General features: G+C 42.0%; 4 protein-coding genes across 12 annotated transcripts; 2 read left to right on the plus strand and 2 right to left on the minus strand.

The window, feature by feature from the left end:
* Window positions 1–4589: 4589 nt before the first annotated feature.
* LOC110514591 (histone deacetylase 9-B-like) lies at window positions 4590–127220 on the plus strand. 7 transcript variants are annotated; one of them, XM_036937123.1, is made up of 12 exons: window positions 4590–4737; window positions 5735–5943; window positions 87604–87839; window positions 91133–91301; window positions 99536–99668; window positions 104068–104189; window positions 114143–114274; window positions 115274–115389; window positions 117361–117486; window positions 119281–119467; window positions 119783–120000; window positions 125989–127220. In XM_036937123.1, exons 3-12 carry the CDS (start codon window positions 87669–87671, stop codon window positions 126364–126366), a joined length of 1752 nt encoding a protein of 583 aa, XP_036793018.1. In that variant the 5' UTR covers window positions 4590–4737; window positions 5735–5943; window positions 87604–87668; the 3' UTR covers window positions 126367–127220. The 7 variants fall into 7 exon arrangements, with proteins under 7 accessions (XP_036793018.1, XP_036793007.1, XP_036793005.1 ...); XM_036937114.1 differs by lacking the exons at window positions 4590–4737; window positions 5735–5943 and adding exons at window positions 66916–67056; window positions 67275–67366; XM_036937116.1 differs by lacking the exons at window positions 4590–4737; window positions 5735–5943 and adding exons at window positions 66917–67056; window positions 67279–67366.
* LOC118944039 lies at window positions 35393–62221 on the plus strand. The gene is made up of 3 exons (XM_036961564.1): window positions 35393–35463; window positions 59956–61423; window positions 61543–62221. Exons 1-3 carry the CDS (start codon window positions 35393–35395, stop codon window positions 61588–61590), a joined length of 1587 nt encoding a protein of 528 aa, XP_036817459.1. The 3' UTR covers window positions 61591–62221.
* A 66054-nt stretch (window positions 127221–193274) lies between the features above and the next one.
* On the minus strand, window positions 193275–194966 carry LOC100136714 (Dermo-1). Of its 3 annotated transcripts, none has more exons than XM_021586325.2 (2): window positions 194196–194966; window positions 193275–193860 (listed from the first exon to the last, which is right to left on the minus strand). In XM_021586325.2, the coding sequence occupies exon 1, from the start codon at window positions 194727–194729 to the stop codon at window positions 194226–194228; it is 504 nt and encodes a 167-aa protein (XP_021442000.1). In that variant the 5' UTR covers window positions 194730–194966; the 3' UTR covers window positions 193275–193860; window positions 194196–194225. The 3 variants fall into 3 exon arrangements, with proteins under 3 accessions (XP_021442000.1, XP_021441992.1, NP_001118149.1); XM_021586317.2 differs by having other exon boundaries at window positions 194319–194757; NM_001124677.1 differs by lacking the exon at window positions 193275–193860 and having other exon boundaries at window positions 194226–194717.
* A 28811-nt stretch (window positions 194967–223777) lies between these two features.
* LOC118937639 (transmembrane protein 196-like) lies at window positions 223778–228810 on the minus strand. The gene is made up of 4 exons (XM_036937149.1): window positions 228236–228810; window positions 228097–228153; window positions 225097–225351; window positions 223778–224511 (listed from the first exon to the last, which is right to left on the minus strand). The coding sequence occupies exons 1-4, from the start codon at window positions 228395–228397 to the stop codon at window positions 224425–224427; spliced, it is 561 nt and encodes a 186-aa protein (XP_036793044.1). The 5' UTR covers window positions 228398–228810; the 3' UTR covers window positions 223778–224424.
* Window positions 228811–264078: the final 35268 nt, after the last annotated feature.

Raw genomic sequence — 264078 nt, forward strand, 5'->3', positions numbered from 1 at the left:
GAATGGGCTACCTCAGAGAATCATAAATATGTAGGGGTATCCCTAGTGCAGAATGGGCTACCTCAGAGTATCATAAATATGTAGGGGTATCCCTAGTGCAGAATGGGCGACAGCAGAGAATCATAAATATGTAGGGGTATCCCTAGTGCAGAATGGGCTACCTCAGAGTATCATAAATATGTAGGGGTATCCCTAGTGCAGAATGGGCTACAGTAGAGTATCATAAATATGTAGAGGTATCCCTAGTGCAGAATGGGCTACAGTAGAGAATCATAAATATGTAGGGGTATCCCTAGTACAGAATGGGCTACCTCAGAGAATCATAAATATGTAGGGGTATCCCTAGTGCAGAATGGGCTACAGTAGAGAATCATAAATATGTAGGGGTATCCCTAGTATAGAATGGGCTACAGCAGAGAATCATAAATATGTAGAGGTATCCCTAGTGCAGAATGGGCTACAGTAGAGAATCATAAATATGTAGGGGTATCCCTAGTACAGAATGGGCTACCTCAGAGAATCATAAATATGTAGGGGTATCCCTAGTGCAGAATGGGCTACAGTAGAGTATCATAAATATGTAGGGGTATCCCTAGTGCAGAATGGGCTACAGCAGAGAATCATAAATATGTAGGGGTATCCCTAGTGCAGAATGGGCTACAGTAGAGGATCATAAATATGTAGGGGTATCCCTAGTACAGAATGGGCTACAGTAGAGGATCATAAATATGTAGGGGTATCCCTAGTACAGAATGGGCTACAGTAGAGAATCATAAATATGTAGGGGTATCCCTAGTGCAGAATGGGCTACAGTAGAGTATCATAAATATGTAGGGGTATCCCTAGTGCAGAATGGGCTACAGTAGAGTATCATAAATATGTAGGGGTATCCCTAGTGCAGAATGGGCTACAGCAGAGAATCATAAATATGTAGGGGTATCCCTAGCAGAGAATCATAAATATGTTACTAGTGCAGCTTAGGCTTAGCTGGTGGTGATAGATTATTGGTTGGTAGATAGCCACAACTGTTGGAAGTGGTACAGACGTGCTATAAGACAGTTGTTGGACCTCCATGCAACTTCAGACGTAGGCAGCAGGGGAAGCTGTTTCCTAGAAGGTGAAGAGTGAACACCAGTGTTTTATCTGCTCCTTCCTGCTGCACCCAGCTGCAGCTAGACAGACAGCAACACTGTTTATTTGTTCAAGTGCTTCTCTGTGTAACCCTTCCTTCCTCACATAACGATATAAATGATATAGGTTGCATATTTTTGTGGTCAAAATTAGGCAAACAGTATTACTGAAATATTCAGGTACACTTTAGGTACACTCCCATGACGATTCTGACAAATACCTCAACACATTGGTTGTGTACCAAATGACACCCCTATTCCATACAAAGTGCACTACTTTTGACCAGAGCTCTATGGGGAAAAGGGTGCCATGTAGGAGACAGGCAGTATTACTGAAATCCTCAGGTAAGTTTTTGTCCTGACACTCCCATGACAATTGATTCTGACAAATACCTCACATACTTTACACTACAGCCATAAATCATATAAATCCTCCGTAAATCAGAGTTCATCCCTCATCGTGGCTCCCCTCCTCTAACAGGGGAGCAACCTGGTCTCAGAGTACTTCGTATTATTCTGTACGTAAATCTGAGACACTTCATTTAGTATGCTATACAAAAGGATGGTGGTTGGATGGGCTTTTAACGCGAATGTCTAGCAACCGAAAGGCTGCAAGTTCAAATCTCATCGCAGACAACTTTAGCATTTTACCTAAGTAGCAACCTTTCAACTACTTCCTACGTTTGAGCTACTTTGCAACTACTTATCACGTTAAATTTCCACCCAACCACCCTCCTTCCGTTTTTTTGTCTTAAGTAACCATCTGTCTTATGTAACCATACTAAACATAACATATCATACTAAATGGAGTGTTTTTTTTAATATATTTTTTATTTCACCTTTATTTAACCAGGTAGGCTAGTTGAGAACAAGTTCTCATTTACAATTACAACCTGGACAAGATAAAGCAAGGCAGTGTGACACAAACAACAACACAGAGTTACACATGGAATAAACAAGCGTACAGTCAATAATAACACAATAGAAAAAAATAAAGTCTATATGCAATGTGTGCAAATGGCGTGAGGAGGTTAGGCAATAAATAGGCCATAGAACAGCAAAGTAATTACAATTTAGCAAATTAACACTGGAGTGATAGATGTGCAGATGATGTGCAAGTAGAAATACTGGTGTGCAAAATTGCAGAAAAGTAAATAAAAACAATATGGGGATGAGGTAGGTAGATTGGATGGGCTATTTACAGATGGGCTATGTGTAGCAGCAGCGATCGGTTAGCTGCTCAGATAGCTGATGTTTAAAGATAGTGAGGGAGATATAAGTCTTCAACTTCAGTGATTTTTGCAATTCGTTCCAGTCATTGGCAGCAGAGAACTGGAACGAAAGGCGACCAAAGGAGGTGTTGGCTTTGGGGATGACCAGTGAGATATACCTGCTGGAGGGCGTGCTACGGGTGGGTGTTGTTATCGTAACCAGTGAGCTGAGATAAGGCGGAGCTTTACCTAGCATAGACTTATAGATGACCTAGAGCCAGTGGGTCTGGCCACGAATATGTAGCGAGGGCCAGTCGACGAGAGGCCACAGGTCGCAGTGGTGGTGGTATATGGGGCTTTGATGACAAAACGGATGGCACTGTGATAGACTGCATCCAGTTTGCTGAGGAGAGTGTTTGGGGCTATTTTGTAAATGACATCGCTGAAGTCAAGGATCGGTAGGATAGTCAGTTTTATGAGGGTATGTTTGGCGGCGTGAGTGAGTGAGTGGCTTTGTTGCGAATTAGGAAGCCGATTCTAGATTTAATTTTGGATTGGAGATGTTTAATATGAGTCTGGAAGGAGAGTTTACAGTCTAGCCAGATACCTAAGCATTTGTAGTTGTCCACACATTGTCAGAACCATCCAGAGTAGTGATGCTAGTCGGGCAGCAGCGAAGGTACGGTGGGATTCGAAATGGCCAGTGATCTGTTTGTTAACTTGGCTTTCGAAGACTTTAGAAAGGCAGGGCAGGATGGATATAGGTCTATAACAATTTGGGTCTAGAGTGTCACCCCCTTTGAAGATGGGGATGACCGCGGAAGCTTTCCAATCTTTAGGGATCTCAGACAATACGAAAGAGATATTGAACAGACTGGTAATAGGGGTTTCAAAACTGGCGGCAGATAGTTTTAGAAAGAGAGGGTCCAGATTGTCTCGCACAGCTGATTTGTTCGGGTCCAGGTTTTGCAGCTCTTTCAGAAGAACTGCTATATGGATTTGGGTGAAGGAGAAGCTGGGGTGGCTTGGGCAAGTAGCTGCGGGGGGGTGTGGAGCTTTTGGCCGAGGTAGGGGTAGCCAGGAGGAAAGCATGGCCAGCCGTAGAAAAATGCTTATTGAAATTCTCGATTATCGTGGATTTATCGGTGGTAACATTGTTACCTAGCCTCAGTGCAGTGGGCAGCTGGGAGGAGGTGCTCTTATTCTCCATGGACTTTACAGTGTCCCAAAACTTTTTGGAGCAACAGGATGCAAACTTCTGTTTGAAAAAAGCTAGCCTTGGATTTTCATACAGAATAATACGAAGTGCTTGTGGAGCACGCTAGCTAACCCTTCCCCTAACCCTTACCTCAAACCTTTTAGCTAACCTTTCCCCTAACCCTAACCATAACATTAACCCTTTAACCTAACTCCTAAACTTAACCCTAACCCCAACCCCAACCGCTAGACTAGCTAATGTTAGCGAGCTCGGTAACGTTAGCCACCTAGCTAGAATTCGTAACATATCATGCATTTACAAATCTATAACACATTGTACATTTTGCAAATTCGTAACATATAATACTAATTGTAATTGGTACCATATCATACGAAATGAGTGATGGACAGCCACAAATGAATTCATACCAAACGTAACATATCATCCTACAGAATAATACGATATGCTCTGAGACCAGGTTGCCACAAGACACCCAGGGGAGAAAGTTCTCTTCAGTGGCCCTGAGGACAACCACCCCCGCCACCCATACACATACACAGACCATAGCTTCCCGCCCACCACAGTGGACCCCAGACACCTCAGACAGCCCAAACCAACAGAACATAAGCAGCCTGCTCTGCAGCATACTAACTGCACTTTCTCACAAAGACAAACTTAAATATAAACCCTATCACTCATTAATACCATTCCTTTGTGACATGCAATCTATTGTAATAGCAGTACAAAGTAAAAACACAATCACAAGGTAGTCTAGTATTATTTAAATGTATGTAGGGTAATCTGTTATCAAGATATTCACTGGCACCTGTAACAAGGCATGATTTTTAAGACTAGTTCTTCTTTATCCAGTGCAATCTTGTAGAGGTTGAAATATAACATCACTTTATATCCACATGTATTTATAAACACCGTTGCTATGTCTACAGTCCCTCAATACCACATAGGCTACAATTTTGATTGTACCGCTCCTGCTCTCTCCTCGTAGTTATTTTTAGCCCATTCGTCATACCGTTTTTAGACACTGAGCATTTCTATTCGCTTCGATTTTAAAACACGGCGCTCGCCTGACCCGAAGCCCTCTATCTGCCTTCGAGCAGGGTACTAAATTCACTTTACCGTTGCCAAATTGATCCAACCGAGTTTCTTCTCAACTCAACGTGGTTTTGTTGTACAGAAGGTAAGATAGATAGTGTCAAATCCTTGCAATGAGATACAATATTGCACCAGGTCGGTACAGTAGCAAACATGATCATGTTTTTAGTAGAGAATCTACTATTTTGAATCGGAATGTATTACTGTTATTTAGCCTATTGCTGTCAACTCTAGCTTGGTCTGAACTTAATTGTATTTTATCACAGTTCAAAAGTGACTTCCATGTTTTCATTCATAGCCCACCTGTATCTTGCCACTTGCTTTTTTATGTAAGAGGCTGTTTATTACATGATACAAAATGTTTTACTTAATAATAACCTAACTGAATTCATATTGCACATACTTCACATTAATCTGCATGAGCATAAACTACCCGATATTGTCCCCCTTATTGCTTTACGCCGGTAGACAGATAAAATGCCATGCGCATTGATTCTGTCTCCAAGCAGTACCACAGCCAGACTATAAATAGACCAATGCCCACATGTATGATCTCACCACCAGACGTGACTGAAGTAACAATGAGTTAGCTGCCTGCAACAGTATCATCTCTGCTATTATCTCCACAGATAGATAGACATGGTGTTAAGCAGCTGACTTAAAAAGTGGTTGTTTAAATGCATTTACATAAGGTTTATATGGCCGGCTATGTCAGTAGAGGCTGCTGAGGGGTGGAATGGCATTAAATCCCTGGAAACTATGTGTTTGATGTATTTGATACCATTCCACTACCATTCTGCTCCAGTCATTACCACAAGCCTTTCCTCCCCAATTAAGGTGCCACCCACCTCATGTGGTGAGTGTGTGTGTGTGTGTACGTGTGTGTATGTGTATATGTGTGTGTGTGTGTACGTGTGTGTGTGTGTGTGTGTGTGTGTGTGTGTGTGTGTGTGTGTGTGTGTGTGTGTGTGTGTGTACGTGTGTGTATGTGTGTGTGTGTGTGTGTGTGTGTGGCTTTACAATACACGCTATCAGTATATTAGTATTATCCCTTATCTAGATTGTTCACCTGTTGGTTACAGGGATGGTCCATTCTCATCAGCATCATAATATCTGTGGATCTCTTGTTCTACAGTCAACTTCTCTAGTCAAACAGCCAAAGAGCAAAGACAGGACAACAGCACAGAAGAAAAAATCAGCACAGTTATAAACCCACCACGGTCATCCTGGCTGATCGCCTACGAGCGTTACGTCTCACAGACAACCATACGACCAACAGATCCAGCTAGTGGTAAGTGACATCCCTCCCTACACTATAAAATGTATCTTAAGATACAAAAACAGGATGTCAACATTGATTCCTTGCAATTTTAAAATATTTTTTCAGATTTGACTCTAAATCCAAGAGTGGACAGCTCAATGAAATATCAATCAGCATTGGCTGTAGGGATGTTGTGATATTGGTGAAAGGGCATATTTGACTGTCTTGTTGACCCCAGTGTTTGAGTTGCCACGTTTCCTATGGTAACTTATTGCAGACATGCTGCTAGATGGCTTTGATTCAATTTTTGAGTAAATTTCAGGTTTTATGAAGCTATTGTATCTGCCAATGTTCTGTCTCGAGGTGTCAGATGTTGACAAAAGCCAACTGTTATTTCGGCGTGGTAATGAGAACACACAGGAAGTGGGGGCTTGCCAGTATTCACTTGACATTTTCAACTGTAACAAGAACAAAATGCTCATGTGTTTTGATACGAAAGCCCTTCTCAGACCACGTGCAAACGACCCTTCAGTCTTTTCTCCACCTCATAATGTTGATGATATTTTTACATCAGACTTTTTCTTGGCAGTGCGAGGGCTCACAGATGTCCACTCTGTGCTGTTCAGATGGCTTGAGGGGGCAGGTACCATCTGAGCTGTGTCATGGATGGACCGAGTCATTTTAACAGCTCCATGCACTTACAGTAGGTTTGACACAGTGCATCCTGATTGGCACCCTTTTCCCTATATAGTGCACTGCATTTGACAGAGCTAATATAATAGGATGCCATTTGGGATGCAGCCTCAGTTTCATGGTACCAAAATGTTGCTTAGATTAAAACATTTTTTGGGATTAAATACAGAGGGACGAAACGCGTTGATTTGACAGGTATTGTTAGTCACTTGTAGATTATGATAATGTACGTCCGTAGAGGTGTGGCCATATTACTAAGCACATTGGCAAGTCAGATCCAATGAGGCACAGCACAGTACGTGCTGCTAGTCAACACACACTGACAACACATTCATGTCTAGTTGGATATTTAACTTGTCGGTCCAATTCTGCGATAACACTGTGAATGCAAAGTGAATGTAATGTAATGTGTTTACTGAGTTTGATGATAATTGTTTATTGTTTTGACACATTGTACACAGGAAAGAATAATGCCTGTGAATGTGTTCATTCAACCAGTTAGAACAGCACTTGTTGAACATGGGCCCTGGTAAAAAAAGTAGTGCACTGTCGAGTGCATAGAGTGCCATTTAGGACGTAGATATTGTTTCAAATGGGACTTGTTACAGTAAAGAGAAGTGTGTATTGCCTTGTAGTTTAGAGGGAATTGAAACTAAAGGCCTGTTGTTGAATGGCTTGGTCATCATAGTTTCTGTTCCACAAACACTCCTTTGATATAGTAGATGTCTCCATAGCAGGTTTGATTTGATGCCTTGTTAAACAGTGTGTCTGGCTGTGTTTTCCCTCACATCTTACTGAAACCTGACCTGTAATGTAGTGAGGGACATGTAAGGGAACTGAAAGAAGAAATGCTGAACATTTTGTTCTTTTTATTATTCTCCTATTGATATGAAATGGCCTTTGGGAGCCCCCTTGTTGGCCTTTTCACCAGACTAATGACAGTTTTAAAGTGATGTGAGAGTGTAGGGTTTGAGAGTACTGAGGTTCACAACAGTGATGTGTCCAAAATGGCACCCTATTCCCCCCAGGGCTCTTGTCAAAAGTAGTTGCACTATATAGGGAATAGGGTGCCATTTGGGATGGAGGAAGAGGAAGTATGTATGATGACGCTGGTCAGAGGAATGATATACAGCACAGTAGTCAACAGTCATGTGCTTTATAACATGACTGTGTGAAAAATAACATTACTAATCGAAAAATGGGAAAATTGGGAGCAAAAAAAACAGATCATATTTTGCTATGTAATTATTGCCCGTATGCGAACCGAAATGAGAAGCTCTGACGTTAGTCATATTTCACACATTGAATTTCACACATTGAAAATGTGTGCCGTCAATTTAACCAGCATTTTCACCAACAGTAATCAGTTTTAACTTGACAAATTGAAATGCATCATAGAATCAGTTTCAACAACATAAAGCAGTTAACCTTATTACTGTAAGTTTCATACGTACAGTAGATATATAGGCAGTAACAATATAAATAATGCAATTTTTGACTAATAGAATGTGTTTATGGTCAATCAATATCCTACTATACATCAGACAGTTACTATACATCAGAGAGTTACTATACATCATACAGTTACTATACATCAGACAGTACAGTTACTATACATCAGACAGTACAGTTACTATACATCAGACAGTTACTATACATCATACAGTTACTATACATCAGACAGTTACTATACATCAGACAGTACAGTTACTATACATCAGACAGTTACTATACATCAGACAGTACAGTTACTATACATCAGACAGTTACTATACATCAGACAGTTACTATACATCAGACAGTACAGTTACTATACATCAGACAGTTACTATACATCAGACAGTACAGTTACTATACATCAGACAGTTACTATACATCAGACAGTTACTATACATCATACAGTTACTATACATCAGACAGTTACTATACATCATACAGTTACTATACATCAGACAGTTACTATACATCAGACAGTTACTATACACCAGACAGTTACTATACATCAGACAGTACAGTTACTATACATCAGACAGTTACTATACATCAGACAGTACAGTTACTATACATCAGACAGTTACTATACATCAGACAGTTACTATACATCATACAGTTACTATACATCAGACAGTACAGTTACTATACATCAGACAGTTACTATACATCAGACAGTTAATATACATCATACAGTTACTATACATCAGACAGTACAGTTACTATACATCAGACAGTACAGTTACTATACATCAGACAGTTACTATACATCAGACAGTTACTATACATCATACAGTTAATATACATCATACAGTTACTATACATCAGACAGTACAGTTACTATACATCAGACAGTTACAATATATTAGACAGTATAGTTACTATACATCAGACAGTTACTATACATCAGACAGTTACAATACATTAGACAGTATAGTTACTATACATCAGACAGTTACTATACATCAGACAGTTACTATACATCAGACAGTTACTATACATCAGACAGTTACTATACACCAGACAGTTACTATTCATCATACAGTTACTATACATCAGACAGTTACTATTCATCATACAGTTACTATACATCATACAGTTACTATTCATCATACAGTTACTATACATCATACAGTTACTATACATCAGGCAGTACAGTTACTATACATCAGACAGTTACTATACATCAGACAGTTACTATACATCAGACAGTTACTATACATCAGACAGTTACTATTCATCATACAGTTACTATACATCATACAGTTACTATACATCAGGCAGTACAGTTACTATACATCAGACAGTTACTATACATCAGACAGTTACTATTCATCATACAGTTACTATACATCATACAGTTACTATACATCAGACAGTACAGTTACTATACATCAGACAGTTACTATACATCACACAGTTACTATACATCATACAGTTACTATACATCATACAGTTACTATACATCAGACAGTACAGTTACTATACATCAGACAGTTACTATACATCATACAGTTAATATACATCAGACAGTTACTATACATCAGACAGTTACTATACATCATACAGTTACTATACATCAGACAGTTACTATACATCAGACAGTTACTATACATCAGACAGTTACTATACATCAGACAGTTACTATACATCAGACAGTTACTATACATCAGACAGTTACTATACATCAGACAGTACAGTTACTATACATCATACAGTTACTATACATCAGACAGTTACTATACATCAGACAGTTACTATACATCAGACAGTACAGTTACTATACATCAGACAGTTACTATACATCATACAGTTACTATACATCAGACAGTACAGTTACTATACATCAGACAGTTACTATACATCATACAGTTACTATATATCATACAGTTACTATACATCAGACAGTTACTATACATCAGACAGTTACTATACATCAGACAGTTACTATACATCAGACAGTTACTATACATCAGACAGTTACTATACATCAGACAGTTACTATACATCATACAGTTACTATACATCAGACAGTTACTATACATCAGACAGTTACTATACATCAGACAGTTACTATACATCAGACAGTTACTATACATCATACAGTTACTATACATCAGACAGTACAGTTACTATACATCATACAGTTACTATACATCAGACAGTACAGTTACTATACATCAGACAGTTACTATACATCATACAGTTACTATACATCAGACAGTTACTATACATCAGACAGTTACTATACATCATACAGTTACTATACATCAGACAGTTACTATACATCAGACAGTTACTATACATAAGACAGTTACTATACATCATACAGTTACTATACATCATACAGTTACTATACATCAGACAGTTACTATACATCATACAGTTACTATACATCAGACAGTACAGTTACTATACATCAGACAGTTACTATACATCAGACAGTACAGTTACTATACATCAGACAGTTACTATACATCATACAGTTACTATACATCAGACAGTTACTATACATCATACAGTTACTATACATCATACAGTTACTATACATCATACAGTTACTATACATCAGACAGTTACTATACATCAGACAGTACAGTTACTATACATCAGACAGTTACTATACATCAGACAGTTACTATACATCAGACAGTTACTATACATCATACAGTTACTATACATCAGACAGTTACTATACATCAGACAGTACAGTTACTATAGTAACTGTCTGATGTATAGTAACTGTACTGTCTGATGTATAGTAACTGTCTGATGTATAGTAACTGTACTGTCTGATGTATAGTAACTGTCTGATGTATAGTAACTGTATGATGTATAGTAACTGTCTGATGTATAGTAACTGTACTGTCTGATGTATAGTAACTGTACTGTCTGATGTATAGTAACTGTATGATGTATAGTAACTCTCTGATGTATAGTAACTGTCTGATGTATAGTAGGATATTGATTGACCATAAACACATTCTATTAGTCAAAAATTGCATTATTTATATTGTTACTGCCTATATAGCCCATCATACAGTTACTATACATCATACAGTTACTATACATCAGACAGTTACTATACATCAGACAGTTACTGTACATCATACAGTTACTATACATCATACAGTTACTATACATCAGACAGTTACTATACATCAGACAGTTACTATACATCAGACAGTTACTATACATCAGACAGTTACTATACATCATAGAGTTACTATACATCAGACAGTTACTATACATCAGACAGTACAGTTACTATACATCAGACAGTTACTATACATCATACAGTTACTATACATCAGACAGTTACTATACATCAGACAGTACAGTTACTATACATCAGACAGTACAGTTACTATACATCAGGCAGTACAGTTACTATACATCAGACAGTTACTATACATCATACAGTTACTATACATCATACAGTTACTATACATCAGACAGTTACTATACATCATACAGTTACTATACATCATACAGTTACTATACATCAGACAGTTACTATACATCAGACAGTACAGTTACTATACATCAGACAGTCACTATACATCAGACAGTTAATATACATCAGACAGTTACTATACATCAGACAGTTACTATACATCAGACAGTTACTATACATCAGACAGTTACTATACATCATACAGTTACTATACATCAGACAGTTACTATACATCAGACAGTTACTATACATCAGACAGTTACTATACATCAGACAGTACAGTTACTATACATCAGACAGTTACTATACATCAGACAGTTGCTATACATCATACAGTTACTATACATCAGACAGTTACTATACATCAGACAGTTACTATACATCAGACAGTTAATATACATCAGACAGTACAGTTACTATACATCAGACAGTTACTATACATCAGACAGTTACTATACATCAGACAGTTAATATACATCAGACAGTACAGTTACTATACATCATACAGTTACTATACATCAGACAGTTGCTATACATCACACAGTTACTATTCATCATAAAGTTATTATACATCAGACAGTACAGTTACTATACATCACACAGTTACTATTCATCATTTTTATTTTATTTATTTTACCTTTATTTAACCAGGTAGGCAAGTTGAGAACAAGTTCTCATTTACAATTGCGACCTGGCCAAGATAAAGCAAAGCAGTTCGACAGATACAACAACACAGAGTTACACATGGAGTAAAACAAACATACAGTCAATAATAAAGTATAAACAAGTCTATATACAATGTGAGCAAATGAGGTGAGAAGGGAGGTAAAGGCAAAAAAAGGCCTTGGTGGCAAGGTAAATACAATATAGCAAGTAAAACACTGGAATGGTAGTTTTGCAATGGAAGAATGTGCAAAGTAGAAATAAAAATAATGGGGTGCAAAGGAGCAAAATAAATAAATAAATTAAATACAGTTGGGAAAGAGGTAGTTGATAGGGCTAAATTATATGTGGGCTATGTACAGGTGCAGTAATCTGTGAGCTGCTCTGACAGTTGGTGCTTAAAGCTAGTGAGGGAGATAAGTGTTTCCAGTTTCAGAGATTTTTGTAGTTCGTTCCAGTCATTGGCAGCAGAGAACTGGAAAGAGAGGCGGCCAAAGAAAGAATTGGTTTTGGGGGTGACTAGAGAGATATACCTGCTGGAGCGTGTGCTACAGGTGGGAGATGCTATGGTGACCAGCGAGCTGAGATAAGGGGGGACTTTACCTAGCAGGGTCTTGTAGATGACATGGAGCCAGTGGGTTTGGCGACGAGTATGAAGCGAGGGCCAGCCAACGAGAGCGTACAGGTCGCAATGGTGGGTAGTGTATGGGGCTTTGGTGACAAAACGGATTGCACTGTGATAGACTGCATCCAGTTTGTTGAGTAGGGTATTGGAGGCTATTTTGTAAATTACATCGCCAAAGTCGAGGATTGGTAGGATGGTCAGTTTTACAAGGGTATGTTTGGCAGCATGAGTGAAGGATGCTTTGTTGCGAAATAGGAAGCCAATTCTAGATTTAACTTTGGATTGGAGATGTTTGATATGGGTCTGGAAGGAGAGTTTGCAGTCTAACCAGACACCTAAGTATTTGTAGTTGTCCACGTATTCTAAGTCAGAGCCGTCCAGAGTAGTGATGTTGGACAGGCGGGTAGGTGCAGGTAGTGATCGGTTGAAGAGCATGCATTTAGTTTTACTTGTATTTAAGAGCAGTTGGAGGCCACGGAAGGAGAGTTGTATGGCATTGAAGCTTGCCTGGAGGGTTGTTAACACAGTGTCCAAAGAAGGGCCGGAAGTATACAGAATGGTGTCGTCTGCGTAGAGGTGGATCAGAGACTCACCAGCAGCAAGAGCGACCTCATTGATGTATACAGAGAAGAGAGTCGGTCCAAGAATTGAACCCTGTGGCACCCCCATAGAGACTGCCAGAGGTCCGGACAACAGACCCTCAGATTTGACACACTGAACTCTATCAGAGAAGTAGTTGGTGAACCAGGCGAGGCAATCATTTGAGAAACCAAGGCTGTTGAGTCTGCCGATGAGGATGTGGTGATTGACAGAGTCGAAAGCCTTGGCCAGATCAATGAATACGGCTGCACAGTAATGTTTCTTATCGATGGCGGTTAAGATATCGTTTAGGACCTTGAGCGTGGCTGAGGTGCACCCATGACCAGCTCTGAAACCAGATTGCATAGCAGAGAAGGTATGGTGAGATTCAAAATGGTCGGTAATCTGTTTGTTGACTTGGCTTTCGAAGACCTTAGAAAGGCATGGTAGGATAGATATAGGTCTATAGCAGTTTGGGTCAAGAGTGTCCCCCCCTTTGAAGAGGGGGATGACCGCAGCTGCTTTCCAATCTTTGGGAATCTCAGACGACACGAAAGAGAGGTTGAACAGGCTAGTAATAGGGGTGGCAACAATTTCGGCAGATAATTTTAGAAAGAAAGGGTCCAGATTGTCTAGCCCGGCTGATTTGTAGGGGTCCAGATTTTGCAGCTCTTTCAGAACATCAGCTGAATGGATTTGGGAGAAGGAGAAATGGGGAAGGCTTGGGCGAGTTGCTGTTGGGGGTGCAGTGCTGTTGACAGGGGTAGGAGTAGCCAGGTGGAAAGCATGGCCAGCAGTAGAAAAATGCTTATTGAAATTTTCAATTATGGTGGATTTATCAGTGGTGACAGTGTTTCCTATCTTCAGTGCAGTGGGCAGCTGGGAGGAGGTGTTCTTATTCTCCATGGACTTTACAGTGTCCCAGAACTTTTTTGAGTTAGTGTTGCAAGAAGCAAATTTCTGCTTGAAAAAGCTAGCCTTGGCTTTTCTAACTGCCTGTGTATAATGGTTTCTAGCTTCCCTGAACAGCTGCATATCACGGGGGCTGTTCGATGCTAATGCAGAACGCCATAGGACGTTTTTGTGTTGATTAAGGGCAGTCAGGTCTGGGGAGAACCAAGGGCTATATCTGTTCCTGGTTCTAAATTTCTTGAATGGGGCATGTTTATTTAAGATGGTTAGGAAGGCATTTTTAAAAAATATCCAGGCATCCTCTACTGACGGGATGAGGTCAATATCCTTCCAGGATACCCCGGCCAGGTCGATTAGAAAGGCCTGCTCGCTGAAGTGTTTCAGGGAGCGTTTTACAGTGATGAGAGGAGGTCGTTTGACCGCTGACCCATTACGGATGCAGGCAATGAGGCAGTGATCGCTGAGATCTTGGTTGAAGACAGCAGAGGTGTATTTAGAGGGGAAGTTGGTTAGGATGATATCTATGAGGGTGCCCGTGTTTAAGGCTTTGGGGAGGTACCTGGTAGGTTCATTGATAATTTGTGTGAGATTGAGGGCATCAAGTTTAGATTGTAGGATGGCTGGGGTGTTAAGCATGTTCCAGTTTAGGTCGCCTAGCAGCACGAGCTCTGAAGATAGATGGGGGGCAATCAGTTCACATATGGTGTCCAGAGCACAGCTGGGGGCAGAGGGTGGTCTATAGCAGGCGGCAACGGTGAGAGACTTGTTTTTAGAAAGGTGGATTTTTAAAAGTAGAAGTTCAAATTGTTTGGGTACAGACCTGGATAGTAGGACAGAACTCTGCAGGCTATCTTTGCAGTAAATTGCAACACCGCCCCCTTTGGCAGTTCTATCTTGTCTGAAAATGTTGTAGTTTGGAATTAAAATGTCTGAATTTTTGGTGGTCTTCCTAAGCCAGGATTCAGACACAGCTAGAACATCCGGGTTGGCAGAGTGTGCTAAAGCAGTGAATAGAACAAACTTAGGGAGGAGGCTTCTAATGTTAACATGCATGAAACCAAGGCTATTACGGTTACAGAAGTCGTCAAAAGAGAGCGCCTGGGGAATAGGAGTGGAGCTAGGCACTGCAGGGCCTGGATTCACCTCTACATCGCCAGAGGAACATAGGAGGAGTAGGATAAGGGTGCGACTAAAAGCAATAAGAATTGGTCGTCTAGAACGTCTGGAACAGAGAGTAAAAGGAGGTTTCTGGGGGCGATAAAATAGCATCAAGGTATAATGTACAGACAAAGGTAAGGTAGGATGTGAATACAGTGGAGGTAAACCTAGGTATTGAGTGATGAAGAGAGAGATATTGTCTCTAGAAACATCATTGAAACCAGGAGATGTCATTGCATGTGTGGGTGGTGGAACTAATAGGTTGGATAAGGTATAGTGAGCAGGACTAGAGGCTCTACAGTGAAATAAGCCAATAAACACTAACCAGAACAGCAATGGACAAGACATATTGACATTAAGGAGAGGCATGCTTAGTCGAGTGATCAAAAGGGTCCAGTGAGTGGAGAGGTTGGTTTAGGGTCACGGCGATTTAGACAGCTAGCCAAGCCAACCGGTAGCAAGCTAGCATAGGATGGAGTCTGTTGTTAGCCACCTCTTGCGTTCGGTCAGTAGATTAGTGGGGTTCCGTGTGGTAGAGGGGATTAATCCAAATCACACAACAACAAAAATAAGAACAATAGATATAGTTATAGAGGCCCGAGAAGAAAACATAATAATTCAAATAAATAAATTGTCCGATTGTCTATTCAGATAGCAGCCGGAAAGACAGCTAACGGTTAGCGGGCCGCAGATGGGCGTTCCGGTAACGTCGCGACAGAGGAGCCAGCCGGATCTCCTTCAGGTAGATAACGTCGGCAGTCCGGTTGTGAAGGCCCGGTGGGGCTCCGCGTAGGCAGTGAAACGGGTCCGGATAGGTGACTGCAGCCCAGGAGTGAATGATGGGACTCAGGCGTGATTGACGGAGCTGGCTAGCACCGGAACAATCGATGTTTGCTCCGGAATCGACGAAAGCCGACTGTCACACGGATAGCAGCTAGCTAGCTGTGAGATCCGGGTATGAATGTCCAGAGAGCAGTTGAAATCCAGGGACATGGAGAGAAAAATTGGTCCGGTATGTTCCGTTCCGAGCCGCGCTGCGCCGTACAAAACTGGCGATAGATTTTCGATAGATTTTCGAACTAAAGGACAGCCGATGACCACAAACCGTGGTTAGCTTCTGATTAGCTTCTGGGCTAGCTCCTGGCTAGCTTCTGGCTAGTTTCTGGCCAGCCTCCTGGAGTTTCTGGCTAGCTTCCTGAAGGATTGCAGATCTGAGGTAAATAATACTTTTTTATAAATATAAATTGGTGAGGCTGGTTGCAGGAGAGTGTTTAGAAGATGAGTTGATGGAAAATAAAAATAAAATGTATGTGAAAAAAGTTGTAAATATATATATATACAGGACACGACAAGACGAGGACAAAAGACGTCTGAACTGCTATGCAATCTTGGAAGATCAAATCATAAATCATAAATCATAAAGTTACTATACATCAGACAGTTACTATACATCATACAGTACAGTTACTATACATCAGACAGTACAGTTACTATACATCAGACAGTTACAATACATCAGACAGTACAGTTACTATACATCAGACAGTTACTATTCATCATACAGTTACTATACATCAGACAGTTACTATACATCAGACAGTTACTATACATCAGACAGTACAGTTACTATACATCAGACAGTACAGTTACTATACATCAGACAGTTACTATACATCAGACAGTTACTATACATCAGACAGTTACTATACATCAGACAGTTACTATACATCAGACAGTACAGTTACTATACATCAGACAGTACAGTTACTATACATCAGACAGTTACTATACATCAGACAGTTACTATACGTCAGACAGTTACTATACATCATACAGTACAGTTACTATACATCAGACAGTACAGTTACTATACATCAGACAGTTACTATACATCAGACAGTTACTATTCATCATACAGTTACTATACATCAGACAGTTACTATACACCAGGCAGTACAGTTACTATACATCAGGCAGTACAGTTACTATACATCAGACAGTTACTATACATTAGACAGTTACTATACATCAGACAGTTACTATACATCAGACAGTTACTATTCATCATACAGTTACTATACATCAGACAGTTACTATACATCAGGCAGTACAGTTACTATACATCAGGCAGTACAGTTACTATACATCAGACAGTTACTATACATCAGACAGTTACTATACATTAGACAGTTACTATACATCAGACAGTTACTATACATCAGACAGTTACTATACATCAGACAGTTACTATACATCAGACAGTTACTATACATCAGACAGTTACTATACATCAGACAGTTACTATACATCAGGCAGTACAGTTACTATACATCAGGCAGTACAGTTACTATACATCATACAGTTACTATACATCAGACAGTTACTATTCATCATACAGTTACTATACATCAGACAGTTACTATACATCAGACAGTTACTATACATCAGACAGTACAGTTACTATACATTAGACAGTTACTATACATCAGACAGTTACTATACATCAGACAGTTACTATACATCAGGCAGTACAGTTACTATACATCAGGCAGTACAGTTACTATACATCATACAGTTACTATACATCAGACAGTTACTATTCATCATACAGTTACTATACATCAGACAGTTACTATACATCAGGCAGTACAGTTACTATACATCAGGCAGTACAGTTACTATACATCAGACAGTTACTATACATCAGACAGTTACTATACATTAGACAGTTACTATACATCAGACAGTTACTATACATTAGACAGTTACTATACATCAGACAGTTACTATACATCATACAGTTACTATACATCAGGCAGTACATATACTATACATCATACAGTACAGTTACTATACATCATACAGTTACTATACATCAGACAGTACAGTTACTATACATCAGACAGTACAGTTACTATATTTCAGACAGTTACTATACATCAGACAGTTAATATACATCAGACAGTTACTATACATCATACAGTTACTATACATCAGACAGTACAGTTACTATACATCAGACAGTACAGTTAATATACATCAGACAGTTACTATACATCAGACAGTTAATATACATCAGACAGTTAATATACATCAGACAGTTACTGTACATCAGACAGTTAATATACATCAGACAGTTACTATACATCATACAGTTACTATACATCAGACAGTACAGTTACTATACATCAGACAGTTACAATACATCAGACAGTTAATATACATCAGACAGTTACAATACATCAGACAGTTACTATACATCAGACAGTTACTATACATCAGACAGTTCAGTTACTATACATCAGACAGTACAGTTACTATACATCAGACAGTTACTATACATCATACAGTTACTATACATCAGACAGTTACTATACATCAGACAGTACAGTTACTATACATCAGACAGTTACTATACATCAGACAGTATAGTTACTATACATCACACAGTTGCTATACATCAGACAGTACAGTTACTATACATCAGACAGTACAGTTACTATACATCAGACAGTTACTATACATCAGACAGTACAGTTACTATACATCAGACAGTTACTATACATCAGAGAGTACAGTTGCTATACATCCCACAGTTACTATACATCAGACAGTACAGTTACTATACATCAGACAGTTACTATACATCAGACAGTATAGTTACTGTACATCAGACAGTTGCTATACATCAGACAGTACAGTTGCTGTACATCAGACAGTACAGTTGCTATATATCAGACAGTTACTATACATCAGACAGTACAGTTGTTGTACATCAGACAGTTACTATACATCAGACAGTACAGTTACTATACATCAGACAGTACAGTTACTATACATCAGAGAGTACAGTTACTGTACATCAGACAGTACAGTTACTGTACATCAGACAGTACAGTTACTATACATCAGACAGTTACTATACATCAGACAGTACAGTTGCTATACATCAGACAGTTACTATACATCAGACAGTACAGTTGCTATACATCAGACAGTTACTATACATCAGACAGTACAGTTGCTATACATCAGACAGTTACTATACATCAGACAGTACAGTTACTATACATCAGACAGTACAGTTGCTATACATCAGACAGTAGAGAGACTATATGTGTACGTTATGCTGTATATTGTAGTACATTGTTGTCATTTGGGAATAGAGAATTCTATAGAGGGCAATTGAAAGGCTTGTAGGCTGTGGTAGTTGTTCTGTTTAATTCCGAGATGAATCCTCAGCATGCCATTAGGTTACCAGGCAACAGTGTGCTCTTCTGTCAAATGCTTCTTGTATTTATTTATTTACCTACTTAGCATTTAGTTATGAGGGCAGGAAGTAAATGGTTTCATGCCTGTCTGGCAATAAACAAGAATATTAGCTATATGCCAACAAATCACTTGATAAACTGTGTCATGCGCTTATGATAAAATATAATGTAGTTTTCCATTCAAGCTATGTACTTTTCACAGTATCTCCTCAGAAATGATTGAGGCTGGCCTCCCGGGTGGCGCAGTGGTTAAGGGCGCTGTACTGCAGCGCCAGCTGTGCCATCAGAGTCCTGGGTACGCGCCCAGGCTCTGTCGTAACCGGCCGCGACTGGGAGGTCCGTGGGGCAACGCACGATTGGCCTAGCGTCGCCCGGGTTAGGGAGGGCTTGGTCAGTAGGGGTGTCCTTGTCTCATCGCGCACCAGCGACTCCTGTGGCGGGCTGGGCGCAGTGTACGCTAGCCAAGGTGGCCAGGTGCACGGTGTTTCCTCCGGCGCATTGGTACGGCTGGCTTCCGGGTTGGATGTGCGCTGTGTTAAAGAAGCAGCGGCTTGGTTGGTTGTGTATCGGAGGACGCATGACTTTCAACCTTTGTCTCTCCCGAGCCCGTACGGGAGTTGTAGCGATGAGACAAGATAGTAGCTACTACAACAATTGGATACTACGAAATTGGGGAGAAAAAGGGGTAAAATTCAAAAAAATAAAAAAAATAAAATAAAAAAAAAATGTAAAAAAGAAATGATTGAGGCTGAAAACGTCTCTCCATAACTTTTCATAAATGCATGTTTTATACAGAACATTTCACCTACTTTGCAGTACAATTTGATACAGGATACAGGACGCGTACTCAGAGCGCTGACTAGTTGGCAAGTATCTTTTTCAATCTCTCCCTGACCCAGTCTGTAATACCTACATGTTTCAAGGAGACCACCATACATAGTCCCTGTACCCAATAGTCCCTGTACCCAAGGTAACCTGTCTAAATGACTATCGCCCCGTAGAAATCACATCTATAGCCATGAAATGCTTTGAAAGGCTGGTCATGGCTCAGATCAACACCCATCCCAGACACCCTGGACCCACTCCAATACTGCCCCAACAGATTCATAGATGACGCAATCCCCCCCCCCCCCCCCCCCCCCACACACACACGGACACTATTTTTCCTACCTAAATGTACATATTACAGATGTAGGATCTTCATTTATTTGATCACCTACTTTACCTGCAAAACAATGTGATACATGATAGTAATAGCTTTCCTATAATGAGTAAGTTATGTATACATTATGGTATATATGCTGTTTATAGGGATTTGGGACTGTTGATATGTAGTGCTGGGCAGGGACAGATTGGGACTGTTGATATGTAGTGCTCGGCAGGGCCAGATTGGGACTGTTGATATGTTGTGCTCGGCAGGGACAGATTGGGACTGTTGATATGTAGTGCTCGGCAGAGCCAGATTGGGACATTTAATGTGTAGTGCTCGGCAGGGCCAGATTGGGACTGTTGATATGTAGTTCTTGGCAGGGCCAGATTGGGACTGTTGATATGTAGTGCTGGGCAGGGCCAGATTGGGACTGTTGATATGTTGTTCTTGGCAGGGACAGATTGGGACTGTTGATATCTAGTGCTGGGCAGGGCCAGATTGGGACTGTTGATATGTAGTGCTGGGCAGGGCCAGATTGGGACTGTTGATATGTTGTGCCCGGCAGGGCCAGATTGGGACTGTTGATATGTAGTGCTGGGCAGGGCCAGATTGGACTGTTGATATGTAGTGCTGGGCAGGGCCAGATTGGGACTGTTGATATGTAGTGCTGGGCAGGGCCAGATTGGGACTGTTAATGTGTAGTGCTGGGCAGGGCCAGATTGGGACTGTTGATATGTAGTGCTGGGCAGGGCCAGATTGGGACTGTTGATATGTAGTGCTGGGCAGGGCCAGATTGGGACTGTTAATGTGTAGTGCTGGGCAGGGCCAGATTGGGACTGTTGATATGTAGTGCTGGGCAGGGCCAGATTGGGACTGTTGATATGTAGTGCTGGGCAGGGCAAGATTGGGACAGTTAATGTGTAGTGCTTGGCAGGGCCAGATTGGGACACTTAATATGTACTGTATTGCCAGATTTGGAAGAAGTGGAGACAGACAGAGGCTCAGAGAAAGGAGGAAGGCTGAGAGGTGAGAGACAGGTTTATAGTGCATGGCCTCAGAGGTTTGGGGTTGCATCTCAAATGGCACCCTGTTCCCTATTTAGTGGACTACTTTTGACCATGGCTGAAATCAGTTCTGGTCAAAAGTAGTGCACTATATCAGGAATAGGGTGCCATTTGGGACGTATCCTCTTGGTCTGTCTATATTTGGCTTTTATGCTCTGATGTGTTCTGATTACATTTTGTCTGTCTGAGGGATGTCAGCATCCCTCCTATCTTGCTACAGTATAATGTTAGCAGGGGATAACAGAGAAATGAACGGCTGTTTTCAGAGCATGAAAAATGCAGCTGGGTCAAGTGGGCGAGGGTCCTGAGTATATTAATCTACTGTATGTGTGTGTGTGCGCAAGTGTGTGTGTTTGTGTATGCATTATGTGTGTGTGTGAGGTTAAACAGAGGCATGTGGTGTGGAGCGCTGGAGTCTATCTCAGTGTGTTGTCATGATAGGAACACCAGAGACGTGTGGTGTGGAGCGCTGGAGTCTATCTCAGTGTGTTATCATGATAGGAACACCAGAGACATGGTGTGGAGCGCTGGAGTCTATCTCAGTGTGTTATCATGATAGGAACACCAGAGACATGGTGTGGAGCGCTGGAGTCTATCTCAGTGTGTTGTCATGATAGGAACACCAGAGACATGGTGTGGAGCGCTGGAGTCTATCTCAGTGTGTTGTCATGATAGGAACACCAGAGATGTGGTGTGGAGCGCTGGAGTCTATCTCAGTGTGTTATCATGATAGGAACACCAGAGACATGGTGTGGAGCGCTGGAGTCTATCTCAGTGTGTTATCATGATAGGAACACCAGAGACGTGGTGTGGAGCGCTGGAGTCTATCTCAGTGTGTTGTCATGATAGGAACACCAGAGATGTGGTGTGGAGCGCTGGAGTCTATCTCAGTGTGTTGTCATGATAGGAACACCAGAGACATGGTGTGGAGAGCTGGAGTCTATCTCAGTGTGTTGTCATGATAGGAACACCAGAGACGTGGTGTGGAGCGCTGGAGTCTATCTCAGTGTGTTGTCATGATAGGAACACCAGAGACGTGGTGTGGAGCGCTGGAGTCTATCTCAGTGTGTTGTCATGATAGGAACACCAGAGACGTGGTGTGGAGCGCTGGAGTCTATCTCAGTGTGTTGTCATGATAGGAACACCAGAGACGTGGTGTGGAGCGCTGGAGTCTATCTCAGTGTGTTGTCATGATAGGAACACCAGAGACATGGTGTGGAGAGCTGGAGTCTATCTCAGTGTGTTGTCATGATAGGAACACCAGAGACATGGTGTGGAGAGCTGGAGTCTATCTCAGTGTGTTGTCATGATAGGAACACCAGAGACGTGGTGTGGAGAGCTGGAGTCTATCTCAGTGTGTTGTCATGATAGGAACACCAGAGACGTGGTGTGGAGCGCTGGAGTCTATCTCAGTGTGTTGTCATGATAGGAACACCAGAGACGTGGTGTGGAGCGCTGGAGTCTATCTCAGTGTGTTGTCATGATAGGAACACCAGAGACATGGTGTGCAGCGCTGGAGTCTATCTCAGTGTGTTGTCATGATAGGAACACCAGACACGTGGTGTGGAGCGCTGGAGTCTATCTCAGTGTGTTGTCATGATAGGAACACCAGACACGTGGTGTGGAGCGCTGGAGTCTATCTCAGTGTGTTGTCATGATAGGAACACCAGAGATGTGGTGTGGAGCGCTGGAGTCTATCTCAGTGTGTTGTCATGATAGGAACACCAGAGACATGGTGTGCAGCGCTGGAGTCTATCTCAGTGTGTTGTCATGATAGGAACACCAGACACGTGGTGTGGAGCGCTGGAGTCTATCTCAGTGTGTTGTCATGATAGGAACACCAGAGACATGGTGTGGAGCGCTGGAGTCTATCTCAGTGTGTTGTCATGATAGGAACACCAGAGACGTGGTGTGGAGCGCTGGAGTCTATCTCAGTGTGTTGTCATGATAGGAACACCAGAGACGTGGTGTGGAGCGCTGGAGTCTATCTCAGTGTGTTGTCATGATAGGAACACCAGAGATGTGGTGTGGAGCGCTGGAGTCTATCTCAGTGTGTTGTCATGATAGGAACACCAGAGACGTGGTGTGGAGAGCTGGAGTCTATCTCAGTGTGTTGTCATGATAGGAACACCAGAGACGTGGTGTGGAGCGCTGGAGTCTATCTCAGTGTGTTGTCATGATAGGAACACCAGAGACATGGTGTGGAGCGCTGGAGTCTATCTCAGTGTGTTGTCATGATAGGAACACCAGACACGTGGTGTGGAGCGCTGGAGTCTATCTCAGTGTGTTGTCATGATAGGAACACCAGAGACATGGTGTGGAGTGCTGGAGTCTATCTCAGTGTGTTGTCATGATAGGAACACCAGAGACATGGTGTGGAGCGCTGGAGTCTATCTCAGTGTGTTTTCATGATAGGAACACCAGAGACGTGGTGTGGAGCGCTGGAGTCTATCTCAGTGTGTTGTCATGATAGGAACACCAGACACGTGGTGTGGAGCGCTGGAGTCTATCTCAGTGTGTTGTCATGATAGGAACACCAGAGACGTGGTGTGGAGCGCTGGAGTCTATCTCAGTGTGTTGTCATGATAGGAACACCAGAGACGTGGTGTGGAGCGCTGGAGTCTATCTCAGTGTGTTGTCATGATAGGAACACCAGAGACATGGTGTGGAGCGCTGGAGTCTATCTCAGTGTGTTGTCATGATAGGAACACCAGAGATGTGGTGTGGAGCGCTGGAGTCTATCTCAGTGTGTTGTCATGATAGGAACACCAGAGATGTGGTGTGGAGCGCTGGAGTCTATCTCAGTGTGTTATCATGATAGGAACACCAGAGACATGGTGTGGAGCGCTGGAGTCTATCTCAGTGTGTTATCATGATAGGAACACCAGAGATGTGGTGTGGAGCGCTGGAGTCTATCTCAGTGTGTTATCATGATAGGAACACCAGAGACATGGTGTGGAGCGCTGGAGTCTATCTCAGTGTGTTATCATGATAGGAACACCAGAGACGTGGTGTGGAGCGCTGGAGTCTATCTCAGTGTGTTGTCATGATAGGAACACCAGAGACATGGTGTGGAGCGCTGGAGTCTATCTCAGTGTGTTGTCATGATAGGAACACCAGAGACGTGGTGTGGAGCGCTGGAGTCTATCTCAGTGTGTTATCATGATAGGAACACCAGAGACGTGGTGTGGAGCGCTGGAGTCTATCTCAGTGTGTTGTCATGATAGGAACACCAGAGACGTGGTGTGGAGCGCTGGAGTCTATCTCAGTGTGTTGTCATGATAGGAACACCAGAGACGTGGTGTGGAGCGCTGGAGTCTATCTCAGTGTGTTGTCATGATAGGAACACCAGAGACGTGGTGTGGAGCGCTGGAGTCTATCTCAGTGTGTTGTCATGATAGGAACACCAGAGACGTGGTGTGGAGCGCTGGAGTCTATCTCAGTGTGTTATCATGATAGGAACACCAGAGACGTGGTGTGGAGCGCTGGAGTCTATCTCAGTGTGTTGTCATGATAGGAACACCAGACACGTGGTGTGGAGCGCTGGAGTCTATCTCAGTGTGTTGTCATGATAGGAACACCAGAGACGTGGTGTGGAGCGCTGGAGTCTATCTCAGTGTGTTGTCATGATAGGAACACCAGAGACATGGTGTGGAGCGCTGGAGTCTATCTCAGTGTGTTGTCATGATAGGAACACCAGACACGTGGTGTGGAGCGCTGGAGTCTATCTCAGTGTGTTGTCATGATAGGAACACCAGAGATGTGGTGTGGAGCGCTGGAGTCTATCTCAGTGTGTTTTCATGATAGGAACACCAGAGACGTGGTGTGGAGAGCTGGAGTCTATCTCAGTGTGTTATCATGATAGGAACACCAGAGACGTGGTGTGGAGCGCTGGAGTCTATCTCAGTGTGTTGTCATGATAGGAACACCAGAGATGTGGTGTGGAGCGCTGGAGTCTATCTCAGTGTGTTTTCATGATAGGAACACCAGAGACGTGGTGTGGAGAGCTGGAGTCTATCTCAGTGTGTTATCATGATAGGAACACCAGAGACGTGGTGTGGAGCGCTGGAGTCTATCTCAGTGTGTTGTCATGATAGGAACACCAGAGACGTGGTGTGGAGAGCTGGAGTCTATCTCAGTGTGTTGTCATGATAGGAACACCAGAGACATGGTGTGGAGCGCTGGAGTCTATCTCAGTGTGTTGTCATGATAGGAACACCAGACACGTGGTGTGGAGCGCTGGAGTCTATCTCAGTGTGTTATCATGATAGGAAAACCAGAGACGTGGTGTGGAGCGCTGGAGTCTATCTCAGTGTGTTATCATGATAGGAACACCAGACACGTGGTGTGGAGCGCTGGAGTCTATCTCAGTGTGTTGTCATGATAGGAACACCAGAGACATGGTGTGGAGCGCTGGAGTCTATCTCAGTGTGTTGTCATGATAGGAACACCAGAGACGTGGTGTGGAGCGCTGGAGTCTATCTCAGTGTGTTGTCATGATAGGAACACCAGAGACGTGGTGTGGAGCGCTGGAGTCTATCTCAGTGTGTTGTCATGATAGGAACACCAGAGACGTGGTGTGGAGAGCTGGAGTCTATCTCAGTGTGTTGTCATGATAGGAACACCAGAGACGTGGTGTGGAGCGCTGGAGTCTATCTCAGTGTGTTGTCATGATAGGAACACCAGAGACATGGTGTGGAGCGCTGGAGTCTATCTCAGTGTGTTGTCATGATAGGAACACCAGAGATGTGGTGTGGAGCGCTGGAGTCTATCTCAGTGTGTTGTCATGATAGGAACACCAGAGACGTGGTGTGGAGCGCTGGAGTCTATCTCAGTGTGTTATCATGATAGGAACACCAGAGACATGGTGTGGAGCGCTGGAGTCTATCTCAGTGTGTTGTCATGATAGGAACACCAGAGACATGGTGTGGAGTGCTGGAGTCTATCTCAGTGTGTTGTCATGATAGGAACACCAGAGATGTGGTGTGGAGCGCTGGAGTCTATCTCAGTGTGTTATCATGATAGGAACACCAGAGATGTGGTGTGGAGCGCTGGAGTCTATCTCAGTGTGTTGTCATGATAGGAACACCAGAGATGTGGTGTGGAGCGCTGGAGTCTATCTCAGTGTGTTGTCATGATAGGAACACCAGAGATGTGGTGTGGAGCGCTGGAGTCTATCTCAGTGTGTTATCATGATAGGAACACCAGAGATGTGGTGTGGAGCGCTGGAGTCTATCTCAGTGTGTTGTCATGATAGGAACACCAGAGACGTGGTGTGGAGCGCTGGAGTCTATCTCAGTGTGTTATCATGATAGGAACACCAGAGACGTGGTGTGGAGCGCTGGAGTCTATCTCAGTGTGTTGTCATGATAGGAACACCAGAGACGTGTGGTGTGGAGCGCTGGAGTCTATCTCAGTGTGTTGTCATGATAGGAACACCAGAGACGTGGTGTGGAGCGCTGGAGTCTATCTCAGTGTGTTGTCATGATAGGAACACCAGAGACATGGTGTGGAGCGCTGGAGTCTATCTCAGTGTGTTGTCATGATAGGAACACCAGAGACATGGTGTGGAGCGCTGGAGTCTATCTCAGTGTGTTGTCATGATAGGAACACCAGAGACGTGGTGTGGAGCGCTGGAGTCTATCTCAGTGTGTTGTCATGATAGGAACACCAGAGACGTGGTGTGGAGCGCTGGAGTCTATCTCAGTGTGTTATCATGATAGGAACACCAGAGACATGGTGTGGAGCGCTGGAGTCTATCTCAGTGTGTTGTCATGATAGGAACACCAGAGACATGGTGTGGAGCGCTGGAGTCTATCTCAGTGTGTTGTCATGATAGGAACACCAGAGACATGGTGTGGAGCGCTGGAGTCTATCTCAGTGTGTTGTCATGATAGGAACACCAGAGACATGGTGTGGAGCGCTGGAGTCTATCTCAGTGTGTTGTCATGATAGGAACACCAGAGACGTGGTGTGGAGCGCTGGAGTCTATCTCAGTGTGTTGTCATGATAGGAACACCAGAGACGTGGTGTGGAGCGCTGGAGTCTATCTCAGTGTGTTATCATGATAGGAACACCAGAGACATGGTGTGGAGCGCTGGAGTCTATCTCAGTGTGTTGTCATGATAGGAACACCAGAGACATGGTGTGGAGCGCTGGAGTCTATCTCAGTGTGTTGTCATGATTGTAACACCAGAGACGTGGTGTGGAGCGCTGGAGTCTATCTCAGTGTGTTGTCATGATAGGAACACCAGAGACGTGTGGTGTGGAGCGCTGGAGTCTATCTCAGTGTGTTGTCATGATAGGAACACCAGAGATGTGGTGTGGAGCGCTGGAGTCTATCTCAGTGTGTTGTCATGATAGGAACACCAGAGATGTGGTGTGGAGCGCTGGAGTCTATCTCAGTGTGTTGTCATGATAGGAACACCAGAGACGTGGTGTGGAGCGCTGGAGTCTATCTCAGTGTGTTATCATGATAGGAACACCAGAGACATGGTGTGGAGCGCTGGAGTCTATCTCAGTGTGTTGTCATGATAGGAACACCAGAGACGTGGTGTGGAGCGCTGGAGTCTATCTCAGTGTGTTGTCATGATAGGAACACCAGAGACATGGTGTGGAGCGCTGGAGTCTATCTCAGTGTGTTGTCATGATAGGAACACCAGAGACGTGGTGTGGAGCGCTGGAGTCTATCTCAGTGTGTTGTCATGATAGGAACACCAGAGACATGGTGTGGAGCGCTGGAGTCTATCTCAGTGTGTTATCATGATAGGAACACCAGAGACATGGTGTGGAGCGCTGGAGTCTATCTCAGTGTGTTGTCATGATAGGAACACCAGAGATGTGGTGTGGAGCGCTGGAGTCTATCTCAGTGTGTTGTCATGATAGGAACACCAGAGACGTGGTGTGGAGCGCTGGAGTCTATCTCAGTGTGTTGTCATGATAGGAACACCAGAGACGTGGTGTGGAGAGCTGGAGTCTATCTCAGTGTGTTATCATGATAGGAACACCAGAGACGTGTGGTGTGGAGCGCTGGAGTCTATCTCAGTGTGTTGTCATGATAGGAACACCAGAGACGTGGTGTGGAGCGCTGGAGTCTATCTCAGTGTGTTGTCATGATAGGAACACCAGAGATGTGGTGTGGAGCGCTGGAGTCTATCTCAGTGTGTTGTCATGATAGGAACACCAGAGACGTGGTGTGGAGAGCTGGAGTCTATCTCAGTGTGTTTTCATGATAGGAACACCAGAGACGTGGTGTGGAGCGCTGGAGTCTATCTCAGTGTGTTATCATGATAGGAACACCAGAGATGTGGTGTGGAGCGCTGGAGTCTATCTCAGTGTGTTGTCATGATAGGAACACCAGAGACGTGGTGTGGAGCGCTGGAGTCTATCTCAGTGTGTTGTCATGATAGGAACACCAGAGACGTGGTGTGGAGCGCTGGAGTCTATCTCAGTGTGTTGTCATGATAGGAACACCAGAGACGTGGTGTGGAGCGCTGGAGTCTATCTCAGTGTGTTGTCATGATAGGAACACCAGAGACGTGGTGTGGAGCGCTGGAGTCTATCTCAGTGTGTTGTCATGATAGGAGCACCAGAGACATGGTGTGGAGCGCTGGAGTCTATCTCAGTGTGTTGTCATGATAGGAACACCAGAGATGTGGTGTGGAGCGCTGGAGTCTATCTCAGTGTGTTGTCATGATAGGAACACCAGAGACGTTGTGGAGCGCTGGAGTCTATCTCAGTGTGTTGTCATGATAGGAACACCAGAGATGTGGTGTGGAGCTTTGGAGTCTATCTCAGTGTGTTGTCATGATAGGAACACCAGAGATGTGGTGTGGAGCGCTGGAGTCTATCTCAGTGTGTTGTCATGATAGGAACACCAGAGACGTGGTGTGGAGCGCTGGAGTCTATCTCAGTGTGTTGTCATGATAGGAACACCAGAGACATGGTGTGGAGCGCTGGAGTCTATCTCAGTGTGTTGTCATGATAGGAACACCAGAGATGTGGTGTGGAGCGCTGGAGTCTATCTCAGTGTGTTGTCATGATAGGAACACCAGAGATGTGGTGTGGAGCGCTGGAGTCTATCTCAGTGTGTTATCATGATAGGAACACCAGAGATGTGGTGTGGAGCGCTGGAGTCTATCTCAGTGTGTTGTCATGATAGGAACACCAGAGATGTGGTGTGGAGCGCTGGAGTCTATCTCAGTGTGTTATCATGATAGGAACACCAGAGACATGGTGTGGAGCGCTGGAGTCTATCTCAGTGTGTTATCATGATAGGAACACCAGAGACATGGTGTGGAGCGCTGGAGTCTATCTCAGTGTGTTATCATGATAGGAACACCAGAGACGTGGTGTGGAGCGCTGGAGTCTATCTCAGTGTGTTGTCATGATAGGAACACCAGAGACATGGTGTGGAGCGCTGGAGTCTATCTCAGTGTGTTATCATGATAGGAACACCAGAGACGTGGTGTGGAGCGCTGGAGTCTATCTCAGTGTGTTGTCATGATAGGAACACCAGAGACGTGGTGTGGAGCGCTGGAGTCTATCTCAGTGTGTTGTCATGATAGGAACACCAGAGACGTGGTGTGGAGCGCTGGAGTCTATCTCAGTGTGTTGTCATGATAGGAACACCAGAGATGTGGTGTGGAGCGCTGGAGTCTATCTCAGTGTGTTGTCATGATAGGAACACCAGAGATGTGGTGTGGAGCGCTGGTCAGGTGATCTAGAGGTTACACTGCTGCTACCTACAGCACATCTACAGTACTGTGTTGGAGTGGATTTGAATACGGCCTTCTAACATAATGTCTCTCTTAACTTCCTGTCCTTTTGTCACTGTCTCTAGACAACAATTCTTATTCGTATTATATATACATATATTATAAATACATTAGCTATATGCCATACATACAGTACATTATCTACGTATATCCCAAATGGCACCCTATTCCCTATATAGTGCACTACTGATGTGGGATGAAACCTTAGAAAACATCTAACTCTGACACTGCGGTTTTGCTAGTGGAGAACATTCTACACAGTACTGTATGTAGGGTAACTCATCCCTCAGTGTTGTTAGTGGAGAACATTCTACACAGTACTGTATGTAGGGTAACTCAACCCTCAGTGTTGTTAGTGGAGAACATTCTACACAGTACTGTATGTAGGGTAACTCATCCCTCAGTTTTGCTAGTGGAGAACATTCTACACAGTACTGTATGTAGGGTAACTCATCCCTCAGTTTTGTTAGTGGAGAACATTCCACACAGTACTGTATGTAGGGTAACTCATCCCTCATTTCCAGTCATGTTCCTCACTCCTCTACTCCAATGTTCCCCACGCAACATCACCTGCAGCTGGAGCCACACTGAGGGAGAGAGGGTCAGAGCAGTCCTTACAGACATACCACGACATTTCTCCTACAACAGCTTCTCTTTTATAAATGAGTGGGCAGTGCTGTACTGTTGTATAGCCTAGTTGGAGGAATGTTGATACTCCCCATTGCACTTACCGGGGGAGTAGCCTTGCGCCACAGAGGGGCTCTCTCAGTCACTCAGACAGGCTGCAGCTGAGAGGTGGGCTGGGGGACTGGGGCTGGGGGACCTGGCTGGCTGGGGTTTTAGCCTGGGTTACATCCCAAATGGCACCCTATTCCCCGGGCCTGGTCATAAGCAGTGTTTTATAAAGAATTGGGTGCCATTTGGGACGCAACCTAAGCCTCCCTCTATTTGTTTCCATTTCCTGTCCCAGTGCATGCTTGGCCATGAATCATTCATGTCTCATCCTGTATGGATGAGAAATGGAATAATTTAAAGAGGCTGTCGCAAGTGTTTATGTTAGATTAATGTGTTTTTTGTATTTTTTTTCCCTGTTCTGTAATATATATATATTTATAAAGGTAAAGGAAGGTATTTTTTGGTTTGTTTAATTTTAAACTACAATTTGACTTCAACTTTATTTGACAAACAATGTCTGCTATGTCACTGTATTTTCATATACTTTCATGTATTCTAATGCTGAAAGGCTTTTTCTAAATAAAATGTCAGTATACATGTGAAATTGTAAAAAAATAGAACAACACACTTTTCAATGACGTGCGCCCCATAAATAGACCGGTGGCCGACCCATAAATAGACCGGTGGCCGACCCATAAATAGACCGGTGGCCGACCCATAAATAGACCGGTGGCCGACCCATAAATAGACCGGTGGCCGACCCATAAATAGACCGGTGGCCGACCCATAAATAGACCGGTGGCCAACCCATGTGGAGCTTGTTGTTTACGTTGCCCAGTCAAAGCAGCAAAGAGGCTCAATGTGTAGCAAGTGTGTAGCAGAGTTCACTAATGCAATGAAACTTGGAATAAAATGACGGAATTAAAAGTTTGTGAAATGAACAGGAGTAGGCTACAACGAGCAATCAACAGGTAGGCTGTTGATTTACCTGAATGGGGTTGTGGTTTATATGAATGGGGTTGTGGTTTATATGAATGGGGTTGTGGTTTATATGAATGGGGTTGTGGTTTATATGAATGGGGTTGTGGTTTATATGAATGGGGTTGTGGTTTACCTGAATGGAGTTGTGGTTTATATGAATGGGGTTGTGGTTTATATGAATGGGGTTGTGGTTTAAATTAATGGGGTTGTGGTTTATATGAATGGGGTTGTGGTTTATATGAATGGGGTTGTGGTTTATATGAATGGGGTTGTGGTTTATATGAATGGAGTTGTGGTTTATCTGAATGGGGTTGTGGTTTATATGAATGGGGTTGTGGTTTATATGAATGGAGTTGTGGTTTATATGAATTGGGTTGTGTTTTATATGAATGGGGTTGTGGTTTATATGAATGGGGTTGTGGTTTACCTGAATGGAGTTGTGGTTTATATGAATGGGGTTGTGGTTTATGTGAATGGAGTTGTGGTTTATATGAATGGAGTTGTGGTTTATATGAATGGGGTTGTGGTTTATATGAATGGGGTTGTGGTTTACCTGAATGGAGTTGTGGTTTATATGAATTGGGTTGTGGTTTATGTGAATGGAGTTGTGGTTTATATGAATGGAGTTGTGGTTTATATGAATGGGGTTGTGGTTTATATGAATGGAGTTGTGTTTTATATGAATGGGGTTGTGGTTTATATGAATGGAGTTGTGGTTTATCTGAATGGGGTTGTGGTTTATATGAATGGAGTTGTGGTTTATATGAATTGGGTTGTGTTTTATATGAATGGGGTTGTGGTTTATATGAATGGGGTTGTGGTTTACCTGAATGGAGTTGTGGTTTATATGAATGGGGTTGTGGTTTATGTGAATGGGGTTGTGGTTTATTTGAATGGGGTTGTGATTTTACTGAATGGGGTTGTGGTTTATCCGAATGGGCGCAGCATGTAGCTTCAATTAGCCTAGCTAGCTATACTGTGTAGCTAGCTTCTCTAGGCTACTCCAGTCAAGACAGGCACTGTTATATGGGATGATAAATAACGTTGTGGCTGCTACAAGTTATTAAGTCTTGGCTGTCGCCGAGTTGCCTTGGCTACAGCGTCTCCCTCTCTCTCCCTCCATCTGCACGCTCCCATCTCACAAACCCCGGCCCCTCCGCAGCTGCAGCAATAGAAAGCAAGCCTCTCTCCCTAGTGCAGCAGTGCTCAGATTTGATGTGTGCATAAATGTGAGAAGTAAGTATATGCGACCAGGTATTGAATGTGCCCAGGAGACAGCCACCTTAGGGCCAGGGCCAGGGCCAGCTCCGTCATGACTCCAATGGTCGGCCAATCCAAGCAGATTATTCATGATGACAATATAAATATGTACAACAACAAAATAACAACTTAAAAGCATTCCCATCTTCAGAGGTGGACTAACACAAAGAAAGGCCTCTGAGAAGTTTCCAACCTCCTCTCTCTCCCGGACTGACAATCATCTTCATTGGCAGCACCTGTGTGCAAATAAAAGCTTGGCTCAGCAGATAGACCATTTTAGTGCTGCCACCTGGGGATGGAGTGTGGAAGTGTATCATGGTAGTGTGTTTGTCTATAACACCAACCTTCCCCCCCCATATCATAACAAGGGCCTGTAGAGATTCAGAAAGCCCTTGCCCAATATCCTCTTCTCCCAGTTAGTCAGAAAGCCCTTGCCCAAGATCCTCTTCTCCCAGTTAGTCAGAAAGCCCTTGCCCAATATCCTCTTCTCCCAGTTAGTCAGCCACTCCCGTCTGTCCTGTAAAAACATGGAGCCCAGGTTGGTGATGACTTGGATCTTCAGAATGATGTGATGCTGTCACTGAGACGTCAACTGATCCTGATGGCAGAAACAGACCCTCAACAGACTTCACAGAGTCACGAGGTGTCACTCCTCCCCATCTCGTCCCATCAGCCACTGGGGTGCCCGTTTTCCCCTGGGCTGCCACGCTCTGTGTCCAAAGGGGCTGTCTTTGTTGTCTTCTTTCATCTGACAGGGGTACCTGCCACCTCGCCTGAAGCAGCCAGACCCCATCCTGTGAGTTATGGGGCCTGTGAGTTATGCCACTCCCCCCACCTGGCGTGAAATGTGCAGAACAAACTGGTGGGGGATTACACAGGGATTGGACACACTGACTCTGACTGGCCCTGGAGATCCAAGGATATAAGAGTCCCCCACAACCCCTCGTAAAGACCCTCTGTCCAGATAGGTGTGAAAGAGGTTACCAGCCCATCTGTTTCCTCAACATGATCTTCCTCCCTTTGAGGTGACAACCTGGGATCATCCTCTGCTTTCTCTCCTTTAACTGGGTGTGTTCCGACGGTCTGATCTTCTCCACCAGGACATTGACTGAATTGACCATTTCCCAGAAGTGGTGGAGAACCCAATGGGGAAGATCCATCGTGTTCACATTAAAGGCAAAGGAAAATGTCAATCAATCATGTATATTGTAGAGAGAGGAGAGAAATGTGTTAAAGGCTTCTGAAGTTATTGGAAAGGAAAGAAGAAAGGTTTTCTATAAACACCAAGAATGTGGTGCATTTCAACATCAGTTAGCATCATCAGCAGGCAGAGCAGAAACACGATAGCATGAAAAGGCTCTTTTGATCTTTAGCGTTTTCCCCTCAGTTTCTGATTTCTCTTTTCTATGTTCAGAATGTTAAAAGGTACACTGGCTTATTCTGACATGCCTTGTTTAGTACAGGGAACAGGGTTGAAATGTTTGATGAAATCTTCTCTTTTTTCATCATGTTGTTCTGTGGCTCAACAGATTTGTCACACGTTGCATGTGTTTTAGGCAGTAGAGGCATAAAACTGAAATATCTCCCATTCAGCTTCATCAGATCCCATAGCTCTGAGACGAATGTAATGGTTTTTGTTGCTCCCAGTCTGTGGATGTTAGGGATATCAGTCTAATGCTTGTTAGTCCCAGTGTTATTACTGGGGCTGGGTTGAAAAGTCAACATGGTTGTTACTGGATCTGAGATGAAAGGAGAGGTCAGCGACGTTGCAGCCGCTCCCAAACACAGCATGGGGTGTGTGTGTGCGTGCATGTGTGTGTGTGTCTGTGCGTGCATGTGTGTCTGGTGTCTGTTTATCTGTGTGTGTGTGTGTGTGTGTATGTGTGCATGTGTGTGTGTTGTCTTTACTGCAGGGTGGGACATTTTTTGCAGGTAAGTAATGCATTCACAGTGTACCTCCAGGGGGCACTGTTGCAGAGGGATTTGGGTTTCTATCCCAGATGGACCCACTGTCCTACCTATCGTTACCCTTATGCACCTTGTACACTAGCAGGCGGTGCCTTCCAATGGAAGGAAAGCGGTGAGAAGCGGAGAGGGCGGGGGATCTTTGTGCGGAGGGTAGGTGGCGTGGGAGGCAGTGAAAAAGTTCAACATTTCCCAACTTCATGCACATCACCAGCGACGACCACTGGGCGATGACCAATCATATTGAGTGGTTCCCATTACCAATTTGATGCTAGGAGACCCAAGGCTGGAGACTTTATTCAGCAAAGATGGCTGACAAAAATACTAGGATGGGAGCAAATATAAGTAATTATAACGTCATAGCATATCATGCAAAAAAAATGTACAATTGAGAGGAATATGTTACTTAATGTAGAGACAAACGATTATGCATTTTTTTTGTCATTAAGTTAATTTATGAAAATCACTATTTAGCAAGCTATCTGACTAGCTAACATTAGCCAGCTAGCTGGCTAGCTCTATGGGTGTTGTGACATGAGTATGAAATTGTAATTCTAGTTGTTTAATGTTTTATCGACTCCTGAAACAACCAGCAAACCAGGCTGTCGTCTTGTGAAACAGTGGATGTAAAGAATATACCTAGCTAAAGCATTTACTGCAAATGTAATGTACAATTGTGTACGCTTGCCTTGCTAATATTTTCCATGCAATGAGGCCAAGGTAACGTAGCTGGCTAACTATTTTCTTGCTTATTGTGCAGTGGAGGATAAAATGACCTGTATGCCTATGGATGTGTAGCTAGCTATGTAGCCGATCTGTGTATCGATCCAAAAACTTTTGGAATACATATTTGTTCAGAACCTAGTGATGCGCCTCAGCTATCAGTGTAGGCCGTCATTGTAAATAAGAATTTGTTCCTAACTAACTTGCCTAGTTAAATAAAGGTTAAATAAATAAAAATAAATACAAAATCATAGCCAGTTGTATCAACTTCAAAACAGTCTTAATGACATTAATGAAGCTTATGGATTGAGTAGAATATAATATAACTTTGTGCCAAGCATGCAAGTTGTATATATATGTAGTTATTACCATGCATGAGATCCCCACATTGTAGCAGTGGTGTAAAGTACTTAAGTAAAAATATTTAAAGTACTAATTGATTTGTTTTTGGGGGGTATCTGTACTTTATTAATTTATATTTTTGCCAAGTTTTACTTTTACTTCACTACACTCCTAAAAAAATAATGTACTTTTACTCAACATTTTCCCTGACACCCAAAAGTACTCGTTACAATTTGACAGGAAAATGGTCCAATTCACACACTTATCAAGAGAACATCCCATGTCATCTCTATTGCTTCTGATCTGGGGGACTCACTAAACACAAGTGTTTTGTTTGTAAATTATGTCTTAGTGTTGAAGTGTGCCCATTTTTTAAAATGGTGCAGTCTGGTTTGATTAATATAAGGAATTTAAAATGGTGCCGTCTGGTTTGATTAATATAGTATATTTAAAACCAAATACTTCTAGACTTTTACTCAAGTTGTATTTTACTGGGTGACTTTCACTTTTACTTTTTCATTTTCTATTAAGGTATCGATACTTTTACTCAAGTATGACAATTGAGTACTTTTTCCACCACTGTATTGTAGCCTGTACATTTAATATATTCACTGATCATATACTCTACCTTGGCAACTAAAGGTGCAGTTCAAGTATTTCATTAATTAATTAACCTTTATTTAACTAGGCAGGTCAGTTAAGAACACATTCTTATTTTCAATGACGGCCTAGGAACAGTGGGTTAACTGCCTTGTTCAGGGGCAGAATGACAGATTTTTACCTTGCCAGCTCGGGGATTCGATCTTGCAACCTTCCGGTTACTAGTCCAACGCCTGTGAGATTATTTTTCAGTCATATCCAATACCAGGAGTATCAAATTTCAGTCTTTGAATGATGCTGTGTCTGCATGTATGTATTACAATTATACACTTCAACAGTGTTTACCACTCCTGGTTCTGGGACATCAATGGTTACATATTGTAACCATATTGACATATAGGCTGATTTGTAATTCATATATACAGAAATAGAATTGATAAAACAGTACACTATACTTCCTATGCATCATGTAAATTCTCTAAAACCGGTTCATCTCAGTATCTAATTTCCTTCATCTGCGTTGATCTGATAAACACAGGATAGGTGTAGTACTTCATCAAATTAGAGACTTAATTTAAACCAGTAGAGAATGTGAAACGCTTTATTGAAAGAAGTTCATTGTCCAAGTGTTATAAATATGTAATACATGCATTATAAATATTATACTTGTAATATTAATTTATAAATACAAGTACAATCTGTACTTCAGTGCACATCTGTTGTGCATTATAAATACAGAGGAAGAAAGAGGAGGTGGGGAGAGAGATGTAAAAGACAGAAAGGGAAAGAGGTAAGAACAGAGGAACAGGGAAGACAGAATATGATTAATGAATCACATTGCTACCCTAATATTCTCTCAGTTCATCACAATTACATAAAAGTGTCTCTAGTGGTGTCTCCAAACCAGCCTATGGCTCCCAGTCGACCTGAATGTGATCTTAAGAGCGGGTGAGGTGGCGATGACAGGACTCGGGGTTGGCATCCTCTCTCACATCATAACATACCTGCAGTCGAGAGACCGATGGAGAGAGAGAGAGAGAGAGAGAGAGCATGTTTAAGTCTTGTGTTTTTTTATTCTAACACTGTCAGTCATCATAATCATCAGGAGGTGAAATGCAAAACTGACTTTGGGGACTACTACATCTCTATCTGTATTTCATTGTAAAGCATCTGTTTAATAATACTTCCTGTTGACCCGACCAAGTGACCTCTCACCTCTGATCATGCTGTGCCCTCTATGTAGCCAGTTCAGAGGATGTAGGGAGATGGGGAAAGAGGGATGAAGTGAAGGAGAGAGACTGTTATTGAGAAAATACGGTAGTTAAAGAGACAGTGTTCAACAGGAATATGTGTGTTTGGCCTCACCTGGAGTCCACACTAAGTGGCTGCAGAGTATTGAATACTGAAAAACATGCACAGACACACTAAGTGGCTGCAGAGTATTGAATACTGAAAAACATGCACAGACACACTAAGTGGCTGCAGAGTATTGAATACTGAAAAACATGCACAGGCACACTAAGTGGCTGCAGAGTATTGAATACTGAAAAACATGCACAGACACACGAGGCCAAACAATACAGTGTAGTTACAGAAATAATGAAGTGTCTTACTATTCTCCATGGTTGGCCCTCTTGCCTATTCTCCATGGTTGGCCCTCTTGCCTATTCTCCATGGTTGGCCCTCTTGCCTATTCTCCATGGTTGGCCCTCTTGCCTATTCTCCATGGTTGGCCCTCTTGCCTATTCTCCATGGTTGGCCCTCTGGCCTATTCTCCATGGTTGGCCCTCTGGCCTATTCTCCATGGTTGGCCCTCTTGCCTATTCTCCATGGTTGGCCCTCTTGCCTATTCTCCATGGTTGGCCCTCTTGCCTATTCTCCATGGTTGGCCCTCTTGCCTATTCTCCATGGTTGGCCCTCTTGCCTATTCTCCATGGTTGGCCCTCTTGCCTATTCTCCATGGTTGGCCCTCTTGCCTATTCTCCATGGTTGGCCCTCTTGCCTATTCTCCATGGTTGGCCCTCTTGCCTATTCTCCATGGTTGGCCCTCTGGCCTATTCTCCATGGTTGGCCCTCTTGCCTATTCTCCATGGTTGGCCCTCTTGCCTATTCTTTGAAGGTGGAAGGAGCCACAGTTATACACCTGAGCTTGCCTACTGCACAACACAATCCATCAATCAGATTGATACACGGCTGTGTAGGTGTGGGTTATAAGGTGTCTAATTGTTTGAATTCTTAAAATAGTCTCTTTTGTTTTTGTACGGACATCACACCCCCTTATCTAAACAGCAGCCTCATCTGAGAAGTAGAAATCAAAGGGAGAGAAACTGGGAAATGAATAACTACAGTTGACATAGCTAAGTAAATTGAAGAATACTCTTATTGCAATGTGAATGGCTCTTAAATGAGCCTTTGGTTGTGCATAGTGTAGTCTATGGTGTTGCCAGGGAACAGCAACCTCGTTTAAGAAGTAGGAGGTACAGATCTCCCGCACATGGATTGCCTCTGCGTTGTTGGACCCCATCTTTGAAACATCCTGCAGAACAGCAGGCTTCTCCTCTGGCACACAGTGGCGACCTGCAGATCCCCTCCTGGTCCTCGTGTCTATCCTCATGAAGTTATGCAGGACACAGGTAGCCTTCACACACCTGAATTCCCCAGGAGGCAGTCCCAGATGGCCCTGGTCACCCAACCTTGCAGTGCCCTACAGCCTACAAGGTAACTGTAGGTAATCATTTTGAAGGAATCTCCAGGTACAAGGTATCTGTAGGAATATGAAAGACAATGTAATTATTAGACTTTTACATCACCAGGTCATTGTGGATTACTAAAGTATAATATCCTTTCTAACAAATCATGATAACATTAGATAGATAGATAGATAGATAGATGCATGTGCACACAGACGTGCATGTGTAGCATGTGACAATAGCAGGATCATATCAAGGATAGCATCACAAATTACATAAATACCACTAGAATATTGATCATGAGTTGATCATTTGAATCACCTGTGCAGTGCTAAGGCAAAAACAAAATGTGCCCCTCTGAGTCCCCAGGACCAGGACTGAAAACCACTGCTCTTCATCTGCAGACAGGCTTCACAGATCTCTGTATCTGAGGACAGAAAACCTCACAAGAAACAGACTTCATTCTAGTCAAATTACACCACACTGAATATTATGTTACTATTATCTCTGTCCTCACTTCTAGGGACAGGAACTACACAAAGTATCTGCCCTATCCAGAATAGCCTACACTCTCACTGACAGTTGGGGCTGCTATCCTTTCACCCTCCTACATGGCGGTTAGCTAGCTACCTACAAATGCATTTGGAGTTGTTTTTTTTATAGTGATAAATACATCAAGATAGCTAGCTAATATGAAGTTAGGTACAAACCTGCTATGCTGAATTCCTGACGCACAATCAAACATGCTGCCATATGCTGCCAGCACGCCCACAAGCAAAGCCACTCTGGACGGCCTAAGCGGCACGCAGCAATTTACAGTGTGCCAGTGTACACGAGCCGTTAGTACTGCTGTCTCAGTTCACTGTACTCTGATCCACCACAAGGGACAAACACACAAAACAATATATTTTAGAATCGGTAGCTAGGTTCCCATCCGATTGGCGACAGATTGTCATGCGAAACTCTAAATAAAGAAAATATGCACATTTTTAAATCAGTGTGTGGTTATGTACTTTTTTCCTTAAATGTTCATGTACCGAATTAAAATCTAAAGTTCAATAGGTTTCCATCACTGTAGCAATATATATCATCGCGTGACTCCAAGTTTACTTCGATATGATGTTTATTATATCCATATTTGTGCATAAAAGCATTGCCACTGCCATTTTCCTCATAATAAATTATACCAACACAATAAGACCCCTCCATGTCGAACGAACAAATGATCTGTCGGCATTCATAAAATTGTAGCGAAACTACCTGTTCCCATCACAGATTTGTTTTTATACACTATTTTATAATGTCTATGGACTTCGCATAAAAGCTGTGGATGGAAACGTGGTTAGTGTAGTGAAACGTTTTGGCTGAAGTCCATCGACAAGCTCCACTGAATTACTCTTCTGACCATAGAAACATGTCAATTCAGCTTGAGAAAGTCTATGCTGTGAGGACAAGGAGACGCTGGTGGTGGGGGTGATTGATGTAGACAGGGGCTGGAGATGAGACTGGGAGACTGGGAGACTAGGAGACTGGGAGACTAGGAGATAGGAGACTGGGAGACTAGGAGACTGGGAGACTGGGAGACTGGGAAACTAGGAGACTAGGAGACTGGGAGACTAGGAGACTGGGAGACTAGGAGACTGGAAGAATAGGAGACTGGGAGACTGGGAGACTGGGAGACTAGGAGACTGGGAGACTAGGAGACTAGGAGACTGGGAGACTGGGAGAGTGGGAGACTAGGAGACTGGGAGACTAGGAGACTGGGAGACTGGGAGACTAGGAGACTGGGAGACTGGGAGACTAGGAGACTGGGAGACTAGAGGACTGGGAGACTAGGAGACTGGGAGAGTGGGAGACTAGGAGACTGGGAGACTAGGAGACTGGGAGACTAGGAGACTGGGAGACTGGGAGACTGGGAGACTAGGATACTGGGAGACTGGGAGACTAGGAGACTGGGAGACTAGGAGACTGGGAGAGTGGGAGACTAGGAGACTGGGAGACTAGGAGACTGGGAGACTAGGAGACTAGGAGACTGGGAGACTAGGAGACTGGGAGACTAGGAGACTGGAAGACTAGGAGACTAGGAGACTGGGAGACGGGGAGACTAGGGACTCATCAGTGGTGGAAGTGAACGTTCTGTAAGAGGTCTGCCATTGCTTTTCTACCAAACAAATGGGATGACCCCTGACCTCTTGCCTCATCACTCTGAAGAGAGGAACACAGGAAGCTGGGAGCTCTAGGTGCAATTTAAATAGAAGGTCAGACGCTCTCTCAGGAGTGATTATTTCATTTTTTGAAAAAAAGTTATCCCAGGCCCAGCAATTTACAAGTAGTTCGTAAATGCCCGTAGCTCAACTAAAACATGTGGGTTGTGTGAATTTGTAAGTATGGTATACTGTATATGATACTGAAATAACATCCCAGACCTCAATAATGTCACCTGTAGCAAGCAAGGCCCTCAATCTTTAGCCTTCCAGGTTTTTACATTTTAATACAGACATGGTTGCATCCCAAATGACACCCTATTCCCTATTTAGTGCACTACTTTAGACCAGAGCCCTAGATAGGGAATAGGGTGTTATTTGGAAATTGGAACACAGAAATGAACTATTTTAACAGTGGTGGCAGTCAAGTCTGTGTGGACTATTCCCTAGCTAATACTGCACTGTTTTAGTTAATAGTCAGAGGAAGAGGTGTTTTTTCAGCAGCATTGTTGTGTCTGAGACCTCTGAGACAACACAGCAGGAGAGGACACACTCACCATGGTCAAGAGAAGAAACGGTGGCGTAGGTGGAAGTCGCTGGGACAATGAGCGACAGCCACCCCTTCCTATAGGCAATCTGATTTCCTGGTCCGTTTTTTCTGTTGACCTTTGAAAGTCTATGAATGGAATCCTTGCTGCTTTAAAGGTCAGTGAGAAAATGTCAAGTCAAGTTAACTACTGTTACTTCCAGGGTATGTACTGTAGACTATCCATCATTAGTTGAGTATATAACAAGTTTAGTCATATTTTTATGTTTTATTTTAATGAATAGAATTGAATAGTATGTATAATATTTAGAATGTTTCAGAATTGAGCAGTTGTTGAACATACTCAGTCTTTATCCCTATTTCGCTTTCTAACTCTATATTATTCCCAATCTGTAATTTAGCGAAATCAAGGACACATTTTGAAATACAGTACTGATGGCTCACTATTTAAAAAGAAGATGAAGAACAAGCTATAAGGATGAAAAATACCAGATTTTTGTCGCAGGTAGCCAGTTGACTAGCGCTAGCTGATGCTACCCAGAAAACATTGTTTATTATTATAAGAGAGCATGATCTGTCAATCTGTAGAAATAGTGGATCAATGTTTTCCTACAGAGATGAACACATAGATCAGTTTGATGATTTCGGAGAGGCGGAGAGGCGGAGAGGTGGAGAGGCTGAGCGGCAGCCTCTGTTTTCAGTGGTCCTTTGTGTTTGGCTGCTGGCTACCACTGCTATATTTAGAAAGCCTAGCAATGCAGCCCGCTGAAAGCACAGCATCAGGGACCTGGCTAAAGATAGAACGCTGACCTGTAGGTCAGGATACAATGCAGCTAGGATGCTTTTAAAATGGGCTTTCACATTTAACACACGAGTAAACACTGAGTGTACAAGACATTAGAAACACCTTCCTAATGTCTTTATTTTTATTTAACCTTTATTTAACCAGGAAATATTGAGTTGCATTTTGCTCTCAGAACAGCCTCAATTCGTCAGGGCATGGACTCCATCTTCGCATGGACTCTGCAAGTTTCCATGTTGACTCCAATGCTTGTGGCAAGTTGTCCTTTGGGTGGTGGTCCATTCTTGATACACAACTGTTGAGCGTGGAAAAACCCAGCAGCTTGCAGTTGTTGACACAAACCAGTGCGCCTGGCATCTACTACCATACCCCGTTCAAAGGCACTTAAATCTTTTGTCTTGCCCATTCACCCTCTGAATGGCACACAATCCATGTGTCAATTGTCTCAAGACTTCCCTTCACTTACACGCATTGAAGTGGATTTAACAATTGACGTCAATAAGGGATCATAGCTTTCACCTGGATTCACCTGGTCAGTCTGTGTCATGGAAAGAGCAGGTGTTCTTAATGTTTTGTACACTCAGTGTAGTCTTTCAAATGTAAGATCAGAATAAGGGGAATAGTCTGTTTTATAGATTGATCATAACTATGTTCTAGTAGCTGCAGCACTCAGGAGAAGGGTACATTACTGTGTTGTTTTGTTGAATATATACAGTAGGTCTATCTATGTACATGTATATATGCATGTATACACACACACACACACACACACACACACACACACATACACACACACACACACACACACACACACACACACACACACACACACACACACACACACACACACACATACACACATACACACACACACACACACACACACACACACACACACACACACTGCACACACACAGTACACACATACACTGCACACACACAGTGCACACACACACACACGCAAACACGCACTCTAAAAAAGTAAATTACACCCAAAAACCCAAACAGTTATTTTACTTCCACAGACGCGTCCTAGACTCCCAGGGGTTCCCTTGCATTATTGCATTATAATTAGCTTCATCGCCAAACATTGTTTTAAATTGAGGAACCAAACATGACTGCCTTTTAAAAGCTTTTTGTGTGCTATTTGATCCAACATGTAAAGTGCCCTCTGTATCACCCAGAAAGTCCAACAGGAAATACCACAGGACGCCAGACAGGCTAACCTAATAAAAGTGAGAGCGCCCAATCATTAGCCAGGGAAACTCACTCCCATAACGCGTCCAGATGTAAGCTAATTGGGTATAGACATCAAATCAACAGTTCTAATGCCTTTGTGCTTTTATGAGGCCCAGCCGCAAAAGTATGCCACAGTCAGAGAAAATTGACTTTCTTTATTTTTTTAAAGTGATTTTATCCTATCTTACCCATACACCTCAGCGGGTAGTCTAGGCTAGGGGGCTTTTCCTGGTTTCTCCATGCCGTGGTGAGTCACCGTCAGAGAGCTGATGTAATGTTGCAGGCTCCCGAGGCTCCCAGTTACACTGGTAATTGGTGTGTGGAGGTAATTTCCCAGCAGGGCTATGTCTCCTCTTAGGGCAGAGGAGGGCCAGCAGGAGGGACGGGGGACTGTTACCTCAGAAAGCCCTGTTACCAGGCACCTCCACCTAGGGATGGTCCCTAGTGGTTTAGGGAGGTTGTCACCTGGTCATATTTACATCCTCTGTGACATCCCAGGGTAGCATGATGAAACTCTGTTAATTCTGTGACATCCCTGGGTAGCATGATGAAACTCTGTTCAAACTGTAACATCCCTGGGCAGCATGATGGAACTCTGTTCACACTGTAACATCACTGGGTAGCATGATGGAACTCTGTTCAAACTGTAACATCCCTGGGTAGCATGATGGAACTCTGTTCAAACTGTAACATCCCTGGGTAGCATGATGGAACTCTGTTCACACTGTAACATCCCTGGGTAGCATGATGGAACTCTGTTCACACTGTAACATACCTGGGTAGAATGATGAAACTCTGTTCACACTGTAACATCCCTGGGTAGCATGATGGAACTCTGTTCACACTGTAACATCCCTGGGTAGCATGATGGAACTCTGTTCACACTGTAACATCCCTGGGTAGCATGATGAAACTCTGTTCAAACTGTAACATCCCTGGGCAGCATGATGGAACTCTGTTCAAACTGTAACATCCGTGGGTAGCATGATGGAACTCTGTTCAAACTGTAACATCCCTGGGTAGCATGATGAAACTATGTTCAAACTGTAACATCCCTGGGTAGCATGATGGAACTCTGTTCACACTGTAACATACCTGGGTAGCATGATGGAACTCTGTTCACACTGTAATATCCCTGGGTAGCATGATGGAACTCTGTTCACACTGTAACATCCCTAGGTAGCATGATAGAACTCTGTTCAAACTGTAACATCCCTGGGTAGCATGATGAAACTCTGTTCAAACTGTAACATCCCTGGGCAGCATGATGGAACTCTGTTCAAACTGTAACATCCCTGGGTAGCATGATGAAACTATGTTCACACTGTAACATCCCTGGGTAGCATGATGGAACTCTGTTCAAACTGTAACATCCCTGGGTAGCATGATGAAACTCTGTTCACACTGTAACATCCCTGGGTAGCATGATGAAACTCTGTTCACACTGTAACATCCCTGGGTAGCATGATGGAACTCTGTTCAAACTGTAACATCCCTGGGTAGCATGATGGAACTCTGTTCACACTGTAACAAAACTGGGTAGCATGATGGAACTCTGTTCACACTGTAACATCCCTGGGTAGCATGATGAAACTCTGTTCACACTGTAACATCCCTGGGTAGCATGATGAAACTCTGTTCACACTGTAACATCCCTGGGTAGCATGATGGAACTCTGTTCAAACTGTAACATCCCTGGGTAGCATGATGGAACTCTGTTCAAACTGTAACATCCGTGGGTAGCATGATGGAACTCTGTTCACACTGTAACATCCCTGGGTAGCATGATGAAACTCTGTTCAAACTGTAACATCCCTGGGTAGCATGATGAAACTCTGTTCACACTGTAACATCCCTGGGTAGCATGATGAAACTCTGTTCAAACTGTAACATCCCTGGGTAGCATGATGAAACTCTGTTCACACTGTAACCTCCCTGGGTAGCATGATGGAACTCTGTTCAAACTGTAACATCCGTGGGTAGCATGATGAAACTCTGTTAATTCTGTAACATCCCTAGGTAGCATGATGGAACTCTGTTCAAACTGTAACATCCCTGGGTAGCATGATGGAACTCTGTTCAAACTGTAACATCCCTGGGTAGCATGATGAAACTCTGTTCACACTGTAACATCCCTGGGTAGCATGATGGAACTCTGTTCACACTGTAACATCCCTGGGTAGCATGATGGAACTCTCTTCACACTGTAACATCCCTGGGTAGCATGATGAAACTCTGTTCACACTGTAACATCACTGGGTAGCATGATGAAACTCTGTTCACACTGTAACATCACTGGGTAGCATGATGAAACTCTGTTCACACTGTAACATCACTGGGTAGCATGATGAAACTCTGTTCACACTGTAACATCCCTGGGTAGCATGATGAAACTCTGTTCACACTGTAACATCCCTGGGTAGCATGATGGAACTCTGTTCAAACTGTAACATCCCTGGGTAGCATGATGAAACTCTGTTCAAACTGTAACATCCCTGGGTAGCATGATGAAACTCTGTTCAAACTGTAACATCCCTGGGTAGCATGATGGAACTCTGTTCAAACTGTAACATCCCTGGGTAGCATGATGGAACTCTGTTCAAACTGTAACATCCCTGGGTAGCATGATGGAACTCTGTTCAAACTGTAACATCCCTGGGTAGCATGATGAAACTCTGTTCAAACTGTAACATCCCTAGGTAGCATGATGAAACTCTGTTCACACTGTAACATCCCTGGGTAGCATGATGAAACTCTGTTCACACTGTAACATCCCTGGGTAGCATGATGAAACTCTGTTCACACTGTAACATCCCTGGGTAGCATGATGAAACTCTGTTCAAACTGTAACATCCCTGGGTAGCATGATGGAACTCTGTTCAAACTGTAACATCCGTGGGTAGCATGATGAAACTCTGTTCAAACTGTAACATCCCTGGGTAGCATGATGGAACTCTGTTCAAACTGTAACATCCCTGGGTAGCATGATGGAACTCTGTTCAAACTGTAACATCCCTGGGTAGCATGATGGAACTCTGTTCACACTGTAACATCACTGGGTAGCATGATGGAACTCTGTTCAAACTGTAACATCCCTGGGTAGCATGATGGAACTCTGTTCAAACTGTAACATCCCTGGGTAGCATGATGGAACTCTGTTCAAACTGTAACATCCCTGGGTAGCATGATGGAACTCTGTTCACACTGTAACATCCCTGGGTAGCATGATGGAACTCTGTTCACACTGTAACATCCCTGGGTAGCATGATGAAACTCTGTTCAAACTGTAACATCCCTGGGTAGCATGATGGAACTCTGTTCAAACTGTAACATCCCTGGGTAGCATGATGGAACTCTGTTCAAACTGTAACATCCCTGGGTAGCATGATGGAACTCTGTTCAAACTGTAACATCCCTGGGTAGCATGATGGAACTCTGTTCACACTGTAACATCCCTGGGTAGCATGATGAAACTCTGTTCAAACTGTAACATCCCTGGGTAGCATGATGAAACTCTGTTCAAACTGTAACATCCCTGGGTAGCATGATGGAACTCTGTTCAAACTGTAACATCCCTGGGTAGCATGATGAAACTCTGTTCAAACTGTAACATCCCAGGGTAACATGATGGAACTCTGTTCACACTGTAACATCACTGGGTAGCATGATGGAACTCTGTTCAAACTGTAACATCCCTGGGTAGCATGATGGAACTCTGTTCACACTGTAACATACCTGGGTAGCATGATGGAACTCTGTTCAAACTGTAACATCCCTGGGTAGCATGATGGAACTCTGTTCACACTGTAACATACCTGGGTAGCATGATGGAACTCTGTTCAAACTGTAACATCTGTGGGTAGCATGATGAAACTATGTTCACACTGTAACATCCCTGGGTAGCATGATGGAACTCTGTTCAAACTGTAACATCCCTGGGTAGCATGATGGAACTCTGTTCAAACTGTAACATCCCTGGGTAGCATGATGGAACTCTGTTCAAACTGTAACATCCCTGGGTAGCATGATGAAACTATGTTCACACTGTAACATCCGTGGGTAGCATGATGAAACTATGTTCAAACTGTAACATCCCTGGGTAGCATGATGAAACTCTGTTCAAACTGTAACATCCCTGGGTAGCATGATGAAACTCTGTTCAAACTGTAACATCCCTGGGTAGCATGATGGAACTCTGTTCACACTGTAACATCCCTGGGTAGCATGATGGAACTCTGTTCAAACTGTAACATCCCTGGGTAGCATGATGAAACTCTGTTCACACTGTAACATCCCTGGGTAGCATGATTAAACTCTGTTCAAACTGTAACATCCCTGGGTAGCATGATGAAACTCTGTTCAAACTGTAACATCCCTGGGTAGCATGATGAAACTCTGTTCAAACTGTAACATCCCTGGGTAGCATGATGGAACTCTGTTCAAACTGTAACATCCCTGGGTAGCATGATGGAACTCTGTTCACACTGTAACATCCCTGGGTAGCATGATGGAACTCTGTTCAAACTGTAACATCCCTGGGTAGCATGATGGAACTCTGTTCACACTGTAACATCCCTGGGTAGCATGATGGAACTCTGTTCAAACTGTAACATCCCTGGGTAGCATGATGAAACTCTGTTCACACTGTAACATCCCTGGGTAGCATGATTAAACTCTGTTCAAACTGTAACATCCCTGGGTAGCATGATGAAACTCTGTTCAAACTGTAACATCCCTGGGTAGCATGATGAAACTCTGTTCAAACTGTAACATCCCTGGGTAGCATGATGGAACTCTGTTCAAACTGTAACATCCCTGGGTAGCATGATGGAACTCTGTTCACACTGTAACATCCCTGGGTAGCATGATGGAACTCTGTTCAAACTGTAACATCCCTGGGTAGCATGATGAAACTCTGTTCAAACTGTAACATCCCTGGGTAGCATGATGAAACTCTGTTCAAACTGTAACATCCCTGGGTAGCATGATGGAACTCTGTTCAAACTGTAACATCCCTGGGTAGCATGATGGAACTCTGTTCAAACTGTAACATCTGTGGGTAGCATGATACAACTATGTTCAAACCGTGGACATAAAGATAAATAGACACACATTCAAATGTAGAAATGCTTAATCAAACTGGTCATGGGAGACACATGTACGCATAACACACGTACAAGTGTGTTACAAGTGTGTTACAAGTAAGCTGATATACCCCCCTCCCTTTGCCTCTAGAACAGCCTGAATTCTTTGTGGCATTAAACATTGCTCAATTGGTATCAAGGGACCTACCGTGTGTCAGACACAACATAAACCGGGATTCGAAACACCAGGAAGGGTTTTTCACTCCTCAATTGTCCAGTGTTGGTGATCAGTGTTGGTGATTCATATTGATCTTGAATCTTGAGATGATGTAACATCGCTGTGAGATACACTCTCTGTCTTACTAATCAATGTGTTTGACATAAGAAAACCTTCTATGTCTGAGATAACAGGACTCTTTGAACTAGAATAGATAAAACAGTTCCTCCTCCCCTGGCTCCTCCTGCCATCCTCCCATGGCTCCTCCTGCCATCCTCCCCTGGCTCCTCCTGCCATCCTCCCATGGCTCCTCCTGCCATCCTCCCCTGGCTCCTCCTGCCATCCTCCCCTGGCTCCTCCTGCCATCCTCCCATGGCTCCTCCTGCCATCCTCCCATGGCTCCTCCTGCCATCCTCCCCTGGCTCCTCCTGCCATCCTCCCATGACTCCTCCTGCCATCCTCCCATGACTCCTCCTGCCATCCTCCCCTGGCTCCTCCTGCCATCCTCCCCTGGCTCCTCCTGCCATCCTCCCATGGCTCCTCCTGCCATCCTCCCATGACTCCTCCTGCCATCCTCCCATGGCTCCTCCTGCCATCCTCCCATGGCTCCTCCTGCCATCCTCCCATGGCTCCTCCTGCCATCCTCCCCTGGCTCCTCCTGCCATCCTCCCCTGGCTCCTCCTGCCATCCTCCCATGGCTCCTCCTGCCATCCTCCCATGGCTCCTCCTGCCATCCTCCCCTGGCTCCTCCTGCCATCCTCCCATGACTCCTCCTGCCATCCTCCCATGACTCCTCCTGCCATCCTCCCATGGCTCCTCCTGCCATCCTCCCATGACTCCTCCTGCCATCCTCCCATGGCTCCTCCTGCCATCCTCCCATGACTCCTCCTGCCATCCTCCCATGGCTCCTCCTGCCATCCTCCCATGACTCCTCCTGCCATCCTCCCATGGCTCCTCCTGCCATCCTCCCCTGGCTCCTCCTGCCATCCTCCCATGGCTCCTCCTGCCATCCTCCCATGACTCCTCCTGCCATCCTCCCATGGCTCCTCCTGCCATCCTCCCCTGGCTCCTCCTGCCATCCTCCCATGACTCCTCCTGCCATCCTCCCATGGCTCCTCCTGCCATCCTCCCCTGGCTCCTCCTGCCATCCTCCCATGGCTCCTCCTGCCATCCTCCCATGACTCCTCCTGCCATCCTCCCATGGCTCCTCCTGCCATCCTCCCCTGGCTCCTCCTGCCATCCTCCCATGGCTCCTCCTGCCATCCTCCCCTGGCTCCTCCTGCCATCCTCCCATGGCTCCTCCTGCCATCCTCCCCTGGCTCCTCCTGCCATCCTCCCATGGCTCCTCCTGCCATCCTCCCCTGGCTCCTCCTGCCATCCTCCCATGTCTCCTCCTGCCATCCTCCCATGTCTCCTCCTGCCATCCTCCCATGGCTCCTCCTGCCATCCTCCCATGTCTCCTCCTGCCATCCTCCCATGTCTCCTCCTGCCATCCTCCCATGTCTCCTCCTGCCATCCTCCCATGGCTCCTCCTGCCATCCTCCCATGACTCCTCCTGCCATCCTCCCATGTCTCCTCCTGCCATCCTCCCATGGCTCCTCCTGCCATCCTCCCATGGCTCCTCCTGCCATCCTCCCCTGGCTCCTCCTGCCATCCTCCCCTGGCTCCTCCTGCCATCCTCCCATGGCTCCTCCTGCCATCCTCCCCTGGCTCCTCCTGCCATCCTCCCATGTCTCCTCCTGCCATCCTCCCATGGCTCCTCCTGCCATCCTCCCATGGCTCCTCCTGCTATCCTCCCATGCATGGATCATCGGTTAAGAACAACACATTTAGAAGTGGGATCATATGAGGGTAGAGGAGACCCCTAGGAGTCCCCTAAGCAAGCTGGTCCTGGGGCTCTGTTCACAAACACAAACAAACCCCACAGAGCCCCAGGACATGGCCACATTTTCTATTGTTTTTTTCTCTCTTTTGTTTATTATCTATTTCACTTGCTTTAGCAATGTAAACATATGTATCCCATGCCAATTAAGGCCTTTGAAATGAATTGAGAAAGAAAGAGAGTTAGAGGGAGTGTGTGAGAGAGAGAGAGAGAGAGAGAGCAGCCATGCTGCATTGATTAAGCCACAGACATCACCATTTGGAGGAGAACAACACAGGACATCACCATTTGGAGGAGAACAACACAGGACATCACCACGTAGAGGGGAACAACACTGGACATCACCATGTAGAACAACACAGGACATCACCATGTAGAGGGAAACAGCACAGTCAATCACCACGTAGAGGGGAACAACACAGGACATCACCACGTAGAGGGGAACAACACAGGACATCACCATGTAGAACAACACAGGACATCACCATGTAGAGGGGAACAACACAGGACATCACCATGTAGAACAACACAGGACATCACCATGTAGAACAACACAGGACATCACCACGTAGAGGGGAACAACACAGGACATCACCATGTAGAACAACACAGGACATCACCACGTAGAGGGGAACAACACAGGACATCACCATGTAGAACAACACAGGACATCACCATGTAGAACAACACAGGACATCACCATGTAGAGGGGAACAACACAGGACATCACCATGTAGAGGGAAACAGCACAGTCAATCACCACGTAGAGGGGAACAACACAGGACATCACCATGTAGAACAACACAGGACATCACCATGTAGAGGGGAACAACACAGGACATCACCATGTAGAACAACACAGGACATCACCATGTAGAGGGGAACAACACAGGACATCACCATGTAGAACAACACAGGACATCACCATGTATGAATGTTTTAGGTGGCAGAAAACCTGTTCTAGCGTGTGTCCTTGTGTGTGTGTGTGTGTGTGTGTGTGTGTGTGTGTGTGTGTGTGCTTGTGTGTTTGTGTGAGTGTGTGTTTGTGTGTTTGTAGTGAGTGTGTGTGTGTGTGTTTGTAATGTGTGTGTAGTGTGTGTGAGTGTGTAGTGTGTGTGTGTGTTTGTAGTGTCCTTTCTCTGTTGACACCCTGATCTCTCTGAGTAGAGCTATAAAGGCCTTTATTGGAAAACACTCTGGGCCACCTCCACACACACACACACACACACACACACACACACACACACAGTGTGGGGAGGGAGGTGACAGAGGCCCAGTCCCCCTACACTAGCACCTAGTCTCTCCAGGAGCAGAGTGGAGTGACTCCCTCTCCAGACGCCGTGCTGACGTTGACAGTTAAATGCTTTAATCGGACTAAATCAGACCACGGGCTCTGGTGACGCAGGAGAGCAAGCTATAACAGGCCACAGGTACTGGTCATGACTCTGTCCAGCCACACAACACCTCATCAGACTCAGGAAGAGGAGAGACGGGTTGAAATACAAAGTATAGGTTAATCCCTGCTCACGGCCTCCAATGAGTTGTCTCTGTTAGCTGCCAATGAAAGCTTGTCTGTGGAGAAAGTGGGGTGATTTTGTTAGATATGACTGATTGATTCGTGCAACGTTCCAAGACATGCATTGTTTATATGCAGTGCAAATATTTAAAATTATTCTGCCGGGGCAGCAGGTAGCCTAGTGGTTAGAACGGTGGACTAGTAACCCACAGGATGTAAGATCAAATCCCTGAGCTGACAAGGTCAAAATCTGTAGTTCTACTCCTGAACAAGGCAGTTAATCCACTGTTCCTAGGCTGTTATTGAAGATAAGAATGTGTTCTTAACTGACTTGCCTAGTTAAATAAAGATCATTCAGGTCAGAGTTGAAAAATGCAATTATTTTTGGAATTGGTCATATTTAGGCAATATTGTAACACAGTATTCCTAGAACTCATTGTGAAATGATAATGGTATCATTATGTGACTAGTCATTCAGGAATTTCCTAGCCTGGTTAACCAGCTTTCTGTGTGTCAGGACTTTCCACCCAGTAGAGTTTTAATTTCTCATAATAGGAATTGCATTGTCATAATCCCAAACCTAATGCCTGGACGCTTGAGACTTCCTCTGTTTAGCCTGACCTCACCTGTGACCTGTGACCTGTGACAGCTCCAGGTCTCTAGGTTTTAGGATCAGAGCTGGTCTGTCACTGTGACAGCTCCAGGTCTCTAGGTTTTAGGATCAGAGCTGGTCTATCACTGTGACAGCTCCAGGTCTCTAGGTTTTAGGATCAGAGCTGGTCTGTCACTGTGACAGCTCCAGGTCTCTAGGTTTTAGGATCAGAGCTGGTCTGTCACTGTGACAGCTCCAGGTCTCTAGGTTTTAGGATCAGAGCTGGTGGGTCACTGTGACAGCTCCAGGTCTCTAGGCTTTAGGATCAGAGCTGGTCTGTCACTGTGACAGCTCCAGGTCTCTAGGTTTTAGGATCAGAGCTGGTCTGTCACTGTGACAGCTCCAGGTCTCTAGGCTTTAGGATCAGAGCTGGTCTGTCACTGTGACAGCTCCAGGTCTCTAGGTTTTAGGATCAGAGCTGGTCTATCACTGTGACAGCTCCAGGTCTCTAGGTTTTAGGATCAGAGCTGGTCTGTCACTGTGACAGCTCCAGGTCTCTAGGTTTTAGGATCAGAGCTGGTCTGTCACTGTGACAGCTCCAGGTCTCTAGGTTTTAGGATCAGAGCTGGTGGGTCACTGTGACAGCTCCAGGTCTCTAGGCTTTAGGATCAGAGCTGGTCTGTCACTGTGACAGCTCCAGGTCTCTAGGTTTTAGGATCAGAGCTGGTCTATCACTGTGACAGCTCCAGGTCTCTAGGTTTTAGGATCAGAGCTGGTGGGTCACTGTGACAGCTCCAGGTCTCTAGGCTTTAGGATCAGAGCTGGTCTGTCACTGTGACAGCTCCAGGTCTCTAGGTTTTAGGATCAGAGCTGGTCTATCACTGTGACAACTCCAGGTCTCTAGGTTTTAGGATCAGAGCTGGTCTGTCACTGTGACAGCTCCAGGTCTCTAGGCTTTAGGATCAGAGCTGGTCTGTCACTGTGACAGCTCCAGGTCTCTAGGTTTTAGGATCAGAGCTGGTCTGTCACTGTGACAGCTCCAGGTCTCTAGGTTTTAGGATCAGAGCTGGTCTGTCACTGTGACAGCTCCAGGTCTCTAGGTTTTAGGATCAGAGCTGGTCTGTCACTGTGACAGCTCCAGGTCTCTAGGTTTTAGGATCAGAGCTGGTCTGTCACTGTGACAGCTCCAGGTCTCTAGGTTTTAGGATCAGAGCTGGTCTGTCACTGTGACAGCTCCAGGTCTCTAGGTTTTAGGATCAGAGCTGGTCTGTCACTGTGACAGCTCCAGGTCTCTAGGTTTTAGGATCAGAGCTGGTCTGTCACTGTGACAGATGGTGCAGTTGTGTTTATTATTATTACATTTTTACGCCACGATGTCCATACACACAATAAAAAATATATTAAAGACAGACAACTTTACTATTTACATTGCAAGACTGACAGATCTTTAATCGCCCACTCCCCTCCCGGCACCACAGCCAAATTCCCCTTTAGAGAGACTACATAGAGATGGATGGATCAGGAGTTTCCTAACTCTAATTGCCCTAATTTACTGGGGATTATGTCGCCTGTGGAGATAAAAACAATCACTAATTGTAGACCATGTTTTCCATGATGTAGGTACTTTAGGTTAGCCAGGCAGATAGATAAATCTTACTAGGATAGATATATTTAAATCTCACTAGAATAGATACAATGATGTACAGTATGCATGGCTCTGCAAACCCGACATTGCAATCACATTGCCTCAATCTAAATCTAACATTTAAATGTAACTCAAGCTTTTAGGTAGCTGATAATTCCCAAGGCTGTCCAAATGCTCATTGCTTTATTAAGAAAAAGAAAAAGAGTGTATTGGCTACAGTATGACGCTGTTTAATATAACAGAAACAAATATGATCATTTAGTTTTATTCCAAAATGACAATGAACATTTTTTTGCCACTTGAGTATAGCCTGTGAGCTGTGCATTCCCTATTCTGTGTTTCCCATGTTGTGTTGTAATAAAAGCATTGAGGGTTTAACTGTTTGGCCAGCTGAAATAACACAGTCCAACTCCTTTCTCTCTTTCTCTCTCTGTCTCTCCTTCTCTCTCTCGCCCTCTCTCTCTCTCCCCTGCCTGTAGAGTCATAAAAGCGCTGAGCAGGACTCTATAAATAGCACTGTGCTGGCTTCACGCCCCTGGCTGGAGGACAGGTCAAATTATGAAGGAAAAGAAGATGACAATTTTAAAGGCATAGCCCCCTAGCTTAGCCAGTAACTCAACCCACTAACTTAGCCTGTAACTCAGCCCGGTAGCTTAGCCAGTAACTCAACCCACTAACTTAGCCTGTAACTCAGCCCGCTAGCTTAGCCAGTATCTCAAACCACTAACTTAGCCTGTAACTCAGCCCGGTAGCTTAGCCAGTAACTCAACCCACTAACTTAGCCTGTAACTCAGCCCGCTAGCTTAGCCAGTAACTCAACACACTAACTTAGCCTGTAACTCAGCCCGCTAGCTTAGCCAGTAACTCAACCCACTAACTTAGCCTGTAACTCAGCCCGGTAGCTTAGCCAGTAACTCAACCCACTAACTTAGCCTGTAACTCAGCCCGCTAGCTTAGCCAGTAACTCAACCCACTAACTTAGCCTGTAACTCAGCCCGCTAACTTAGCCAGTAACTCAGCCCGCTAGCTTAGCCAGTAGCTCAGCCCGCTAACTTAGTCTGTAACTCAGCCCGCTAGCTTAGCCAGTAACTCAACCCGCTAACTTAGCCTGTAACTCAGTCTGCTAGCTTAGCCAGTAACTCAACCCGCTAACTTAGCCTGTAACTCAGCCCGGGAGCTTAGCCAGTAACTCAGCCCGCTAGCTTAGCCAGTAATTTAGCCCGCTAACTTAATCTGTAAATCAACACAGTAACTTAGCCTGTAACTTAGCCCGGTAGCTTAGCCAGTAACTCAGCCCACTAGCTTAGCCAGTAACTCAAGCCTGCTTAGCCAGTATCTCAGGCCCACTTAGCCAGTCAGTGGTCAGAGAGAACACTCGACCTGACGTGTATGTTATGAGTCTAATTATCATGTTATGGGTTCTCTACGGGGCTCTGATGGAATAATACACTGTTCTGTTTTTAGAGCCAGACCAAAGCGATTGCTTCCTTCCCCCTGCCATTCAAACAGATCATGTGGATGTATTATCAAACAATGAACTATTTTGTTCCTCTGTACCAGTGGAGGCTGCTGAGGGGAGGACGGCTCATAATAATGGCTGGAACGGAGCAAATGAAATGGCATCAAACACATGGAAACCATAGAAACGTGAAACATAGAAATGTGTTTGATGTATTTGATACCCTTCCACTCATTCCGATCCAGCCATTACCACAAGCACGTCCTCCCCAATTAAGGTGCCACCCACCTCCTGTGCTCTGTAATGCTATCAATGCACAGCACTCCCTAGTGACCTAGTTCTGATGCAGTAGTTTGTGTTTTTAAAAAACCTGTTGTGTCACATGAAAGACTATGAAAAGGATAGTGTTGTCCTGTGTTTTAGACAAGGACAAACGGAAGCAAAGCTGAAAGCTGTTAAAGTTTTTTTTACAGTCGCTAACAAGCATTTACCTATACTTAAGATACTTTTTCTAAACTCTTAAATACAGCAACACACAATTAGCCAAATAGTTAATGTTCTGCTCAAAACCACATTTTGTTCATTAAATACATTTCAACATACAAAAACACTTTCTCTACATACACTAACTCTATCAAAACACTTTCTCTACATACACTAACTCTATCAAAACACTTTCTCTACATACACTAACTCTATCAAAACACTTTCTCTACATACACTAACTCTATCAAAACACTTTCTCTACATACACTAACTCTATCAAAACACTTTCTCTACATACACTAACTCTATCAAAACACTTTCTCTACCTACACTAACTCTATCAAAACACTTTCTCTACATACACTAACTCTATCAAAACACTTTCTCTACATACACTAACTCTATCAAAACACTTTCTCTACATACACTAACTCTATCAAAACACTTTCTCTACCTACACTAACTCTATCAAAACACTTTCTCTACATACACTAACTCTATCAAAACACTTTCTCTACATACACTAACTCTATCAAAACACTTTCTCTACATACACTAACTCTATCAAAACACTTTCTCTACCTACACTAACTCTATCAAAACACTTTCTCTACCTACACTAACTCTATCAAAACACTTTCTCTACCTACACTAACTCTATCAAAACACTTTCTCTACATACACTAACTCTATCAAAACACTTTCTCTACCTACACTAACTCTATCAAAACACTTTCTCTACATACACTAACTCTATCAAAACACTTTCTCTACATACACTAACTCTATCAAAACACTTTCTCTACCTACACTAACTCTATCAAAACACTTTCTCTACATACACTAACTCTATCAAAACACTTTCTCTACATACACTAACTCTATCAAAACACTTTCTCTACCTACACTAACTCTATCAAAACACTTTCTCTACATACACTAACTCTATCAAAACACTTTCTCTACATACACTAACTCTATCAAAACACGGTAAACCCGACTCAATATCTAATCATTTTGTCAAAACACTAGCACATGTTTTCTATCCAAGAGGAGCATATAGGCAATCTTAGCACAATGACTTTCAAAATACTAACAGTTGATGGCATTACAAAAACTGCATTACTGTTTAGGTTTCGGTTCTACCTGCAGACATTAGACAATATGAAATCCATCGTTTTTTATAATTCACTTTCGAGTGTCGAATGTGTGCAATTTTGGCAACATACTATCTAAAAGTGAATGAGTGATCTTTACTTCATAGAATGTACAGTGGAAACAAATAGGAAGTGCTGCAGTAAAATCGTTATTAGCAACATGAAATTACTGCCAGTGATCAACAAGAAATCCATCATACATGGCCTTTGGTTCAACAACACATCCAACACACATGGCCTTTGGTTCAACAACACATCCAACACACATGGCCTTTGGTTCAACAACACATCCAACACACATGGCCTTTGGTTCAACAACACATCCAACATACATGGCCTTTGGTTCAACAACACATCCAACATACATGGCCTTTGGTTCAACAACACATCCAACATACATGGCCTTTGGTTCAACAACACATCCAACACACATGGCCTTTGGTTCAACAACACATCCAACATACATGGCCTTTGGTTCAACAACACATCCAACATACATGGCCTTTGGTTCAACAACACATCCAACATACATGGCCTTTGGTTCAACAACACATCCAACATACATGGCCTTTGGTTCAACAACATCCAACATACATGGCCTTTGGTTCAACAACATATCCAACATACATGGCCTTTGGTTCAACAACACATCCAACATACATGGCCTTTGGTTCAACAACACATCCAGCATACATGGCCTTTGGTTCAACAACACATCCAACATACATGGCCAATTACAGTAAAAAAATGCACAGAAGGTAAAAACAGTAAGATGCCCCGTTCTGTTCTAATCTATACCATCTTCAGCATTTGGCCACATGTTCTCATTCACATCACATCTTATGTCGTCTCTCGCTATGCACCTTGGATAGAAACGCTTGGCCTGCCTTATCCACCCCTGGCAGTCTTCAGCTGAAATGTCTCTGCATCTTGGATAGAAACGCTTGGCCTGCCTTATCCACCCCTGACAGTCTTCAGCTGAAATGTCTCTGCATCTTGGATAGAAACGCTTGGCCTGCCTTATCCACCCCTGACAGTCTTCAGCTGAAATGTCTCTGCATCTTGGATAGAAACGCTTGGCCTGCCTTATCCACCCCTGACAGTCTTCAGCTGAAATGTCTCTGCATCTTGGATAGAAACGCTTGGCCTGCCTTATCCACCCCTGACAGTCTTCAGCGGAAATGTCTCTGCATCTTGGATAGAAACGCTTGGCCTGCCTTATCCACCCCTGACAGTCTTCAGCTGAAATGTCTCTGCATCTTGGATAGAAACGCTTGGCCTGCCTTATCCACCCCTGACAGTCTTCAGCTGAAATGTCTCTGCATCTTGGATAGAAACGCTTGGCCTGCCTTATCCACCCCTGACAGTCTTCAGCTGAAATGTCTCTGCATCTTGGATAGAAATGCTTGGCCTGCCTTATCCACCCCTGACAGTCTTCAGCTGAAATGTCTCTGCATCTTGGATAGAAACGCTTGGCCTGCCTTATCCACCCCTGACAGTCTTCAGCTGAAATGTCTCTGCATCTTGGATAGAAACGCTTGGCCTGCCTTATCCACCCCTGACAGTCTTCAGCTGAAATGTCTCTGCACCTTGGATAGAAACGCTTGGCCTGCCTTATCCACCCCTGACAGTCTTCAGCTGAAATGTCTCTGCACCTTGGATAGAAACGCTTGGCCTGCCTTATCCACCCCTGACAGTCTTCAGCTGAAATGTCTCTGCACCTTGGATAGAAACGCTTGGCCTGCCTTATCCACCCCTGACAGTCTTCAGCTGAAATGTCTCTGCATCTTGGATAGAAACGCTTGGCCTGCCTTATCCACCCCTGACAGTCTTCAGCTGAAATGTCTCTGCATCTTGGATAGAAATGCTTGGCCTGCCTTATCCACCCCTGACAGTCTTCAGCTGAAATGTCTCTGCATCTTGGATAGAAACGCTTGGCCTGCCTTATCCACCCCTGACAGTCTTCAGCTGAAATGTCTCTGCATCTTGGATAGAAACGCTTGGCCTGCCTTATCCACCCCTGACAGTCTTCAGCTGAAATGTCTCTGCACCTTGGATAGAAACGCTTGGCCTGCCTTATCCACCCCTGACAGTCTTCAGCTGAAATGTCTCTGCATCTTGGATAGAAACGCTTGGCCTGCCTTATCCACCCCTGACAGTCTTCAGCTGAAATGTCTCTGCATCTTGGATAGAAACGCTTGGCCTGCCTTATCCACCCCTGACAGTCTTCAGCTGAAATGTCTCTGCACCTTGGATAGAAACGCTTGGCCTGCCTTATCCACCCCTGACAGTCTTCAGCTGAAATGTCTCTGCATCTTGGATAGAAACGCTTGGCCTGCCTTATCCACCCCTGACAGTCTTCAGCTGAAATGTCTCTGCACCTTGGATAGAAACGCTTGGCCTGCCTTATCCACCCCTGACAGTCTTCAGCTGAAATGTCTCTGCATCTTGGATAGAAACGCTTGGCCTGCCTTATCCACCCCTGACAGTCTTCAGCTGAAATGTCTCTGCAGACGGCATCCATTGCATCCAGAAGGGACATTTGGTCATGTGACCGATGATCATACACTTTCCACCTCCAGGCAGAAAAAAGGTTGGGGAACGGTGAGTGGGGGGGGGGGGGCATTCTTGGATGGTCTTCCAAACCAGTTTGTGATTGCATGTGAATGGTGGAATGCTACATTGTCCCATGCAATCACACATGTCCTCATGTTTCCTCCCAGCTGTTCTCTTTCTGCTTCTGGCACCAGTTGTTGGTGGAGGTCATCTAAAAACAAAAGAAGGTGCTCAGTGTTGCAGGGTCCAATCTGGCATTTCTGCAGGACCAAACCAGCACTCGAGGTTGAAGCACACATTGGGATATTTGCTCCTCTCTGACTCGGCACGTCAACAGTGGCCCTTTTTCCTATGACGTTTCTTACTCGCCGATGTGCTTTTGCCAGGTTAAACCCTGCCTCGTCTACATACATTATTTCCTTATGGGGTCTGATTAGCCTCCACCTCCATGACTCTCTGAAAGAAATCAAACACAGCATGTGTAAATGCTTTTCAGTATGTCCTACTGTATGTACTGTAACCTATGTTTACATGTAGAGTAGCATAGTGTAAAAGTCACTATAGAACTAGACATATTGGATAGACATCATACCTGGACGTATTGGTGCCGGAGTTCCTTGACCCGCTCACTGTTCCTTTCAAAAGTGTGTAAAACTGTTTCATTCCTACTCTGTGTTTGGTCAGAGTCTGAGCAATGGTAGTCAGGCTGATGCTTTCCACATTTTTAAATACCAGGTTGTACCAAAAAAGTGTTAAACAAATTAAAATATATTTTATATTTGAGATTCTTCAAATAGCCACCCTTTGCCTTGATGACAGGGCAAAGTATTGACACGTTTTTTTGAATTGAGAAACAAGCTTAAAGTTTTCTTTACTGACCATAATTTTCACTTGTCTGACCACTTGCATGATGACGAGTTTCTCACACGACTGGCCTATCTGGGTGATGTTTTTTCTCACCTGAATGATCTGAATCTAGGATTGCAGGGACTCCGCAACTATATTCAATGTGTGAGACAAAATTGAGGCTATGATTAAGGAGTTGGAGCTCTTCTCTGTCTGCATTAATAAGGACAACACACAGGTCTTTCCATCATTGTATGATTTTTTGTGTGCAAATGAACTCAAGCTTACAGACAATGTCAAATGTGATATAGCGAAGCACCTGAGTGAGTTGGGTGCACAATTTACACAGGTACTTTCCCGAAACAGATGACACAAACAACTGAATTCGATATACAGTGCCTTGCGAAAGTATTCGGCCCCCTTGAACTTTGCGACCTTTTGCCACATTTCAGGCTTCAAACATAAAGATATAAAACTGTATTTTTTTGGGAAGAATCAACAACAAGTGGGACACAATCATGAAGTTGAACAACATTTATTGGATATTTCAAACTTTTTTAACAAATCAAAAACTGAAAAATGGGGCGTGCAAAATTATTCAGCCCCCTTAAGTTAATACTTTGTAGTGACACCTTTTGCTGCGATTACAGCTGTAAGTCGCTTGGGGTATGTCTCTATCAGTTTTGCACATCGAGAGACTGACATTTTTTCCCATTCCTCATTGCAAAACAGCTCGAGCTCAGTGAGGTTGGATGGAGAGCATTTGTGAACAGCAGTTTTCAGTTCTTTCCACAGATTCTCGATTGGATTCAGGTCTGAACTTTGACTTGGCCATTCTAACACCTGGATATGTTTATTTTTGAACCATTCTATTGTAGATTTTGCTTTATGTTTTGGATCATTGTCTTGTTGGAAGACAAATCTCCATCCCAGTCCCAGTCTCAGGTCTGGCATTCTTCCAGAATGGTCCTGTATTTGGCTCCATCCATCTTCCCATCAATTTTAACCATCTTCCCTGTCCCTGCTGAAGAAAAGCAGGCCCAAACCATGATGCTGCCACCACCATGTTTGACAGTGGGGATGGTGTGTTCAGCTGTGTTGCTTTTACGCCAAACATAACATTTTGCATTGTTGCCAAAAAGTTCAATTTTGGTTTCATCTGACCAGAGCACCTTCTTCCACATGTTTGGTGTGTCTCCCAGGTGGCTTGTGGCAAACTTTAAACGACACTTTTTATGGATATCTTTAAGAAATGGCTTTCTTCTTGCCACTCTTCCATAAAGGCCAGATTTGTGCAATATACAACTGATTGTTGTCCTATGGACAGAGTCTCCCACCTCAGCTGTAGATCTCTGCAGTTCATCCAGAGTGATCATGGGCCTCTTGGCTGCATCTCTGATCAGTCTTCTCCTTGTATGAGCTGAAAGTTTAGAGGGACGGCCAGGTCTTGGTAGATTTGCAGTGGTCTGATACACCTTCCATTTCAATATTATCGCTTGCACAGTGCTCCTTGGGGTGTTTAAAGCTTGGGAAATATTTTTGTATCCAAATCCGGCTTTAAACTTCTTCACAACAGTATCTCGGACCTGCCTGGTGTGTTCCTTGTTCTTCATGATGCTCTCTGCGCTTTTGACGGACCTCTGAGACTATCACAGTGCAGGTGCATTTATACGGAGACTTGATTACACACAGGTGGATTGTATTTATTATCATTAGTCATTTAGGTCAACATTGGATCATTCAGAGATCCTCACTGAAATTCTGGAGAGAGTTTGCTGCACTGAAAGTAAAGGGGCTGAATAATTTTGCACGCCCAATTTTTCAGTTTTTGATTTGTTAAAAAAGTTTGAAATATCCAATAAATGTCGTTCCACTTCATGATTGTGTCCCACTTGTTGTTGATTCTTCCCAAAAAAATACAGTTTTATATCTTTATGTTTGAAGCCTGAAATGTGGCAAAAGGTCGCAAAGTTCAAGGGGGCCGAATACTTTCGCAAGGCACTGTACCTTTCATGCCCTGCCTCCAGTCCACTTACCATATCTGAACAAGAGAGCCTCATTGAAATTGCAACAAGCGGTTCTGTGAAAATGTAATTTAATCAGAAGGGAAAGCCAGATTTCTGGATTGGGCTGCGCTCAGAGTACCCTGCCTTGGCAAATCCTGCTGTTAAGACACTGATGCCCTTTGCAACCACGTACCTATGTGAGAGTGGATTCTCGGCCCTCTCTAGCATGAAAACTAAATACAGGCACAGACTGTGTGTGGAAAATGATTTAAGACTTTGACTCTCTCCAATACAACCCAACATGTTGAGTCATTGCCAATTTTTGATGAACAAATACAGTTTTATATGTAAGATGGTTAAATAAAGAGCAAAATTGTTGATTATTATTATATTATTATTTGTGCCCTGGTCCTATAAGAGCTCTTTGTCACTTCCCACGAGCTTTGTGGGAAGTTGTGACAAAAACTCACACTCATTGTTATGTTTAAGAAATGTACCGTATAAGTGTGGCAGGCTTACAATGATGGCAAAAAAACAGCATTTGAGAGTGCGCTGACCCTGGTGCTAGAGGGGGTATGCAGCTGGAGGTTGAATGTTTGAAGGGGTATGGGACTGTAAACATTTTGGGAACCACTGCCTTAGGGCACGCTTCCTCACATGATTGGCTGGCTCACGGCATGCTTCCTCACATGATTGGCTGGCTCACGGCATGCTTCCTCACATGATTATCTGGCTCACGGCATGCTTCCTCACACGATTGGCTGGCTCACGGCATGCCTCCACACACGATTGGCTGGCTCAGGGCATGCTTCCTCACACGATTGGCTGGCTCACAGCATGCTTCCTCACACGATTGGCTGGCTCAGGGCATGCTTCCTCACACGATTGGCTGGCTCAGGGCATGCTTCCTTACACGATTGGCTGGCTCACGGCATGCCTCCTCACACGATTGGCTGGCTCAGGGCATGCCCCCTCACACGATTGGCTGGCTCGTGGCATGCTTCCTCACACGATTGGCTGGCTCAGGGCATGCTTCCTCAAGAGCAGTACAGATATATGAATATCCAGTATCCAATATACAGAATATGGTGCTCGTTTGTTACTCTCAATGACTAACCAATCATCTTGAGATTGAACTAAAACCAACCTATCAGAAATGGGCTGCTTGAACTAATAACCAACCTATCAGAAATGGGCTGCTTGAACTAATAACCAACCTATCAGATATGGGCTGCTTGAACTAATAACCAACCTATCAGATATGGGCTGCTTGAACTAATAACCAACCTATCAGATATGGGCTGCTTGAACTAATAACCAACCTATCAGAAATGGGCTGCTTGAACTAATAACCAACCTATCAGATATGGGCTGCTTGAACTAATAACCAACCTATCAGATATGGGCTGCTTGAACTAATAACCAACCTATCAGATATGGGCTGCTTGAACTAATAACCAACCTATCAGAAATGGGCTGCTTGAACTAATAACCAACCTATCAGAAATGGGCTGCTTGAACTAATAACCAACCTATCAGAAATGGGCTGCCAATAAGAATAGAAGTTACGTTGTCAAAATACAGAATATCACAGGCACCATAAACTACCATGAAAGAAAAACAACAGTAGCAAGACCTTGTACGGATGAGGAAATATATTTGATTTGGATAGTATGTTTTGGAAAAAGGGATATAAGGATGAATCTTGTACGAGAGAAAGAAATGAAGAATCCCAGTTGAGAGAGGGTAGAGAGAGAGAGAGGGAGAGAGAGATGAGAGAGGGAGAGAGATACATAGAGGGAAAGAGAAAGGAGAGAGAGATAAATAGAGTTGAAATGAGAGAAAGAGTGAGAGAAAAGAGCAAGAGAGAGAGAGAGAGAGGGGGAGAGAGAGGAATCAAGCAGAGTGAGCCTCCATCTGCAGCTTGGCTGGGCTCTGCTCTGGGAGAGAGGGAGGGAGAGAGTCAGTCAGGAGACATGCCTTCTGGCAGGAATCTAGCTGTAGAGCTGTAGAAGAGACAGCTGTGTTTGGTGGAGGTATTTTTAAACGCATCAATGCTGCTCCAATCCCCTCGCCTCGGCCCTCCTATTTATAGCTGGGGCCGGCCATTGTTCTATTTCTGTCACCTGTGGGCCACGCTGTTGTTAATTCACATGCAAATGAAGCTTGCACCCTCTCCGGCTCAAGCATTACTTTCCTGTGAGAGGTTGACGGATAAACAGTGCACGGCTTAGCTCATCTCTGACTAGTACACCCCCCACTGGAAGGTTGAAACACAGGCAGGCTCACTCTCACCGCTCAGACATTACTGAGAGAGGAACAGAGAGGAGAAGACAGACAGACGAGAGAGAGATGAGAGGGAATAAGAGCAGGGTAGTAGCTCGGTGTCACAACAAGAGAAGAGAATCAGACTGCCAGTCATCTTCTAACTCTGTCTGAACAGGGACTTCTTGACTGAAGCTCTGTGTTCTATTGTGCTGTGTAGTCACAGTATAGTGGGGAAAGCCTCACAGAGGGAGTGTGTGGTGTGGTTATTGTATTGCGTTTCAGCACAGCAAGAGAGAGAGAGTTTCCTCAGAGGAAAAGGAGGAGAGCTGTTTCTGTGTCTAGTCTCCGTACGCCGTCGTGGTCGTTCCCCTGAGTGCACTGCTGTGAGAGGGTTGGCTCTTTAGGGACAGGAAGAGCAGGACTTGCGATGCGACCTGAGCGCTGAGTGGAGTATGCTGCAGACGATTTACGAGAGCGAGTCAAATTTCTCCACCACAACAAACAAGCTCGTTGTCCACCAGCGACTCTTGGACCAGCAGAAGATGCACAACGTTAACTCAGGTGACCAGACCCACCATGCTCTCTCTCTGCTCCTAAAGGGATCTTTCTCTTTTTCCTCTGGATTTTTACAGCACTCTTATCCTCTCTCTCTGTTTCTCTTAATCTGGCGGTCTGCCGCTCTCTCTCCTTATTTCCCACTCTCTCTCTCTCTCTTTTTCTCTCACTCCCTACCTCCCTCTCCCTCGGTTTCATTCTCTCAACTCTCCGGTCTCTCCCAGTCAGTCTCTATCTGTCTGCCTCTGTGAAAGGAGGGCTCCAAACTTCTCAGCACAGCAACGCGTTATGATCAGGCACTGCTTTCTGTATCCAGGTATTTACATGTGTAATACTATACTGCATGGTTTTACAGTGTGCAGTGCTTTTGGATGGGCAGTTCCTCCTTGTATTCATTTACTGTCATTGTTTCTCTGTTTGCTTGTGTCTGAAAGGAGTAAAACAAACATGTTTAAAACGGTCTGTATAGTGAGTGTTAGTAAATACACATAGTTTTATCATTGTGTGGATATGGGACTGAATGTTTTGGTGCATATTAATAGCACTGTGCTTTTTACAGTCATTGTCACCACAATGAAATGGCATGAAAACATGGAAGGGATGTTGTGTTTGGATAGGGAGGCTTCCATGTCAGGCTTCACTTTTTGAGGTATAACAGTAGCAGGAAATGCCATGGTAAAAATACAGACAGTACAAGGCAAAGGGAAATGAACATCAAAAGATTATCTCTGCGTCTCTGTGGATGTTTACCAAACACAATGACATTCTATTCCTGACCTGAGAAATTAATCTCAGGGTTCAAACGAATCTGACATCATTCTGAGTAATGTCGGTTTTTCGGTATTCACTCAATGTGAGTCACTCTGCTATTCTCTGCCTTTTGGACTTGTGGTAATTCAGAACATTCACTTGGCTGTTGTCATCTAATGGGACCAGCATTGTATTATGGGAAAGCACACACACTACAGTAAATGTCAGGAGTTTTGGTGGGCAGCATTGTTATGACAATACACAGATTGAGTCATGTACTGCGTATTGTGGGCAGAGTTGTATACAGGAAATGAATATTATGGCTATTGATTTCTCAATAACTTGTGAACATCAGAGATAAACGCTTAAATGATTAATTTCACACATCCTCACATTGATCACCAAGGATACCACATGCTCTGTGAACATGACTCTTATAGTGTGTTTCTGTAAACTCAGTGTATTTCTCCTCATTGTACTGTTGTCTGTTGTAGAACTATATTTAACCACCAGTACAATATATTAACTACAGGACAAACACATATCTACTTCATTAACTACAGAACAAACACATCTCTACTTCATTAACTACAGAACAAACACATATCTACTTCATTAACTACAGTACCAAAACATATCTACATCATTAACTACAGAACAAACACATATCTACTTCATTAACTACAGAACAAACACATATCTACTTCATTAACTACAGAACAAACACATATCTACTTCATTAACTACAGAACAAACACATATCTACTTCATTAACTACAGAACAAACACATCTCTACTTCATTAACTACAGAACAAACACATATCTACTTAATTAACTACAGAACAAACACATCTCTACTAAATTAACTACAGGACAAACACATATCTACTTCATTAACTACAGAACAAACACATATCTACTTCATTAACTACAGTACCAAAACATATCTACTTCATTAACTACAGTACCAAAACATATCTACTTCATTAACTACAGGACAAACACATATCTACTTCATTAACTACAGAACAGCCACGTCTCTACTTCATTAACTACAGAACAAACACATATCTACTTCATTAACTACAGAACAAACACATATCTACTTAATTAACTACAGGACAAACACATATCTACTTCATTAACTACAGAACAAACACATCTCTACTAAATTAACTACAGGACAAACACATATCTACTTCATTAACTACAGGACAAACACATATCTACTTCATTAACTACAGAACAAACACATATCTACTTAATTAACTACAGTACCAACACATCTCTACTTCATTAACTACAGAACAAACACATATCTACTTAATTAACCACAGAACAAACACATCTCTATTTAATTAACTACAGGACAAACACATTTCTACTTCATTAGCCACAGAACTAAAAATCTCTACTTCATTAACTACAGAACTAACACATCTCTACTTAATTAACTACAGGACAAACACATATCTACTTCATTAACTACAGAACAAACACATATCTACTTAATTAACTACAGTACCAACACATCTCTACTTCATTAACTACAGAACAAACACATATCTACTTAATTAACCACAGAACAAACACATCTCTATTTAATTAACTACAGGACAAACACATTTCTACTTCATTAGCCACAGAACTAAAAATCTCTACTTCATTAACTACAGAACTAACACATCTCTACTTAATTAACTACAGGACAAACACATATCTACTTCATTAACTACAGGACAAACACATATCTACTTAATTAACTACAGTACCAACACATCTCTACTTCATTAACTACAGAACAAACACATATCTACTTAATTAACCACAGAACAAACACATCTCTATTTAATTAACTACAGGACAAACACATTTCTACTTCATTAGCCACAGAACTAAAAATCTCTACTTCATTAACTACAGAACTAACACATCTCTACTTAATTAACTACATACTGCATTGTTATTCTATTCTGCTCTGTTCGATTATATTCTATTATAGTATGTCTCTATTCTGTCCTATTTTATTCTGCTCTGTTCTATTATATTCTATCCTATTCTATCCTGCTCTGTTCTATTATGTCTCTTTTCTGTCCTATTCTATTCTGCTCTGTTCTATTCTATTCTGTCCTATTCTATTCGGCTCTGTTCTGCTCTATTCTATTCTGTCCTATTCTGTTCTATTCTATTCTGTCCTATTCTGTTCTATTCTATTCTGTCCTATTCTATTCGGCTCTGTTCTGCTCTATTCTATTCTGTCCTATTCTGTTCAATTCTATTCTGTCCTATTCTGTTCTGCTTTGTTCTATTATGCTCTAATCTGTCCTATTCTATTCTGGTCTGTTTGATTCGTTTGTATTCTGCTCTGTTCTATTATATTATATTGTATTCTGTCCTATTCTATTCTGCTCTGTTCGATTATGTTCTATTCTGTCATATTCTATGATATTCTACTCTGTTCTATTATATTATATTCTGTCCTATTCTGTTCTGTTCTGCTCTGTTCAATTCTGTTGTATTCTATTCTTCTCTGTTCTATTCTGCTCTGTTCTATTCTGCTCTGTTCTATTCTGCTCTGTTCTATTCTGCTCTGTTCTATTCTGCTCTGTTCTATTCTGCTCTGTTCAAGTATGTTGTATTCTATTATTCTCTGTTCTATTCTGCTCTGTTCTATTCTGCTCTGTTCTATTCTGCTCTGTTCTATTCTGCTCTGTTTTATTCTGCTCTGTTCTATTCTGCTCTGTTCTATTCTGCTCTGTTCTATTCTGTTGTTCTTTTCTGGTCTGTTCTATTCTGCTCTGTTCTACTCTGCTCTGTTCTATTCTGCTCTGTTCTATTCTGCTCTGTTTTATTCTATTCTGTATTGTATCCTGTAGACAAGCTGAAAGGTAGTACAGTACATGATCCATGGTAGTCACCAGAACAAGAAGAGCAGAACAAGTGTGAATAAGGCTCTAGCATGACACATTCTATCTCCTCTGCTCTGTCAATAGAACACCAGGTCAATCCCAACGTCCATTGCTGCGTTTCTCTCTCCTTCAAGCCAAGCATTTCAGCTCTTCTTGTTCTTCTTGTTCTTCTTGTTCTTCTGTTCTATTCTGCTCTGTTCTATTCTGCTCTGTTCTATTCTGCTCTGTTCTATTCTGCTCTGTTCTATTCTGCTCTGTTCAAGTATGTTGTATTCTATTATTCTCTGTTCTATTCTGCTCTGTTCTATTCTGCTCTGTTCTATTCTGCTCTGTTCTATTCTGCTCTGTTTTATTCTGCTCTGTTCTATTCTGCTCTGTTCTATTCTGCTCTGTTCTATTCTGTTGTTCTTTTCTGGTCTGTTCTATTCTGCTCTGTTCTACTCTGCTCTGTTCTATTCTGCTCTGTTCTATTCTGCTCTGTTTTATTCTATTCTGTATTGTATCCTGTAGACAAGCTGAAAGGTAGTACAGTACATGATCCATGGTAGTCACCAGAACAAGAAGAGCAGAACAAGTGTGAATAAGGCTCTAGCATGACACATTCTATCTCCTCTGCTCTGTCAATAGAACACCAGGTCAATCCCAACGTCCATTGCTGCGTTTCTCTCTCCTTCAAGCCAAGCATTTCAGCTCTTCTTGTTCTTCTTGTTCTTCTTGTTCTTCTTCTCACAGAACATTATCTGCCAAACAACAAGATATTTTAAGTGCCTGAAATTCAGGCTTCTTGCTTATTCTGTGGGTCAGCTATTCTTAGGTGTGTTATTTTGGGCTTATGGCATTAGCCAGCTAAGATTAGGCGCCTTGCTGTCTTTATCACTCCATCTCAGCAGCCAGCAGCACACCCCTGATATAACAGTGCTTTTGGAAGGAGAGATATACTTTATTTATCATTCATCTATTAAGTGTGTGTGTGTGTGTGTGTGTGTGTGTGTGTGTGTGTGTGTGTGTGTGTGTGTGTGTGCCTGTCTCTTATTCTGGTTTCACTTGTTGACGATTATATTTTCGGTTCTAAAAATAGCCTTGTCACATGCCTTTTATGACGGCTGCATGGGAGGCAGGGAGGCACCACAGTGACTGCTGCACAGCACATAGGTCTGTTCTGTTGGACTAAGACCATGGAGACAGGGTAAACAGTGTAGACAGGGTAAACAGGTTAAACAGGGTAAACAGTGCAGACAGGGTAGACAGGTTAAACAGGGTAGACAGGGTAAACAGGGTAGACAGGGTAAACAGGTTAAACAGGGTAGACAGGGTAAACAGGGTAGACAGGGTAAACAGGGTAGACAGGGTAAACAGGGCAGACAGGGTAGACAGGGTAAACAGGGTAGACAGGGTAAACAGGGTAGACAGGGCAGACAGGGTAAACAGGGTAGACAGGGTAAACAGGGTAGACAGGGCAGACAGGGTAGACAGGGTAAACAGACGTTGTTAGGAATTTGACCTAGTGAAGCTCACGTACAGAAAGATACCCATACATTCATTCCCTGACAGTACACATGTTAAACATAACATCTGAAACCATCTAAAATGGTGTGTTATGAGTGGGTTTATAATCACATTCAGTGGTGATGAAGCTGTCCTTGCCACTATCTGGAGAACCAACATTCATAAAGGTTTCTGTCCACAGAGCTCTTCATGAATTCACACTTCACTTAATAACACTCTCATCTCTCCGGCTTTCATGTTGAAGAAGCTCAATGAATTCAGAGGGAGGAAGACAACATGTCTTTGTGATTTTAATGAGATGAGCCATGTAGCAGTGACATCAACATGTTCTAACGTGACCAAAACAAAGTGCTCAGACACAAAGGCTTTTTGAAAAAGAGAAAATGACTAATTAGTTAACTGAATGTAATGTCAGGAAGTGGGATTGTTGAGAATAATAAAACACACAACAACACTGTGTTTATAATGCGCTCTAATATGACCATGGCCTCTCCTTTGTCTGCTGCTCTCTCTACCGTTATATTCATTTCAATCATCTGCTGCTTAACAAAGACTGTCATTGGTGAAGTAGATTTGTATATTGCATTACAGTTACTCTGTACCCCTTCTGCATTACAAATATGTAACAAGATGTTCCTCTTGAGCTGTTAAACAATAGTTGAACGTTCCAAATATACGGTTTGAAAATGAATAATACCAAGACTACGATAAGCATAGTCTTGGTATCAAGCAATTATTTCTTCACTCTAATAATTTGATGAAATTTAGAGGAACATAATATCAGAGGAGCAGCTGTTGTTGCGTAATTTCTAATACACAACGGCCAATCAGAGTGTCTGTACGACCAATCAGAGTGTCTGTACGGCCTATCAGAGTGTCTGTACGGCCAATCAGAGTGTCTGTACGGCCTATCAGAGTGTCTGTACGGCCTATCAGAGTGTCTGTACGGCCTATCAGAGTGTCTGTACGGCCAATCAGAGTGTCTGTACGGCCTATCAGAGTGTCTGTACGGCCAATCAGAGTGTCTGTACGGCCTATCAGAGTGTCTGTACGGCCTATCAGAGTGTCTATACGGCCTATCAGAGTAATCTATACGGCCTATCAGAGTGTCTATACGGCCTATCAGAGTTATCTATACGGCCTATCAGTGTGTCTGTATGGCCTATCAGAGTTATCTATACGGCCTATCAGAGTTATCTATACGGCCTATCAGAGTGTCTGTACGGCCTATCAGAGTTATCTATACGGCCTATCAGTGTGTCTGTACGGCCTATCAGTGTGTCTGTATGGCCTATCAGAGTTATCTATACGGCCTATCAGAGTTATCTATACGACCTATCAGTGTGTCTGTGCGGCCTATCAGAGTTATCTATACGGCCTATCAGTGTGTCTGTACGGCCTATCAGAGTTATCTATACGGCCTATCAGTGTGTCTGTATGGCCTATCAGAGTTATCTATACGGCCTATCAGAGTTATCTATACGGTCTATCAGAGTGTCTGTACGGCCTATCAGAGTTATCTATACGGCCTATCAGAGTTATCTATACGGCCTATCAGTGTGTCTGTACGGCCTATCAGAGTTATCTATACGGCCTATCAGAGTTATCTATACGGCCTATCAGAGTTATCTATACGGCCTATCAGAGTTATCTATACGGCCTATCAGAGTTATCTATACGGCCTATCAGAGTTATCTATACGGCCTATCAGAGTTATCTATACGGTCTATCAGTGTCTGTACGGCCTATCAGAGTTATCTATACGGCCTATCAGAGTTATCTATACGTCCTATCAGAGTTATCTATACGGCCTATCAGAGTTATCTATACGGCCTATCAGAGTGTCTGTACGGCCTATCAGAGTTATCTATACGGCCTATCAGAGTTATCTATACGGCCTATCAGAGTGTCTGTATGGTGTGAAGCTCTGTTGAGTTGCTCTGAATGTGCTGGGCCCACATCCGTCCGTCGCTGGGCTGATGCTTGGACCTGTACAAGGAAAAAGACAGGCTTCGCATGGCATCCTGGGAAGGTAGTAAAGTGCTATACAAATGTGAAACGTACAGTTCTCTCTCTGTCTGCCACCCTTATGTACATTACCTTGATTGTGTTGCTATGTTACTGTACAGAACAGAACGGTAGTGATTCTGGGAGGTGACAGAGTCCTATAGACTGTATAAAGCAGTGCCCCATGGTTGGACAGTGTACAGAACAGAACGGTAGTGATTTTGGGAGGTGACAGAGTCCTATAGACTGTATAAAGCAGTGCCCCATGGTTGGACAGTGTACAGAACAGAACGGTAGTGATTTTGGGAGGTGACAGAGTCCTATAGACTGTATAAAGCAGTGCCCCATGGTTGGACAGTGTACAGAACAGAACGGTAGTGATTTTGGGAGGTGACAGAGTCCTATAGACTGTATAAAGCAGTGCCCCATGGTTGGACAGTGTACAGAGCAGAACGGTAGTGATTTTGGGAGGTGACAGAGTCCTATAGACTGTATAAAGCAGTGCCCCATGGTTGGACAGTGTACAGAACAGAACAGTAGTGATTCTGGGAGGTGACAGAGTCCTATAGACTGTATAAAGCAGTGCCCCATGGTTGGACAGTGTACAGAACAGAACGGTAGTGATTTTGGGAGGTGACAGAGTCCTATAGACTGTATAAAGCAGTGCCCCATGGTTGGACAGTGTACAGAACAGAACGGTAGTGATTTTGGGAGGTGACAGAGTCCTATAGACTGTATAAAGCAGTGCCCCATGGTTGGACAGTGTACAGAACAGAACGGTAGTGATTTTGGGAGGTGACAGAGTCCTATAGACTGTATAAAGCAGTGCCCCATGGTTGGACAGTGTACAGAACAGAACGGTAGTGATTTTGGGAGGTGACAGAGTCCTATAGACTGTATAAAGCAGTGCCCCATGGTTGGACTGTTTCATTACATTAAAGGACTATTTCTGGATTTTCACCAGTCAGATGAACTTGTGGATATCGTTTTTATTAGTGCAATTGCTAACTAGCATGCTTGCAGATAACCATAGACTTCCAGTCATTATGCTAACGCTAGTTAGCATTGGCTGATGAGACTACCTCTAACTTCCTTCATACTGGACACGGAGACACACCACAGACTTCATCTGACTCTTGGGAAGTAGATAAAGGGCCTCATTGCCAAAATCCCCAAGTATCCCTTTAAGGACATACACATTAAACTCTATGGTGAATGACCAGGGTTTGAGTGGTTCGGTTTGTGGCTCGGCAGCGGCTCGGCAGCGGCTCGGCTCCTTTTGTTAGCGTTAGATGATAGCCTGCAAGCCACAGCTCTGTTTGAGCTGCGAAGACGAGCCTGACCGCCTGGGACTTAAAAATAAAGCTCTGTTTCCTGCTTTAGACGTGCCAGCTGCCCAAAAATAACAAGGCACTTAATGAGAGATCCAGCACCACATAGCAGACCCAAGCATCAGGCTATTCCTGCCCTGAAACATCTTCTGCATCTCCCAGTTTCTATTTATACAAGGCCAGTTAGAAAGAGCTCTGAGAGCTTGGTTGAATGTCACAACGTTTTTGGAAAGCAGGAAAAACTATTGTTTGGGATTGTTGAATTGACTCTATTGCACTGTATTTATAATTAAGTGTCAGTTGTTGTGATCTAAATTTTTGTTTGTTGATGTCTTTTCACATATATTCAGATCATTTTGGATTGTTGGATTGACTCTATTGCACTGTATTTATAATTAAGTGTCAGTTGTTGTGATCTAATTTTTTGTTTGTTGATGTCTTTTCACATATATTCAGATCATTTTGGATTGTTGGATTGTAAGTGTTATATTATTATTATCATTATTGTCTTGTTGTTTGTTGCTGTCTTTTAACGAATGTGCCTGTAAGATCCAAAACAGATGTAGAATCTTATTTGATCGCTCTTTTGTTGCTGAGAATTCTTCTTTGCCACAGGAAATGCAGATGAGCTTCCTAATTTACATAAATTCACTGAAAACCCTCATTATCACACTGTTATATTAAGATTATTGCACTTTTTATAGTCTTCACAGAGATCTATAATATTATTATGGTTTTCACAGAGATCTATAATATTATTATGGTCTATACAGAGATCTATAATATTATTATAGTCTTCACAGAGATCTATAATATTATTATGGTTTTCACAGAGCTCTATAATATTATTATGGTCTATACAGAGATGTATAATATTATTATGGTCTTCACAGAGATCTATAATATTATTATAGTCTTCACAGAGATCTATAATATTATGATGGTTTTCACAGAGCTCTATAATATTATTATGGTTTTCAAAGAGCTCTATAATTTTATTATAGTCTTCACAGAGATCTATAATATTATTATGCTCTATACAGAGCTCTATAATATTATTATGGTTTTCACAGAGCTCTATAATTTTATTATAGTCTTCACAGAGATCTATAATATTATGATGGTCTATACAGAGCTCTATAATATTATTATGGTCTATACAGAGCTCTATAATATTATTATGGTTTTTACAGAGCCTTATAATATTATTATGGTTTTCAAAGAGCTCTATAATTTTATTATAGTCTTCACAGAGATCTATAATATTATTATGGTTTTCACACAGATCTATAATACTATTGTGGCTTTCACAGAGCTCTATAATATTATTTTGGTCTATACAGAGATCTATAATATTATGGTCTATAAAGAGCTCTATAATATTACTATGGACTTCACAGAGCTCTATAATATTATTATGGTCTTCACAGAGATCTATAATAATATTATGGTCTTCACAGAGATCTATAATAATATTATGGTCTATAAAGAGCTCTATAATATTACTATGGACTTCACAGAGCTCTATAATATTATTATGGTCTTCACAGAGATCTATAATAATATTATGGTCTTCACAGAGATCTATAATAATATTATGGTCTTCACAAAGTGTTGCTATGAGTAAACAGTCAAGCAGTCAAGCAGTCAAAGTACCATCAGAAAGATGAATAACCCAATACTTCTTAATTAACCTAGTGGTGATATGTCTACTTAGTGTCATAGTGTCGGCCACAGTCTCATCGCCATTCAGAATGATACATTAAACACTATGGGCCAGTTTCTCGGACACTGATTAATTAAGACAATACTATATATATAAAGGTATGTGGACACCCCTTCAAATTAGTGGATTCGGCTATTTCAGCCACATCCGTTGCTGACAGCACACAGCCATGCACACAGTCATATGATGCCACCTTTCCAACAAGTCAATTCGTCAAATTTATGCCCTGCTAGAGCTGCCCCATTCAACTGTAAGTGCTGTTATTGTGAAGTGGAAACGTCTAGGAGCAACAACGGCTCAGCCACAAAGTGGTAGGCCACACAAGTTCACAGAAAGAGACCTCCGAGTGCTGAAGCGCACAAAAATCGTCTGTCCTCGGTTGCAACACTCACCACCCAGTTCCAAACTGCCTCTCGAAGAAAACGTCAGCATAAGAACTGTTCGTCAGCAGCTTCACTAAATGGGTTTCCATAGCCGAGCAGTGGCACACAAGCCTAAAATCAACATGCACAATGCCAAGTGCTGGCTGGAGTGGTGTAAAGCTCGCCACCATTGGACTCTGGAGCAGTGGAAATGTGTTTTCTGGAGTGATGAATCACGCTTCACCATCTGGCAGTCCGACGGACGAATCTGGGTTTGGCGGATGCCAGGAGAACACTACCTGCCCCAATGCATAGTACCGACTGTAAAGTTTGGAGGAGGAATAATAATGGTCTGATGCTGATATTTCATGGTTTGGGCTTGGCCGCTTAGTTCCAGTGAAGGGAAAACTTTGTGGCAACAGTTTGGGGAAGGCCCTTTCCTGTTCCAGTGTGGGAGAACTTTGTGGCAACAGTTTGGGGAAGGTCCTTTCCTGTTCCAGTGTGGGAGAACTTTGTGGCAACAGTTTGGGGAAGGCCCTTTCCTGTTCCAGTGTGGGAGAACTTTGTGGCAACAGTTTGGGGAAGGTCCTTTCCTGTTCCAGTGTGAGAGAACTTTGTGGCAACAGTTTGGGGAAGGCCCTTTCCTGTTCCAGTGTGGGAGAACTTTGTGGCAACAGTTTGGGGAAGGCCCTTTCCTGTTCCAGTGTGGGAGAACTTTGTGGCAACAGTTTGGGGAAGGCCCTTTCCTGTTCCAGTGTGGGAGAACTTTGTGGCAACAGTTTGGGGAAGGTCCTTTCCTGTTCCAGTGTGGGAGAACTTTGAGGCAACAGTTTAGGGAAGGCCCTTTCCCGTTCCAGTGTGGGAGAACTTTGTGGCAACAGTTTGTGGAAGGTCCTTTCCTGTTCCAGTGTGGGAGAACTTTGTGGCAACAGTTTGGGGAAGGTCCTTTCCTGTTCCAGTGTGGGAGAACTTTACAGGTCTGCACAGAGCCCTGACTTCAGCCACATCCAACACCTTTGGGATGAATTGGAACGTTGACTGTGAGCCAGGCCTAATCGCCCAACATCAGCGCCCGACCTCACTAATGCTCTTGTGGCTCAATGGAAGCAAGTTCCCACAGCAACGTTCCAACATCTAGTAGAAAGCCTTCCCAGAAGAGTGGAGGCTGTTCTAGAAGCAAAGGGGGGGGGGACCATCTCCATATTAATGACCATGATTTTGGAATGAGATGTCTGACGAGCAGGTGTCCACAAACCTTTGGTCATATAGAGTCTGTCACTTTTTTATTGAATGTTTTTATTGAACCTTTATTTAACTCTGTCAGTCAGTTAAGAACAAATTCCTGTTTTACAATAACGGCCTCGGCCAAACCCTCCCCCGACCCGGACGACGCTGGGTCAATTGTGTGCCGCCCTGTGATTCAATGATGAGTCTCCATTAAGCATGCTTTTTAGTCCAAGACGAGGCTTCATCTGTGTCTGGGAAACTGGCCCTGTAGCCTATCCATTGACTGCAAATGATGCAGGACACCACCTATGGTATGTAGCTGTAGGATCTAACATGGGCACTGTCTTCTAGCCTATTGTCATTATTATTATTATTATTAGACAAATAGATGATGGGAAGAGATCCAAGAACACATATCTCACATCACAGACGTCAGAACATGTAACACTCTCACCAGTCCAGACGACTTGTCTCTATTCTCTCTCTCTCTCTGCTGTGTGGTGGGTGAAGCCTGCTAGTGTGAGTCCTCAAGGTAAAAACAGACACGGACTGTGTCCCACATGATACCCTATTCCCTATGGGCTCTGGTCAAAAGTAGTGCACCATATAGGAAATGGGGTGCCAATTGGGAAGCAAACACCTGCCATTGCCATGCCAACATCTCAAATGAAGGCTGTGATCGTCACTCTAACCGCCATGGGGGCTAACGAGAGACAGATCTGTTATAGAAATAAACACGTTGGGGACAGGCGGTCACGGAGCTGTGTGGTGGTAGTGTTGGCCCATGGTGTCAGAGAGGAGGCTAGTGCAGTGGGAGTGCAGCCACTGGTTATGAGTCACCCTATCCCCTGTTGGCAGGGCCCTCGGAGGGGAAGAATTTGGGCATGGGGCAGGGTGCTGCTTGTCTCTCCCTGGTGCTAAAAACAAATTGGACCTGTCATTCATAAATCTCCTTTACCCGCCAGTCCCTGCCGTTGGCGCTTAGTGACACTTCTCCACCAATGAGGAGGCCCCATCACTTCTTTCGCTCAAGGAAAACTGCAGGTGAATTAATATCTAGTAGTAACAGTTTATTGTATCTTCTTCAAAAAGCCAAAGAGGTTGATTCAGTGCTCCTTCAGGGCGTTTAGCTTAAAAACAAAACTCTGTGTTAAATTAAGCAGACAGCCTGACATCCGTGGCAGTCTTTCACACATTGTCTATATTAAGACCCAGGCAGCTCAGAAAATCTGTTATATTTAGCCGTAGTTACTGCTGCTTCCGTGTTCTCCTCCTGGTATTTGCAGTGCATCAACAGCAGATTTCAGTTTCACGTATAACATTTGACATAGTCATTTCTGAATCCTAAACTTAGCCGTAGGCAGCCACCGATATAACCAGATAGACATGGGTCTATTTTAATGTCGGTGTATGATGCTGGTTAATTCAAAACAGACATGATGATAATATCTGGGGAAAAGATCTGCCTTCTTTACTATGGGTTCTGTTTAACAGGGTGCTGTGTCTCTATACAGTCTGCACTTGACCTGAACAACAGATGGCTTATGTTGATAAGAAGTGTAAGGACTAGTTTGAAAAAAATATTTCAACTTATAAACTAGTTTTCCCGCCGTCTTAAAATGTTGCATCTTACAATGTAACTGTACCTTTGGTCATGTTAACTTTCTAAATGGACGTTACTTAAAGTCTGAAGGTGGCTGGGGTCACTTACCTTTCTGGAACAACTACCATTGTTTAAATGGAAGAATCTGCAGTGGAGAGTAAACCTCGCATCCTCATTCCCTATTCCCTATGCACAGTTGAAGTCTGAAGTTTACATCCACATTCGCCAAATACATTTAAACACAGTTTTTCTTAATTCCTGACATTTAATCCTAGTAGAACGTCCCTGTCTTAGGTCAGTTAGGATCACCACTTTATTTTAAGAATGTGAAATATCAGAATAATAGTAGAGAGAATTATTTATTTCAGCTTTTATTTCTTTCATTACATTCCCAGTGGGTCAGAAGTTTACATACACTCAATTAGTATTTGGTAGCATTGCCTTTAAATTGTTTAACTTGGGTCAAACGTTTTGGGTAGCCTTCCACGAGCTTCCCATAATAAGTTGCGTCAATTTTAGCCCATTCCTCCTGACAGAGCTGGTGTAACTGAGTCAGGCCTCCGTGCTCGCACACGCTTTTTCAGTTCTGCCCACAAATTTTCTATGGGATTGAGGTCAGGGCTTTGTGATGGCCACTCCAATACCTTGACTTTGTTGTCCTTAAGTCATTTTGCCACAACTTTGTAAGTATGCTTCGGGTCATCGTCCATTTGGAAGACCCATTTGCGAACAAGCGTTAACTTCCTGACTGATGTCTTGAGATGTTGCTTCAATATATCCACCTAATTTTCCTACGTCATGATGCCATCTATTTTGTGAAGTTCACCTGTCCCTCCTGCAGAAAAGCAACCCCACAACATGATGCTGCCACCCCCGTGCTTCACGGTTGGGATGGTGTTCTTTGGCTTGCAAGTCTCCCCTTTTTTCCTCCAAACATAACGATGGTCATTATGTCCAAACAGTTCTATATTTGTTTCATCAGACCAGAGGACATTTCTCCAAAAAGTACGATCTTTGTCCCCATGTGCAGTTGCAAACCGTAGTCTGAAATTTGTGGAGATGTTGAAAAACGAGTTTTAATGATTCCAACCTAAGTGTATGTAAACTTCCGACTTCAACTGTATTTATAGTGCCCTACTTTTGAACAGGGTCGATATGTCTCTGGTCAAAAGTAGTGCACTAAATAGGAAATAAGGTCAAAGGTGTCCTTTTTCCTCACCTCTTAGAGCTTGGACCCTTACGAAAAAACACACATGAATTTCACTTGTGAACACGTGAAGTGTTCCAAAAACACATGTTGTCATGTGATCACTTGTGATCTTATGTGAAGTTAATGTAATAATGTGAAAACATGTAAAGCAACATGTGATAACCATTTCCTTTCATGTGATAACCATTTCCTTTCATGTGATAACCATTTCCTTTCTGTAAGGGGAGGAGTCACATCGCTGTGTTGTGCTCTATGATTCTGCTGGAACCTCGATAGGTTGGGAGCCACAATGCTGTGCTGATTGATTCTGATTGAGTCACAGAGCTGTGCTGTATGATTCTGATGGAGTCACAGAGCTGTGCTGTATAATTCTGATGGAGTCACAGAGCTGTGCTGTATAATTCTGATGGAGTCACAGAGCTGTGCTGTATAATTCTGATGGAGTCACAGAGCTGTGCTGTATAATTCTGATGGAGTCACAGAGCTGTGCTGTATAATTCTGATGGAGTCACAGAGCTGTGCTGTATAATTCTGATGGAGTCACAGAGCTGTGCTGTATAATTCTGATGGAGTCACAGAGCTGTGCTGTATAATTCTGATGGAGTCACAGAGCTGTGCTGTATAATTCTGACGGAGTCACAGAGCTGTGCTGTATAATTCTGATGGAGTCACAGAGCTGTGCTGTATGATTCTGATGGAGTCACAGAGCTGTGCTGTGTGATTCTGATGAGTCACAGAGCTGTGCTGTATGATTCTGATGGAGTCACAGAGCTGTGCTGTAGGATTCTGATGAGTCACAGAGCTGTGCTGTATGATTCTGATGGAGTCACAGAGCTGTGCTGTATGATTCTGATGGAGTCACAGAGCTGTGCTGTATGATTCTGATGGAGTCACAGAGCTGTGCTGTATGATTCTGATGGAGTCACAGAGCTGTGCTGATTGATTCTGATGAAGTCACAGAGCTGTGCTGTATGATTCTGATGGAGTCACAGAGCTGTGCTGTATGATTCTGATGGAGTCACAGAGCTGTGCTGTATGATTCTGATGGAGTCACAGAGCTGTGCTGTATGATTCTGATGTAGTCACAGAGCTGTGCTGTATGATTCTGATGGAGCCTCAGCTGGATTCTCCAGATCAAAGTGGAGCGTCTTAATACCCGTCACAGTGAGGGTAGGGAATTAAATATTAAATGAATAAGACATCATAGTGCTGGGTTCTCCCTCAGCCAGCCAGCAGGTGTTTCTCTGGCTATATTTAATACCATTAGAGAAGCAGCAGCACCGTACCGCCAGGGTCCTTGCTGTCTGTCTGACTCACTGCAGCCAGCCAGCAGAGAGAAGCAGCAGCACCGTACCACCAGGGTCCTTGCAGTCTGTCTGACTCACTGCAGCCAGCCAGCAGGTGTTGCTCTGGCTATATTTAATACCATTAGAGAAGCAGCAGCGCCGTACCGCCAGGGTCCTTGCTGTCTGTCTGACTCACTGCAGCCAGCCAGCAGGTGTTTCTCTGGCTGTATTTAATACCATTAGAGAAGCAGCAGCACCGTACCGCCAGGGTCCTTGCTGTCTGTCTGACTCACTGCAGCCAGCCAGCAGAGAGAAGCAGCAGCACCGTACCGCCAGGGTCCTTGCTGTCTGTCTGACTCACTGCAGCCAGCCAGCAGGTGTTTCTCTGGCTGTATTTAATACCATTAGAGAAGCAGCAGCACCGTACCGCCAGGGTCCTTGCTGTCTGTCTGACTCACTGCAGCCAGCCAGCAGGTGTTTCTCTGGCTATATTTAATACCATTAGAGAAGCAGCAGCACCGTACCGCCAGGGTCCTTGCTGTCTGTCTGACTCACTGCAGCCAGCCAGCAGAGAGAAGCAGCAGCACCGTACCGCCAGGGTCCTTGCTGTCTGTCTGACTCACTGCCGTACGCAGCCCTTTCATTGGTTCACAGGTTCACCGCTGCGCCTGGAACACCTCCGGTGCTGCTACAAGATAGTATTTTGTCAAGTACTTACCACTAAGATGAATATTCCCTGTCACTAGAGGAAGGCTGTGTGCTACAGGTGCTGGGCTGCTCTTTGACAGGAGTTTCTCTGTTATTTAAAATGAGCTGTTTTTAGAACACAGAGGAGAGAGAGAGAGAAGAGAGAGAGGGAGGGAGGGAGGGAGGGAGGGAGGGAGGGAGGGAGGGAGGGAGGGAGGGAGGGAGGGAGGGAGGGAGGGAGGGAGGGAGGTGAAGTACAGTCTTGGGGGAGTCCCCTTTGCTCTCTTCACTCTCTGAATGTAACAAAGAAATGAGAAAACCCCTAGCATCAAGTAAACAAAACACAAACTGGGAGGATAAGGAAATATGGTGATGGTATCTTTTATTCCATTCATGTAGCCTTTCTCAAGACAAGGTACAGGTTACAATGCAATCATTATTATTGTGTTTGTGGCATGATGTGTGTATGAATTTTTTATTTTTTTCTCCCAATGTATCAACTCTTACATAGCGATAACAGTCTAAATAGGATGATGGTAGTTTACCCCAGTGTCACACAGCAACTGTAGCTAGGATAGGAAGGATGAGACAAGGAGACAACACGCAACAAGACTCGATATCTGTTCTGCAGGAAGGAGGGACATTATTATGACGCCTGCCGCCGCCTGCAAACGTTACCATGGCAGCCAGTTAGGGTGGTAGTGGTGGTGGAAAGGGTGTGGGGTTGTCAGAGCCCAGGATTGCGGCACTTGCTTTAATGTTTCTATTTATAATCATTTATAACGACAGCGCCGCCCGCTGCACCACACAGAGGGGTTGGTTGGTTGGTGTAATGAAAAACTGGTTGCACCGCCACCACCAAGCGGAGGAAAGACAATATGTTTCACATTATCAGTGAACACTATAACAGGGAAGGCATGTTGTTCACGGACAACTGGGCTAAGGGAGACCTTTTCTGGTAGGGCTCAACTCTGACCAACTTGGGTTTGACATTTTATGCGTTTTACATGTGCAGCACGAGTGAGGAACGCTTAGTCTGCGTCCCAAATGGCATCCTATTCCATATATAGTGCACTACTTTTGACCAAAACCCTATATGGGGAATAGGGTGTCATTTGGGATGCAGCCTTTTAGTGGCCACCGATTCCCATAGTGTGAACAGGTACAGTGAACGCTGTCAGGATTCTCACAACAGGTGCTGCCTGAAACACTGCCTGTATTTGTTCTCCTAAATGTGACCCTTGAGAAGATTACGGCAGTGAATGCACCCGATAAATCTCCCCTCAGCCTTTGGCATTTTAAGTAGGTTTGAATATTTTCTTTCAGGCTAAAAATGGAAGAGACATGTATAAGGCCTGTACAGTGTGTACTCTTCTCACAATGTGACTGATGCCATGACAAGAATAGAACTAGAATATTATCTAAGAGTTGGAAAAAAGCTAAACGTAGCAGTGAACAAAATGTCCTGTCACCAGAGAACAGTAGTTACTATCTGGTATTATGAGACATGGGTTGCTTTAAAACAAAAGGCTTGCTGTTCTCCATAACCTCATATGACAGGAGGAGAGATACAGTGACACAGTAACCTGGGTTTAACCATCCTCTCCTCTGGGACAGAGAGATGGACTAGCCTTGTCCTCTATGGTGTAAATGAGAGGAGGAGAGATACAGTGACACAGTAACCTGGGTTTAACCATCCTCTCCTCTGGGGCAGAGAGATGGACTAGCCTTGTCCTCTATGGTGTAAATGAGAGGAGGAGAGATACAGTGACACAGTAACCTGGGTTTAACCATCCTCTCCTCTGGGACAGAGAGATGGACTAGCCTTGTCCGCTATGGTGTAAATGAGAGGAGGAGAGATACAGTGACACAGTAACCTGGGTTTAACCATCCTCTCGTCTGGGGCAGAGAGAAAACATCTTGACAAACCAATTAGGATCTGGCAAATAATACTTGAATCAGTTGTAGAACCCATTGCCCTTTATGGTTGTGAGGTCTGGGGTCCGCTCACCAACCAAGAATTCACAAAATGGGCCAAACACCAAATTGAGACTCTCCATGCAGAATTCTGCAAAAATATATTTTGTGTACAACGTAAAACACCAAATAATGCATGCAGAGCAGAATTAGGCCGATACCCGCTAATTATCAAAATCCTGAAAAGAGCTGTTAAATTCGACAACCACCTTAAAGGAAGCGATTTCCAAACCTCCATAGCAAAGCCATCACCTACAGAGAGATGAACCTGGAGAAGAGTCCCCTAAGAAAGCTGGTCCTGGGGCTCTGTTCACAAACACAAACACACCCCACAGAGCACCAGGACAGCAACACAATCATGAGAAAACTAAGGACCGCAGCACCAGGACAGCAACACAATCAAGAGAAAACAAAAAGATAATTACTGACATATTGGAAAGAATTCACAAAAAAACTGAATAAACTAGAATGCTATTTGGCCCTAAACAGAGAGTACACAGTGGCAGAATACCTGACCACAGTAACTGACCCAAACTTAAGGAAAGCTTTGACTATGTACAGGCTCAGTGAGCATAGCCTTGCTATTGAGAAAGGCCGCCGTAGGCAGACCTGGCTCTCAAGAGAAGACAGGCTATGTGCTCACTGCCCAGAATATGAGGTGGAAACTGAGCTGCACTTCATAACCTAATGCCAAATGTATGACCATATTAGAGACATATTTCCCTCAGATTACACAGATACACAAAGCATTTGAAAACAAACCTAATTTTGATCAACTCCCATATTTATTGGTGAAATAACACAGTGTGCAACCACAGCAGCAAGATTTGTGACCTGCTGCCACAAGAAAAGGGAACCAGTGAAGAACACACACCAATGTAAATTCATCCCATATTTATGTTTATTCATTGTCCCTTTTGTACTTGAACTATTTGCACATAATATGACATTTGTAATGTTTTTATTATTTTGGAACTTTTGGAGTGTAATGTTTACTGTTCATTTTTATTGTTTATTTCATATTTGTTTATTATCTAATTCACTTGCTTCGGCAATGTTAACATATGATTTTCCCATGCCAATAAAGCCCTTAAATTGAATTGAATAGAGTGAGAGAGAGAGAGAGAGAGAGAGAGCGAGAGAGAGAGAGAGAAAGAGAGGCAAACCAAAACATTTTTATTTTTATTTTGTTAATATTTCAAACATTAAATTGTAAACCAGAGATGTGTTCTGGTTGATGATGCAGAGTGGAGGGAGTCAAGAGGGAGCACATCCCCTAAATGGATGCTTTATTTATTTATTTATGGAGCCGTGAACAGACAGGATTTTCATGTAAATACTTGAAATAACTACTGAGACATGTCGTGCCAAGGGTCCATTGAGTCTCTGTGCTGTTGCCCTAAGTGGGCTCCCTGAAGACTTGAAGGCTTTGTGTCAGGAAGTGATCTGCTGTTTGTTTATAGACACTGTAATATAATTGTGGCTTTTCGAGGATGACACGAGAAGAGGAGACGCAGGGAGGAGGAGAGACAGAGGCAGGGAGGAGAGGAGGCAGGGAGGAGGAGAGGAGACGCAGGGAGGAGGAGAGACAGAGGCAGGGAGGAGGAGAGACAGAGGCAGGGAGGAGGAGAGGAGACGCAGGGAGGAGGAGAAACAGAGGCAGGGAGGAGAGGAGGCAGGGGGAAGTTCCTGTCTTTGGTTCCTGTCTCTCTCTCTTTTTTCTTTTGGCTCTGTGCCCATAAGCTGTCTTTCCCTTCGAAAGCTTCTCCTCTTTCCTCTGCTGAAAACACCATGCACTTTGTATTGGGACTCATGTAATGCAAAGTACAGTTTGTTCTCTGCAACAGGACTGTTAAGTAACGCAGAGTGGGAACTCACTAAGACTAATGTAGGCATGTTTATGAATATGAATATAATATAGGAAAAGATTGTGCTCATAGTTCATATTCCCTCCCTCCCTCCCTCTCCCAGTGGACATTAAGCCAGAGGTACTTTTGGATCCCGTGTCTCCATTGGACCTGCGTACAGACCTGAGGATGCTGGGGCCTGGCTCGGACCCGGGAATGTGGGAGCGTCAGTTGCAGCAGGAGCTGCTCCTCATCCAGAAACAGCAGCAGGTCCAGAAACAGCTGCTGATCAGCGAGTTCCAGAAGCAGCATGAGAATCTGACCCGCCAGCACCAGGCCCAGCTCCAGGAGCACCTCAAGGTCAGGACTACAACATCAACTACAGTATACTATAGCAACAGTAGTATAGTATAGCATAGCATAGTACAGTATAGTATAGCATAGTATAGCAACAATAGGATAGCATAGCATAGTTAGCAACAGTAGTATAGTATTGTATAGCAAAGAATAGTATAGTATAGAACCTGACACCAGGCCCAGCTCCATGAGTAAATCAAAGTCAGAATCCCTCACGGTTAAACAGAACAATAGTTTACAAACAGTAGTATAGCATAGTCAGAGTACAGTATAGAAATAGTATAGTATAGCAATAATATAGCCAAATATAGTAATAGTATAGTAATAATAGAGTATAGCATAGTAATAGCAGGATAGTATAGTAATAGTATAGTACTATTATAGTACTAATATAGTATAGTATAGCAATAGTACAGAAATAACATAGGAATCGTATGGCAATAGTATCGTGATAGTATATAAATAGTATAGTAACAGTATATAATTAGTATAGTAATAGTATAGCAATAGCGTAGTAGTATAGTCGTCGTATAGTAATATTAGCATGGTATAGTAATAGTATAGTAATATTAGCATGGTATAGTAATAGTATAGTAATATTAGCATGGTATAGTAATAGTATAGTAATATTAGCATAGTATTGTAATAGTACAGAATTGTATAGTAGCAGTATAGTGATATTAGCATAGTATAGTACTAGAATAGAAATAGTATAGTAATAGTTTAGCAATATTAGCATATCATAGTAATAGTATAGAAATAGAATAGAAGTAGTATCGTATAGTAATATTATAGTAATAGTAATGTATAGTATGGTAGTAGTATACAGCAGTATAGTAATACTATTGCAATAGTGATAGTATGGTGTAGTAATATTGTAATAATAGTAATAGTATAGTATGGTCATAGTATAGTAATAGTAATATTAGCATGGTATAGTATAGAAATGTTATAGTAATAGCAATAATACTGTATAGTATAGTATAGAAATAGTATAGTATAGGGATAATATAGCATTACTATACTATTACAATACGTAATAGTATAGTAATAATATAGCATAGTATAGTAATAGTAGGATAGTATAGTAATGCTATTGTAATAGTACAGTAATAATATAGTATGGCATAGTAATAGTATAGTAATAATACAGCATAGTATAGTAATACTATTGTAATAGTCCAGTAATAATATAGTATGGCATAGTAATAGTATAGACATAGTATAGTAATAGTATGGTAAAAGCATAGTAGTATTATAGTGATGGTATAGCACTGGTATAGTAATATTAGCATAGCATAGCATAGTAATACTATAGTGTGGTAATAGTATACTACAGCACTATAATAGTATAGTAGTAGCATAGTAGCAGTATAGTAATAGTAATATTATAGTATAGGAATATTAGTATGGTAATATTAGCATAGTAATATTATAGTAGTAGCAATAATATAGTATAGTTTAGTAATAGTAGCATAGTATACTATAGTAATAGTATAGTATTGTAATAGTGAATATATAGTAGTTCATAATTTTTGTGTGTGTGGTACGATATCTTTGATGCAAGGTTGCTAGAGCTATGCTAGGAGAAAAACAGTCACAGATACTCACTGGAAACAATGCTTCAAGTGCATTCGGAAAGTTTTCAGACGCCTTCCCCTTTTCCACATTTTCTTACATTACAGCCTTATTCTAAAATGGATTAAATTAATTATCATCAATCTACACACAATACCCCATAATGACAAGGCTAAAACAGGTTAGCTTATTTACATAATTTATTTTTATTTTATTTAACCAGGCAAGTCAGTTAAGAACAAATTCTTATTTTCAATGACGGCCTAATGGGTTAACTGCCTGTTCAGGGGCAGAGCGACAGATTTGTACCTTGTCAGCTCGGGGTTTGAACTTGAACTTCCGGTTACTAGTCCAATGCTCTAACCACTAGGCTACCCTGCCGCCCCATAAGTGTTCAGACCTTCTGCTATGAGACTCGAAATTGAGCTTGGGTGCATCGTGTTTCCATTGATCATCCTTGAGGTGTTTCTACATCTTGATTTGAGTTCACCTGTGGTCATTTCAATTGATTGGACATGATTTGGAAAGGCACACACCTGTATATATAAAGGTCCCACAGTTGACAGTGCACGTCAGAACAAAAACCAAGCCATGGGGTCGAAGGAATTGTCCGTAGAGCTCCGAGACAGGATTGTGTTGAGGCACAGATCTGTAGCAGGATACCAAAAAATGTCTGCAGCATTGAAGGTCCCCAAGAACACAGTGGCCTCCATCATTCTTAAATGGAATTAAATGGAAGAAGTTTGGAACTAGGGCAGGGCGATATGGCCAAAACCTCATATCCCGATATAGGTCGTTTCATATCCCGATAATGATACATATCACGATATAGCACATTTTCTGTAAATTCAATGAATAAATAGTTTATATAAAATGACCACATGTAAATGCCTATTCCTTCTTTTTTGGTCTCATTCGTAGACTCTCTTCATACTGTCTCACAAGATTCTTGCGTAGGTGGTAAAAGAGGTTAGTGGTGTTTGAGCCTGTTGTCAGGACCGGCCTGTTCTACATGACTCCTGCGAAGGTGGTAAAAGAGGTTAGTGGTGTTTGAGCCTGTTGTCAGGACCGTCCTGTAGTATATTTTGCAGAGGACGGTTTTCTGGTCCATGTCAGACTTTTCATACCCAAACCGTCATTATACCCCATTATGGGGTATTGTGTATAGATTGATCAATTTTAGAATAAAGCTGTGACTTCAATATGATCTAGTTATTTTCAGTAAAGGTTTCCCCCTTTTTACCAGGACTACACTACACAGCACCTTCACCACTATAGTTTGTTACTCTATGGCTGGGGTCCATACTGTCTGACTGACTGATTGACTGGATCTCTCTCTCTCTCTCTCTCTCTCTCTCTCTCTCTCTCTCTGTGTATCTCACTCTCTCGCTCTCTCTGTATCTCTGTATCTCCCTCTCTCTCACTCTCTTGCTCTCTCTGTATCTCTGTATCTCTCTCTCTCTCTCTCCCCTCTCTCTGTATCTCCCTCTCTCTCACTCTCTTGCTCTCTCTGTATCTCTGTATCTCTCTCTCTCTCTCCCCCCTCTCTCTGTATCTCACTCTCTCGCTCTCTCTGTATCTCTGTATCTCTGTCTCTCTCTTTCTCTCTCTGTATCTCTGTATCTCTGTCTCTCTCTCTATCTCTGTATCTCTGTCTCTCTCTCTCTTTCTCTCTCCGTATCTCTCTCTCTCTTTCTCTCTCTCTCTCTGTGTGTTAGCTGCAACAGGAGCTGCAGGCCATGAAGCAGCAGCAGGAGCTGGTGGAGAAGGAGAGGAGGCAGCAGCTGCAGCAGCAGCAGAGCCAGCAGGAGAAGGAGCAGGAGAGACATCGCAGGGAGCAGCATGTCCTCTGTCTCAGCCTCAGGGGCAAGGAGCGCACCAGAGAGAGTAAGGGCTCACCACCGAGTCCACTCACCACAGCTAACTCTCTGCCCAATCACTGATAACTAACCTCCTCCCCAACTCAATTGATACTGCATATATAGATAGATAGAGGGCTCGTGAACGAGATTAACCGATAACTAACTGCTAGTTTACCAACCAAAACCTTGGAGGCAGCTAACTCACCGTGTGTCATTGTGGCTCTTTTATCATAATGGTAATGATTGTAACAGTGCAAGGCTGTACACTGAGACGAACAACCAATGGGGAAACAAGAATTCTAATTTCCTGTAGTGACAAGTGATCATTAATGAGACACGAGCCAGGGCTGTAGTGTCTAGTGATGACTAATGAAACACTAGCCAAGGCTGTAGTGACTAATGAAACACTAGCCAAGGCTGTAGTGACTAGTGATGACTGATGAAACACTAGCCAAGGCTGTAGTGACTAGTGATGACTAATGAAACACTAGCCAAGGCTGTAGTGACTAGTGATGACTAATGAAACACTAGCCAAGGCTGTAGTGACTAGTGATGACTAATGAAACACTAGCCAAGGCTGTAGTGACTAGGGATGACTAATGAAACACTAGCCAAGGCTGTAGTGACTAGGGATGACTAATGAAACACTAGCCAAGGCTGTAGTGACTAGTGATGACTAATGAAACACTAGCCAAGGCTGTAGTGACTAGTGATGACTAATGAAACACTAGCCAAGGCTGTAGTGACTAGTGATGACTAATGAAACACTAGCCAAAGCTGTAGTGACTAGTGATGACTAATGAAACACTAGCCAAGGCTGTAGTGACTAGTGATGACTAATAAAACACTAGCCAAGGCTGTAGTGACTAATGAAACACTAACCAAGGCTGTATTGACTAGTGATGACTAATGAAACACTAACCAAGGCTGTAGTGACTAGTGATGACTAATGAAACACTAGCCAAGGCTGTAGTGACTAGTGATGACTAATGAAACACTAGCCAAAGGCTGTAGTGACTAGTGATGACTAGTGAAACACTAGCCAAGGCTGTAGTGACTAATGAAACACTAACCAAGGCTGTAGTGACTAGTGATGACTAATGAAACACTAGCCTAGGCTGTAGTGACTAGTGATGACTAATGAAACACTAGCCAAGGCTGTAGTGACTAATGAAACACTAGCCAAGGATGTAGTGACTAGTGATAACTAATGAAACACTAGCCAAGGCTGTAGTGAGTAGTGATGACTAATGAAATACTAGCCAAGGCTGTAGTGACTAGTGATGACTAATGAAACACTAGCCAAGGCTGTAGTGACTAGTGATGACTAATGAAACACTAGCCAAGGCTGTTGTGACTAGTGATGACTGATGAAACACTAGCCAAGGATGTAGTGACTAGTGATGACTAATGAAACACTAACCAAGGCTGTAGTGACTAGTGATGACTAATGAAACACTAGCCAAGGCTGTAGTGACTAGTGATGACTGATGAAACACTAGCCAAGGCTGTTGTGACTAGTGATGACTAATGAAACACTAGCCAAGGCTGTTGTGACTAGTGATGACTGATGAAACACTAGCCAAGGCTGTAGTGACTAGTGATGACTAATGCAACACTAGCCAAGGCTGTTGTGACTAGTGATGACTAATGAAACACTAGCCAAGGCTGTAGTGACTAGTGATGACTAATGAAACACTAGCCAAGGCTGTAGTGACTAGTGATGACTAATGAAACACTAGCCAAGGCTGTGGTGACTAGTGATGACTAATGAAACACTAGCCAAGGCTGTAGTGACTAGTGATGACTAATGAAACACTAGCCAAGGCTGTCGTGACTAGTGATGACTAATGAAACACTAGCCAAGGCTGTAGTGACTAGTGATGACTAATGAAACACTAGCCAAGGCTGTAGTGACTAGTGATGACTAATGAAACACTAGCCAAGGCTGTAGTGACTAGTGATGACTAATGAAACACTAGCCAAGGCTGTAGTGACTAGTGATGACTAATGAAACACTAGCCAAGGCTGTGGTGACTAGTGATGACTAATGAAACACTAGCCAAGGCTGTAGTGACTAGTGATGACTAATGAAACACTAGCCAAGGCTGTAGTGACTAGTGATGACTAATGAAACACTAGCCAAGGCTGTAGTGACTAGTGATGACTAATGAAACACTAGCCAAGGCTGTAGTGACTAGTGATGACTAATGAAACACTAGCCAAGGCTGTAGTGACTAGTGATGACTAATGAAACACTAGCCAAGGCTGTAGTGACTAGTGATGACTAATGAAACACTAGCCAAGGCTGTAGTGACTAGTGATGACTAATGAAACACTAGCCAAGGCTGTAGTGACTAGTGATGACTAATAAAACACTAGCCAAGGCTGTAGTGACTAATGAAACACTAACCAAGGCTGTATTGACTAGTGATGACTAATGAAACACTAACCAAGGCTGTAGTGACTAGTGATGACTAATGAAACACTAGCCAAGGCTGTAGTGACTAGTGATGACTAATGAAACACTAGCCAAAGGCTGTAGTGACTAGTGATGACTAGTGAAACACTAGCCAAGGCTGTAGTGACTAATGAAACACTAACCAAGGCTGTAGTGACTAGTGATGACTAATGAAACACTAGCCTAGGCTGTAGTGACTAGTGATGACTAATGAAACACTAGCCAAGGCTGTAGTGACTAATGAAACACTAGCCAAGGATGTAGTGACTAGTGATGACTAATGAAACACTAGCCAAGGCTGTAGTGAGTAGTGATGACTAATGAAATACTAGCCAAGGCTGTAGTGACTAGTGATGACTAATGAAACACTAGCCAAGGCTGTAGTGACTAGTGATGACTAATGAAACACTAGCCAAGGCTGTTGTGACTAGTGATGACTGATGAAACACTAGCCAAGGATGTAGTGACTAGTGATGACTAATGAAACACTAACCAAGGCTGTAGTGACTAGTGATGACTAATGAAACACTAGCCAAGGCTGTAGTGACTAGTGATGACTGATGAAACACTAGCCAAGGCTGTTGTGACTAGTGATGACTAATGAAACACTAGCCAAGGCTGTTGTGACTAGTGATGACTGATGAAACACTAGCCAAGGCTGTAGTGACTAGTGATGACTAATGCAACACTAGCCAAGGCTGTTGTGACTAGTGATGACTAATGAAACACTAGCCAAGGCTGTAGTGACTAGTGATGACTAATGAAACACTAGCCAAGGCTGTAGTGACTAGTGATGACTAATGAAACACTAGCCAAGGCTGTTGTGACTAGTGATGACTGATGAAACACTAGCCAAGGATGTAGTGACTAGTGATGACTAATGAAACACTAACCAAGGCTGTAGTGACTAGTGATGACTAATGAAACACTAGCCAAGGCTGTAGTGACTAGTGATGACTGATGAAACACTAGCCAAGGCTGTTGTGACTAGTGATGACTAATGAAACACTAGCCAAGGCTGTTGTGACTAGTGATGACTGATGAAACACTAGCCAAGGCTGTAGTGACTAGTGATGACTAATGCAACACTAGCCAAGGCTGTTGTGACTAGTGATGACTAATGAAACACTAGCCAAGGCTGTAGTGACTAGTGATGACTAATGAAACACTAGCCAAGGCTATAGTGACTAGTGATGACTAATGAAACACTAGCCAAGGCTGTGGTGACTAGTGATGACTAATGAAACACTAGCCAAGGCTGTAGTGACTAGTGATGACTAATGAAACACTAGCCAAGGCTGTCGTGACTAGTGATGACTAATGAAACACTAGCCAAGGCTGTAGTGACTAGTGATGACTAATGAAACACTAGCCAAGGCTGTAGTGACTAGTGATGACTAATGAAACACTAGCCAAGGCTGTAGTGACTAGTGATGACTAATGAAACACTAGCCAAGGCTGTAGTGACTAGTGATGACTAATGAAACACTAGCCAAGGCTGTGGTGACTAGTGATGACTAATGAAACACTAGCCAAGGCTGTAGTGACTAGTGATGACTAATGAAACACTAGCCAAGGCTGTAGTGACTAGTGATGACTAATGAAACACTAGCCAAGGCTGTAGTGACTAGTGATGACTAATGAAACACTAGCCAAGGCTGTAGTGACTAGTGATGACTAATGAAACACTAGCCAAGGCTGTAGTGACTAGTGATGACTAATGAAACACTAGCCAAGGCTGTAGTGACTAGTGATGACTAATGAAACACTAGCCAAGGCTGTAGTGACTAGTGATGACTAATGAAACACTAGCCAAGGCTGTAGTGACTAGTGATGACTAATGAAACACTAGCCAAGGCTGTAGTGACTAGTGATGACTAATAAAACACTAGCCAAGGCTGTAGTGACTAATGAAACACTAACCAAGGCTGTATTGACTAGTGATGACTAATGAAACACTAACCAAGGCTGTAGTGACTAGTGATGACTAATGAAACACTAGCCAAGGCTGTAGTGACTAGTGATGACTAATGAAACACTAGCCAAAGGCTGTAGTGACTAGTGATGACTAGTGAAACACTAGCCAAGGCTGTAGTGACTAATGAAACACTAACCAAGGCTGTAGTGACTAGTGATGACTAATGAAACACTAGCCTAGGCTGTAGTGACTAGTGATGACTAATGAAACACTAGCCAAGGCTGTAGTGACTAATGAAACACTAGCCAAGGATGTAGTGACTAGTGATGACTAATGAAACACTAGCCAAGGCTGTAGTGAGTAGTGATGACTAATGAAATACTAGCCAAGGCTGTAGTGACTAGTGATGACTAATGAAACACTAGCCAAGGCTGTAGTGACTAGTGATGACTAATGAAACACTAGCCAAGGCTGTTGTGACTAGTGATGACTGATGAAACACTAGCCAAGGATGTAGTGACTAGTGATGACTAATGAAACACTAACCAAGGCTGTAGTGACTAGTGATGACTAATGAAACACTAGCCAAGGCTGTAGTGACTAGTGATGACTGATGAAACACTAGCCAAGGCTGTTGTGACTAGTGATGACTAATGAAACACTAGCCAAGGCTGTTGTGACTAGTGATGACTGATGAAACACTAGCCAAGGCTGTAGTGACTAGTGATGACTAATGCAACACTAGCCAAGGCTGTTGTGACTAGTGATGACTAATGAAACACTAGCCAAGGCTGTAGTGACTAGTGATGACTAATGAAACACTAGCCAAGGCTGTAGTGACTAGTGATGACTAATGAAACACTAGCCAAGGCTGTTGTGACTAGTGATGACTGATGAAACACTAGCCAAGGATGTAGTGACTAGTGATGACTAATGAAACACTAACCAAGGCTGTAGTGACTAGTGATGACTAATGAAACACTAGCCAAGGCTGTAGTGACTAGTGATGACTGATGAAACACTAGCCAAGGCTGTTGTGACTAGTGATGACTAATGAAACACTAGCCAAGGCTGTTGTGACTAGTGATGACTGATGAAACACTAGCCAAGGCTGTAGTGACTAGTGATGACTAATGCAACACTAGCCAAGGCTGTTGTGACTAGTGATGACTAATGAAACACTAGCCAAGGCTGTAGTGACTAGTGATGACTAATGAAACACTAGCCAAGGCTATAGTGACTAGTGATGACTAATGAAACACTAGCCAAGGCTGTGGTGACTAGTGATGACTAATGAAACACTAGCCAAGGCTGTAGTGACTAGTGATGACTAATGAAACACTAGCCAAGGCTGTCGTGACTAGTGATGACTAATGAAACACTAGCCAAGGCTGTAGTGACTAGTGATGACTAATGAAACACTAGCCAAGGCTGTAGTGACTAGTGATGACTAATGAAACACTAGCCAAGGCTGTAGTGACTAGTGATGACTAATGAAACACTAGCCAAGGCTGTAGTGACTAGTGATGACTAATGAAACACTAGCCAAGGCTGTGGTGACTAGTGATGACTAATGAAACACTAGCCAAGGCTGTAGTGACTAGTGATGACTAATGAAACACTAGCCAAGGCTGTAGTGACTAGTGATGACTAATGAAACACTAGCCAAGGCTGTAGTGACTAGTGATGACTAATGAAACACTAGCCAAGGCTGTAGTGACTAGTGATGACTAATGAAACACTAGCCAAGGCTGTAGTGACTAGTGATGACTAATGAAACACTAGCCAAGGCTGTAGTGACTAGTGATGACTAATGAAACACTAGCCAAGGCTGTAGTGACTAGTGATGACTAATGAAACACTAGCCAAGGCTGTAGTGACTAGTGATGACTAATAAAACACTAGCCAAGGCTGTAGTGACTAATGAAACACTAACCAAGGCTGTATTGACTAGTGATGACTAATGAAACACTAACCAAGGCTGTAGTGACTAGTGATGACTAATGAAACACTAGCCAAGGCTGTAGTGACTAGTGATGACTAATGAAACACTAGCCAAAGGCTGTAGTGACTAGTGATGACTAGTGAAACACTAGCCAAGGCTGTAGTGACTAATGAAACACTAACCAAGGCTGTAGTGACTAGTGATGACTAATGAAACACTAGCCTAGGCTGTAGTGACTAGTGATGACTAATGAAACACTAGCCAAGGCTGTAGTGACTAATGAAACACTAGCCAAGGATGTAGTGACTAGTGATGACTAATGAAACACTAGCCAAGGCTGTAGTGAGTAGTGATGACTAATGAAATACTAGCCAAGGCTGTAGTGACTAGTGATGACTAATGAAACACTAGCCAAGGCTGTAGTGACTAGTGATGACTAATGAAACACTAGCCAAGGCTGTTGTGACTAGTGATGACTGATGAAACACTAGCCAAGGATGTAGTGACTAGTGATGACTAATGAAACACTAACCAAGGCTGTAGTGACTAGTGATGACTAATGAAACACTAGCCAAGGCTGTAGTGACTAGTGATGACTGATGAAACACTAGCCAAGGCTGTTGTGACTAGTGATGACTAATGAAACACTAGCCAAGGCTGTTGTGACTAGTGATGACTGATGAAACACTAGCCAAGGCTGTAGTGACTAGTGATGACTAATGCAACACTAGCCAAGGCTGTTGTGACTAGTGATGACTAATGAAACACTAGCCAAGGCTGTAGTGACTAGTGATGACTAATGAAACACTAGCCAAGGCTGTAGTGACTAGTGATGACTAATGAAACACTAGCCAAGGCTGTGGTGACTAGTGATGACTAATGAAACACTAGCCAAGGCTGTAGTGACTAGTGATGACTAATGAAACACTAGCCAAGGCTGTCGTGACTAGTGATGACTAATGAAACACTAGCCAAGGCTGTAGTGACTAGTGATGACTAATGAAACACTAGCCAAGGCTGTAGTGACTAGTGATGACTAATGAAACACTAGCCAAGGCTGTAGTGACTAGTGATGACTAATGAAACACTAGCCAAGGCTGTAGTGACTAGTGATGACTAATGAAACACTAGCCAAGGCTGTGGTGACTAGTGATGACTAATGAAACACTAGCCAAGGCTGTAGTGACTAGTGATGACTAATGAAACACTAGCCAAGGCTGTAGTGACTAGTGATGACTAATGAAACACTAGCCAAGGCTGTAGTGACTAGTGATGACTAATGAAACACTAGCCAAGGCTGTAGTGACTAGTGATGACTAATGAAACACTAGCCAAGGCTGTGGCTTGGGCTTTATTGTTGCATGTTCTTCCCCCACTAGAGGGAGATGTTCCTACATTACATGTGGATCCACTCAGAAATATCAATTATATGAGAAATAAAATACATGATATTTGGTGTGCTAGTTATGGATATAGTCAAAAACTATACAATGTGAAATATTTCAGAGCAATACAATGTGTGGATGTGATGAAAACATACTATAGAATAGCTAAACCCAGTCTCTAACATTTCAATGCAACAATATGTGTGGATGTGATGAAATCTACTGTAGGAATACAGTGCTGTATAGATATACCTTTTGGTAAACTGTCTCTGCGTCCCCAATGGCACCCTATACCCTATATAGTGTGCTATTTTTAAAAAAATATTTTTCATTTGACCTAAGTAGTGCACTACAAAGTGAATAGTGTGCCATAGGGGACACAATATCTCTAAGTCTGTACCCCCTGAGCCCCAGGGTGACCCCAATCCCTGTCTCTCTCTGAGTCTGTACCCCCTGAGCCCCAGGGTGACCCCAATCCCGGTCTCTCTCTCTGAGTCTGTACCCCCTGAGCCCCAGGGTGACCCCAATCCCTGTCTCTCTCTGGCTGCTGGTCTCACAGGTGCTGTGGCCAGTAATGAGGTGAAGCAGAAACTCCAAGAGTTTCTGTTGAGTAAATCAAACAAGGACCTGTCTACTGCCGGAGCCACACACATGGTCATCCACCACCCCAAGCTCTGGTACACGTAAGTACACACTGTTGTGATTCTGTCTTGTAACTTCTTCCACTACCCATTGTTGTGATTCTTTCTAGTAACGTCTTCTACTACACACTGTTGTGATTCTGTCTAGTAACTTCTTCCACTACCCACTGTTGTGATTCTGTCTAGTAACTTCTTCTTCTACCCACTGTGATTATGTCTAGTAACTTCTTCCACTACCCACTGTTGTGATTCTGTCTAGTAACTTCTTCCACTACCCACTGTGATTCTGTCTAGTAACTTCTTCCACTACCCACTGTTGTGATTCTGTCTAGTAACGTCTTCTACTACACACTGTTGTGATTCTGTCTAGTAACGTCTTCTACTACCCACTGTTGTGATTCTGTCTAGTAACCTCTTCCACTACACACTGTTGTGATTCTGTCTAGTAACTTCTTCCACTACCCACTGTTGTGATTCTGTCTAGTAACTTCTTCCACTACCCACTGTTGTGATTCTGTCTAGTAACGTCTTCTACTACCCACTGTTGTGATTCAGTCTAGTAACTTCTTCTACTACCCATTGTTGTGATTCTGTCTAGTAACGTCTTCCACTACCCATTGTTGTGATTCTGTCTAGTAACGTCTTCCACTACCCACTGTTGTGATTCTGTCTAGTAACGTCTTCTACTACCCACTGTTGTGATTCTGTCTAGTATCTTCTTCCACTACCCACTGTTGTGATTCTGTCTAGTAACGTCTTCCACTACCCACTGTTGTGATTCTGTCTAGTAACTTCTTCCACTACCCACTGTGATTCTGTCTAGTAACTTCTTCCACTACCCACTGTTGTGATTCTTTCTAGTAACGTCTTCTTCTACCCATTGTTGTGATTCTGTCCAGTAACTTCTTCCACTACCCACTGTTGTGATTCTGTCTAGTAACGTCTTCTACTACACACTGTTGTGATTCTGTCTAGTAACTTCTTCCACTACCCACTGTGATTCTGTCTAGTAACTTCTTCCACTACCCACTGTTGTGATTCTGTCTAGTAACGTCTTCTACTACCCACTGTTGTGATTCTTTCTAGTAACGTCTTCTACTACACACTGTTGTGATTCTGTCTAGTAACTTCTTCCACTACCCACAGTTGTGATTCTGTCTAGTAACGTCTTCTACTACCCACTGTTGTGATTCTTTCTAGTAACGTCTTCTACTACACACTGTTGTGATTCTTTCTAGTAACCTCTTCCACTACACACTGTTGTGATTCTGTCTAGTAACTTCTTCCACTACCCACTGTTGTGATTCTGTCTAGTAACTTCTTCCACTACCCACTGTTGTGATTCTGTCTAGTAACGTCTTCTACTACCCACTGTTGTGATTCAGTCTAGTAACTTCTTCTACTACCCATTGTTGTGATTCTGTCTAGTAACGTCTTCCACTACCCATTGTTGTGATTCTGTCTAGTAACGTCTTCCACTACCCACTGTTGTGATTCTGTCTAGTAACGTCTTCTACTACCCACTGTTGTGATTCTGTCTAGTATCTTCTTCCACTACCCACTGTTGTGATTCTGTCTAGTAACGTCTTCCACTACCCACTGTTGTGATTCTGTCTAGTAACTTCTTCCACTACCCACTGTGATTCTGTCTAGTAACTTCTTCCACTACCCACTGTTGTGATTCTGTCTAGTAACGTCTTCTACTACACACTGTTGTGATTCTGTCTAGTAACGTCTTCCACTACCCACTGTTGTGATTCTGTCTAGTAACGTCTTCTACTACCCACTGTTGTGATTCTGTCTAGTAACGTCTTCTTCTACCCACTGTTGTGATTCTGTCTAGTAACGTCTTCCACTACACACTGTTGTGATTCTGTCTAGTAACTTCTTCCACTACCCACTGTTGTGATTCAGTCTAGTAACTTCTTCCACTACCCACTGTTGTGATTCTGTCTAGTAACTTCTTCCACTACCCACTGTTGTGATTCTGTCTAGTAACGTCTTCTACTACCCACTGTTGTGATTCAGTCTAGTAACTTCTTCCACTACCCACTGTTGTGATTCTGTCTAGTAACGTCTTCTACTACCCACTGTTGTGATTCTGTCTAGTAACGTCTTCTACTACCCACTGTTGTGATTCTGTCTAGTAACTTCTTCCACTACCCACTGTTGTGATTCAGTCTAGTAACGTCTTCTACTACCCACTGTTGTGATTCTGTCTAGTAACTTCTTCCACTACCCACTGTTGTGATTCAGTCTAGTAACTTCTTCTACTACCCACTGTTGTGATTCTGTCTAGTAACTTCTTCCACTACCCACTGTTGTGATTCTGTCTAGTAACTTCTTCCACTACCCATTGTTGTGATTCTGTCTAGTAACTTCTTCCACTACCCATTGTTGTGATTCTGTCTAGTAACTTCTTCCACTACCCACTGTTGTGATTCTGTCTAGTAACGTCTTCTACTACCCACTGTTGTGATTCTTTCTAGTAACGTCTTCTACTACACACTGTTGTGATTCTGTCTAGTAACGTCTTCTACTACACACTGTTGTGATTCTGTCTAGTAACTTCTTCCACTACCCACTGTTGTGATTCTGTCTAGTAACTTCTTCCACTACCCACTGTGATTATGTCTAGTAACGTCTTCCACTACCCACTGTTGTGATTCTGTCTAGTAACTTCTTCTTCTACCCACTGTTGTGATTCTGTCTAGTAACTTCTTCTTCTACCCACTGTTGTGATTCTGTCTAGTAACTTCTTCCACTACCCACTGTTGTGATTCTGTCTAGTAACTTCTTCCACTACCCACTGTTGTGATTCAGTCTAGTAACGTCTTCCACTACCCATTGTTGTGATTCTGTCTAGTAACTTCTTCCACTACCCACTGTTGTGATTCTGTCTAGTAACTTCTTCCACTACACACTGTTGTGATTCTGTCTAGTAACTTCTTCCACTACCCACTGTTGTGATTCTGTCTAGTAACGTCTTCTACTACCCACTGTTGTGATTCTGTCTAGTAACGTCTTCTACTACCCACTGTTGTGATTCTGTCTAGTAACTTCTTCCACTACCCACTGTTGTGATTCAGTCTAGTAACTTCTTCCACTACCCACTGTTGTGATTCTGTCTAGTAACTTCTTCCACTACCCACTGTGATTCTGTCTAGTAACTTCTTCCACTACCCACTGTTGTGATTCTGTCTAGTAACGTCTTCCACTACCCACTGTTGTGATTCTGTCTAGTAACTTCTTCCACTACCCACTGTTGTGATTCTGTCTAGTAACGTCTTCTACTACCCACTGTGATTCTGTCTAGTAACTTCTTCCACTACCCACTGTTGTGATTCTGTCTAGTAACTTCTTCCACTACCCACTGTGATTATGTCTAGTAACTTCTTCTTCTACCCATTGTTGTGATTCTGTCTAGTAACTTCTTCCACTACCCACTGTTGTGATTATGTCTAGTAACTTCTTCCACTACCCACTGTTGTGATTCTGTCTAGTAACGTCTTCTACTACCCACTGTGATTCTGTCTAGTAACTTCTTCCACTACCCATTGTTGTGATTCTGTCTAGTAACGTCTTCCACTACCCACTGTTGTGATTATGTCTAGTAACTTCTTCCACTACCCACTGTTGTGATTCTGTCTAGTAACGTCTTCTACTACCCACTGTGATTCTGTCTAGTAACTTCTTCCACTACCCACTGTTGTGATTCTGTCTAGTAACGTCTTCTACTACCCACTGTTGTGATTCTTTCTAGTAACGTCTTCTACTACCCACTGTGATTCTGTCTAGTAACTTCTTCTTCTACCCATTGTTGTGATTCTGTCTAGTAACTTCTTCCACTACCCATTGTTGTGATTCTGTCTAGTAACGTCTTCTACTACCCACTGTTGTGATTCTTTCTAGTAACTTCTTCCACTACCCACTGTTGTGATTCTGTCTAGTAACTTCTTCTTCTACCCACTGTTGTGATTCTGTCTAGTAACGTCTTCTACTACACACTGTTGTGATTCTGTCTAGTAACGTCTTCTACTACACACTGTTGTGATTCTGTCTAGTAACGTCTTCTACTACCCACTGTTGTGATTCTGTCTAGTAACGTCTTCTACTACACACTGTTGTGATTCTGTCTAGTAACTTCTTCCACTACCCACTGTTGTGATTCTGTCTAGTAACTTCTTCTTCTACCCACTGTTGTGATTCTGTCTAGTAACGTCTTCTACTACCCACTGTTGTGATTCTGTCTAGTAACTTCTTCCACTACTAGAAAAATCTAAAGCAAGCACACCATTTTTCTTCAGGAAAATGAACTTTTCTAGTTACTATTTATCATTCAAAATGATGTATATATATTCATATATATCACTATTTGCACCTGGCAAGAAGAAATAAACCAAGATTTGTGACGTGTTGGCGCTGTGTGTTCTGTGTCCAGGTCCTCCCACCACACGTCTCTGGACCAGAGTTCTTCTCCCCTGGGAGGCATGTCTCCTGTCTGCCATTACACACTCCCCTCCCCTCAGGACGGACAGGACGACTTCCCACTGAGGAAAACAGGTACGGCCACACACACACGCACCCACGCACACACATAATAGTATGAACTGCTTGGCGGTCATAGATGATAATAGTATGAACTGCTTGGCGGTCATAGATGATAATAGCATGAACTGCTTGGCGGTCATAAATGATAACAGCATGAACTGCTTTGGCGGTCATAGGTGATAATAATATGAACTGCTTTGGCGGTCATAGGTGATAACAGCATGAACTGCTTGGCGGTCATAGATGATAATAGTTTGAACTGCTTGGCAGTCATAGATGATAATAGTATGAACTGCTTTGGCGGTCATAGGTGATAACAGCATGAACTGCTTGGCGGTCATAGATGATAATAGTTTGAACTGCTTGGCGGTCATAGATGATAATAGTATGAACTGCTTTGGCGGTCATAGGTGATAATAATATGAACTTTCTGTTCAATAAAGGAAAGGTAAACATTAAAAAAGTTGGGACTGAACTCGTAAACGGCGACCATGTTCGGTACAACCACACGATCACGCACAACAGCATACACTCAACCACACACACCAGCATACACTCAACCACATACACCAGCATACACTCAACCATACACACCAGCATACACTCAACCACACACACCAGCATACACTCAACCACATACACCAGCATACACTCAACCACACACACCAGCATACACTCAACCACACACACCAGCATACACTCAACCACACACACAAGCATACACTCAACTACACACACCAGCATACACTCAACCACACACACCAGCATACACTCAAGCACACACACCAGCATACACTCAACCACACACACCAGCATACACTCAACCACACACACCAGCATACACTCAACCACACACACCAGCATACACTCAACCACACACACCAGCATACACTCAACCACACACACCAGCATACACTCAATCACACACACCAGCATCAATTGACCAAACTCAACCACAATCAAACTATTTCTAACACTTCATTCCAAATGAACTGCAGGACATTCCAAAGTCCTTTATATCCTTCTCTTCTCATGAGTGTTAGCATTAAGATACGTGTGGATACATCCTTCAATAGACATCTTGTCCTCAACCAGTAGTGTGTGTCTGTCTGCAGGGTGGTACAATGACCTTCCATCAATGAGTTATTAATACAATGAATGTGCTGTGACCTCTGTCATCCCAGGGTTACCTCTGTGTATCCACACAGCATTTCCTGACCATACTGATGACCTGCTAATGACACCAGTTAGGCCTATTATGACCTTTGAACCTCCACCCCGCCCCCAAGGCCCCTCTCACCCCTCGTACCCCTTCAGGGGACCCCTTACTCAAATAATGGGGAGGGGTTACGAGGTAAGCCAGAGCAGTAATATCTATCAGAATCCTTCCGTCCTGTTTGACCTCTCCCAACACAGAGCCAGACGTGTGCAACCCCGACAGAACACGAACACACACTGTCGACAATATCATACAAAACCATTGCAATCTTTTTGTTGTTGTATTGTAAGTTGATGATGCTATATATTGTGTCTTATTTTCCTCACAAAGACATAGGCTACAATACTGATCCCTAAGAACAATCTTTGGTTATTTATTGTGTTATTAGCGATAATACACAGACAAAAGGCAAGGCCTCACTGTTAGGGCTTCTCAGTTGAACAGTTAATGGACAACTTAAAGCACCTTTCATTTCTTCAGAGTTATGAGCTCCACTAACTCTTTTGAAAACACACAACTTGTCAGCAAAAGGCAGCTCAGGTTTGTTGGTTTAAAGCTGAGGATCTCTCTAGGGAACACTGTATAAATAAGAATTATACCTCCCTCTTGGTTTCGCTGCGCCACAAGCTAAAACGGTTCATAATTTTGCTGTGAGGTCACGGAAATGACATTACATTCTTTCCCTTTTGTGTCTCGTCAAATTACGACGGTAAACAATAATACCTGTTTAATGACTTTACCGCATGAGCTGGCATATTGTGTATAAACACACTTTAGGGATCAGGCTAGGGGAATTATAGTGTCAGTTTTTATAGTACTTTGTAATATACATTTAAGCTAATTTGTAGTCATTGTGGGGACTTTGTGGTTAAAATAACAATTGGGGAAGCACATGAAAGACAATTGTGTTTATTGTGTCTCTCTTTGAAAAAACAATCCCGCACCAGGAAATACCTCCTCTCTCTCTGTCTGGTAACATACCTGTAAACCTAGGAGGTTAGGAGTGGCCTGCAAGTCCAAATAACCAGTTGCCAAAGTAAAATAATGTGCCTCTACCAAATAAAAGGTTTCCCAGAAATGATTTAGAATTTATCTTGCGAGACAGACAGAGTCTTACCATCAATGCTTTAGCCTATGTTTACCTTTGACGCAAGCTGCAAAGAAACAGCACATTTATTAACACTAACAGAACTCTGCTTGCCTTATTCTTTGCAGGACAACATTCTAATAATCCCTATGATCTTCCTTTTGGATTATCTTGAAATAATCTCTGTTTCTCTGAGTAATTCTTATGCATTGATAAAAGCCCCTTAATAAAAACATTTCCTTTGGATTCTAGAATCTATATGTGGTCATTTTCTGTGCGAGCCCCACCCCCCCATTTCCTGTCCGTCTTCATTAAAGTCCTCTGAGAGATTGGCATGCAAACACACAAAGGTAGTGTTGTTCCTGGACACGTTGTCCGTCATCGATAGCTGACACTCTGACAGGCAGGTGTCACTGCGTTAAGAGGACTGTTGCCGGGCAGAATGAAGTAAGACACCACTGTTTGTTTAAGCAAAAACAGCCTTCTGAAAACAAAGTGGAGAAGACTTTACAGGTCTGGGTTGAGTCGCAAATGGCACCCTATTCCCTATATAGTGTACTACTTTTGACCAGGCCCAAGAGGGTTCTGGTCAAAAGTAGTGCACTATATATGCACTATATAGGGAATAGGGTGCCATTTGGGACACAGTCTGGGGGTTTGACTTCCTGGTTTTATAGCTTGGCTGGCCGTAGGGACTAACACCTTTTTTTTTGGGGGGGGGGGGGGGGGGGGGGGGGGGGGGGGGTTGCAGTTGTTGTGGTGAAACTGTACCATTTTAGCACTTTTATGATTTGCTTTGAAGCTAGCCACTTAGCCAATTCTCCTATGCCATACCTGCCCTGCTGCCTGATGTCTCTGCTGGATAAGTCAAGAGCTACTGTACTGGTTAAATTAACAATAGTAACTTTTTTAGTTCTGTCGTTTTTTTGTTTCTACAGCCACATGCCCTTGAAAGCCACAGAACCTTTGCCTTGGTTTGGACAATTTGAAAAGGATCAAACACGCTTCATTTGACAGGCTATGAAATATGAATTGTTGTTGTTGATGCATTTACATTGCAGTGGGAGATGGGGAGCTCAGGTGCCCTTGTGTTGTTCCATCTACTGATTTACATTGCAGTGGGAGATGGGGAGCCCAGGTGCCCTTGTGTTGTTCCATCTACTGATTTACATTGCAGTGGGAGATGGGGAGCCCAGGTGCCCTTGTGTTGTTCCATCTACTGTACCGCTACTAGTTTGATCCTGAACTTTCAGAAACTGTTTGGTGACTTTACTAGCGTGCAGAAAATATATTTTATTTTAGACAGAAGAAGTGGACTGGCTGCTAGACATGGTGGATGTTTCAGTCTGTAGCTCCCCACTGGTGACAGACATCAGTTCAACGTCTATTCCACGTTGGTTCAACGTAATTTCATTGAATGTTGATTCAGCCAGTGTGTGTCCAGTGGGTCCTCGTCTCTTCTTCACGGTGTTCCATCTACAGACTTATTAAGGCCAGTGTGTGTCCAGTGGGTCCTCGTCTCCTTTTCATGGTGTTCCATCTACAGACTTATTAAGGCCAGTGTGTGTCCAGTGGGTCCTCGTCTCTTCTTCATGGTGTTCCATCTACAGACTTATTAAGGCCAGTGTGTGTCCAGTGGGTCCTCGTCTCTTCTTCATGATGTTCCATCTACAGACTTATTAAGGTGAAGGCTGTTTAAGAACTAAGCCCATAAACATTACAAATGCTTCCTCTCCTCTGGAATCAGTCCATGTTAGGCTTCTCTAATCAGAAAAGGCCTAGCGGATTCATCGTGCTTTGATCACAAGACCGTCCCTTGAATACATCCTTCATCATTCAAAGCTTTTTATTCCACAAAGCAAAACAATTCCACGTGATAAACTTGTTTACTTGGCCGTACATCCTCTTTATGCAATGTCCAAGAATAGACGGGTCTCAGATCATGTGATGCCCCGGGCCGTGGTAAGACCAGCCTGACTTAGAGGAAAGGAGAGGTGCAACACCCTCATCTCCACTCTTGACCCACTTACCAAACGTGTGTAGCAGGTGCAGTGGAAGGAGGGTTTCACATTGCTTTCTGAAACCAGGGGATATTTTAAGGCCTGGATGCCTGGAGGCAAAGTAACCCGCTCCTTGTACCTCCCCATGGTGAGACAATGATCCGTGCTCATTCCAATAGTAATAGAATCGGGTGAAACATTGTACATTTGTCTGGACTGGATGAGTTCATGGAAGGGTTCATGGATTTTGAAGCCGGTGGCTTTTGTTAAGTATCGTAGAATGACTTATGAACAGGGAAAGAATCTGGTCGAGCTGTATAGCTTACACAGCTGAGCCGAGCTGTATAGCTTACCAAGGTGAGCCAGCTGTATATCTGAGCCAGTACAGAACAGTTCAAGTATGTATGAAAAGGGTATAAAAGTAAGGCCTTGTAGCCAACAGCACACAGTGTCCCAGCATATAGTCTTTCTGTAAGGTTCAGTCCCAAATGGCACCCTATTCCCTACATAGTGCACTACGGGCCCTCTGGGCCTGGTCAAAAGCAGTGCACTATATTGGAAATAGAGTGCCATTTGGGACACAGCCTAAGAGTCCCCCTAGCCAGCCACCTGGCCTTGTCTTGGTCCGGCAGCCTAACGGAGAAGGCATCACACTGACAGCAGAGTTAACATTGAGATGTAGTGGAGACAGGCATCACACTGACAGCAGAGTTAACATTGAGATGGAGTGGAGACAGGCAGAGTTAACATTGAGATGTAGTAGAGACAGGCATCACACTGACAGCAGAGTTAACATTGAGACGGAGTGGAGACAGGCATCACACTGACAGTGGAGTTAACATTGAGATGTAGTGGAGACAGGCATCACACTGACAGCAGAGTTAACATTGAGATGGAGTGGAGACAGGCAGAGTTAACATTGAGATGGAGTGGAGACAGGCAGAGTTAACATTGAGATGGAGAGGAGACAGGCATCACACTGACAGCAGAGTTAACATTGAGATGTAGTGGAGATAGGCATCACACTGACAGCAGAGTTAACATTGAGATGGAGAGGAGACAGGCATCACACTAACAGCAGAGTTAACATTGAGATGGAGTGGAGACAGGCATCACACTAACAGCAGAGTTAACATTGAGATGTAGTGGAGACAGGCATCACACTGACAGCAGAGTTAACATTGAGATGGAGTGGAGACAGGCATCACATTAACAGCAGAGTTAACATTGAGATGGAGAGGAGACAGGCATCACACTAACAGCAGAGTTAACATTGAAATGTAGTGGAGACAGGCATCACACATTCAGCCTCCACCAACCTCCAACCCAGGACTTTCTACTGTAATAACCTGGTTGTTGTATGGGCATGTTAAACCCATCGTGGCTCATTCATGCCGCCTGTTTTAGTTGAGTGATGTGTTCTTGGCACTTTGCCAGTTAACCAATGAAGTGGCCCAGGTGTTTGTATCAACGTGAGAGCTGTGTTAGTTAGAGATGTCTGCTGCCAGCTTCTCTTCCTGTTGCGTCGTAGGCAGGTAACGCTACCACTGGTTTTTCCACAGAGACTAATGACATGGGTCCTAAATGGTACCCTTTGCCTTAAAAACAGTAGTGCACTATATAGGGAATAGGGTGCTATTTGGAACACAAACACGGTGACAAAGTCTGTCCGTTTCCCACTTCGCCGCTGTCTGGCGTTCCCGTGGCGACGGAGCGCTTGGTGGCAGCGGACGGAGCAGTGCTAAAAATAGAAAGCAATCAGGGCAGCTGGGCATGAAGAGGATTCATGAAGACTCCCTGCAGCGCTTTCTCTCCCTCTGTCTCGCTCTCTCTCTCGCTCTTTCTCTCTTTCAGTACCCCTCACTCACAGGACGGATGGCTGATAGACAGGGAAAGAGAGGGGCTGGTGCTGCTGTATTTGACAGGACTCTCAAAATAGAAGCATCTGGCCCTGTCAACCCCCCCCCCCCCCCCCCCCCCCCCCCCCCCCCCCCCCCCCCCCCCGCGCTCGTGTTCTCGTCTCCCCTCGTCTCCCTTGTGCAACATCTCGTCGTATGGTCGCATCACAAAAACAACCCTTCTCAATAATTGATCTCAAGGAAAGGATAAATAATTGAAACAACATGGTGTTTAGTTATTGTATAATACTGAGATGGCCGTTTATGTAACTTTGTGCTCCATCCTCCCCCTACAGCACTAGTAGGTTGATCTCTGTGTTGATCTGGATCCTCCTCCTACAGCACTAGTAGGTTGACCTCTGTGTTGACCTGGATCCTCCTCCTACAGCACTAGTAGGTTGACCTCTGTGTTGACCTCTGTGTTGACCTGGATCCTCCTCCTACAGCACTAGTAGGTTGACCTCTGTGTTGATCTGGATCCTCCTCCTACAGCACTAGTAGGTTGACCTCTGTGTTGATCTGGATCCTCCTCCTACAGCACTAGTAGGTTGACCTCTGTGTTGATCTGGATCCTCCTCCTACAGCACTAGTAGGTTGACCTCTGTGTTGACCTGGATCCTCCTCCTACAGCACTAGTAGGTTGACCTCTGTGTTGACCTGGATCCTCCTCCTACAGCACTAGTAGGTTGACCTCTGTGTTGACCTGGATCCTCCTCCTACAGCACTAGTAGGTTGACCTCTGTGTTGATCTGGATCCTCCTCCTATAGCACTAGTAGGTTGACCTCTGTGTTGATCTGGATCCTCCTCCTACAGCACTAGTAGGTTGACCTCTGTGTTGACCTGGATCCTCCTCCTACAGCACTAGTAGGTTGACCTCTGTGTTGATCTGGATCCTCCTAGTACAGCACTAGTAGGTTGACCTCTGTGTTGACCTGGATCCTCCTCCAACAGCACTAGTAGGTTGACCTCTGTGTTGACCTGGATCCTCCTCCTACAGCACTAGTAGGTTGACCTCTGTGTTGATCTGGATGTCAGTAGTGTTAAAGTGTGAGTGGAGGGGATTCCAGGGCTGTAGGGAGAGAGAGAGAGAGGGGGGGGGGGCATAGGGAGACATTATTAGCGCCCATAGGGCTCTGGTCAAAAGTAGTGCACTAAATAGGCAATAGGGTGTCATTTGGGGTGAGTTGAGCTAGGCTGAGCTGGCCTACTGACTGACTCCTCCTCAGGGCTTGACAGGATCATCCTCATCATCACCGCCACGCCTCAAAAACACTCAGACACAACAACAACCTTTCGTTATATCAACACACTTAGTGGCAGTCTGTACTGTGTGATGCTAGATAGATATTTGACTGAAATATTAAAGGTTTTTTCCCAATATATTTCTGTATATACCAATGATGTTGCTTTTGCTGCTGGTGATTCTCTGATCCACCTCTATGCAGACGACACCATTCTGTATACATCTGGCCCTTCAACTGCTCTTAAACACAAGTCAAACTAAATGCATGCTTTTCAACCGTTCGCTGCCCGCACCCTCCCGCCCGACTAGCATCACTACTCTGTACGGTTCTGACTTAGAATATGTGGACAACTACAAATACCTAGGTGTCTGGTTAGACTGTAAACTCTCCTTCCAGACTCACATTAAGAATCTCCAATCCAAAATTAAATCTAGAATCGGCTTCCTATTTTGCAACAAAGCCTCCTTCACTCATGCCGCCAAACATACCCTTGTAAAACTGACTATCCTACCGATCCTTGACTTTGGCGATGTCTTTTCCAAAATAGCCTATGACACTCTACTCAGCAAACTGGATGTAGTCTATCATAGTGCCATCTGTTTTGTCACCAAAGCCCCATATACTACCCACCATTGTGACCTGTATGCTCTCGTTGGATGGCCCTCACTACATATCCGTCGCCAAACCCACTGGCTCCAGGTCATCTATAAGTCTTTGCTAGGTAAAGCCCCTCCTTATCTCAGCTCACTGGTCACCATAGCAACACCCACCCGTAGCATGCGCTCCAGCAGGTATATCTCACTGGTCACCCCCAAAGCCAACACTTCCTTTGGCCGCCTTTCCTTCCAGTTCTCTGCTGCCAATGACTGGAACAAATTGCAAAAATCACTGAAGCTGGAGTCTTATATCTCCCGCTCTAACTTTAAGCATCAGCTGTCAGAGCAGCTTACCAATCACTGTACCTGTACACAGCCAATCTGTAAATAGCACCCCGACTACCTCATCCCCATATTATTACTTACCCTCTTGCTCTTATGCACCCCAGTATCTCTACTTGCACATCATTTGCACATCTATCACTCCAGTATTAATGTTAAATTGTAATTATTTTCGCCTCCAGAGCCTATTTATTGCCTACCTCCCTACTCTTCTACATTTCCAAACACTGTACATACATTTTTCTATTTTTCTTTTCTTTTGTGTTATTGGCTGTATGTTTGTTTATGTGTAACTCTGTGTTGTTGTCTGTTCACACTGCTTTGCTTTATCTTGGCCAGGTTGTAAATGAGAACTTGTTCTCAACTGGCCTACCTGGTTGAATAAAGGTGTTCTCAACTGGCCTACCTGGTTAAATAAAGGTGTTCTCAACTGGCCTACCTGGTTAAATAAAGGTGAAATAAATAAATAGTAGGAGCTGATCATTTGGCTTGGTTCCATGTTATTTGTCCATGTTCCCTACTCCTTGGTATCAGTCCAGTAGTCACTCTCTCAACTTCTCTCTGTCACTACTTGACTTTCTTCATATTCCTGTCAAACAGAGGCTGTCCATTAGGACTTCATCTAAAAGTGGGTCTGGATTCATTTAGCCTGGGACGTGTTTGTCCAGTGACATGTGTGTGTGTGTGTGTGTGTGTTTGTGTGTTTGTGTGTGGGGTGGTATCTCTGGTTTGCATTAGGAATGTGGAGATGGTGTGAGGAACGTATCTGAAACATCTGCCATGCGTTTGTGTTAGTTTAACTGCTGCTACTGTATCAGGCTGTGGTCACCAGGGCAGCAGGTAGCGACCACTTCACTTAGAGAGACCCTGTGTGTTGCTCAACCTAATTTAGACCAGATGAGGTGGAAATGGGCCCAATCTTGACTCATTGCATCTCCTCAAACAGCTCAGAATCTTCTCTCTGAAATGAAATGGTGTCATTTGGTTGAAGAGAAACCACCAGAACTGTGTCTATACTTCTTCTTACAGGTTTAAATGTATTAAAACTTTGACAGGACCACTATTCTGACCTTGCTGAGTTGTTCCTCATTTTTAGAATTGTGTTTAAAGATATGGAGGGTATGTGTCATTCTGTCCTGGTCGGGTCTACAATATATCAAAACCATCTTTGGAATCCTGTCAGGCGTGAGCTACAGTCCCTCCCACTGGTAAACATTTCTTTGAGGGAACTCAAGCTGATTGGTGGCTGGCTGTCTTCTGTTAGTGACAGTGGCCACCAACATCAACCACTACAGGCATATAAATAGATCTAGTACATGGAGTATGAACTATGCTGAACCATAGTCTCTCTCTCCCCCTCCAGCCTTGTCTTACGAAACCACTCTCTCTCACTCTCTCTCTCTCTCTCTCTCTCTCTCTCTCTCTCTCTCTCTCTCTCCCCCCCCCCTCTCTCTCCCTCTCCCCTTCTTTCTCTCCCTCTCTCCCCCTCTCCCTCTCTCTCTCTCTCTCTCTGTCCTCCTCTAGCCTGAGTCTTACTAAACCATCCCCTCTCTCCCTCCTCTCTCTGTCCTCCTCCAGCCTCAGAGCCCAACCTGAAGGTAAAGTCTAGACTGAAGCAGAAGGTAGCAGAGAGGAGGAGTAGTCCACTGCTGAAGAGGAAAGACAGCAACGTCATGACCCCCTACAAGAAGAGGGCCCTAGAAATGATGGGTATGATTGTTGTTGACACATATTGTGTAATGTATAACTCTACAGCCACTAACATTATCTCTGTCCTCTCTATAGCCAATAACATTATCTCTGTCCCCTTCACAACCTCTACAGCCACTAACATTATCTCTGTCCTCTCTATAGCCAATAACATTATATCTGTCCCCTTCACAAACTCTACAGCCACTAATACTATCTCTGTCCTCTCTATAGCCAATAACATTATCTCTGTCCCCTTCACAAACTCTACAGCCACTAATATTATCTCTGTCCTCTCTATAGCCAATAACAATCTATATCTCTGTCCCCTTCACAGACTCTACAGCCACTAATATTATCTCTGTCCTCTCTATAGCCAATAACAGTATCTCTGTCCCCTTCACAAACTCTACAGCCACTAACATTATCTCTGTCCTCTCTATAGCCAATAACAATCTATATCTCTGTCCCCTTCACAAACTCTACAGCCACTAATATTATCTCTGTCCTCTCTATAGCCAATAACAATCTATATCTCTGTCCCCTTCACAAACTCTACAGCCACTAATATGATCTCTGTACTCTTCACAGACGCTACAATCATTAACATTATCTCTGTCCTCTTCACAGACTCTACAGCCACTAACATTATCTCTGTCCCCTTCACAGACTCTACAGCCACTAACATTATCTCTGTCCTTTTCACAGACTCTACAGTCACTAACATTATCTCTGTCCTTTTCACAGACTCTACAGTCACTAACATTATCTCTGTCCTCTTCACAGACTCTATAGCCACTAACATTATCTCTGTCCTCTTCACAGACTCTACAGTCACTAACATTATCTCTGTCCTCTTCACAGACTCTACAGCCACTAACATTATCTCTGTCCTCTTCACAGACTCTACAGCCACTAACATTATCTCTGTCCCCTTCACAGACTCTACAGCCCCTAACATTATCTCTGTCCTTTTCACAGACTCTACAGTCACTAACATTATCTCTGTCCTCTTCACAGACTCTACAGCCACTAACAGTGCCCCAGGCTCAGGACCCAGCTCTCCCATCGGAGCCTCCAGCGCCCTGGGGGCCGAGAACGGGCCCTCCTCTCTCCCCACCACCACAAAAACCGAGGTACGAACCCAGAACATCAATCAATCCATTTTATTTTATAAAGCCCTTTTTACATCAGCAGTTGTCACAAAGTGCTTCACAGTGACCCGGCTTAAACCCCAAGGAGCAACCAAAGCAAAAGCTAAAGAACAGTAGCCAGACCGCTCGTATTTATCCTCTACACACTACGGTGACTTTTAATTGATTCAAGTGGATTCAAGATAAATAATCTGAATCGTGAAAATCTAACTTCTTAAGTCATGTCTCACACGGGGTGTCTGTCTGCCTGCCTGCCTGTGTATGTGTGTGTGTGTGTGTCTGTGTGTGTGTGTGTGTGTGTGCAGCTATGAAAACAGCCAGTTGTCCCTGCCGTCTGTCTCTAAGCGTTCAGTCTGTTACAGTCCAGTAGAAATGACTCCCCACACTGAGGGTAAAGAGACACAGCTCTCCCATAATGTCGACATACGTAATACACACCTGCTTTACTTCTTTCTTTCTACTTACTATTTATTTTACTTTTTCTTCTTATGTCTTATTTTTCATAAAGGGTGAAATGCAAAGCGTTTGCATATCCATGGCATGAACTCTTATGGTGAGGCAATATTGGCAGCAACATTTTTGTTGCAATTCAATCTCTATAAATTCTCAGGGCAGAAAGCATCTTGGATCCCTGTGTGTTTCCCTATGGTTTTGTGGTTAAAAATGCCTCATCCAGTATCTCGATTCACAATTGTCATACCTCTTGATTTTTTCCCTTGCTCAACACGTATCGTGCAAGCTATTTAGCTACTCTACGCTACAATAGAATCCAAATATTCAACAACAACAGAAATATTCCAAAAGCAGTCTAAAAGAATCCAAGCTAAGCGTTCTGTTGGCGTGTCATAGTATATCTGTCACTGAGCTGTCTGACCACAGCCCTGTGAGTTGTTCCCTTCCTTCTGAGGCCTTCCCCAATAGATTCATGACTCAGTAACTAGCCGGGGGCAGGGGCTCTCCTAGGACCCCAGCCTCACAAAACACTGCGTTCTAGCGGGTGGCAGATATGATACATCTCTGAACCATCTTTAACAGAGCAGCTGTGTTTTCTTTAACCAGCGATGTTTACTCTTTCAGGGACCTCAGTGACATTGAGAGGGGAGTAACAGGCCTGCCATTGGGGTGGAGGGGGGTAGGAGGGGGGGAACCGTGGAGCTTAATTGATATCCCAGGCGCTGGTAGCCAAAGACACCCACCCACATGCTAACAACATAAACACACAGGATTGCTATTGTATCAGCCCAAAGCTAAGACTCGTTCTCTCATGAAACGTACTGTGGCGGGACTGTTAGTGGGGGCTAACTGGCGGGGGCTAACCGAAGGCCTCATGCCTGTTGCAAAAGCAAGTCGTGTTTGTGCACCGTTACATTAGGTATCCTTTTTCAGAGGGAACGGGTCCCTGGGGTGGAATACAGGCCGGATATCCCTGTTCAGGTCACTGAATACTAGAGGGGGTTGGAAGGATAAACACGGCCCTTCCAGAACCACATGCTGCTAGGCTGCTCTGCTGGCCCTGCTGGGTACAGGAAGCATGCCCCAGCTACACTGATGTTCTCTGGTAGAGAGAATAGCCTGAGGAGGGTGAGGCCTGGGGCTGGAGGATAGGAAGACCAGGGACGGGGTACAGAGATCTTTTGAAGAGAAGGGTAGATTTCTGGTGGATGGGGGCGGTGATGCTAAACAATACCTGATCATGTTGTCTTCACAATATCCTACAATTTGATGACACACTTTAAAGTGACACTCATTTTGATCATCCGTCAGTAATAGCGCATATCTTTCTGCTATACTGCAGGGAGCCGGAACGTTGTCCGTCTTAGTGCATTAATGTTTATTACAGTGCTCTTGTTGCTCTTTTATATGTTCCATAGTCCGGTTTTCTAAATCTCTCTCTCTCTGTCTATCTCTCTTTCTCTCTCTATCTCTCCCTCCCTCTCTTTCCTGTCATTTCAGCGCTGGCCATCACAGCCTAGGTTATTTCGTCCAGAGGGCTCCATGTCCAACCTTCTGAGCTTATACACGTCTCCCTCCTTACCCAACATCACCCTGGGCCTCTCCGCCACCTCCTCCCAGATCAGCGTGAGTACCACCAGCCACCATGACCTCATCCTGATTAGCCAGTACAACCAGCCACCATGACTCATCCTGGTTAGCCAGTACAACCAGCCACCATGACTCATCCTGGTTAGCCAGTACAACCAGCCACCATGCCCTGATCCTGGCTAGCTAGTACAACCAGCCACCATGACTCATCCTGGTTAGCCAGTACAAACAGCCACCATGCCCTGATCCTGGTTAGCCAGCACAACCAGACACCATGCCCTGATCCTGGCTAGCTAGTACAACCAGCCACCATGACCTCATCCCGGTTAGCAAGTACAACCAGCCACCATGACTCATCCTGGTTAGCCAGTACAACCAGCCACCATGACTCATCCTGGTTAGCCAGTACAACCAGCCACCATGACCTGATCCTGGCTAGCTAGTACAACCAGCCACCATGACCTGATCCTGGCTAGCTAGAACAACCAGCCACCCTTGACCTGATCCTGGCTAGCTAGAACAACCAGCCACCATGACCTGATCCTGGCTAGCTAGTACAACCAGCCACCCTTGACCTGATCCTGGCTAACTAGTACAACCAGCCACCATGACCTGATCCTGGTTAGCTAGTACAACCAGCCACCCTTGAACTGATCCTGGCTAGCTAGAACAACCAGCCACCCTTGACCTGGTCCTGGCTAACTAGTACAACCAGCCACCCTTGAACTGATCCTGGCTAGCTAGAACATCCAGCCACCCTTGACCTGGTCCTGGCTAACTAGTACAACCAGCCACCCTTGACCTGATCCTGGTTAGCTAGTACAACCAGCCACCCTTGACCTGGTCCTGGCTAACTAGTACAACCAGCCACCCTTGACCTGATCCTGGCTAACTAGTACAACCAGCCACCCTTGAACTGATCCTGGCTAGCTAGAACATCCAGCCACCCTTGACCTGGTCCTGGCTAAATAGTACAACCAGCCACCCTTGACCTGATCCTGGTTAGCTAGTACAACCAGCCACCCTTGACCTGATCCTGGTTAGCTAGCTGGCTAGCTTTTACACCTTCTCACAAACACAGGGCATTAGAGAGAGGATTTCTAATTTGTTACGTAGATAGCTATCAACTAGTCTTTAATTTGTAGAACAACATTCTGCTTTTAATTGAACCACTTTTGTAATACATAGCCAGGTGGTTCAAAAACGGTTTTAGCCAACAATAGATTCTTAGATAACAAATTCAGGTTTTCACTGAAAACAAAGGGAAGTGTAGTTTGAGAGATGTTCTCTGCCTTGTCTGGCTGTTGAAAGACTTCAGCATCAGTGGCTGTCAGGATTATACATACGGCAGCAGGGCAACGACCTTTAACCCCAGATTATTTTATTCCACTTAGATGTTAGATGTTGTTAAGAGTCTGTTGTCAGGCCTCCTCTTATCTCTCTCTATATGACCTCATTAATCACAGCTTTTTAAAACGTCCCAGCGGCCCCTTGCCCGGTCAAGTACAGCTAGCTCCAGTCCAGATAAGGGCCAAATGATACATCACTTTTAGCTCCCTGACACATTCCTTACATTGAGACCTGTCTGGTACATCAGCTGGATAGAAAGAGTGTAACCATTTGAAGAGGTGATTGTCAAAAACAAAATTATATCAAGTGTTTCTGGCAAATAATGCAGAGGAAAAACTGACTGCACAAAATGACAACCCTTCTCAGTTTTTTTGGAATGAAAACTTAATAGAATATATAGAAGCACCATTATATTGTGAGAACTTTAGTTCTCAGCTGTATTTCTAAGCTCCTGCTCTGTGTGCCTCTGTGTTCTCTCAGGCTGCCATCGGGCTGAAGGAGAAGACTGGGGAGGTCAGGCATGGTCTACCAGGGCAGCTCCTGGGGCCTGTGCCCATGCCCACGGTGACCTCCATGGAGACCAAGGTGTCCCCCAGCCATCAGGCCCTGCTCCAACACCTCCTTCAGAAGGAGCAGATAAGACGGCAGAAGATCCTCTCCTCCTCTGGTGAGTCCTTATCCTTACACTGAGACAGACTTAAACCGAGATGTAGGGCCCGTTTCCCAGACATTGATTAAGCTTAGTCCTGGACTAAAAAGCATACTCAATGGAAAATCACAGTGGAACTTTTCAGTCCAAGACTACAATCTGACCAGGTTACAGGCAATAGAATTACACCACTTTGAATGGGAGAGATATTGAATTATTAAATATTGCTTATAATTAGTTGAAGAAGTGGTCATGAAGATCATGAATTAAATGAGTTGGAATTAGTGTAGATTTAGAACGTTGAATCTTAGTGCCGCCGTCTTGCCCCTCCAGGTCAAGGCTCCATGCCCACCCACCCCCACTCCCCTCTGGCCATGAAGGACAGGCCCTCCTCCAACAGCAGACCCAAGCTACCCAAGCACCGGCCCCTGAACCGGACCCAGTCAGCCCCTCTGCCCCAGAGCACCCTGGCTCAGCTGGTCATCCAGCAGCAACACCAGCACTTCCTGGAGAAGCAGAAACAATACCAGCAGCAGATCCACATCAATAAGGTAAGAAACAGTACCAGCAGCAGAGTAGGAGTGTGTATCTAGGATCAGGTCCCCCTGTCCATTCATTATGATGTAGAAAACTAAACTGATCCACATCAATAAGGTAAGAAACAGTACCAGCAGCAGAGTAGGAGTGTGTATCTAGGATCAGGTCCCCCTGTCCATCCATTTCCATCCATTCAGATCCACATCAATCAGCTAACTGACCTTTACTGTACTTTTGCTGTACACTAACATCCCCGGAGAGTAACTGGACCCCATATCGCCTGTAAATAATACATGCAACCTATACATTAAAATCACCAAGTGTGTGCCCAGTGGGGATTTTAATTTCAGCAGTTTATACACACAAATTCTGAGGCTATATTTAGTCTTATCAAACTTTCTGTGGTAGCTGCTTTGTGTTTACAGAGCCCTTCCACCCGGCTCAGCCTCCCTGTGCTATTTCTGCTAAGTAAACATGTTGAGCCTGACTTCAAATAGGGGAAGAAATGCTTCCCATAGCACTAATTCTGTTATCATAGCTTAAGGCATCAGTGGCATTCGCATGCAAACCCTGTGAAATTCAATTCAGCCAAATTCAAATGGCCCCAGAATACACGCTTTTGTTCCTCTGTGGCAATATTTGTGTTTCTGTGAGCAGGCTGTGGTGACCGCGCCATCGGCAGAGTGCAATTATTCAGCCACGGGAAGTGAGTGGTTGAGGTGGCGGACATACAGAGACACAGCCAGAGAGACACAGTGAAAGGCAGCATTGTGTTGCTCTCACACTGATCTGTCCCAATGCACAAGCCCTCAAACAGCCATGGGAATCTGAGAGCAACAAGACGCGCAATCTCACTTAAAACTAACAAGGAAGGGCCTCAAAAGTCCCCTAACTACACAGTTTAAGTCTCCCCAGTCAAACTTCCCAATGATGCCATAAGCTGTTTAAAACACTTCCTTAGTTCTGATTCTAGTCCCTCTTAATCAATATACAAAAAAAATAATGCAGTGACTCAAAATAGGTTGTGCTATGCACAAGCATTCCTTGAGCTTGAAGGTGCATTTGATTGACCGGAGGAAGGGGCATTGGATGTTTATCTAAACAAATAACCCTAGCTACCCTATCACCCCTGATGTGAGCACTCAGGTCAATAACAGTAGATACTTTAGACCAAAGCACCTCTCTCACTAAGAGGAGGTTATAAATGTCTACTAATCAGAGATGAGCTCTGTGTTTATTTAGAAGGATCTTAGCCATTGGCCCAATTAATTTACAGCAGTAGCAGTAACAGTAGTAGTAGTAGCAGTAGAGGTAGCAGCAGCAGGGGTAGAAGTAGCAGTAGCAATAGGAGTTGTACTGTAGTAGCAAAGGGTAGCAGTAGCAGTAACAGTAGCTGTAGCAGTAGCAGCAGCAGTTGTAGCGGTAGTGGTAGCGGTAACAGTAGCAGCAGCAATAGTAGCGGTAGTGGTAACAGTAGCAGCAACAATAGTAGCGGTAGTAGTGGTAGCAGTAGCAACAGCAGTAGTAGCATTAGCGGTAGTGGTAACAGTAGCAGTAGTAGCGGTAGTGGTAGCAGTAGCAACAGCAGACCCGTGGCACTCACATCCGTAGCCATGAAGTGCTTTGAAAGGCTGGTAACATCATTATCCCAGAAACCCTAGACCTACCCTAATTTGCATACTGCCCCAAAAGATCCACAGATGATGCAATCTCTATTGCACTTCACACTGCCCTTTCCCACCTGGACAAAAGGAACACCTATGTGAGAATGCTATTCATTGACTCCAGCTCAGCGTTCAACACCATAGTATCCTCAAAGCTCATCACTAAGCTAAGGATCCTGGGACTAAACACCACCCTCTGCAACTGGGTCCTGGACTTCCTGACGGGCCGCCCCCAGGTGGTGAGGGTAGGTAGCAACACATCTGCCACACTGATCCTCAACACTGGAGCTCCCCAGGGGTGCGTGCTCAGTCCCCTGCTGTACTCCCTGTTCACCCACGATTGCATGGCCAGGCACCGAGCACATCCCCATTCTCATCGACGGGGCTGTAGTGGAGCAGGTTGAGAGCTTCAATTTCCTTGGTGTCCACATCAACAACAAACTAGAATGGTCCAAACACACCAAGACAGTCGTAAAGAGGGCACGACAAAGCCTATTCCCCCTCAGGAAACTAAAAAGATTTGGCATTGATCCTGAGATCCTCAAACGGTTCTACAGCTGCAACATCGAGAGTATCCTGACCGGTTGCATCACTGCCTGGTACGGCAATTGCACGGCCTCCGACCGCAAGGCACTTCAGAGGGAAGTGTTTACGGCCCAGGACATTACTGGGGAAAAGCTGCCTGCCATCCAGGACCTCTACACCAGGCGGTGTCAGAGGAAGGCCCTGAAAATTGTCAAAGACCCCAGCCACCCCAGTCATATACTGTTCTCTCTACTACCGCATGGCAAGCGGTACCGGAGTGCCAAGTCTAGGACAAAAAGGCTTCTCAACAGTTTTTACCCACAAGCCATAAGACTCCTGAACAGGTAACCAAATGGTTACCCGGACTATTTGCATTGTGTACCCCCCCAACCCCTCTTTTACGCTGCTGCTACTCTCTGTTTATCTTATATGCATAGTCACTTTAACTATACATTCATGTACATACTACCTCAATTGGCCCAACCAACCAGTGCTCCTGCACATTGGCTAACCGAGCTATCTGCATTGTGACCCACCACCCGCCAACCCCTCTTTTTACGCTACTGCTACTCTCTGTTCATATGCATACTATATGCATAGTCACTTTAACCATACCCACATATACATGCTACCTCAACAAGCCTGACTAACAGGTGTCTGTATATAGCCTTGCTACTCTTATCGTTTTATTTCTTTACTTACCTACACACACACACATAGTTTAAAAAAAAAATACCTCTGCACTATTGGTCAGAGCCTGTAAGTGAGCATTTCACTGTAATGTCTACACCTGTTGTATTCGGCGCACGTGACAAATAAACTTTGATTTGATTTAATTTAGTAGCAGTAGCGTTAGCGGTAGTGGTAACAGTAGTAGTGGTAGTGGTAACAGTAGCAGTAGTAGCGATAGTAGTAGAGGTAGTGGTAAGAGTTTATTTTATTTATTTAACCTTTATTTAACCAGGAAGGGCTCATTGAGAATAAAATCTATTTTTCAAGAGCGCCCTGGCCAAGATAGGCAGCACCAAGTCATTACTGGAACAGTTAGCAGGATAAAGTCCAGCAAACGAAGAGAGTACCCACCACATTTCTGAACAGTTTAAAATAAATCTCAAAGTGCCATGGTAAAGAGTGTCAATTGATCTCAAACATAGTAGTGGTAGTGGCAACAGTGGTAGTGATAGTGGTAACATTAGCAGTAGTAGCGGTAGTGGTAGTTGTAACAGAGGCAGTAGTAGCGGTAGTGGTAGTGGTAGCAGTAGCAAGAGCAGTAGTAGCAGTAGAGGTAGTGGTAGCAGTGGTAGTGGTAACAGTAGTAGCAGTAGCGGTAGTGGTAGCAGTGGTAGTGGTAACAGTAGCAGTAGTAGTGGTAGTGGTAGTGGTAACAGTAGCAGTAGTAGTGGTAACAGTAGCAGTAGTAGCGGTAGTGGTAGTATTGGTAGTGGTAGTGGTAACAGTAGCAGTAGTAGTGGTAGTTGTAGCAGTAGTAGTTGTAGCGATAGTAGTAGAGGTAGTGGTAAGAGTTTATTTTATTTATTTAACCTTTATTTAACCAGGAAGGGCTCATTGAGAATAAAATCTATTTTTCAAGAGCGCCCTGGCCAAGATAGGCAGCACCAAGTCATTACTGGAACAGTTAGCAGGATAAAGTCCAGCAAACGAAGAGAGTACCCACCACATTTCTGAACAGTTTAAAATAAATCTCAAAGTGCCATGGTAAAGAGTGTCAATTGATCTCAAACATAGTAGTGGTAGTGGCAACAGTGGTAGTGATAGTGGTAACATTAGCAGTAGTAGCGGTAGTGGTAGTTGTAACAGAGGCAGTAGTAGCGGTAGTGGTAGTGGTAGCAGTAGCAAGAGCAGTAGTAGCAGTAGAGGTAGTGGTAGCAGTGGTAGTGGTAACAGTAGTAGCAGTAGCGGTAGTGGTAGCAGTGGTAGTGGTAACAGTAGCAGTAGTAGTGGTAGTGGTAGTGGTAACAGTAGCAGTAGTAGTGGTAACAGTAGCAGTAGTAGCGGTAGTGGTAGTATTGGTAGTGGTAGTGGTAACAGTAGCAGTAGTAGTGGTAGTTGTAGCAGTAGTAGTTGTAGTGGTAACAGTAGCAGTAATAGCGGTAGTGGTAGCAGTAGCAGCAGCAGTAGTAGCAGTAGCGTTAGCGGTAGTGGTAACAGTAGCAGTAGTAGCGGTAGTGGTAGCGCTAGTGGTAACAGTAGCAGTAGTAGTGGTAGCAGTAGTAGCAGCAGTAGCGGTAACAGTAGCAGTAGTAGCGGTAGTGGTAGCGGTAGTGGTAACAGTAGCAGTAGTTGTAACAGTAGCAGTAGTAGTGGTAGTGGTAACAGTAGCAACTGCAGTAGTAGCAGTAGCGGTAGTGGTAACAGTAGCAGTAGTAGCATTAGCGGTAGTAGCGGTAGTGGTAACAGTAGCAGTAGTAGCATTAGCGGTAGTGGTAACAGCAGCAGTAGTAGCGGTAGTGGTAACAGTAGCAACAGCAGTAGTAGCAGTAGCGGTAGTGGTAACAGTAGCAGTAGTAGCGGTAGTGGTAACAGTAGCAGTAGTAGTGGTAGTGGTAGTGGTAACAGTAGCAGTAGTAGCGGTAGTGGTAACAGTAGCAGTAGTAGTGGTAGCAGTAGTAGCGGTAATGGTAACAGTAGCAGTAGTAGCATTAGCGGTAGTGGTAACAGCAGCAGTAGTAGCGGTAGTGGTAACAGTAGCAGCAGCAGCAGTAGTAGCAGTATTGGTAGTGGTAGCAGTAGCAACAGCAGTAGTAGCAGAAGCGGTAGCGGTAGTGGTAACAGTAGCAGCAGCAGTAGCAGTAGTGTTAACATTAGTGGTAGTGTTAACAGTAGCAGCAATAGTGTTAGCATTAGCAGTAGTGATAACAGCAGCAGTAGCGTTAGCATTGGCGGTAGTGATAACAGCAGCAGTAGCGTTAGCATTAGCAGTAGTGATAACAGCAGTAATAGCGTTAGCATTAGCGGTAGTGATAACAGCAGCAGTAGCGTTAGCATTAGCAGTAGTGATAACAGCAGCAGTAGCGTTAGCATTAGCAGTAGTGATAACAGCAGCAATAGCGTTAGCATTAGCGGTAGTGATAACAGCAGCAGTAGCGTTAGCATTAGCAGTAGTGATAACAGCAGCAGTAGCGTTAGCATTAGCGGTAGTGGTAACAGCAGCAGCAGCAGCAGTAGTAGCAGTATTGGAACCAGTAGCAGCACCAGTAATGGTAGAAATAACAGTAGCACTATGGCGCAGGATTGTTTTGCAAGGTTGGTATTTTGTAAGGTTTTTACACCAACAATAGGGGCCACTAATCACTAATGGACATTTACAAGAGCTTAGAGAGGATTTTAGAGGGAGGTATAAAAAGCGTTGACTAATACCAAGATAAAGAGGCTAATTCTCTGCTGGAGAGATATTTATACCAGGCCTACGTTCTTACGCCAAAGTGTTTGTGCTATCTTACCAGCTGTCAATGGTTAAGGTGTTTAAGTGATTGCTCCACTTTCTGTTGTCTAACAAATAAAGTTTGACTAGATGTTGAGACATGAAACCCATAGCAGTGCCTCATAGTACTGTCTGGGGCATGCTCTTAAGGAGACAGCACCAGTGACTGCATTCTCTGTGTAGCCTTATTTATGCGGAAATGTAGTGTTAATTTGGATGAATTTGACTTGTGCTGCTTTGCACAGAACACCCTACTCTCTACTGGCTAGGTCAAACTCATAATAAAACGTAAAGATGAATTGTGAAATAATAATGAATCTGTCTGTTGAGCATTATAACTAAATTACCTCTGATGCTGTACCTCTCTGCAGCTGCTGTCCAAGTCCATCGAGCAACTCCGTCAGCCCAGCTCCCTGGTCAACCCACACCTGCAGGAGTCAGAGGAGGAGGAGGAGGACAACACCCGGAGGATGGCGGATGAGAGGATGGACATGCAGGAGGACAGGATGCCCCCTGGTGGCGTGATCCAGAAACACACCCTTCGCTCCAGCAGCAGCAGTGGCAGCAACAGCTCTCTCGGGGAACTGTCCTCCATCGTAGAGGCCCACCACCGCCTGGGGGTCATAAAGGTCAAAGAGGAGCCAATCGACAGCGAGGACGAGTCCCTGTCCAGTCAGAGCCTAGAGGCGGAGCAGAGGGCCTCACTCCACCAGGTCAAAGGTCAGCTGGTGATAAGAGCTATGATCTGAGAGGGGGCAGAAGATGAAGGAGATCACACACTGCGACATTCAGAGACGCATACGTACACACACACACACACACACACACACACACACACACACACACACACACACACACACACACACTGCAGCCAACACACACACACAGAGCCGACTAGGACTCCCCAGGCAGTCCTCTCCCTGCCCTGAGATGTGACGCTGTCTCAGTGAAGTGCAGCCGCACCCCAAACCCCCACCAGACTGACTCTCTGTTTGTGAACTTTGTGAAGTGATCTGTAATGTAAAGTATGTTTCACCGTGCTGTATATAACATGAAGAGAAGATTTACTAGAAGAGTGCTCCTTCTTTTTTTACTTCTAAGGAACTGCTTTGATTGTTTTCAGGTTCTGCTCAATTGACAGAATGTAGTATGTATGTATACAGTAGATTTAGCGTAAGAGAATATTCTAGAAGGGATGGAAAGTTTAACCGTTGTACAATTTATGAATGCCATTTTATGTTCCCATAGTGTAACATTTATGCCATCAATTCACTTCAACTTTGACTTGCTGACTGTTGTTGTTTTATTCAAATGTCATATTCTCCGTCGTTCTCCAAAAAGCTGTGATGTTCTGTGTTCAGTGGTCTCTGAAAATGACATGAAAATAAGGAAGCATGCTCATGTCTGTATGAGAGAGAATGTATTGTTCAACCTTAACACAACACAGCCCACCCTTACGACTGAGTACAGCCAGCCTACACTGGGAATGAGACTGTTTATTGATGTGCAGTACTGCAGAGTGGAGGAGCAAACGCTAAATCAGTGGATGGATGGATGGATGGATGGATGGATGATAGATAGATGATGGATGGATGGAGGGAGGGAGGGAGGGAGGGAGGGAGGGAGGGAGGGAGGGAGGGAGGGAGGGAGGGAGGGAGGGGGAGGGAGGGAGGGAGGGAGGGAGGGAGGGAGGGAGGGAGGGAGGGAGGGAGGGATGATGGATGGATAGATGATGGAGGGATATATGAATGGATGGATGGATAGATAGATAGATGGAGGGAGGGAGGGATGGATGGATGATGAATGGAGGGAGGGATGGATGGATAGATGATGGATGGATGGATGGATGGATGGATGGTGCGTGCAGGCAGTCAGCTCCATCAGACCATAGGACCAGGTCTGCTTCTCAAATGGGCATCCCTTAGGCCTCAGATTAAAAGTTCTGTGCTATATAGGGAATATAGCAAGAACAAAACAACAAAATCATCCTGTGTTGAGATGCCGTGTCATCCTAATCTTCCTCGTTCTCCTCTTCCTCGACCTCCTCTTCCTTCTCTTCCTCCTCCTTCTCCCCTCTGGGTCCAATTCAAAGCTCAGCCAGGTTCCTACCCAACTTTCAGCAGAGGATTCACTAACAGAGAGAATGAGAGAGAAAGAGAGGGAGAGAAAGAACAAGAGAGAAGGAGGGGAGAGAGAGAGAGAGTGAGAGAGAGAGAAATAGAAGAAGAGAAATAGCGAGAGGGAGAGAGAGAGAGAGAAGGAGAGAAAGAGAGAGTGAGAGAGAGAGGGAGAGAAAGAGAGTGAGAGCGAGAGAGGAGAGGGAGAGAGAGAGAGAGAGAGAAAGAAGGAGAGGAGAGGAGAGAGTAGAGGGCGGGCAGGAAATGCCTTCTAGAAGCCAGGAGTCGGAATGATTCATGTGTGCAGGAATGTTAGGGGAGAGGAGGACCCAGGGTTGTAGGAGTCCAAGGGGCCAGGCTTGAGAATTGATTTACTGTCAAGGCGAATTACAAAGCGAGTGGGGATATGGTTAAGGGAGACCCTTTTTTAAAGGGAATCGCTTCCTTCGTACTCCCCAGTGACATGCTTACCTCCACACGCAGGTTTGATGTTACTTCAATAAAATAAAAAACAAGATGGGACCTTTCTCCTTCTCCCCATCCCCCACCCCTGACTCCCTCTTCAAATTGCCCCATGCAACATGTCGACTCTGGTCTTAATGTGGTCAATCAATGTATGTAAAGCTGTAACTTTTTTTTCCTGTTTCGTTTGTCTTGTCAATGTGTAAAATATTACTATGGGGTTCTGTGTTTGGGTTCCTGTGAAAGACATAAACTATGTCTGTCAGTTTGTCTGTCTGCCTGTCTGACTCATACTGTACATTTAGCTCAGCCCATTCTAATGTTTGTAGTGTAAAAATCACTTTCAATCCGAACAATGTCAGTCTTGTTCCCTTGCTTCTTTGATTGGGCTGTAACGGGGCCCCTTCTCTACCCGTGGGGGGTCCCTGGATTCTGTTCATAGCTGTTTGCGTTTGTTCTCTTTTTTTTCTGCCTTGTGCTACAAACCTTTCTTTTATAAAATAAAGTTCATTCCCCTACTGTGCAACTGTCTGGTCTTTGTAGAGGATGTTTCTAACATGTCATACAGCTTGAGTCTATACTTCCAACTTCTCATAGCCTTATTTTGGGACATAGATTTTCATTTTTCACATTCAAGACCCAACACAAGACTGTGTTCATGTTATTGTACATCTCAGATGTCTCCCCCTAAACTAAACCATTAGCCCACTTTCCCACACTCAGTCACATAACCCACTAAACACAGGCCAGCTCCTCATTTCTCTGGGATCTGTGTAACCCTTTAAAGGAGAGCTTAAGGGGCTTTCTAAGCAGCTCTTTGATGAGCAGAGAGGCTCCTAGCTGCAGCATTACAGCAGTTAAGACTAGGTGAGGCTAGGCTAGGAGTGGGTGATAGGTATGACTTAAACTGAGCTTAAGCAATTTCACACCCAGGCTTAGTTCTTTCTTGCACTGGTAAGACTTGATATATTTCACACTACACGCAATAATGACAATAGGAAAGATCACAGCTCAGACCCTTGAGCAGTTTTCTGCAATTTAAGGTAGGCTGTTTGGGATGGTTGTTATTTGTCTCCAGTGACATTTCAGTAGCCAAAGTAACTGCTGCAAATGTAGTAAATATTGGGCAACCATTTCTTCTTCTTTCAGTTTCAGCCTTCTTCACAAAGGTTCACAAAGGTGTAATGTTACCTTATATTAGGAAGTATTCAGAGTCAAATTAAACCTTGATTATTTTTTAAGTTGATGCCATCTGTCTTGGGGCCTCTTGCCCTTGTGGTTTTAAATGAGCTGTTACAAAGGCAGAACAAATAATGGAGTCCCCATCTATCTGCACCAGCCCTCCCCAAGGTGCCCACAGACCCAGTTGTAAAAGCAAACAAGCGTTTTTAAAGGGTGGCCAAGCAGGGGAGGAAGCAAGAAAACATACCTATTTCCTCTCCGCACCGAGTTATAGTGTGTAGGGGGGTCTTCATTAGGAGAGCATAGTGTGTAGGGGGGGTCTTCATAAGGAGAGCATAGTGTGTAGGGGGGGGTCTTCATAAGGAGAGCATAGTGTGCAGGGGGGGTCTTCATAAGGAGAGCATAGTGTGCAGGGGGTCTTCATAAGGAGATCATAGTGTGCAGGGGGGGTCTTCATAAGGAGAGCATAGTGTGCAGGGGGGGTCTTCATAAGGAGAGCATAGTGTGCAGGGGGTCTTCATAAGGAGATCATAGTGTGCAGGGGGGGTCTTCATAAGGAGAGCATAGTGTGCAGGGGGGGGTCTTCATAAGGAGAGCATAGTGGGGCAGGGGGGTCTTCATAAGGAGAGCATAGTGTGCAGGGGGTCTTCATAAGGAGAGCATAGTGTGCAGGGGGGTCTTCATAAGGAGAGCATAGTGTGCTCTAAAGATTGGGATGTTGTGTGTGGGTGCGTGTGTGTGTGTGTGTGTGTGTGTGTGTGTGTGTGTGTGTGTGTGTGTGTGTGTGTGTGTGTGTGTGATAGATGATGATACACTTCCTGTCAATTAATCTCTCCCAAAGCACCTCAAATTCTCAGAATTTGGTCCCTAGTGCTTCCCAAATGGCATTCCTATCCTATATAGTGTACTACTTACTCCAAGGCGTTTTACTATGACTTCAGCAGTCCATGGCCGGTCGAACCAAATCATGGGCCCTGGGAAGGAACATTTTAAAGTCCTGCCTTTTGACATCAGAGATAAAATATTGTAGTTTTCAAACAAATTTTCTGTAATTCTACACATTTTGTCATGAGTAAAGATTTTTGGTTTTTGCAGCTTTAACAATAATATCCTGCATTTTGTTATGGGGCAGAGACAAAATGTTGCAGTTTTAAAGCTTCAATTACATTGCATGTATGTATATATAAAAAAGACGTAGGGAGTGGGAAAATGTAGAATTGGTGGAGTACTGTAGATACCAATATCCCTGTGAGCCTCCCAAGCCCATGCTGCCCAGGGTTAAAACATACATTTTAGATGAATAATGTTACATTGTATTATAATACACACCATATACTTATTCCACTGATCCTTTGGCCAAAATTGGTTTCATCTTTTGTTCTTAGTACTATTCATATAAAAATATATACTGTATGTAAATCAAAATCTATTCATTTGTAATATATTTTGAGATCTAGCTGCAGTACCCCACTTGGAGAAGCCCTGATATAGGGAACAGGGTCCATTTGGGACAGAACTCCTGTCTGTGTTGAGGCCTAAATAATGAGCTGGAGCGTTCCCATGAGGAGTTCCGCCCCCTGGGGCTCCGGCAGCAAGATATGGGACAGAACCTCTGTCTGTGCTGAGGTAGGCCTAAATGATGATCTGGAGGGTTCCCATGAGTAGTCCTGCCTCCTGGGGCTCTGGCAGCAGGACATGGGACATCGCCTGGCTGGAAGCAGAGAAAACCAGGATAGCCTGAGGTCCAGCTGTCAGGAGGAAGTCAGAGTAGTGGACTACAACACTATTGTCAGTCTCTCTGTCTCTCTAGCCCTGTTCATACCTTGTTCTAGCATAAGGCCATAAGGCCACATTTTTAGTCAGGTGTAGACGATTAAAAGACGTATTGGGATCTGATTGTGATCAGATCTTGAAAGTGTAAACGGATAAGATCAGGACAAGATCAGGGCGAAGGACACATGTTAACAGGGCTTCTGTCACTCTCTCTCTCTCTCTGTCCATCTGTCAGTCCGTCCGTCCGTCTTTCTTCTCTTATCAATAAGTTTTAATATTACCTTACTGTAATTTCCTTTCATTTACTCATAGCAAAAGTAAATGTTCTTGCTTATTTTAGGCAAGGTACTAAGAACTGTTTTAGCTAACTGTGTGAAAACATATGTTAAACATTGGCCCCTGTATTAAAACTTTTTGGAACCAAGTTCCTTGGGTCAGTTTGTTAGAAAAGATTATCGAACCGCGGCTGAGACTTCAGTTCATTTGATTAGCTTTGGTTTCATTAAAAGCGGCGTCACTAGAGACGTCATTATAGACCCGAGTTCAATCGCGGCCTGATTCATAACCGGCCTTGATCGGGAGTCCCATAGGGCGGTGCACAATTGGCCCAACATCGTCCGGGTTAGGGAAGGGTTTGCCCAGGGTAGGCCATCATTGTAAGTAAGAATTTGTTCTTAACTGACTTGCCCAGTTAAATAAAGGTTAACTAAAATTAATTCATTCATTTGAAAAATCAACTAGATGAGGCATGATTGCCACACAATCGTACCAGTTCGTATAACTGTCTATGTTTTTACTTGTCATGCTAATGATAGCATAAAGTTGGCTGTTCGGTGAAGACCTTATACCCTGTGTTTCTATTTCCTGACTAAAACCCTGTTTATTATTCTCCGTTGTCTGATCAAACCCTGTGCTATTTGAAAGCCACTTGCACAGCTGAAATGGAAGCAGATGAATAGTACGGCACAGCATTGAAGTTTTCCAGCTTTCTCGTGTGGATGTGAGGGGATTTTTGCGATGTTGGCATCCACTTGGAAGCTATAATACAACGGGCTGTTTTTCTTTCCATTTGCTCGTACCAATGCTGGAGGTGTGGGACACTGACATTACAGCAGAGACACCACTGGCAGCAAAGAAAGTAGACACTGTGTTTGTCTGCTAGCTAGTGTCAAAAAGACCACCTGGAACTTTAAAGAAATAGTGCTCTGGTAGACTGGGGACTGACTGTGGTGGACTCATTTATGTTGGAGGCCTCTGTGTGCCCAGTTCTCCAGGGTTTGGGCTGAGGTTATTTTCACAAGACTGTCAAACCAAATGTACTCGCAGTACCGTCCAATTGTTCAAGTTTGTTCCAAGTTGGCTGAGCCTGATGGTCTGTCTACTGAGCTTTGTTTGGTCCAGTGGGGCTGGTGGGCATGACATCATTGGAGACAAACTGTAATTTAATATATGATGAGATATGTAATATGGGGTGAAGAGAATAAATTAAAAGCTTCTCTATTTTTTAATACCTATTCAAAGTACATTTAGTTATGTTTATGTACTTTGCAACTAATGCGATTTTGGAACATGATTTTCAAATCAAACAAATACATATTTTCAACCCAAATCATTCTGAAAGACCACCATCACCACAAGAAGTAACTACTGGTCTTCCTCTCACATGAACCAGGGGTTTTCTCTTCTGTTTTCTCTTCTCTTCTGTTTTCTCTTCTCTTCTCTTTTCCTTCTCTTCTCTTTTCTCTTCTCTTCTCTTTTCCTTCTCTTCTCTTTTCTCTTCTCTTCTCTTTTCCTTCTCTTCTCTTTTCCTTCTCTTCTCTTTTCCTTCTATTCCTCTTCTCTTATTCTTCACCTTCTCTTCTCTTCTCTTTTCTCTTCTCTTCTCTTTTCTCTTCTCTTCTCTTTTCTCTTCTCTTCCTCTTCTCTTATTCTTCACCTTCTCTTCTCTTCTTCTTCACCTTCTCTTCTTCTTCAACTTCTCTTCTGTTCTATTTTCTTCTTATCTTTTCTTCTTCACCTTCTCTTCTTCTTCAACTTCTCTTCTGTTCTATTTTCTTCTTATCTTTTCTTCTTCACCTTCTCTTCTTCTTCAACTTCTCTTCTGTTCTATTTTCTTCTTATCTTTTCTTCTTCACCTTCTCTTCTTCTTCAACTTCTCTTCTGTTCTATTTTCTTCTTATCTTTTCTTCTTCACCTTCTCTTCTTCTTCAACTTCTCTTCTGTTCTATTTTCTTCTTGTCTCTTCTTCTTCACATTCTCGTCTCTTCCATTTTCTTCTTCTTCCCTTCTCTTCCTTCTTCTTCTCCTTCTCCAGACAGAGATGAAACACCCAAAGCCAGTCAGATAGATGGTGTCCAGGGGTTTATACCTCTGTCTCCTTGAGCGGTGTCATCCATACTGTTATCTTAGCTCCACCAGGATTAATGCTCCTTTTCAAGTTTAATGAGATAAGAGACCTGGGGGAGGCATCCCCCTGCCGTGTTCAAAGACCCTGCAGCCCCACCAGGAACTGCTTTATCTCAGCCCAATGATTGGCCTGGCTGATAGGTGATTCTGAGGAACTGCAGTGGCCCAGAGAAGTGGGATCTGGGGGTGATGGGGTGGGAGTGGGACAGACTGGCAAACTTGGCCTCTTCTCTTAAAAGAAAGAAAGCTCCACCGTTGTGGCTCAGGCATCCCCGAGATGCCTCCTGTTCCCCCTCTCTATTTGATTCCAGCGACAAGGACACTTTTTAAGTGCCTGCCTCCCTCACACCACCGGTGCTCCAGAGCCCATAAAGCAAGTGGGCCCGCTCCCGGAGGCTCAGAGGCTAGTTGGACAGGACGTGTTTGTAAGCGTTGCCTGAATGCACCGCCAGGAGAAACAACACCCCCAGGGCTCGTAAGGCTTGTGAGTTTTTCTTCCAACTCCAAGCCAAGAAGCCATTTCCAGTTCCAGCTCAATTCCTCTAGTCGTTTGTGGCCTGTGTGATCATGAAGCATCGGGACCTACCTCATGGTCTATGTGGCATGCTAAATGATATCTGTTAGGGAAAAAGGCCGTAACTGATAGGGGACAGAGTAAACTAATATACTGCCCTGATTAAATCTCCATCATCAAACTGCATGTCCTTTAATGACTATAGAATTAGCATTGTTTCCATGTTCCAAAAAATTTGTAATATTCTAGAATATCCGTCAGGTCCGGTTTCAGTTCCGCAGTTAGAATTTGACCTTAAACCATTAGAGCATGAAGCACTGATGTCATATATCAAGTCTACTAAGTTGCACACATACAGTACCACTCAAAAGTTTGGACACACCCACTCATTCAAGGATATTTCTTTATTTTTTTACTATTTTCTATATTGGAGAATAATAGTCAAAACATCAAAACTATGAAATAACATATATGGAATCATGTAGTGACCAAAAAAGTGTTAAACAAATTTAAATATACTTTAAATTTGAGATTCTTCAAAGTAGCCACAATTTGCCTTGATGACAGCTTTGCACATTCTCTCAACCAGCTTCATGAGGAAAGCTTTTCCAACAGTCTCGAAGGAGTTCCAACATATGCTGAGCACTTTTCCTTTACTCTGCGGTCCAACTCATCCCAAATCATCTCAATTGGGTTGAGGTCGGGTGATTGTGGAGGCCAGGTCATCTGATGTAGCACTCCATCACTCTCCTTGGTGAAATAGCCCTTACACGGCCTGGAGGTGTGTTTTGGGTCAATGTAGTGTTGAAAAACAAATGATAGTACCACTAAGCGCGAAACAGATGGGATGGCGTATAGCTGAAGAATGCTGTGGTAGCCATGCTGGTTAAGTGTGCCATGAATTCTAAATAAATCACTGATAGTGTCACCAGCAAAGCACCACCTCACCATCACACCTCCTCTTCCATGCTTCCCGGTGGGAACCACACATGCGGAGATCATCCGTTCACCTACTCTGGTGTCCATTAGTAGTGGTTTCTTTGCAGCAATTGACCATGAAGGCCTGATTCACACAGTCTCCTCTGAACAGCTGATGTTGAGATGTGTCTGTTACTTAAACTCTGTGAAGCATTTATTTGTTTTGCAATCTGAGGTGCAGTTAACTCTAATGAACTTATCCTCTGCAGCAGAGGTAATTCTGGGGCTTCATTTCCTGTGGCGGTCCTCATGAGAGCCAGCTAACTCTAATGAACTTATCCTCTGCAGCAGAGGTAATTCTGGGGCTTCATTTCCTGTGGCGGTCCTCATGAGAGCCAGTTAACTCTAATGAACTTATCCTCTGCAGCAGAGGTAACTCTGGGTCTTCCTTTCCTGTGGCAGTCCTCATGAGAGACAGTTAACTCTAATGAACGTATCCTCTGCAGCAGAGGTAACTCTGGGTCTTCCTTTCCTGTGGCGGTCCTCATGAGAGACAGTTAACTCTAATGAACTTATCCTCTGCAGCAGAGGTAGCTCTGGGGCTTCATTTCCTGTGGTGGTCCTCATGAGAGACAGTTAACTCTAATGAACGTATCCTCTGCAGCAAAGGTAATTCTGGGGCTTCATTTCCTGTGGTGGTCCTCATGAGAGTCAGTTAACTCTAATGAACTTATCCTCTGCAGCAGAGGTAGCTCTGGGGCTTCATTTCCTGTGGTGGTCCTCATGAGAGCCAGTTAACTCTAATGAACTTATCCTCTGCAGCAGAGGTAACTCTGGGTCTTCCTTTCCTGTGGCGGTCCTCATGAGAGCCAGTTAACTCTAATGAACTTATCCTCTGCAGCAGAGGTAACTCTGGGTCTTCCTTCCCTGTGGCGGTCCTCATGAGAGACAGTTAACTCTAATGAACTTATCCTCTGCAGCAGAGGTAACTCTGGGGCTTCATTTCCTGTGGAAGTCCTCATGAGAGCCAGTTAACTCTAATGAACTTATCCTCTGCAGCAGAGGTAACTCTGGGTCTTGTTTTCCTGTGGCGGTCCTCATGAGAGTCAGTTAACTCTAATGAACTTATCCTCTGCAGCAGAGGTAACTCTGGGTCTTGTTTTCCTGTGGCGGTCCTCATGAGAGCCAGTTAACTCTAATGAACTTATCCTCTGCAGCAGAGGTAACTCTGGGGCTTCATTTCCTGTGGTGGTCCTCATGAGAGTCAGTTAACTCTAATGAACTTATCCTCTGCAGCAGAGGTAACTCTGGGGCTTCCTTCCCTGTGGCGGTCCTCATGAGAGCCAGTTAACTCTAATGAACTTATCCTCTGCAGCAGAGGTAACTCTGGGGCTTCCTTCCCTGTGGCGGTCCTCATGAGAGACAGTTAACTCTAATGAACTTATCCTCTGCAGCAGAGGTAACTCTGGGGCTTCCTTCCCTGTGGCGGTCCTCATGAGAGACAGTTAACTCTAATGAACTTATCCTCTGCAGCAGAGGTAACTCTGGGTCTTGTTTTCCTGTGGCGGTCCTCATGAGAGACAGTTAACTCTAATGAACTTATCCTCTGCAGCAGAGGTAACTCTGGGTCTTGTTTTCCTGTGGCGGTCCTCATGAGAGACAGTTAACTCTAATGAACTTATCCTCTGCAGCAGAGGTAACTCTGGGTCTTGTTTTCCTGTGGCGGTCCTCATGAGAGACAGTTAACTCTAATGAACTTATCCTCTGCAGCAGAGGTAACTCTGGGTCTTGTTTTCCTGTGGCGGTCCTCATGAGAGACAGTTAACTCTAATGAACTTATCCTCTGCAGCAGAGGTAACTCTGGGTCTTGTTTTCCTGTGGCGTTCCTCATGAGAGACAGTTAACTCTAATGAACTTATCCTCTGCAGCAGAGGTAACTCTGGGTCTTGTTTTCCTGTGGCGGTCCTCATGAGAGACAGTTAACTCTAATGAACTTATCCTCTGCAGCAGAGGTAACTCTGGGTCTTGTTTTCCTGTGGCGGTCCTCATGAGAGACAGTTAACTCTAATGAACTTATCCTCTGCAGCAGAGGTAATTCTGGGGCTTAATTTCCTGTGGCGGTCCTCATGAGAGACAGTTAACTCTAATGAACTTATCCTCTGCAGCAGAGGTAATTCTGGGGCTTCATTTCCTGTGGCGGTCCTCATGAGAGACAGTTAACTCTAATGAACTTATCCTCTGCAGCAGAGGTAATTCTGGGGCTTCATTTCCTGTGGTGGTCCTCATGAGAGACAGTTAACTCTAATGAACTTATCCTCTGCAGCAGAGGTAATTCTGGGGCTTCATTTCCTGTGGCGGTCCTCATGAGAGACAGTTAACTCTAATGAACTTATCCTCTGCAGCAGAGGTAACTCTGGGGCTTCATTTCCTGTGGCGGTCCTCATGAGAGACAGTTAACTCTAATGAACTTATCCTCTGCAGCAGAGGTAACTCTGGGTCTTGTTTTCCTGTGGCGGTCCTCATGAGAGCCAGTTAACTCTAATGAACTTATCCTCTGCAGCAGAGGTAACTCTGGGGCTTCATTTCCTGTGGCGGTCCTCATGAGAGACAGTTAACTCTAATGAACTTATCCTCTGCAGCAGAGGTAATTCTGGGGCTTCATTTCCTGTGGCGGTCCTCATGAGAGCCAGTTAACTCTAATGAACTTATCCTCTGCAGCAGAGGTAACTCTGGGTCTTCATTTCCTGTGGTGGTCCTCATGAGAGCCAGTTAACTCTAATGAACTTATCCTCTGCAGCAGAGGTAACTCTGGGTCTTCATTTCCTGTGGCGGTCCTCATGAGAGCCAGTTCACTCTAATGAACTTATCCTCTGCAGCAGAGGTAACTCTGGGTCTTCATTTCCTGTGGCGGTCCTCATGAGAGCCAGTTTCATCACAAAGTTTGATGTTTTTTGCGACTGCACTTGTTGAAGCTTTCAAAGTTCTTGAAATGTGCCGTATTGACTGACCTTCATGTCTTAAATTAATCATGGACTGTCATTTCTCTTTGCTTATTTGAGCTGTTCTTGACATAATATGGACTTGGTCATTTTTTTACTTATCTATTTTTTACTTAACACTTATTTTCCTTAAACTGCATTGTTGGTTAAGGGCTTTTAAGTAAGCATTTCACCTGTTGTTTTCGGCGCATGTGACAAATAAAGTTACATTTGATTTGATTTGGTATTTTACCAAATGTGGTATTTTACCAAATCAAATCAAATCAAAATGTATTTGTCACATGCGCCGAATACTACAAGTGTAGACTTTACCGCGAAATGCTTACTTACAAGCCCTTAACCAACAGTGCAAGAAAATAGTAAAAAGTAACACAATAAGAATAACAATAACGAGGCTATATACAGGGGGCACCGGTACTGAGTCAGTAATTTGTACATGTAGGTAGGGGGGATGTGACTATGCATAGATAATAAACAGCGAGTAGCAGCAGCGTACAAAAGGGAGGGAGGGTACCGCTTACCATGCGGTAGCATGGCAAGCTTTGTGGGCACTATGGTGTTGAACCCTGAGCTGTAGTCAATGAACAGCATTCTCACATAGGTGTTCCTTTTGTCTAGTGGGTCTAAGGTGTCCGGGAGGATGCTGTTGATGTGAGCCATGACCAGCCTTTCAAAGCACTTCATGGCTACCGACGTGAGTGCCACGGAGTGGTAATAATTTAGGCAGGTTACCTTCACTTCCTTGGGCAGAGGGACTATGGTGGTCTGCTTGAAACATGTAGGGATTACAGACTCGGTCAGGGAGAGGTTGAAAATGTCAGTGAAGACACTTGACAGTTGGCCCGCACATGCTTTGAGTTCACGTCCTGGTAATCCGTCTGGCCCAGCGGATTTGGAATGTTGACCGGTTTAAAAGGTTTTGTTCACATCGGCTACCGAGAGCGTTATCACAGTCATCCAGAACAGCTAGTGATCTCGTGCATGCTTCAGTGTTGCTTGCCTCGAAGTAAGCATAAAAGGCATTCAGCTCATCTGGTAGGCTCGCGTCACTGGGCAGCTTGCGTCTGGGTTTCCCTTTGGAGTCTGTAATACTTTTCAAGCCCTGCCACATCCGACGAGCATCAGAACTGGTGTAGTAGGATTCACTCTTAATCCTGTATTGACGCTTTGCTTGTTAGATGGTTCATCTGAGGGCATAGAAGGATTTCTTATAAGCGTCCGGATTAGTCTCCCGTTCATTGAAAGCGGCAGCTCTAGCCTTTAACTCGATGCAGATGTTGCCTATAATCCATGGCTTCAGGTTGGGATATGTACGTACAGTCACTGTGGGCACGATGTCATCGATGCACTTATTGATGAAGCTGATGACTGAGGTAGTGTACTCCTCAGTGCCATTGGATGAATCCCGGAACATATTACAGTCTGTGCTAGCAAAACAGTCCTGTAGTGTAGCATTCACGTCATCTGACCACTTCCGCATTGAGCGAGTCACTGGTACTTCCTGCTTTAGTTTTTGCTTGTAAGCAGGATTCAGGAGGATAGAATTATGGTCAAATTTGCCAAATGGTGGGCGGGGGAGAGCTTTGTATGGATCTGTAAGGAGTAAAGGTGGTCTAGGATTTTTTTTATCTGGTTGCACATGTGATATGCTGGTAAAATTTGGTTAAACTGATTTAAGTTTGCCTGCATTAAATTCCCTGGCCACTAGGAGCGCCGCTTCTGGGTGAGCATTTTCTTCTTTGCTTATGGCCTTAAAGAGTTGGTTGAGAGCGGTCTTAGTGCCAGCTTCGTTCTGTCGTGGTAAATAGACGGCTATGAATAATATAGATGAGAACTCTCTTGGTAGATAGCGTGGTCTACAGCTTATCATAAGGTACTCTACCTCAGGTGAGCAATACCTTGAGACTTGTTTAATATTAGACATCACGCACCAGCTGTTATTGACAAATAGACACACACCCCCACCCCTCCTCTTACCAGAGGTAGTGTCTCTGTTCTGCCGGTGCGTGGAAAACCCCGCTAGCTCTATATTGTCCGTATCGTCGCTCAGCCACGTCTCGGTGAAACATAAGATGTTCCAGTTTTTAATGTCCCGTTGGTAGGATAATCTTAATCGTAGGTCATCAATTTTATTTTCCAATGATTGCACGTTAGCAAGAAGAATGGACGGCAGTGGGAGTTAACTCGCTTGCCGACAGATTCTCAGAAGGATCTCGATCTGCGGCCCCTTTTCTTACGTCTTTTCTTCATGCAAAAGGTCAGGATCTGGGCCTGTTTCATTGAAAGCAGGATATCCTTCTCGTCGAACTCGTTAAATTAAAAAGTTTCTTCCAGTCCGCGGTGAGTAATCGCTGTTCTGATGTCCAGAAGTTATTTTAGGTCTTAAGAGATGGAAGCAGCGACATTATGTACACAATAAGTTAACAAATAAGTTACACTATACACAAAAAAAACACAAAATAGCACAATTGGTTGGGAGAATGTAAAATGTCAGCCATGTTCTTCGGCACCATCATCTGTATACCACCCTACCTTGTCACAACAAAACTGACTGGGTCAAACACATTAAGAATCAAAGAAATTCCACAAATTAACAAGGCACACCTGTTAATTTAAATGCATTCCAGGTGACCACCTCGTGAAGCTGGTTGAGAGAATGCCAAGAAAGTGCAAAGCTGTCATCAAGGCAAAGGGTGGTTACTTTAAAGAATCTCAAATATAAAATAGATTTAGATTTAGATTTGTTTAACTCTTTTTGCTTACTACATGATTACATATATGTTTTTTTTCATAGTTTTGATGTCTTCACTATTATTTTACAGTAAAAAGAAAGAAAAACCGTGGAATGAGTAGCTGTGTCTAAACTTTTCACTGGTACTATGTATGTATAGCCACTTACACATTGACTTCTCTAAAGAATGCATTTCAGTCTATAGGATACAGTTATTTCCAGATCTTCTAGAGGAGATCTAAGACAGGTTTTGAGTAATGTTATTAAGTGGCTCTGGGGAATTCAGCTCGAGGCACATTTTTCAAGGTTGGGGTGAAGGATTCCCTCATTATCACTATATATTGAGAAAATGAAACAAAGGACCCAGGAGAGGTCCCAAAGGCATCCACCCCGTCCCGCATGGCATGCAGGGGAGTTGACTGTCCTTCATGCTACACACTATATCACTATAGGGCTAATCTCTGGGGTGAACATCTGTATGGTGATACGTAAGGCGCGTGGTTGTGCATGTAGACTAACCTCTAACAGGATCAGTGGGAAATACAGGGCTCCAACGGCCATTAATGTCACTGGCAGCCATGTTTGTTCATCTGTGTAATGTTCAAATTGCATCATCACTCCAATACATTACAGAGGAGGCCCTGTCTTCGGTCCAAAGGGCATCATATTCCCTATTTAGTGCACTGCTCTTGATCAGAGCCCTATTATGGAATAGGGTGTCATTTGGGATGCAGCCCTTGCTTGTGGAGCCATGTCCATAGCTCATGTTGGATTCCACATTATGTGAAGTGTATAAAATATCCATAAAAAGTATGTTCCCACAAGAGGTACTGAAACTTCATATCTTGTATCTTTAGTACGGTGGTGTAAATATTAGACAGACTGTACAGACAGAGTGGGGTTTCCGTCAAGCTACTGGGAATGTCAAACTCTCAAATAAGCAATGCAGCCTGTGCCAAACTGAGTGGTTCTTTGTAGTATGTTTAAAATGTACTACAAACTCTGTGAGGTTTCCTGTTTCCAATTTGAATGACGAGTAGACTTGGAGGACAGCTTTTTCACTTAAATATATATATTTTTTATCTCTGAAATAAAATCTAATTACACCAAATATTTGTTTGAATCTCGTTCTATTTTTCCTTAATATTGTTTACTTTAGCTAAGTAAGAGAGCGGTCACATCAAAACTAGAGCTGTGGAATGTTAGGGTGCTTAACTCAATATCTAATACAAACATCTCGGAGCAAGGCTGTCTGTCCAACACCATTATGAGGGTCATCATCTGTCTCTGAGCGGTATGAGGCTCCTGGCCAAGTCCCTGGGCTAAGTCTGTCCCAAATGGCATCCTATATTCCATATAAAGTGCATTACTTTTGACCAGGACTCCATAAATGTACGCCTTTCATATGCTCGTCTTTACTATGGACTTATCAGTAGTTGGTATTCAGTCTTATGCAGATGCCTTTACTATGGACTTCTCAGTAGTTGGTATTCAGTCTTATGCAGATACCTTTACTATGGACTTCTCAGTAGTTGGTATTCAGTCTTATGCAGATGCCTTTACTATGTCCTTCTCAGTAGTTGGTATTCAGTCTTATGCAGATGTGTAATGGGCTTTGCAGGCGTGGTCCTCTTGCGCGCGCTGAATAAATGTCATTCAACCACTGAAAACCCTCCCACTTGCTGGCCAACAGATTGTATAATGGAGTTTTCATTTAATAGGGTTTTCAGTACATTTAAATAAAGCCATCTCTTTAAATTTGGTGTACCACTTTTACTGCAGGGGGCTAAATCAGGGTCATACCGAGTAGTCAAACAAATCTACCTGGAAACAAAAGTCTACACCTCACACACATGGTTATGGGCTTTAAAAAATGAAGACACCTGTACCATGTCAGATATTGAGTTGAAATGTACTCAATTTTGAGTTTGCATCCCCATATTACACTTTATATACATCACAGAAGACTGAAAATATCAACACCGTTTGACATAGAAACACCGAATTTTCGGGCTGTTTAAAAAAATCAATAATGTTTATTAATTACAAAATGATGAAACGATCCACCCATGAGGCCGTATTTGACTGCAGGAAAAGGGCTATACTTTGAAATTTCTCGACAGGCTCACTAGAATATATGGAGAGAACGTTCCGAATATTAGGATCAATGACAGAAAGCCATGTCAATACATGCATATTTGTCTCGTTTTCAGCATCAATTGGCGGACAAAAAAATACTCTGATCTTGCTTAATATTTAGAGTTAGGAAAGTATTCATGAATAATAATAAAAACAGGGTTGAAGAGCCTTTATGAATATATTGGTGAATAAAAAATACAGTGGTTTGATTCATCTTGAAAGTTGCCATATTCAATTGTTCAATCCATAAAATATTGAATGGTGTGAAAAGTACAGAATAGGGATTTGAAAAATAATCCTATACATCTACCCTAATAATCCTCACTAATCATGGACCTGTGATGAAATGGGTCCAGTGGGAATGAACCGTGCGCCAGGGTCCAGGTTTAAACTGGTGTGTCTGGTCTGTGTCCCATAATGATTGAAATATGCTTGTAATGCGTCAACCTATTATGATCCTTCCACTATTGTTAGCGATCCTGAGGAACCACCACACGAACATGACAGAGGAAAGAAATGTAAACTAATAATGGAATGAAGGAAACTAACACTAAAGTGACAGTTATAAATGTCAGGAAACTAACACTAAAGTGACAGTTATAAATGTAAGGAAACTAACACTAAAGTGACAGTTATAAATGTAAGGAAACCAACACTAAAGTGACAGTTCTAAATGTGAGGAAACTAACACTAAAGTGACAGTTATAAATGTCAGGAAACTAACACTAAAGTGACAGTTATAAATGTAAGGAAACTAACACTAAAGTGACAGTTATAAATGTAAGGAAACTAACACTAAAGTGACAGTTATAAATGTCAGGAAACTAACACTAAAGTGACAGTTATAAATGTAAGGAAACTAACACTAAAGTGACAGTTATAAATGTCAGGAAACTAACACTAAAGTGACAGTTATAAATGTCAGGAAACTAACACTAAAGTGACAGTTATAAATGTCAGGAAACTAACACTAAAGTGACAGTTATAAATGTAAGGAAACTAACACTAAAGTGACAGTTATAAATGTCAGGAAACTAACACTAAAGTGACAGTTCTAAATCAATGTGGGTATACTTGATTGTTGTTACAGATAGTGGTTATTATTTAACACCATACAAATGGTAATAAATACAATAAAAAGTCTGAGGATATAATGAAGACCTTCTAAAAATCACAAATCAAGTCGGTAGGTTTGGCGCTATACTGTCATTTGCGCTTGGCTATAGAAGCCTATAGCTTGGGTCTCCAAATGTTATCCCTGCAAGTTAACAAGGCCAGCATTTCAGAAGCTGCACTGTGGAAAAGGTGATAGATATGTTGCTATGCTTCAGTTAAACCGTTTGCTGCCATATGACTGGTTTCACATTTGTCTCCAGCGATCATAAGGTAAAATAGATCTAAAACAATTGTAATGTATATTTACCACCCCCTTACCCAAACAGCTTACTCATTTACCTCGCTCTTATCAATAGTTCTTATCAATCTGTAAATTACAGTGCATGGAGAATGCTGTTATTTCTATCAGAAAATATCAAGTAGATGAGGTTCACCGTTTCAGGTGGAGGAATTATGAGGGAGTTAAGTCAAGGTCAGAATAGGGCGTATCTGTAGACACACCTCCGCCACACCTTCATTTATTTGATCTCCACCACACACGATTAGCGGTGAATACCACGCTATTCTCATGCTTTAGTTCAAAGTTGTAATACACGTAGAGAGAAAAGTGCTTAAAAGGGTCTGAATTCAGCCCTCCCCATGAGCCCTGGAGCATCCCTGTCCCTAAGAGACATAGAACGGGCAGGTAATTCACCATGAGCCCTGGAGCATCTCTGTCCCTAAGAGACATAGAACGGGCAGGTAATTCACCATGAGCCCTGGAGCATCCCTGTCCCTAAGAGACATGGAACGGGCAGGCAATTCCCCATGAGCCCTGGAGCATCCCTGTCCCTAGGAGACATAGAATGGGCAGGTAATTCACCATGAGCCCTGGAGCATCCCTGTCCCTAAGAGACATATAATGGGCAGGCAATTCACCGTGAGCCCTGGAGCATCCCTGTCCCTAAGAGACATGGAATGGGCAGGCAATTCACCATGAGCTAAGTATCCTTACTCTCCTGCATGTTGTGCATCCATCCTCTGAAAGCAGTGATGATTATGTACTCAACAGTATTTCACATTATTTAGTCTTTAGGAAAGGCCAGAGTATGAGACAAGGCTGAATATCATAGAGCTCATTATAAGAATTAAAGATGTGTTTAATCAAGTTCCCAATATGTGTGTGTTCAGATTATGAGTTCATGTACATATGAGCTGGTGATATCCTGGCAAGGCATTCAATGCACATAGTTCAACTTTGAGTTTGAATTGAGTTATAAATGAATTACTCCCATCGTACAGGTGTTGACTATCATTATTTTCGGAGGTTTAATCAAATATTGAGTCTTGCCAAATGTGAGGCTCAAGCAGAGTACAGCTGCACACAGTATCTGCAGAGAAAATATCTCTCGTCATTATCACCATCATAGTTGCTATTTGGGTCTAGTCCTGTTCAGTGTGAGAACGCAGAAAGAAGCTTTGCAGGAACAGTGGTTTCCTGACAGAACACAGAATCAGAACCTGACTCGCTTCATGAATCCATCCTATCCACAGTCATTAGTCGGAGTCAGGAACAGTGGTCTCCTGACAGAACACAGAATCAGAACCTGACTCGCTTCATGAATCCATCCAATCCACAGTCATTAGTCGGAGTCAGGAACAGTGGTCTCCTGACAGAACACAGAATCAGAACCTGACTCGCTTCATGAATCCATCCAATCCACAGTCATTAGTCGGAGTCAGGAACAGTGGTCTCCTGACAGAACACAGAATCAGAACCTGACTCGCTTCATGAATCCATCCTATCCACAGTCATTAGTCGGAGTCAGGAACAGTGGTCTCCTGACAGAACACAGAATCAGAACCTGACTCGCTTCATGAATCCATCCAATCCACAGTCATTAGTCGGAGTCAGGAACAGTGGTTTCCTGACAGAACACAGAATCAGAACCTGACTCGCTTCATGAATCCATCCAATCCACAGTCATTAGTCGGAGTCAGGAACAGTGGTCTCCTGACAGAACACAGAATCAGAACCTGACTCGCTTCATGAATCCATCCAATCCACAGTCATTAGTCGGAGTCAGGAACAGTGGTCTCCTGACAGAACACAGAATCAGAACCTGACTCGCTTCATGAATCCATCCTATCCACAGTCATTAGTGGGAGTCAGGAACAGTGGTCTCCTGACAGAACACAGAATCAGAACCTGACTCACTTCATGAATCCATCCAATCCACAGTCATTAGTCGGAGTCAGGAACAGTGGTCTCCTGACAGAACACAGAATCAGAACCTGACTCGCTTCATGAATCCATCCAATCCACAGTCATTAGTCGGAGTCAGGAACAGTGGTCTCCTGACAGAACACAGAATCAGAACCTGACTCGCTTCATGAATCCATCCAATCCACAGTCATTAGTCGGAGTCAGGAACAGTGGTCTCCTGACAGAACACAGAATCAGAACCTGACTCGCTTCATGAATCCATCCAATCCACAGTCATTAGTCGGAGTCAGGAACAGTGGTCTCCTGACAGAACACAGAATCAGAACCTGACTCGCTTCATGAATCCATCCAATCCACAGTCATTAGTCGGAGTCAGGAACAGTGGTCTCCTGACAGAACACAGAATCAGAACCTGACTCGCTTCATGAATCCATCCAATCCACAGTCATTAGTCGGAGTCAGAACAGTGGTCTCCTGACAGAACACAGAATCAGAACCTGACTCGCTTCATGAATCCATCCAATCCACAGTCATTAGTCGGAGTCAGGAACAGTGGTCTCCTGACAGAACACAGAATCAGAACCTGACTCGCTTCATGAATCCATCCTATCCACAGTCATTAGTCGGAGTCAGGAACAGTGGTCTCCTGACAGAACACAGAATCAGAACCTGACTCGCTTCATGAATCCATCCAATCCACAGTCATTAGTCGGAGTCAGGAACAGTGGTCTCCGGACAGAACACAGAATCAGAACCTGACTCGCTTCATGAATCCATCCAATCCACAGTCATTAGTCGGAGTCAGGAACAGTGGTCTCCTGACAGAACACAGAATCAGAACCTGACTCGCTTCATGAATCCATCCAATCCACAGTCATTAGTCGGAGTCAGGAACAGTGGTCTCCTGACAGAACACAGAATCAGAACCTGACTCGCTTCATGAATCCATCCACTCCACAGTCATTAGTCGGAGTCAGGAACAGTGGTCTCCTGACAGAACACAGAATCAGAACCTGACTCGCTTCATGAATCCATCCAATCCACAGTCATTAGTCGGAGTCAGGAACAGTGGTCTCCTGACAGAACACAGAATCAGAACCTGACTCGCTTCATGAATCCATCCAATCCACAGTCATTAGTCGGAGTCAGGAACAGTGGTCTCCTGACAGAACACAGAATCAGAACCTGACTCGCTTCATGAATCCATCCACTCCACAGTCATTAGTCGGAGTCAGGAACAGTGGTCTCCTGACAGAACACAGAATCAGAACCTGACTCGCTTCATGAATCCATCCAATCCACAGTCATTAGTCGGAGTCAGGAACAGTGGTCTCCTGACAGAACACAGAATCAGAACCTGACTCGCTTCATGAATCCATCCAATCCACAGTCATTAGTCGGAGTCAGGAACAGTGGTCTCCTGACAGAACACAGAATCAGAACCTGACTCGCTTCATGAATCCATCCAATCCACAGTCATTAGTCGGAGTCAGGAACAGTGGTCTCCTGACAGAACACAGAATCAGAACCTGACTCGCTTCATGAATCCATCCAATCCACAGTCATTAGTCGGAGTCAGGAACAGTGGTTTCCTGACAGAACACAGAATCAGAACCTGACTCGCTTCATGAATCCATCCAATCCACAGTCATTAGTCGGAGTCAGGAACAGTGGTCTCCTGACAGAACACAGAATCAGAACCTGACTCGCTTCATGAATCCATCCAATCCACAGTCATTAGTCGGAGTCAGGAACAGTGGTCTCCTGACAGAACACAGAATCAGAACCTGACTCGCTTCATGAATCCATCCAATCCACAGTCATTAGTCGGAGTCAGGAACAGTGGTCTCCTGACAGAACACAGAATCAGAACCTGACTCGCTTCATGAATCCATCCAATCCACAGTCATTAGTCGGAGTCAGGAACAGTGGTCTCCTGACAGAACACAGAATCAGAACCTGACTCGCTTCATGAATCCATCCAATCCACAGTCATTAGTCGGAGTCAGGAACAGTGGTCTCCTGACAGAACACAGAATCAGAAACTGACTCGCTTCATGAATCCATCCAATCCACAGTCATTAGTCGGAGTCAGGAACAGTGGTCTCCTGACAGAACACAGAATCAGAACCTGACTCGCTTCATGAATCCATCCAATCCACAGTCATTAGTCGGAGTCAGGAACAGTGGTCTCCTGACAGAACACAGAATCAGAACCTGACTCGCTTCATGAATCCATCCAATCCACAGTCATTAGTCGGAGTCAGGAACAGTGGTCTCCTGACAGAACACAGAATCAGAACCTGACTCGCTTCATGAATCCATCCTATCCACAGTCATTAGTCGGAGTCAGGAACAGTGGTCTCCTGACAGAACACAGAATCAGAACCTGACTCGCTTCATGAATCCATCCAATCCACAGTCATTAGTCGGAGTCAGGAACAGTGGTCTCCTGACAGAACACAGAATCAGAACCTGACTCGCTTCATGAATCCATCCAATCCACAGTCATTAGTCGGAGTCAGGAACAGTGGTCTCCTGACAGAACACAGAATCAGAACCTGACTCGCTTCATGAATCCATCCAATCCACAGTCATTAGTCGGAGTCAGGAACAGTGGTCTCCTGACAGAACACAGAATCAGAACCTGACTCGCTTCATGAATCCATCCAATCCACAGTCATTAGTCGGAGTCAGGAACAGTGGTCTCCTGACAGAACACAGAATCAGAACCTGACTCGTTTCATGAATCCATCCAATCCAAAGTCATTAGTCGGAGTCAGGAACAGTGGTCTCCTGACAGAACACAGAATCAGAACCTGACTCGCTTCATGAATCCATCCAATCCACAGTCATTAGTCGGAGTCAGGAACAGTGGTCTCCTGACAGAACACAGAATCAGAACCTGACTCGCTTCATGAATCCATCCAATCCACAGTCATTAGTCGGAGTCAGGAACAGTGGTCTCCTGACAGAACACAGAATCAGAACCTGACTCGCTTCATGAATCCATCCAATCCACAGTCATTAGTCGGAGTCAGGAACAGTGGTCTCCTGACAGAACACAGAATCAGAACCTGACTCGCTTCATGAATCCATCCAATCCACAGTCATTAGTCGGAGTCAGGAGCAGTGATGACAAACATTCTAGAATCAGTTGAAGAGGTTCTGAGGAGGGAGCTCACAGTCTCCTAAACCCGACCCTAGGCAACAGTCTACCTAGGAAGACTATAGGAGCTCCACAGTCTCCTAAACCCGACCCTAGGCAACAGTCTGCCTAGGAAGACTATAGGAGCTGCACAGTCTCCTAAACCCGACCCTAGGCAACAGTCTGCCTAGGAAGACTATAGGAGCTCCAGCATCACTGTTGATCCAAGAGAATCTGTCTGGATCAGTTTGGATCTGGTTAGCCAGCCAAGCAGCAAGTTTATAGGAAATTACGTAAATGAGTAAAAACAGTGTTTCGCCTTCATTTGCTTGTATAACAGGAGCTCCATGACCAAGGGGCTCACACTGTTCCAAGATACCCACGTGGATGTTACTACAGTGGGCATGACTACTACTGGACACAACCCTCACCCTGGTGCCATGGCCCTGCCAGTGTTTCAATCAAGTGTTCTACACTAATGTAAGGATGCATGACTCGCCTGGACTAGAAAGTATGCCCCTCTCGAGCACGACACTACAAGTCTTTTCAGACAGGGCTTTGCTTTTGACGACCCTGGAAATCGCCAGATACAACACAGGAGGTTGGCGGCATCTTAACTGGAGAGGACTGGCTCATGGTAATGGCTGGAGCGGAATCGGTGGAACGGTTCAAATACATTCAACACATGGTTTCCAGGTCTTTGATGCCATTCCATTTGATCCGTTCCAGCCATTACTATGAGCCGTCCTCCCCTCAGAAGTCTCCACTAATATACAAGTATGGGGATTATCTGATTTAAATGCACAAGATGCCACACTGTGCTGCTGCTGCAGTTTTGATGTTCAGCTGGCACTGCCCACCTTATCTGGGCTGGTGGTAATCCTCCATGAACAAGCTTCACATTATGCTGAGAGAAGTGTGGAAGTAACTGCAGAACAGGTGGTCTCTCTCTCTCTCTCTCTCTCTCTCTCTCCGACTATATATATATATATATATATATATATATATATATATATATAGAGAGAGAGAGAGAGAGAGAGAGAGAGAGAGAGAGATAGTACCAGTCAAAAGTTTGGACACACCTACTCATTCAAGGGTTTTTCTTTATTTTACTATTTTCTACATTAACGACAGCTTTGCACACTCTTGACATTATCTCAACCAGCTTCATGAGGTGGTCACCTGGAATGCATTTCAATTAACAGGTGTTCCTTGTTAAAAGTTAATATGTGGAATTGATTTCCTTTTGAATGCATTTGAGCCAATCAGTTGTGTTGTGACAAGGTAGGGGTGGTATACAGAAGATAGCCCTATTTGGTAAAAGTCCATATATACCAAGTCCACATTATGTCAAGAACAGCTCAAATAAGCAAAGATAAATGACAGTCCATCATTACTTTAAGACATGAAGGTCAGTCAATCCAGACAATTTCAAGAACTTTGAAAGTTACTTCAAGTGCAGTCGCAAAAACTATCAAGCTCTATGATGAAACTGACTCTCATGAGGACCGCCACAGGAAAGGAAGACCCAGAGTTACCTCTGCTGCAGAGGATAAGTTCATTAGAGTTAACTGGCTCTGATGAGGACCGCCACAGGAAAGGAAGACCCAGAGTTACCTCTGCTGTAGAGGATAAGTTCATTAGAGTTAACTGGCTCTCATGAGGACCGCCACAGGAAAGGAAGACCCAGAGTTACCTCTGCTGCAGAGGATAAGTTCATTAGAGTTAACTGCACCTCAGAAAATGCAACCCAAATAAATGCTTCACAGAGTTCAACTAACAGACACATCTCAACATCAACTGTTCAGAGGAGACTGCGTGAATCAGGCCTTAATGGTCAAATTGCTGCAAAGAAACCACTACTAAAGGACACCAATAATAAGAAAAGACTTGCTTGGGCCAAGAAACACAAGCAATGGACATTAGACCGGTGGAAATCTGTCCTTTGGTCTGATGAGTTCAAATTTTAGATTTTTGGTTCCAACCGCCGTGTCTTCTTGTGGCTGTCCTCATGAGAGTAAATTTCATCATAGAGCTTGATGGTTTTTGTGACTGCACTTGAAGAAACTTTCAAAGTTCTTGAAATTTTCTGGATTGACTGACCTTCATGTCTTAAGGTATGGAGAGTAGGTGAAAGAATAATCTCCACATATGTGGTTCCCACCGTGAAGCATGGAGGAGGAGGTGTGATGGTGTGGGGGTGCTTTGCTGGTGACACTATCAGTAATTGTTTCAAATTCAAGGGACACTTAATGGCTACCTCAGCATTCTGCAGCAATACACCATCACATCTGGTTTGCGCTTAGTGGGACTATCATTTGTTTTTCAACAGGACAACGACCCAAAACACACCTCCTCCACCTCCATCAGATGACCTGGCTTCCACAATCACCTGCCCTCAACCCAATTAAGACGAGTTGAATCGCAGGGTGAAAGAAAAGCAGCCAAAAAGTGCTCAGCATATGTTTGAAACACTATCATATGTTTGAAACACTATCCTCATGAAGCTGGTTGAGAGAATGCCAAGAGTGTGCAAAGCTGTCATCAAGGCAAAGGGTGGCAACTTTAAAGAATCTCAAATATAAAATATATTTGATTTGTTTAACTTATTTGGTAACTACATGATTCAATATGTGTTATTTAATAGTTTTGATGTCTTCTCTATTATTCTACAATGTAGAAAATATTAAAAATAAAGAAAAACCATTGACTGTATATATATTATTCTCTCTCTCACATTCTCTCTCTCTCTCTCTACTTCTTTGGCCTTCTCTTTCTCAGTTCAATACAATTCAAAGGGCTTCATTGGCATGGGAAACAGATAATAAACTAAACTGAAATAAACAATGTCAAATGAACAGTAAACATTACACTCACACAAGTTCCAAAGGAAGAAAGACATTTCAAATGTCATATTATGGCTATATATATATACAGTGTTGTAACCATGTGCAAATAGTTCAAGTACAAATGGGAAAATAAATAAACATATGGGTCGTTTTTACATTTTCTCTCTGTCTCATTCTCTCTCCTACCCCCAACAATACAAACTCTATTTATGGTCATGAAAATAGTTTCTGAAAACATAATGAACCAGTCTAAGCCTCCACATTCATCCTATGACAAGTTAGTAGTCAGGGAGGAAATTCCCCCAGAACAATGTGCAGCAGTGGCTACCCAGAAAACCAAAATTGTTTCTGTGAAAGTTTCCAGAACATTCATTATGTCGTGGCCAGGTTCATCTTCATTCTTCAGAGGACACATATCTTCTTGTTTTTTTACAGCTTTTCTGCTACATATACATACATTTTACATACACATTTTACATACATTGTACTTTTCTATAAAGCAGTCACATAACAATAATACATTACCCAAACATCAGCTCTTTAATCCCACCCCTCAGCCACTCTCAGCCAATCCCACCTATCACAATAGACCTCAGCTCTTTAATCCCACCCCTCTGCCACTCTCAGCCCATCCCACCTATCACAATAGACCTCAGATCTTTAATCCCACCCCTCTGCCACTCTCAGCCCATCCCTCCTATCACCATAGACCTCAGCTCTTTAATCCCACCCCTCTGCCACTCTCAGCCCATCCCACCTATCACCAATAGACCTCAGCTCTTTAATCCCACCCCTCTGCCACTCTCAGCCCATCCCACCTATCACCATAGACCTCAGCTCTTTAATCCCACCCCTCTGCCACTCTCAGCCCATCCCACCTATCACAATAGACCTCAGATCTTTAATCCCACCCCTCTGCCACTCTCAGCCCATCCCTCCTATCACCATAGACCTCAGCTCTTTAATCCCACCCCTCTGCCACTCTCAGCCCATCCCACCTATCACCAATAGACCTCAGCTCTTTAATCCCACCCCTCTGCCACTCTCAGCCCATCCCACCTATCACCATAGACCTCAGCTCTTTAATCCCACCCCTCTGCCTCTCTCAGCCCATCCCACCTATCACCATAGTCCACCCTCGATTGGTTTCCATATATTTTTTAATTGTTCTGTAATGTTTTAGATACATTTCTAACCTTTCTAATCGTATAGTATCCCCAGATTGTGAGCTAAAGATGAAATCCTTTCATACAAATATATTTATATTAGTGACTGACTATGACTGTTTTTAGAATTGTTCATTGTGTTTTTAGATACTCTTTACATTACCATACATATGGTTTCTGCTGTTCTATTAAAATGGCATGATTCTTGCACCTGTCAAACGCATGATAGTGAAATATACTAACCTATAACATATATAATATGCATCTGTCATAACATCCTTTGAGAGCATTTTTGCAATTTTTCCAATCTGGATATTGAGATTGCACAGACCTGTGGAGCTTGATCAACTCAGAATAGCACACTTTCTTCTCTTACAGTAACGTTACCTGTGTTGAAGAGCACAAGGAGAACACAGATCTCTGACTGTTCTCTCGGATATTATTTAAGTCTGTATATTCCTGTCTGTTAGACAACAGAAGCATCTCCTTTGTAAAGATGGCGTCATCACATCTTTAAAAGACCCTGCTGTCCACAGTTGTTATCATTTATAGAATTGGCTGGAGCAGATGATGCAATTCCTTGGACTGAGGGAAAATCAATAACAGATTGTCTCCAAACCTTTCTCTGGCATCGAGGACTCTGACAAAGGATTGTAACACCTCACTACTGGCTGGGAAATGCAGCAGGAAGAGCTCGTGTTCTGTGTGTTTGGATGAGGGCTAAGCCCTCTTACTGTGCAAGGTATCTTGGATTGGCTTCAGGTGGCACGCTGAGCACAACAGTAAACAATGTTTGCTTCTATTTGGGGTGGAACCCACTGTGAGATGTTGGCTTGGGTTTCACCTGCCGCAGAGTCGCAGACTCTCAACCTAAAGAGTTCTTCAAGTCACAAAGAAATGAACGGCCCTTCATTGTCCATAATATGGGACAGCTGAATGTAAACTCCATACTCTCAACAAATCTCATTTGGATTTATTCTAAGAGGATATGACACCTCTGAGAGTAAACCAGAGCGCTGGCGTTTCCAGGTCTCCTGCACTGCTGCTGTGATATCGTGACTAGTCAGACCTCTCCCTCCATCTTTGTTTGGGTCCCAAATAGCACCATATTCATTATATAGTGCACTCCTTTTGACATATAGTGCAGTCCCTTTGACATATAGTGCAGTCCCTTTGACATATAGTGCAGTCCCTTTGACATATAGTGCAGTCCCTTTGACATATAGTGCAGTCCCTTTGACATATAGTGCAGTCCCTTTGACATATAGTGCAGTCCTTTTGACATATAGTGCAGTCCCTTTGACATATAGTGCAGTCCCTTTGACATATAGTGCACTCCTTTTGACATATAGTGCACTACTTTTGACATATAGTGCACTACTTTTGACATATAGTGCACTACTTTTGACCAGGGCCTATGGGGTAGTGCACCATATACGGAATAGACTGTCAGGTGTCAGTCAGCAACACCCAAGAGCCTCCTGGGGAGAGATGAGAGCTGAAACTCACTGATGCTGGGCTTGGAGCAAGATGAGAGGGTCTGGAGAAGAGGGAGGAGAGGTAAGGTCTGCTTTCCATAAAGTCCTGGCGTCCTATATGAGATAGAACCACTTCACATGCATAAATCGTGTCAGCGAGAGTCAGCGCTTGGGGCATTTTTCAATATAACAACAGGAAAATTCCCAGAAATAAAAAAAATGGTCATATTTGGCAAAGGAGTTGATCTCAAAAGTATGAAAAGTATGAAATCAATCACATTCACCCTAGAATGTCTAAAGGGAAGAAATACAGTGCATCCCGATGTCTTGAAACGTTTCCGTTTCCCTATATAATAAGATCATTGAAAAACAGAAAACCAATACTAGTCAGCGCAAAGTTAAACACCAGTTCAGGCCTGGATATAAAAAATGTCAAAGAATTCCACGTGCTTAGAGGAACTTGTTGGAAGAGGCATCCCTGTTATTTTGGCGCGTTATTGATATTTGGCTCAGTACAGTGGGCCTACTGAGTAAATAGAGGAAAATGTGAGTTGTGATGACTGTCTGTTCCCCCTCCATGTGCTGTCTGTCTGCGATAGCTAGGGCCTAGTTTTTTACCTCTCTCCCCTTGGCCCTGGCCCGCTGCGTGCAGAGAGCTGAGGTCCGTAAGCAGCCCCTTTCTCTCTGACTCTGGCTGGATGTGCCCTAGCCAGCTCCAGCCCATGTGTGTAATGCTGTTTGTAATGAGAAATCTAAACAGGGAACAGCAGTGAGGCATTACAGGAATGTGTTTCCATTGGAGAGAGTCACTCCGTCAGCGCTAGAAAAAGAAAAGAAAGAAGAAGAAGTAGCAGGAGAAGGAAAGAAACGGCTCAGAGTACAGTAAAGGAAGGCAGCTAGCAGAGAGAGAGCGAGAGAGAGAGATGTCCAGAAGGAGTACTCACTGGGCCAAGGCGGAAGACTAATGTTATTGTACATTGGCTGTCACTTTGCCAGCCCTCCCTCACCAATTGGATCCTCACGCCTCCTTACCCCTCTCCCCCCTCTACTCTGCCCCCCTCCCTGGTTCCCCGGGACTCTGTTTGCTCAGGTGGACAGTGACATGGTTTTTAAATGAGCCCAAGTCGTCCTCTCTCACTGTCTCTGTCTCTGTCTCTGTCTATCCGACTCTCTCTCTCTCTCTCTCTCTCCCTCTCTCTCTCTCTCTCTATTCAATTCAATTCAAGGTGCTTTATTGGCATGGGAAACGTGCTAACATTGCCAAAGCAAGTGAGGTAGATAATATACAAAGTGAAATAAACAATAAAACTCAACAGTAAACATTACACATACAGAAGTTTCAAAACAATAAAGACATTACAAATGTCATATTATGTATATATACAGTGTTGTAACAACGAACAAATGGTTAAAGTACACAAGGGTAAAATTAATAAGCATAAATAAGGGTTGTATTTACAATGGTGTTTGTTCTTCACTGGTTGCCCTTTTCTTGTTGCAACAGGTCACAAATCTTGCTGCTGTGATGGCACACTGTGGGATTTCACCCAGTAGATATGGGAGTTGTTCAAAATTGGGTTTGTTTTGGAATTCTTTGTGGATCTGTGTAATCTGAGGGAAATATGTCTCTCTAATATGGTCATACATTGGGCAGGAGGTTAGGAAGTGCAGCTCAGTTTCCACCTCATTTTGTGGGCAGTGTGCACATAGCCTGTCTTCTCTTAAGAGCCATGTCTGCCTACGGCGGCCTTTCTCAATAGCAAGGCTATGCTCACTGACTCTGTACATTGTCAAAGTTTGGGTCAGTCACAGTGGTAAGGTATTCTGCCACTGTGTACTCTCTGTTTAGGGCCAAATAGCATTCTAGTTTGCTCTGTTTTTTTGTTAATTCTTTCCAATGTGTCAAGTAATTATCTTTTTGTTTCCTCGTGATTTGGTTGGGTCTAATTGTGCTCTTGTCTTGGGGCTCTGTGGGGCGTGTTTGTGTTTGTGAGCAGAGCCCCAGGACCAGATTGCTTAGGGGACTCTTCTCCAGGTTCATCTCTCTGTAGGTGATGGCTTTGTTATGGAAGGTTTGGGAATAGCTTCCTTTTAGGTGGTTGTAGAATTTAACGGCTCTTTTCTGGATTTTGATAATTAGTGGGTATCGGCCTAATTCTGCTCTGTGTGCATTATTTGGTGTTCTACGTTGTACACAAAGGATTTTTTTGCAGAATTCTGCATACAGAGTCTCAATTTGGTGTTTGTCCCATTTTGTGAAATCTTGGTTGGTGAGCGGACCCCAGACCTCACAACCATAAAGGGCAATGGGTTCTATAACTGATTCAAGTATTTTTAGCCAGATCCTAATTGGTCTGTCGAATTTTATGTTCCTTTTGATGGCATAGAATGCCCTTCTTGCCTAGTCTCAGATCGTTCACAGCTTTGTGGAAGTTACCTGTGGCGCTGATGTTTAGGCCAAGGTATGTATAGTTTTTTGTGTGCTCTAGGGCAACGGTGTCTAGATGGAATTTGTATTAGTTGTCCTGGCGACTGGACCTTTTTTGGAACACCATTATTTTGGTCTTACTGAGATTTACTGTCAGGGCCCAGGTCTCTCTCTCTCTCTCAATTCAATTAAATTCAAAGGGCTTTTATATTGCCAAAGCAAGTGAAATAGATTATAAACAAAAGTGAAATAAACTATATAAAATGAACAGTAAACATTACACTCACAAAAGTTTAAAAGGAATAGAGACATTTCAAATGTCATATTATAGCTGTGTACAGTGTTGTAACCATGTGCAAATAGTTAATGTACAACATGCAAAATAAATAAACATAAATATGGGTTGAATTTAAAATTGTGTTCGTTTTTCACTGGTTGCCCTTTTCTTGTGGCAACAGGTCACAAATCTTGCTGCTGTGAGGGCACACTGTGGTATTTCACCTAATAGATATGGGAGTTTCTCAAAATGTGATAAGTTTTCAAATTTTGGAGGGGTCTGTGTAATCTGAGGGAAATACGTGTCTATAATATGGTCATACATTGTGCAGGAGGTTAGGAAGCGCAGCTCAGTTTCCACCTCATTTTGTGGGCAGGGTGCACACACTGTATAATCAACATTACAGGCCTTTTTGGGTTGGAGAGTTAGTTTGTATTTTGCCCTGTAGCTCATCCAATGTAAATGGAGAATCCAGTGGGTTCTGGTAGTCTTTAAAAGCTGATTCTAAGTTTTTCTAATGATTATGTCTGTGTTTCTTCTTGGTTCTTTGTTAAAGGGACAAAATGGTTGGAGAAGTGGTTTCTCCATACATCTCCGTTTTGGATAGATAGCTCTTCGTGTTGTTGTTTGTTTAGTGTGTTCCAATTTTTCCAGAAGTGATTTAAGTCTATGGATTCTTCAATCACATGGAGCTGATTTCTGATATGCTGTTCCTTCTTTTTTCGTAGTGTATTTCTATATTGTTTTAGTGTTTCACCATTGTGAAGGTGTACATTTGGGTTTTCTGGGTTTTTGCATTCTTCATCAAACCATTTCTCATTGCTGTTGGTTTAAAATGTTATATGATAGCTGATAGGTCAAATATAGTGTTCAGGCTTCCTACTGCTAAGTCCACACCTTCACTATTGCAGGAAAAATGTTTTCCAGGAAGTTGAACAGTAAGGATTGGATTTTTTGTTGGACAACAGTTTTTTGGTAGGTTTCTACACTACCATCCTTCTATCTATAGCATTTCTCAATAGCATGCAGTTGGTTCAGCTTCAATACCTCATGGTTGAGTATTGCTCTGTTCAAATAGATTGTTATTTTGCTGTGGGTAGGGGTGTCAGTGGGCTGACTGTGAATGCTCTGAGAGACTCTGGGTTGAGGTCAGTGATAAAGTAGTACAGTACTACTGCCAAGGGATGAGCTGTAGGTGTACCGTAGGAGTCCCTTCGAAGCCTACCATTGACTATGTACTACAGAGCTGCAGGACACATTTTTACAGGTTGTTTTGTCGTAGTTGTGTCTAGGACGCATATTGTCTAGGACGCATATTTTGGAGGGAATGCTGTCACCTCCAAGTAGGTGCTTGTCTCCCTGTGTGCTGAAGGTGTCAGGTTATTGTGTCAGGTTCTTGTTCAGATCTGGCGTTTAGGTCACCACAGACCAGTACATGTCTCTCTCTCATTGTACGCATGGCTGTGGACTGTGTCATCAAGTCGGCGTCTGGAGGAGAGGAGAGGAGAGGAGAGCAGAGGAGAGGAGAGGAGAGGAGAGGAGAGGAGAGGAGAGGAGAGGAGAGGAGAGGAGAGGAGAGGAGAGGAGAGGAGAGGAGAGGAGAGGAGAGGAGAGGAGAGGAGAGGAGAGGAGAGGGCTGGAAGGAGGCTCCACTGTGGGTGGGATCATGACAGGAAACAGCAGGACAAACACAGAGAAGAAAGAACAAGCAAATGAAGGGGTGCATGGAGGGAGAGGGGAGGGGAAAGGAGGAAGGAGAGGGAGAGGGGAAAGGGGGAGGGAGCGAGTGGAGGGCATGGGAGAGAGAGAGAGAGAGATAGAGGGGGGTGGAGAGAGAGAGAGAGAGAGAGAGAGAGAGAGAGAGAGAGAGAGAGAGGTGGAGAAAGGGGGAGAGAGAGGGGAGGGGAAAGGGGGATGGAGAGAGAGAGGGGAGGGGAAAGGAGGAGGGAGAGAGAGAGGGGGCATGGGAGAGAGAGAGAGAGAGAGGGGGGTGGAGAGAGAGAGAGAGAGAGAGAGAGAGAGGTGGAGAAAGGGGGAGAGAGAGGGGAGGGGAAAGGGGGATGGAGAGAGAGAGGGGAGGGGAAAGGAGGAGGGAGAGAGAGAGGGGGAATGGGAGAGAGAGAGAGAGAGAGAGAGAGAGAGGGGAAGGGAAGGGAAGGGAGAGAGAGAGAGAGGGGGGGAGGGAGTGATAGAGAGCAAAGGGGAGTGAGAGAAAGGGGGAGAGCTAGGGAAAGAAAGGGAGAGAGATATGGGGGGAAAGGGGGAGAGCTAGGGAAAGAAAGGGAGAGAGATATGGGGGGAAAGGGGGAGAGCTAGGGAAAGAAAGGGAGAGAGATTTGGGCGAAAAGGGGAAGTGGACCACCCGTTCTGAAAATGAGTGGGGGACAGATATGGTTCATAGAGGTTGTCTTGGTTTATGGTCTGCACTGTCTTGAAACCGTGCCGCTTGGAGTTTATTTTATCATGCCACGCAGTCTCTGAAACTCTGTCAGGAACTCTCATTCTGCAAAGACTAATTACAGTATAAACACTACATTCAAGTCCTCAGGCCCCTTCAACTGTAGTATTTACCTTTTCTTCCAAACAATCTTGACATCCATCTAAAGATTGATTTGGTACAAAGAAACGTCTTTTTCCCTGATGTATATTTGTTTTGAAAAGCAAATATATGCTAACATGTCTAGATTGAGTCTAGCATGCAATTAATGCTGAACAAGATGGATTCAGTTTGAAATGTAGAAATGCTTACGCAATAAGACTCAATGTATTATTAATGCCTACCTGTGAAAGAACATGGATTCACACATTAACATAGAACACAGAAAATATCTAAGCGGACATTTGTCCTATTGTTGAACTAATCCTCATTAGAATATCAATCAATCAATCAATCAATTATTGACATTTGACAACACTGGAGTACAAGAATGTCATCCACAAACCTGAGTCTGAAAGGCCCTCCTAGTTCTCAGAGTACCAGTTGTTCCCCAGAACTATATGGTTGCTTACTACAACTGAGGGAGTCTGATCACTCTCTAGTCCAGAGTCATATCACCACCTCCACCATCACTCTAGTCCAGAGCCATATCACCACCTCCACCATCACTCTAGTCCAGAGCCATATCACCACCTCTAACATCACTCTAGTCCAGAGCCCTATCACCACCTCCACCATCACTCTAGTCCAGAGCCATATCACCACCTCCACCATCACTCTAGTCCAGAGCCCTATCACCACCTCCACCATCACTCTAGTCCAGAGTCATATCACCACCTCCACCATCACTCTAGTCCAGAGCCCTATCACCACCTCCACCATCACTCTAGTCCAGAGCCATATCACCACCTCCACCATCACTCTAGTCCAGAGCCCTATCCCCACCTCCACCATCACTCTAGTCCAGAGCCATATCACCACCTCCACCTCCACAAGCACTCTAGTCCAGAGCCATATCACCACCTCCACCATCACTCTAGTCCAGAGCCATATCACCACCTCCACCTCCACAATCACTCTAGTCCAGAGCCCTATCACCACCTCCACCATCACTCTAGTCCAGAGCCATATCACCACCTCCACCATCACTAGTCCGGAGCCTTATCACCACCTCCACTATCACTCTAGTCCAGAGCCATATCACCACCTCCACCATCACTCTAGTCCAGAGCCATATCACCACCTCCACCATCACTCTAGTCCAGAGCCATATCACCACCTCCACCATCACTCTAGTCCAGAGCCATATCACCACCTCCACCATCACTCTAGTCCAGAGCCATATCACCACCTCCACCATCACTCTAGTCCAGAGCCATATCACCACCTCCACCATCACTCTAGTCCAGAGCCATATCACCACCTCCACCATCACTCTAGTCCAGAGCCATATCACCACCTCCTGGTGGTGTATAACTCTTTTCATTGCAAGTAGAACCGTTGTAGGGTTCCATGTAGAACCCTATGTGGAACCCAAAACGGTACTACTTGGAATCAAAAAGGGTTCTCATATGGGGACAGCAGAAGTTTCTAAGAGGGCACAAGTAAATCAGGAAACCTTTGACATTTCCCAGGTTCAGACAGACTTCCGTGGGCAGTTCAAACCGGTCAGCCCACTCTCAGCCTGAGTGTTGGTCACCTGCGACGTCTGAGCCTCACAACTTAATAATGACTTCCACATGGACCAAGGAGCCGGAAGGAAAAAGCTTTCAAGGTAACCTGCCTGAGAGTTATAGCCTCCCAGATCCTATAGCATATAAAATAAACCCAAGAGTTGCTACTGCCTGCCTGTCTGTGTGTGTGTGTGTGTGTGTGTGTGTGTGTGTGTGTGTGTGTGTGTGTGTGTGTGTGTGTGTGTGTGTGTGTGTGTGTGTGTGTGTGTGTGTGTGTGTGTGTGTGTGTGTGTGTGTGTGTTTTTGAGCGTGTGTCTGTGTGTGTCTGTGTGTGTGTGTGTGTGTTTTTGAGCGTGTGCGTGTGTCTGTGTGCGTGCGTGTGTCTGTGTGTTTGTGTCTGTGTGTGTGTGTGTGTGTGTGTGTGTGTGTCTGTGTGTTTGTGTCTGTGTGTGTGTGTGTGTGTGTGTGTGTGTGTGTGTGTGTGTGTGTGTGTGTGTGTGTGTGTGTGTGTGTGTGTGCGCGTGTGTGTGTGTGTGTGTGTGTGTGTGTGTGTGTGTGTGTGTGTGTGTGTGTGTGTGTGTGTGTATGTGTGTGTGTGTGTGTGTGTGTGTGTTTTTGAGCGTGTGCGTGTGCGTTTGTTCGTGCGCGCGCGTGTATGTGTGCATGTGTGTATACACAGATCTCTGCCCGGATTTGATTGATAAAAAATTACAAGTAAAAATAAAAAGTATATATTTAAAAGCAAAAACATTTGAGAGTTGTTGAAAACTAACACTGTTTCTGATATCTCTATATAGTGACTCTTAGACAATGATAAGCACAAAGCATTTGCTGTACAAATCTCAGTAGAGTGCAACACAAGGCAAGTATTTCACAGGCATCCTAGATGCAAGTATTTTCCATTCTTCTCCAAGTAAGATCTGTTTTTATCCTTTGTTGTAACACTCAAAATGGACACCTGAGGAAAGTTTGGGGTGTTCATTTCCAGCCGGACACTTTATTTGCTCAGCAGTCTCCAGGAAGATGTAATGGGTTGTTGCACAAAGCATTGCAGGCAGGAAATGAGCCCTGGTATCAAGCTCAAATCAGCCACATCTGGACTCAATTATTCATTTTGGTTGTTTTTGGCTGGTGATGAATTATTTAGTCAAACCAGTGATAGCATTTTCGACAGGACAACTACAAGTCCAGTCTGCCCTCAGGTCAACATGAGATTCCCCTGGCTGGTCTGGAGACTGTGGATCAGTTCAAAACCATACATTTAGAATATATTTAGAATATATTTAGAATATAGGGTAACACTTTATTTGGATAGTCCATCTGCAGATGCTCTACAGACTATCCACAGACCAGTACCATTTCCACTATCTACTAACCCTAGCCCTAACCCTAACCTTAACCCTAACCCTTATTCTAAACCTAACCCTAGCCCATCCCTAACCTTAACCCTAACCCTTATTCTAAACCTAACGCTAGCCCTAACCCTAACCTTAACCCTAACCCTTATTCTAAACCTAACGCTAGCCCTAACCCTAACCTTAACCCTAACCCTTATTCTAAACCTAACCCTAGCCCTAACCCTAACCTTAACCCTAACCCTTATTCTAAACCTAACCCTAGCCCTAACCCTAACCTTAACCCTAACCCTTATTCTAAATCTAACGCTAGCCCTAACCCTAACCTTAACCCTAACCCTTATTCTAAACCTAACCCTAGCCCTAACCCTAACCTTAACCCTAACCCTTATTCTAAACCTAACCCTAGCCCTAACCCTAACCTTAACCCTAACCCTTATTCTAAACCTAACCCTAGCCCTAACCCTAACCTTAACCCTAACCCTTATTCTAAACCTAACGCTAGCCCTAACCCTAACCTTAACCCTAACCCTTATTCTAAACCTAACCCTAACAGTAACCTTAGCAAGCAGTTACTTGTCAACAGATAGGTTGATGATAGTAGGACCATCTGTAGAGCATCAACAGATCAACTATCCAGACTATCCAAATGAACATATAAAATATATAATATATCATATTTATAGAATATATGGCTGTCTATCAGCTAAGAGTTGGATAAGTGACGGATTGTACAGATATCACACTAACGTTGACCTGAATTCTAAAGGTTTGTGCGATTCTCACATGGGCTAGCAAAAGCAAGAATAATTTTCAGTCAAATAACTATCTTGGCTTGGTAGATAAAGGGTTAAGGTTTGGTAGATAAAGGGTTAAGGTTTGGTAAATAAAGTGTTAAGGTTTGGTAGATAAAGGGTTAAGGTTTGGTAGATAAAGGGTTAAGGTTTGGTAAATAAAGGGTTAAGGTTTGGTAGATAAAGTGTTACGGTTTGGTAAATAAAGGGTTAAGGTTTGGTAGATAAAGGGTTAAGGTTTGGTAAATAAAGGGTTAAGGTTTGGTAGATAAAGGGTTAAGGTTTGGTAAATAAAGGGTTAAGGTTTGGTAGATAAAGGGTTAAGGGGTTGGTAGATAAAGGGTTAAGGGTTTGATAAAGGGTTAAGGTTTGGTAAATAAAGGGTTAAGGTTTGGTAGATAAAGGGTTAAGGGTTTGGTAGATAAAGGGTTAAGGGTTTGATAAAGGGTTAAGGTTTGGTAGATAAAGGGTTAAGGTTTGGTAAATAAAGGGTTAAGGTTTGGTAGATAAAGGGTTAAGGGTTTGATAAAGGGTTAAGGTTTGGTAAATAAAGGGTTAAGGGTTTGATAAAGGGTTAAGGTTTGGTAAATAAAGGGTTAAGGTTTGGTAGATAAAGGGTTAAGGGTTTGGTAGATAAAGGGTTAAGGGTTTGATAAAGGGTTAAGGTTTGGTAAATAAAGGGTTAAGGTTTGGTAGATAAAGGGTTAAGGTTTGGTAAATAAAGGGTTAAGGTTTGGTAGATAAAGGGTTAAGGGTTTGGTAGATAAAGGGTTAAGGGTTTGGTAGATAAAGGGTTAAGGGTTTGATAAAGGGTTAAGGTTTGGTAAATAAAGGGTTAAGGTTTGGTAGATAAAGGGTTAAGGTTTGGTAAATAAAGGGTTAAGGTTTGGTAGATAAAGGGTTAAGGGTTTGGTAGATGAAGGGTTAAGGGTTTGATAAAGGGTTAAGGTTTGGTAAATAAAGGGTAAAGGTTTGGTAGATAAAGGGTTAAGGTTTGGTAAAGAAAGTTAAATAAAGAAAGTTAAGTAAAGCTTGGTAAATATGGCTCGTTAGATAAAAGGTTATGGTTTAGAAATGGTATAATTCATCACTTTATCTGAGACAGCATTGTTTTTGTTGTTATGACAACATTTGTGTTTTCTACATTTTCACTGTAACATTAAACAACAAATAAAATACATTAATTAAATGGCCGTGCGTTTATTTTTGACACAATGTTGACTTTGAAAGGAGTGTTTTGTTGCACTTGTACGCAGGGTTTGAGAAAGAGAAAACATTTAAATAACTTATTGGTCCAAATGAAACATTTGCCAGTTCTGTTTGGCGGCCAAAAGAGTGAGTTTAATAGCCCCATGGAGGTTATGAACTGTTGACGGTTAATGAGTCACACAGTGTCTCCTTAAAAGAGGATGCTAGATTCCATCTGCAGGGTGCTGGGTACAAAGATAAGGACAGTAAATATCTAGTGGTGGAAGTGGACTGGGATCTCTCAATGACGGCTGCTGTGGTCTCTCTCCAGACCAGATCCCTAAAGGTCTCCTGATATCTGTTGGTGTGGAGTCTCTCTCTAGACCAGATCCCTAAAGATCTCCTGATATCTGTTGGTGTAGAGTCTCTCTCCAGACCAGATCCCTAAAGTTCTCCTGATATCGGTTGGTGTGGAGTCTCTCTCCAGACCAGATCCCTAAAGGTTTCCTGATATCTGTTGGTGTGGAGTCTCTCTCCAGACCAGATCCCTAAAGGTTTCCTGATATCTGTTGGTGTGGAGTCTCTCTCCAGACCAGATCCCTAAAGGTCTCCTGATATCTGTTAGTGTGGAGTCTCTCTCCAGACCAGATCCCTAAAGGTTTCCTGATATCTGTTAGTGTGGAGTCTCTCTCTAGACTAGATCCCTAAAGGTCTCCTGATATCTGTTAGTGTGGAGTCTCTCTCCAGACCAGATCCCTAAAGGTCTCCTGATATCTGTTAGTGTGGAGTCTCTCTCCAGACCAGATCCCTAAAGGTCTCCTGATATCTGTTAGTGTGGAGTCTCTCTCCAGACCAGATCCCTAAAGGTTTCCTGATATCTGTTAGTGTGGAGTCTCTCTCCAGACCAGATCCCTAAAGGTTTCCTGATATCTGTTGGTGTGGAGTCTCTCTCCAGACCAGATCCCTAAAGGTTTCCTGATATCTGTTGGTGTGGAGTCTCTCTCCAGACCAGATCCCTAAAGGTCTCCTGATATCTGTTAGTGTGGAGTCTCTCTCCAGACCAGATCCCTAAAGGTTTCCTGATATCTGTTGGTGTGGAGTCTCTCTCCAGACCAGATCCCTAAAGGTCTCCTGATATCTGTTAGTGTGGAGTCTCTCTCTAGACCAGATCCCTAAAGGTTTCCTGATATCTGTTGGTGTGGCGTCTCTCTCCAGACCAGATCCCTAAAGGTCTCCTGATATCAATTAGTGTGGAGTCTCTCTCCAGACCAGATCCCTAAAGGTTTCCTGATATCTGTTGGTGTGGAGTCTCTCTCCAGACCAGATCCCTAAAGGTCTCCTGATATCTGTTAGTGTGGAGTCTCTCTCTAGACTAGATCCCTAAAGGTTTCCTGATATCTGTTGGTGTGGAGTCTCTCTCCAGACCAGATCCCTAAGGGTTTCCTGATATTTGTTAGTGTGGAGTCTTTCTCCAGACTAGATCCCTAAAGGCCTCCTGATTTCTGCTGGAATGGATTCTCTTTACAGACCATATCCCTTAAGGTTTCCTGATATCTATAGAAAAAAGATACCAAATTACTGGGTAATTTACCCGTAAAGTGCACACAGAATAAAATAAAAAAATATCTCTTTGTGTCGTCTATGTGGACAGGACTGGATAGAGGTAGGTAGGCATATTACAGATAGCAAGGCAACTGACCATCACCTTGGTGATTACACTTCATATTATTGTACTAGTCATTTGTTTTCTTTGGTCTTCATGACGGTTGTCGTGGTTACGGCACACAGTGGACCCTACCGGCTGATCAAGCCGTCCTCTGCATTTCCCAGCATGTCCCATGATGAATGGGAGCTTCTACGCAGAGGATCACGGCCCCTTGATGAGGAAGGTTCTCAGTTTCAGCTCCAGGTCCCTGGCCCTGTGCCCCTCCCTCCCCCTCCGTGCCCCATCCTGCTCCTAGGGCATCCCTCCGTGATTAGGAATCCTATTTTCTGAGCTCTGTGACCAAGCTGCCAAATTATACCCCTGATTACCCAAATTGCCTTGTGGGACCCCTCTACCACCACCACCACATCTCTCTCCCACTCTCCCACCAAGTGCAACAGGCAGGAGGGGGAGTCTTCTCGGTCTGTCAGCGGCCGGCCCGAGAGCACTGCTTGACGTTTTGTTTGATGATGCTTGCCAGAAAGCATGACCGGCCCATGTTATTTCTGGGCTGGTGTTCCCTGTCCCCCAGTGTGGAGGCAGGGAGGCAGAGCAGCGTGGGTGCAGGGCTGGCTGGGCTGGCAGGCTGGGCTGGCTAGGCTAGCAGGGCTGGCTGGGCTGGCTGGGCTAGCAGGGCTGGCTGGGCTGGCTGGGCTAGCAGGGCTGGCTGGGCTAGCAGGGCTAGCAGGGCTGGCTGGGCTGGCTGGGCTAGCAGGGCTGGCTGGGCTAGCAGGGCTAGCAAGGCTGGCTGGGCTGGCTGGCCGGCTGGGCTAGCAGGGCTAGCAGGGCTGGCTGGGCTGGCTGGCTGGCTGGGCTGGCTAGGCTAGCAGGGCTACAGGGCTGGCTGGGCTAGCAGGACTGGCTGAGCTGGCTGGCTGGGCTAGCAGGGCTAGCAGGGCTGGCTGGGTTGGCTGGGCTAGCAGGGCTGGCTGGGCTGGCTGGGCTGGCTGGCTGGGCTGGCTGGGCTAGCAGGGCTAGCAGGGCTGGCTGGGCTGGCTGGGCTGGCTGGCTGGCCTGGCTGGGCTAGCATGGCTAGCAGGGCTGGCTGGCTGGCTGGGCTAGCAGGGCTGGCTGGGCTGGCTGGGCTGCAGACTGTACTCACTGGCCGGGGAAGGCCGTCATAAAATAACAATTTGTTCTTAACTGACTTGCCTAGTTAAATAAGGTTAAATAAAACATGTAAGAATAAACTAAATTCAATCTCTGCTGCTCTCTCTGCTTGGACAGGTGGCCAGACAGGCAGGCCACACCAATGGGATTGTAGACATGGACTATACAGCTTTACCTCCCAGCTCCTAGGTTTGGGTTCTGACTGGGGGTTTGGGTTCTGACTGGAGGTTTGTGTTCTGACTGGAGGTTTGGCTTCTGACTGGAGGTTTGTGTTCTAACTGGGGGTTTGGGTTCTGGCTGGGGGTTTGGGTTCTGACTGGGAGTTTTGGTTCTGACTGGGGGTTTGGGTTCTGACTGGAGGTTTGGGTTCTGACTGGGAGTTTGGGTTCTGACTGGGGGTTTGGGTTCTGACTGGAGGTTTGTGTTCTGACTGGGGGTTTGGGTTCTGACTGTAGGTTTGTGTTCTGACTGGAGGTTTGGGTTCTGACTGGGGGTTTGGGTTCTGACTGGAGGTTTGTGTTTTGACTGGGGGTTTGGCTTCTGACCGGGAGTTTGGGTTCTGACTGGGGGTTTGGGTTCTGACTGGAAGTTTGTGTTCTGACAGGAGGTTTGTGTTCTGACTGGAGGTTTGGGTTCTGACTGGAAGTTTGTGTTCTGACTGGGGGTTTGGGTTCTGACTGCAGGTTTGGGTTCTGACTGGGGGTTTGGGTTCTGACTGGAGTTTTGTGTTCTGACTGGAATTTTGGGTTCTGACTGGAGGTTTGGGTTCTGACTGGAGGTTTGTGTTTTGACTGGGGGTTTGGCTTCTGACCGGGAGTTTGGGTTCTGACTGGGGGTTTGGGTTCTGACTGGAAGTTTGTGTTCTGACTGGAGGTTTGTGTTCTGACTGGAGGTTTGGGTTCTGACTGGAAGTTTGTGTTCTGACTGGGGGTTTGGGTTCTGACTGCAGGTTTGGGTTCTGACTGGGGGTTTGGGTTCTGACTGGAGGTTTCTGTTCTAACTGGAGGTTTGTGTTCTGACTCGGGGTTTGGGTTCTGACTGGAGGTTTGGGTTCTGACTGGGGGTTTGGGTTCTGATTGGGGTTTGTGTTCTGACTGGAGGTTTGGGTTCTGACTGGGGTTTGGGTTCTGACTGGAGGTTTGGGTTCTGACTGGGAGTTTGGGTTCTGACTGGAGGTTTGGGTTCTGACTGGGGGTTTGAGTTCTGACTGGGAGTTTGGGTTCTGACTGTAGGTTTCTTTTCTGACTGGAGGTTTGTGTTCTGACTGGAGGTTTCTGTTCTAACTGGAGGTTTGTGTTCTGACTGGGGGTTTGGGTTCTGACTGGAGGTTTGGGTTCTGACTGGGGGTTTGGGTTCTGATTGGGAGTTTGTGTTCTGACTGGAGGTTTGGGTTCTGACTAGGGGTTTGGGTTCTGACTGGAGGTTTGGGTTCTGACTGGGAGTTTGGGTTCTGACTGGAGGTTTGGGTTCTGACTGGGAGTTTGGGTTCTGACTGTAGGTTTCTTTTCTGACTGGAGGTTTGTGTTCTGACTGGAGGTTTCGGTTCTGACTGGGGGTTTGGGTTCTGACTGGAGGTTTGTGTTCTGGCTGGGGGTTTGGGTTCTGACTGGAGGTGTGGGTTCTGACTGGGAGTTTGGGCCCTGACTGGGGGTTTGGGTTCTGACTGGGGGTTTGGATTCTGACTGCAGGTTTGGATTCTGACTGGGGGTTTGGATTCTGACTGGGGGTTTGGGTTCTGACTGGGGGTTTGGGTTCTGACTGGGGGTTTTGTGATGAAGATAAACAATGATGAACCCTGATCAATGTACTGGGACCTGAGACCTGTTGGACTGTGTCCCAAATAGCTCATATTCCCTATGCATTGCACTACTTTTGACCAGGGTCCATAGGGTTCTGGTCAAAAGTAGTGCACTATATAGGGAATAAGGTGCCGTTTGGGACACAACCCTATTTCCCTCCCATCAATCAGATTCTGACTTCAAATAAAAAATTATCCTAAAGTAACACATTTTTGCATATGGTTTAAAGTAACAGTTGTGAGGACAGTATCATACTATCTGGACTATTATAGTCATCATAGACAATATAAATTAAAAAAGAAGCAAGCATTGAGTCAAAGTATGTTTTGACTTGATACAGTATGCCGTTTCCCCTTGACGTTCAGCTAAAGGCAGGGCGCTGACTTGTAGGGCGCTGACTTGTAGGGCGGTGACTTGTAGGGCGCTGACTTGTAGGGCGGTGACTTGTAGGGCGCTGTCTTGAAGGGCGCTGACTTGTAGGGCACTGACTTGTAGGGCGCTGACTTGTAGGGCGCTGACTTGTAGGGCGGTGACTTGTCAGGGCGGTGACTTGTCAGGGCGGTGACTTGTCAGGGCGGTGACTTGTCAGGGCGGTGACTTGTAGGGCGGTGACTTGTCAGGGCGGTGACTTGTCAGGGTGGTGACTTGTTAGGGCGGTGACTTGTTAGGGCAGTGACTTGTTAGGGCAGTGACTTGTCAGGGCGGTGACTTGTAGGGCGGTGACTTGTAGGGTGGTGACTTGTTAGTGCGGTGACTTGTCAGGGCGATGACTTGTCAGGGCGGTGACTTGTCAGGGCGGTGACTTGTCAGGGCGGTGACTTGTAGGGCGGTGACTTGTCAGGGTGGTGACTTGTTAGGGCGGTGACTTGTCAGGGCGGTGACTTGTTAGGGCGGTGACTTGTTAGGGCGGTGACTTGTTAGGGCGGTGACTTGTTAGGGTGGTGACTTGTTAGGGCGGTGACTTGTCAGGGCGGTGACTTGTTAGGGCGGTGACTTGTTAGGGCGGTGACTTGTTAGGGCGGTGACTTGTTAGGGCGGTGACTTGTCAAGGTGGTGACTTGTTAGGGCGGTGACTTGTTAGGGCGGTGACTTGTTAGGGCGGTGACTTGTCAGGGTGCTGACTTGGCCATTTGGCCAACTAAACAGAGTGACTCCATGGTGTTTTTGTGTACTCTTTCATGTACTACCGAAATAAATGTTTAGTAAACGTATCCATTTCTCAAGGACAACATAGTGAGAACTGTTGGTGCTGTTGTTCAGCCAGATAGTGAAGCAATTCTTCATTACAAATAATACCGCTTTTATAATAATAGAAATAAAAAGATTAAAACCAAAACCAAATAGAAAGTTGGGCTGTTTTCTTGACATTTCACCACTAAACATTTTACAACATGATGCCAAAACGTCCATTGCGGGTTTGTGATGAGTTCCCCAGTCAGATGCTGTGATGATATTTACTAGTTGAGCTGATTCTATCTTACAGATATTATTCTGCTGCAACAGGGGCATTCTTTACAAGGAAAACAACGTTTTTTAAAGAAAAAATGCACTGCCCCAAAAAGATGTGCACATAAACTCTCCTCCCTTTATGTCCTGGGGGTTTGAAACGAGGAAATTATTTACAAAAGCAGGAAAATATTTGATCACGAGAGCCAAGGGCAAGAGTGTTTTAATGACCTGGTCCTATAGGTCCTGGGCTGCAGGCGAACTCAAACTGCAGAGGATCCAGGTTGCGTACCAAATGGCATCCTATTCCCTTTATAGTACACTACCTTTGACCAGAGCCCCATGTGCCCTTTGGTTCCTGGTCAAAAGTAGTGCCCTATAAAGGGAATAGAGAGCCATTTGGGCAGCCTGCCAACCCCTGGGTCAGTGTTGAGATTAAACAGATAAGATCATTGACTCTAATGAAAACCAGAGGGCCGGGTCCCAAGTCCGGCTAGCTAGAGGACTGGCCAAGTTAGCCGTCTCCTCTCTCCTGTCTTTTTGTTTAGTGGTGGAGGTTTCCATCCATGTTGAGCTTGAATTTGAAGAGAGAGAGGAGTTGGTGTGGAAGTTACTCCTTTACTGAGACCCTTCATTAAAACCAAGACCAGGGGTGGCTGGGCTGACTACACCACCAGGCCCAGGGGTGGCTGGGCTGACTACACCACCAGGCCCAGGGGTTGCTGGGCTGACTACACCACCAGGCCCAGGGGTGGCTGGGCTGACTACACCACCAGGCCCAGGGGTGGCTGGGCTGACTACACCACCAGGCCCAGGGGTGGCTGGGCTGACTACACCACCAGGCCCAGGGGTGGCTGGGCTGACTACACCATCAGGCCCAGGGGTGGCTGGGCTGACTACACTACCAGGCCCAGGGGTGGCTGGGCTGACTACACCACCAGGCCCAGGGGTGGCTGGGCTGACTACACCATCAGGCCCAGGGGTGGCTGGGCTGACTACACTACCAGGCCCAGGGGTGGCTGGGCTGACTACACCACCAGGCCCAGGGGTGGCTGGGCTGACTACACTACCAGGCCCAGGGGTGGCTGGGCTGACTACACTACCAGGCCCAGGGGTGGCTGGGCTGACTACACCACCAGGCCCAGGGGTGGCTGGGCTGACTACACCACCAGGCCCAGGGGTGGCTGGGCTGACTACACCACCAGGCCCAGGGGTGGCTGGGCTGACTACACCACCAGGCCCAGGGGTGGCTGGGCTGACTACACTACCAGGCCCAGGGGTGGCTGGGCTGACTACACCACCAGGCCCAGGGGTGGCTGGGCTGACTACACCATCAGGCCTGGTAGTCCAGTTGAGCTCTGATACTGTTTGAAGTCCTGTGAGTGTTCCGCTGCACTGGTGGCCTGCTGGGCTTGGTTGCCATGACTACCCTAATTACCACACTTTACTGCCAAACTTTACAACACAGGAAAGGAGCCATTATATGTTTTGCTGGGCATTCGCCTCCCTTCTGGGGCACATGTCAAAGGTCATGCAATGGAACCCCAAATAATTTCACTTTGAGACGTTCACTAGGAATCATATAGTGCAAACACAACACTAACGAGAGGAGAGAGAGTTTGTATTTTATGCGTGATGTGGGAGAATGAAAGGAAATAATTGGGCACAAAGTAGAACTTTGATAACATCCACAGTTTTGGATGTTTGTTTTTCGTCTGTAGTTACTCAACTACACTGATGTCAATGGGAGATTTTTGCTGTTGACAAATTATTATCTGTAAATTATTGTATATTTTTAGTCTGAATTCACATCAATCAGACATCAATCAAAAACAGAGTATGTTGTGTTATATATTACAGGTGACATGCATGATGTCAAACATCTCTTAAAAGGGCCTGGTCCACTTACTCTGAGAAAGGGAACAAAGGGGTCCTACATGAAACATACCCTTATAACAACAATCACACATCCACTTTCTTTGATTGTCAGGTTAATTTTGGCTACAGCAAAGATCTACACTTCATTTAACCCAAATGACAAACTAATTAAGGGAAATACAGAGATGAGACCTATTCACAATCATTTACTTCTCAAAACCACTGAGAGAGGCTTTAGTATGAGCAAACCTCTCAATAACACTTACCCATAAAACTACTTTGTCATCTAATGTAAAACATGAAATAATTGACCCAGAACTGAGTAATATACTAGATATGAGGAACAGCACTGATTTCCCACACAACTTCCACTTCCAGTATATTCAGACATAGCCCATCGAGAGTTAATGCTGTGTGACACAGAAACAGAGTCATAATTGCATGTTTACTTCTGCTCGTGTAATGGCTGGGTAATGCTGTGTTACCCTACAGATGTAGGATCTTAATTTGATCAGTCTTTTGTTGCTGATCATTTTCCTGCATATCTTCCTGCACAGCAGGAAATGCAAACCTGTATTTTAAGTTTAAAAAGGCTTCTAAAGTTTGTAATTTCCGCTTTGAAATGTCAGACTTGATTTACCCTAACAGAAAATATATCAACCACTATAAATAAAAGTCCATTACTTAGAATTCACATAATAATTCACAGTTCATGTTGCTGCAGGATTATTTTCCTGCTGTAGAAAACTGGTCCAAATATCTGTCCCCTATCTCTCTCCGCAACCTAATCTAGACAATCAGTCGTACTACACCGTTTAGTTCCCAACCAGCAGAACATTAGACCCAGGATACTACTGCTGTTGCTGTTGGTTCAACCAGCGGAACATTAGACCCAGGATACTACTGCTGTTGCTGTTGGTTCAACCAGCGGAACATTAGACCCAGGATACTACCGCTGTTGCTGTTGGTACAACCAACAGAACATTAGGCCCAGGATACTACTGCTGTTGGTTCAACCAGCGGAACATTAGACCCAGGATACTACTGCTGTTGGTTCAACCAGCGGAACATTAGACCCAGGATACTACTGCTGTTGCTGTTGGTTCAACCAGCGGAACATTAGACCCAGGATACTACTGCTGTTGGTTCAACCAGCGGAACGGAACATTAGACCCAGGATACTACTGCTGTTGGTTCAACCAGCGGAACGGAACATTAGACCCAGGATACTACTGCTGCTGCTGTTGGTACAACCAACATAATATTAGACCCAGGATACTACTGCTGCTGCTGTTGGTTCAACCAGCGGAACATTAGACCCAGGATACTACTGCTGTTGCTGTTGGTTCAACCAGCGGAACATTAGACCCAGGATACTACTGCTATTGCTGTTGGTTCAACCAGCGGAACATTAGACCCAGGATACTACTGCTGTTGCTGTTGGTTCAACCAGCGGAACATTAGACCCAGGATACTACTGCTATTGCTGTTGGTTCAACCAGCGGAACATTAGACCCAGGATACTACTGCTGTTGCTGTTGGTTCAACCAGCGGAACATTAGACCCAGGATACTACTGCTATTGCTGTTGGTTCAACCAGCGGAACATTAGACCCAGGATACTACTGCTGCTGCTGTTGGTTCAACCAGCGGAACATTAGACCCAGGATACTACTGCTATTGCTGTTGGTTCAACCAGCGGAACATTAGACCCAGGATACTACTGCTGTTGCTGTTGGTACAACCAACAGAACATTAGACCCTGGATACTACTGCTGTTGCTGTTGGTTCAACCAGCGGAACATTAGACCCAGGATACTACTGCTTTTGGTTCAACCAGCGGAACGGAACATTAGACCCAGGATACTACTGCTGCTGCTGTTGGTACAACCAACATAATATTAGACCCATGATACTACTGCTGTTGCTGTTGGTTCAACCAGCAGAACATTAGACCCAGGATACTACTGCTGCTGCTGTTGGTTCAACCAGCGGAACATTAGACCCAGGATACTACTGCTGCTGCTGTTGGTACAACCAGCAGAATATTAGACCCAGGATACTACTGCTGCTGCTGTTGGTTCAACCAACAGAACATTAGACCCAGGATACTACTGCTGCTGCTGTTGGTTCAACCAGCAGAACATCAGACCCAGGATACTACTGCTGCTGCTGTTGGTTCAACCAGCAAAACATTAGACCCAGGATACTACTGCTGCTGCTGTTGGTTCAACCAGCAGAACATTAGACCCAGGATACTACTGCTGCTGCTGTTGGTTCAACCAGCAGAACATTAGACCCAGGATACTACTGCTGCTGCTGTTGGTTCAACCAGCAGAACATTAGACCCAGGATACTACTGCTGCTGCTGTTGGTTCAACCAGCGGAACATTAGACCCAGGATACTACTGCTGTTGTTGTTGGTTCAACCAGCAGAACATTAGGCCCAGGATACTACTGCTGCTGCTGTTGGTTCAACCAGCAGAATATTAGACCCAGGATACTACTGCTGCTTGACAAGATGGGTTAAAATGCATTATGGAGAATGGTCTATAGAATAGGATTTGATTAAAATATAATAAAATAGATTAGATTATACTGTAAATTAATTGAGCAAAACAAACGAACGTGGAGCTAATTCATTACCAATGCTTTGAGACATTTCTCCTGATGAATGAATGAATGAATGAAAGACATTTTTATTTTAGTGTGAAATCGCCAATTGGCAACTCATCCCTCATGGGATTAATTGACACATAAACAAATATTACAAGACTTCACTATGGTAATTAAATTATAATTCTTCTTCCGGTGTTCTCTGCATTGTGCATCACATAAAGAGTGAAAACAAAACTCAGGTTGAAATCAATACATAATAGTAAATTACATCCCCAGAGCAGTAAAATAATATACATACATACATACATACACACTGTATACATACATACATACATACATACATACATACATACATACATACACACTGTATACATACATACATACATACACACTGTATACATACATACTTACATACATAAATACATACATACATACACACTGTATACATACACACATACATACACACATACATACACACACACTGTATACATACATACATACATACATACATACATACATACACACTGTATACATACATACATACATACATACACACATACATACATACACACTGTATACATACATACATACATACATACATACATACATACATACATACATACATACATACATACATACATACATACATACATACATAAATACATACATACATACATACACACTGTATACATACATACATACATACACACTGTATACATACATACTTACATACATAAATACATACATACATACACACTGTATACATACACACATACATACATACATACATACACACACACTGTATACATACATACATACATACATACTGTATACATACACACAGTATAAATACATACATACATACATACATACATACATACATACATACATACATACATACATACATACATACATACATACATACATACATACATACATACATACATACATACATACATACATACATACATACATACATACATACATACATACATACATATAAAGATAAAGAAAGACAGAAAAAAAGAAACAGAAGTCACTTGAACCCAGTCTGGCACTAAGAGAAGAATCATATGGGAGACAATACACAATCTACATACACACGCCATTAATCACATAAGAAGCAAAATCTTTTTTGGGTTACAATTTAATTATAGGTAGCCTTTTTTAAATTTTATTCCAGGCTTTATTTAAATATTCCCCAAACGGAATATTTACACTGTATACTGCCAGTGTAGAGTGTAATGTGTAAAACAGGTTTTATTTCAGTCCTACAGTACCAGAATGTTTAATAGATCTTATTGCTACTCCTCTAGCCTCCGTTGGAGCGCCAGACCTTCATGAAACATTCATCCACGGTGACACCAAGGTCAGCAGAATTAATAAGGGAAGGGTGAAACTGTTTATCCAAGTGTGGCTTCATGTCACGTGGACTCACTCCTCAGGAATCTAAGGCTGTTTCCCAAATGGCACCCTATTCCCTATATACTGCATTACTTTAGACCAAGGGCCTAGGACCCATTGGGTTCTGGTCAAAAGTAGTGCACTATAAAGGAAAACAGGTTTCCATTTGGGATGCACACAAACTCTTGTTGGTTAGTGTTTCATATGACATTTCTCTAATCTGATTTCAGTAATTTACTGGAATGGTGGTAGATGGGGTGGGGGGGGGGGGGTTCTATGTGTGATGTTGCCTCAACACATTTGAATAATGAACGCTATCCATGACAGGTATGAGACTAGCAAACACAAACAGCCAAGATGTAATAATAAGACAAGTGAACTGGGCCAGGGTGTAAGGTGATATCTGTCAGGGTGTAAGGTGATATCTGTCAGGGTGTAAGGTGATATCTGTCAGCGTGCAACCCTCTGCTTTGAACTTGATTTATCACACAGGTCACAAACAGCAAGGCTGTTCCCTCCAGCAGGACGGAGCCAGCACCCTGGTGACACGGTGATTGGGGAGGGAGATAAGTCAAGCTTTACATCGTCCTGCATCGTTAAAGCAGGGAGATACCAGGGTCCTCGGAACGGGCCAGCGTTCTAAATGGCACCCTATTCCCTACATAGTGCACTATTTGGACCAGAACCCTATGGGTCACTACATAGGGAATATGCATGTAGTGCACTATATAGGGAATAGGGTGCCATTTGAGAGGCAGATGGGTTTCCTGTACAGACACATGACACTGTGGTATTATGTCTAAGAGGTTTTGGGTTGTTTAACGAGACTGAACACTTTCAACTCTCAACTTCTGTGACCCCCCGGATTAGTTTCACAAACATCTCAATCTAATATAGATGATACAGTTAGATACAGTCGGGTCATCGTACATAGTTCAGGAGTTAAAACAGCCTTCCATGTCTTTAGTATCGTAAAACCAAATCTTGTTACAAAACTTTTTGAAGATAACTTCTCATCAAGCACCAAATATTAATATTCACAATAAAATGTGTCAACATACATGTTCTCTAAATAAATAAAAGAAAAGCAAAAATGGGTATTTATAAGCTATACCATAATCAAAAAAATACTTGTAAAACATAACATCTATAAATATAATCCTAAAAAGAAAGTGTGTGCAATTTCCCTATTGTAACTAGTGATCATCCACCCACTATTTTGTCAGTATCAATTCCTAAATATTGCATCTTTGCAAACTTGTCCATGTTAGCTTCAGTATGACTGTTGTTTGTGTCATACAGTTCTCCATGGTATTCTATCCTGTAGTGGCATTTTGCATGTATGAGTATCACATCAGTATTCCACATGGTCTCATCTGGAGAAGTTCATTTGATGTGGGCCTATGTGTTGAGAGGAACTGTGGTCCTCTCCAGCCCTGTTCAGTCCAGAAGCAGATGCACCAGGATATCCATTGGTAGATTCAGTCGGACCACAATGGAAACTTGCAGTCAGGATCATCTCTTACACCATCCAATCAACTTTTGTTTGTTCCTTGTTGTTGTTGTTGTTGTTGTTGTCAGGGTCACCTGACCAGGTGGCTGATGATGAGGACTATATCCTGTGCAGTGTCATCTTGGCAGAGGGACACGGTTCTGGGGCCATATGTGATGAGTCAGCCTGTTGACGACCTGCTTCACAAACGCCCCTGCTGGGAAATGAGGACAGAGATGCTGGTGACTCATAGATACTAGAACACTAAAGCCTGGCTTGTCGCCCTAACAACCACTCAAAACAAAGAACAAAAGATAAAACGTCCCGCCAAAAATAATGGTAAGAACTACACCCGAAGACACTTCCAATCCCCAATGTTTTTTTTTTGCAAATACAGCATATATATATATATATATACACACACACACACACACATACGTACATACATACATACATACATACATACATACATACATACATACATACACACACATATATACATACAGTTTAAGTCGGAAGTTTACAAACAACTTAGCCAAATACATTTAAACTCAATTTTTCACCATTTCTGACATTTAATCCTAGTAAAAATTCCCTGTCTTAGGTCAGTTAAGACCATCACTTTATTTTAAGAATGTGAAATGTCAGAATAATAGTACAGAGAATGATTCATTTCAGCTTTTATTTCTTTCATTACATTCCCAGTGGGTCAGAAGTTTACATACACTCAATTAGTATTTGGTAGAATTGCCTTTAAATTGCTTAACTAGGGTCAAACGTTTCGGGTAGCCTTCCACAAGCGTCCCACAATAAGTTGGGTGAATTTTGGCCCATTCCTCCTGACAGAGGACTGAATCAGGTTGGTTGGCCTCCTTGCACACACACGCTTTTTTAGTTCTGCCCACACATTTCTATGGGATTGAGGTCAGGGCTTTGTGATGGCCACTCCAATACCTTGACTTTGTTGTCGTTAAGTCATTTTTCCACAACTTTGGAAATATGCTTGGGGTCATTGTCAATTTGGAAGACCCATTTGCGACCAAGCTTTAACTTCCTGACCGATGTCTTGAGATGTTGCTTCAATATATCCACATAATTTTCCTACCTCATGATGCCATCTATTTTGTGAAGTGCACCAGTCCCTCCTGCAGTAAAGCACCCCCACAACATGATGCTGCCACCTCCGTGCTTCACGGTTGGGATGGTGTTCTTCGGCTTGCAAGCCTCCCCCTTTTTCCTCCAAACATAACGATGGTCATTATGGCCAAACAGTTCTATTTTTGTTTCATCAAACCAGAGGACATTTCTCACAAAAAGTCTGATCTTTGTCCCCATGTGCAGTTGCAAACCATAGTCTGGCTTTTTATGGCGGTTTTGGAGCAGTGGCTTCTTCCTGTATCACAACTGCCCGTTATTGGGAGTCCTATAGAGCGGCGCACAATTGGCCCAGCATCATCCGGGTTAGTGTTTGGCCGGGGTAGGCCGTCTTGATAAATAATAATTTTATCTTAACTGACTTGCCTGGTTAAATAAATAAAATAATAAACATACCATTGACTATTTTCCATCATCACTCAAACAACGTCCTTGTGTTTATAACTCTCAAACAAGCCTCTGCATAAGATCAAGATGCCTCAGCTCAGCACATGCCTGCCTCAATTTTCTCTGCTTCCTCTAATACTCCCCCATTTGTTGAGATTGGTTCCAAATTAGCTCGCAATTAAAGTTCCCTGACATGTTAGGAGGACGGAAGAAGGAGATCATTGTAATGCTGTAACAACACATCAGTTATCAGGGTGACATGAGTATCACTATGTGCTGTGTTGTAGGGGACGTTGGGCCGGCAGGTTAATGAAGGCAGGGGGATTAGCACCCGGGGAGAGAAAGAGAGAGAGAGCGGAACCTAGGGGATAGGGGGGCCATGGCCGCTGTCATTACACTAGCTAATTACCCCCAGGCCAGGACAGGGCCGGGCTAAACCAGGACAGGAAGAGAGGGGGCCAGGACAGGGCTATAGCAGGACAGGAAGAGAGGTGGCCAGGAAACTAATATTACTATACAATAAAAACTACCTCACTAACAAACTAATATTACTATACGATAAAAACTACCTCACTAACAAACTAATATTACTGTACGATAAAAACGACCTCACTAACAAACTAATATTACTGTACGGTAGAAACTATCTCACTAACAAACTAATATTACTATACGATAAAAACTACCTCACTAACAAAGTAATATTACTGTACGGTAGAAACTACCTCACTAACAAACTAATATTACTGTATGATTGAAACTACCTCACTAACAAACTAATATTACTGTACGATTGAAACTACCTCACTAACAAACAATTACTACTGTATAGTAGAAACTACCTCGCTAACAAACTGATATTACTGTACGGTAGAAACTACCTCACTAACAAACTAATATCACTGTACGATTGAAACTACCTCACAAACAAACTAATACTACTTTAAGGTTGAAACTACCTAACTAACAAACTAAAACTACTGTATGGTAGATACTACCTCACAAACAAACTAATATTACTATGCAGTAGAAACTACCTCACTAACAAACTAATATTACTGTGTGGTAGAAACTACCTCACTAACAAACTAATATTACTGTACGATTGAAACTACCTCATTAACAAACGAATACTACTGTATGGTAGATACTACCTCACTAACAAACTAATATTACTATATGGTAGAAACTACCTCAGTAACAAACGAATACTACTGTATGGTAGATACTACCTCACTAACAAACTAATATTACTATGCAGTAGAAACTACCTCACTAACAAACTAATATTACTGTACGGTAGAAACTACCTCACTAACAAACTAATATTACTGTATGATTGAAACTACCTCACTAACAAACTAATATTACTATGCAGTAGAAACTACCTCACTAACAAACTAATATTACTGTACGGTAGAAACTACCTCACTAACAAACTAATATTACTATACGGTAGAAACTACCTCACTAACAAACGAATACTACTGTATGGTAGATACTACCTCACTAACAAACTAATACTACTGTACGTTAAACCCTAGCTCACTAACAAACTAATATTACTGTACGGTAGAAACTACCTCACTAACAAACTAATATTACTGTACGGTAGAAACTACCTCACTAACAAACTAATACTACTGTACGGTAGAAACTACCTCATTAACAAACTAATATTACTGTACGATTGAAACTACCTCACTAACAAACTAATATTACTGTACGATTGAAACTACCTCATTAACAAACTAATATTACTGTACGGTAGAAACTACCTCACTAACAAACTAATATTACTGTACGGTAGAAACTACCTCACTAACAAACTAATATTACTGTACGGTAGAAACTCACTCACTAACAAACTAATATTACTGTACGGTAGAAACTACCTCACTAACAAACTAATATTACTGTACGGTAGAAACTACCTCATTAACAAACTAATATTACTGTACGGTAGAAACTACCTCACTAACAAACTAATATTACTGTACGGTAGACACTACCTCATTAACAAACTAATATTACTGTACGGTAGAAACTACCTCACTAACAAACTAATATTACTGTACTGTAGGCACCCCATTTGACATTCTCCTGGTCGACCCTGAGGCACTTGTTCAGTAAGATACATCACAGGCCCATGTTAAAGGTAAAAATCTGTTGTTCTGCCACTGAGCAAGGCAGTTAACCCACTGTTCCCCGGGTGCCGAAGACGTGGATGTCGATTAAGGCAGCCCCCCGCACCTCTCTGATTCAGAGGGGTTGGGTTAAATGTGGAAGATACATTTCAGTTGAAGGCATTCAGTTGTACAACTGACTAGGTGTCCCCCTTTCCCTTTCCCTAAAGTAACTTCCTTTAAATTCTTAAAATATAGTGCACAGAATCCCTTTGACATGAGCTGATTTGACTACAAATGCATTGGAAACATGATTCAAACCAGAGCCACATGTGTTGTAGGACTAGCGGCGTTGTGCGGAGCCTGGCTGGATGTGAAGGTGGTATGATAACACAGCCAAAAGACTGAAACAGTTTTGAGAGCCAAACAGTTCACATTTACCAAGGAGGTGTTTCTCTCTGCTTCCTCAGAAAATCAGATTTCTGCTACGCTCTCAAAACTGTAACTCTGGTTAAATATATAGCAGCCTATATTAATCATGGTTGGACATAAACAATAACATTTTAAATCATTGTGTTTGAGGCCGAAACCGCTTTTCCCTTCATATGTGTGTTTACGCCTCCTATGAGGGGCCCTGTATTTACCGGAGAACACAAATAATCATCCCCCTCAAATGAAAAATCAGCCTTTATCATCCATGAACGTCTGCAGTGCCTTTGTGTACTCTCGTGCTGCCTCCTGATTGCTTGTTTATTATTCCAGGGTGGCCTCTGAGCCAATGGGGGGCGAGCCAGCTACCTCAAGGTGCCAAGTCATTCCCAGCCATTTCCTGTCTGTGACATCATTGTGTATTCCCCAGAAAGCACCCTGATCCGTGTCTTGTCTGCAGCCTGGGTGGCACACGGCGCACACAGCTAGCGTAAACACAAGGTGCAGTGGTGAACCAGTCATTTAGCCTGTTCTCTGGACAGCTATGAAGGGAGAACTCAGGGCTCTGGACGCAATCTGATGCCACGTTTCAATTACTCAGTCACTTTGGATTACCTATGTACCATTCACTGTGATGAAACACTGACCTGTTATGATTTGATTCAGACGTTTTATTCTTGGTGAATTGTTGTGCTGGAATCTGTCATTTGCCATCTCAAACATACTGTGTGCCTTCAGATTGACTAAAGCAAGATTTGCATACTTAATTTGCTGGTCAGAGGAAAGGCCAATTCAATTGAGGGGACAAATGAATTGGCCTTTCCTCTGACCAGCAAATGAAGTATGCAAATCTTGCTTCAGTCAACTCTCTCTCGACATAGCTCATTAAACTAACCAATGCAAAGTGTAGCAAGAAGGTATTTAATTTACCATAACTTTATACATCGACTGCCAGATTAGATTGTATTGGTTATTTGAGACCTACCTGAAAGTCATGTTGACTTTTCCTCAAAAAGCCTAATTTGATAATCTATTTCTGGAACATTTCTCTAAACATTTCTGTATTCTTTGATTGTAATTGTAAGGACATGTGACTTGTAAAAAGGCAAGCCTAACTGGTCTGTTTCATTTTCTCTCTTCACACTGATGAAGGCTGCAAAGCCAAAACGTCCGTGTACACTATTCCTGATGCAGTGAAAACAAGCTTCATGCGACATGGATTTGAGTGTGAACCCATCACATCTTTTGTTTGTCTGAATTCACAATTAGGCACCAGCCAAGCTTCTGGGAGAGCACCATGATCCCCTTCTGATTACCTCTCTCACCAACCCACCTGAGAGAAAAGCACCTCTCTCTCTCTCCAGCTATACATCGATTCACAAATCCAAGGGAAATCCTGATGAAAACAAGCTTTCCTCCAAGGCTGAGATGATATGGGTCAAAGAATTACACCCTATTCCCTACATAGTGCACTACTTTTGACAAGAGCCCTATGAGCCCTGGTTAAAAGTAGTGCACTACAGCATATTGAGTCAGTTCCATTTGGAACTGACTCAATATGGTTTCAGTTATACTGAAACAATGATCTGAGATCTGTAAATCAAACATGAAAAGGCCTTGGAGGAAAAGACAGAATAGATTTTTCATTGGTCATCCAGTCAGGCAATACTTTGTCCATCTCTTCGGGAAAGGAAAGGTTCAGTCATCCCCATCTGTAGTATTGTACAGCACTGCTTTCATGAATACGCCTGCTTATCAAAATGACTACTACTTTCAAACATTCTCCAGTTGAATGACACAATAAAGATATAGGCTTTAGTCTCAGTGCTGAAATCGTACATTTAGTGTACTGTGGATGTGCACCTCTACTCATTCCCAGCTTCCAATGGGCTCATTCAATCCCTGTCCTATCCTCCTCCCCAAGTTGTTGTTGTAACGACATGTTTTCAAACACCTTACCTGGTAAATGCATGTAAGTAAGTAAATAAATACAGAAACAACTCATGCCATGTCAGAGCTTCTTCCACTTCGTAAACCTCATAGACATCTTGCCTTTCCACACTGCTCTCAGTTTCACTTTGTCTGTAATAATAATCATAGCTTTGTGTCTCTGTCTTACCTTCCATAATATACAGTTAAGAGTGCAGGAACCAATGGGACTGGTCCTTTCTCTTTCAGAGACCCTGAGGTGATCTCTCTGACACTGGAGGATGTGTCAATGTAAGCTGGTGTATAGCAACTATATGTGGACAACACCAAATTAATTGTTGCAATTTTAGATATTTATCTTGTAGATCAGCACATCTGGACTGAATATGAGGGGTATCGTTCATTAATTATTAATAGATTTTCAGTATTCAAACAATCAGCAGACTTACAACCTCAGGGTGTGTGTGTGTGTGTGTGTGTGTGTGTGTGTGTGTGTGTGTGTGTGTGTGTGTGTGTGTGTGTGTGTGTGTGTGTGTGTGTGTGTGTGTGTGTGTGTGTGTGTGTGTGTGTGTGTGTGTGTGTGTGTGTTGGTCTCCTGTCTACCAAAGCCTTGTCTGGATTGAAATACTGTATCTTTGATCTTATCTCCAGCCCTGGTCTGCACCGGTCCTTTGTTGAATCCTCACATAGTTGGAGTGCTTTGCAGTCTGCACCTGTTTCTTATTGGGATGCCACTAGGTCTTATAGCTCTGCAGTCAGCACCTGTTTCTTATTGGGATTCCAGTAGGTCTCAGCTCTGCAGTCGGCACCTGTTTCTTATTGGGATTCCAGTAGGTCTCAGCTCTGCAGTCAGCACCTGTTTCTTATTGGGATTCCAGTAGGTCTCAGCTCTGCAGTCGGCACCTGTTTCTTATTGGGATTCCAGTAGGTCTCAGCTCTGCAGTCGGCACCTGTTTCTTATTGGGATTCCAGTAGGTCTCAGCTCTGCAGTCTGCACCTGTTTCTTATTGGGATTCCAGTAGGTCTCAGCTCTGCAGTCGGCACCTGTTTCTTATTGGGATTCCAGTAGGTCTCAGCTCTGCAGTCAGCACCTGTTTCTTATTGGGATTCCAGTAGGTCTCAGCTCTGCAGTCGGCACCTGTTTCTTATTGGGATTCCAGTAGGTCTCAGCTCTGCAGTCGGCACCTGTTTCTTATTGGGATTCCAGTAGGTCTCAGCTCTGCAGTCTGCACCTGTGGCCCACAGTTAAATCCACCAAACAAAATATTGTCAAGTCCATTGCCCTGCAATATATCCATAGTCTATTCGTCATTGTCTATTCGTCATAGTCTATTCGTCATAGTCTATTCGTCATAGTCTATTCGTCATAGTCTATTCGTCATTGTCCATTCGTCATTGTCTATTCGTCATAGTCTATTCGTCATAGTCTATTCGTCATAGTCTATTCGTCATAGTCTATTCGTCATAGTCTATTCGTCATAGTCTATTCGTCATAGTCTATTCGTCATAGTCTATTCGTCATTGCAATGTATTCTGTCAGATATTTCCATTCAATCTAAATTGTTACATTCGTCAATCAATTATATTTTCAATCATATTATCACTTTACATATTATAGCTGAATAATCAGCGAGGGTGTCGTGGAAATTGAAGTTCCCCACTGGTCACAAAGTGGTTGAATCAAGGTTGTTTCAACGTAATTTGTGAAGGTATTGTGATGTGGAATCTATGTGGAAAATACATTGGATTTGAAAAAAGTACAATTTAAAACGGTTGTTTTAAGGGTGAAATTTCAACTACAGGATTATGTCATCATGGTAAACAAACTTCAACATAGACAAACCTTGGATAAAATATGTATTGGACATGTACCTTTCAGCCAACGTCAGATCTTCAACTTAACTCCACTGGGAAGCACCTCCTACTGGAGAACTGATGTATCTATCTACAGCTACTCTTTGGCCTCCCATCCAGGGTTTTAACCAACGTCTGTGTTAAAGAATAGGCCTAAATCAAATCAAACTTTTTAAAAGTGCATTTAAAGTTAGATTTTCTTTCATTTAGTCCTATTCTTTAAATGAGATTTTTGGATGAAATGGAGACATGAATACAACATATCAATGATTCATTGTAGACAACTGTAATTAAAGCCAGACTAAGTCAAGGGCACAGATGGAACTATCCAAGCAGAAGGTGCATATCTCATACTGTTGATATTTGGTTGTGTTGACAACCAAAGACTAATCAATATCACTTTTGAAATACAACAAATTGCATATTCATTTGTCCACAAGTTAACCAATTATCCTGTATGTTGGATTCACCTCTCTAACTCAACCAAAAATATAGGTGAAAGACTGTGATTAAGCCAGTGGTTCAGATGGAACTATCCAAGCAGTAGATACATCTCCTTTAAATGTTGATATCTGGTTGCATTGTCAACCAAAGACAATTCAATATTACGTTTGTAATATTAAGTTATGGCTATTTTACAAACGAATGTAACATTCAACATTAAAATGGGTATCACATCCATGGCCACATTGAGGTTACTATAACTATACATGTCTTGTTGTGTAATCATATAACGCGTGCATGTTTAAGATAGCATGCGTGACCTATACATGTCTTGTTGTGTAATCATATAACGCGTGCATGTTGAAGATAGCATGCGTGACCTATACATGTCTTGTTGTGTAATCATATAACGCCTGCATGTTGAAGATAGCATGAATGACCTATACATGTCTTGTTGTGTAATCATATAACGCCTGCATGTTGAAGATAGCATGAATGACCTATACATGTCTTGTTGTGTAATCATATAACGCGTGCATGTTGAAGATAGCATGCGTGACCTATACATGTCTTGTTGTGTAATCATATAACGCCTGCATGTTGAAGATGGCATGCATGTCTTGTTGTGTAATCATATAACGCGTGCATGTTGAAGATAGCATGAATGACCTATACATGTCTTGTTGTGTAATCATATAACGCGTGCATGTTGAAGATAGCATGCGTGACCTATGCAGGTCTGTGGAGAGCTTCACAATTACTGTAATAATCTGCGCAGAATCTCTAACGGCATTGATCACTTGCGCCATGTACTTTTAATGTCATCTCAACTGCAATCCCGGTCATTCGGTTCTGCTAAAATATTAAACACAGTGATAACACATTATTAATGCTGAATAAATAAAAAAAATATTTTAAATTGAATTCCCATTTTAATTTTGCTGTGCTTTTAAAAATGTTTTAAAGTGCATAGACATTTGGTTGACAATTAAACCAAAACATCTGACATTGTTTTTCGATTGGAATTTCTTGGTACTTACTGCCTTTATAGTCCCCATGGGGAAACTGTGTTGCCGTGTCATGTACACGTTTAAAGTGTACAATATATATATATATATATATATATATATATATATATATTTAAAAACTAGCCTGCTGTCCTTACTGTGTCGATAGGAACATTAGCCCGAGATATTTAGGAGGGATATCACACCTGGCACAAATGACTGTCTAGTTCTGTTTTTCCTGCTGAGGGGTGCCCAGAGGGGAGTAGCTCAAAGTCCGGGTACAGGGGTTGTTCTCATGGTAGAATAGGTCTATACTCCACCTGTTATCATGGTAGAATAGGTCTATACTCCACCTGTTCTCATGGTAGAATAGGTCTGTACTCCACCTGTTCTCATGGTAGAATGGGTCTATACTCCACCTGTTCTCATGGTAGAATATGTCTGTACTCCACCTGTTCTCATGGTAGAATAGGTCTATACTCCACCTGTTCTCATGTATGTCACAGTCATTCTTTACACTGTCCACTTGACCTAGTCCCCTGCTATATCAGAACTCAGGCACCCCTCGCCCCATTTGTGTGTCAATTATATAATAATAATATATAACAATCATAATAACAATAATAATATTAATCATAATAAAATGTGTATAATTATAAATAACAATTTGCTAAAATGTATTTTAGGCCAAAATATTATTTTATGTAATTTACCTTGGGCCAAATCTTATTAAGAAACGAATGAACTGAATATAGAATAGTACAAGACAGTATCAGAAAGCCATATATCCTCGAAGGAAGGAATGCATTCTGGAGATAATGAACAACTGTTACCAGTGTATGCAGTTAGTTATTCAAGACTCATTTTCTGATGAAGTTATTGGCACCCAGTGACATAAACCGAGACTACACATTTTTTATTTTAAAATCACGTTATTTCATTCTTACATTGCATTTAAATTATACATTCGGTAGGCCTATAATTTGCTTATTAGGAACATCACAATTACTTCAACCCTTATAGAAAACATTCCGTTATTGGTCAACACAGAAAATAGTCTGTATTATATTGATTTATGATAGATTGATTTTATTTTCTTGTCCTTTTCAAAACCACATATTTGTCATCGAACATTTTACGTCCCCATTTTCTAACAAAGAGGTATCATTTTGCATCCCGATTTTCTAAGAAAAGAAACTCTGCAAAGTATTGGCTAAGGTTTAGCAGTCAACGAAGAGCAGGAAACTCACTGCAGGTCGTATTGAAGGCCCATTTCAGACTAACCCTTTGTACCAAAGTACAATTCCACACAGGCCTGGCCTATATTATATTCAACATCTCAATAGATTAGCGCGTTTCAATAACTATCAGACGTTATTTGGCGTCTTTCCAACAACCACTGGGATACGGTATTGCATCCTGCCATTATCAAAACAACTTACATAATACTGGTTAACAACATTGACGTCGATTGCTGTAGGCCTTCTCCCAGCACATATTTAAAAAAATGCTATATTCTCTTACCCCCATTTCCAGCAAATTCCTGCGCGGTTGGAACCGTCCATTTTAGTTGGATAGATTTCCTATGGGACGTAGGCCGAGGTTCCATCGCAGGTGAGGCCCGTGGTAATCTATTATCACCCACACGATGTGCTGAGTCGTTTTTTGTTGTGAATAGAACGCTAATGCTTCTCTCCGATCTTATTTCGAAGCCTTTCTGTCGAGGAATGCTCTCGAACCAAGGCGAGTCCCTGTTCTACAACAACATCTGTTCATTTCACGTGACTTTTGTAAAATACTAACATCTGTTCAGAATAGGTTTCATTCGGTGCCTCTCTCTGCGTCGTGTCCGTTACCAACTCCTCTCCGCAAACACAGGAACGTATACTTGCTCTTAGTTGTATTACATTTCTGAGTTGGAGAGAGTTTGTTGACTTCAAATTAAGCTATTTTACTTGTCAACGGGAACAGCTTGGATGTTCATATAAGCAAGTTGTGTTCTTAGGTAGGCTAAGGACTAGGTTTATCTTTTGCATTCAGGTTTTTAGTTTGCACATAACTCTATTTTGCGTTTTGGAACTTTTCTTTTGATTCTGCAGTGACTGTGTCCATAAAAACAAGCGCTGTATAGGAGACTTTCACAAATGCTGGCTGTATACTCCACCACCTCACACTAGCCTACAGGGCCTACCAAAGACGCCTTGAATTTCATAGACATCTGGGAATTCCATACATGCCTCACAAGCCAATTGCACACCTTCAAACGGACACGTGCTTTGAATTAAACGACTTCAGGAGGGTTGAAGAGTCCAAAATACTTTTCCAGATTCAACAAACGGATGGATAGATGAAGCGTCCAGGGGCAGTAACTGCAGGCTATGCAATACTTTGATTGAACATGTATTCTGAGGGAACACGCCTGCGATCTCAGATTGACAATCCGTTGTTCTGCGTTATCTGCCATAAAGGGACATGTTTGCACAGCATCTACAACTGATACACATGGCCTTTAATACATGCTAATGCTAATAATCTATCAACACCCGTTCACCTCAAAAAAATCGGTGAAGAATATGGGGACAACGTTATGGGGATCAATTCATTAGACGCGCTTTGATTTACAGGCGGTTTGGCAGGAGCTTTAGCCTGAGCGCTTGCTATTATAGCCCGCCATATGGGAAATAACGTGCGCTCATCAGTTCGATTTATTAAATAGTTTATGTTTATATGAAAGCCACAGACAGAAAATAAAACCCACCAACAAGATTTGTTAACGTAAGCTTAATATTTGACTCTGTCTCGCATCAGTAGCCTATTACATTTAGCAAAGTAACATGACTCTTTGTGAATAGATTAGAAGTAGCCTAAAATAATACAGACAAGACAGTCAATTACAATAGGCCTGCTTCATCGTCTAGGCTACATACTAGGCTATATGCAATATCATGATTTAAGGTGTTATGAATCGCATATCAATATATATCACAATTGAATAGGCCTATATCAATTTAGTATGTTTCAGCTTTTGCAAAACTATTCTCAATTTCTCATTAAAGAAAGAAGAAAGTTCACGCAACTGATCAATCATGTCGATTTGCAACCTAATTTATCAGGAACATTGAGTAACTTCATTTATCAGAAACATGGAATAATCTCATTTATCAGGAACACAGAATAATCTAATATATCAGGAACATGGTATAACCTAATTTAATAGGAAAACAGAATAACCTAATTTATCAGGAAAACGGAATAACCTAATTTATCAGGAACATGGAATAACCTCCTTTATCAGGAACATGGAAATACCTAATTTATGAGGAAAACAGAATAATCTATTTTATCAGGAACATGGAATAATCTAATTTATCAGGAACACTGAATAACCTCATTCATCAGGAACATGGAATAAACTCATTTATCAGGAACACAGAAAAAACTCCTTTATCAGGAACATGGAAATACCTCATTTATGAGGAAAACAGAATAATCTCTTTTATCAGGAACACTGAATAACCTAATTTATCAGGAACATGGAATAAACTCATTTATCAGGAACGTGGAATAACCTTCTTTATCAGGAACACTGAATAACCTCATTTATCAGGAACATGGAATAAACTAATTTATCAGGAACATGGAATAAACTCATTTATCAGGAACACTGAATAAACTCATTTATCAGGAACACTGAATAACCTCATTCATCAGGAACGTGGAATAACTTTCTTTATCAGGAACGTGGAATAACCTAATTTGTCAGGAAATTGAATCATCTAATTTACCAGGAACATGTAATAACCTAATTGATCAGGAAAATGGAGTAACCTCATTTATCAGGAAAATGGAATAACCTAATTTATCAGGAACATGGAATAACCTCATTCATCAGGAACATGGAATAACCTCCATCAGGAACATGGAATAACCTCCATTGGGAACATGGAATAACCTCATTCATCAGGAACATGTAATAACCTCCATCAGGAACATGTAATAACCTCCATTAGGAACATGGAATAACCTCCATTAGGAACATGGAATAACCTCCATCAGGAACATGTAATAACCTCCATTAGGAACATGTAATAACCTCATTCATCAGGAACATGTAATAACCTCCATTAGGAACATGGAATAACCTCCATTAGGAACATGGAATAACCTCATTCATTAGGAACATGTAATAACCTCCATCAGGAACATGTAATAACCTCCATTAGGAACATGTAATAACCTCATTCATTAGGAACATGGAATAACCTCCATCAGGAACATGGAATAACCTCATTCATCAGGAACATGTAATAACCTCCATTAGGAACATGTAATAACCTCATTCATCAGGAACATGGAATAACCTCATTCATCAGGAACATGGAATAACCTCATTCATCAGGAACATGGAATAACCTCATTTATCAGGAACATGGAATAACCTCATTCATCAGGAACATGGAATAACCTCATTTATCAGGAACATGGAATAACCTCATTCATCAGGAACATGGAATAACCTCATTCATCAGGAACATGGAATAACCTCCATCAGGAACATAGAATAACCTCATTCATCAGGAACATGGAATAACCACATTTATCAGGAACATGGAATAACCTCATTTATCAGGAACATGGAATAACCTCCATCAGGAACATGGAATAACCTAATTCATCAGGAACATGGAATAACCACATTTATCAGGAACATGGAATAACCTCATTTATCAGGAACATGGAATAACCTCCATCAGGAACATGGAATAACCTAATTCATCAGGAACATGGAATAATAACAAATGTCAACACTATAGGCTTTAGTGACGCACAAAGTGTTGCTACACAATTATAAACGGCAAAGTTTGCCCACTACTATACAATAATAATTAAAGCAGTAGTCTGGTTTATTTTACAAATAGGCTAATAATAATATTGTTCATAATAATAATAATAATACATTATTCCAACGATGTCCGTTCATTACTACAGAACAAACCTAATAAATAGTATGATTATTTAGTCTTTCATAACCTATAGTCCCATTGGGTCGAGAGAAATCCGATATTCGGAGGCATTTCAGGAGTATGTTGGTTTAAGATGAAGCGTGATTATGTTGATTATAAGACCATGCCAAAAACAACCGTGAAACGTTTCCCAGGTGGACACAGTTTAAATACATTTCATACACCCCTCTTACTGAATGACCTCTGCGAAAGTTGTTGTCCTAAATGTGAATGTTAAGCATGGTCCACTTGTGGATTGGAGCAGGACACATTATAAACATTCACTTCAATGTGAAGACTTACCGCCAATTTATTAACTATTTGTGTCAGAATAAAAATCGAAGTAGCCTAACTGGTAGCCTACCAGATAACTCTGCTGCATAAGATTGCATGTTTGCATCAAAAGAGGGAATTACTAAAGTATTTGACAATTGTTCGATCCTAGGACATTTAGATTTGTATAATCATACCATATGTGTTTGGTTGAAACTTAATTAATGAAGTAAAAAGGGAAATTGTTTTGTTTTATCATTTACTTTATTGCGGAAAATATACAATTATTTACACAACAATAATAAAAATAGGAATGCATTTCAGACATAGGATCTATTCCTCATGTAACACGTGTCATCAATAAATAAATAAATGTATTCTGAAAAGAATAACCTCAATTATTTTTGCACAGGTTGGCGACACATTATTTCAACCCATTAGCCTATAATACCGCAGTCAGTCCACATCGAAAGTCTCACACGGAAACTGAGACAAATGCGTCGATGCTGCCCTTTAACCTCCACAGAATACTGTCCACAGAGTCAAAGACATGCATGAAAACATACATTTCCAAGTAACATTCGTCGTCAACAATAAAAAAACTAACGTATTTCAGAATGTAGTAGTGTAGTAGCCTAGCACTCGAATGCAGATCCAGGTCGTCCAAACGCGGGCCTTTCCCAGGCAAAGTGCTCTCCCCACGCCCTGTCCTTTTTGGTTTTAAATGGTTGTCAAAGTTTGCTCCCATAAACCGCAGCTTTGTGTGTTTCCAGCATTATTCTCCAGAATTGCCCCGTTGTCATACTGATAAGCAGAATCAGCTGTCACCTGCAGATCAGAACAATTATAAAAAAGACGATTAATTATTGACGCCTGACTACGAAAAAGTTCAACAAAACACAGCAACCTAGACTTGTTTATGGCTGCAGTATGACTCACAGATCCAGGAAAGTACAACAGTCTATTAAAGTAGAACACTATTTAAACTGATACTGTTAAAAAAAACAATAGCCCAAATAGGCTGTAGTCAAATGTAGTAGGCCCATAGGCCTAAAGTGATTGTTTTTGTATTTAGCCATTTTGTACAACGAACATCAACTGAAATGGTTGCAATGTAGTACGGTCTTAAAAAGTAAGACAATGAGTTGGAAAACAGAGCATACCATTTTGGACTACAGCTCTTCGGCCGTGAGCTAGTGAGATGCTGACATGGACCAAGCGCCCTCCATCCTCCACACAGAAAACGCATAGCTTAATCTCTCATGAGCCACATAACTACAACTTGCCATTTTGGAGTCCAATTCATCGCTCTGCAGAACTTGGTACAGGAAATCGATGTACCTGGCAGCAAGTTTTAAGGTTTGTATTTTGCTCAGTTTGTCTGAAGGCAAAGTGGGGATGATTTTCCGCAAAGACGAGAAAGCTTCGTTGAGTGACTGCGTCCTCTGCCGCTCGCGCACGTTCGCCATGACTCGTTGCGTCTGTAGGTCTTCGAAAGAATGTGGACTGCTGCTGCTTGACTTTTTCCCTCTTTTCCCAGGGGTAGGGCTATCTGAATCCTCCCCGTTTTTCCTGCTTGATGTCCTTTTCCTCCCACATCTCTTCGGTTGCCTATCCAGTTCCCCCTCACTGTTGCCGAGACTGTCTAGTGGAGAGCCTGGGGAGCTCGACTCTTCCCCGGTCATTTCCTCAGACATCACCCCTCAGTTAGAAGACAGACAAGCGACAGTCAGTCCGAATGATCCACGCATCAAGTTAACGGTTATTTCCAGTTGCGCCTTCGATTCACCGCCTTTGAAGACACCAATAATAAAGTATCCATACATGGGATCCCGAGACAAGAAATGTTTTCTGATACTTGAGAAAGTTACGGAGTTCTTATAGCCTGTATGGCGTAAAGATTTGGAGAGAGAGAGGATTGGCCAATAAAGTATATTACGTGTAAAGAGGGGTGGGCGCGAGCAAGGAACTATGAGGAACTCCTCTCGCTGCATGGTCTGCTGAAAACAAAGTCGGAGACCGCTGAAAGCTACTTCATCAATGGCGGGATTGGTATTGTATAGCCTAGAATATAAATAGGATAGGCTTATCAAAGTAACACATTTTGTTTGATCTGAATCTCATTTAATATGCTAATGTGTAATGACACTATTAGGTCAAACATAAATATGTTTAAGCGTTGAATGCAATATTTGTTTTTACGCTGCAACAAACAATCTAGATTTTAACTCAATGTATCCCATGCACCATGTTGTAATTCAAGATGAAATTAAACACTAAAGTAAAACAGTAACACGATATGGAGCAAAACGATGAATACCTAAACGTTATTCTTATATTCCGCTAGTTTGGATAAACATGATCATTATACGCTGGCTCATTCATGCGCACAAGTAGAGCGTATCCAATAGACCACACACACACCACCTGTAAACATACAACTGGCAACCCGCTGCTGACCCAACCTTTAATTTACCTAAACAGTTTTCGAGGTAATTATCCTGGATGAGAATGATCCTGGGTGAGAATGATTCTGGATGAGAATGATTCTGGGTGAGAATGATCCTGGATGAGAATGATCCTGGATGAGAATGATCCTGGATGAGAATGATTCTGGATGAGAATGATCATGGATGAGAATGATCCTGGATGAGAATGATCCTGGATGAGAATGATTCTGGATGAGAATGATCCTGGATGAGAATGATCCTGGATGAGAATGATCATGGATGAGAATGATCCTGGATGAGAATGATCCTGGATGAGAATGATCCTGGATGAGAATGATCCTGGATGAGAATGATCCTGGGTGAGAATGATTCTGGATGAGAATGATCCTGGATGAGAATGATTCTGGATGAGAATGATTCTGGATGAGAATGATCCTGGATGAGAATGATCCTGGGTGAGAATGATTCTGGATGAGAATGATCCTGGATGAGAATGATTCTGGATGAGAATGATCCTGGATGAGAATGATCCTGGATGAGAATGATCCTGGATGAGAATGATCCTGGATGAGAATGATCCTGGATGAGAATGATTCTGGATGAGAATGATCCTGGATGAGAATGATTCTGGATGAGAATGATTCTGGATGATAATGATCCTGGATTAGAATGATTCTGGATGAGAATGATCCTGGATGAGAATGATTCTGGATGAGAATGATTCTGGATGAGAATGATCCTGGATGAGAATGATCATGGATGAGAATGATCATGGATGAGAATGATCATGGATGAGAATGATCCTGGATGAGAATGATCCTGGATGAGAATGATCCTGGATGAGAATGATCCTGGATGAGAATGATCCTGGATGAGAATGATCCTGGATGAGAATGATCCTGGATGAGAATGATTCTGGATGAGAATGATCCTGGATGAGAATGATCCTGGATGAGAATGATCCTGGATGAGAATGATTCTGGATGAGAATGATCCTGGATGAGAATGATCCTGGATGAGAATGATCCTGGATGAGAATGATCCTGGATGAGAATGATTCTGGATGAGAATGATCCTGGATGAGAATGATCCTGGATGAGAATGATCCTGGATGAGAATGATCCTGGATGAGAATGATTCTGGATGAGAATGATTCTGGATGAGAATGATCCTGGATGAAAATGATCCTGGATGAGAATGATCCTGGATGAGAATGATCCTGGATGAGAATGATCCTGGATGAGAATGATTCTGGATGAGAATGATCCTGGATGAGAATGATCCTGGATGAGAATGATCCTGGATGAGAATGATCCTGGATGAGAATGATTCTGGATGAGAATGATCCTGGATGAGAATGATCCTGGATGAGAATGATCCTGGATGAGAATGATCCTGGATGAGAATGATTCTGGATGAGAATGATTCTGGATGAGAATGATCCTGGATGAAAATGATCCTGGATGAGAATGATCCTGGATGAGAATGATCCTGGATGAGAATGATCCTGGATGAGAGTAAACTGAGATATTTTTTCTTTAAGGGCATTTAAATGTGTCCTTAACTGGAATCCATGTATTTATACATGAATACGAGACTTAGTCCATACTTTCTGTTGACTAGGCTACTGCAGTACTACTTTTAGCCCCTTATTCTGGAAACTAGAGATGCGTTTGAGTCCAACAATATCATAGTCCTCTATAGCCACAATTCTTCAGTGTTGTTGAAACTCCAATTCTACATGGGCATCAGTGTTGTTGAAGCTCTCTTGAGAAGACTGTAACTACATTGTCCACAAGAGGGCATATACCTCTATCATTATCTTTATCTCTAGACTCTAGAGCAGAGCTCTCCAACCCTGTTCCTGGAGAGTACCCTCCTGTAGGTTTTAACTCCAACCCTGTTCCTGGAGAGCTACCCTACAGGACGGTAGCTCTCCAGGAACAGAGTTGGAGTTAAAACCTACAGGACGGTATCTCTCCAGGAACAGGGTTGGAGTTAAAACCTACAGGACGGTATCTCTCCAGGAACAGGGTTAGAGTTAAAACCTACAGGATGGTATCTCTCCAGGAACAGGGTTGGAGAGCTGTGCTCTATAGTCACTAGACCAGGGTTCCCCAACTGGCGCGTTTTTAAATTTAATTATTCATTTATTTTTACTTTTATTATTGTTGGACATAAAATATTGTTCCCAAGTATTCCCTCGCATACGATCAATAGAAATGTAAGCAAGGTTTGAAAGGATTACGTTTTAGTGAAATATTATATCTGTTTGGGTTTGGGGTCAATTTGCAGCCTGCAAATTATTTTAAATTATGTTCCGGCCCGCGACCAAAAATCTTCCCACGGCTGAATCTAGTTTGATGATCCCTGCTCTATAGCGTTTCTAATTGGAAGATATTCCCCCATGCTATAAAAGTGAAGTCTCATTTACAGTAATTTAGCTTAATACAGAAATCTAAACAAAAAACAGCTATCTCATGAATACTGCAATCAAATATTATTGAAGTCAATCACATGTATTACATTTTGTAACATACAGTATGAATGCTTAGTCCTGGTTAAAGTTGTAGCCTAGGCTACATGTGGGCTCCCATATAAAAGGTAAGTTAACCCGGCTGCTACCTCACCCTCTAATGAAGGTGAATTGAGGAGAAAACTGAATTGCAGAGGAAATTTTGCAACTCTTGGAGGACAGTGCCCCTATATAAAAGGCCTCTCTGTCTGTAAGAAATATTTACCAGGATGTGGGGGTGGTAAACAGTAAACAATATCCATCTTGTGTCATAGTAAGAGGATTACCTTCTCTGGGTTCTAGAATCCCCAGGAGCACCAATAGGGGAGCAGGAAGCAGGAGGGCAGGCAAGGTTAGAGGTCACAACACCAGTGACCATTCATTGAAACCAGCGTCCAGCCAGGGCCCAGGGCTCAGAATGAATCATTGTTCTGACTGGGGGACAGACAGGGAGACACCTTAGGGCATACCTTACTTACACCGAGGTTGGTTAACTGTGACCTGTCCTGACCAATAATTTAATTGAATCTGTTTGACATGTTAGGGGCCAAACTGAAGTGCCAGTATCCAGGAACATCCATACATTTTGACTTAAAATATTATTGCGATTTGCCGACAATTTAAGGGCTCATTTGAAAAAGAGGCCTGGGTCCCAATGGGACTCCCTGTCAAAATAAAGGTTCACTAAAATATTGTAGCGACCCGCACAGACAGCTGTGTGTTATGTGTTAGGCTATTAGTTGGTTGTGTTGTACTTACCAGTACCCAGTGTTTGCAGGGTCTGCCATGCCAATCAACCTGCTATCTGCCAATCACGGGAATGCCTGGAATGTTCTGATGCCGGGCATCCTGGTGGTTGGTGGAGTGGCGTGGAGGGGGGTTGGGCAGGGGGATGGAACATTGGAAGTTAAGACCAGGTTTAGCCTTTGTTCTCTCTCTTACGTCTGGCTTTCACAAGAGAAGGTGACGGTTGTTTTATAGGGTATCCTTCATTTATTTGGCGTGGGCTACGGCCAAACAGTAGCCTGCGTAAAGTTGGGTTAATAAACCCTACATTCGTAAACTCAAACCTCTATCTGGACAACTGTTCCTTTGTGATCTAGTCAGGACATTACAATATTTTTTCTTCTTCTCCAGAATCATAAACGTTTTCAGAATGATTTAGCACTGAGACTAAAGATTCAACCAGTGACATTTCAGTAGATTTGAAGAGTCTATAAGCATCAGGTCCCCTCACCAGGTGACTTTACCTGCCTGTGTAGCCCTGTCCATGGTGCTGATCCTTACAGCATTACTTAGCCTGATGTTGTCGTCAGGCTACAGTAAATTATGTCGAGCTATTACCTTGATTATGGAAAACATCACATTCTGCAGTGAGGAGGCAGACAATAATATTACGCTGTTTTGCTTAAAGGTGAGGGCTTTTCTTTGACGTTGATATAAATAGGTCCCAAAACCTACAATGTTAATTAACAAAGCAGTAAACTGGACAAAAAGAAGAGCAACATAAACTGGATTGAAAGTCAGCAGTAGTCTAACCCAGCATTTATTAAAGTATGGGTCGCGACCCGAAGCGTCGCGGACCTGTTAATAGTGGTTCGCGACGTGTCAGACTAAATGTATAATTATTTAACTAATTACTGGAATTGAGTTGGCCAAGTGCAAATGCGCTCATTGTTTAGCAGCGGTATCTCAGCTCTGTTTGACAGCTGCTCGAATGGGAGGAAGATGTATGCTTCGTCGTTTACCGGGTCTTTTTTCTGCAGTTTTCGTGAACATCACTCTGCGCCCCACACTCTGTTGTTCAGCAGCAGATGATGTGCTGTCCGCCGCTGACTTGTCATTCCCTCTCTCCATCACGTACCACTGTCATCAAATGGACTCAAGCTAGCCACAAGTTCTGACTGAGCTCAATCGTCATGAAACGCAAATACAGCGATGAGTTTCTCACTCTTGGTTTTGTACAAACTTTGAGAAATAGCGAGGATCGCCCGCAATGTGTTTTGTGCGGGGAAGTGCTTAGTAATGATTCTCTCAAAACAAACAAATTTAAACGACACGTCCTGACCAAACATCCACAGCATCACGGTGAACCCAGAGAGTTATTTCAGAACAGGGGAGAATGCTTCAGGAAACAGGGCTTCGACAGTGGAAGAGTAAGTCAACTAGCAAGGCATTGTTGTCATTTTATAACAGGTTAGGGAGCATGAAACAGAAATAAGGGAGCATGATTTCTCATAGAAGTAGATGCAAGTTTCTCTTTCCAACAACCCCCTCGTACTCAGCTAATAGCTAACGTTACCCAAAGCAAGCTAGATACTGATAGTACAGCCCTAAGTAACAGTACAGATGAAGATGACAAATTCAGTCCTACTGTATGTAACGGATGTGAAACGGCTAGCTTAGTTAGCGTGGGCGCTAAATAGCGTTTCAATCAGTGACGTCACTTGCTCTGAGACCTTGAAGTAGTAGTTCCCCTTGCTCTGCAAGGGCCGCGGCTTTTGTGGAGCGATGGGTAACGATGCTTCGAGGGTGACTGTTGATGTGTGCAGAAGGTCCCTGGTTTGCGCCCGGGTATGGGCGAAGGGACGGTCTAAAATTATACTGTTACATTGGTGCCGTGACCCGGATTACTGGTTGCTGCGGAAAAAGGAGGAAGGTCAAAAGGGGGGTGAGTGTAACGGATGTGAAACGGCTAGCTTAGTTAGCGTGGGCGCTAAATAGCGTTTCAATCAGTGACGTCACTTGCTCTGAGACCTTGAAGTAGTAGTTCCCCTTGCTCTGCAAGGGCCGCGGCTTTTGTGGAGCGATGGGTAACGATGCTTCGAGGGTGACTGTTGATGTGTGCAGAAGGTCCCTGGTTCGCGCCCGGGTATGGGCGAAGGGACGGTCTAAAATTATACTGTTACATGTACATCTTACTGTAGCGATGATTGTTGAAAACAAGTCTAGGTTGGAACTGTTGCTGTTAAAATACAAGTATTTTTAAAAATTCGAAATAAAATGATTTAACACATCATAATGCCTGATTGATAGTCAGATCAGTAGTCTAACCCAGGACTCCATAATGCCTGATTGATAGTCAGATCAGTAGTCTAACCCAGGACTCCATAATGCCTGATTGATAGTCAGATCAGTAGTCTAACCCAGGACTCCATAATGCCTGATTGATAGTCAGATCAGTAGTCTAACCCAGGACTCCATAATGCCTGATTGATAGTTAGATCAGTAGTCTAACCCAGGACTCCATAATGCCTGATTGATAGTCAGATCAGTAGTCTAACCCAGGACTCCATAATGCCTGATTGATAGTCAGATCAGTAGTCTAACCCAGGACTCCATAATGCCTGATTGATAGTCAGATCAGTAGTCTAACCCAGGTCTCCATAATGCCTGATTGATAGTCAGATCAGTAGTCTAACCCAGGACTCCATAATGCCTGATTGATAGTCAGATCAGTAGTCTAACCCAGGACTCCATAATGCACAATCGTGACAGAACCATTGTTTAAAAGGTCCCTGACAGTTCCTGGTACAGCTAAAACAATCCCCAGTTTACCGGAAACATATTATATAACTCCCATAGTTACACAACAATGTAATGAAATGTTGAACCACTGTTCCCTACATGTAGTGTACCATGGGCCCCTGGCAAAAGTAGTGCACAATATAGGGAATAGGGTGCCATTTGGGACACAACCATAAAACTAGTATAAAGGGTCATATCTATTTGAGTCTTTTTGGCAGATCTCCCCCTCAGTGTTCCCCTCACCGCGGCAGAAGAAGTGACTCTGAGAAAACACAGCTGTTTCATGAGAATATGATGTCATCAGAGGACACACAGACAGCCTGGTGTTGATTTTTAATAAAGACAGGCCTTTAGGAGCCATAATAACCTTTAAAATGAGATAGCATTTGTCAGTGGTGGATATTACGAGAGGTAGTAGGTTAGTCATGTCATTAGGACACTGAATAGGGACAGAGAGAAATCCTGTCCTGTCATGCTTATTTTGCTAACAGGTACACCAAATGAGGCTCCATAAACTCAAGCTGCTCCCTTCAGGGTTAAAGCATGCTCATAGTATTTTCTTTCTGAATATTAGTGCTGACTTTGTGCTGATTCTTTGCAAGTGGATATGAGCTCCGACCCACTATGTCTGTCCAGCCAACTCTTTAAGTTGGACAAGGGCATTCTGTGTTTTGATAAGATAAGAGGTTTGCACATCTAACAGTTACATATGCATTTTTCTTAATAATTGTTTTCCTTCTTTATTTTTGATTGTGTGGTAAAAATGGTTTCAGGATGTAACTGTCTCCTACACTACAGGTTACATAAAGGAATAACACAAACTGAGTGTCCCATCCCTCACCACCATAATACAAACCCACTCTTTGTCTTTATGAGTAGTGAGTAGGAGGAGTGATTGTCTAAATGTATAATGGTGATTCATGCACCTTGACTTGACAGTCCTGAGTGACCCAGCCCAGAGGATTACTAACAGCCCCCACCAGGTCATTCAGGTCCATCCAGCCTGCAGTCAGAACCGGGTCCAAGCTCCACTGCCAGAGTCAGATCCACAAGGACTGGTGACCTCCAGCCTGCAGTCAGAACCGGGTCCAGCTCCAGCCTTCACCACCACAGCCAGAGTCAGCCCACAGGGACTAGTGTCCTTTCCTCTGTTATTAATCTATCTGCTGAGCCTTATCTCTCTCTCTCTCTCTTAACCTACTCACATATCTGTAGAAATAACAAACCCTGCACGGTCTCTCCATAACATAAGTCTCCCCACAATTGCCAGTGATATTCGTGTTCACTCCATTAAGTTGACCACACCGAGTGGGACGCCAGAGAGGGAAGATGGATCAGCTGCTAGCGTTGAGAAAAGACAGGGGCCTTGTCTTCAAAGAGGCAGGCAGAGCTTGGAGGATAAAGTCCCCTCGGGCCTCGCCAACTAACAAGGTCAGGCTCTTGTGTTGGATGACAGCAGTTTTCCACCTCAAATTCATTCAACCAAATTACCTCAAAACGTTGCATTCCGAGGAGAAACTCAGACATCATATCTGGGTGTTTGATAGCGGCCAGTCTGGCAGTCGGTCGGGGGAGAGAGGAGAGGATGTGGGGTTTAGATTAGAGCGAGGCGAAGATGAAGACAGGCTTTTATAACCAGTCTGGATGTGAGCCGGGGCCAGAGCTCCTGAAGTAAGCTGTTAAAGAAGCCTTTTAAAAACACAGGGCTTTGATGCTGGGAGAGGCTAATCGTTTTGGTTGGCTATGTATCGCTTTAGCAGAACTCTAACCAAGTCCCAGACAGACTGCCCAAGAAAAAGACCCTCAGATCTGGCATGGCTCAGAGTGCCTACTGCATTGGACAGAGAGAGACACCTCGACCTAGTCAGTCACCAATCAGTCATATAGCATAGTGGTATGTCAATGTGCATCACTAGGAGCTTGCTTTCATTATTTCTGTACTAAACAATACAAAAAGACAGATTGGAACACTGTTTTGGTAGAATATAATCTACTCTATACCTGTATGGTTTGTAGATCTTGGTTGACTAGAATCTACTCTATACCTGTATGGTTTGTAGATCTTGGTTGACTAGAATCTACTCTATACCTGTATGGTTTGTAGATCTTGGTAGACTAGAATCTACTCTATGCCTGCATGGCTTGTAGATCTTGGTAGACTAGAATCTACTCTAAACCTGTATGGTTTGTAGATCTTGGTAGAATAGAATATACTCTATACCTGCATGGTTTGTAGATCTTGGTAGACTAGAATCTACTTTATACCTGCATGGTTTGTAGATCTTGGTAGACTAGAATCTACTCTATACCTGTATGGTTTGTAGATCTTGGTTGACTAAAATCTACTCTATACCTGTATGGTTTGTAAATCATGGTAGGCTAGAATCTTTTCCTGTATAGTTTGTAGATCTTGGTAAACTAGAATCTACTCTATGCCTGTATGGTTTGTAGATCTTGGTAAACTAGAATCTACTCTATACCTGTATGGTTTGTAGATCTTGGTAGAATAGAATCTACTCTATACCTGCATGGTTTGTAGATCTTGGTAGAATAGAATCTACTCTATACCTGTATGGTTTGTAGATCTTGGTAGAATAGACTCTACCATATCTGCATGGTTTGTAGATCTTGGTAGAATAGACTCTATAATATCTGCATGGTTTGTAGATCTTGGTAGAATAGACTCTACCATATCTGTGTAGAGCAGTAGGAAGATGTCTAGTCTCTATCGACAGCCTGTGGTTATAATGGCTCACTGGGATCTCAGACAGCTCTACCATACATCAACACCTTATTGGCCACCGAACCCCAACAAACCTTTAGCATGTTTTCACAGCTTGGAAGCCAGAGGTGAGGGGAGGTCTGGGAAGAGCTGGGATCCCCACGGTATGCTTTCCCCCTTTTACTTTGGAGCACACACTCACGCACCCACATGCACACTCACGCACGCACACACACTTGTGGAATTCACACAAACACACACATATGCACACATACATCCACATGCACATTTTTGGAATTCACTCTCACACACACAAATTATTCATACAATTATTTTATAAAGCCTTTTTTTTTACATCAGCAGATGTCACAAAGTTCTATACAGAAACTCAGCCTTAAACCCCAAACAGCAATGCAGATGTTGAAGCACATGCATGTACACACACTTTGCATGGATGAATGCACGCACACACATACATTTTGAATTTCACACACGCACACACACGCACACACGCACGCACGCGCGCACGCACGCACACACGCACACACGCACACACGCACACACGCACACACGCACACACACACACACACACACACACACACACACACACACACACACACACACACACACACACACACACACACACACACACAGTGAAAGCCTTTCCCCTAGGGGTGTTTGAAGCTGCCTCTCCAACCCATGTTTATTATTCCTGAGTGATTCTCTCCACAGAGACAATAGATTTGAAGGGGCACATGGCTCTCTTCCTCGAAATCTTTGTTTATATGTTTTCCCCAACCAAGTAAACATGCCTTGTGAAAACAAGACAGATCGGGTTAGGGCAACACGTTACATCATGGACACACAGCGAGGCAGTATAGTCACTATTTGTGCCTTCTGACAATTGTGAGAAGTTAACAATGAACCATTATTGCACCTGCTCTAAACTTGTTTGGTAACATTGGAAACATTCATATTTTCAACCATAGCATGTGATGAATGGGAATGTGAATGTGGTGAGTTTCCAACATGATACACCAGGGGTATGTACGTCTCAAATGGCACCCTATTCCCTTTATAGTGCATTACTCTGATCAAAAGTAGTGCACTACATAGGGAATAGAGTGCCATTTGGGAAACAGTCTAAGAGAACAAGGGCCTCGCAACCACTGAACCACCCTGCTCAGCCTTCTGCTACCCATAAAGCACTCTGCCTGCCACCAGGCAGATCCCACACATCTTGCCATCCTCTGGCTCCTGCAGGAGGCCAACGCACTGACCCACGGAGGGAAACAGCCTCACTACAGATAACTATTTTAGACCACAACAGGAGCTACTGTCGTTTTACTGTGCGATGACTGAAAACGTTATTTGAGTGAAGTAGCTAGATGTTTCTGTAGCAGTCACCTCAGGACAGGAAATCTAAATCATTACATCAATATTGGTTATGATGTCATGTAATAGCAGGCTGTAGCCATAGCAACATAACCTATAACTACCGTACCATGAAGCCTTACATTTAAGAACTACATATTTAATTTGTTGTCTAGTACTGCGAGGTGAGGACTCATAGTCTCTTAATGCGAGCTCTGTGAGAGGAGAGGAGGTCACACAGAGTGTCTGCAGCTGCAGTCCAGGATGAATGGGGGGCAGGGGGATAAAGATGGGGGATGCATGGGGGGGTAGGGGGATAAAGATGGGGGATGCATGGGGAGGGGCCGGGGGATAAAGATGGGGGATGCATGGGGGGGGGGGGGCAGGGGGATAAAGATGGGGGATGCATGGGGGGAGGGGGATAAAGATGGGGGGGCAGGGGGATAAAGATGGGGGATGCATGGGGGAGGGGGATAAAGATGGGGGATGCATGGGGGGAGGGGGATAAAGATGGGGGATGCATGGGGGGTAAAGATGGGGGATGCATGGGGGGCAGGGGGATAAAGATGGGGGATGCATGGGGGAGGGGGATAAAGATAGGGGATGCATGGGGGAGGGGGATAAAGATGGGGGATGCATGGGGGGGTAAAGATGGGGGATGCATGGGGGGAAGGGGGATGCATGGGGGGGAAGGGGGATAAAGATGGGGGATGCATGGGGGGGGACAGGGGGATAAAGATGGGTAGGGGGATGCATGGGGGGGCAGGGGGATAAACATGGGTAGGGGGGTGCATGGGGGGGCAGGGGGATACAGATGGGTAGGGGGATGCATGGAGGGGCAGGGGGATAAAGATGGGGGATGCATGGGGGGGGGGCAGGGGGATACAAATGGGTAGGGGGGTGCATGGGGGGCAGGGGGATAAAGATGGGTAGGGGGTGCATGGGGGGGCGGGGGATACAGATGGATAGGGGGATGCATGGAGGGGCAGGGGGATAAAGATGGGTAGGGGGATGCATGGGGGGGCAGGGGGATAAAGATGGGTAGGGGGATGCATGGGTGGTCAGAAGGATTAAAAAGATGGGTAGGGGGATGCAGGGGGAAAAAGATGGGTAGGGGGATGCAGGGGGAAAAAGATGGGTAGGGGGATGCAGGGGGATAAAGATGGGTAGGGGGATGCAGGGGGATAAAGATGGGTAGGGGGATGCAGGGGGATAAAGATGGGTAGGGGGATGCAGGGGGATAAAGATGGGTAGGGGGATGCAGGGGGATAAAGATGGGTAGGGGATGCAGGGGGATAAAGATGGGTAGGGGGATAAAGATGGGGATAAAGATGGGTAGGGGGATAAAGATGGGGGATGCATGGGGGGGCAGGGGGTGCTCTTGGCCAAGAACAAGAGAGGGACCGAGGCTGACCCACCACTCAGAGAGACAGAGACATTATGGTGTCCCACCTAACCTGTGGTTCTGCTCCTACAAGAAGAGAGAAACAGACAGACACACTGATAGACACAGACAGACAGACAAACATGGACAGACAGACAGAAACAGACACAGACAGACACAGACAGACAGACAAACATGGACAGACAGACAGAAACAGACACAGACAGACACACTGACAGACACAGACAGACAGACAAACATGGACAGACAGACAGAAACAGACACAGACAGACACACTGACAGACACAGACAGACACACTGACAGACACAGAATGACACACTGACAGACACAGACAGACACACTGACAGACACAGACAGACACACTGACAGACAGACAGACACAGACAGACACACTGACAGACACACTGACAGACAAACATGGACAGACAGACAGAAACAGACACAGACAGACACACTGACAGACACAGACAGACAGACAAACATGGACAGACAGACAGAAACAGACACAGACAGACACTGACAGACACAGACAGACACACTGACTGACACAGTCAGACACAGACAGACACACTGACAGACACAGACAGACACACTGACAGACACAGACAGACACACTGACAGACACAGACAGACACACTGACAGACACAGACAGACACACTGACAGACACAGACAGACAGACAAACATGGACAGACAGACAGAAACAGACACAGACAGACACACTGACAGACACACTGACAGACACACTGACAGACACACAGACAGACACACTGACAGACACAGACAGACACAGACAGACACACTGACAGACACAGACAGACACAGACAGACACAGACAGACACACTGACAGACACACTGACAGACACACTGACAGACAAACATGGACAGACAGAAACAGACACAGACAGACACACTGACAGACACAGACAGACAGAGACAGACTATTTGCACACAGTGAACTATTTGGACATAATGACATTTGAAATGTCTATGTATTTTTACTTCTGTGAGTGTAATGTTTAATGTTCATTTCTATTGGTTATTTCACTTTTGTTATCTACTTCACTTGCTTTGGCAATGTTAACATATGTTTCCCATGCCAATAAAGCCCTTAAATTGAATTGACAGACAGACAGCAGACACGCTCACAAAGAGGGAGAGAATTCCTCACTGGTTTCTCAGGTCAACATGATAAGTATTGTGAATTATGTGGTTAAGTGAGAAGCATCATCCTCCTGTACATCTGAGGAGGGTGAGGTGGCTCTCGGCCCAACAACTATAAACACCATGAGAAACATAACCATTTACACCATGAGAAATAGAACCTTTTAAACCATGAGAAATATAACCATTTACACCATGAGAAAAATAACCATTTACACCATGAGAAATAGAACCTTTTAAACCATGAGAAATATAACCATTTACACCATGAGAAATATAACAATTTACACCATGAGAAATATAACCATTTAAACCATGAGAAATATAACCATTTACACCATGAGAAATATAACCATTTACACCATGAGAAATATAACCATTTACACCATGAGAAATATAACCATTTACACCATAAGAAATATAACCATTTACACCATGAGAAATATAACAATTTACACCATGAGAAATAGAACCATTTACACCATGAGAAATAGAACCATTTACACCATGAGAAATAGAACCATTTACAACATGAGAAATATAACCATTTACACCATGAGAAATAGAACCATTTACACCATGAGAAATAGAACCATTTACACCATGAGAAATATAACCATTTACACCATGAGAAATATCAAAGAGATCCCAAAAATGTATCCTAGCGGTCCATCTTAATTATGTGAGACGGTGACACCCCCACTTCTCCCCTGAACTGCAGCTGTGAGCTTCACGCTGTGCCACAAATGGCAGCCTATTCCCTACATAGTGCCCTATTCCCTACATATTCCCTATCCCCTACATAGTGCTCTATTCCCTATCCCTTACACAGTGCACTAAATAGTAGTAAATAGGATGCCATTTGGTATGCAGACTAAGTTTCCGTCTCCAACTAAAATCCAGTTCCCCTCCCCTCTCATCTCCTCTCGGCTCTTCCAAGCTTGTCAGAGAGATGACCTCCTCCTCCCCAAGTTAGACCAATCTGTCATGACACAATGGGCTTCCTCTCCTCTCGTCTCCCATCGTGTTGTTTTTGGAACGCAGACCCCCTCATCCTGTTGAGGGCGTCCCAAATGGAGCTTTATTCCAGGAATAGGGTGTCATTTGGGAGGCCCGCTTACCTTATTCTCCCTCTGTTGACTGACAGACGTTAGTGGCCGGCGAGGAGTCGAGGGATGGCGCTATGTGTGATTTATCTCCACTCTCCTCAATTCACACTCATGAAGTCCATTTCACAATGTGTTTCTAAGGAGCTGTTGATTGGAACACATTAATGTGGTGACCGTGGAGTCGCGGTCCAGTGGTCCAGTGATCCTGTCTGACCACCCAGCTTAGACAGCTTCTCTCTCTATGGTGTGTCATACAGGATGCACCCTATTCCCTATTTAGTGCACAAGACCAGGGCCATTGTCCAAAGTAATGAACTACATTGGGAATAGGGTGCATTTGTGGACAAGGACACAGTCAGCTAACATGTAGACTGTTTCACATTGACAGTATGAATAGAGGAATCACATTGATTCTGTACCTGTACACATCATTTGACATGCTCCTCAAGCCATGGCCACTCAAGAAGCAACAACTCTGGCCATTAGGTTTTAATAACAACACATGGGTTTTATATGCTGCTTTTCATGGACTCTTAGATGCTCCTTCAAACCAACAAAGTGCATCACCAGCTATGTACTATGTCCTTACGCCTATTACCATCAAACAGTAGTGGAGGTCTGTGTCTGGTGGACACAGAGCAGTGTGAAGGTCTGGGTCTGGTGAACACAGAGCTGTGGGAAGGTCTGTGTCTGGTGAAAATAGAGAGCAGTGTGAAGGTCTGGGTCTGGTGAACACAGAGCTGTATGAAGGTCTGTGTCTGTTGAACACAGAGAGCAGTGTGAAGGTCTGGGTCTGGTGAACACAGAGAGCAGTGTGAAGGTTGTGTCTGGTGAAAACATTAGACCGGTGTGAAGGTCTGGGTCTTGTGAACACAGAACAGTGTGAAGGTCTGGTGAACACAGAGAGCAGTGTGAAGGTCTGTGTCTGGTGAACACAGAGCAGTGTGAAGGTCTGGTGAACACAGAGAGCAGTGTGAAGGTCTGGGTCTGGTGAACACAGAGAGCAGTGTGAAGGTCTGTGTCTGGTGAAAACATTAAACCGGTGTGAAAGTCTGGGTCCTGTGAACACAGAACATTTTGAAGGTCTGATGAACACAGAGCAGTGTGACGGTCTGTGTCTGGTGGACACAGAGCAGTGTGAAGGTCTGTGTCTGGTGAACAAAGAGCAGTGTGAAGGTCTGGTGAACACAGAGCAGTGTGAAGGTCTGGGTCTGGTGAACACAGAGCAGTGTGAAGGTCTGTGTCTGGTGAACACAGAGCAGTATGAAGGTCTGTGTCTGGTGAACACAGAGCAGTGAGGGGGTCTGGTGAACACAGGGAAGTGTGAAGGTCTGGTGAACACAGAGCAGTGTGAAGGTCTGTGTCTGGTGAACACAGAGCAGTGTGAAGGTCTGTGTCTGGTGAACACATTAGAGCAGTGTTCTAGTGTAACATGGAGCCCCTGGCTCTGCAGACCATCTGGTCCTGTACGGCCACTCTGGAGGTCAGGGAAGGTAAAGAGGAATGTGTGGCTCCACACTGCAGTAGTAGAGGAGCAGATTCTAGTCCCATTCCCTATATCGTGCACATTAAAGGGAATAGGGTGCCATTTGGGCCAGGGACTATGAAAACTCTGCCTTTCTGTGGGTTCCAGTTCCACTATGTATATACACTGCACTGGTGAAAGACATAATCGACTCTTTCCACTCCAAAGCATTAATATGACTAACAAAACATACATAATCTACTGTCCTCATCATTATGACCTAATAAAACATACATAATCTACTGTCCTCATCATTATGACCTAACCAAGCATACATAATCTACTGTCCTCATCATTATGACCTAACAAAACATACATAATCTACTGTCCTGATCATTATGACCTAACAAAACATACATAATCTACTGTCCTCATCATTATGACCTAATAAAACATACATAATCTACTGTCCTCATCATTATGACCTAACAAAACATACATTAGTCTACTGTCCTCATCATTATGACCTAACAAAACATACATTAGTCTACTGTCCTCATCATTATGACCTAACAAAACATACATTAGTCTACTGTCCTCATCATTATGACCTAACAAAACATACATAATCTACTGTCCTCATCATTATGACCTAACAAAACATACATAATCTACTGTCCTCATCATTATGACCTAACAAAACATACATTAGTCTACTGTCCTCATCATTATGACCTAACAAAACATACATAATCTACTGTCCTCATCATTATGACCTAACAAAACATACATTAGTCTACTGTCCTCATCATTATGACCTAACAAAACATACATTAGTCTACTGTCCTCATCATTATGACCTAATAAAACATACATAATCTACTGTCCTCATCATTATGACCTAACAAAACATACATAATCTACTGTCCTCATCATTATGACCTAATAAAACATACATCATCTACTGTCCTCATCATTATGACCTAACCAAGCATACATAATCTACTGTCCTCATCATTATGACCTAACAAAACATACATAATCTACTGTCCTCATCATTATGACCTAACAAAACATACATCATCTACTGTCCTCATCATTATGACCTAACAAAACATACATAATCTACTGTCCTCATCATTATGACCTAACAAAACATACATTAGTCTACTGTCCTCATCATTATGACCTAACAAAACATACATAATCTACTGTCCTCATCATTATGACCTAACAAAACATACATAATCTACTGTCCTCATCATTATGACCTAACAAAACATACATTAGTCTACGGTCCTCATCATTATGACCTAACAAAACATACATTAGTCTACTGTCCTCATCATTATGACCTAACAAAACATACATTAGTCTACTGTCCTCATCATTATGACCTAACAAAACATACATTAGTCTACTGTCCTCATCATTATGACCTAATAAAACATACATCATCTACTGTCCTCATCATTATGACCTAACAAAACATACATAATCTACTGTCCTCATCATTATGACCTAACAAAACATACATAATCTACTGTCCTCATCATTATGACCTAACAAAACATACATAATCTACTGTCCTCATCATTATGACCTAACAAAACATACATTAGTCTACTGTCCTCATCATTATGACCTAACAAAACATACATAATCTACTGTCCTCATCATTATGACCTAATAAAACATACATAATCTACTGTCCTCATCATTATGACCTAACAAAACATACATAATCTACTGTCCTCATCATTATGACCTAACAAAACATACATTAGTCTACTGTCCTCATCATTATGACCTAACAAAACATACATTAGTCTACTGTCCTCATCATTATGACCTAACAAAACATACATTTGTCTACTGTTCTCATCATTACGACCTAAATCATCAGTGTCCATATATCCATGCTGTGTCAGTAGTATTGAACCGTTGCCCTCCTCCTCCTCCTCCTCCTCCTCCAGCTAACCATCCCTCTGGTTCTAACGTTAACAGGGGAACTGAGAGAGTCGATGTTGATACCTCAGCAAAACCTGGCCCACAAGTTTTTGACAAACAAACGATTTTTACAAACAAATCTGTGAAGGAAAAAATCTGTGCGGCCTTCCATGAATTTCAAAATCCAGAGGCTGCTGTTAGACTCTCCTCCAACTTATCAAAGGGCTATGCTGTGAGGATATCTCTTTAAGTGGTGTGTAGGTGGCTAGCTGGTGGAAAAAGTGAGAGTGAGAGAAGCACAGTGAAGTGTCCAAGGATGTGGATATGACCCAGCAAACCACAACGATTACTCACAAACAGACTTCCAAACACTTCACATTTCCTCTCCCTGCAGTGAGTCACAGGGCTGGAGCGGCAGAGCCCTCCATTCCCAGCGGTGGTCCCGGGGGACACTGCTCCCTTCCCAATATTGTTTAGTCAGATCAGGGGGAGAATCTACAGTACCTCTAGTCAGATCAGGGGGAGGATCTACAGTACCTCTAACTTGTCAAAAGTACGACCACCTCTTATACGTTCATAAGTCATACGTTATACGTATGTTCTAACTCTTGTACATAGTTATGTAGTAATACTCATTATTAGTAATACTCATTATACTACTACTCATTATAATAATGCTCATTATAATAATACTCAATATTAGAAATACTCAATATTAGAAATACTCAATATTAGAAATACTGGGAAATGGCTGACAACACAGCTCTTAGCTCCCTCAGTAGATGCCTACTGGATAACTTATTTGTATTGCTTTTAATCTTTTTAATGAATTTATCTTATTAACACTTTGTTCTAGATAGCTATTTGTGTAGGTAGCTATTAAGGAAACGCAATGAAAAACTCATATGTATTAATAGTCATTATTAGAAAAACTCATTTTTAGAAATACTCATTATTAGTAATACTCATTATTAGTAATACTCATTGTTAGACATACTCATCCATCATTAGTAATACTCATTATTTGAAATACTCATTGTTAGAAATAATAATTATTGGTAATACTCATTATTATTAAAACGCATAATTAATACTTATTATTAGTAAATCTCGTTAGTAATACCCATTATTGAAATGCAAATTATTATTAATACACATTTTTTTTTACCTTTATTTAACTAGGCAAGTCAGTTAAGAACAAATTCTTATATACAATGACGGCCTAGGAACAGTGGGTTAACTGCCTGTTCAGGGGCAGAACGACAGATTTGTACCATGTCAGCTAGGGGATTTGAACTTGCAACCTTGCAACCGATTACTAGTCCAACGCTCTAACCACTAGGCTACCCTGCCACCCCATAATTAATACTCATTATTAGTAATACTCATTATTAGAAATACTCATTATTAGTAATACTAATATACATAATTAGTAGTCGTAATATTATAAGTGGTAAATCTTTTTTTGTAATTTTATGGCATTGTAGGAATGGTCATTTACTTACGTGTAACACTAAGGGAATTGAAATGTTCTCTTAATTGTTCCTGGTCTGTCTTTGGTGTATAACAGCTGACTGATTAATGAGGAGTTGATGAGAGGCTGGTTTCAGGACAGATCAACAAGTGACTCAACACCATCTACAGGCTGCATTCCAAATGGCTCTATATCCTCTATAAAGTGCACTTCAGATCCCTATAGGCTCTGGTCAAAAGTAGTGCCCTAAATAAGGAATAGGGTGCCATTTCAGAGACACATAATGCACAGTACATGTGTTATACTCTGCTCTGTCAGAGGTCTGCTTCCATGCACTGGTCTCAACATTCATCCATTACCTTCCACAGTACTCAACTACCAGAGTGATACATTAACTGTTTTCATTTGGTCTAACTGTCAAACTTTCTCTACCTTCACATCATCTGTCACAACATGATTAGAGTACTCCGAGGAGGAGTGGGAAGGAATAGAGAGATTGAGGGATGGAGGGATAGAGGGATGGCGGGATGGGGTAGACACTACTGGTGCTTTTATAATGTACACAGAGGAGGAGTGGGGAGAGATGGAGGGATGGGGTGGAGGGATGGAGGGATAGAGGGATGGAGGGATGGGGCAGACACTACCAGTGTTTTTATAGTGTACATAAATCAAGGGGCTAATAAATTAATAGCTACATGACTTCTTGGCCTCAGCATATATCACAGAGGGGAACCAGACGAAGCCCCGTATACCCCAGAGGACAGAAGAATGCTTCTGTTCAGAACTGTGATTTGTGGATGTCTCTTAGACACGTCAGCCTCTGAAACTCAAGCTCAAAGACGGTAATCAGGCTTCGAGAGGCCAAGGACTCTGGTTACACATACTAACAAGCAGAACCCCTCTGTATACAACAGGTCTGTGTCCCAAATGGCACCCTATTCCCTATATAATGCACTACTTTTGTCCGGGGCCCATAGAACCCTATTCCCTATATAGTGCACTACTTTTGACTAGGGCCCATAGAACCATATTCCCTATATAGTGCACTACTTTTGACTAGGGCTCATAAGGCTCTTGTCAAAAGTAGGACACTATATTGGGAATAGGGTGCCACACCTCAGAATCCTGTCTTCCTGCAATGTTATGGGTGTGTTATTGGATAGATAGCGGTTTTGGAGGTACATTTTTTTGTTAGTTAATAAATGGATTTGGTACATTTTTGAGGTGTTAGTGACAGGCTGTTAATGGACTCATAAAAGAGGCCCCAGGAACATCTCAGATTCAAATAAAAGCAAAGACTATACATCATTAATGTAAAAGTTAAAATACGGATGTACCAATCCCAGATTGCCCCTTTAAACCACAACTACACCCTCTGGCAACGTTCTTCTTCCCAGGTTGGCTGAAATGAACTGTAGTGAAAATGTAGTTTTGTCTAGACTCTAGTAAACCCACAAATTCCAAAAGATTATGAAGAACCATTAATCTCTATGAGTTTGCAGATTAAAACGTCTTACAGCGAGCAAATGGAGAGGCAGTGGATTACTAGGAGAGAAAGGAAAACAGAGGAAATAATAGCAAAGGACAATCCAAAATAACATGGTATTAGACACGGGATACTGTTCTCATGCCTTTGACCTCTTTTTATCAACACAGACATAAAGAGCTCATTCAGACTGAATAGACAGGGACACAAAGTGCATGTTCCAATCAGTTCCTCGTCTTTTGATACCACAACATACAGCACCAGTCACCTAGTCATTCAAGGGTTTTTCATTATTTTGACTATTTTCTACATTGTAGAATAATAGTGAAGACATCAAAATTATAAAAAAACAAATATGGAATCGTGTAGTAACCAAAAAAGTGTTAAACAAATCAAAACATATTTTGCATTTTAGATTCTTCAAAGTAGCCACCCTTTGCCTTGATGACAGCTTTATACAGTCTTGGCATTCTCTCAACCAGCTTCACCTAGAATCCCTTTCCAACGGTCTTGAAGGAGTTCCCACATATGCTGAGCACTTATTGGCTGCTTTTCCTTCACTCTGCGGTCCAACTCATCTCAAACCATGTCAAATGGGTTGAGGTCGTGTGATTGTGGAGGCCAGGTCATCTGATGCAGCACTCCATCACTCTCCTTCTTGGTCAAATAGCCCTTACACAGCCTGGAGGTGTGTTGGGTCATTGGCCTGTTGAAAAACTAATGATAGTCGCACCAAGCGCAAACCAGATGGGATGGCATATCACTGCATAATTATGGGGTAGCCATGCTGTTTAATTGTGCCATTAAAAGCACCCCCACACCATCACACCTCCTCCTCCACGCTTGACGTGGGAACCACATATGCAGAGATAATCCGTTCACCTATTCTGCGTCTCACAAAGAAATGGAGATTGGAACCAAAAATCGAAAATGTGGATTTATCAGACCAAAGGACAGATTTCCACCGGTCTAATGTCCATTGCTTGTGTTTCTTGTCCCAACCAAGTATCTTCTTCTTATTGGTGTCCTTTAGTAGTGGTTTCTTTGCAGCAATTCGACCATGAAGGCCTGATTCACGCAGTCTCCTCTGAACAGTTGTTAAGATGTGTCTGTTAGTTGAACTCTGTGAAGCATTTATTTGGCTGAAATTTCTGAAGTGCAGTTAACTCTATCCTCTGCTGCAGAGGTAACTCTGGGTCTTCCTTTCCTGTGGCAGTCCTCATGAGAGCCAGTTTCATCATTGTGCTTGATGGTTTTTGTGACTGCACTTGAGGAAATTTTCAAAGTTCTTTACACTTTCCTGATTGACTGACCTAATTAATTTGTAACTTATTTTGTACATAATGTTTCTGCAACCGTATCTTATGGCAAAAAAGAGCCTCTGGATATCAGGACAGCGATCACTCACCTCGGATTAGACAAAGATTTTTCTTCAACAAACAAGATGCACAGGACATTCTTCAAACACCCGACAGGGCCAACACCCCCGTTATTTGCAAGAGGAAGCGACAAAGGTACAGAGGACAAAGATCCGGATGCCTGGTCAGGACCTGGAGAAGGCGACTGGGAAAGCTGCTGTTACCATTAATACTACTCGCCAATGTGCAATCATTGGACAATAAACTAGACAAGGTATGATCACGAATACCCTACCAACGGGACATCAAAATCTGCAATATCCTATGTTTCAGCTATACTTTTCGTGACTGTTTATTTACCACCATAGACAGATGCTGGCACTAAGACAGCAGTCAGTCAGCTTAAAAGGAAATAATCAAACAGAAAACCACTCACTCAGAGTGGTTGGAGACTTTAATGCAGGGAAACATACCAGTTCTACCAAATTTCCATCAACATGTTAAATGTGCAACTAGAGGGAAAAAAATTTCTAGATCACCTGTACTCCACACACAGAGTACAAAGCTCTCCCTCGCCCTCCATTTGGTAAATCCGACCACAACTCTATGATTCCTGCTTCCAAGCTAAAATTAAAGCAGGAAGCATCAGTGACTCGGTCTATAAAAAACTGGTCAGATGAAGCAGGTACTAAACTACAGGACTGTTTTGCTAGCACAGACTGGAACATGTTCCGGGATTCTTCCGATGACATTGAGGAATACACCACATCAGTCACGGCTTTATCCATAAGTGCATTGAGGACGTCGTCCCCACAGTCACTGTACGTACATACCCCAACCAGAAGCCATGGATTACAGGCAACATTCTCTCTGATCTAAAGGGTAAAGCTGCCGCTTTCAAGGTGCGGGACTCTAACCTGGAAGCTTACAAGAAGTCCTGCTATGCCGTCAACCATCAAACAGGCAAAGCGTCAATACAGTGCTAAGATTGAATCATACTACACTGGCTCCGACTCTCGTCGGATGTGGCAGGGCTTGCAAACTATTACAAACTACAAAGGGAAGCACAGCCACGAGCTGCCCAGTGACACGAGCCTACCAGACGAGCTAAATCACTTCTATGCTTGCTTCGAGGCAAGCAACACTGAGGCATGCATGAGGGCATCAGCTGTTCCGGACGACTGTGTGATCACGCTCTCCGTAGCCGACGTGAGTAAGACCTTTAAACAGGTCAACATACACAAGGCTGCGGGGCCAGACGGATTTCCAGGACGTGTGCTCCAGGCATGTGCTGACCAACTGGCAGGTGTCTTCACTGACATTTTCAACATGTCCGTGATTGAGTCTGTAACACCAACATGTTTCAAGCAGACCACCATAGTCCCTGTGCCGAAGTACACAAAGGCAACCTGCCCAAATGACTACAGACCTGTAGCACTCACGTCCGTAGCCATGAAGTGCTTTGAAAGGTTGGTAATGGCCCACATCAACACCATTATCCCAGAAACCCTAGACCTACTCCAATTTGCATACCGCCCATAGATGATGCAATCTCTATTGCACTCCACACAGCCCTTTCCCACCTGGACAAAAGGAACACTTATGTGAGAATTCTATTCATTGACTACAGTTCAACACCATAGTACCCTCAAAGCTCATCACTAAGCTAAGGACCCTTGGACTAAACACCTACCTCTGCAACTGGATCCTGGACTTCCTGACGGACAACACCCAGGTGGTGAGGGTAGGTAGCAACACATCTTCCACGCTGATCCTCAACACTGGAGCTCCACAGGGGTGCGTGCTCAGTACCCTCCAGTACTCCCTGTTCACCCATGACTGCATGGCCAGGCACGACTCCAACACCATCATTAAGTTTGCAGACGACACAACAGTGGTAGGCCTGATCACCGACAACTACGAGACAGCCTATAGGGAGGAGGTCAGAGACCTGGCCGGGTGGTGCCAGAATAACAACCTATCCCTCAACGTAACCAAGACTAAGGAGATGATTGTGGACTACAGGAATAGGAGGACCGAGCAAGCCCCCATTCTCAATGACGGGGCTGTAGTGGAGCAGGTTGAGAGCTTCAAGTTCCTTGGCGTCCACATCAACAACAAACTAGAATGGTCCAAACACACCAAGGCAGTCGTGAAAAGGGCACGACAAAGCTATTCCCCCTCAGGAAACTAAAAAGATTTGGCATGGGTCCTGAGATCCTCAAAAGGTTCTACAGCTGTAATACTGAGAGCATGGTTGCATCACTGCCTGGTACGGCAATTGCTCGGCCTCTGACCGCAAGGCACTACGAGGGTAGTGCGTATGGCCCAGTACATCACTGGGGCTAAGCTGCTTGACATCCAGGACCTCTACACCAGGCGGTGTCAGAGGAAGGCCCTAAAAATGTTCAAAGACCCCAGCCACCCCAGTCATAGAATGTTCTCTCTACTACCGCATGGCAAGAGGTACCGGAGTGCCAAGTTTAGGACAAAATAACTTCTCAACAGTTTTTACCCCCAAGCCATAAGACTCCTGAACAGGTAATCAAATGGCTACCCGGACTATTTGCATTGTGTGCCCCCCCCCAACCCCTCTTTTTATGCTGCTGCTACTCTCTGTTTATCATATATGCATAGTCACTTTAACTATACATTCATGTACATACTACCTCAATTGGGCCGACCAACCAGTACATTGGCTAACCGGGCTATCTGCATTGTGTCCCACCCACCAACCCCTCTTTTACGCTACTGCTATTCTCTGTTCGTCATATATGCATAGTCACTTTAACCATATCTATATGTACATACTACCTCAATCAGCCTGACTAACCGGTGTCTGTATTTAGCCTCAATACTTTTATAGCCTCGCTACTTTTATAGCCTGTTTTTTTACTGTTGTTTTATTTCTTTACCTACCGATTGTTCATCAAATACCTCTTTTGCACTATTGGTTAGAGCCTGTAAGTAAGCATTTCACTGTAAGGTTGTATTCGGCACATGTGACAAATAACCTTTGATTTGATTTAATGATGGACTGTCATTTCTCTTTGCTAATTTGAGCTGTGCTTGCCATAATATGAACTTGGTCTTTTACCAAATAGGGCTATCTTCTGTTTACCACCCCTACCTTGTCACAACAAAACTGATTGGCTCAAACACATTAAGAAGGAAAGAAATTCCACAAATTAACTTTTAACAAGGCACACCTGTTATATGAAATTAATTCCATGAAGCTGGTTGAGAGAATGCCAAGAGTGTGTGCAAAGCTCTCATTAAGACAAAGGGTGAAGAATCTCAAATCTAAAATATATTTTGATTTGTTTAACACTTTTTTGGTTAATACACGATTCCGTAACAATAAATAAAAGACACTGGATTGAGTAGGTGTGTCCAAACGTTTTACTGGTTCTGGTCATGGTCTTTAATTTATGAATAATCCCTGCCCTTTTCTTGGACTACAAGTCATGATGGGATAGACTGTTTCTCAATCAAACCCCATCAATCCCTGTGGTATACAATGGAAACAGCACGTCAGCTGTGTATATTAAGGGCAGCTTGTGATGTATGGGGATGTTGGATAGAAATAGTTTTACTCCCAATAGGATAGTGCCACCCCTTGGATTGACAGTGTACTGCAGTTTAATTCCCAGTCCAAAATCTTCTGTTCGCTCTCACACAACTGAAAGAATACTATAGTCGATAGTACAATATTAACCAAAGGACAAAAAAACACGAGTTATGTAATCAACATGATACCACATATATGTCCAGTACAGTATATAAGTAATGATAGAAGTAAATATCAGGTGTAAACAGTACTTGATAATGGCAGGAACTCACTGGAACTAAGTACAGGCACCTCTAATGTTATTCTGCTTGTGTTCCTCTTCCTCCTGTTGAATATTACCTCAGAAGTATTGCACCTACATATAAACGCTACCAGAACCCAAAATGAGTAGCGGCCCGTATTTCAGTCCAAGTCAAGCACGGAGTGTAAAATGAGACCTGTTTGATCACAGAACACTTGTGGCTGAACCTGTGGGATGTCTGTTGTTCACCTAAAAAAAATCTACATTGACATTCAGTGCAGAAAGAACAACACTCACACAAACACACTCAGGATGCATCCCAAATGACACCCTATTCCCTTTTTAGTGCACTACTTTTGACCAGGGCCCATTGGGCACCATGCACTATGTAGGGAATAGGGTGCCATTTGGGACTCTTACCCAGTCTGCTCAGTGTACAAATCACCTCCCAAATATTGTGGGGGCTGGCTCTTTCTGTGGCTCCAGGATTAACCTTCAGTCATATATCATCAGACACTCCCTTCTGAGACAGGCAGGCAGGCAGGCAGGCAGGCAGGCAGGCAGGCAGGCAGGCAGGCAGGCAGGCAGGCAGGCAAGCAGGCAGGCAGGCAAGCAGGCAGGCAGGCAGACAGATAGCCAGACAGACAGAAACATAGTCAGACAGACAGATAGACAGTCAGACAGACACAGGCAGACAAACAGAAACAGGCAGACAGACAGACACACAGGCAGAAAGACAGATAGACACATAGGCAGACAGACTTATAGACAGTCAGACAGACAGACACACACACACACACACAGACAGACACAGTGGCAGAAAGACAGATAGACACATAGGCAGACAGACAGTCATACAGTACAGTATGGACCTCACCACCGGGGCAACATCGTGTAGATCTCAAATGGCTCCCTGCATATGCCCTATGGGTCCTATGGGCCCTATGGGCCCTGGTCAAAAGTAGAGCACTACAATGGGAATAGGGTGTCATTTGAACACATCCACTGATCCATCACTGTAGTACTCACTCAACAGTCCCTGAAAACATCAAAGATGGCATATGTCTGTCTGAGCTCTTCCCCTGAAGTCTCTCATGAAGGAAAAACAAATACCAATGAATAATAAAATAAGTTGTTATTGGCAGTCAGCCAGTCAGTTTGTCAGTTAGTCAGCCAGTCAGTTTGTCAGTTAGTCAGCCAGTCAGTCAGCCAGTTAGTGAGGCAGCCAGTCAGCGAGGCAGCGGGTCAGTTAGTCAGTCAGTCAGTCAGTTAGCTTGCCAGGAGTAGAGCCAGGTGATACAGTCAGCCAGCCAGTCAGTTAGTCAGCCAGTCAGTTATTTAGTCAGTCAGCCAGTCAGTCAGATAGTGAGCCAGTCAGCCAGTCGGTCAGTCAGCCAGCCAGTCAACCAATCAGCCAGTCAGTCAGTCAGTTAACTGGTCAGGACTAGAGCCAGGTGAAACAGTCAGCCAGTCAGGACTAGAGCAAGGTGAAACAGTCAGTTAGTTATCTGGCTGGAACTAGAGCAAGGTGAAACAGTCAGTTAGTTATCTGGCTGGAACTAGAGCCAGGTGAAACAGTCAGTCAGTCAGTTAGCTGGCTAGAATTAGAGTCAGGTGAAACAGTCAGTCAGTCAGGACTAGAGCCAGATGAAACAGCCAGTCAGTTGGTCAGTCAGTTAGGATTAGAGCCAGGTGAAATAGTCAGTCAGTTGGTCAGTCAGTCAGTTAGGACTAGAGCCAGGTGAAACAGCCAGTCAGTTGGTCAGTCAGTCAGTTAGGACTAGAGCCAGGTGAAACAGCCAGTCAGTTGGTCAGTCAGTCAGTTAAGACTAGAGCCAGGTGAAACAGCCAGTCAGTTGGTCAGTCAGTCAGTTAGGACTAGAGCCAGGTGAAACAGCATTTTGAAGTTTTTCACCAAAAAGGGGAAAGAGTAAAAACCTAGAAGTCAGTCTGCCACACCCCCACCTGGTTCACCGTGGCAACAGATTCCTGGGACAGAGAACTGGGTGAGGACCTTGAAGGGAGCTTTGTTTGGGAGGTCTTACCCTGTCCAATGTCCCCATGAGAGGAGGGGTGGCCATGGAAGGACCAGGTTTCACTTTACAGGAAGTTCTGGTGGTTCTCACAGCTTCCTGGGATACAGTCTCTCCGTGTCCCAAATGGCACCCTCCCTATGGGCCCTGGTCAAAAGTAGTGCACTGTGTAGGGAATAGGGTGCCATTTGGGACGTTCCCCATAATCTGTATTCTTACTTTGCAAGGGATGAGGGAGTCGGTAAGAGAATACATGAATGTAAATTCATGGAATGTTTTTCCTTGTCCTTCCATACTCTGCTTATCTTCTCTGGACAGCATTCCCATAAATAGGACTGGATATTTTCAGGTTAAGGGTTTTGCTCAGGGATACACAGGAAGTAGGACTACAATTTCAATCTGTCAGCAACACTCTGCTCATGTATCCATAACTTTCCATATTTATTATTCTGTTCAAACTTTCGACTAAAAGATTCAACTCTGAGTCCCAATTCTTTATATAGTGCACCACTATTGACCATAGGGCTCTGGTCAAAAGTAGTGCACTATATAGGGAATAGGGTGCCGTTTGGTACAGAAAATTAGTTAAAAGGAGATGGAGTGCTCCCTCTAGTGGGGGAATATAACTATCACTACTGCCTCCTACTGGTTGTGGTCTGCTGCAAAATATACTAATGCATATAGAATGAATTTCCTAATGGATACAATAAAGTCATCAACATCATCCACCATAGTCATCATCGTCATCATTCAACATCATCCACCATAGTCATCATTCAACATCATCCACCATAGTCATCATCGTCATCATTCAACATCATCCACCATAGTCATCATCGTCATCATTCATCATCATCCATCGTAGTCGTCATCACCATCATCATCCATCGCAGTCGTCATCACCATCATCATCCATCGTAGTCGTCATCACCATCATCATCCATTGTAGTCATCATCATTCATTGTAGTCATCATCATTCATCATCATCCGTCGTACTCGTCATCCAACACCATCATTAAACCTTTAATTCATTATAATGCTCTAAATTGTAAAAACCTATCACAGATGGGATGTTATTATATTTTCATGCTTATGAATAAACAAACATATATTTAAATAATAAATACATAAATAATCATTCAAATAAATAATAGTACTGGAAGCAACTTCCACTGTATGACATGATCTCTATGACCAGTCAAACCCTGAAGCAGTTATGTCTTTCACCATCTCAACACTGACAATCTCAAGTGGTTTAGTTGTTCTTTTTGAGCCTTTGGATGTGCCATAGCTTTGTCCCCTCTACCTGCTGTTTCCATGTCCCCCAAATCCATGTCTGGGGACTATCCAGGTGCATCATTCAGCCTACATCGTCACTAGTAAGCCGATTGTCAAATCTCACAGCGCCTTCTCATAGTGTTGCCATATGTTGATTCCTTTGTGTATTAGTTCATTGCAAGAGATCACGTCCCCTGTAATCGTTGGTGTTGAATGGAACCAACATTGTCTCCATGATGCTTTGAATACAGTAACACAGCTGGGCTTCAGCCTAATGACAATGGAGGTGAGGACTTTCCATTGAAGGAGATCTGGGGAATGCTGGCTGCTCTCTCAGATCTCTCAGCCAACTCCTGGAATAAACAGTAGTACAGCAGGGTTATATGAGCTTCTCAATTAGGACTTTTTATCATTTTAGTTAGCAGACAGTCTTATGCAGAGCGACTAAAGATAGGTTCGCTCCAGTGGAGGCTGCCGAGGGGAGGACGGCTCATAATAATGTCTGGAACAGAGCAGATGCAATGGCATCAAACACATGGAAAACACGAGTTTGATGCATTTGATAACATTCCACTCATTCTGCTACAGTCATTACCATGAGCCCATCCTCCCCAAGTAAGGTTCCACCAACCTCCTGTGGTGCATTTATATCCCTCTTCAGAACAGTGGTTCCCAACTCCAGTCCTCCAGTACCCCCGTCAGGACACATGTTTCTTGTAGCCCCGGACAAACGTGCCCGATTCAACTCATTGAGGGCCTGATGATTAGTTGACAAGTTGAATCAGGTGTTCTTGTCTGGGCTACAATAATAATGTGTAGCGTTGAGGGTACTGGAGGACCGGAGTTAAGGGTACTGGAGGACCGGAGTTGGCAACCACTGCTTTAGAAATACATAGTGACAGAATTGAGTTTTCCGTTCATGTTTTATCTGAGCTCACCTTTTCACTCATCTCATGGGAATGGTGCAGGGACAGCTCTCTCTCCAGGTACATCCTCTGCTGTTCACTGCTGGCCAGACGACAAGTGAGCCAGGTAAACAGGATGGACACTCCGATGCCCAGGCAGGCCAGCACCATGATGGCCAGGTAGAGGGACGGCAGGGCATCGGGACGCTTTGCCACCACACGCACAAACTGGAAGTTTAGGATCCCACTGATCAACCCACAGATACAGCAGGCTGAAAATAGGATCATCTGAAGAGAGATTTAAAGCACATTTTTTTGCAATTCTACACATTTTGCCATGGGGTGGAGAGACAGTTTTGCAGTTTAAAAGTTAATTTCATACATTTTGCCATGACTTGTGCCATGTTAATGATATCTGAGTGAGAGTGACTAACAAAACAATGGGGGCCCCCTGCAGGTCAGGGCCACTGGGCACGTGCCCTGCATGCCTGGTTGGTATTCAGGCATTATTACTATATGTTTAGATGGCTGGCTAGACTAATTTACCAACCTAAAAATGTTTCGCTGACACGGCTAATTGAGTGACTGTCAGTGACTGACAAAACAAGAGAGAAACTGCTGATGCACAACCACATGTTGAACTGCACCTTGTGTATTCTACTACTGTAAAGTTAACCGTCAACAGTAAGTTGAGATCCTGACTGAGCTCTCTAGCGGCCTGGGGCCCCAAGTGACCGCTTATGTTCCTTATGCAGCTGGCCCTAGGCAGTGGTGGAAAAAGTACCCAATTGTCATACTTGAGTAAATAATACCTTATTAGAAAATGACTCAAGTAAAAGTGCATCACCCAGTAAAATACTACTTGAGTAAAAGTCTAAAAGTATTTGGTTTTAAATATACTTAAGTATCAACAGTAAATGTCATTTTAAAAATATACTTAGGTATCAAAAGTAAAAGTATAAATCGTTTCAAATTCCTTATATTAGGCAAGCCAGACAGCACAATTTTCTTGTTTTTCTTTTATTTACAGAAAGTCAGGGGCACACTTCAACACGCAGACATTACAAACGCAGCAAGTGTGTTTAGTGAGTCTGCCAGATCAGAGGCAGTAGGGGTGACCAGGGATGTTCTCTGTTTAGTGAGTCCCCCAGATCAGAGGCAGTAGGGATGACCAGGGATGATATCTGTTTAGTGAGTCCCCCAGATCAGAGGCAGTAGGGATGACCAGGGATGTTCGCTGTTTAGTGAGTCCCCCAGATCAGAGGCAGTAGGGGTGACCAGGGATGTTCTCTGTTTAGTGAGTCCCCCAGATCAGAGGCAGTAGGGATGACCAGGGATGTTCTCTGTTTAGTGAGTCCCCCAGATCAGAGGCAGTAGGGATGACCAGGGATGTTCTCTGTTTAGTGAGTCCTCCAGATCAGAGGTAGTAGGGATGACCAGGGATGTTCTCTGTTTAGTGAGTCTGTCAGATCAGAGGCAGTAGGGGTGACCAGGGATGTTCTCTGTTTAGTGAGTCCTCCAGATCAGAGGCAGTAGGGATGACCAGGGATGTTCTCTGTTTAGTGAGTCCTCCAGATCAGAGGCAGTAGGGATGACCAGGGATGTTCTCTGTTTAGTGAGTCTGTCAGATCAGAGGCAGTAGGGGTGACCAGGGATGTTCTCTGTTTAGTGAGTCCCCCAGATCAGAGGCAGTAGGGATGACCAGGGATGTTCTCTGTTTAGTGAGTCCCCCAGATCAGAGGCAGTAGGGATGACCAGGGATGATATCTGTTTAGTGAGTCCTCCAGATCAGAGGCAGTAGGGATGACCAGGGATGTTCTCTGTTTAGTGAGTCTGTCAGATCAGAGGCAGTAGGGATGACCAGGGATGTTCTCTGTTTAGTGAGTCTGTCAGATCAGAGGCAGTAGGGATGACCAGGGATGTTCTCTGTTTAGTGAGTCCCCCAGATCAGAGGCAGTAGGGATGACCGGGGATGTTCTCTGTTTAGTGAGTCCCCCAGATCAGAGGCAGTAGGGATGACCAGGGATGTTCTCTGTTTAGTGAGTCCTCCAGATCAGAGGCAGTAGGGATGACCAGGGATGTTCTCTGTTTAGTGAGTCTGTCAGATCAGAGGCAGTAGGGATGACCAGGGATGTTCTCTGTTTAGTGAGTCTGTCAGATCAGAGGCAGTAGGGATGACCAGGGATGTTCTCTGTTTAGTGAGTCCCCCAGATCATAGGCAGTAGGGATGACCAGGGATGTTCTCTGTTTAGTGAGTCCTCCAGATCAGAGGCAGTAGGGATGACCAGGGATGTTCTCTGTTTAGTGAGTCTGTCAGATCAGAGGCAGTAGGGATGACCAGGGATGTTCTCTGTTTAGTGAGTCCTCCAGATCAGAGGCAGTAGGGATGACCAGGAATGTTCTCTGTTTAGTGAGTCTGTCAGATCAGAGGCAGTAGGGATGACCAGGGATGATCTCTGTTTAGTGAGTCCAGCAGATCAGAGGCAGTAGGGGTGACCAGGGATGTTCTCTTGATAAGTGCATGAATTTGAAAATGTTTCTATCCTGCTAAGCATTCAAAATGTAAAAACTACTTTTGGGTGTCAGGTAAAATGTATAGAAGTAAACATGACATGGTTTTATTTAGGAGTGTAGTGAAATAACTGTAGTCACAAATATAAATAGTAAAGTATACAGATACCCCAAAAACGACTTTGGTAGTACTTTAAAGTATTTTAACTTAAGTATTTTACACCACTGGCCCTAGGTGTGTTTCAAGCACAAGTACAGTGAAATGCCTTTCTTGCCAGCTCTAACCCCAACAATGCACTGCATGCACTGTACACTCTTAGAAAAAAAACTATTAGAAAAAAAGCTCTTAGAAAAAAAGTTTGGCTTTGGCTGTCCTCATAGGAGAAACATTTTGGGTTCCAGGTAGAACTCTCAGTGGAAAAGGGTTATACCTGGAACCAAAGAACCCTTTTAGGTTCTAGATAGCACTTGTTTTTCTAAGAGTGTACCCACGTTAAATACGTCGTATTAAAATCAACTTACAATCAATCCTGACCTCTTCTTTGCACACACCATCCCACATAGTCCACATATGAGAAACTGGGGGGAAATAAGAAGTTATACCCTCCCTCCTATTAACAATAGAGGTAATAATATTGCAAATTTGAATTATTTGACTTACACAAATTCCGCTCCATATAGGAGAGGCATCCCCCAGCTGCAGCTTGTGAACCGACCGGACTCGGATGATGCCGAACACCCCGAGGGCGATGCTGGACGCACCGAGCCCCATCTCCAACACCGACAGTACCACCAGACTCCAGATGTTACATCTGTCCGGCATCACTCATTCCTTCACAGCGGGTCATTCAAGAGGTGGTGGTGGTCACCCCCTCGAACCACCCAAAAAGCAGCGAGTATTGACTTTTGCGCTAAAAGCATTAATCCATTAATCAAAATTACGCAGGTGGACTTTTGCGCGAGGGAACGTTTTCTATCCAGTAACCACCAAGTGATCCACCATGTAAGGGCTACTTACACGTTCCCTCTGAAAAATACTCCACTGTTAGACTTTATAAGGTATTCTAAATCATATCTTGTCATAGACTACATGGATTTATCAGGATTTGCTCTGGACAGCTCTGTGGACTTCTAGTATGCGTGTTTGATCTACTGTAAGACAGACACGCGTCATTCTCGCCAGTTGCCACCCTCTCAAAACTTTTCTTGCCCACAGCTGCAGTGCTCGCGACTCACGTGACTTCCTTGACGTCTTATAGCGCTCATGTGTGCAGTTTATATACATGAGGGTGATTTAAGGTAACTAGCTAGTAAGATTATATAACTAACGAATCCCATGAATTACCCCTAAGGAGATAAAAATAGTCATCTTAAATTAAACACCCATCAATGCATAATGCATAGGCTAATGCACAATGCATAATACTTGATATGTTTGATAATTGCATTTAGAAAATTAGTGTAATTTGTTTTAAGAGGAAAGTTATTGTCAATTGCATAGCTTGTATGGTCCAATGTTACAGTATATAGTTGAATGAATCCATTTTTGAATTTATTTTGTGCACATTATTACATATTATAAACTGGGTGGTTCAAGACCCTGGATGCTGATTGGCTGAAAGCCGTGGTAAATCAGACCATATACCATGGGTATCTCAAACATGTATTTTTACTGTTCTAATTACGTTGGTAGCAATAGCATTAAGGCACCTTGGGGGTTTGTGGTATATTGCCAATATACCACAGCTAAGGGCTGTATCCAGGCCCTCCGCGTTGCGTCATGTTTAAGAACAGCCCTTAGATGTGTTATATTGGCCATATACCACACCCCCTCGGGCCTTATTGCTTAATTATATTTAAACTGTAGTGTTAAAAAAAATATATGGCATTATGAAATATATGTAGTAGAATTACTTCCTGTGTAGTATAAGACCCAGTAACATGTTGTAGGGCTGGTTTCCCAGACACGGATTAAGCATGGACCTGGACTAAAATATTTGAATCCAAGAATAAGCATAATCTGTGTCCAGGAAACCAATCCTTAAATGTTGCATAATAATTGACAAACCCTTCCAACCTGATCCTTTACTCCAAGCCCTGGAGAACAACTCAGTCTGACATAGTAAGAGGCTTGCTATTTTTAGCACCTGCCACGATATAACATGAACACTTCCCTCTACAGAGGCAGACATTGATGTTCACACTGCTAAACCCTACACACCTACTCTCTGAATGAGATAACACTCCATGATCAGTGTGTGCATTTAACACTACTCTCTGAATGGGATAACACTACTCTCTGAAAGAGATAACACTACTCTCTGAATGAGATAACACTCCATGATCAGTGTGTGCATTTAACACTACTCTCTGAACGAGATAACACTACTCTCTGAATGAGATAACACTACTCTCTGAATGAGATAACACTCCATGATCAGTGTGTGCATTTAACACTACTCTCTGAATGAGATAACACTACTCTCTGAATGAGATAACACTACTCTCTGAATGAGATAACACTACTCTCTGAATGAGATAACACTACTCTCTGAATGAGATAACACTACTCTCTGAATGAGATAACACTACTCTCTGAATGAGATAACACTACTCTCTGAATGGGATAACACTACTCTCTGAATGAGATAACACTCCATGATCAGTGTGTGCATTTAACACTACTCTCTGAACGAGATAACACTACTCTCTGAATGGGATAACACTACTCTCTGAATGAGATAACACTACTCTCTGAGTGAGATAACACTACTCTCTGAATGACATAACACTACTCTCTGAGTGAGATAACACTACTCTCTGAATGAGATAACACTACTCTCTGAGTGAGATAACACTACTCTCTGAATGGGATAACACTACTCTCTGAGTGAGATAACACTACTCTCTGAATGGGATAACACTACTCTCTGAGTGAGATAACACTACTCTCTGAATGAGATAACACTACTCTCTGAGTGAGATAACACTACTCTCTGAATGGGATAACACTACTCTCTGAGTGAGATAACACTACTCTCTGAATGACATAACACTACTCTCTGAGTGAGATAACACTACTCTCTGAATGGGATAACACTACTCTCTGAGTGAGATAACACTACTCTCTGAATGAGATAACACTACTCTCTGAGTGAGATAACACTACTCTCTGAATGGGATAACACTACTCTCTGAATGAGATAACACTACTCTCTGAATGAGATAACACTACTCTCTGAGTGAGATAACACTACTCTCTGAATGAGATAACACTCCATGATCAGTGTGTGCATTTAACACTACTCTCTGAATGAGATAACACTACTCTCTGAATGAGATAACACTACTCTCTGAATGAGATAACACTACTCTCTGAATGAGATAACACTACTCTCTGAATGACATAACACTACTCTCTGAATGAGATAACACTACTCTCTGAATGAGATAACACTACTCTCTGAATGAGATAACACTACTCTCTGAATGAGATAACACTCCATGATCAGTGTGTGCATTTAACACTACTCTCTGAATGAGATAACACTACTCTCTGAATGGGATAACACTACTCTCTGAACGAGATAACACTACTCTCTGAATGAGATAACACTCCATGATCAGTGTGTGCATTTAACACTACTCTCTGAGTGAGATAACACTACTCTCTGAATGGGATAACACTACTCTCTGAATGGGATAACACTACTCTCTGAGTGAGATAACACTACTCTCTGAATGACATAACACTCACATGTTCAGTGTGTGCATTCCAAATTGAACACTTCTTTTGACCATGACCCATAGGGCACTATAGATGGAAAAGGGTGCCATTTGGGACAGAGTGTGACAGTGAATGGGAAGGCTACAGTATAAAAGGCTCCCTCAACAAAAGTACTCATATCTCATTAATCTCAAAATGCGCTGCCTCACTAAATCTGAAAAGGCAGAGTGCTGGTCCATTCTTTCTGCAGGTTGGTTTTGCCTGGGGGCATTTTGGGGTTTTGCTCCTCTGGTTTCGCTGCTATGGGTGAAGTCTCTCGGGTGAATCCTCCCTTGGCTTGTTAACAATAAGTAGGCAGGCAACAGATACATTCCAGACAGTGTTCGTGTTCAGTTCACACAGACAGTCCATGTTTTTGGTGCTGACAGTCTCAGACAACCTGTTTTGTGTGTTTCTGTGTGTGTTGTTCTGTTCTTGCTCTACTGTCGGTGCAAGGAAGACACCAGGAGAAAGAACTTGTCAAGCAGCATTACTTTTTACACTTGACAAGATACAGTTTATGTTAACGCTGTTGATGTTAGTGTTGTATGAGTGTTGTATGTTGTATGTTATTGTATGATGTATAAGTGTTGTATGTTATTGTATGATGTATAAGTGTTGTATGTTGTTGTATGAGTGTTGTATGAGTGTTGTATGAGTGTTGTATGTTGTATGTTATTGTATGACGTATAAGTGTTGTATGTTGTTGTATGAGTGTTGTATGTTATTGTATGATGTATAAGTGTTGTATGTTATTGTATGATGTATAAGTGTTGTATGTTGTTGTATGAGTGTTGTATTATGTATGTATGAGTGTTGTATGTGGAAGAGGCTGCATCCTTTAGTCATGTTATCTTGTTCCTGAAAAAGAAACAGTATTCAAAAATACAAGCTACAGTTGTACTATTTAAAAAAATGGTTTTATTTATCCGTTATTTATTTATCTGTACTATTAATACAGTGGGTCCCTCCTAAATGGCACCCTATTCAACAGATAGTGCCCTACTATGGGCCCTGGTCAGAAGTAGTGCACTATATAGGGAATAGGATGCCATTTGGGACACATACTGTGTGTTTGGAAATGGCCGTCATCTTTAACTGGCCGAGCAGAGGAGACACTGTCTGATGTGGTTGATCATGTGACGTCAATGAGTAGAATGACGGTGATTTACAGTAATGCCAACATCAAAACAGGGTCATGGGGATTAGCTGTGTGTCTTATTCAACGGGCGCCGACGATCTGTCACAGATTTAGGGGTCGACTCGGTACATTACAATATTTTAATTAACTCTGTAATCGACTATTAACTCTAACCTACTCTCAACATGTGCAGGAAGTTGCGTTACAGATGAGCACGGTTAAAAAACAGAACGCGACAGACATGTTTCACACATTTCTTGAGCTTGAGACATGACATCATTTAAATGTAGAACAGGTTCACACACTGTAACCTGACACCTCGGATTATGAAACATGTCAGGTGCGTCGTTTCATCTTCACAAAGGGAAGCTGCGTACCTCCGTCAGGACCTTCTCTTCCTTCCTGTTTACTTTAACTGAAGAAAACCCTGCCACTGAAACTATATTTAATCATGTAAGCTCAGACCTAAATAAATAGACAATATATCACTGTCTCTTCCTATATGATACTAAGAGAGTGATAGCCAGGCATGTTGACATCTCACACGTGACGATCTGTGCCGTCCCAGAGAGGAGGTGAGTGCATGTTACAGCCATTACCTCCATCATCACACTGCTCCCAGTAATGTGGAGTGTCAGAGCCAGCGCCATCTTAGAGAACAGCTCACCAGGTACAGGCAACACTACCTTCCTGGCTTCAACATGTCTAGTGAAGGGAAACCACAAAGTAACTATTACTGTACAACAATAACCTACATGGTGTTATTCTAAAGGCCCAGACCGTTAGATGCAGGGTTGAGTCAATCAATTCTGTTTGAACTTCCTGAATGACAGAAGATTACGGTGTAAACGTGGCTTTCATTTGAACACATTCAAATGAGACATGGTGAAAGTGTTTCCTATGAAGCAGATCTCCCTGTCTATGGTGGTGACTGGTGATTGAAGGAAACTGATTGAAAAGGAAACTGATTATTTAAACAGATGAATCTGTTTGTTTTTTAAATAAATTGAGCAACCTGTTTCTTTATTGAAACAAGGAAGTGAATCAGAGGAATTGTCCCAGGAAGTGTAGACATGTCAATGACTAAATAGGCAGACATCCTGGCCTGTGGTGGAAATCCAGACTGACAGTAGTCTCTCTAGCCTGTCACATCAGAGAACTGTCATGACTTTGGAAGCTCAGGACGGTAGATTATGTTCAACCACACACTGTGGTTCTAGCTCTGCCTATGATGAAAATGTTTTAATGTTAATAGTGAGGAATAAACACTAAATGTCTCCTCTATGTTCCTCCTCTCTTCTCCTAGGAAACAGTCGGACACGAGCCAGATAACTGGACTGGATTTGGTGTCCTCCTTGTGTTCCTGCCTGCTCACCCGTGCTTTAACCTCGCCCGGAAAACAGGACCTCTTTGTCTTGGGTTACGTCACATTGAATGGCCACCTAATTGATCTGAACGCTGGGATTGGTTTAAACATTTTTTTATGAACTTTTATTTAAAACTAGGCAAGTCTGTTAAGAACAAATTCTGATTTATAATGCCGGCCTACCAAGAGACAAAATACTTTCTACTGGGACTGGCACTGGAATAAAAAATAAAACTGTAGTACAAAACACACATCACAACAAGAGACACCACAACACTACATAAAGAGAGACCTAAGACACCACAACACTTCATAAAGAGAGACCTAAGACACCACAACACTACATAAAGAGAGACCTAAGACACCACAACACTACATAAAGAGAGACCTAAGACACCACAACACTACATAAAGAGAGACCTAAGACACCACAACACTACATAAAGAGAGACCTAAGACACCACAACATTACATAAAGAGAGACCTAAGACACCACAACACTTCATAAAGAGAGACCTAAGACACCACAACACTACATAAAGAGAGACCTAAGACACCACAACACTACATAAAGAGAGACCTAAGACACCACAACACTAAATAAAGAGAGACCTAAGACACCACAACACTACATAAAGAGAGACCTAAGACACCACAACACTTCATAAAGAGAGACCTAAGACACCACAACACTACATAAAGAGAGACCTAAGACACCACAACACTACATAAAGAGAGACCTAAGACACCACAACATTACATAAAGAGAGACCTAAGACACCACAACATTACATTAAGAGAGACCTAAGACACCACAACACTACATAAAGAGAAAAGAGAGACCTAAGACACCACAACACTTCATAAAGAGAGACCTAAGACACCACAACACTACATAAAGAGAGACCTAAGACACCACAACACTACATAAAGAGAGACCTAAGACACCACAACACTACATAAAGAGAGACCTAAGACACCACAACATTACATAAAGAGAGACCTAAGACACCACAACACTTCATAAAGAGAGACCTAAGACACCACAACATTACATAAAGAGAGACCTAAGACACCACAACACTACATAAAGAGAGACCTAAGACACCACAACACTAAATAAAGAGAGACCTAAGACACCACAACACTACATAAAGAGAGACCTAAGACACCACAACATTACATAAAGAGAGACCTAAGACACCACAACACTTCATAAAGAGAGACCTAAGACACCACAACACTACATAAAGAGAGACCTAAGACACCACAACACTACATAAAGAGAGACCTAAGACACCACAACATTACATAAAGAGAGACCTAAGACACCACAACATTACATAAAGAGAGACCTAAGACACCACAACACTACATAAAGAGAGACCTAAGACACCACAACACTTCATAAAGAGAGACCTAAGACACCACAACACTACATAAAGAGAGACCTAAGACACCACAACACTACATAAAGAGAGACCTAAGACACCACAACACTACATAAAGAGAGACCTAAGACACCACAACATTACATAAAGAGAGACCTAAGACACCACAACACTTCATAAAGAGAGACCTAAGACACCACAACACTACATAAAGAGAGACCTAAGACACCACAACACTACATAAAGAGAGACCTAAGACACCACAACACTACATAAAGAGAGACCTAAGACACCACAACACTACATAAAGAGAGACCTAAGACACCACAACACTACATAAAGAGAGACCTAAGACACCACAACACTACATAAAGAGAGACCTAAGACACCACAACATTACATAAAGAGAGACCTAAGACACCACAACACTTCATAAAGAGAGACCTAAGACACCACAACACTACATAAAGAGAGACCTAAGACACCACAACACTTCATAAAGAGAGACCTAAGACACCACAACATTACATAAAGAGAGACCTAAGACACCACAACACCACATAAAGAGAGAGCTAAGACACCACAACACTTGATAAAGAGAGAGCTAAGACACCACAACACCACATAAAGAGAGAGCTAAGACACCACAACACCACATAAAGAGAGACCTAAGACACCAAAACACTACATAAAGAGAGACCTAAGACAACAACACAGCATGGCAGCAACACATGACACATGAACTCTGTCTCTCATGCTGCTGACCAGTCTGACAGAGAAGGAAATAATACTGCCCCTGCAAGCTGGAGGAGTGATATCCATCCCTCTTTTTACGTGTATATGAAAATACATAGTAACAATTTCTTGTTTCCTCAGTGCAGAATGAGGGGTTGGCGTTGACTGTTACTGTACATTTACCACCATGTAGGGCCTTTTTCCCAGACAGCGATTAAGCCTATATAGTCCTGGACAAAAAAAGACTTTCAATGTAGATTCTCTGTTGAGATGTATTGTTAGTCCATTACTGGACCTAAACTGTGTCTGGGAAGCCGTCCCATAGTGCTTAAAATGTAATATAGGATCTCAGCTATTGCCCCTTTTAAAGTGCACATTCAAGCGTTGGTCAGAGTCACAGAATCCCTTTTATAAATCAATCTAAAGTTTCAGTCAGTGCGGGCAATTGACTTCAGTGTATTCTCCACTCTGGTGTTTTACAGCACTCTTTGTGCCTCCGCCCTCGCATGGCAAAGTTTTGACTTGGTCAGCCTAATCTGGGATCGGCCCGGACTTCCATTTCAGTGCGGGAGAAATTAGATCGCCCAATTAATCCCAGAGTTTTATCCATCAATCACTTGATGTTTTGCCCAGTGAGATGTCGTCTTCCCATGTATAAATGAAGTGTCACAGCTCCATAATTAATCTACACTTGATGCTGGTCCAGTAACATGTCACTGGTCCACTATCTGGATGGAATATTACCAGGATATTGAATAAGACTACTGTCTCTCTGGTGTCAACAACAGATGAACTAGAAATCACTTCAATGACAAGATATTTCACTAGTTATAATGTAACAGCCATTGTTTAAAACTATACAGAACATCTTCTTGCTTTAGGACTGTAAATGTATTAGGAAGGAGGTACATACAGTATATTATACAGTATATCACAAAAGTGAGTACACCCCTCACATTTTTGTAAATATTTGAGTATATCTTTTCATGTGACAACACTGAAGAAATGACACTTTGCTACAATGTAAAGTAGTGAGTGTACAGCTTGTATAACCGTGTAAATTTGCTGTCCCCTCAAAATAACTCAACACACAGCCATTAACGTCTAAACCACTGGCAACAAAAGGGAGTACACCCCTAAGTGAAAATGTCCAAATTGGGCCCAATTAGCCATTTTCCCTCCCCGGTGTCATGTGACTCATTAGTGTTACAAGGTCTCAGGTGTGAATGGGGAGCAGGTGTGTTAAATTTGGTGTGATCGCTCTCACACTCCCTCATACTGACTGGTCACTGGAAGTTCAACAGGGCACCTCATGGCAAAGAACTCTCTGAGGATCTGAAAAAAAGAATTGTTGCTCTACATAAAGATGGCCTGGGCTATAAGAAGATTGCCAAGACCCTGAAACTGAGCTGCAGCACGGTGGCCAAGACTATACAGCGGTTTAACTGGACAGGTTCCACTCAGAACAGACCTCGCCATGGTCGACCAAAGAAGTTGAGTGCACGTGCTCAGCAGCATATCCAGTGGTTGTCTTTGGGAAGTAGACGTATGAGTGCTGCCAGCATTGCTGCAGAGGTTGAAGGGGTGGGGGGTCAGCCTGTCAGTGCTCAGACCATACGCCGTACACTGCATCAAATTGGTCTGCATGTCTATCGTCCCAGAAGGACGCCTATTCTAAAGATGATGCACAAGAAACCCCGCAAACAGTTTGCTGAAGACAAGCAGACTAAGGACATTGATTACTGGAACCATGTCCTGTGGTCTGATGAGACCAAGATAAACTTATTTGGTTCAGATGGTGTCAAGCGTGTGTGGCGGCAACCAGGTGAGGAGTACAAAGACAAGTGTGTCTTGCCTGGTGGTGGGAGTGTCATGGTCCGGGGCTGCATGAGTGCTGCCGGCACTGGGGAGCTACAGTTCATTGAGGGAACCATGAATCCCAACATGTACTGTGACATACTGAAGCAGAGCATGATCCCCTCCCTTCGGAGACTGGGCCGCAGGGCAGTATTGTCTCTACATAAAGGTGATGGACTGGCCAAACATGTCTCCAGACCTAAACCCATCTGTGGGACATCCTCAAATGGAAGTTGGAGGAGTGCAAGGTCTCTAACATCCACCAGCTCCGTGATGTCGTCATGGAGGAGTGGAAGAGGACTCCAGTGGCAATCTGTGAGGCTCTGGTGAACTCCATGCCCAAGAGGTTTAAGACAGTGCTGGAAAATGATGGTGGCCACACAAAATATTGACACTTTGGGCCCAAATTGGACATTTTCACTTAGGGGTGTACTCACTTTTGTTGCCCGTGGTTTAGACATTAATGGCTGTGTGTTGAGTTATTTTGAGGGGACAGCAAATTTACACGGTTATACAAGCTGTACACTCACTACTATACATTGTAGCAAAGTGTCATTTCTTCAGTGTTGTCACATGAAAAGATATCCTCATATTTACAAAAATGTGAGGGGTGTACTCAGTTTTATGATATACTGTATATTTATTTGTTCTTCTATTTTAAGCCAGAATGTATGCAGTCATAACATTCACCTGTAATACAGAACAGAAACAGGATAGACATCCTGAGCTTCCCCGTTGCCAACGCCAACAGATAAAGACTAAAGACCATACAATGCAACTCCCAGTTGAAACCAGCTTAAATAAACAGAGGAGAGAAAGTCAAACTAAAAAGGTCAACAAGAGTAAGTCAACAGAAAACACACAGCCAGGAAATTATAGGACAAGATTCAGTCATATATAGGGTTCAAGGACAGGATTCAATCATATTTAGGGTTCAAGGACAGGATTCAATCATATATAGGGTTCAAGGACAGGATTCATTGCTTATAAATTGGGGAGTTAGGATTGGGAGTTTCAGATGAATTTCAGCTTCAGGTCTTTTAACTGAAGGGTTTCCTCTGTGGATACAATCTGTCTGTACAGAGAATGTGATCTAGGCCTATGTAATTCAAGTGTTATTGCCATGGTAAATCAAGTCGTTTCAATCATGAACAGACTTCAGTATTAGGGTCAATGCAAGTCCCTAACGGAACCCAAATATTCTCATTTATCTTTAACTGAACGGATGTGACATGTTAGAGACCAAAGTGAACCGCATGACACTACTCGTAGTATCTTGTCACATTATTACACTACCCACAATGCAAGACACAGACCCGTACTGCTCACTATCCCTGCTACTCTTACAAGACATGTGATTCACAACATAAATAATTGATCTTCTTCTCAATTAACTACTTTAGTTGACAAATCATTGAAAATAGTCATATATTACTTATCTGTCAAAATGTAAGTGATATTAATTCATACTTCATACACACCAGGTCACCATTTCAGTTATATATTACTTATCTCTCAAAATGTAAGTGATATTAATTCATACTTCATACACACCAGGTCACCATTTCAGTTATATATTACTTATCTGTCAAAATGTAAGTGATATTAATTCATACTTCATACACACCAGGTCACCATTTCAGTTATATATTACTTATCTGTCAAAATGTAAGTGATATTAATTCATACACACCAGGTCACCATTTCAGTTATATATTACTTATCTGTCAAAATGTAAGTGATATTAATTCATACTTCATACACACCAGGTCACCATTTCAGTTATATATTACTTATCTGTCAAAATGTAAGTGATTTTAATTCATACTTCATACACACCAGGTCACCATTTCAGTTATATATTACTTATCTGTCAAAATGTAAGTGATATTAATTCATACGTCATACACACCAGGTCACCATTTCAGTTATATATTACTTATCTGTCAAAATGTAAGTGATATTAATTCATACTTCATACACACCAGGTCACCATTTCAGTTATATATTACTTATCTGTCAAAATGTAAGTGATATTAATTCATACGTCATACACACCAGGTCACCATTTCAGTTATATATTACTTATCTGTCAAAATGTAAGTGATATTAATTCATACACACCAGGTCACCATTTCAGTTATATATTACTTATCTGTCAAAATGTAAGTGATATTAATTCATACTTCATACACACCAGGTCACCATTTCAGTTATATATTACTTATCTGTCAAAATGTAAGTGATATTAATTCATACTTCATACACACCAGGTCACCATTTCAGTTATATATTACTTATCTGTCAAAATGTAAGTGATATTAATTCATACGTCATACACACCAGGTCACCATTTCAGTTATATATTACTTATCTGTCAAAATGTAAGTGATATTAATTCATACACACCAGGTCACCATTTCAGTTATATATTACTTATCTGTCAAAATGTAAGTGATATTAATTCATACTTCATACACACCAGGTCACCATTTCAGTTATATATTACTTATCTGTCAAAATGTAAGTGATTTTAATTCATACTTCATACACACCAGGTCACCATTTAAGTTATATATTACTTATCTGTCAAAATGTAAGTGATATTAATTCATACTTCATACACACCAGGTCACCATTTCAGTTATATATTACTTATCTGTCAAAATGTAAGTGATATTAATTCATACTTCATACACACCAGGTCACCATTTCAGTTATATATTACTTATCTGTCAAAATGTAAGTGATATTAATTCATACTTCATACACACCAGGTCACCATTTCAGTTATATATTACTTATCTGTCAAAATGTAAGTGATTTTAATTCATACTTCATACACACCAGGTCACCATTTCAGTTATATATTACTTATCTGTCAAAATGTAAGTGATATTAATTCATACTTCATACACACCAGGTCACCATTTCAGTTATATATTACTTATCTGTCTAAATGTAAGTGATATTAATTCATACACACCAGGTCACCATTTCAGTTATATATTACTTATCTGTCAAAATGTAAGTGATATTAATTCATACACACCAGGTCACCATTTCAGTTATATATTACTTATCTGTGAAAATGTAAGTGATATTAATTCATACACACCAGGTCACCATTTCAGTTATATATTACTTATCTGTCAAAATGTAAGTGATATTAATTCATACACACCAGGTCACCATTTCAGTTATATATTACTTATCTGTCAAAATGTAAGTGATATTAATTCATACACACCAGGTCACCATTTCAGTTATATATTACTTATCTGTCAAAATGTAAGTGATATTAATTCATACACACCAGGTCACCATTTCAGTTATATATTACTTATCTGTCAGAATGTAAGTGATATTAATTCATACACACCAGGTCACCATTTCAGTTATATATTACTTATCTGTCAAAATGTAAGTGATATTAATTCATACTTCATACACACCAGGTCACCATTTCAGTTATATATTACTTATCTGTCAAAATGTAAGTGATATTAATTCATACTTCATACACACCAGGTCACCATTTCAGTTATATATTACTTATCTGTCAAAATGTAAGTGATATTAATTCATACACACCAGGTCACCATTTCAGTTATATATTACTTATCTGTCAAAATGTAAGTGATATTAATTCATACACACCAGGTCACAATTTCAGTTATATATTACTTATCTGTCAAAATGTAAGTGATATTAATTCATACTTCAGACACACCAGGTCACCATTTCAGTTATATATTACTTATCTGTCAAAATGTAAGTGATATTAATTCATACACACCAGGTCACCATTTCAGTAATATATTACTTATCTGTCAAAATGTAAGTGATATTAATTCATACTTCAGACACACCAGGTCACCATTTCAGTTATATATTACTTATCTGTCAAAATGTAAGTGATATTAATTCATACACACCAGGTCACCATTTCAGTTATATATTACTTATCTGTCAAAATGTAAGTGATATTAATTCATACACACCAGGTCACCATTTCAGTTATATATTACTTATCTGTCAAAATGTAAGTGATATTAATTCATACACACCAGGTCACCATTTCAGTTATATATTACTTATCTGTCAAAATGTAAGTGATATTAATTCATACACACCAGGTCACCATTTCAGTTATATATTACTTATCTGTCAAAATGTAAGTGATATTAATTCATACTTCATACACACCAGGTCACCATTTCAGTTATATATTACTTATCTGTCAAAATGTAAGTGATATTAATTCATACACACCAGGTCACCATTTCAGTTATATATTACTTATCTGTCAAAATGTAAGTGATATTAATTCATACACACCAGGTCACCATTTCAGTTATATATTACTTATCTGTCAAAATGTAAGTGATATTAATTCATACAAACCAGGTCACTATTTCAGTTATATATTACTTATCTGTCAAAATGTAAGTGATATTAATTCATACTTCATACACACCAGGTCACCATTTCAGTTATATATTACTTATCTGTCAAAATGTAAGTGATATTAATTCATACACACCAGGTCACCATTTCAGTTATATATTACTTATCTGTCAAAATGTAAGTGATATTAATTCATACACACCAGGTCACCATTTCAGTTATATATTACTTATCTGTCAAAATGTAAGTGATATTAATTAATACACACCAGGTCACCATTTCAGTTATATATTACTTATCTGTCAAAATGTAAGTGATATTAATTCATACACACCAGGTCACCATTTCAGTTATATATTACTTATCTGTCTAAATGTAAGTGATATTAATTCATACACACCAGGTCACCATTTCAGTTATATATTACTTATCTGTCAAAATGTAAGTGATATTAATTCATACACACCAGGTCACCATTTCAGTTATATATTACTTATCTGTCAGAATGTAAGTGATATTAATTCATACACACCAGGTCACCATTTCAGTTATATATTACTTATCTGTCAAAATGTAAGTGATATTAATTCATACTTCATACACACCAGGTCACCATTTCAGTTATATATTACTTATCTGTCAAAATGTAAGTGATATTAATTCATACTTCATACACACCAGGTCACCATTTCAGTTATATATTACTTATCTGTCAAAATGTAAGTGATATTAATTCATACACACCAGGTCACCATTTCAGTTATATATTACTTATCTGTCAAAATGTAAGTGATATTAATTCATACACACCAGGTCACAATTTCAGTTATATATTACTTATCTGTCAAAATGTAAGTGATATTAATTCATACTTCAGACACACCAGGTCACCATTTCAGTTATATATTACTTATCTGTCAAAATGTAAGTGATATTAATTCATACACACCAGGTCACCATTTCAGTAATATATTACTTATCTGTCAAAATGTAAGTGATATTAATTCATACTTCAGACACACCAGGTCACCATTTCAGTTATATATTACTTATCTGTCAAAATGTAAGTGATATTAATTCATACACACCAGGTCACCATTTCAGTAATATATTACTTATCTGTCAAAATGTAAGTGATATTAATTCATACACACCAGGTCACCATTTCAGTTATATATTACTTATCTGTCTAAATGTAAGTGATATTAATTCATACACACCAGGTCACCATTTCAGTTATATATTACTTATCTGTCAAAATGTAAGTGATATTAATTCATACTTCATACACACCAGGTCACCATTTCAGTTATATATTACTTATCTGTCAAAATGTAAGTGATATTAATTCATACACACCAGGTCACCATTTCAGTTATATATTACTTATCTGTCAAAATGTAAGTGATATTAATTCATACACACCAGGTCACCATTTCAGTTATATATTACTTATCTGTCAAAATGTAAGTGATATTAATTCATACACACCAGGTCACCATTTCAGTTATATATTACTTATCTGTCAAAATGTAAGTGATATTAATTCAAACACACCAGGTCACCATTTCAGTTATATATTACTTATCTGTCAAAATGTAAGTGATATTAATTCATACACACCAGGTCACCATTTCAGTTATATATTACTTATCTGTCAAAATGTAAGTGATATTAATTCATACTTCATACACACCAGGTCACCATTTCAGTTATATATTACTTATCTGTCAAAATGTAAGTGATATTAATTCATACTTCATACACACAAGGTCAACATTTCAGTTATATATTACTTATCTGTCAAAATGTAAGTGATATTAATTCATACACACCAGGTCACCATTTCAGTTATATATTACTTATCTGTCAAAATGTAAGTGATATTAATTCATACACACCAGGTCACCATTTCAGTTATATATTACTTATCTGTCAAAATGTAAGTGATATTAATTCATACTTCATACACACCAGGTCACCATTTCAGTTATATATTACTTATCTGTCAAAATGTAAGTGATATTAATTCATACACACCAGGTCACCATTTCAGTTATATATTACTTATCTGTCAAAATGTAAGTGATATTAATTCATACACACCAGGTCACCATTTCAGTTATATATTACTTATCTGTCAAAATGTAAGTGATATTAATTCATACAAACCAGGTCACTATTTCAGTTATATATTACTTATCTGTCAAAATGTAAGTGATATTAATTCATACTTCATACACACCAGGTCACCATTTCAGTTATATATTACTTATCTGTCAAAATGTAAGTGATATTAATTCATACACACCAGGTCACCATTTCAGTTATATATTACTTATCTGTCAAAATGTAAGTGATATTAATTCATACACACCAGGTCACCATTTCAGTTATATATTACTTATCTGTCAAAATGTAAGTGATATTAATTAATACACACCAGGTCACCATTTCAGTTATATATTACTTATCTGTCAAAATGTAAGTGATATTAATTCATACACACCAGGTCACCATTTCAGTTATATATTACTTATCTGTCTAAATGTAAGTGATATTAATTCATACACACCAGGTCACCATTTCAGTTATATATTACTTATCTGTCAAAATGTAAGTGATATTAATTCATACACACCAGGTCACCATTTCAGTTATATATTACTTATCTGTCAGAATGTAAGTGATATTAATTCATACACACCAGGTCACCATTTCAGTTATATATTACTTATCTGTCAAAATGTAAGTGATATTAATTCATACTTCATACACACCAGGTCACCATTTCAGTTATATATTACTTATCTGTCAAAATGTAAGTGATATTAATTCATACTTCATACACACCAGGTCACCATTTCAGTTATATATTACTTATCTGTCAAAATGTAAGTGATATTAATTCATACACACCAGGTCACCATTTCAGTTATATATTACTTATCTGTCAAAATGTAAGTGATATTAATTCATACACACCAGGTCACAATTTCAGTTATATATTACTTATCTGTCAAAATGTAAGTGATATTAATTCATACTTCAGACACACCAGGTCACCATTTCAGTTATATATTACTTATCTGTCAAAATGTAAGTGATATTAATTCATACACACCAGGTCACCATTTCAGTAATATATTACTTATCTGTCAAAATGTAAGTGATATTAATTCATACTTCAGACACACCAGGTCACCATTTCAGTTATATATTACTTATCTGTCAAAATGTAAGTGATATTAATTCATACACACCAGGTCACCATTTCAGTAATATATTACTTATCTGTCAAAATGTAAGTGATATTAATTCATACACACCAGGTCACCATTTCAGTTATATATTACTTATCTGTCTAAATGTAAGTGATATTAATTCATACACACCAGGTCACCATTTCAGTTATATATTACTTATCTGTCAAAATGTAAGTGATATTAATTCATACTTCATACACACCAGGTCACCATTTCAGTTATATATTACTTATCTGTCAAAATGTAAGTGATATTAATTCATACACACCAGGTCACCATTTCAGTTATATATTACTTATCTGTCAAAATGTAAGTGATATTAATTCATACACACCAGGTCACCATTTCAGTTATATATTACTTATCTGTCAAAATGTAAGTGATATTAATTCATACACACCAGGTCACCATTTCAGTTATATATTACTTATCTGTCAAAATGTAAGTGATATTAATTCAAACACACCAGGTCACCATTTCAGTTATATATTACTTATCTGTCAAAATGTAAGTGATATTAATTCATACACACCAGGTCACCATTTCAGTTATATATTACTTATCTGTCAAAATGTAAGTGATATTAATTCATACTTCATACACACCAGGTCACCATTTCAGTTATATATTACTTATCTGTCAAAATGTAAGTGATATTAATTCATACTTCATACACACAAGGTCAACATTTCAGTTATATATTACTTATCTGTCAAAATGTAAGTGATATTAATTCATACACACCAGGTCACCATTTCAGTTATATATTACTTATCTGTCAAAATGTAAGTGATATTAATTCATACTTCATACACACCAGGTCACCATTTCAGTTATATATTACTTATCTGTCAAAATGTAAGTGATATTAATTCATACACACCAGGTCACCATTTCAGTTATATATTACTTATCTGTCAAAATGTAAGTGATATTAATTCATACACACCAGGTCACCATTTCAGTTATATATTACTTATCTGTCAAAATGTAAGTGATATTAATTCATACACACCAGGTCACAATTTCAGTTATATATTACTTATCTGTCAAAATGTAAGTGATATTAATTCATACTTCAGACACACCAGGTCACCATTTCAGTTATATATTACTTATCTGTCAAAATGTAAGTGATATTAATTCATACACACCAGGTCACCATTTCAGTTATATATTACTTATCTGTCAAAATGTAAGTGATATTAATTCATACACACCAGGTCACCATTTCAGTAATATATTACTTATCTGTCAAAATGTGATATTAATTCATACACACCAGGTCACCATTTCAGTTATATATTACTTATCTGTCTAAATGTAAGTGATATTAATTCATACACACCAGGTCACCATTTCAGTTATATATTACTTATCTGTCAAAATGTAAGTGATATTAATTCATACTTCATACACACCAGGTCACCATTTCAGTTATATATTACTTATCTGTCAAAATGTAAGTGATATTAATTCATACACACCAGGTCACCATTTCAGTTATATATTACTTATCTGTCAAAATGTAAGTGATATTAATTCATACACACCAGGTCACCATTTCAGTTATATATTACTTATCTGTCAAAATGTAAGTGATTTTAATTCATACACACCAGGTCACCATTTCAGTTATATATTACTTATCTGTCAAAATGTAAGTGATATTAATTCATACACACCAGGTCACCATTTCAGTTATATATTACTTATCTGTCAAAATGTAAGTGATATTAATTCATACACACCAGGTCACCATTTCAGTTATATATTACTTATCTGTCAAAATGTAAGTGATATTAATTCATACACACCAGGTCACCATTTCAGTTATATATTACTTATCTGTCAAAATGTAAGTGATATTAATTCATACACACCAGGTCACCATTTCAGTTATATATTACTTATCTGTCAAAATGTAAGTGATATTAATTCATACACACCAGGTCACCATTTCAGTTATATATTACTTATCTGTCAAAATGTAAGTGATATTAATTCATACTTCATACACACCAGGTCACCATTTCAGTTATATATTACTTATCTGTCAAAATGTAAGTGATATTAATTCATACACACCAGGTCACCATTTCAGTTATATATTACTTATCTGTCAAAATGTAAGTGATATTAATTCATACACACCAGGTCACAATTTCAGTTATATATTACTTATCTGTCAAAATGTAAGTGATATTAATTCATACTTCATACACACCAGGTCACCATTTCAGTTATATATTACTTATCTGTCAAAATGTAAGTGATATTAATTCATACTTCATACACACCAGGTCACCATTTCAGTTATATATTACTTATCTGTCAAAATGTAAGTGATATTAATTCATACACACCAGGTCACCATTTCAGTTATATATTACTTATCTGTCAAAATGTAAGTGATATTAATTCATACACACCAGGTCACCATTTCAGTTATATATTACTTATCTGTCAAAATGTAAGTGATATTAATTCATACACACCAGGTCACCATTTCAGTTATATATTACTTATCTGTCAAAATGTAAGTGATATTAATTCATACACACCAGGTCACCATTTCAGTTATATATTACTTATCTGTCAAAATGTAAGTGATATTAATTCATACACACCAGGTCACCATTTCAGTTATATATTACTTATCTGTCAAAATGTAAGTGATATTAATTCATACACACCAGGTCACCATTTCAGTTATATATTACTTATCTGTCAAAATGTAAGTGATATTAATTCATACACACCAGGTCACCATTTCAGTTATATATTACTTATCTGTCAAAATGTAAGTGATATTAATTCATACACACCAGGTCACCATTTCAGTTATATATTACTTATCTGTCAAAATGTAAGTGATATTAATTCATACTTCATACACACCAGGTCACCATTTCAGTTATATATTACTTATCTGTCAAAATGTAAGTGATATTAATTCATACACACCAGGTCACCATTTCAGTTATATATTACTTATCTGTCAAAATGTAAGTGATATTAATTCATACACACCAGGTCACAATTTCAGTTATATATTACTTATCTGTCAAAATGTAAGTGATATTAATTCATACTTCATACACACCAGGTCACCATTTCAGTTATATATTACTTATCTGTCAAAATGTAAGTGATATTAATTCATACTTCATACACACCAGGTCACCATTTCAGTTATATATTACTTATCTGTCAAAATGTAAGTGATATTAATTCATACACACCAGGTCACCATTTCAGTTATATATTACTTATCTGTCAAAATGTAAGTGATATTAATTCATACACACCAGGTCACCATTTCAGTTATATATTACTTATCTGTCAAAATGTAAGTGATATTAATTCATACACACCAGGTCACCATTTCAGTTATATATTACTTATCTGTCAAAATGTAAGTGATATTAATTCATACACACCAGGTCACCATTTCAGTTATATATTACTTATCTGTCAAAATGTAAGTGATATTAATTCATACACACCAGGTCACCATTTCAGTAATATATTACTTATCTGTCAAAATGTAAGTGATATTAATTCATACACACCAGGTCACCATTTCAGTTATATATTACTTATCTGTCTAAATGTAAGTGATATTAAGTCATACACACCAGGTCACCATTTCAGTTATATATTACTTATCTGTCAAAATGTAAGTGATATTAATTCATACACACCAGGTCACCATTTCAGTTATATATTACTTATCTGTCAAAATGTAAGTGATATTAATTCATACACACCAGGTCACCATTTCAGTTATATATTACTTATCTGTCAAAATGTAAGTGATATTAATTCATACACACCAGGTCACCATTTCAGTTATATATTACTTATCTGTCAAAATGTAAGTGATATTAATTCATACACACCAGGTCACCATTTCAGTTATATATTACTTATCTGTCAAAATGTAAGTGATATTAATTCATACACACCAGGTCACCATTTCAGTTATATATTACTTATCTGTCAAAATGTAAGTGATATTAATTCATACACACCAGGTCACCATTTCAGTTATATATTACTTATCTGTCAAAATGTAAGTGATATTAATTCATACACACCAGGTCACCATTTCAGTTATATATTACTTATCTGTCAAAATGTAAGTGATATTAATTAATACACACCAGGTCACCATTTCAGTTATATATTACTTATCTGTCAAAATGTAAGTGATATTAATTCATACACACCAGGTCACCATTTCAGTTATATATTACTTATCTGTCTAAATGTAAGTGATATTAATTCATACACACCAGGTCACCATTTCAGTTATATATTACTTATCTGTCAAAATGTAAGTGATATTAATTCATACACACCAGGTCACCATTTCAGTTATATATTACTTATCTGTCAGAATGTAAGTGATATTAATTCATACACACCAGGTCACCATTTCAGTTATATATTACTTATCTGTCAAAATGTAAGTGATATTAATTCATACTTCATACACACCAGGTCACCATTTCAGTTATATATTACTTATCTGTCAAAATGTAAGTGATATTAATTCATACTTCATACACACCAGGTCACCATTTCAGTTATATATTACTTATCTGTCAAAATGTAAGTGATATTAATTCATACACACCAGGTCACCATTTCAGTTATATATTACTTATCTGTCAAAATGTAAGTGATATTAATTCATACACACCAGGTCACAATTTCAGTTATATATTACTTATCTGTCAAAATGTAAGTGATATTAATTCATACTTCAGACACACCAGGTCACCATTTCAGTTATATATTACTTATCTGTCAAAATGTAAGTGATATTAATTCATACACACCAGGTCACCATTTCAGTAATATATTACTTATCTGTCAAAATGTAAGTGATATTAATTCATACTTCAGACACACCAGGTCACCATTTCAGTTATATATTACTTATCTGTCAAAATGTAAGTGATATTAATTCATACACACCAGGTCACCATTTCAGTAATATATTACTTATCTGTCAAAATGTAAGTGATATTAATTCATACACACCAGGTCACCATTTCAGTTATATATTACTTATCTGTCTAAATGTAAGTGATATTAATTCATACACACCAGGTCACCATTTCAGTTATATATTACTTATCTGTCAAAATGTAAGTGATATTAATTCATACTTCATACACACCAGGTCACCATTTCAGTTATATATTACTTATCTGTCAAAATGTAAGTGATATTAATTCATACACACCAGGTCACCATTTCAGTTATATATTACTTATCTGTCAAAATGTAAGTGATATTAATTCATACACACCAGGTCACCATTTCAGTTATATATTACTTATCTGTCAAAATGTAAGTGATATTAATTCATACACACCAGGTCACCATTTCAGTTATATATTACTTATCTGTCAAAATGTAAGTGATATTAATTCAAACACACCAGGTCACCATTTCAGTTATATATTACTTATCTGTCAAAATGTAAGTGATATTAATTCATACACACCAGGTCACCATTTCAGTTATATATTACTTATCTGTCAAAATGTAAGTGATATTAATTCATACTTCATACACACAAGGTCAACATTTCAGTTATATATTACTTATCTGTCAAAATGTAAGTGATATTAATTCATACACACCAGGTCACCATTTCAGTTATATATTACTTATCTGTCAAAATGTAAGTGATATTAATTCATACACACCAGGTCACCATTTCAGTTATATATTACTTATCTGTCAAAATGTAAGTGATATTAATTCATACTTCATACACACCAGGTCACCATTTCAGTTATATATTGCTTATCTGTCAAAATGTAAGTGATATTAATTCATACACACCAGGTCACCATTTCAGTTATATATTACTTATCTGTCAAAATGTAAGTGATATTAATTCATACACACCAGGTCACCATTTCAGTTATATATTACTTATCTGTCAAAATGTAAGTGATATTAATTCATACAAACCAGGTCACTATTTCAGTTATATATTACTTATCTGTCAAAATGTAAGTGATATTAATTCATACTTCATACACACCAGGTCACCATTTCAGTTATATATTACTTATCTGTCAAAATGTAAGTGATATTAATTCATACACACCAGGTCACCATTTCAGTTATATATTACTTATCTGTCAAAATGTAAGTGATATTAATTCATACACACCAGGTCACCATTTCAGTTATATATTACTTATCTGTCAAAATGTAAGTGATATTAATTAATACACACCAGGTCACCATTTCAGTTATATATTACTTATCTGTCAAAATGTAAGTGATATTAATTCATACACACCAGGTCACCATTTCAGTTATATATTACTTATCTGTCTAAATGTAAGTGATATTAATTCATACACACCAGGTCACCATTTCAGTTATATATTACTTATCTGTCAAAATGTAAGTGATATTAATTCATACACACCAGGTCACCATTTCAGTTATATATTACTTATCTGTCAGAATGTAAGTGATATTAATTCATACACACCAGGTCACCATTTCAGTTATATATTACTTATCTGTCAAAATGTAAGTGATATTAATTCATACTTCATACACACCAGGTCACCATTTCAGTTATATATTACTTATCTGTCAAAATGTAAGTGATATTAATTCATACTTCATACACACCAGGTCACCATTTCAGTTATATATTACTTATCTGTCAAAATGTAAGTGATATTAATTCATACACACCAGGTCACCATTTCAGTTATATATTACTTATCTGTCAAAATGTAAGTGATATTAATTCATACACACCAGGTCACAATTTCAGTTATATATTACTTATCTGTCAAAATGTAAGTGATATTAATTCATACTTCAGACACACCAGGTCACCATTTCAGTTATATATTACTTATCTGTCAAAATGTAAGTGATATTAATTCATACACACCAGGTCACCATTTCAGTAATATATTACTTATCTGTCAAAATGTAAGTGATATTAATTCATACTTCAGACACACCAGGTCACCATTTCAGTTATATATTACTTATCTGTCAAAATGTAAGTGATATTAATTCATACACACCAGGTCACCATTTCAGTAATATATTACTTATCTGTCAAAATGTAAGTGATATTAATTCATACACACCAGGTCACCATTTCAGTTATATATTACTTATCTGTCTAAATGTAAGTGATATTAATTCATACACACCAGGTCACCATTTCAGTTATATATTACTTATCTGTCAAAATGTAAGTGATATTAATTCATACTTCATACACACCAGGTCACCATTTCAGTTATATATTACTTATCTGTCAAAATGTAAGTGATATTAATTCATACACACCAGGTCACCATTTCAGTTATATATTACTTATCTGTCAAAATGTAAGTGATATTAATTCATACACACCAGGTCACCATTTCAGTTATATATTACTTATCTGTCAAAATGTAAGTGATATTAATTCATACACACCAGGTCACCATTTCAGTTATATATTACTTATCTGTCAAAATGTAAGTGATATTAATTCAAACACACCAGGTCACCATTTCAGTTATATATTACTTATCTGTCAAAATGTAAGTGATATTAATTCATACACACCAGGTCACCATTTCAGTTATATATTACTTATCTGTCAAAATGTAAGTGATATTAATTCATACTTCATACACACCAGGTCACCATTTCAGTTATATATTACTTATCTGTCAAAATGTAAGTGATATTAATTCATACTTCATACACACAAGGTCAACATTTCAGTTATATATTACTTATCTGTCAAAATGTAAGTGATATTAATTCATACACACCAGGTCACCATTTCAGTTATATATTACTTATCTGTCAAAATGTAAGTGATATTAATTCATACTTCATACACACCAGGTCACCATTTCAGTTATATATTACTTATCTGTCAAAATGTAAGTGATATTAATTCATACACACCAGGTCACCATTTCAGTTATATATTACTTATCTGTCAAAATGTAAGTGATATTAATTCATACACACCAGGTCACCATTTCAGTTATATATTACTTATCTGTCAAAATGTAAGTGATATTAATTCATACACACCAGGTCACAATTTCAGTTATATATTACTTATCTGTCAAAATGTAAGTGATATTAATTCATACTTCAGACACACCAGGTCACCATTTCAGTTATATATTACTTATCTGTCAAAATGTAAGTGATATTAATTCATACACACCAGGTCACCATTTCAGTTATATATTACTTATCTGTCAAAATGTAAGTGATATTAATTCATACACACCAGGTCACCATTTCAGTAATATATTACTTATCTGTCAAAATGTGATATTAATTCATACACACCAGGTCACCATTTCAGTTATATATTACTTATCTGTCTAAATGTAAGTGATATTAATTCATACACACCAGGTCACCATTTCAGTTATATATTACTTATCTGTCAAAATGTAAGTGATATTAATTCATACTTCATACACACCAGGTCACCATTTCAGTTATATATTACTTATCTGTCAAAATGTAAGTGATATTAATTCATACACACCAGGTCACCATTTCAGTTATATATTACTTATCTGTCAAAATGTAAGTGATATTAATTCATACACACCAGGTCACCATTTCAGTTATATATTACTTATCTGTCAAAATGTAAGTGATTTTAATTCATACACACCAGGTCACCATTTCAGTTATATATTACTTATCTGTCAAAATGTAAGTGATATTAATTCATACACACCAGGTCACCATTTCAGTTATATATTACTTATCTGTCAAAATGTAAGTGATATTAATTCATACACACCAGGTCACCATTTCAGTTATATATTACTTATCTGTCAAAATGTAAGTGATATTAATTCATACACACCAGGTCACCATTTCAGTTATATATTACTTATCTGTCAAAATGTAAGTGATATTAATTCATACACACCAGGTCACCATTTCAGTTATATATTACTTATCTGTCAAAATGTAAGTGATATTAATTCATACACACCAGGTCACCATTTCAGTTATATATTACTTATCTGTCAAAATGTAAGTGATATTAATTCATACTTCATACACACCAGGTCACCATTTCAGTTATATATTACTTATCTGTCAAAATGTAAGTGATATTAATTCATACACACCAGGTCACCATTTCAGTTATATATTACTTATCTGTCAAAATGTAAGTGATATTAATTCATACACACCAGGTCACAATTTCAGTTATATATTACTTATCTGTCAAAATGTAAGTGATATTAATTCATACTTCATACACACCAGGTCACCATTTCAGTTATATATTACTTATCTGTCAAAATGTAAGTGATATTAATTCATACTTCATACACACCAGGTCACCATTTCAGTTATATATTACTTATCTGTCAAAATGTAAGTGATATTAATTCATACACACCAGGTCACCATTTCAGTTATATATTACTTATCTGTCAAAATGTAAGTGATATTAATTCATACACACCAGGTCACCATTTCAGTTATATATTACTTATCTGTCAAAATGTAAGTGATATTAATTCATACACACCAGGTCACCATTTCAGTTATATATTACTTATCTGTCAAAATGTAAGTGATATTAATTCATACACACCAGGTCACCATTTCAGTTATATATTACTTATCTGTCAAAATGTAAGTGATATTAATTCATACACACCAGGTCACCATTTCAGTTATATATTACTTATCTGTCAAAATGTAAGTGATATTAATTCATACACACCAGGTCACCATTTCAGTTATATATTACTTATCTGTCAAAATGTAAGTGATATTAATTCATACACACCAGGTCACCATTTCAGTTATATATTACTTATCTGTCAAAATGTAAGTGATATTAATTCATACACACCAGGTCACCATTTCAGTTATATATTACTTATCTGTCAAAATGTAAGTGATATTAATTCATACTTCATACACACCAGGTCACCATTTCAGTTATATATTACTTATCTGTCAAAATGTAAGTGATATTAATTCATACACACCAGGTCACCATTTCAGTTATATATTACTTATCTGTCAAAATGTAAGTGATATTAATTCATACACACCAGGTCACAATTTCAGTTATATATTACTTATCTGTCAAAATGTAAGTGATATTAATTCATACTTCATACACACCAGGTCACCATTTCAGTTATATATTACTTATCTGTCAAAATGTAAGTGATATTAATTCATACTTCATACACACCAGGTCACCATTTCAGTTATATATTACTTATCTGTCAAAATGTAAGTGATATTAATTCATACACACCAGGTCACCATTTCAGTTATATATTACTTATCTGTCAAAATGTAAGTGATATTAATTCATACACACCAGGTCACCATTTCAGTTATATATTACTTATCTGTCAAAATGTAAGTGATATTAATTCATACACACCAGGTCACCATTTCAGTTATATATTACTTATCTGTCAAAATGTAAGTGATATTAATTCATACACACCAGGTCACCATTTCAGTTATATATTACTTATCTGTCAAAATGTAAGTGATATTAATTCATACACACCAGGTCACCATTTCAGTAATATATTACTTATCTGTCAAAATGTAAGTGATATTAATTCATACACACCAGGTCACCATTTCAGTTATATATTACTTATCTGTCTAAATGTAAGTGATATTAAGTCATACACACCAGGTCACCATTTCAGTTATATATTACTTATCTGTCAAAATGTAAGTGATATTAATTCATACACACCAGGTCACCATTTCAGTTATATATTACTTATCTGTCAAAATGTAAGTGATATTAATTCATACACACCAGGTCACCATTTCAGTTATATATTACTTATCTGTCAAAATGTAAGTGATATTAATTCATACACACCAGGTCACCATTTCAGTTATATATTACTTATCTGTCAAAATGTAAGTGATATTAATTCATACACACCAGGTCACCATTTCAGTTATATATTACTTATCTGTCAAAATGTAAGTGATATTAATTCATACACACCAGGTCACCATTTCAGTTATATATTACTTATCTGTCAAAATGTAAGTGATATTAATTCATACACACCAGGTCACCATTTCAGTTATATATTACTTATCTGTCAAAATGTAAGTGATATTAATTCATACACACCAGGTCACCATTTCAGTTATATATTACTTATCTGTCAAAATGTAAGTGATATTAATTCATACTTCATACACACCAGGTCACCATTTCAGTTATATATTACTTATCTGTCAAAATGTAAGTGATATTAATTCATACACACCAGGTCACCATTTCAGTTATATATTACTTATCTGTCAAAATGTAAGTGATATTAATTCATACACACCAGGTCACAATTTCAGTTATATATTACTTATCTGTCAAAATGTAAGTGATATTAATTCATACTTCATACACACCAGGTCACCATTTCAGTTATATATTACTTATCTGTCAAAATGTAAGTGATATTAATTCATACTTCATACACACCAGGTCACCATTTCAGTTATATATTACTTATCTGTCAAAATGTAAGTGATATTAATTCATACACACCAGGTCACCATTTCAGTTATATATTACTTATCTGTCAAAATGTAAGTGATATTAATTCATACACACCAGGTCACCATTTCAGTTATATATTACTTATCTGTCAAAATGTAAGTGATATTAATTCATACTTCATACACACCAGGTCACCATTTCAGTTATATATTACTTATCTGTCAAAATGTAAGTGATATTAATTCATACACACCAGGTCACCATTTCAGTTATATATTACTTATCTGTCAAAATGTAAGTGATATTAATTCATACACACCAGGTCACCATTTCAGTTATATATTACTTATCTGTCAAAATGTAAGTGATATTAATTCATACACACCAGGTCACCATTTCAGTTATATATTACTTATCTGTCAAAATGTAAGTGATATTAATTCATACACACCAGGTCACCATTTCAGTTATATATTACTTATCTGTCAAAATGTAAGTGATATTAATTCATACACACCAGGTCACCATTTCAGTTATATATTACTTATCTGTCAAAATGTAAGTGATATTAATTCATACACACCAGGTCACCATTTCAGTTATATATTACTTATCTGTCAAAATGTAAGTGATATTAATTCATACACACCAGGTCACCATTTCAGTTATATATTACTTATCTGTCAAAATGTAAGTGATATTAATTCATACACACCAGGTCACCATTTCAGTTATATATTACTTATCTGTCAAAATGTAAGTGATATTAATTCATACTTCATACACACCAGGTCACCATTTCAGTTATATATTACTTATCTGTCAAAATGTAAGTGATATTAATTCATACACACCAGGTCACCATTTCAGTTATATATTACTTATCTGTCGAAATGTAAGTGATATTAATTCATACACACCAGGTCACAATTTCAGTTATATATTACTTATCTGTCAAAATGTAAGTGATATTAATTCATACTTCATACACACCAGGTCACCATTTCAGTTATATATTACTTATCTGTCAAAATGTAAGTGATATTAATTCATACTTCATACACACCAGGTCACCATTTCAGTTATATATTACTTATCTGTCAAAATGTAAGTGATATTAATTCATACACACCAGGTCACCATTTCAGTTATATATTACTTATCTGTCAAAATGTAAGTGATATTAATTCATACACACCAGGTCACCATTTCAGTTATATATTACTTATCTGTCAAAATGTAAGTGATATTAATTCATACACACCAGGTCACCATTTCAGTTATATATTACTTATCTGTCAAAATGTAAGTGATATTAATTCATACACACCAGGTCACCATTTCAGTTATATATTACTTATCTGTCAAAATGTAAGTGATATTAATTCATACACACCAGGTCACCATTTCAGTAATATATTACTTATCTGTCAAAATGTAAGTGATATTAATTCATACACACCAGGTCACCATTTCAGTTATATATTACTTATCTGTCTAAATGTAAGTGATATTAAGTCATACACACCAGGTCACCATTTCAGTTATATATTACTTATCTGTCAAAATGTAAGTGATATTAATTCATACACACCAGGTCACCATTTCAGTTATATATTACTTATCTGTCAAAATGTAAGTGATATTAATTCATACACACCAGGTCACCATTTCAGTTATATATTACTTATCTGTCAAAATGTAAGTGATATTAATTCATACACACCAGGTCACCATTTCAGTTATATATTACTTATCTGTCAAAATGTAAGTGATATTAATTCATACACACCAGGTCACCATTTCAGTTATATATTACTTATCTGTCAAAATGTAAGTGATATTAATTCATACACACCAGGTCACCATTTCAGTTATATATTACTTATCTGTCAAAATGTAAGTGATATTAATTCATACACACCAGGTCACCATTTCAGTTATATATTACTTATCTGTCAAAATGTAAGTGATATTAATTCATACACACCAGGTCACCATTTCAGTTATATATTACTTATCTGTCAAAATGTAAGTGATATTAATTCATACTTCATACACACCAGGTCACCATTTCAGTTATATATTACTTATCTGTCAAAATGTAAGTGATATTAATTCATACACACCAGGTCACCATTTCAGTTATATATTACTTATCTGTCAAAATGTAAGTGATATTAATTCATACACACCAGGTCACAATTTCAGTTATATATTACTTATCTGTCAAAATGTAAGTGATATTAATTCATACTTCATACACACCAGGTCACCATTTCAGTTATATATTACTTATCTGTCAAAATGTAAGTGATATTAATTCATACTTCATACACACCAGGTCACCATTTCAGTTATATATTACTTATCTGTCAAAATGTAAGTGATATTAATTCATACACACCAGGTCACCATTTCAGTTATATATTACTTATCTGTCAAAATGTAAGTGATATTAATTCATACACACCAGGTCACCATTTCAGTTATATATTACTTATCTGTCAAAATGTAAGTGATATTAATTCATACTTCATACACACCAGGTCACCATTTCAGTTATATATTACTTATCTGTCAAAATGTAAGTGATATTAATTCATACACACCAGGTCACCATTTCAGTTATATATTACTTATCTGTCAAAATGTAAGTGATATTAATTCATACACACCAGGTCACCATTTCAGTTATATATTACTTATCTGTCAAAATGTAAGTGATATTAATTCATACACACCAGGTCACCATTTCAGTTATATATTACTTATCTGTCAAAATGTAAGTGATATTAATTCATACACACCAGGTCACCATTTCAGTTATATATTACTTATCTGTCAAAATGTAAGTGATATTAATTCATACACACCAGGTCACCATTTCAGTTATATATTACTTATCTGTCAAAATGTAAGTGATATTAATTCATACACACCAGGTCACCATTTCAGTTATATATTACTTATCTGTCAAAATGTAAGTGATATTAATTCATACACACCAGGTCACCATTTCAGTTATATATTACTTATCTGTCAAAATGTAAGTGATATTAATTCATACACACCAGGTCACCATTTCAGTTATATATTACTTATCTGTCAAAATGTAAGTGATATTAATTCATACTTCATACACACCAGGTCACCATTTCAGTTATATATTACTTATCTGTCAAAATGTAAGTGATATTAATTCATACACACCAGGTCACCATTTCAGTTATATATTACTTATCTGTCAAAATGTAAGTGATATTAATTCATACACACCAGGTCACAATTTCAGTTATATATTACTTATCTGTCAAAATGTAAGTGATATTAATTCATACTTCATAAACACCAGGTCACCATTTCAGTTATATATTACTTATCTGTCAAAATGTAAGTGATATTAATTCATACTTCATACACACCAGGTCACCATTTCAGTTATATATTACTTATCTGTCAAAATGTAAGTGATATTAATTCATACACACCAGGTCACCATTTCAGTTATATATTACTTATCTGTCAAAATGTAAGTGATATTAATTCATACACACCAGGTCACCATTTCAGTTATATATTACTTATCTGTCAAAATGTAAGTGATATTAATTCATACACACCAGGTCACCATTTCAGTTATATATTACTTATCTGTCAAAATGTAAGTGATATTAATTCATACACACCAGGTCACCATTTCAGTTATATATTACTTATCTGTCAAAATGTAAGTGATATTAATTCATACACACCAGGTCACCATTTCAGTAATATATTACTTATCTGTCAAAATGTAAGTGATATTAATTCATACACACCAGGTCACCATTTCAGTTATATATTACTTATCTGTCTAAATGTAAGTGATATTAAGTCATACACACCAGGTCACCATTTCAGTTATATATTACTTATCTGTCAAAATGTAAGTGATATTAATTCATACTTCATACACACCAGGTCACCATTTCAGTTATATATTACTTATCTGTCAAAATGTAAGTGATATTAATTCATACACACCAGGTCACCATTTCAGTTATATATTACTTATCTGTCAAAATGTAAGTGATATTAATTCATACACACCAGGTCACCATTTCAGTTATATATTACTTATCTGTCAAAATGTAAGTGATATTAATTCATACACACCAGGTCACCATTTCAGTTATATATTACTTATCTGTCAAAATGTAAGTGATTTTAATTCATACACACCAGGTCACCATTTCAGTTATATATTACTTATCTGTCAAAATGTAAGTGATGTTAATTCATACACACCAGGTCACCATTTCAGTTATATATTACTTATCTGTCAAAATGTAAGTGATATTAATTCATACACACCAGGTCACCATTTCAGTTATATATTACTTATCTGTCAAAATGTAAGTGATATTAATTCATACACACCAGGTCACCATTTCAGTTATATATTACTTATCTGTCAAAATGTAAGTGATATTAATTCATACACACCAGGTCACCATTTCAGTTATATATTACTTATCTGTCAAAATGTAAGTGATGTTAATTCATACACACCAGGTCACCATTTCAGTTAAATATTACTTATCTGTCTAAATGTAAGTGATATTAATTCATACACACCAGGTCACCATTTCAGTTATATAGTACTTATCTGTCAAAATGTAAGTGATGTTAATTCATACACACCAGGTCACCATTTCAGTTAAATATTACTTATCTGTCTAAATGTAAGTGATATTAATTCATACACACCAGGTCACCATTTCAGTTATATAGTACTTATCTGTCAAAATGTAAGTGATATTAATTCATACTTCATACACACCAGGTCACCATTTCAGTTATATATTACTTATCTGTCAAAATGTAAGTGATATTAATTCATACACACCAGGTCACCATTTCAGTTATATATTACTTATCTGTCTAAATGTAAGTGATATTAATTCATACACACCAGGTCACCATTTCAGTTATATATTACTTATCTGTCTAAATATAAGTGATATTAATTCATACTTCATACACACCAGGTCACCATTTCAGTTATATATTACTTATCTGTCAAAATGTAAGTGATATGAATTCATACACACCAGGTCACCATTTCAGTTATATATTACTTATCTGTCAAAATGTAAGTGATATTAATTCATACACACCAGGTCACCATTTCAGTTATATATGACTTATCTGTCTAAATGTAAGTGATATTAATTCATACACACCAGGTCACCATTTCAGTTATATATTACTTATCTGTCAAAATGTAAGTGATATTAATTCATACACACCAGGTCACCATTTCAGTTATATATTACTTATCTGTCTAAATGTAAGTGATATTAATTCATACACACCAGGTCACCATTTCAGTTATATATTACTTATCTGTCAAAATGTAAGTGATATTAATTCATACACACCAGGTCACCATTTCAGTTATATATTACTTATCTGTCAAAATGTAAGTGATATTAATTCATACACACCAGGTCACCATTTCAGTTATATATTACTTATCTGTCAAAATGTAAGTGATGTTAATTCATACACACCAGGTCACCATTTCAGTTATATATTACTTATCTGTCTAAATGTAAGTGATATTAATTCATACACACCAGGTCACCATTTCAGTTATATATTACTTATCTGTCAAAATGTAAGTGATATTAATTCATACTTCATACACACCAGGTCACCATTTCAGTTATATATTACTTATCTGTCAAAATGTAAGTGATGTTAATTCATACACACCAGGTCACCATTTCAGTTATATATTACTTATCTGTCTAAATGTAAGTGATATTAATTCATACACACCAGGTCACCATTTCAGTTATATATTACTTATCTGTCAAAATGTAAGTTATATTAATTCATACACACCAGGTCACCATTTCAGTTATATATTACTTATCTGTCAAAATGTAAGTGATATTAATTTATACACACCAGGTCACCATTTCAGTTATATATTACTTATCTGTCAAAATGTAAGTGATATTAATTCATACACACCAGGTCACCATTTCAGTTATATATTACTTATCTGTCAAAATGTAAGTGATATTAATTCATACACACCAGGTCACCATTTCAGTTATATATTACTTATCTGTCAAAATGTAAGTGATATTAATTCATACACACCAGGTCACCATTTCAGTTATATATTACTTATCTGTCTAAATGTAAGTGATATTAATTCATACACACCAGGTCACCATTTCAGTTATATATTACTTATCTGTCAAAATGTAAGTGATATTAATTCATACACACCAGGTCACCATTTCAGTTATAAATCAACATTGTGAAATATTATATTTCAGAAAAATCACAACAAGGTTGTTTTACATTATATTACATATTTCAAATATATTTTAACATAATATGCTATTTTCAAGTAGACAAAACTAAATGCACTGAAAAAGGTTTCAGTGTATGGGCTTAAGACACGGAGTTAAAAAAATAGCAATCTGAATACTGAGGATTGGATTTGGCAGAAAAAACAAATGTAATCCCTTCCAACCTTAACTAAAATTAGCGTAAATACAGCTAAAATAAACGTAAATAAATGTAATGAAAAACCAGGGGGATTTAATGTAACATTGTAACATAAAATATAAAAGGTATGAAACCGTGTGACAACTGGAACTGGAAGTAACTCTACTGTATGTTGCCTCACTATTAATGTCAAATCAATAACAAGCGCTATCACATAGTGTCTAACAGAAAAACCCAAAGTAACAGACCTCAATATAGTTTCTGCTGTTTGGTCTTAAGAAATGATGTCAAAGGAAGCAGATATCTGTTAGACAAATTATCAAAACAAAACCTTTATAAAACTCATGTAAAGATACATATGGTTAATATGGCTGAGATATACAGTGCCTTGCGAAAGTATTCGGCCCCCTTGAACTTTGCGACCTTTTGCCACATTTCAGGCTTCAAACATAAAGATATAAAACTGTATTTTTTTGTGAAGAATCAACAA

This window comes from Oncorhynchus mykiss, chromosome 2 (assembly GCF_013265735.2).
Source record: "Oncorhynchus mykiss isolate Arlee chromosome 2, USDA_OmykA_1.1, whole genome shotgun sequence".
Classification (NCBI taxonomy): Eukaryota; Metazoa; Chordata; class Actinopteri; order Salmoniformes; family Salmonidae; genus Oncorhynchus; species Oncorhynchus mykiss.

Excerpts from the sequence above, each read along its gene's own strand:
- LOC118944039 (XM_036961564.1), top strand. The coding sequence starts at position 35,393 with ATGGTTGTTACTGGATCTGAGATGAAAGGAGAGGTCAGCGACGTTGCA. Across the intron at positions 35,464-59,955 it reads GCTCCCAAACACAGCATGGG|AAACGCTTGGCCTGCCTTAT; the intron begins GTGTGTGTGTGC and ends CATCTTGGATAG. Across the intron at positions 61,424-61,542 it reads AGAAAAAAGGTTGGGGAACG|CTGTTCTCTTTCTGCTTCTG; the intron begins GTGAGTGGGGGG and ends GTTTCCTCCCAG.
- LOC110514591 (XM_036937103.1), top strand. The coding sequence starts at position 66,948 with ATGCTGCAGACGATTTACGAGAGCGAGTCAAATTTCTCCACCACAACA. Across the intron at positions 104,190-114,142 it reads CTTCCCACTGAGGAAAACAG|CCTCAGAGCCCAACCTGAAG; the intron begins GTACGGCCACAC and ends GTCCTCCTCCAG. Across the intron at positions 114,275-115,273 it reads GAGGGCCCTAGAAATGATGG|ACTCTACAGCCACTAACAGT; the intron begins GTATGATTGTTG and ends TCCTCTTCACAG.
- LOC100136714 (XM_021586317.2), bottom strand. The coding sequence starts at position 194,729 with ATGTCTGAGGAAATGACCGGGGAAGAGTCGAGCTCCCCAGGCTCTCCA. Across the intron at positions 193,861-194,318 it reads ATGAATTGGACTCCAAAATG|GTGACAGCTGATTCTGCTTA; the intron begins GCAAGTTGTAGT and ends TCTGATCTGCAG.
- LOC118937639 (XM_036937149.1), bottom strand. The coding sequence starts at position 228,397 with ATGCCGGACAGATGTAACATCTGGAGTCTGGTGGTACTGTCGGTGTTG. Across the intron at positions 228,154-228,235 it reads CTATATGGAGCGGAATTTGT|TTTCTCATATGTGGACTATG; the intron begins GTAAGTCAAATA and ends ATTTCCCCCCAG. Across the intron at positions 224,512-225,096 it reads CCCATGAGATGAGTGAAAAG|GAGTTGGCTGAGAGATCTGA; the intron begins GTGAGCTCAGAT and ends TGTTTATTCCAG.